At 41.5% G+C, this 284,965-nt stretch overlaps 4 protein-coding genes across 15 annotated transcripts; 2 read left to right on the top strand and 2 right to left on the bottom strand.

Annotated features, from left to right (window-relative positions):
• The first annotated feature begins 18,227 nt into the window (after nucleotides 1–18,227).
• On the top strand, nucleotides 18,228–31,772 carry MORN3 (MORN repeat containing 3). Its single transcript, XM_077835325.1, has 5 exons — nucleotides 18,228–18,372; nucleotides 21,626–21,783; nucleotides 24,581–24,740; nucleotides 27,836–28,020; nucleotides 31,704–31,772. Exons 1-5 carry the CDS (start codon nucleotides 18,228–18,230, stop codon nucleotides 31,770–31,772), a joined length of 717 nt encoding a protein of 238 aa, XP_077691451.1.
• A 3,717-nt stretch (nucleotides 31,773–35,489) lies between these two features.
• LOC144275456 (calcium release-activated calcium channel protein 1) lies at nucleotides 35,490–67,447 on the bottom strand. 5 transcript variants are annotated; one of them, XM_077834672.1, is made up of 3 exons: nucleotides 67,066–67,447; nucleotides 49,477–49,536; nucleotides 45,707–49,293 (listed from the first exon to the last, which is right to left on the bottom strand). In XM_077834672.1, exons 1-3 carry the CDS (start codon nucleotides 67,177–67,179, stop codon nucleotides 48,727–48,729), a joined length of 741 nt encoding a protein of 246 aa, XP_077690798.1. In that variant the 5' UTR covers nucleotides 67,180–67,447; the 3' UTR covers nucleotides 45,707–48,726. The 5 variants fall into 5 exon arrangements, with proteins under 5 accessions (XP_077690800.1, XP_077690801.1, XP_077690802.1 ...); XM_077834674.1 differs by lacking the exons at nucleotides 45,707–49,293; nucleotides 49,477–49,536 and adding an exon at nucleotides 35,490–38,790; XM_077834675.1 differs by lacking the exons at nucleotides 49,477–49,536; nucleotides 67,066–67,447 and adding an exon at nucleotides 35,490–38,790 and having other exon boundaries at nucleotides 48,477–48,719.
• Nucleotides 67,448–80,581: 13,134 nt separating this feature from the next.
• KDM2B (lysine demethylase 2B) lies at nucleotides 80,582–248,467 on the top strand. Of its 6 annotated transcripts, none has more exons than XM_077835507.1 (22): nucleotides 80,582–80,846; nucleotides 82,126–82,270; nucleotides 85,899–85,977; nucleotides 93,471–93,517; nucleotides 124,020–124,198; nucleotides 127,826–127,932; nucleotides 146,545–146,638; nucleotides 147,642–147,795; nucleotides 168,353–168,468; nucleotides 175,664–175,790; nucleotides 185,551–186,005; nucleotides 198,034–198,120; nucleotides 227,057–227,281; nucleotides 231,410–231,553; nucleotides 236,933–237,019; nucleotides 237,669–237,929; nucleotides 239,208–239,246; nucleotides 241,647–242,320; nucleotides 243,982–244,145; nucleotides 245,054–245,215; nucleotides 246,362–246,580; nucleotides 247,155–248,467. In XM_077835507.1, exons 1-22 carry the CDS (start codon nucleotides 80,796–80,798, stop codon nucleotides 247,334–247,336), a joined length of 3,798 nt encoding a protein of 1,265 aa, XP_077691633.1. In that variant the 5' UTR covers nucleotides 80,582–80,795; the 3' UTR covers nucleotides 247,337–248,467. The 6 variants fall into 6 exon arrangements, with proteins under 6 accessions (XP_077691633.1, XP_077691632.1, XP_077691635.1 ...); XM_077835506.1 differs by having other exon boundaries at nucleotides 236,933–237,020; nucleotides 237,661–237,929; XM_077835509.1 differs by lacking the exon at nucleotides 85,899–85,977 and having other exon boundaries at nucleotides 236,933–237,020; nucleotides 237,661–237,929.
• Nucleotides 248,468–254,566: 6,099 nt separating this feature from the next.
• On the bottom strand, nucleotides 254,567–271,348 carry RNF34 (ring finger protein 34). Of its 3 annotated transcripts, XM_077835033.1 has the most exons (7): nucleotides 270,551–271,217; nucleotides 267,688–267,783; nucleotides 263,282–263,491; nucleotides 258,973–259,362; nucleotides 258,606–258,671; nucleotides 258,183–258,384; nucleotides 254,567–256,857 (listed from the first exon to the last, which is right to left on the bottom strand). In XM_077835033.1, the coding sequence occupies exons 2-7, from the start codon at nucleotides 267,763–267,765 to the stop codon at nucleotides 256,670–256,672; spliced, it is 1,134 nt and encodes a 377-aa protein (XP_077691159.1). In that variant the 5' UTR covers nucleotides 267,766–267,783; nucleotides 270,551–271,217; the 3' UTR covers nucleotides 254,567–256,669. The 3 variants fall into 3 exon arrangements, with proteins under 3 accessions (XP_077691159.1, XP_077691160.1, XP_077691161.1); XM_077835034.1 differs by lacking the exons at nucleotides 267,688–267,783; nucleotides 270,551–271,217 and adding an exon at nucleotides 271,239–271,348; XM_077835035.1 differs by lacking the exon at nucleotides 267,688–267,783 and having other exon boundaries at nucleotides 270,551–271,215.
• Nucleotides 271,349–284,965: the final 13,617 nt, after the last annotated feature.

Below are 284,965 nucleotides of genomic sequence, written 5' to 3'. Positions count from 1 at the left end.
CCCTTTCTAGCCATGTGTCACAGGTGGTTATTATACAACTGTAAACAAGAACTTTTAAAAACTAGATGTTGTTCACTTAACTGTGTGTTACTCACTTAACTGTGTGTGCCATTCACTTAACTGCGTGCGCAAACAGAGCAGAAGCAGGCTCTTAGTATCATTCTTGGGTTTCTGCCCTGAGTCATATTTTTGGAGCTCTGTTAAATATTTGTCAGGCTGCTAGCCAGTCTTTTACTAGATCAGGTCCTTAAGGAAAAAACACACACAAAAGCAGGATATTATGCTCTTTCCTCAACTAAGGAAGATGCAGAGAATATAATATTATTTGGGGAGCCACCAGATGGCGCTATTATGTATGATTTTTACATCTTCTGTTACTTCTTTAACATGTGAGCAGAAAAGTTAACTCTGAAGAAAGACTGAATTGTTGTTATTGTGAGACAGTATTTAGTGGGGAGCTCTTAAAAAGAACAAAAAAGTTTACTCTTGGTCAGAAGCTCTTGTCTGGAAGTAATTCTTATGTGTAGAAATGTTACCTACAATGATACCCACAAAAAGATTTTAAAACATATTTACACTAAAAATTGCCAATCATTAATGTATTGATTCAAAAGACTTGTATGCTCTTAAAGAGATTCATATAAAAGAATTTCACTAAACATGTATGGTTATGTGTGTGATCTGGTTACCTGTGCAGCTATTTTAAATGTATTTAATCTTGTTCACACTACAGAAGACTTCAAAAGTATGTGTAATCTCATTGTTATCTACTGGAAGATTATGGGAGTTTGGATAATCTCATTATTTTAACCACATCTGTGCATATAAAACAAAACAATATGGCAGATTAAACTACCAGTAATTTTTATGATAACAGAGAACTACAGAGTTACTAATTATGTACTTTCTTACTTTATTTTAGCAGAGGGGTTGCAGTTTTATTCCCAAACTAAGAAGATTGTATATCTTTATGATTATTTGTTCGTGCAGGTTTTAACAGAACCATAACTTTGGGGCCAACATAATCTGATGAAAGCAAAATGGCCTTGCATGACCTTAACTGTACATTTCTGAGCATTCTACATTTTAAAATTATTATTTTATGTTTTTGAGAAAACAACAACATATTCCTTGGGGAATATTTTCATAAGTAATGTTAAATATTTATAATCTCTAGTTCACACAAATTAAATTTTTAAACTGGGAATCTCCTTAGTATTTTAAATAGATTTTTCAAAAGTACCTGTGATACTTTGATGTGCAATGTAGGCTTCTAAAAGGGGTGTGTATTGGTCTGAACATCTGTGCACTTATAAATGTGTAGTTGAAAATAACAGTATGAATCAGAACTTTTCAGTGCATGATATTCAAGAAGGGGGAGGAGATGGAAGAGAGTTAGAAGGGTAGTTGGGGCGTGACGCATCTCTCCCTTAAAACTTCTTGCTCCAAACAAAAAGGAGTGGGGTGGTTTCTCAAAGAATAGCTAGTTTCTAAATCTCAGACAGTTATTGTACATTATCTTTTCTGTCCTGATTAATATGTACCTTAAGATAACAGTGCTTCTAGATTAAAAGTTCCTGGTGATGAAAATGTACCTCAGAATAAAATTGTTTGCGGCTTAAACTGCTTTCTCCCTCACTAAAATATACTTCAGAAAACTGTTTTTCTTTTTTGTTTTTCTTGTTTTCCTTAGCTGACCTGCAGACCTACATATACCTGATCAAAAATATCAAAGCATTGTGGCTCCACTGCTAACTACCTGACTAAAATTTACCTCAGAATCAAAGTGTTTGTGGGTTAAATTTCCATCACCCAGCAAACATTTATCTGAGGGAAAATGTCCTCCTTCTCAACCTACTGACTAAGCTTTATTTCAGAATCAATTAGTTATGGATTTCAGCTCTCCTCTCTAACTGAACTTTACCTCAGAATAAAAATATTTTTTGGCTAAACTACTCCCTCATTAACATTTACCACCTGAGAAAAAACATGTTTGTAGGTTAAACTGCCACCTGAATTAACTTTTGCCTGAGATAAAGTGTTTTGTCATTTAAATTCTTCCCCTGCCTTGACACAATTTACCTCATAATAAAAGTTGTTTGGGCTTTCTTGGGGTTTACTTGACAATTACTGATGTCAAAACAGGACTTGGCTTAAGTGCCCCTTCTCCTCCATTTTTACTTTTAATTTTTGGTAAACTCAGCAAAATGTACCAGTACAGTACAGTTCTGCTCCATGTGCCAGGATAAGACTTGGGAGTTTAGAGATTCCTGTGTGAACGTATCTCACCCAATACAGGCATGATTAATAAAGTTCATAGGAACTTCTTTGCTCTCAGGACTCAAGTTACCAGTCAAGTGGCTGAAGCACAGAAGCCATGCTTGTCATGCAGCAAAGAGCTTACACAGAGCCTTTCTGCAGCTTCTTTGAAAGCTTCTCTCTCTCTCCAACGGAAGTTGGTCCAATAAAAGATATTACCTCAGCCACATTGTCTCTCTCATAGTCGATGTGTCTCTCTTAGGCCTGTATCAGGTACTCTTCAAAGATTAGACAAGCTGAAATTTCAAGAGCAATTCAGTGGCAATGAAGAGATGGGAGAGGGGATAGCTCAGTGGTTTGAACATTGGCCTGTTAAATCCAGGGTTGTGAGCTCAATCCTTGAGGGGGCCATTTAGGGATATGGGGCAAAAATCTATGGGGATTGGGCAGGGGGTTGGACTAGATGATCTTCTGAGGTGTCCCTTCCAACCCTGATATTTGGGGGAAGGGATAGCTCAGTGGTTTGAGCATTGGCCTGCTAAACCCAGGGTTGTGAGTTCAATCCTGAAGGGGGCCATTTAGGGATCGGGGGGCAAAAATTGGGGATTGGTCCTGCTTTGAGCACGGGTTGGACTACATGACCTCCTGAGGTCCCTTCCAACCCTGATATTCTATGAAGAAATTTTCAGGAGAAAAATAACCCTCTCATTGTACTGAACATTAGTTGTATTAGGATTTGGCAGTGATTGAAATGAGATTATGATTCCAATAGACCACCACAGATATCTATTAATAGGATGATACATTATGGTAGTAGTGGAGAGAGAAGGAAGGGCCCAAAACCCTCTGCAAGGAAGGAATCAAGGAGTAGTCCACTCCACTTTATAGCAGAGAACTGCTGCGGAGACTGAAATAAGAGAATGTCCATTGTGAGTTTCTAAAAGGGGCATGTATGGGTCTGAACATTTATGTAGTACTGATGAGGTGTTGATAGAATAAATGTGAGTTAGAACATCTTAATCCACTGCATTTGTTTGGGGGAGGAGGGAAGAGAGGCAGGAGAGAGGACAATAGTTTGGATTGGCAGTTGGAGTTTGACCGTGGTTTTGGATCAATTATTGCTCTGCATATCTCCATTAAAGATTCTTGCTCTCCACAGACAGGAGAGGGATGGGTTCTCAAAGAGCAGCCAGTTTCTAAAAGCCAAACAGGTGTTTGTGCATTACATTTTCTGATCTGATTAACATTTACCTCAGGATAACAGTGTTTCTACTTTAAAACTCCCTGGTGATAGAAATGTACCTCAGAATAAAATTGTTTGTGGTTTAAATAATTGTCTCCCTCACTAAAATATACTTCAAAACACTATTTGTGTTGTTTTGTGGAGTTCTTTGCTTAACTGATCTGCTGACTGACACTGATGTGTGAAATCAAAACATTGTCGTTCTCTTGCTAACTACCTGACTAAAATTTACGTCAGAACCAAAGTGTTCATGGCTTAGACTCCCAACTCCCACCAAAAATTTACCTGAGGGAAAAAAGTCCCCCACTTCAAACTACTGACTGAATTTTACCTCAGAATAAATTATTATGGGTTTGTACTCCCCTCTCTGATGGAAGTATACCTTGTAATAAAAATATTGCTTGGATAAGCTTCCCATTTGTTAAGTATCAGAGGGGTAGCCATGTTAGTCTGGATCTGTAAAAGCGGCAAAGAGTCCTGTGGCACCTTATAGACTAACAGACGTATTGGAGCATAAGCTTTTGTGGGTGAATACCCACTTCGTCAGATGCATGTAGTGGAAATTTCCAGAGGCAGGTATAAATATGCGACTCTTTGCCGCTTTCCCATTTGTTAACATTTACAAGGGAATAGGTATTTTGTATCTAAATGCTTCACTGTCCTGACTGTAATCTCCATTACAATAACCATTGTTTAAATTAAAATTTTTTTTTTAATCTTGGGATCAAAGTTTTGTGGGTTTTCACAACCTTTAAAAAATACAGAAATAACTCATCTATTTAAAGAAAAAGTATAATTCTGGCTGCCAGAGTCAGACAACATAACTGTTCAGCATTTTTGTGCAAGATTGTAGCACCTGTCACCCTGTCACATAATCCTTACATTGCCTACGGAATTATCGCATCATTCTAGGCATACTATCCTGATTGGAAGGAAAGATAGGAAGAATAGGAAGAGGCCAATATTGCTTCATCAGGAGCTCTTTAATGACCTTAAATCAAAAAGGAATCCTACAAAAAGTGGAAACATGGACAAATTGTAAGAAGTACAAAAGAACAGTTTTAAAATTTTGATTAAAGTTAATGTTTAAAATCAAATTTACACAAGTTTAGAAGGAAGGTACTGTACATCTGGCGTCAGGCGTGGGTTATGAGGGGTTACAAGTGTCAGTTACACGATTCATAAGATATATACATAGTACATAACCATCATAGACCCAGACTGGGGCGCAGGAGTTTTTAAAAACTCAGTGGATAAGTGATCTCGGGTACGCCACCCATAGAATGTATTTAGAGTCCAAGTCAGTATTGGTGTAGTAAATAAGTACATGGGTGGGGTGCATCTCTTGGTTCATCAGGGAAGGAAGTGGGTTATTTCCCTGACCGACGTTTCTCATTTACTCAACCTGGTACTGATGGCGTCCCGTGATGTGCTCGGTGCATATGTCTCTGGACCACCTGATGGTGTTGGACACCATGAGCTGTCTCATGAGCCGGGTCTAGCGTCGACCGACTCTGCACGCTTTCAGCACCGTCTCATTGTGGGGGTCCCACGTGCCCAGAGCTCCCACTACCAGGGCCTGGAACTGGTAGTACATGCATGTATGGACAAAATCAGAAAGGCTAAGGCACAAAATGAGTTATGCATAGCAGAGGCCATAAAAGGCAATATGAAGAGGCTCTATAAATACATTAGGAGAAAGAGAAAGCTGAAGGAACATACAGATCCTCCACTTAGCGGTGAAGGAGAGCTAATGACTGATGACATCAAGAAGGCTGAGGTGTTTAATGACTATTTTGCTTCAGTCTTTACCAAAAGGATTAATGGTGACCAGATACTCAACACAATTAATATTAACAACAAGGGGGCAGGAATTCAAGCCAAAATAGTGAAAGAACAGATTAAAGAATATTTAAATACGTTAGATGTATGCAAGTTAGCAGGTCCTGATGAAATTCATCCTTGGGTACTTAAGGAACTAACTGAACCAATCTCAGAACCATTACCAATTATCTTTGAGAACTCCTGGAGGATGGATAAGGTCCCAGAGGACTAGAGAAGGGAAAGCATAGCACCTATCTCTAAAAAGAGGAACAAAGAGGACCCAAAGAATTATAGATCAGTCACCCTAACTTCAATAGCTGGAAAGATACTGGAACAAATTATTAAACAACCAGTTTGTAAGCACCTGGAGGATAATAGGGTTATAACAAATAGCCAGCATGGATTTGACAAGAAATCTTGCCAAATCAACCTAATTTCCTTTTTTGACTGGGTTATTGGCCGACTGAATAGGCAAGAAGCAGTAGACATATCTTGAGTTTAGTAAGGTTTTTGATGCAGTCCCACCTAGCAGTCTCATAAGCAAACTAGGGAAATGTGATCTAGATTAAATTATTATAAGGTGGAGGCACAACTGTTTGAAAAACTGTGCTCAAAGAGTTATCAGTGGTTTACTGTCAAACTGGGAGGGGTTCCTACAGAAGTCAGTCCTGGGTTTAGTACTATTCAATATTTTAACTAATGACTTGGATAATGGAGTAGAGAGTATGCTTATAAAATTTGTAGATGACATTAAGCTGTTAGAAAAGGAGTACTTGTGGCACCTTAGAGGCTAACAAATTTATTTGAGCATAAGCTTTTGTGAGCTACAGCTCACTTCATCCCACTGAATGCATCCAATGAAGTGAGCTGTAGCTCACGAAAGCTTATGCTCAAATAAATTGGTTAGTCTCTAAGGTGCCACAAGTACCCCTTTTCTTTTTTGTGAATACAGACTAACACGGTTGCTGCTCTGAAACCTGTCACTAAGCTGTCAGGGGATGCAAGCACTTTGGAGGACAGGATTAAAATTCAAAATGACCTTGACAAACTGGAGAATTGTTCTGAATACAAGAAGATTAAATTAAATAAAGACAAGTGCAAAGTACTTCACTTAGGAAGGAAAAAACCAAATGTATACCTACAAAATGATAAATAACTGGCTAGGGGGTAGTACTGCTGAAAAGGATGTGGGGTGATAGTGGATCACTAATTGAATATGAGTCAACAATATGAAGCAGTTACTAAAAAGGCTAATAGAATGGAAGGAGATATGATTTGCGGTGGTTTAGTTCTTCTCTGAGTTTGTTTCACAGTGTGGGATCACCCCCTAAGAAAGACTGTTTCTTGCACAGAGTAATCTTTATCCTTATAGTAGAAAGTTCCATGCAGCCATGGGGAACAGAATTTGTCAACCATAATCTTCAGCCCTTCACGGTGTAACTCCTGGTGGATCTGTGTTGCTCCCCACACAAGTTGCATTTGTGCTTTTAATGGCAAATGGAGCAAAATTATTTAACCACCATTGTAAGCTCACCAGGGCAGCTTTTGTATGTCTGCCTCAATCAGTGACTGGTGTGGAATCAACAGCCCATACAGCATTACAGGCCAAGATGGTATCATCCATTTAAGTCATAAATCATTGTCAAGTGTGTCAAAGGGCATGGAGCAATCTTCCGCAGCCCTCATTTGGAATTCTTCACCATATTGTAACCACAACACTCCCCCATATGTGTCATGGGAAATGTTGACTAGATAACTGAATAGGATAACACTGTGGTATGGATATTTCTTACACATGACAGATGCAACAGTAGCAAAAAGTGCTGTTCCATTTATGTTTCATTTGTGCTGTTTTTCATTCTTCGATTCTGCCTCATCCTCTCCTATCTGAGATGACTTCCCTATACAAATCCCTAGCTCACTGCTGTTCCTCCTTTTCAGACTTCAGGCCAAACAAACTATTTTACAACATTCAAAGAGCCACAAATAAGACTCTACTCAGCTCACATGAAGGAAGTGCAAATTCTCTGCGGGATGGACACCAGTTACACAGAGTACTCCCTGATCATAACAGTATTTCTTCTGCAGCTGCAGGGGAGGAGGTGTGAAGAACTGAGGAGGAAGCATGCCCCAACCTCTACCCTGAGTGATGAGACTGATTCAAACACTGCAGTTTAAAAACCACACAGTACAGCTCAGGGAACACATTAGGAATTTAAAATCAAACACATTTTGTGAACACAGTGATCTTTGAGTCAAAAGCCACAGCTTAGAGCACTGAGGACCACAAGTTAGGTAGCACTTATTGGTATGAATACCTGTTTGTTTGTGCAAACCTAATTCTCCCAACTCATTGTGTTAATAAAGCAGACAGAATCTTGCAGTGTAGCATCATTTAAACAATTGTAGTATCAGGTTTTATATGGATAGAATCCTTTCTACTCAACTCTTCATCTCCTTACTTTCAACTACGCTTTAATAAATTATTGAGGGGATTTTTAAGCATAGGAATAAAAATAAAAGCATTGGAATATTTGTGACCTGAAAGTTAAGTATCTATTGAATTGAAATGTTTCAAACTCTATAAAGAGCTTCTGACACTGGATCTGTACCAAAACACACACATTGGTTCCCCTCTGAATTCATTAGCGTTCCCACACAATTGAACATGGATGCCTAAATTTCTTTATCTTTAAGATTTTTCAGTCTGAGATCTAGGTCAGTGAGTCAATCCTGCGTGTTACTTTTTAATCTATTTAATTGTTGTTTTAGCTATGCTATTCTCACATCTCTTTCTTACGGACATTCTGCAGGAAATAATGTTTTTAAATCAATGTCCTTTTACACAGAAGAGCAGTAGTTCAGAATAATCACCCCTTTCCTTATTAATAATCCAAAGAAAATCTAGTTTTATGGAGGCATGAGTTGAGTTTCAGTAGTTAAGGTCAAGATTTATTATTGTCACAATTCAGGGCAACTGCACATATATTCCCCCTCTATGGTCCAACAAGAGCACTCACTCTTAAGCTTCTGGACACAGGTCTCTTTCTCTCCTGACCAAGGTATTTCCAGGCTGCACAGTTTCCTGCCAATACTGTTGTATTCCCCCAGCAAAGCAAACCACCTAAACAGACCTATGTCTGCACTTTGCTTACTCTTTGAAAGCTATAAACAGTGTAACTGCTGCAGTTTTAAGTGATCACACAGCTTTTTTTAGGCATGTACATTTATGGTTAAGGTGAAGGCATTACAGAGAAAATACTACAAACAATAAAAGAACCTATAGGGATGCTAATATGTTTAGCAGAGCTCACCCCAACACCAACAAAGGCTCTGGTCCGTGAACAGTCCTTCAAATCCCACCAACGGGTTTTTCTGTACTCACAAGTTCATATCAGCTGTTAGCTCAGAAACAAGCACACACATGAATCTGTGAGTCACTCTTTATCTAGTTTGGGCCTTTTTGATCTGTCCTCATTTAACAGGAGATCAGCAGACAAAAAGTCCCCTCCTCTGTGCAAAACTTCAAAGGCTGAGTTCTTGCTTATTTGGAAGAGTTTATATTTGCATACACCTCCCTGTAGAGAGATCCACTTAACTTTAAAAAGCTCATGTTGTTTCAGATAGTCCTTTGAAACTTATAACACTTCCCAGAGTTTTACATTAGTCAGGTCTCCTCCTTGGAGACCTTACATAAAATTCACAGTGATACATAAATATTTGCATTTTAACACAATGAACTAAAATACTTAAATTTAGTTCAGTAAAATTTAACTTGATTTACATAGGTTTGTCCAGAATATTGTAGAAAATTACCATCTCTGTCACAATTATATTATTATTTTTATTACAACTGCACCTAGGCACCCTGGCTGAAACTGATGTCCCATTGTGCTGGGCACTATTCAAACACAGTGAGCCAGTATGTTCTCCTTCCTGAGTTTCTCCCTTCCAAGCACTGGGCACCTTTCCCGTTCTCAATCTGCAGGGTCTCTGCTGTCCTCCCATCTGGGAACTCCTCCTGAGGGAGCTTATGCTGTGGGGCTGCCTGCCTGCCTGCCTTTGAACTCGCCAGGGAAAGTAGTGTAGAGCAGCCAGGGGGGAGGCACTCTCTGGGGGTTGTGAAAGGCTTTGGTTTGGGGACCCTTTGGAATGAAAGACATTATGAGTGTGAAATAGTCTGATAGCGTCTACCCACTCAAGCCACTTCTTTTCCTTTATTCCTAAGGACAAGGAAAATATATAGTGTTGTCTTCACTGGTAACATTTCTGATTTATACAGTACAGGGATCAAGTAAAAATGGAAATATACAGATACCCCAACACAGGTTGTATGCTAAGTTTTTACTTAGACAGTTACAATAATGGCTGTAATCAGATGCATTTGACTCCCAACCTGCCGTGAACCGCATCCTAGGTACTCTTTAAACCTGGAATATGGGTTTGTCTGTTGTGAAGAGTCTGCCAGAGTTGCTATGGCTACCCTAGCAGGGGTGGGAAATGTTGTGTGCACAGGCTGTACACAGCTCACGCTGCTAGCGCTACATTTGACCAGAGCTCCCCAGATTGCCTCTGCAGCAAAAACAAAGAGGTTAGTCTACCCCTTATTTGCTGTTAAAAGAGGGGAGATAGAAATGATTTTATGTTAGGAACAGAGATTCGTTGGTACCGGCTATTCTCCTCTAATTACTCGAGCACTGCAGGAAAAGAAAGGGTTAACAATAAAAAGGTTTCTAGTAATTAGCATGGGGGCTTTCCCATGTCCTTCTGTGCTCATCCTCCTCCTGCTTTGCTGCTCTCAGAACTAGAACTGGACAACAGGCAGCAGAACTTGCCAGGAGAAAGGTTAAGGAATCTTTTGGCATCCGGTTGGGGAATGGCTGATTCCACCTACCCCCTGTGGAAAGCTGCTCGTGCTAGCCCAGGACCCACTCCAGACATCTCTGCTACAGCAGCTGAATACAAACTGAGCTGAGCTGTAGAGAGATCATTGGCTGCCAGGGAGAAGTCAGCGCAAAAAGCAGCAGGATTTCTCCCAGCTGAGCGGCAGGGCACCTCTGAGTGCTGCCTTCTATTAATTACTAGCTGGCAGCCCAGAACCACTGCTCATTACAGCAGAGCTGCAGGGATCAGAAGGAAGGCACAGCTATTATCTCTCAGCCTCCTAAACACTAAGGCCAGAATTCTCAGAAGAACTTAGCACCCATTAAGGCATCTAAATAAGTGGCCAGATTTTCAGAAGAGTTCAGCACGTGGGGGACATGCTGGGTGCCCAGCTTTGAAAATCTGGCCCTAAAATATCACCTCCTTGCATATCCTAAACGTCCACTGTCTTCAGATGGAGATTTCAGGCTGCAAAAGAAAGTAAGACTGGGTCCCAAGAGGATGGTGGAGACCTCCAAAGTGTGTAACAAAGAGACAAAATTCATAACAGTGTTTTTTTGCTAGAGTACATGAAATTGTTGAGTTAAACCACTGTCATTTATGTACATTCTGTGATTTCTTGAGTGCAATAAATATACAATACCTTTACACTTGATTTTAAAGAAATGAAATATTGAAATTAACTCAAAACTGGCATAATAAATATGTATTATTTTTAAGTGGCTCCTGGCAAGGAATGATGCTCCAATTGAGGGTGTTCACAGAGACTACAGCATGTGCTTGAAGCACCCTCTTGCATCAACAATAAAATAAGCTCTATCGTTCATTTTCTTCAGTCTTCAAATTGCTGAAAGGGTTACAGCTTGCTGGGGAAAAGGGGGTAGAGCAGTTGGACAACTTTTCATCACAGACAGCAGATAGCTATCACTCTCTTTATGGTTATGAGTTGGCTCACTCTGAGGGGAGTGCAGCAGGTTGATTTTTGGGACAAAGCTGGAGTGTTCAAGAAAGAGCTGGCTTGCTCTTAGCATCCCAGACATTCTGGCTCCAGTCAGCTTCTGCAGCTCTGCAGGTCACACTGGCAGTTTTAGGGGGTGGGGAGATGGCATCTGGCAGACAAATGGTTGGAGCTGGGTGAATTCTTTGGTAAAAAAGGCTTTTAAATTAAATGTACTTGTGTTCAAATTTGTAAAATAACCATAAAACAAAATAAATTTGACAAAAACGTGAACGCCTCTCACATTGGAAGACTTATTTAAAGAAGAAATCACTTTCAGAAGATAACATTTAATCCTGGAGAGCAAATCATGACCAGCATTTCACCCTCTGACACTCTGCATAAACTCTACTATGAGAGATCAGGACAGACATGTTTTAATGATGATAACATAATCAGTGATCAGACACGATAGATTCAGAAATGCAATGAGAAAATTCAAAACTTTGAGACAACACAAGAGACCTTACTTCTTAGTCCTGAAAAATATGACTCCCAATGGGAGATATTTTTAAAGGGATCCTCATTGAATGAATAAATAAATCTGAGTATACTGTAAACAGAAAACAAGCTGTCATTCCAACACAAAAAACACTACATTGTGTAACAGTTCAAGTTAGTCAAGTACAACAACTATCACCCCAAGTACTAAGCAAGTAGGAAATCCAAAGTTATCCCAGGCATCATACACGGCATCCAAACAATAAGCATTGTAACTTAACTATCCTGACTAATAATAAAACTTCATTAATTAAAACTTCATTTTAAAAAACAGATGAGAAACACACAGAAACCAGGTATTTCTGAACATTAGACCTAACTTGAGTCATCTTAATTAAAACTCAATTAAAATAAATCTTTAAGATATGGTATGCTATCTTTACATTTAAATCTCAACACAAATTTTGTTGAAGGGTCTTCTCAGACTTGAAAGTAGTTCACAGAGTTAACCACATCCACCAATAAAATTTATTCTTATCTGCATTCTATTTTGCACATGACAGTGAACAGAAAGATATACCTTATCTCTGTGTTAAAGGGTAGCTAAACAAAGATGTCAAGTACAGTGCACTTTAATTGATACCCCTTGTATAGTCTGGCATAGTTTCCAAACTGTTCTCTAGAATGCTCAGTTGTCAGGCTACAAAAGTTGTTTACAATTAAGTAGCTCAAGTCCTCCTCCTGATTTAAACCTTTGAAAGCAGGTTCAAAGAAAATCTAGGACCCGTATGGAGCCATATGAATTAAATAGCATGTCATTAGAGACTCGAAAAAACGTGATATAAGAACATAAGGTAACATCTGGAGTGAGTATACAAACCTGTGTAAGGTTTCAGAGGAGCAGCCGTGGTAGTCTGTATTCGCAAAAAGAAAAGGAGTACTTGTGGCACCTGAGAGACTAACCAATTTATTTGAGCATAAGCTTTTTGCAAACCTGTGTAAGACATTCATTCTGATAACAAACCCATAAAGCAAATAATTTTAGTGGGAGCAGCAGCGTCTAATTGTCAGAGGTGAGAACTGCAGCAAAACAACATTTTTGTTCAGTTCCAGATATTTGTGAGAGGGTGAAACCGATGTATGTTATGGCTATTAGTTTTATATTTCCTAACTTTTTTATTTAAACTTGCATCCTAAACACTGCATTTTTATAACACAAAAGCCTATGGAAATGCAACATTTAGATGGCAAATTTGGAGTTAAAAACAGGAAATGCAAAAGATAATTTTCTCATGTACAGCTGTTAGGTCACCTGCATTGCACATGCTGTATTTTAAGAGGTGCATTTAACAGACTAATTAGTAATATGTAAATTGTCGGCGAATTCAAGTTCACATGAGAATCTTAGCTTTAACATTTCTGGTTTTTATTTAAAATTGTAACCTCAGAATTGTATAAAAATAAACAGTTGTATTTAATATACTTGTGCTGTTTGTTTTGAGGAAAAGGAAAATAATAGCTGAAATCCTAGAGTTTGGTATTCTTGGAGTTTAGTGAGGGAGAGATTCTTACCGTGTTTCCCGTGTGTGCATGATTTTCCTTCTCTCCAATGAGTGGATATGTTTTGCCTCACAGAGCACTGTGGATGTGTTTAACAGTTCTTTTTTTTTCTCTCTCTCTCTCTTTAACAGACCTTTAATATCAGTACAGTTGAAAGTGACATCTCAGTGCACAAGAGTACAGAGAGACTACAGTTCTGGAGGTTCTCTCCTCCCATTTGGGACAGAGGAAGGAAACATGAGGAAGAACCTGCAATCACAAACAATGATCAACTCCAGTTAAGAGTCTAATCTAGCTGTGCCTGAAGGAACAGTAATATGCACTTGGTTAATCTCTCTGTGCCTTGGTTCCCCATTTGCAAAGTAGGGACAATAATACTTCTTATCTCACAGCGGCATTGTGGGGATAAATTCTTTGGTGTTTGTGAGGTGCTTAGGTATTACAGTGAGCAGTCAAATAGACAGCTGTAATTTAACCTGCTGTACTGTTCTTTCAGTGAAGTGAGCCCAGACGCAGGTAATACAGAAGGAGTCAGTGTTAGGGCTGGTCTACATTAAAAAGTTAGATCGACCCAGCTACATTGCTCACGGGTGGAATCCGCTAACATCCCTGAGCAACATAGTTAAGTTGACCTAACCCCCAGCGTAGACAAGACTAGGTCCGGAAGAATTCTTCCATTGACCTAGCTACTGCCTCTTGGGAAGGTGGATTACCTACACTGATGGTAGTACCCCTCCCGTTGGCGTAGGGAGCGTCTACACTGAAGCGCTGCAGGGGTGCTACCTTAGACACTTTCCCCCCTTTTTCTCCATACGTTTTGGCATATAAATCAACAGACCTTTGGTCAACCATTACCCCACCTTCTTCTCCCCTGCACTAAACCTCAGCACAGCTCACAGGCAAAGGCTCCTTTGCATGCCTCACACACGTAGAGTCTGCTGCAGCACAGCACTGTTACACTGGCTTCCACACGTTACTGTGATGATGCCTTTGCTATGATTCGTTTTAGCTCCTATATTCCATGCAGAAACAGGGGAACGTTCTGGGCTAGATTCATCTTGTGATAACTTTAAATATTCACAGTACAGTAAAGAAAAACTGAGTAAGGCTATAAACACACATCTCAGGGTTTTGATGAAATCACAACCCAATATAGCTTCTTTTACATGGTTACCATGATGTCATCAGAACCCAATTATGTCTATGCATAACAACATAGCTCATAGTTACCTGTGTAGTAAGTGTGGTTAAAGAAACACTGTTAAGGCTGATTGTGGACTGGGTACTGAAATATACAGGAATCCTGCTCTCTGAAGTGTCTAAGAGAGCGATATCTTTGTATATTTCACTACTCTGCCTATTCACACTGACAGAATAGAAGGGCTGAGGTAGGGATGATTTGATATTATTATTTATTTGTATTATGGTAGCACCTACAGGCCTTGACCAGGTTGGGGCTCCATTGTGCTAGGCACTGTACAAATGTATAGTAAATTATAGTTACTGTCCCAAAGAGCCTACAGTTTGAAAACAAGATGTTAACAGGTGGGTGGGACAAGCAAACAGGGTGGAGAAGGCAAGGTAACAATAATACCATGTATGAGTATAGACTTGGGTGTACAGTTCACAGAGGTATTAAGCCAATTAGCAGCATCAATCACAATAATCACAATTTTCCCACTTGCTTAGTCACTGTCAAATATCAGGTTTTGTGCAGGCTTCACAGAAGTGGTGGCTTTTAAGTAGGGATTTGAAGGATGATAATGTAATAACTGAACATTTTAATAAGGAGATTTTCTCATATGTAAGGGGCGGCATGGGAGGAAATACATAGATACTTGTTCGTGAAGTGAACAAATGGACATTTGAGACTGACATTGTTGGAGCAAAGGTGGGGTCAATGTCATGTTAGGATAATATGATGGATCATGAAGGAGAAGAGTTTTGTGAAGAGTTTTGGCAGTTAAGACAAGAAGATTTTGCTTGATGAGGTGTAGTGGGGGGACTTACATTATGCAGTGTGTAGATAATAGATTTGATTATGCAATGTAGAAAATCTGCTTTTATCCTTCTATTTCCTTGCTCCAAAGTGTTTTTTATAATCTTTTTGTGTTTAGCCCAATCCAGCATCTCTGTCTCCTTTCATAGACTTTCTAACAACATTCATTGTTACTGGTTATCGTAACATTTTATGAACTTTCACCTACTTTCCAGCAATTGAGCTCACAATCAGGGTAGGCTTGTCCTAGACTCCAATTATTACAACACTGGCAACAGAAGCATTTGTTTTACCTTAAAATAAATCCAACTGTGCAGAGACCTCCAAAGGCAAGGAAAAATAATTAAATACATCACCACAAATAGCAAAGTCTGCTGTCTTTTTGTGAGGAACAATCGACATCAAACACAAAGATGCTTTTAAAAATTAAATCCCAAAAAATGGCTTTTGAATCAGACAAGTCCACTGTTTAGTGAAAGAGAAATATAAACAGCTAACTCAACTTTAATTTTTAAAAGGTATAACTTCTGGCTTTCCCCTCTTCCCTCAGAAATAACCTAAACCCCTATCTCTTTCCTTCCACCATGGGATCCTCACTTTTACTCTTAATTGGCTATCTTTGGCAGTGGTGATGGAACTAAGGATACTGCTACATCCCCTGTCTTCAAGTAGTAGTAACAAACACCAAATACATGGTTTCCAATATCAGCACCCCCACTATAAAAATAGTTCCAGCAGCCTTGATCTTTGGTATCTTCCACTGTCAATCCCACATCTCTCCCTTCACCTGTTGCCTCATGGCTTATGGATGCCTGCAGGGACAGATGGCCAGACCTCCTGCTTTACTGAGAGCAGTGATTGGAAATTGCCAGAGGGAAGAATTTAAAAAAAAAACGCACACAAATTATTTAATCCAAGCTGATTGGAGCAGAAGAGGGAACTCAGGGTGCAAAAACTGTGAACATTTCATCCAAAGCAGGATTGTCTTAGTTTTGCAGCTTCTCATGTTATATACTTTTATTTGATCACCTTTAGGTATTGCTCAGCATTTCTGGTTTTGAATAAGCAGGACTGTATTAAACAATGAACAGTGGGGCAGGATAGCAGTCGGCTGAGCTGGGGCTCAAACCGACTGACTGGTTGACCTGTCCATCATTCCATACTGACAATTTGTGAACCGACTGTCTATGAAACAATGCAGTATCCCTTTTTCCAATCTGATTTTTTAATTCTAAGAATCCTCTAAACAAACAGTTTCTGTCCAGCTTTCCTGATCATCAAACTGAACTGTTTATAGATCATCAGAGTTATTGTTTTCCACATAAACTTGTGTGCACTTTCTCTTTTGGGTAAATTCTCCTTAACTTTCTCTTAATACAAGCTGAGAGTCTCACAAAGTCATGTGACTCCAGCAGATGTGGCTTGAAAAAAAAATATTGAGAAGCTCATGATATACTCATGACAGCTGGCAAAAGTGCCTTTGATTCCTATAACAAATGTCTTCTCACTTATTTTTGTCTTTTAGATTATTGAAAATTATTGACTTGTTTTCTATATCCCAAAATAGGACTTTTTCTATATCTTCTGTATTTATACATAAAAAATAATTACACCAACTATTGACTTATTACATATTTTGATTTATAAGTATCTATCTCAGTGCCGTCCACCCTTTTTAGCATGAAGCACAAACAAACAATTTTTTAAAAAGTCAAGGGACCACAATCGATACCCTACTCAGCTCAGGCAAAGGGATTGGAAACTGCCTGCAAATCCCTTTCTGGACTGATGACAGCTGCTCAAAGTATTCCACACCTCATTAGAACTTTTGCTGGGGCTGCAGGAGAGGAGATGGAGGCAAGGAGGGAGGGAGTATCCTTTCTTCCTCCCAGAAGTGATGGGGCCGATTCAAACACGTCAATTTAATAATCACAGATTTCTGTGTCCTGCACAAGAGGCACATCACAGAAGGAGACCTCCTTTGTGCCCTCTTACCCCAATTCTGGGTTGCTAGGATCAGAGGACAGTATGGCCCTTGTGTAAGTAGGAGCAGTCGTACGGGTTGCTCTAACTTATGTCAACCCTGCTTTCATAGTGCTAAGTGTTGCATCATTCCCCCGCCCATCCCTACACTGTGAGCTGCAAGAGAGAGCTGTGCAGGGACACAGGTTGCTCCTGCCAAAAGAACTCTCACCAAGGCTTCTGTAGCTCATTTATGTCCCCTGCATGGTATTAGAGCATCTTAAAGTGACTGGAATGGGAGCCATGACCTGGTCCAAAAACTTCTAGCAAAAATTTTACTTGAGTTTGTACCACTTTCAACAAGTAGTGTTCCTATGCCATTGTATTTATTTTTAACAGCACAGACACAGTAAATTAATTGTATCAGATCCTCAAGTAGAGTAAAATGTCACAGCTCCATTGACTTCAACTGAGCTGTGATGATTTACACAATTTGAGGATCTAGCCCATTGTGTATTCAGATATATTTTAATATTTTACATGCTGTATTTAAAAAATTGCTTCCTCCCTCCCCCCCCGCATAAAGTAATGATTGCAGTGGTTCCTTAGAAAATTTGGTTGATAGGATTTCTACCTCATTTCTTCAGGTTTTTTGTCATGTAGAAGAAGCCCTTGTTTGGATTAAGTGTGCTGAATGAGATTGACATTTGCAATACGTGCCGAAGACTTCCTGCATGCAGAAAGAGAATATTGCACACCGAAAATGTGTCCCATTTCAACCTATATTATTAATGGTCCCTAGTACTTTACACTATAATCCTTTATTTTCAGTTGCAACTATTTTATGCTAAGATGTTTTTTAAGTTTCTTATTTCTGTTTGTTTTGCCTTTAGTTTAGTTTACCTTTTTAAAAGCCAGATGTTAGAGTCTTGCTACTGAAATATTTGCATCATAAAATGCAGCTTATAGATGGAATGTTCTTCCTGTACCCACCTTGGTAATGTCTCTCTAGTTGCATTTCTGACACCTTTGTGTTTTCATTTCCAGCTAAGAACAATATGCCCATTGTAAAATATCCTAGGACTGTAGAACCTCTCTGGATTGAATGGGACAGGAAGGCACAGAAATGTGGATTAAGACATACGATTTATGCTGTCAATAGGGATCACTATACTGGGGAATGGTTGGACAATTTGAAGCACGGTAAGAATATTGCTTACTAGAAAGTGCATTATGCATTTATATGTTCTTTATAAGTTCTAAGGGGCAGAGATCTGTGATTAGTTTTCTCTGTTTCTAGAGCACAATCTCCGTATATACGGTGCTACATATTTATCTATCTATTATTATCTATATAATAAACTTAATGCAGAGTTCTAAAATGTTGCTCAAGCACATTTTCATTTGTTAAATAAAAATACTAATGTTCTGGTTTTAATAACTGCAAGTCAGATGAATGATGCTGTGCACATTCATAGCAAAACATTACTGTGAAAATACAGACTATTGCTTTAGTCAGTTATATGCACCTGAAACTACCTTGTCTGTATAATAAGGGTACATGATGAGGTGTGGGATAACGTTTTTATTGGCATAAATTTCAGTACATTGTGTATTCTGTATATACCACCTAGATCACAGAGGAAGTCGTTAAAAATATCTGAGAACATTTTCAGAGGCGTTATTGATACTGGGTGTAATTTTTAAAAAGTTCCTAAGTCACTTAGGAACAAGAGGCCCATTCACAGTCAATTAGGTGCACCCAAGTCATTTAGGTGCTTCTGAAATTTCCACCCTCTGTGTGTGTGTGTGTCCACTACTTCATGTTCTCTTTCCCTGTTTATTGCAGAAAACAAAATGAAAATATCCACTAGAAACTATGGAATTTTTATTGATATTATTTTTAAAAGTGTGTATATGTAGCTAGAAGCTGCTGTTGAGAAAAAAATATTCAAAATCATCTCTAATGCGGATGATCTAGTTTTCTTAGATGCCTTTTAGGTGTGGTGAATGGTTGGGGAGTAGTCATTAGTTTAAGGTGAAGTTAAGATCAAAAGGATAAATCACTAATTTAAGAATAGAAATTTTTATAAAAAGAATACAGCTTGCAAAAAATAGATTAAAAACCCCAAACATTCAAAGTTAAGATTAAATTTACAGGAAACCCAAGCATTAAAGGTATTTGATTTCACTGGTAAGGTGCCCTAACTTACCAATGGATTTTGAGGCCAATGCTACTTTGTTTGGTGATTTTGGTGGTGCAGTGACAAAATAGAGTTTATAATGAAAGGTCATGTGCAGTCTTAAATTTACAGTGACCCTTTGCTCAAAAAATACAAAAAAATCCAGAGATTTGGACATAGGAATAAATGAGGTCCTAACAACCTAATTAATTGATTTAATACCAGCTCAAGCTCATGCCCCTGAGAAGGGACAGAGCAAACTCCTTTGTCTTTGTTGGACCCATGCTGGCAGGGAGATCAGGAAAGATCCACAGGCAGTGAAGAAACACAGGCTGTCAACCCTGACCTCCAGTGGTTCCCCCAGGTGAGGGAGAATTGTTCACGAGTCACAAGCTCATCCTCAGCATTCTCACCCCTTCCAGACTGCGGCGCTCAGGACCTGAACTTGTATCCCTTAAGGCATGTGATACTTCCATACCGCTGCACTGGCCAGGGCTGGGGTTTGAGGCTTATGCAGATTGAGAAATAAATTATAAATGTGTATTAGTAGTGGGTCGCACGCTTCATAGCTTGTGTATGGCAAGCCCATTGCACACGCCAGAGGCTCTTTGCATTTCTTTATTCCCTCTACAAGCTCCTTGTGTGCCACCTTCCCATTCCGCTCGTTGTCAAGGGACTCCCTGCAACTCCCTTCAGCCCCCTCCTGCCAGGAGTTCTGTGTGCCTCATCCACCATTCATCTCATGTCTAAGTCTCCCATTCTCCACCCCCATACCAGCAGTTCTGTGTGCATTCCCATTCCTGCTTCCCCTTATGTCCTCCATGGCTCTGTGCACCCCCAATTATTTCCTCCTTTGAGGGGGTCCCGCATTCTCCTCTCCATGGCAGGTGCTTTGATTGTTATTCACCTATTTAAAATGTCTCAGTCATGCAGAAACAACAACATGTAATTTAGAGAAACAATCACACTCAAAGCAAATCTTTGGGAAGAAAAGATGGATTGAAAAATGTGCATCCAAACTATTGGGTGACTGGTTAAGGGTAGAGTTGCAGAAATTAGGATTAGTTTGTGAACAGTTTGCAAATAGAAAACAATGGTTAAATGCATCCTATAATTTATATTCACCAGCTCTCCTGTTCTCCCATGCTTCTTATGGAGGCAGCACCTTCGTGGGGCAGGTTCTACATTTTGCAGTCATGGGACAAGGAAAGTTTTTAATGTTTACTGATGTTGCTTGTACATCACAGCAAACCAAGTCAATATGAATATACAAGATAAACCCAAGGGTGGGAAGAACCCCAAAGTTTCAGAGCATAGAGAAGCATTCAAAAATGGCACTTATCCAAACCTATGGAGACTACCACCAGGCCCCACAATCCTCCCACTCCCCTGCCCTAAGCAGGCCTTTACCTCTCACCATCTACTTGGGCAAGCCTAGAGTGCTGCAAATCCTCTCTGGTGTTATTGACATTTGGACTCTATGGGGGATGCCCCCTTTCTGAGCCCCCCTTTTCCAGGCACTCCCTGTCTCTTCTCTCCCAGTGTGGCATCCCCACACTCTTCATTGACCAATCTTTGGTTTCCTCCATGGTTCCCCATCACCTACGCTCTCCCATGCTGCTAGCTGCTTCCTGGTTTATTAATTCCAGCAGGGAGAGCAGTGAAGAATAAAACAAGAAGAAGAGAAGGGCAGACCCTGGCCTCCCAGCCTCACTGTAATGGTCAGAGGTAAGAACTACAGGAAAATTAAAAATTATTGTTCAGTCTGGGGACAGATGGAGCAAAATCTGGGAGTATCGACCCAAAACAGGACTGTTGACAAGTATGAAAATGTAGATGTTAATGACATATAAAGGATCGGTGCAAAGAAGTAGTATTATTCCCAGCTTACAGATGGTAAACTGAGACCCAGGGAGATTAAGCGACTCACCCAAAGTCACACAGGAAGTTTCTGATAGAGATCAATAGTGCATCTGACTATCTGAATCACCAGCATGAATCTAGCCTCCTTTAGAAAAAGCTGCAAGCACACATATTTACCTGTGCCTTCTCATATTCTAGATTGATGAAACTATAAAAGCTTGTGTTCCTAATTGACCTCTTAAATTAAAAGCTGTGTGTAGAGAGAAACATGGTGTTCTGTCTCTCCTGTTTATATAGTTAATGACTCCTATTAAGCTTTGTAAAGATGCCCACATACTTTATAAATGCTTATAATAATGACCATATAGTAGTTTATGTCTTACTGTAGCTCCTGTACTTTGTTACAACAGGTAAAGGTACACAGACCTGGAAAAGTACAGGTGCAATATATAATGGTGACTGGAAGTTTGGAAAACGGGATGGATATGGAACATACAGCATTCCTGACCCTGTAACTAAAGAATACAAGAAAGTATATTCAGGCTGGTGGAAAAATGACAAAAAATGTGTAAGCAATCTTTGTTTCAAGTCTGTTACTTGAAATTACCTCTCAAGATTTTAGCAAGTGGCAGGAGACAATCTCATGTTTTGAAATTAGTCCAAAATCATGGATAGATTTGGAAACAAAATAAAACAAACAACAAAGCTTAAACTGTTGATTTTAAAATTACATCTGAGGCTAAACTGAAGGTATGAAGAGACATTCAGGAAAGGAATGCATGTGAGATCTATGAAAGCATAGTGAGGCTGTTATTATTTAGGGCTTTCTTGGCCTGCCTAGGTGGATGGCTGAAAGTTTGACCTTCCCTCTTCCCTTAGCTCCCAATGTTCTTGTAATTCTGTGTATGCTTTTGGTTTCCAAAACAAAATGCTTCAGTGCTTTATTTATTTTTTATATTCGATACCATAGAAGATTTAGTCTCAAAGCTAGTGTGGACATATAATATTCTGTGATTGTTGGGAGAAGGAATGAGATTAAGCTCTCCTCTGGGTTTGAATTTTGTTTACATTTTAAATTTAATTTTGTGCTGTTGAAAAATTGACAGCCCTGGAGACTAAAATCCTTTATCCATAGAAAAGGCTCACCATGGGCAATAGCTGTTACCCGCTTGCCTACAGTGGCCTTTCAATATGTCTCTGCCCTATAGACAAGTCGGTTTTCAAGGTCATTGAATCCTTGGTCTCTATTAAAATTGCCAGCAAAGAGGAGTAGTTGTAGTGTTGAGTCTTTTAAATGTGGGCACCTGTCCATTGACAGCTGGAGTGAAATAATATATAACCAAATAGCTGTCATATCATGACTACAAACCTGGGTCACATTCAAAACTAGAAGCAGAGAGACAAAAAGGTCTGTATCCCTCAACACATCCATCTAGTTTCTGCTATATTTGAATTCGGCAGAGGAAACTTGTTAAAAAAGTATGTATTGAAAGTGTTGCAAGAAGCTTAAACCAAGAGACTACTCAAAAAGGTTAGCGTTTCAAAGCGGGTCACTCTTCGTAACAGGAAAACCACCTTTGTAATAATGATTGCGGCCTTCTTACATGCAGAATCTTTTTGAGAAATATGTCCTGGTCTGCTAGTGAAAACCTACTGTTATTCTTTGCATGTGATCTTAAAATAAATTAACTGTCTTATATACCTCAATGGCAGGCACTTCCATGGCTCTAGACTCTTGAGGAAGGCCTCATTTCTCATTCTTTGAAAATATATTTTGAATGGTTGACCTTCAGTGAGTGATGTGTAATGATATCCTGATGCTGCTATTCCTTTACTTATATAAAAGCTTCCCATCCTTGAGGGGGCCATTTAGGGATCTGGGGCAAAAATTGGGGATTGGTCCTGCTTTGAGCAGGGGGTTGGACTAGATGATGTCCTGAGGTCCCTTCTAACCCTGATACTCTATGATTCTATGATTTGCATTCTTGAAGCTCAATAAAATTAATATTCAGAAAAATCAGTTCTTTCCAGAACTGATTTTATTTTTCTACTGTGATAAGATACTTTATTCCTCTGGGAAAACTCATCAATATCATGTAAACATTTCTGACTGATAGGAATCCCCAGAGTAGGGCATGCCTTTTGAGGTTGCTTTTTGGCTCTTCATAACAGGTGAATACATTGTGTTTCCTGCGTAAAATAAAATATGTGACCTTAATCAAGGAGTCCATTAACCAAAACCCACCACTAGCACCAATTGATTGTCAATTGCAGAAGCAACACTAAGGACTGAATAGGTTATGGAGACTGCATCACCATAAAAAGTAGACCCTTCATGACAAAATTGAAACAGATGGCAGGGGGCAGCATGGATGAAGCTTGGACTGATGTACCTGTTGTATGGATAAACAGAATACTTCCCTCTCCATGGCTGTCAATCCAACAACTTTTGACAGTGCTAAATTCATTATTAAATCCTTAAAAAAGAAAGGAAGGAAGCACAAAAGCTTTTGAGGGGAATTTCATGTGTTTATGATTTTTTGGGGGGGGAAGAATCAGGGAACAGTGCAGATTCTCTTCTCTGAGCTAAAGTGGAACTGAGTTTTCTGTTTCTGTGCTGCAGTCTTTGTTGGGTGTGTTTTCTCCTCAAAGTGCTGTGCAGTAGTTACTGTAGGTGTTTTCTGATGTGGCAGCTTACTTTTCCCAAGGATCTTGAGTATCTAGTAGAGATTCTTAGTCTCCCAAGAGTCAGTGGTCCATTGCTTGGGACTAGGAAAGGTACTGTGTCTTGAGGGATCATAGAATCCCCATTTTAAAGGACATCCCTTATTTGGTGCCCAAGTCTGTATGCCAGTAAAATCCAATTTGATCATACACTATGATATAAATTTATGGTTTTGTCCTGTGTAAGATTTTGTAGCAGGAATTGTCAGCTGGAGTCCCTTAAAAATCCTTTGTCCTGGAGAAGTTGTCCTTTATTTCCTTAAAACATAGGTTATAGGGATTGATCCTGCATTGGCCAAAGGCCCTCACAGTCAGAACTAGGTTATTTCCTCCTCTGATTTCTGCATTTCTAAAATGACAATGCATTAGACTTGGCCAAACCTGCATTTGTTTTGGAGACTGTCTCTCCTTCCACATATGGGTTGGTGCTTTTACACTTTTATTATAAAAATATAACATATTTACACTGTTCTGAATAGCTTCTGAGTCTGGATGCCATTAGTAATGTATACAAATAATAACGAGCAAGTTAGTGGCAGATCAGAGAACAGAACCAGGAGTCCAGACACTAAGCACTAAATATACGACTGTTTTTTAATGCAGAGAATGTTAAAGTGAGAACTGTAACCTTTTAATTTTAGGGCTATGGAATTAAGTTTTACTCAGACATGGAATATTATGAAGGGGAATGGAGTGGCGGGAAAAGAAGCGGCTGGGGCAGAATGTACTACAAGGATGGTTCCATCTATGAAGGACAATGGTTGGAAGACCAACACAGTGGCCAAGGAATGCTTCGCTTAAGTAGGTTCCAACAGCTTCTACACTTGAGACATTTTCTGAAACTTTGTCTTGACCTCCTGCACCCCATTTTGTCTTGATATCTAGGTAATACTTCCACCATCCCTAATATGACCTATTAGGGTGTGGATTCCTCCCCAAACCTTCCCCCTCGCCCCAGTTTTGGTCTTGGATTCCAGAGAGAGAGGGAGCATCTGCTGGATGGTATTGTTTTATCTCTTTGCTCTGTAGCTCACGAAAGCTCATGCTCAAATAAATTGGTTAGTCTCTAAGGTGCCACAAGTACTCCTTTTCTTTTTGCGAATACAGACTAACACGGCTGTTACTCTGAAATCTGTGAAGATGGTGAGCTAATGCTACCCCTATACAGCTCTGAGTGTCTCAAGCCAACACAGATATAACTTATGCTTACTATAGTAGTAAATTGCCAGGATGGGCAGGGAGGCAGGTTAGAGGATGTACTACTTGTATGAGTAAAGAACAAATGTCTCTGTGATCAAACCAAATGCTTTTACCAAACACAGTTTTTAACTGGTGCATCTGACAAGAAGTTTGGTTTCTCCAGTATTTATTTTTTCTGACTTTGTGTTTATTTTGCTTTTCTTTAAAAGGATATAACTTGTTTTTTGTTTGTTTGTTGTTGATTGTTAATCAATGGTTTTAAACACCATCCCTCTCCAAAGCCCTGTGCTCATTGGGATGAGTTCCCAACAAACACAAGGGATCTTTGGGGCTCAGCACCAGAAATAACATTGAACACAATACGTATGACTTGGAAATTTCAGGGAGAATCTCATCATAAAAATAGAATTTTGGATTTTTGGTTTGGATGGAGTTTCATCAAATGTAATCTAAAGATAAGAATCCCAATCTTTCTCAAATAGAAGATTTTGTGTTTCAGGAAGATTTTAGAAGGAAATATTATCTCCAGTGTTATGTGGGTCTTCATCTAATTGTTTCCCCAAGTGAATGCTGGCATCTTAAACAATGCCTCATTACAACTCTTTTGGCATAATGAACAAAGCTGATAATCAACACCACTGACCCACTCCCTTTTGCTGATGATGGGAACTCAACTTGAAGCACTCCTTCCACTTATACTAATCCATAACATTAAAAATTTAACCGGGCATCATGTTCTGAGCATTAATTGATAACACAGTACTGTCAGTTGAGGGCCACAATTTTTTAACTATGTGAAGGCTTCAGGTTTGACATGCCTATATATGTTATAGTTTAAAAAGTTGATTTTTAAACATTTTCTCTAATATTCATAGCTACATTATTATTCTCAGTTTGTCATGTTTGGTATCTTTGCGTTTGTGGGAGAAAGGGCTTTAGAATTATACCCAATTTGACCCATTTCTGACACAGTATTGTCAAAATTTCCACCAACTGGAGGACATGGAGGTGGGAGCCAGGGAGCGGCATGTTCCCCTGTGACACTGCAGAGGGTAACACCATTGAAATTATGATTTTGTAGATTTTTGCGAATCAAATGACACCTCCCTTACCTTGTATCATTAACTTGCCCACGCAATTACACGTGCTCCCAGCCTATCAAGGCTGAACCATTGGCTGCTGTCTTCTCTCTGTTTCAGAGCCCAGCTACTTCTGTCACAGCCTGGAACTGATTATAAGCTGGATTCCTTTTGGTTAAAATTAGCCAGCACAATTATTTGATGCCCACAAGCTTAATATATTCAGCTCAGTCTCTGGAAACATGCCCATGTGCTGAAAGCTTTGCAATGGGGAAAGAAAAGCAGTTCTTCAATGGAGGTCATGATGAGCTGCAACCCAAGATTAAATTGCTTATGCTGGCAGAATGCCTGGAGAGGGAATCTTAGACAAGGGAATCACACTGATTTACTGGCTCAGTTATAGTCAATTATAGGAAGGTTTTAAACCAGACCATAGCAAATCTACAACAGAGACCAAGGCCATGAACAATAGTGTTTCAACTGCCATGGAAAGAGTACAGATTGGACCTCCAGTATTTCAATGTATCCTGAGTGTTTGATAGAATGGGGCTATCAGGGCCAGCCTCATGACTTGCTGGGTCTCCAAGCTGCTGGGACAAGAGAACAGAAAGGATCAGCACGTGAGTGACCTTCTGGCTCACTATATACTGGATGAAACTTCATTAAATGTGGCACCCTCATTGTCCCTGGCTCCCTTCTACAAACCCAACCTAACCTATCTGTGTAATAGCCACCTTCAAAAGGGCGTTCCACTTTCTATTCTGTTGCCTTTACCAAGTGCTGACAATTCCCAAATACCCTAATGTTCTCTGCAATGTTAGCTCAAAAGTGTCACCATCACCACCAATGCAAAGGATGCTGGAGTTCACCTGGACCCATGGGTGCAACCAACCAATGTTATAAGTAACGTAGACAGAAATGAACACTATTTTGGAGTGGGGGGTGTTGTGGCCAGAAACACTGCAGCTCGGAAAGAGAGGCCCCAGAGTGGCCTGTTTTGAAATGATCATGATGGTGACTCTGGTAATATTCCAGCATCCCTCAGAGCTGAAGTCCTAGGTGACTGTCATAATCACAGATCTAATGCCACCACTGTGAAGGCTCTCTCATTTCCTTGCAGCTCTGTATTGAGTGTAGGTGGCACTCTTTCCTGTCCATCATGGTCTGAGTCTTAAACAATATAGAGTATAAAACTCTGTATAAAAAAGAGTCTTACTTCTGTATGCAGAAAAATTGTAGGAGGTACAGTAGAGCTGAGCAAATAATTTGTACATGTAATTTATCTAACAAATGTATTTTTCTGGGCATGATGTATTTTTCTGCAGCATTTGTTTAACATTTGCTATTCCTCAGCACTAAATGTGTTTACTTAGAATATTTGTGGAAAGTGAATACAACATGCATGTGAACACAGCAAAGTGAATCAATGCAACACTTAAAATAAGTATTTGTCTACATTTTTGCTCCATTAGAGTTTGCCTTATGGATGTAGCCAGGCAAACATTATATGTATATGTTGGCTTATCCGTGTTTTGTTGATTTGTTAAATTTCTAGTCACCTAATGAAAATGTGCACCCTTTCATTGTCTGTCCACATCTTTATTTGACTCATTACAGCAAATGAAAATCGGTATGAAGGAACATGGAAAGATGGAAAGAAACATGGCCTAGGAAAGTTTTTCTACCTGAATAAAGGCCAGTTGTTTGAAGGTTTCTGGGTAGCAGATTTTCCGAAGTGTGGAACTATGATTGACTTTGGACGAGAAGAAGCTCCTACTCCTACACAGTATCCAATACCCAAGGTAACTCTGCTTGGAAATTTAATGGTTGGTGTTTCCATAGTCAGCACAAGTTACAGCTGTCACCATTAGATTTTAAGCCATACATCTAAGTAGCATTTCTTTCTTCTTCGAGTGATTGTGTCCACATGGGTTCCTCACTCTTGGTGTGTATGAGCCCCATCTCATGTAAGACTGGATTCCTTTGGCCAGCGATGTCTTTTGGGGCCCCACCTGTGCCCTAGATGTCCTTGTGTCCCCCTACCCAAGGTATAAATGATGAAGTGGTATAAATGATGAATTGTTATCACCTGTGGCAGCGAGACAAAACCCTACTTAACTTTGAGTTTGCCTGTTGCCTTTAAAAAAATAAAAACTTTGGGTTTTTTTTTACTATTTTTGTTACTTTTTTTCCATAGGTAATTAGTAGGCTCCCTGGTATTGGGACTCAAGCTGTTATGGAAGAAAGCTAAATCTTCAGGGTTTAAGATAAGCCTCTCCTATGATGCTTCTATGCAACTCAGTGGTGGACACTTTACGCTTGAGACGAGTTGAAGACACGTCAACTCTTATCTCAGTTTTGAGGGTCCTGGAGAGGGAAGCCCATGTCTCAACTTGTCTCTGGAGCAGTGCTTCTTCCTACCCCTTCTTGAAGAATTTGACAAGTGGATCAGAACTGACAACTGGGGTCTCTTAGCGATCTCAGTCCTGGAGCTCAGAGTGGATCATGGCTCAACTGGGGCACTAGCTAAGAGGGGTATGGAGGGAGGACTGAGCCTTAGCTACAGCCTTTTTCTCCATGTCTGAGCACTTTCATTAAGTGCTCCTAAAGAAATAACATTAGGCAGGCATCCCTAGCCTTCTGAGTCAGCTAGGGAAAAAAGCAGCAAGTGGAGCAACGCTCAGGGATATACCTTTTGCCTCAAGGGACTTCCAGAATCATAGGACTGGAAAGGACCTCGAGAGGTCATCTAGTCCAGACCCCTGCAACTCATGACAGGACTAAGTATTTCTAGATCATCCCTGACAGGTGTTTGTCTAACTTGCTCTTAAAGAGCTCCAATGATGGAGATTCTACAGTTTATTCCAGTGCTGAACCACCCTGAGAGGAAGTTTTTTCCTAATGTGCAACCTAGACCACCCTTGCTGCAATTTAAGCCCATTTCTTCGTGTTGCATCCTCAGAGGTTAAGGGGAAAAATTTTTCTCTCCTCCTCCTTGTAACAATCTTTTATGTACTTGAAAACTGTTATGTCCCTGCTCATTCTTTTCTTCTGCAGACTAAACAAACTCAATTTTTTCAATCTTCCCTCATAGGTCATGTTTTCTAGACCTTTAATAATTTTTGTTGCTCTTCTCTGGACTTTCTCCAAGTTGTCCACATCTTTCCTGAAATGTGGCACCCAGAACTGGACACAATACTTAATGCCTAATCAGTGTGGAGCAGAGCGGAAGAATTACTTTTCATGTCTTGCTTATAATACTCCTGCTAATAAATCCCAGAATTATGTTTGCTTCTTTTGCAAAAGGTTTACATTTCTCCCCACTTCAGGAACCCCCACCCTCTTGGGACCTCCGTATAATATTAACAGACTTTTGTGTCCCTTCTTTGAACCCTTAGCACCCTTTATCCTATACCACCTATCAATGAAGGTTGCCCTTTTAGTATGTATTGCATCATCTCAAAGGGGAGGGGAGATTTCGTCTCTTATGGTGGGTCACCTTTATACAGTGTTTCATTAGGACAGTATTATTCCCAGGCCTCATCCCCAATTCCTGGCCAAAATTGTTTCAGAACTCCATATGAACTAAAATTAATTCATTTACCAATTTTCTTCCCCAAGCCTCACTCAACTCCAGGGAGGGGTGGGGGAACTTTGTATGCTTGATATAGTAAGGGCATTATCATACTACTTTAATGGGACAAAATCATTCAGGAACACACCTAGACTATTTGTGGCCTTTGCAGATAAGGTTAAGGGTCAGGCAATACATATCCTCACACAGATTATGAAAATGGGATTCCAGCTAAAAAATAACATGTTACAAACTAGCCAATTTAGAGCACTTAGCCTTTTGTAGTGGTAAACACCCATTTTTTCATGGTTTGTGTGTATAAAAACATCTTCTGTATTTTCCACAGTATGCATCCGATGAAGTGAGCTGTAGCTCACGAAAGCTTATGCTCAAATAAATTGGTTAGTCTCTAAGGTGCCACAAGTACTCCTTTTCTTTTTACCCTAACTATGGTTCTTTCAGACATGTTGTCCACATTATTTCCACAACCTGCTCTCCTTCCTCACTACTATGGACACCTACTCCTCAGGGATTCTGTATTGGCAAAGGAACTGAGGGACAGTTGGGCCTGCCGCCTTTTATGCTCTCAGTTTGGGGGTGGGGGGGAAGCAGGTAGAAGAACATCTAGGCGCAGCCCCAGTGGACTCTGTTGGCCAAAGGATCTTGAACTTGTGCACCAAGAGTGCAATCTATGCAACACCAAAGAACCAAAGTTACTATAAAGTAATGTTCTTTCCTCCCTTTGGTACAGTTAAAAGAGGTCACCACAAACAATGCTTGACCAACTCAAGCCTCACCAAAACCCAACATTACATCTTTTCTCTGCTCATTTCTTTGTCTAGTTTAGATATCAAGAGCTTTGGGGCATTTGTCTTTTTTGATAGGCCTGTTAGTAGTAGGCAAACCCATGGTGCTGCAGAAATAATAAACATTGAATGGTCACTATGGAAAAATAGTCTAGATCTTAGTTGCAAAGGAACATTTAGTTGTGACCGGAAAGAGTGCAATGTACACAACTAAAAATATTTATCTTTCAAGGCTTGTCAGAGATCATACAATAGAACTGCCTCTTCAATGATCCATCCCAAGAGTAATTGGATGAATTAGCCTTTCCATTGAAGGAGGATGTTCAGTTCTAGTTATTTGTTTAAATTCCCTACAGATTAAATTATAACACATCCACTCAAGGCTCTGTTCCCGCTCTGTGAACACAAGAAAGGTCCATCTAGCCCACTATTCTGTCTTCCAACACTGGTCAATGCCAGGTGCTTCAGAGGGAATGAGCAGAAGAGATAATCAAGTGACCCATCCCCTGTTGCCCATTCCCAGCTTCTGGCAAACAGAGGCTAGGGACACCATCCCTGCCCATCCTGGCTAGCAGTCACTGATGGACCTATCCTCCATAACAAAGAGAAAGTATCCACCTCCAGTATAGCTATAGTACTTTTCACCAGAATTAAATTAATGTAAACAAGAAGCCAACCAACTATTTAATTGAGCAGAATATTTTGAGCATTCAGAAAACTAGTGGAGAAGGGGAAACCAGCTGACAGTTTATTTGGGGCACTGGGTCGGCAGGGTCATATATTGAGCGCCATGGAGGCACCACTGCAGGGGGCTCCACAGTCGACTCGACGGATACTGCTAGGGGAAAACTTTCTGATAGCCATGCACGCAGCACCTGCATACCTAATTGGAATCGATATGAGCAATCATTCAAAGAATAGATAGGCACTTCCTGTCATCATAAAATGAGGAAAGTGTAGAAAGTGTTTTAAAGTATTAGTGACTGCAGGATAAATTTAAGTCCAGTTAAGAGGGAGATTCTACAGCAGCTCTTGAATAATCAGTGTTTACAAATCCTGAGCTTCTTTAATTACATTGCTTAAAATATTTGTGTTCTTAATTTAGATTGAACTGGCCAATCCAGATGATGTTTTAGAAGAGGCCCAGGCAATGCTTGACGACAGCCAAGAATGAGAACAGGCTGATGATAAAGATATGAGAAAAGAACAAAAGACTCATTGTTACTTCTTCATTTGAATCATCTTTCTAGATCTATGGTACATGAGACGGTGTGTTTTGTAAAGCAGAGAAGCAGCACCAAAACCTACTTGGTTCTCAAGAAATTAATTAGTTCCTCAAAACTGCCACAATGTACACTTCATTCTGTATTTCCATTTGGACAGGATCCATTTTACTCAGGAGTTTGGATGCTGAAGAGGCCTTATAGGAAGAAATAATTCTGCCCATGAATGAATTAGAAGTAGGTGTTGACCTCCTTTGACACTATATTATAGAAAACCTATGTCTGATCGTAAATCAATTGCCAGGCTGTTTTAATACCAGATAGCCATGGTCAAGTGGGCTGAAAGCCAAGCACACACTTGTTAGGATATAGATATTCAGGCCTGTCTGCAAAGGCCTGTACTTTAAGAATTTAGGTGTATTCTTATCACTTGGCTAGTTAGAGGTATAAAAGAAAGAATCAAAATCACTGTCTGCCTGTGTAAGGTCCTTCTCTTACTGTGACAGTCTGAGGCCCTGTTCTTAGGCTAAGGCCTTTGGCTAAGCAACAGAGGCAGCCATAAGCTGGGAAGCGACCGGTCACATCCTCACATTCCAAACTAGTCACACTGAAAGAAGGTGCTATTGGGCTGTTAGGAATACACTCCTGTCCTGATAATGCCTGTCACCTCCAGAGAAAGAGAAGTACCTAGAAGATGTAAAAGGAAATTTAGGTTGATAGCCTTCTGTCTGGTAAGAACTCACTTATCAATAGACACAGCTGGGAAACCCTTATGTCTTTATAGATGTAGTTGTGAAATCCTCACTTCTGTATTGTTTTGTCATTATAGTTCCCACTTTGCTATTGTTTATTGGCATGGTCTCTGTCTGGTTCTGAGATTGTTTCTGTCTGCTGTATAATTAATTTTGCTGGGTGTAAACTAATTAAGGTGGTGGGATATAATTGGTTAGCTAATCATGTTACAATATGTTAGGACTGGTTAGTTAAATTTCAGTAGAATGATTGGTTAAGGTATAGCTAAGAATATTACTATATAAATTAGGGGCAAACAGGAAGTAAATTGGGATTTGAAAATAAGGAAAAAGGAACTTGGATTTAGGCTTATGGAAGTTCACCCCAATAAACATCAAATTGTTTGCACCTTCGGACTTTGGGTATTACTGCTCTCTGTTCATGTGAGAGGACCAGGGAAGTGGGAGAGTGAAGGAATAAGCTCTCTAACAACACGATCCATACTTTCATGTTCCAGTTGCAAGAATTAAAGTCATAGCACTCTGAATGAAAGTCCTCCTGGAAGGTCTGTATTTTTATTTTCTTCAGACCATAGCACTAACTCAGTGTAATACTAGTGCTCCTGTTAAATTAAAAAGAGACTAGTACAGATGGGTGAATGAAACTACGTGCTGGCATAGATGTCAGCCTGGTATTGCAGAAAGAGGTGCATTCTGCTGGTGGGTGCAGTTAGGGTTTTTAATATGGGCTTGCTTGACTTTGCCTTCTATACATCCCAAGAGTATTAATTGAGTTTACAAATTTCTGTACATAGGGGTAGCTTTATTGGAACTAAGAATCATTTTCATGCTGCACTGAACACCATTTAAAAAAATTAAATGAAAAGGTGAGATGGAACCTGGTTTGCAGCCAGATACATGACTGCCCTACTGTAGTGTGTTACAAAGAGGTCATTTTCCAGCAAGACAGCCATTCCCAAAACGCTACCCATAAGTGCCAGGTTTACAATAATGTCCATTTAGTTATGGGGAGATGATTTCTTCCCAAAGTGACTACTAGTCTTGATCTAAAAAGGCTGCAGGTTTCATACAAGAAATTCCTTATAATCCTACAGAAGTATTTTCTAGCTCAACTTGAAAGGGAGGAAGGAAATAGCGATCTATTACGATGCCCTGTCACAGCTGAGGAGGATTTCTCCCATCAAAGCCCAAATGAATTGGCTTTTGGTAGGTGAACTAGATATGTAGGGGCTGCCCAGGAGAATAGAATTCTTCCTACATTTCTTATCACCCACAGGCTATAGTAGCAGCCACAGCCCTCCATACTCCCCCAAGTTTTTTGGCCAAAAGATGCTGAAGTTTAGTTGGACTGGTCACACCTTCACCCTCACTCCCACACAGTAAGCTTCTGCTGAGAACAGCTCTGTGAGATGCTGAGGGGAGGAGTATAGTGCCCCTGGCCCAGCATCCCTATGGCATGCCTTCCCTGTAAAGAGGAATCCCAGTGTTTCCATTAGTCTCACAGCTTTTTGTGCCTGCACAGGGGAGATGGGAAGCTGCATTTCCCTTACATACTCCATAGTAAGCTATAATGAATTTTCAAAAACATGTTTTGAAATACCCAGTCTTCTCAGTAACTATGTATGGTCTCAGTAGAAGCCACTACTCTACTTAATAGCTGGTGCTCTAGATAAATGTCATCAAGTAGGCCTGAGAACCACTGTGTGTGATCAAAATCCACATCTGGTAAATAGAAGGCAAATTCTAAGCCTAGCTCTACCTCTCTCTTGCCTTCAGTAAGTCACTTAACCGTAGAGCAGTGGTTCTCAACCAGGGGTCTGGTGCCTCTTGGGGGGCCACAAGCAGGTTTCAGGGAGGCTGCCAAGCAGGGCTGGCATTAGACTTGCTGGGGCCCGGGATAGCAAGCCGAAGCCCCACTACATGGGGCTGAAGCAGAGGCCCGATGCCCTGCCACACGGTGCTGAAGCCTAAGCAACTTAGCTTCACGGGGGCCCCTGTGGCATGGGGCTCGGGCAGTTGCCCTGCTTGCTACCCCCTAATGCTAGCCCTGGCTTTTACATGAACAAAAATAGTTGTAGCCCAGGTGGGCTGTGGAATTGTTATAGCATGTTGGGGGGTCCTCAAAGAAAAAGGTTGAGATCACTTGCCCGAGAGCACACATGGTTAGGCTGAAGTCAATGAAGGCATGCTAGGTTACGTTAGATATATTTCCAAATTGGTGCAAGAGATATATGTACCTTCTGCAGAGAACTGCTATGAGGATTCATATGTGTAAAGCACACAAGTGCCATGTTACATCTGATGAAGTGAGCTGTAGCTCACGAAAGCTCATGCTAAAATAAATTGGTTAGTCTCTAAGGTGCCACAAGTACTCCTTTTCTTTTTGCGAATACAGACTAACACGGCTGTTACTCTGAAACATGTTACATCAGAATATCTGAAGCTGATTAATGAAAAAAAAAAAAACCAAAAAAATCACTGTTAATCAGTTAGTGTGTGATTAGTTCATCCAATTTACACTGCACTTCTGAATATCAATGAAAATGAGAATATATTTTTGAGGGGAGTTCATTTAAGTGACTCCCCAAACTCTAATTTAAGTAAGAGCCTCCTTTAAAAAAACATTGAGTCAAGAACAGTATCAAGGTCAGGTTTAGTCCCAAGAATAAAGCAGTGTTAAAGTGAGGAAAAAGATTGTGACCACATTATTCTCTTTATGCCTATTTGTGGAGTCAGGAAGGGTTTTGTCTGCACCTGGTAGCCCTTGTACCACATTACACTCAAGACTCTGAAAGGTGAATCATTGAACACGTAAGAGGATATCTTCACGAAACTGAGATTATTACTGGCACCGTGTAACTAAATGGAGTAAAATGAGTGACAGTTACAGAACAAGATGTTTGTCAGATGTCTTGGTGACAAGACAAATTATAAGCATATTTTATTTCAATTTTAAATCTAAGTATAATATATACAGCAACTGGTGTTTAAACTGTTTAAAGTAAATGCTTAATACCATTAGTATAAATTGGAACAGAATAAAATTGAGTGCACTGTACTGTTTAGAGAACAGACTTGACATCATGAGTTCTGGTCTTTATTTGTGCCTCTGCCATGCAGTTAATATGTGATCTTGCACAAGACACATCTTTTGTGACCATTTCCCCAGCTGAAGAATGGGGAAAATACATAAATGAGCTGTGCCTAAAGGCTTAAAGTGCAGTTATGGTCAGAAAAAATGACTAGTAATAGCTCTAATTTAAAAGGAATGCAAACAGTTAAAAAAAATTAATAAGGTGCCCTATTTACCTTGTCCTTTTACAAACCCACATTTTCTATTTTTAAAAGTTTTCCTCTGCTGTTGCTTTGTGAAAGATTCACACAAGAGGGGAAAGGTTTCAAAGTAACAGCCGTGTTAGTCTGTATTCGCAAAAAGAAAAGGAGTACTTGTGGCACCTTAGAGACTAACCAATTTATTTGAGCATGAGCTTTCGTGAGCTACAGCTCACTTCATCAGATACAACAGAGGAAAAGAGGGGAAAAGTGACGTATCCAGGAGAAACAATGAAAGCGACCCCCTTCCACACACACCCTTGGGGGGAGGGGAGGAGAATGTATTTATTTATTTTCTATCCTCTTTCATCTATAGCAATTTTGAAGAGTTATAAATAAATTGGAAGGTACAAAGCTTTCAGAAAAGTGAATTTTATTTAAACTTGATAGTGTCCCTTTAAGATATTTGCTCCAGTATGCTTACTTTACCACAGCTTTCTAAAAGTCTACTTTCCCAGGTTAAGTAAGGTATCATTAGATTTATCACTGTCAACAACTCAGTAAAGGATGGGCAACTGGGTTTTTTGCTCCGGCTAGTAAATTTTCAAGACCATTTCAGAATGCCGTTTACTAAAGTTTTTACTAATATAATCCCACTAGCACTACAGGAACGAACAGTTGTGGAACCGTGAGCGGAATTCTGCTCATCAACTGTTCTATTTCAGCTGCAAAAACACTGGTAATGTCAAAACCAGAGAGAATTTCTCTTTGACTTTCATATCCAGGAGTTTTTGGGGACTGCAACGCAAAGTATGTTTTTGCTTGTGAACAGAGCAAAATAGGAGCAAAAATGTCACTGAGATATAGCCACAGCACTCTGATACAAATTTCAAAGTAATTTTTTAGAATATAAATTGCACTTTGGGTCCAGTCTTCTCAACACATCTTATTGGGAGTAGTGCTTTTGCTAATAAGTCAATTGCATTGATGCAAGTGGGACTACTCATGATAATAAGTACTACCCTCAGGAGTCAGTGTTTGCAAAATTAGGACCTTAATTTGTAAAGCATGTTGAATTCATCTGGTAAAGAGGCCAGGCATAACTGACTTCATTCAACGTAAGCAAAATAAAAATCAGTTGTTTTCATAAATAAGTCTATGTAGCAATAAGTGGTCTTCCACAGCATTTTGGAAGCAAAAATCATGTGTAATTAAGATTTAATATCTTAGATACAATATTTGAGCAAGCAGAAGATTTTTCTACTGAACAAGATCAAGGCGGAGCAGTTTACTTGGGATTCCCACACAGACAAAGCGCCTTTTATCATTTGTATCTGAGATTTTATTCAAAAATATATTTAATATATAAAAAGTATAAAATATTTGCTACTTTGGTTTGGAACAAAAGCAGTAGCTCTACTGTGGTTTAGTCTCTACCGGTGTATGTTATTGCTAGAGAAAAGCCATTAATAGCAAGTTTTCAACCAAGAAAAAAAAAATCTGGTGGTAGTTTCTCCATCTATTTTTTTTTTTAAACGGTTCTTCAATGAAAACAGGCAATTTTATCACTTCGGAGAACATATCTGCTCCCATGAATTTTAAAGCAGGTATTGCTTTTCTCTCTATTTTCTTCCCAAAAGAAGAGCAGACTTAGGGCCTCAGTCCTACAGATAAAAAGAACAGGAGTACTTGTGGCACTCCTGTTCTTTTTGCAGATACAGACTAACACGGCTGCTGCTCTGAAACCAGTCCTACAGATGCACATCACAATAGGACTGATCATGGGTATCTGGTAGCTGCCATGGCAAAAGGCCCTATAGAAATTAGTACAGTAATAGTTACTTGGCAGAAAAACCATGATTGGGGGAGCTAGTGGGAAAAGGGAAGGTGGAAAAGCTCTCAATTTTACCTTTCATCAGACTTTTAGAGTTCACAGTTTAGCACTGAAACCAAATGCTAATTACTCCAAGTCCCAAGTTATTTGTATTGTGCCATGCTACATGTATTGGACAAGCAATACTTTCTAGCAAACACCAACATCAAATAGAAAGAAATACGTCTTCCCTCCCACCACTAACAAATACCAAGGCCTAAAATGTAATTCCTCTTACGCATTGATATATTCACCATTAAAAAGAAACAATTCAGATGATAAGAAGAGGGATGAGAGATGCATGCTCAGTGCAGCCATACCCCAACATCAGTCTCTTCAGATGTCAGTTGTCTAAGATATCATGGTATTTTTTTACTGTTAGAAATTAGCACAGAACTTATAAATCTCTCCTTAAAATAAATCAACAGTCCAGCTAGTTCACGCAAGGAGGAGTCAACATAGCAAGGCAGAAACAAAAAATGGATTTTTAAACCAAATATAGCTTTATACAAAATGGCTGCCAGGAGGTGGCAAGGTGTCGCCTCTGTGGTCCAGCTGATCCTGGAGTCGCGCAAACTCAGCAAGTTCATTCAGTTCTTGAAACTGCCTGTCTGTTTTGTGGCTAACCAGTGACCTATAGAAGTGGACTGCAAATACAATGAAAATCAATCCAAAAGGAACCATAATAGATGTTGAGGCAATAGCTGCTGCTGCTCCTGGAGTGATGGTGGAATTGTTGTCATGGACTGACTCATTAGAAGGTGTCCCTTGTGGAAGAAATTTCACCCAACACAGCAGCACCACTTCTGCAAGGAAGAGCAAAGTCCCAATGACAGTGGAAAACGCCCAGGCGAGCTCAATGTGCCGGTGCATACGCTCATGCGGAGACTCATTAACAGAGTTGAGATTGTGCACATTACTAACGGCCTCTATATTTGGAAGAATGCAGGTGCTTATCATGAGAGCAAAGAGGTGAACGGCAACAAGCACAGTAGTACAGGCACTGAAAGCTATCAAGAGACCTGGAGGGTAGACATGTTTTGAATCTAGCTGAACCTCCACCATAGCCACCTGGAAAGGAAGAAGAAAGATTTAATACTGAACTGCATATTTTAATCTATCACTTTACAAACAACAGGTTTAACATTAGCCGGTTTGAACATTTCCATTTTAGATCAATACAATATTTTAATGATATAATTTAATTCTCACTACATCTGGACAATGAAAACAGACTTGGCAATGTCACTTTGACTGTCATGCAGTAGCTCTATGCTGCAAAGTTTGAGCTCCAGACACTGCAGGGAAGTCCTAATCAGAGAGTGGATAAACATCCGATTTAAAACATTCAAAGCTGGATTTTAAAAAAACTAAAATAAATTTGAAATTATGGCAATTCATATTAAAGCCTAAATTTATTTTAAATCTATTAAAATAATTTGAATGGAATGAGATAATATTCAGACAGTACATGTTTGCCAAATATTTTAAAATAAAAGTTAAACCACTGAACTGCTGGAAGTCAGTGGATAAGCACCTGAAACTAGAGTTTGTTGAAGTTCTCAAGAAACTTAACAGCAGTAGCCTCTTCTCCTGGTGCAAAGAATAGTTCATTCAAAGTTGAGAAACCAGTTGGGAGTTGAAAAAGCAAAAAAGCTTTTTTTCCTCTTCAAATTCATGAACAAAAACAGGAGGTTCAGATCTACTACTTCTAAAAATACTGAAGGACATGGTGACCGGAAACAATCAGATCAGTTCGTTAGCTTCCTCTAATCAGTTGTTTTAAATGCAATACTGTTTTGATACAAAAAAATAAATTTACATATCCAGCACATTAAGGTTGTTTTTATTTAAGTAACATTTTAAAAATGCACAGACAACATTTTTCATTGAATTCCAATTTCCATCCATGGAGCTTGACACAAGTCAAAAGTAAAAATTTAATGAAGGAAATAAACGTCATTCATTATTTTACAACAAAACAATGTAAAAAAAATAAGGCTCTGAATAAGTGTTAAGCTATATAATAGCTTAAATCGTGAGAACAGATATAGCATGTCTTCCTGGTTCAGAAGAAATACCAAGAGCAATCTAGATACTATATTTAATTGCAAATAAACGTTAATAGCAACCAATGAGAATCAACCTTTCTTTAGGAAAACAAAAAGAGAAAAGAGTTCAAATGCAAAACAAGATTAAAATAGATATTTAAATTGAGATTTCCTGCTTGCCATGATTTAAAAAAACACTACTGATTTTTAATCAACCACCCTGCCTTAAATCCAAACCAAAACCAGTGTAAATTTCTTATCATGTTAGGTTATAATTGAAACATTTTAATGAATCCTACACTCTGGGCCTGAGGTAGCCAATGGGGCCACATTTCACTTAATCCATTTCTAAGATACATCTATTGTAAGACGCATCGTCAGTAAAGACAACACATAAGTTAATGCCAACAAAATAACTGCCCTGCCAATGCCAAATTAATTTCCATAAGTCAGCCAGGCCTTGAGGATCAACATTTTAAGGCTCTGTTAGGCCACAAGGGAAGTGAAACAAATTCTAAAAAAAAGTAGGAATACTCCACTGTATTTTTCCCCAGCCATACAAAATTAGAGATTGTCAGTTTATCCATCTCCTGCTGATCTCAACTACAGGAGTGATGCAGACTCTAAGGATAATAGCTATGTTCATACTGCAGTAAAAAAAACCCGTGGCTCTCTGCTGACTTGGGCTTATAGAGCTTGGGCCTGGGGGCTAAAAACTGCAGTGCAGGTGTGCAGAAGCTCAGATTTTTGAGACCAACCACCTTCTGGGGTTTCAGAGGCTGGGCTCTAGCTTAAGCCCAAACATCTACACCGCAATTTTTAGCCTTGCTACCTGAGCCCTGCAAGCCTGAGTCCGCTGACCTGGGCCAGTGACAGCCATGCCACAGATCTTTTATTGCAGTGCAGCTGTGGCCTAAGATACATGGGGCCCAAAGCATAAAGCGCTTCTCCACTATGCTAAGGATAGCCAAATGAGAATGGTGGAGAGGGTTGGGAAGGCTGGAAGGAAAAGCAGTATCTCTACTACTTCCTCTCTGCCTCTGGCCCCCAGACATCTAGAAAGCCACTCCTCAGCTACATGGGACAGAGTCGAGGACTAGTTCCCCAGCACAGGCGTCTCCTCTCAAGTCCAAGCATATTAGTAAGGCCGTATGAACTAGCATGTGGTCACCATGCATAGCTGCAATCCTCCTATCCCCAAAGGTCATACTGGAACAACTCCCAGCAGGAACCATGGGAACTGCAAAGCCAAGGGAGCCATGCCTAGAGGCCTCCATGTGGATGACCCAGGGTTGCAATGATGTCCCAAGGTCCAAAATAGATCTCAGAACATCCACAGGTTTAAGGGGTGGAACTCCCTTCCAAATCTGTAGGTGGGCAGGAAGAACCACACTCTGGCTGTATGACTTGTAGGAAACTCCTTGAGTGAAGATTTGGAGCTAGTCTCTCAGGTGCACTAGAGCAGCACTTGGCAAACAAGGGGAAGGTGGACCTGTGTAGTTTTAGGCCACCTTTATTTCCCCTGATTCTGGAGTACGTCTGGGGCACAACCAAACTACTGGGTTGGAACCACTCAGGGATGCTTTAACTTGAGGAGGGTTATCACCGCTACAAGGATCTGCCCTACTAGCCAGGATTGCCAGGGTACACCCCAATTTTTCCCTTCTCGCTCCCACTCCAGAATATCCCCTACACCAGCTGGGCCAGGCAGGGCTGGCATTGGACCAATCTAGCACTCCTCTGTTTGGGCAGAATGCCTTAAAGCTGCATCATCATTGGAGTGGCACTTAGGAGCACAGTTGCCAACTTTCACGCAGTAAACAAGCACCTCGACTTTCACAGTAAGTAAAAAATCAAGCTAATCCCATTTGAAAACAAGGCCAAAACAAGCCCATCCCTAAGAACCCCAACATTCTATGTGACTAGATCCCCCTGGCCCGCAGTCTGGGACTGTGGTGGGCCCGCTGTGCACCCCAACTCTCTCCCCTCTTCTCCCCGCCCTTGCCCCTGCTTGCTGGGAGCCGATCTTAAAAAAAAGGAAGCAACAAGCTACAAGCAAAAACTAGCCAACAAGCAACTCACAAGCCAATTAAGCCAAAGACAAGCCCAATTTCTGCGTTTTTTCCATGGGTTTGGCATATCTGCTTAGGAGTGGCCAAGGATGTGGGGTGAAAAGCTGACCCCACTAAATTCAATGGAAGTTTTGCCATTTACTTCAGTGGGGCCAGGATTTCACACCTGATCCTAATGAAGTTCTCCCCTGCCTCTGCCACATGAGGCAGAAATAGCTCAATGTTCCTTTAAATGTAAACTGAGAGGTTTCCATTCATTTTAGAAAACTTCACTTGATGGTCATGTATTATATTTATCATCCCTGCTGGGCCATATAAACTATTACATTAGTCAGTGCAGAAATGCCCCTAGCAAGAGAGGAAACTTTAAAAGCAACTCTTTCAGAAGATTGTTATAAGCATTTACAGTTGCTTAGAGACTTTAATCCTGCCATTTCTCTTGAAAAACAAATACATTATCCTGATAAATTTGTCTCTGAGACAGAGCAGTTTCTTTTGAGTAAAGCAGAAATACAAGAAAATTTCAGAAAGCAACCTTTATCAGAGGGCTTGATGAATTTGTCAGCATGTGTTTAAGTCCAGAAAGAAAAGTGACAGGCTGCATAAGGAATAGAATAGAAAATACTGAAAAGGTTATAAAAACCATGGAAGATTGTCATACTGTGGACAGTTCTGATCACCCGATATGAAAAGAGGATAGAGGAGAAATAGAGAAGGGGTCCAGAGACAGATGATAAAAATAGTTTGACACATAGAAAGACAAAGACATTAACATTATTGGTATTCTTTAGTTTAGAGGCAAATAAGAGGGACACAATAGAAGTATACAAAATAATGAATTGTAATAGGAAACAGCTTTCTTCCACAACAGTAAATCTGTGTAATTTTAAAAAACAATTAGCTATTCATATGGATGATGACATCCAGTTACATTAAGTAGGATTTTATTTTATTTTTTAAAAGAGGGGATATAAACCCTCATGCTTCAGGGGATAAACTAACCACTATTTGACTAGGATAAGGAAGAAACTTTCCCAGTATGCAGGTTATTCCATCATTTTCCATGCTGAGGTTTTTTGCACCTTCCTCAGAAGCAACCGATACTAGCACTCCCAGAGACAGTCCCCATTTGTTGACTGTAGACAAATAGGCCACAACTCCCCTGTTGTCAAAAATATGCTTGCGACTTTACCACATTTTTCCTCTCTAGTCTGTTAACAGGATCTACAAGTCAACATCAACCATGCAAAGCACTGTGGCATGCCTGGGTTATACTTTGTCTAGACTATGTACTTGCTAAGATAAATAGCCTATACATAGATATTGAAAGGAGAAGTAATAACTAGGCACTTGTTGTCATAATAAAATCAGGAAAGTTGTAGGAAGTGTTTTAAAGGATTTAGTGAAAGACTGCAGGATAAATTTAAGTCCAGTTAAGAGGGAGATTCTACAGCAGCTCTTCAATAATCAGCGTTTACAAATCCTGAACTTCTTTAATTACATTGAGTACAATATTTGTGGTTTTAATTTAGATTGAACAGGCCCATCCAGATGATGTTTTAGAAGAGGCCCAGGCAATGCTTGACGACAGCCAAGAATGAGAACAGGCTGCTGATAAGGATATGAGAAAAGTAACAAAATGTTACTTCTTCATTTGAATCATCTTTCTAGATCCATGGTACATGAGACGGTGTGTTTTGTAAAGCAGAGAAGCAGCACCAAAACCTACTTGGTTCTCAAGAAATTAATTAGTTCCTCAAAACTGCCACAATGTACACTTCATTCTGTATTTCCATTTGGACAGGATCCATTTTACTCAGGAGTTTGGACGCTGAAGAGGCCTTATAGGAAGAAATAATTCTGCCCATGAATAAATTAGAAGTAGGTATTGACCTCCTTTGACACTATATTATAGAAAACCTAAGTCTGATCATAAACCAATTTCCAGGCTGTTTTAATACCAGATGGCCATATTAAGTGGGCTGAAAGCCAAGCACACATTATCCATACTTTCATGTCAGTTACAAGAATTAAAGTCATGGATGGCACTCTGAATGAAAGTCCTCCTCCTGGAAGGTCTGTATTTATATTTTCTTCAGACCATAGCACTAACTCAGTGTAATACTAGTGCTCCTGTTAAATTAAAAACAGACTAGTACAGATGGGTGAATGAAACTACGTGCTGGCATAGATGTCAGCCTGGTATTGCAGAAAGAGGTGCATTCTGCTGGTGGGTGCAGTTAGGGTTTTTAATATGGGCTTGCTTGACTTTGCCTTCTATACATCCCAAGAGTATTAATTGAGTTTACAAATTTCTGTACATAGGGGTAGCTTTACTGGAACTAAGAATCATTTTCATGCTGCACTGAACACCATTTAAAAAAATTAAATGAAAAGGTGAGATGGAACCTGGTTTGCAGCCAGATACATGACTGCCCTACTGTAGTGTGTTACAAAGAGGTCATTTTCCAGCAAGACAGCCATTCCCAAAACGCTACCCATAAGTGCCAGGTTTACAATAATGTCCATTTAGTTATGGGGAGATGATTTCTTCCCAAAGTGACTACTAGTCTTGATCTAAAAAGGCTGCAGGTTTCATACAAGAAATTCCTTATAATCCTACAGAAGTATTTTCTAGCTCAACTTGAAAGGGAGGAAGGAAATAGCGATCTATTACGATGCCCTGTCACAGCTGAGGAGGATTTCTCCCATCAAAGCCCAAATGAATTGGCTTTTGGTAGGTGAACTAGATATGTAGGGGCTGCCCAGGAGAATAGAATTCTTCCTACATTTCCTATCACCCACAGGCTATAGTAGCAGCCACAGCCCTCCATACTCCCCCAAGTTTTTTGGCCAAAAGATGCTGAAGTTTAGTTGGACTGGTCACACCTTCACCCTCACTCCCACACAGTAAGCTTCTGCTGAGAACAGCTCTGTGAGATGCTGAGGGGAGGAGTATAGTGCCCTTGCCCAGCATCCCTATGGCATGCCTTCCCTGTACAGAGGAATCCCAGTGTTTCCATTAGTCTCACAGCTTTTTGTGTCTGCACAGGGGAGATGGGAAGCTGCATTTCCCTTACATACTCCATAGTAAGCTATAATGAATTTTCAAAAACATGTTTTGAAATACCCAGTCTTCTCAGTAACTATGTATGGTCTCAGTAGAAGCCACCACTCTACTAGAAGTACCTAAAAAGGTTGAGAACGCCTGCCCGAGAACACACATGGTTAGGCTGAAGTCAATGAAGGCATGCTAGGTTACGTTAGATATATTTCCAAATTGGTGCAAGAGATATATGTACCTTCTGCAGAGAACTGCTATGAGGATTCATATGTGTAAAGCACACAAGTGCCATGTCACATCAGAATATCTGAAGCTGATTAATGAAAAAAAAGTCCCTGTTAATCAGTTAGTGTGTGATTAGTTCATCCAATTTACACTGCACTTCTGAATATCAATGAAAATGGGAATGTATTTTTGTTGAGTTCATTCAATTGACTCCCCAAACTCTAATTTAAGTAAGAGCCTCCTTTAAAAAAAACACTGAGTCGAGAACAGTATCAAGGTCAGGTTTAGTCCCAAGAATAAAGCAGTGTTAAAGTGAGGAAAGAGACTGTGACCACATTATTCTCTTTATGCCTATTTGTGGAGTCAGGAAGGGTTTTGTCTGCACCTGGTAGCCCTTGTACCACATTACACTCAAGACTCTGAAAGGTGAATCACTGAACACGTAAGAGGATATCTTCACGAAACTGAGATTATTACTGGCACCGTGTAACTAAATGGAGTAAAATGAGTGACAGTTACAGAACAAGATGTTTGTCAGATGTCTTGGTGACAAGACAAATTATAAGCATATTTTATTTCAATTTTAAATCTAAATATAATATATACAAAACCGTTGTTTAAACTGTTTAAAGTAAATGCTTAATACCATTAGTATAAATTGGAACAGAATAAAATTGAGTGCACTGTACTGTTTAGAGAACAGACTTGACATCATGAGTTCTGGTCTTTATTTGTGCCTCTGCCATGCAGTTAATATGTGATCTTGCACAAGACACATCTTTTGTGACCATTTCCCCAGCTGAAGAATGGGGAAAATACATAAATGAGCTGTGCCTAAAGGCTTAAAGTGCAGTTATGGTCAGAAAAAATGACTAGTAATAGCTCTAATTTAAAAGGAATGCAAACAGTTAAAAAAAATTAATAAGGTGCCCTATTTACCTTGTCCTTTTACAAACCCACATTTTCTATTTTTAAAAGTTTTCCTCTGCTGTTGCTTTGTGAAAGATTCACACAAGAGGGGAAAAGTGACGTATCCAGGAGAAACAATGAAAGCGACCCCCTTCTACACACACCCTTGGGGGGAGGGGAGGAGAATGTATTTATTTATTTTCTATCCTCTTTCATCTATAGCAATTTTGAAGAGTTATAAATAAATTGGAAGGTACAAAGCTTTCAGAAAAGTGAATTTTATTTAAACTTGATAGTGTCCCTTTAAGATATTTGCTCCAGTATGCTTACTTTACCACAGCTTTCTAAAAGTCTACTTTCCCAGGTTAAGTAAGGTATCATTAGATTTATCACTGTCAACAACTCAGTAAAGGATGGGCAACTGGGTTTTTTGCTCCGGCTGGTAAATTTTCAAGACCATTTCAGAATGCCATTTACTAAAGTTTTTACTAATATAATCCCACTAGCACTACAGGAACGAACAGTTGTGGAACCGTGAGCGGAATTCTGAACACGTAAGAGGTGTTCTATTTCAGCTGTTCTATTTCAGCTGCAAAAACACTGGTAATGTCAAAACCAGAGAGAATTTCTCTTTGACTTTCATATCCAGGAGTTTTTGGGGACTGCAACGCAAAGAATGTTTTTGCTTGTGAACAGAGCAAAATAGGAGCAAAAATGTCACTGAGATATAGCCACAGCACTCTGATACAAATTTCAAAGTAATTTTTTAGAATATAAACTGCACTTTGGGTCCAGTCTTCTCAACACATCTTATTGGGAGTAGTGCTTTTGCTAATAAGTCAATTGCATTGATGCAAGTGGGACTACTCATGATAATAAGTACTACCCTCAGGAGTCAGTGTTTGCAAAATTAGGACCTTAATTTGTAAAGCATGTTGAATTCATCTGGTAAAGAGGCCAGGCATAACTGACTTCATTCAACGTAAGCAAAAGCATGCTCAGCTCCACTTGAAGTCAAAGAGGCATAGCTCCGATTAGGCCATGACTGAATTTGTTACCTCCGATCACAAAATTACAGGATTACGTTCTATATTAGCAGCTACGAGCTGAGATCCCAGTTCTGTTCCATGGGATCTGAACATATCACAAACTGGTAGCTTCTGGCTTCAAAGAGATTTTTCACCAACTAACCCACCCATTTCCATCCTTCAGTGAAGGCAGGAGAAACGCTGTCCAAAAGCCACAATTCACTTTTAAATGTATCCAGAGTCACATAAATTCTGAACGAATTGAGGCCAAATCCTATAATCCTTGTCAAGTGAGAGTTTTTGCTTGAGGAAGAACTTAGAATTTGACACAATAGCTTGAGGCTAAAACAGCAGCTTTGTTCAATAAAAGATACAGGTCTTACAATTAAGAAGCAATCCTACTTCTTCAAATAAAAATCAGTTGTTTTCATAAATAAGTTTATGTAGCAATAAGTGGTCTTCCACAGCATTTTGGAAGCAAAAATCATGTGTAATTAAGATTTAATATCTTAGATACAATATTTGAGCAAGCAGAAGATTTTTCCACTGAACAAGATCAAGGCGGAGCGGTTTACTTGGGATTCCCACACAGACAAAGCGCCTTTTATCATTTGTATCTGAGATTTTATTCAAAAATATATTTAATATATAAAAAGTATAAAATATTTGCTACTTTGGTTTGGAACAAAAGCAGTAGCTCTACTGTGGTTTAGTCTCTACCGGTGTATGTTATTGCTAGAGAAAAGCCATTAATAGCAAGTTTTCAACCAAGAAAAAAAAAAATCTGGTGGTAGTTTCTCCATCTATTTTTTTTTAAACGGTTCTTCAATGAAAACAGGCAATTTTATCACTTCGGAGAACATATCTGCTCCCATGAATTTTAAAGCAGGTATTGCTTTTCTCTCTATTTTCTTCCCAAAAGAAGAGCAGACTTAGGGCCTCAGTCCTACAGATAAAAAGAACAGGAGTACTTGTGGCACTCCTGTTCTTTTTGCAGATACAGACTAACACGGCTGCTGCTCTGAAACCAGTCCTACAGATGCACATCACAATAGGACTGATCATGGGTATCTGGTAGCTGCCATGGCAACAGGCCCTATAGAAATTAATACAGTAATAGTTACTTAGCAGAAAACCATGATTGGGAGAGATAGTGGGAAAAGGGAAGGTGGAAAAGCTCTCAATTTTACCTTTCATCAGACTTTTAGAGTTCACAGTTTAGCACTGAAACCAAATGCTAATTACTCCAAGTCCCAAGTAATTTGTATTGTGCCATGCAACATGTATTGGACAAGAAATACTTTCTAGCAAACACCAACATCAAATAGAAAGAAATAAGGCTTCCCTCCCACCACTAACAAATACCAAGGCCTAAAATGTAATTCCTCTTACGCATTGATATATTCACCATTAAAAAGAAACAATTCAGATGATAAGAAGAAGGATGAGAGATGCATGCTCAGTGCAGCCATACCCCAACATCAGTCTCTTCAGATGTCAGTTGTCTAAGATATCATGGTATTTTTTTACTGTTATAAATTAGCACAGAATTTATAAATCTCTCTTTAAAATAAATCAACAGTCCAGCTAGTTCACGCAAGGAGGAGTCAACATAGCAAGGCAGAAGCAAAAAATGGATTTTTAAACTAAATATAGCTTTATACAAAATGGCTGCCAGGAGGTGGCAAGGTGTCGCCTCTGTGGTCCAGCTGATCCTGGAGTCGCGCAAACTCAGCAAGTTCATTCAGTTCTTGAAACTGCCTGTCTGTTTTGTGGCTAACCAGTGACCTATAGAAGTGGACTGCAAATACAATGAAAATCAATCCAAAAGGAACCATAATAGATGTTGAGGCAATAGCTGCTGCTGCTCCTGGGGTGATGGTGGAATTGTTGTCATGGACTGACTCATTAGAAGGTGTCCCTTGTGGAAGAAATTTCACCCAACACAGCAGTACCACTTCTGCAAGGAAGAGCAAAGTCCCAATGACAGTGGAAAACGCCCAGGCGAGCTCAATGTGCCGGTGCATACGCTCATGCGGAGACTCCTTTACAGAGTTGAGATTGTGCACATTACTAACGGCCTCTATATTTGGAAGAATGCAGGTGCTTATCATGAGAGCAAAGAGGTGAATGGCAACAAGCACAGTAGTACAGGCACTGAAAGCTATCAAGAGACCTGGAGGGTAGGCATAATCTCTTTCTAGCTGAACCTCCACCATAGCCACCTGGAAAGGAAGAATAAAGATTTAAAACTGAACTGTATATTTTAATCTATCACTTTACAAACAACAGGTTTAGCATTAACAGATTTAAACATTTCCATTTTTAGATCAATACAATATTTTAATGATATAATTTAATTCTCACTACATCTGGACAATGAAAACAGACTTGGCAATGTCACTTACTGATTGTCGTGCAGTAGCACTATGCTGCAAAGTTTGGGCTCCAAACACTGCAGGGAAGTCCTAATCAGAGAGTGGATAAACATCCGATTTAAAACAAATTCAAAACTGGATTTTTAAAAAACTAAAATAAATTTGAAATTATGACAATTCATAATAAAGCCTAAACTTATTTTAAATTTATTAAAATAATTTGAATGGAATAAGAAAATATTCAGACAGTACATGTTTGCTGCTGAAGTTTTAAAAATAAAAGTTAAACCGCTGAACTGCTGGAAGTCACTGGTTAAGCACCTGGAACTAGGGTTTGTTGAAGTGCTAAAGCAGCTTTTGACAGCAGTAGGGTCTTCTCCTGGTGCAGAGAATATTCTCTTTATTTCATCTCAATAACTAGTTCATTCAAAGTTGAGAAACCAGTTGGGAATTGAAAAAGCAAAAAAGCTTCTTTTCCTCTTCAAATTCATGAACAAAAACAGGAGGTTCAGATTTACTACTTCTAAAAATACTGAAGGACATGGTGACCAGAAACAAACAGATCAATTTGTTAGCTATAGATAATACTTCCTCTAATCAGTTGTTTTAAACGCAATACTGTTTTGATACAAAAAAATAAATTTATATATCCAGCACATTAAGGTTGTTTTTATTTAAGTAACATTTTAAAAATGCACAGACAACATTTTTCATTGAATTCCAATTTCCATCCATGCAGCTTGACACAAGTCAAAAGTGAAAATTTAATGAAGGAAGTAAGAAACTTCATTCATTATTTTACAACAAAACAATGTAAAAAAAATAAGGCTCTGAATAAGTGTTAAGCTATATAATAGCTTAAATTGTGAGAACAGATATAGCATGTCTTCCTGGTTAGCAAGAAATACCAAGAGCTCTCTCAGGTGCACTAGAGCAGCACTTGGCAAACAAGGGGAAGGTGGACCTGTGTAGTTTTAGGCCAACTTTATTTCCCCTGATTCTGGAGTACGTCTGGGGCACAACCAAACTACTGGGGTGGAACCACTCAGGGATGCTCTAACTTGAGGAAGTTTATCACCGATACAAGGATCTGCCCTACTAGCCAGGATCGTCAGGGTGCACCCCAATTTTTCCCTTCTCACTCCCACTCCAGAATATCCCCTACAGCAGCTGGACCAGAAGGGACTGACATTGGACCAATCTAGCACTCCTCTGTTTGGGCAGAATGCCTTAAAGCTGCATCATCATTGGAGTGGCACTTAGGAGTATCCAAGGTTGTGGGGTGAAATCCTGACCCCACTAAATTCAATGCCAGTTTTGCCATTTACCGCAGTGGGGCCAGGATTTCACCCGATCCTAACAAAGTTCTCCCCTGCCTCTGCCACATAAGGCAGAAATAGCTCAATGTTCCTTTAAATGTAAATTGAGATGTTTCCATTCATATTATATGACCATCAGGTGAAGTCTTCTATTAGATTTATCATCCCTGCTAGGCCATCTAAACTATTCCCTTATCCAATGCAGAAATGCCCCTCACAAGAGAGGAAACTTTAAAAGTAACTCTTTCAGAGGATTCTTTTAAGCATTTACAGTTGCTTAGAGACTTTAATCCTGCCATTTCTCTTGAAAAACAAATACTTTATCATGATAAATTTGGCTCTGAGACAGAGCAGTTGCTTTTGAGTAAAGCAGAAATACAAGAACATTTCAGCAAGCAACATTTGGTCTCCTTTATCAGAGGGCTTCATTCATTCATCAGCATGTGTTTAAATGAGAAACAAATGAGTAGTAAACTTATGAGGGTACATACATGTATGTAATCATCAGGGCTAAATTAATACACACTGAGATACTAGTTCTCTCATATTAAGAGTCACTGAAATAATTGGAACTAGTGTCTCCTATCAGTTCAATCCAAATATTGTCTCACCATGTCCCATTAGTGATTTAGACAAAAAAGATCTGTACTGAGTACTGTATAAATTAAATGAATCAGTCTTATTCACATAATAAAAAAGCCTTCAAACTGTGGAGTACTATGAACACAGCAAGCAATGCGAACAAAAAGAACGAGAACTGGAAAGAAAAAAAATGGAGCCATAACAAGTAGCAACAGACACTCAATTTGTCACTTTCCCTTAGCTGTATCAAACTATGTCTAATTAGATTTCCTGTTCATTACATTTGTATTGAGATGTCTGAGGACACAAATCAACTGGAAAGGATCACTGGATGCATTTGCCAACTTATGCTTTTACACAAACAGCTACAACATGCATTCAAGGCCTGTGATCAATAGCTAGTTTCACATATTACAATATACCCTTGACAGGATAAATGTACAGACCTTGTGATTTAGTTTATTACTAGGTTATAAAAGTTTTTAAAATGTGGTTTCTCAACTGTGAGAAGTTTCACATTTTAGAGACATGCGTGGAAGAGAACGATTCAAGACATACCATGACTGGCCACATACACAATATTTATTTTATCCCAGACTACGAAGCAAGCTTTGATCTAGAGCAACTTTTTCAAACATCAGAGCACAAGTTATAACTGGTTATTTGTGGAGCTCAGATCTATGGAATAGGCAAAAAGCTTTAACTGGACCCAGGTTAGACAGGAGTCAGTCTAAAACACACACAGACACAGATCATTATATGCAGCCTGTTCACTGCTGGTGCACCCTTTTCCTGTTCCAATGAATGTAATGGAATGCTGGGGCATACTAGGCATGTTCAGCAGCAAAGTAGATGTATTCTACCTACAGCATTTATATTCACTAAGCAGTGAAGAGTTTCATTTTCATGCACATTAATTTATCTTCTCTCCATTACTTTACTGGTGCTTGTCTTGAAATTTGACAGCTTAGCTGTCAACTCTATTTTAGCCTCAAGAACATTCCATAATTTAAAGACAGCTCAGATATTCTATGCTAATATTTAAAGGAAGATTAATATGACCAAAACAGACTCCAAGTAAGCTTCATCAAATGGATAAGGATGATAAAGACTCCAAGCCTTTTAAAAAATCATGGTTGAAGAATCAAGTATTTAATTGCCCCTTCTAGTGTAAAGGAAGTCTCATGCTTCAGCTAGTCAGTTTCCATGAGATGCGGATTAAAAACATTTAATTTCAGAAGGAGGCAGGAATATTTGGAATTCCAACATGCCCTCTGTTCTTGGGCAGCTGATCTCTCCCTCTAGAACTATTTAGGGTGCTCACATGAGCACACCACACAGAGCTGCCTTAATATCAAAAATGAGGGATGCAAAACAAATACTCTTCCTCTTGTTGATTTAGGGTAAGTTTATCCTGGGCTGCAGAGAGTTGGGGAACCATGTTTAAGATGCAGTGCTCAAACACTGTTTCCAGTTTGGCATTGCCCATATTCACCAGCAAAACAAAACCTTGTAAGAAACTGGTTTAGCTGAAACAACATTCAAACAGTCCTTTAACTTTGTCCCTGACCCAGCAAAAATGGTGCATCAGGTGGCAATAAAAAAGCTGAAGAAAAGAGGGGCATTAGATTTATAGACAGTCCACAAAGCTGTTACTGTGTTGGATGATCATGTTATAAAACTGTTTATTTTTTGCCAAAGTGGCTGGCACCAAACTGGATGCTACTAACCATGTCAAAGAACCAGGATATGTCTTGTAATCTGATTTAAACAGGTTAAACCTTGGTTCCATCCACCCAAGCAAAGTTTCAGTTTTTAAATTGGTTGGGTTGCTTTTATAGCATGGCTGCTTAATATGGTAAATTTTGTTGTGGAGACAGGCAGTTATAACAAGAGGTCAGTCAGAATCCAGTGCAAGAGCAGGAAGGGTGTAGCTTCCTCCAGCTCACAGTAAGTGTACCATGTGATTACTGCGAGCAAACTTGAGACTGTTCTCTTATATAGAGGAATTACTGCTAGTGTCAATACATTTTAAAAAACTGTCCCAAGTGTCAGCCTTTTGGATTACATGAATTTAATGGATAGCAAGGACACCACTACGTGTGGCACTAATTAGCCCCATTTTTGGCTCTCTCAGTAGAGACCAATGAATGAACCAACCACATAGTGCCATGATTCCTGTTACCAGTTCCTGACATTTCCTTCAGGCCTGGAACCAGCTGGGTAGATACAAACTATATCAGATACTGGAACAGGAAAAAATTAACTTGGAGCCAAGATGAGTAATAGGAGGGCTGTCGGGGAGAACTCTGCTCCCTCTGAAAGGGGCTGTGGGCAGATACCATTTGCCAATGTGCAAGATTACTAAAGCCGAAAGGACCCAATTTTGTTCAAGAGATGAAGACCTGAAAAACCAAATTCAGCATTGATGTTTGAAAGGTAACAGCCTTCCTTCCCGTGAGCATGCAAGGTCTAGTTAAAAGCAAGAAATACCACACACACACACACAAACAGCTGCTCCCCTGATACCCACCCAATATTTCATGGGCTAGGAGTGCTCCAAAAAGGGAGCTGTGCGATTTGCCCTGTAGCTGAGAGCCTTAGCTCAGTCAACAGCAAACTGTTCCTGAGTAAGGATCACCAGTGATGGTCTCCAAAAGGGGAAAAGGGGTTTTTGTCCAATCTTTCCCCTAGACAGAAGGGCTGATGGAACTTAGAGAGGGTAATTTGGGAAGGGAACGGGCAACATGGGAAACAGAATGGAGTAAGACTAGAGAGACTCTCCATGGTTTCAGAAACAGAAAGGACCTCATGAGACTGAGAAGAAAGGAAGAGAAAATAATGTTGATGTATGTTGATTTGGCTAGAGGTATTGTTAAGCAAAAAGGAAGTTTACTGTGTGAAGTTACATTTTTAAGCAATGTGGTAAAACTAGATATAAGCATCAAATGCTGACAAGCAGGAAGCAAGAGAATACTTCCTCCCTGCCTTTCCCTTTTACTAACTCTGAAAAGTAAATAGATGCTTCAAGCCCATTTCAAAATGAATTTTTGCAGATCCTTTTACTAATGTGCATTTAGGGCTTGTCCAAAGCCCATTGAAGTCAATGGAACTACAACCCAAGGACAAAATTAAATGAGTTCCACACAGTTGGAGTTGGGATTTTTCAAGAGTCTGAAGTGTTAGGCACCCAAATCTTATTAAAATTCAGTGAGATTTGGGAACTTTACCTTCAGCTCTTTTGAAACTCCTCAGTTGAATACTTAAAGATTTCACACAGGAAGGGAGGCTAAACCATGTTTCTGTCTTGGCTAATCTTGACTGCTAGCAAAACTGTACACACTAAACAACTTTCCCCTCTAGAAGAAGTTGTATTCTCACCCTAATTACAGTTTAACAGCTTTGAATGATTCCAAGTAATTTCCTTGTGGACCATGCAGCATTATACATTACCACACAGTTTGGCACAGAGAGGCCTAACTAGCAGCTTCTGCTACAAATACTGCATACTGTTGAGTGCTATTGGACAGAAATTACATTATTTGTGCATCTGACAATATCATCACACCACCAACTGGCAAGGGGGAAACAGCGATGCGCTAATGAACCCATTCCCACCAGCAACAATAAATAAATAAATAAATAAACAAACAAACACTCCAGTTTATAAGGAGCAGTGATCAATCACTTGGACAACTGCAAAGGAAGCTTGCTTATGGTATGTGTCTACAGCAGTTTGGGAGAAGTAACTTTCCTGGCATGTCATTTTGTCAGTTTCACAAGAGTAGCAGCATATGAATTAGTGTTGTGCTTCAAGTTTCAGCACTGTTGTTATGTTTTACAAGCCAAAGGACTGTAAACTTAACATTTTTACTATTAGGGATGGATTTGTTTTCACTAATTTTGAACCCAAATATAGTGGGGGCCAGAAGTCTGACTAATGTTTTTGGATGCATGTTTGAGGAAAGGCTTGAATAAAGAGAAAAAATCCTGTGAGAGAAAGAATAATATGGAGCATAGATTGGACAGAGTGAGAAAGAAGCATACTAATGGACAAACTGAAGCCTTGCGCACACACCATATAAAAGCCATCCACTGGGAATGAGGGAGTCCTATTGCTAATCAGAGACACTCCCTTAGATTTAAAAAAAGTAAACTCTCCTTGGGGAAAATAAAGAAATCAGTTCTAGGTATAGGGGGCAAAGGTTCAAGTCAGTGAACTCTACTGCCAGCACTCCCCTGCCTGTGGGATTCAGTTGTTAAGAGCATCCCGATATAGCAGAAAGGCTTCAACAAAGGGCCTGGGGGCGAGAACCTGATTTTTGCTGTCATTTATATTAACAAGAGAGCAGTAAATATTATTTCCAGAGGGTTTTGACTGAGTCATAGTTTTGGATCCTGTCCACAATCACTGGTCCCCACTTTCTATAGAAAGCAGAAAAGAAAGAAACTCCCCCTGCTAACTCAAGTGTATCTGTATTATTTAGAGAGGACCCCTTTTCCCCACCCCCAAAAAGAGGGACTCCTATTTTTGGTAGCCAGGAGTTTATGCTGTGGTATGACATAGTAACAAATGGCCACTTGTGTTCCCTCTCCCACAGTTAACATCAAATACTAGCATTAAAGTGTAATTAAAAGACTGGTTTCAGAGTAACAGCCGTGTTAGTCTGTATTCGCAAAAAGAAAAGGAGTACTTGTATATAATAAGTATATAATAAGATCTTCTAAACTTTCCACAGTATGCATCCGATGAAGTGAGCTGTAGCTCACGAAAGCTTATGCTCAAATAAATTGGTTAGTCTCTAAGGTGCCACAAGTACTCCTTTTCTAATTAAAAGACTGTCTCCTTGAGTTTAACATGACAGGTGCTGTCTGCATGGAGCACAGAGACAGCTTTGCAACTACACCACCACCACCCAAGACCACATTAGATTTCAGCTGGCTACAAAAATCAAAAGCTGTGTTGTGTTCTTCACCCACCCAACTTCTCCTATGGTTGCTATCACCTACACACAGCCATTTCTCCAGAAAGAGTTGGACTGCACTCCTCAAGTTTACAGTCAAGTTGCAGTGGATCCCATAATGCGAAAATGGTGATGGTGAAGTGGTCATGGGTGCAGAATCTGATTTCCAAGTGATTTCCAGATTTTCCACTGGCCCAGACTAGATCTCACATAACAATTGCTGTCACTAGCATTCCCATCTATGATTCAACCGAGAGTGATGGAGCAGAAGGGTAAGGAGCCAATGGAGCTATTAAACTAAATGACTCATTACTAGATTTCCTATATTTAAACTCTGCAACTTTCAATAGTTTAGGGAAAAACTGGATTAGGCTATTAAGATCGAAATCTCACATTTCTCCCCCCCATGAAGCTAGTAACATTACTAATTTCTTATAATATGGAAAGTCCCTCCTACAGATCTAATGTCAGCCTCTAAGTGGGATATTACTTGAGGCACTAATCGCTACATTAATAAAACTGAATGTAGAATTGTCAATGCAAGTGCAACCCAACAAATAAGACTGCTCTCATCTCCCCCCTCCTTTCCCAGTCTTCTTCTGCCGTTCTTTGTGATCTCTTTCTGCCTATTATACATGTTCAAGCAAGAAGTAGATTAAGGTGCACATTTTTAAAGGATATTTAAGTGTTGCTGCACTCAGCACCACAATGCCTAACTGATTTAGGAGACTATCATTTTCAAAAAAGGATTTAGGAATGTAGGAGCTCAGATACAATTGAATCCTAAAACCTCTGGAAAAGAGACTTAAAAATTGCTCTAGTCAGTGCTGGAACACCTAATATCTTTACAAATTTCCATTCCAAATTCCAACTTTCAGCACCCAGCTATTTCACGTCTAGGGCTGCAAACAAAAAAAAGTTTACAAAAATATTGTATATAGGATTTCCCCCCACCCCTGCCAGTTTTCATGTTCAAGGACAGCTGTACTGATTCTATCTCTATCAGTCTTCATGACTGTGCTACTCATTCTCATGGAGAGAAACACTTAAAACAGAAAAAAATGATGATTAAAAAAAAAAAAAAAAAAAAAAGACTGAGCCAGTCTTCCTGACTAGTATCTATACCATTCAGTGAGACTTATTGTAAGGAGCTCATACAAAGCCTCCTGACAGTACAGGGAAGCCAAGGGACATAAGCATGTTCATTAGAAATTGAAAGGATAACCAGTCAGAGTCCCCTGAATCCATTACTAATTACTTTAAAACACAAGAAACAATACACTGAAATAGATCATTTATTCATCTAGCCTAGAATCCTGTCTTCAAGAGGTTTATTACTACATCAAGTTTGAGGATAGCAGAAATCTTTAATACTTGATAGTGGCACTGTTAGTAGAGAACTAATACACAGGGATTATTAAACCCCATTTTGTTTGGTAGTCTTGGCCACAAAATTAAACACAACTATAATTAGATTAGATACATCTTGAAAAGGTAGCATAAATTAATCAATTTTGTTCTGTAGATAAACTGTGCAAGGGGGGGCCAGGTTGTTTCTTGCCCTTTGCATATGAGAGAGAGAGTGAGAGTGAGAGTGTGTGTTGCATCCCCACCCCAACAATGGCTAAACACCACCCTTTGCAGCATCCAAATTCTGGGCCTGCTCTAAATTATGACAGTCTTGAATGGCCATCTAGACACTGTTCTATGGTCCAGAATAGCTGGAACACAGAGCACTCCATCCACCTCCCATTCCTCAGCCCATTACGTCCCTAGGCCAGGGCTGTGCAAAAGGGCAACACATGGTTGCTCTGCCAACCCTATGCCAGCAGAAGAGCCATTTTATATAAGGGATATTCCCAAGGGTTGTGTTCTGCCCTCTTAACGCTGGAGCAGTGTAAGTGGACTGTAGAAGGGGGGACAGAATTAATTCCACAGTATATTACTACAACTCACTGAAATACAGCAGTTGAGGATTATTTTATTAATAAAATGAGAGAAGTATACTTAAAACTAACAATTACCTCTTAATAAGAGCTTATTGTAAAGAAAGGCTTTAGAATTAGCTTGTAATCTTTATGGGTCATGGACAATGTCTTCCTATGTGTTCATACAGCACCTATAGCAGTGGGGCCAGGATCCTGATAGAGCATTTTGATAATACACCTTTGTTGGGTGACGTCAGAGTTATAAACAAAAACTCTGATGGAGTATTCAGAAAGATATATTTGCCACACTTCAGAGGCAAGAGCGGATGTTTCTCTTGCAGCACTCTGTATTTGGAAGCTTGTATACTAGTCAGCTAGATGACAATACAGCCACAGTTTGTACAACTGGATCCATCTAAGAGGGTCAATGACTTTGTCCAGTAAGGAATGTCCTTCAGTATAAAGAACCACATAAATCTTCCTGTTACAATAATTTAAATTCACAATTTATGCTAAGGTAGCTTTACAGAACCTAACAGACATTCATGTTGTTTTTTATTTCAACAACTGTTTGGATTTAACGAATTCCCCCATAGTATGTGCAACTCAAATACCATCACATTATACCAGTGCATGATCACCTGACAACGAAACAATTTAAGATGTGATATTCGATCAGCCTATTTTTATTGTCCAAGCAGAGTGAAATGTAAGACTTAAACAAACCATGTAAGTGAAGGGTCAGATTAAAGTTTCTTTCAGTTTAAATATACTAAAGAATAGTAACACCAGCATCAGATTATTGTTTTTAATATTTACATACTTTTAACCTGACTGTGTCTTTAATGAACAGCCTTCTTCGTTTTGGAACAACAACAAAATGCAATGTTGACCGTTACTATGTAGCAGTAACACTCTCCAGCATCCACAATAAAAAGCTGAGCTAGAATGACCTGTTACATTGGAAACGCAGTACATGGTAACATATTTGACAAAGATGAAGAAAGTTAACCGTGAAAATTCTCAGGATTTTTAAGAGGAAATTAGAAACAATGCAGAGAGATTAAACAGTTCTTAAAAACAAATTTAACTAAGTGGCTGATATACATATAAACCATGTGGCACATTACAATTCCTAGGTATAGCAGTACCATTATCCTTCTTACCTATCTCTGGCTCAAGCATCCCTCCTACAGCAATACCTGACTCTTAGTTTTGGCTCTAGCAGCCAGATAGGTGTGCAGAACTCTCCTACATCCAGGGATTTGGAGCGGAGCCCGTGGAGCAGCTCTGGAGCAGTGGAGCTGCAGGTTTTTGGCTGGAGCTGGAGCGGAGCCGGAGCACAGCTCCAAAGCCCTGCCTACATCCAGTTAAACCACCACAGGTTGCTAAGTGACTAAAAGTAAAAATATATATTTAATTTTGTCTAATCAGATTTAGTAATCCTTTCCCATCTGAAGGGCCTTCAATTTGAAGTAGTGTCACATCCAAGCTCATACCCATCTAAGCTGAGTCAGAACACCAACCCCTTGGCAGCCCTGATTAGACTACTACTTGCACTTGTAATATATCTTTAACTCAAGGATCTCAAAGCACTTTAGAAAAAATAATCCTCACAATACCCTGTGAGGTAGCTATTATGGCATTTTACAAGTGAGAAACTGATACACAGATATTAGCTGTCTTGATTTAGTTCACATAAGTCAAATGCACAAAATACTAGTTAACGTTCCTTTCCATTGTTGTATCATAGTAACAGCAGAATGCAGCAGAACAGACACAGACTAGCTTAAAATTCAGTCCCTAAAGCCCGTTCTGAACTTGAGAATTTTACTTAAAAAAAAAAAAAATCCCATTGATACAACTGTTGGAATGCTGGTATTAGAAGATATGCTGCTTTAGCATCCCTGCTGCTAGATACCCTGCTTCTAAATACCACTCAAAGCAAATCTAATTGACATTGTATTTTAAATGCCAGCAAACTGCCTACACTAAGGCTCCTAATACTGCCAACACAAATGGAGGTGAAAAACAGTATAAACAATGATGGGTAATTTTTGCAAAATTTCTCTAGTGCGGACAAGGTCAGAACCTAACAGGTTCTCTGTTAGACCAGTCAATGTAATTAACTGCTTGGTTACTCTTGCTCTTTTTAAGGACCCTGTGCAGACACTGCAACTTACAACCTAACTCACCACTTCCAGCAACCTGGGGCTTTGCTCATTTGTTGGCTCTGCAAATCATAATGCTGCCCCAACTGCAAGTCTCCAAGCCCCAAAGACTTCCTCTTAAAAATCTGTATGTCACAGATCCACTTGAGTGTCCCCTCTTGGCCCACACACCAGACCATTGTGAGGTGACCCAGCTGCTGAATCCTGTGTTTTAAGACTCCAGCATCTGAAAGGAGCCCAGGCACTGTCCCTATTTTAGGGCCTCTGGGCACATTCTCAGCGTGCAGATTTTTAATCTAGTCCTCACAACTGAGAGTTCAGACCGTGCAGCCCCCTGTCCCTGGAACCAGTGCTGGCCCATTAGACTCACCCCCATAGCTTAAACGCACCCTCACCCAGAACTCTATAAGAGAGAGCATTTTGGTTTACCTCTTCAAGGGCACACGTGATAGATGTAAGTGCTTGACATACACACAGACTTTGTACATGATTCTGAACCACCACTGCTCTATTTAATAGCACAAGAAACACAGATCTCCATAAAAATAATAAGCTCTGTATTCATGTCCCTGCCTCAGTTTCCTCATCACTGCAGGGCACTCTTTGGAAGAGATCAGCATTGCCTGGTGCCAGCTGAGCTCCTTCTGTTTGCAGTGCATGGCTTGGGTTCTGAAACATGGAGTCTTTATGCCCCCAGCTTGCCTTCTCTGATCTTGTCTGATCCATCCCCTGCCTATCTATGAATCTCTCTGCACCTTCCCCCAGTAAATCCTTTTATATCCTCCTGCTCTGTTGCCTTCATCTTTGTCCTGCTTGGAGAATTTCCATTCTCTCCACTGCTGCGGACAAGAGAAGAGAAACCCATTGTCCCAAGATGCCTCACCCTGAATAGATGGTTGCTGCATTCTGATGATACACCACTGTACCTGGATGCAATGGTGGATACACACAGACAGGCATTCATGATACAGCAATTTTTATAACTTCATATCAACCAGAATTCATAAATTGTAAATAGGTTCCCCAAGTCATCAGACTGGTACTGGGCACTGTGTGACAAGGGATGCTAGACTAGCTAAATCCTTAGGCCTACTTCAGTGATGCAGTTACTAAATTACAGTCTGCAAATATCAGAACCGAGTGTACATTTCTCTCAAATGAGTACACACATTACAGGTCAGGACAGGTAACATCAACACAGAATGATGTTAATATAAAAAAGGCTTTCAGCAACCATCACTGCAGATACATGGAATTTGAAACCTGACTTGAGCATTTGCAAATTTTCATTTGTATATACGTAATTGACCCTCGAACTACATTTACATTAGTACACACTCCATTTGATTAAACACATCCCAATTAATCAGGCTAGCTGTTTTATTAAAATTTATTCCTGGGTGCCAGTTTGCCATTCATTATCATCAATCTAATAGTTGCTACTTGACCACACATGTATGAATTTAGCATAGTGAACATACAGTCAGTTAGTGCTAAAGAATTAAGGTATGTTTAGCAAAGTAGTGTGGTCCAGTGTATAAGGCATGGGAATGAGAGTCAGAAGACCCAAATTCTATTCTTGACTCCTCCTACTGATTCACTGTGTAACTTTGGGCATGTCATTTAGCCTCTCTGTGCCCATTTCCCTCCACTCCAAAAGTGGAGGTAATTATACTTAACTGCTTTTTAAAAAAAAACACAGATCCATGGTTAAAAAGTGCTTTAGGGGTGTAACAGTCTAATGCTGGAGGCCGAATTGTCTCTGCACTTATACCTGTGCAATCTTACTGGAGCTAGTGGGGTTGCATGGACGTAAATGAAAGCAAAGTTTAGCCCCTACACTTTAGCCTGGGAAAAGCGAACCACAGCCACAGGGAGCTGCGGGGGGCTGTGCCTGCGGACAGGCAACAAAAACAAAATGTCTCACAGTCCGCCAGCGGATTACCCTGATGGGCTGCGTGCCGAAGAGTGCTGACCCCTGGATTAGAAGATTAAATGCAGTGAGAAGCATTTGTATTTCTCTCTCTCCCCCCTTTCTTTTTAAAGTGGCCTTTTCTCTTAATAGGGAGATTAGGGTGTCCCAATTAGAGGACTACTCTATGGGATTGTTTACATGGTGGGGTTATGTGCTTTGCAGGGGTGTGATATCTAAATCATGCTAAATTGTTATGCATTAATTGGTCCACATAGACCTGGCTGGTGTGCACTAAAGGTTCCCTAGTACACTTCAACATTGTATTTTTTCAAACAGCACTATGTTAAAATGCACCAGCAGGGTCTACATGGATCTATCAGCATGCAACACTGTAGTACGCTTTAAAAATCATACACTCGTAGAGGCACATTATGTCATGATATAAACAAACCCTGTAGCAGCAAAGCAATGGAGTCAAAGGTTGATTCCCAATGGCAACTTACTAGATTTTGAGAGGGGCAACTTCCCAAAAGTTAAAATGCAATGGCTATTCAGATTCAACATTTCCCACTACTGAGTAACTGGACTCTGCTAATTCACAAGTGAGTTTGCCCTAGAGTTTCAGAGTTACCACTGATACTAGTTACTATGGTAACTAAAACCAGTAGTCTGCAACTCCAGGACATCATACACTGTCAAAGAAGTCATTGTCAGAGAAGGAATGAGACTTAAGGCCATCACCCCTTTATATCCAAGAGTCACTTTTAGTAGTCCATATTGTATATAATTACATTCACTCCATATAGTTAACTTAATACAGCAATTAATGGATAAAAGTAGAACTGTGCTAGTGAGCTAATGATGAAAACAAGTAGTATTGGTGTTAATTAACACAGATTTTCTTTCAGCTCTAAAAAAAGTCATTTAATCTGCAATATTAAATCCTTTAAATTTTAACAACATACAAACTAGAAGACAATAGAAAGTAAAGCTCTTTTTCTCATTATCACCTACCACTTTTAAAATAAAATATGGATGCAGGAAATTGCCACGATAAACTACTCGGTCTCATCAGAATGGGTGTTTAGTAGAATACACTGCAGTGTAATTGTGCTTAACTACCAGCCTGATGCATGGTACTCAATGGAGAACTAACTGCTATTCTGAGCACAGTTGCCTGTCAGTCAAATGGATGCCTGTCTACCAATGCCACTAAAGAGTTGCATTCTGTTTTTAGCCATTGAAGTATGACAGTGACATTTATTTGACCGTCAGGAGGTTGTTTTACAGTAGTCACTTTGTTCTGTTTTGATATCAAATTTGAGTTATGTTATTATTTGAAATAAAAGCAATTTCATGGTTTACAATCTAATATAGTACTCATGTCAAAGGCAGATGGTCTGCCCTTTTCTCAGCAGTGTTGGAAAATGCAACACACTTCTAAATACAGGGTTTTAGAGGTCTGGTTCCTACACCAATTAAGGATAGCTGAAGGTTTCCAGCCCAAAAGAACACATTCTAATTAAAAAAAAAAAAAAGGCACTGAAAGTGAGAATGCTGTTTCAAAACTGTGTGCTGAAGAAAAATTAAAGAAGACATTTCTAAAAATATACACAGAAAACCTCCACAATTAAACAACTTTTGCAGCGTTAAAAATGGTTTGTAATGGAGTCCAGCAGGCCACAGAAATCTCCCGTGTTACCGAGGAGCTCATCCCCAGAACTTTTGAGGGTCAGGATTTTTTATTACATATATAAAATGCATGCATACACCTCAGAAGAGAAAAAAAATATTGATGATATAGATTCTTACATAAGAACAACCATACTGGGTCAGACCAAAGGTCCATCTAGCCCCACATCCTGTCATCCGAGAGTGGCCAATACCAGGTGCCCCAGAGGGAATGAACAGAACAGATAATCATCAAGTGATCCATCCCCTGTCGCCCATTCCCAGTTTTTGGCAAACAGAGGCTAGGGACACCATCCCTGTCCATCCTGGCTAATAGCCACTGATGGACCTATCCTCCATGAATTTATCTAGTTCTTTTTTGAACCTGGTTATAGTCTTGGCCATCACAACATCCTCTGGCAAGATGTTCCACAAGTCGTGTGAAAAAAAAACTCATTTTGTTTGTTTTAAACCTGCTGCATATTAATTTCATTTGGTGACCTCTAGTTCTTGTTTTATGAGAAGGAGTAAATAACTCTTCCTTATTTACTTTCTCCACACCAGTCATGATTTTATAGACCTGTATCATCTCTTTTCCAGGCTGAAAAGTCCCAGTCTTATTAACCTCTCCTCATATGGAAGCTGTTCCATACCCCTAATAATTTCTTACTATTTAAAAAGCCATGGTTTTCCTAAAAATAAGATTCAGGAGTACAACTGGAAACCCGTATGACCAGCATAATGGGCAGTTAAAGGGACAGTCAAATTTAGTTCTAGTCAGGTTTTTATTATTTAGGAAGTAGACTTAGACACTACATCTGCCCTTGAGTCTCACAGTGTGCGTGTTTTAAATATTTTTCTATTCCCTGTAGCTATGTGAAAGAACCACACAATCAGTGAAACTGACTGAGGAAGCAGCAAAATTGATTATACACAAAATTCTATCAAATGGCTGAAAATGAACATAGAGAAAGAGATAGTCTCTTTCAGTTTTAACAACCTTAGGCATTACATGTAACAGTGGTGAAAATACTGGATACAGAAGTACTATTTTTACACTGAAGTTTTCCTTTATAATGAAATAAGATAAAGCAAATGCGGTTGTGTTTCTTATTTGAGAGCCGTGAAGTAGGTATTAGGGCTATTTAACAGATTTAAAAATCATTTAGCAGTTTTTCCACTTCTTGAATGACAGCACTCTAATACTATCCAGTGAATCCAAATGAATTTAAAACCACACAGAGGAAATGGGCTCTAGCAAAAACATCAAAAATAGAAAGATTCTGGTACAATTTGCTGTGTGCGGTAAGACTTTTGCACTAGCTCAGAACCCCCATGAAATCAACAGGAATCCACATGGGGCACAGCAATCCATGCAACAAATTAGAGGATGGGAGACTTACTGTACATGATTGTAGGAGAAGATGCCTATAAGCTGGACCTAAAGATACATGATCTTCAAGCCTCCAAGGACTTACTCATGCTCTTAAGTTTATGCACATTAGTAGTCCTGAAACAGTGGTATAGTCAATGGGACTACTCACATGTGTAAAGTTAAGAACATGTGTAAGTCCAAAGGATTGGGGCCTTAAGCTTTAGGTGTAGACTAGGCCTAGGTCAACCCTAGCTACACTGCTTAGTTGATCTAAACCCCAGCACAGACATCCTAGGTTGACAGAAGAGTTATTCTAAGGACCTACCTACCAGCTCTTGAGGGGGTGGATTTACTACACAGCAATGGAAAAGAACCTTTCCATTGTGGTAATAAGTGTCAATGCTACAGCAGTGTAGCTGAAGTACTGCAGCTGTGCAGACACAGCCTAAGTTAAGTACAGTGATGATGCATTGTCCAAGAGCCTGATTCTGTACTCAGCACTGTGCCCTTAACTGCCACTGCCAACAACAGGAGTAGAAGTTGTTTATATAATTTCAGGGCCATAACCTGATAATGAAGAGCAGTGGTAAAGCAATTAATACTAACATTGCATGTGAAAATGAACAAGGTGGCATTAAAAAAAAGCCAGTTCAAAGCATGTATGTAAATAACTCATTTTTCTTCAAAAATCAGCCTGAAAAAATGCAGGCAAGATTTTGTGGAGAAATTGTTTATGGAAAACTGCTTTATTTTTGTAAGATACAAGATATGTTCAATGTTGTCCCAGTCTACAATATGCAGAATCCCAAGTTTACAGTGAAGTGGAATGGAAGTCCTGAATTATTTCAATGCACTGGAACACATGGATTATATTCTGGTTATAATGAACCCATTCTGGGAGAAGCTACTGTACCTGGAAATAATATACTCCAGAGATGTGCTCACTTTTGGATCAATGGCAAGGAAGACAAAGCAGTCAGTAAGCCAACCAGCAGAATAATAAAACCCAGGAGCAAAATAATTACACATTTTGGACAGTGTTAGTAAACCAAAGATGGAAGAAAGTAGGTTATGGAAGAAGCCAGTGTATAAATCACAAAATAAAAAATGGTGATATGCAACATTTGCTGTGCAAATCCTTCTAGACCGTTTGAATCATCCTCCAAACCACCTCCTGCTTCATGAACAAAAGACTAAATTCTTCCCCCTCCAGCTTAACTTCAGCCAGGGAGCGAGCCACAGGCTGGTGCTGACAGTTCAGGGTTCAATTCTCCCAAACTCATTGGAGGTGGAAGCACCTGAGCCAAGACGTCCCATTTAAATGGGGGACCAGACACCCAGCCAGTGATTTATCTGGGGAATGCGAGGAGAACGCGATGGGGACCGGGTCCGCAGAGAGGGCGAGGCAGACACATCACACGTCGTCCAGGAACAAGTAAACGGCGCATCCTAATAGATTTAGCTCCTGATAACACAAAGGGCGGGCACAGGCGGTATTTACGGTACAGAGGGGAATATAAACCCACTGGGGGCACCAGAGCCAAGAGTTAGCTGGCCGCCCTGCAGGGTACGGTACGCTGGGCCGACTCAGCGGCACTGCTGTCCCCCGGGTTACCTGTAACCTGCCCCCGCTCCCCCAGAAGAGCGCGGCGGCCGGCGCCTGCCCAGCAGGCGGGAAGGAGGGGAGCGCTCACCATCGCGAACCCCGAGAGCAATGCGGAGGTGCGGCTGGAGGCTTTCAGCTTGGCCCGGCTCAGGTAGAGCTTCCGCCAGGACAGTGCCTGCATCGAGTGCTCGTTCAGGCTCATGGTCTCCGGCCGCGGCGGCTCGCAGCGGAGCGGGGGAGGAGAGGAGTGAAGAGAGGGCGCCTGGCCCGGCTGCTAATCCCGAGGCGCCGCCTCCTCCTCTTGCTGCTGCTGCTACTTCCTTCCTTTCCTTCCGGCTGCAGAGATAGGCCAGCAGCTGCACCTAGCACCCCCCGGCCCCAGCTCCGCTCCGACCCCTGCCGCAGCTCCGCGAGCCCACGCGCCAGCCGCTGCCCTGCCTCGCCTCACTGGGCGCCGCGCACACGCCTCGATGGCGTAGCCCCGACTCCTAACCCTTCCTGCCGGATGCGGGCTGCCCCGCCCTCCGCGTGAGGGGAGCGGCGCGGCGCGGCGCCGGGCGATGTAGGTCCTACTAGTTCCCTTCCCACTCCCAGGGGCCGGGCCTTGCGGCTAAGTCAGCGCCGACTGAGGGGCTGGTCCTCCCCTGTCCCCCTTCCAGTCAGGCTAGCGCCTCTATTATTCCCTCCCTCCCTCTCGGGGTAGCCTGGGCTGGAGCCCCTGCCCGTCAGTCCCCCACGGCCTCCCTCCTTCTCCTCACGGTAACCTGGGCTGGAGCCCCTCGCTCCCTCCCTACCCAGCCCAAGGAAGTTTGTTTATGTGTGTGTGTGTGTGTGTGTGTGTGTCACTGACTTTGGGTTCCTTGGTTTGTCTGAAAGTCAGGTTCAAGATATTTTAAGTTGAACAGGGCTGCTGCTCACCTGTCTCTCCATCATCTTCAAGTGGAGTTTTGAGAGCTCTGGGAGAAAAAAAAAAAGTCAGGCTTAAAGTGGCTCAAGTTGGGCATCCAGTCAGTAGCCGCTTGTGAAAGTGTCAGAGGGGTAGCCATGTTAGTCGGGATCTGTAAAAGTGGCAGAGTCCTGTGGCACCTTATAGACTAACAGACGTAATGGAATATAAGCTTTCGGGGGTGAATACCCGCTTTGTCGGAAAGTGGTGGCCCTAGAGCTGCAGAGATGAGCTTGGCAGGGGAATTAGGTGGGTTGTCCTTGTCCTCTGATTTATTTATGGCTTATTTTGTTTACTACCGAGTGCTTAAATGACCCTAAGGTTATGTCTATACTGCACACCCCTGGCAGCAGCATATAGGCTATGGGGAGCGTACACGATGCAGTGAAGAGCAAACTGTCTACTTTGGTATGCCTACACTGCAGTTAAAAACCCATAGCTGGCCTGTGCCAGCTGACTGAGGCTTGCTGGGCTCAGGCTCAGGGGCTGTTTAATTGAAGTGTAGAGGTTCAGGGCTCCCCAAGCCTGGGCTTTGGGACCCTCTAACCTCACAGGCAATGTTCCCTCTAATTTTCAACAGGCCATGTGCGCAAAAAATTTCTTCTGTGCTGCTGCCAAAGCAAAAAAAAAAAAAAAAAGCCAGAGTGCGTGCAGTGTTTTGCCGTCTGCGTGGGGTTTAATATCTATGCGCGTGCGGACAGCTTAGAGGTGACAGTGCTCACAGGGTCCTAGAGACTGGGCTTCAGCCCAGTCCAAATGTCTACTTCAAAATTAAACAGCCCCTTATCCTGAGCCAGTTGGCAGCAGCCAGCCACAATTTTAATTGCAGTGTAGACACACCTACTGTGGTGTGTAGCTACAGATGGCAGTGGCAAGCTTCTGGAGCCTTTCCTCAACCACTCCCCAGTGCATTTCCCTGCAGTGGGGAAAGATTCCAGCAGCAGGATACAACTCTGCTAAACACAGCAGTGTAATGGGGGAGGTACTGCTTAAGGGTGTAGAGAGCCACGTAGAGTATATGCCAACAAGGTTTAGGCCTGTCTTTAAGTAGTGCTTCACTGTCTACACTGCTATTTATATCAGTGCGGGGGGGGGCATGTGTAGTGTCTGTATGCTACACAGTGCAGTAAGATTTGTGCAACGTAGATGTACCATAAATCTTCATTACGTCACTCTTTTACATTCCCTATTCTAGACTTACTGGGTCAAATTAATCCCCTCATTAAACATCCAGATATTTTCCTCACTTTCAAATCCAATCTGGCACTGCAGACTGGGGACAAGGGGTTGCAAATTCTAATATTCCAGCACAGGCAGTTGAACTCAACTGCCAAATTCCAACTGCCATGGAACCTTCTGATCCCAACATTCCAAGCACTGGCAGTTGAAGTCCAACCACCAGGCCACCTTCCTTTCACTGTATTTTATAACCTTCTGGTAAAATATATTATTTTTACATTTATAGCAATGCATAATCTCCTTCCTTAGAAGTTTTTAAGGTCAGGCTTGACAAAGCCCTGGCTGGGATGATTTAATTGGGGATCGGTCCTGCTTTGAGCAGGGGGTTGGACTAGATGACCTCCTGAAGTCCCTTCCAACCCTGACATTCTATGATTCTAAGATGTAACCACCTGAATCCTAACCCATGCTTCCACTTAAAATTAATGTAACACCTAAGTACCCTTTGGGAAATTTTCTGTGCCCTACAGTTGGTAGCAGATAAGTCAGAATCAGTAAGTACTGTAGTGCAGCAGACAATAAATGTTGATGTTGAGATTTTCCACTTCTCACATTTGTCAACTGAACAGGTATGTCTGTCCCCACCCCTTCTTTGAGTCTCTTTTATAAAAGCTATCCTCACCAGAATTTCTCCATCTCCATTCAATGCTTTTCCAGCTTAATGTTGAACTTTTTTGTTGTTGTTGTTGTTTGTTAATATCACAGAACATATCCCAGGAATAATAGTGTACATTTTCTATGTTTTGATTAAACTATTCCCACTCTTGCTATACAGATTATTCTGTAGCCAAAAGTCTACTGATCATTGAGTTGTCAATACTATCTTATTAAGTTAAGAGGAATGTACAAGGGAACCTACTCGGAGATTGTCCTTAGGATTTCAGTTAAATCAGTAGAGAGTCACTAGAGTGGGAGAGGTGTCTATTGTGGAATCACAACTCTAAGTCATATTTCTGTGACTCGCCATTCACCCTCTGTAAAATGGGCTTACTTCCTATCTCTTATGAGGTAAACACTCATGAAATACTTCACAATTTGTTAATATTTGCATTTGTATAGTACTTTCCATGGAATGATTACAATCTGGCATATTGTTTATAGTGAAACTGAGTAAGATTTTAAAATTGAATGCATCACAACATTTACTATTAGTGAGGTACAATGTATTGTTCAATGATCTTATTAAGCATTCACATTGTGGTTTTGCCTACAGAGTGACCAGATCAAGGCCCTATTTGCTAGCTGTTGTATAAACATCCTGACAGTCCCTGTCCAAAGATAACAATTTAACAAATAATGGAATTCCCACCCCCCACACATGCAGTTTTCCTGTGTAGGGATTGCAGACTATGTTGTGAGGAACAGCTTCCAAAATAATTCTGGGACTCCTCACTTGATCTTGCATCCAAAGACTGAGCAAAAGGTCTCAATGCCCTGCCTTTATGTATTAAATACTGTCATAACCATACAGCTAAGGGTAGCCTAGAATTCCTCCTTACCTGTAAGGGGTTAAGAAGCTCAAATAACCTGGTTGGCACCTGACCAAAAGGACCAATGGGGAAAGAAGATACTTCCAAATCTTGGGGTGGGGAGGCTTTGTTTTGGTGTGTTCTCTTGGGAAGCAGAGAAGCATCAGGTCAGAAAACTCCTTCTCCTGTAGACCATCCTAAAAGTCTCTCATATTACAAAAATTGTAAGTAAAAGCCAGGCAAGGCATGTTAGATTATCTTTTGTTCTGCTTGTGAATTTTTCCTTTGCTGGAGGGAGGTTTATTCCTGTGTTTTGTAACTTTGAACTAAGCCTAGAAGAAGTTCTGTTGTGTTTTTTTTAATCTTTTGTTACCTGTAAAGTTATTTTCCATCCTGATTTTACAGAGGTGATTTTTTTCTTTTTTTAAAAAATAAAAGCCTTCTTTTAAGAACCTGACTGATTTCTGTATTGTCCTAAGACCCAGGGGTTTGGGTCTGTGATCACTTTGTAACCAATTGGTTAGGATATTATTCTCAAGCCTCCCCAGGAAAGGGGGTGTAAGGGCTTGAGGGGGATATTTTGGGGGAATAGGAACTACAAGTGGTCCTTTCCCTGATTCTTTGTTAAATCACTTGGTGGTGGCAGCGTACCATCCAAGAGCAAAGAATTTGTGCCTTGGGGAAGTTTTAACCTAAGCTGATAGAAATAAGCTTAGGGGTTCTTTCATGTGGGTCCCCACATCTGTACCCTAGAGTTCAGAGTGGGGAGGGAACCCTGACAAATACCTTTTCTGAATGCATAGGCGATTTGTATAATACACTATTTAGCACTTAAACAGCGTTTTTCACCTGAAGTGCTTATCCTGTTTTTGTAAGGCATAATTATTTATTATTTCTGTTTTATAGAAGGAGAAAGCAAAGCACAGAGAGGTGAAGTGACTTGGCAAAGGTCACGCACCCACAAAAGGGATTCAGGAATCCTGGGTCTTAATATAAAGGTACTCGTTGTGTCACAGTGAGCTTGTGGGTATGCAGAGGTGTAAGTGAGAAAAAGAAATATGCTAACATAGTTAAAGTAAGAACCTGAGAATACAAATGCACCTAGTAGGTAAGGATGGCTCTGCTTTCTATTCTCAGACACGGGAGAGGACAATCACATCCCAAAGGCAGAAGCTATTTTACATTTGGTTTACTTGCATTGGCTATAAAAGGCACTGAGGGATTGATTTTCCACCCCATGCATCTTCTGTTATTCACACTAGTGCAGAGTGTAAAAATACTGTCATTCTGATTTGGTATCATTTTACACATAAGTGACAACACAAGAAATCAGGACCTAAACATTTTGTTTTCTTAGTTCCTCTTTTCATGCTTCTCCTGATCTGTAAGTTCATTAATTTAGCTATATATCAAAAGGCAATGATGGAGTCTATACAAACATGACCATTATTATACCTTTTATTTAATTTGTACTGCATATTTTAAAGTTACCAAATCAGAGAAATCAGATTGGTAACTTGAAGCTTCAGATCACATTTCCCGGGATTACAGGTTCCTAGCCCAGCAGAGTTGACCCAGCCCTTCATCCTTTCCCAATAAATCAATCAAATATTTAGTTTGGCGAGACATGGTCTTTTGGTCTTGTCTGCTGTATATGAGCATTAAAGCCCCCACAGCACCTGTAAGAGTATGGTTTGCCCTTAAGGTTTTTTTTCCTGTAAAATGTCTTACGCCCCACTCTTGTGCCACAAGTTATGCATTGGTTGGTTGCTGCCCTCCACCCCAGAGGGGGTTGCATCTCAGTACTTCTGTGCATATCTAACTTTCACATCCATTTGGATTATAAACCCTGTATAAGTGAAGAGTATTAACATTACTTTTTGCTCAGTTGTCTTTTAAGTCTGTAAGCACACATGCAAAGAAAACAAGTACAAAGAGCATTTTTAGTATTTCTCAACATCCAGTAGTGGGATTGTTCAAGACAACTAATTGCAAAGTCATAAGTAGTACCCACGTAAAGATTTTAAATGAACTACCATGCCTTACTTAGAAAGCTGGTAACCAACAGGCTTTAAATGTTTCCTCTCCCACCTCTTCAAACAAGAGCTCTTTAAGGCTCTGTGGTTTAGTTTGTGGGGGAATCTTAACTGTAAAAATATATTTGGGATCAGTGCTCAAAGCCTATGAAAGAGCACAGCTCTACACATATAGATAATAAGATTATTTAGTAGCTTTACTTGTAAGTGCACACGGTTTTGGTTGAACCATAAAATATTAAAGCAGCATAGTTAATCACTAGTTTAGGGTCCATTTCCCAAAATAAATTTATTTTAAAATGATTGTGTTCTAATGTATGAGGCTAATGCAAAAATCTGAAGTGGACTAATGATGTCTGGAAAGGGGAAATTAATAGCATGAAGAAAACAGCTACTCTGTGGGTGCTCCAGGGCTGGAGCACAGACAGGGAAAAATTGGTGGGTGCTCTGCACCCACCAGCAACCATGCTCCCTGCCCCACCCCAGCTCACCTCCACCTCCTCCCCTGAGCACGCTGCGTCCCCGCTTCTCCTCCCAGCGCTTGCTGCTGCAAACCAGCTGTTTCACGACGTAACAAGCTCTGGGAGGGAGCGGGAACGCGGCGCTCTCAGGGAAGAGGTGGAGCCGGGACAGGGATTTGGGAAGGGGTTTGAGAGGGGGCAGGGCAGGGGTGGAGGTGGGGTGGGGCCAAGCACCCACTGGAGCCAGCAGAAGTCAGCACCTCTGAACTACAGAATAGTTAAGTCTGTCAGTTGTTCTAATAACACTTCCTTACTATAGGTCTGTGAGCTATAATAAAAATAAAATAATTGTTCAGATAAACAAGACTTTAGTTCTGTTTAGAAGTTATATTCAAAGTGGGCTGTCTACTACCATTTTCGATCCCCTAGGTGCAATTTTTGGGCATTATGCTGCTTGCAGAATTGTGTGTGTGTTTACTACACAACTTCACAAATGTTTTCCATTGCCTGTAGTGCTACTTTTAGCTTACATAATGCAATTAAGAAAGTTAAAATAGCAAAGCCAGCATGCTTACTTCCTTTGTGATTTTAGGTATATACAAGAATGCTTTTAGTCCATTGTCTCTCTAGTCTTTCCCTCTTTTACATTTCACTTAACTAGGAAAGGTATTGAAACATACAATAATCCTGCACACTGATGCATTGAAGCAGCAGTCTTGTGTTTCATTTCCCCAGCCTATTAATGCATGTTCATATATATCACATCCACATTTTCAAACAGCAAAAAGCCACCCGCATAGCCGTTAGAACATAAGAACAGCCATACTGGGTCAGACCAAAGGTCATCTAGCCCAATATACCGTCTTCTGACAGTGGCCAATGCCAGGTGCCCCAGAGGGAATGAACAGAACAGGTAATCATCAAGTGGTCCATTCTTTGTAGCCCATTCACAACTTCTGGCAAACAGAGGCTGGGGCACCATTCCTGCCCATCCTGGCAAATAGCCATTGATGGACCTATCCTCCATGAATGTACCTAGTTCTTTTTTGAACCCTGTTATAGTCTTGGCCTTCATAACATCCTCTGGCAAGGAGTTCCACAAGTTGTGTGAAAAAATACTTCCTTTTGTTTGTTTTAAACCTAGTGCCTATTAATTTCATTTGGTGGCCCCTAGTTCTTGTGTTATGAGAAGCAGTAAATAACACTTCCTTATTTACTCTCTCCACACCAGTCATGATTTTATAGACCTCTATCATATCCCCTCTTAATCATCTTTTTTCCAAGCTGAAACCTCCCAGTCTTATTAATCTCTCCTCATATGGCAACCGTTCCATACCCCTTATAATTTTTGTTACCCTTTTCTGAACATTCCCAATTTTTTTTTGAGATGGGGTGAACACATCTGCACGCAGTATTCAAAATGTGGGTGTACCACGGATTTATATAGAGGCAATATGATACTTTCTGTCATATTATCTATCCTTTTCTTAATGATTCCCAAGATTCTGTTCACTTTTTTTGACTGCTGCTGAACTTTGAGTGGATGTTTTCAGAGAACTATCCACAATGACTCTGAGATCTCTTTCTTGAGTGGTAACAGCTAATTTAGACACCATTTTATATGTATAGTTGTATAAACATATAGTTTATATGTATAACCCTACAAGACCTAGCCGCCGCCACCACCACATCCCTACAAGCCCTAGCATTGGCCTTTTAAAATAAACTTAGTTTGATCTCCAATTGTTAGAGGACAAACATCTTTTACTTTAACCAAAGTATTAAAATTATAATACTGTCTACCTACATTTTTTCCTCCAGCCTATGTACAATAAACTCCAACTGGGAAAGGACAAACCCAACAAAGTTAGTTCTTTTACTTCTTTTCCTAACTGCTGGTCATTATAAACCCTAGCATTTCTCTTTCCATCCCAGCCTCCTCTTGAGGTGCTAATTAGAGTCAGCTGTACTTAATTCACTCTCAGCTGGAGGTGCCTCCCTCAGCTGACCCTGAACCCTTTCTGGGAATGAATGCATAAAAGCCCAGGCTGCTGTTTGATGTAGTGGGGTCTTTCATTAAGGGCACAATAGGGATAGAATTCCAGGATTCCTTCCTGAGGGCACTGAAAGATCTGAACATCCCATCACAGAGGTGCACCTTTAATTCTGTGCCATGAATGTACTTTTGTATGTCCTAGAATAGGGATGAACCATTGTGACCCTCCAGCATTCTTAATGAGGTACAGTATTCGGCACAGAAATAGACGCATTCATGCCACCCTCTGCATAGCAGCTTTTCTACAGTATATTGTTAGCTGAATATGCAAATAGTTGTTTCCATTTGTTTCTGTTATTGTCACAGAAGAAAACTGTGTTGGTGCAAAATGGAAATTAAAATGGAAGGTTTTGCATAAAAAGTATAACAGGTAAGAAACTCAATAGGCAGATGAGGAAAGGATTGTCAGCAGTCTCAAGCAGTGATAAGTCTAAGGCCATGTCTACACTAGCACTTATGTCAGCAAAAAACACCCTGTTGAGCACCATAAGTTTTGATAGCATAAGCACTCGTGCACAGATGCTCTCCCGCCAACATAGCTACTGCCACTCGTTGAGCTGGTTTTATTATGTCGAGGGGAGAGCTCTCTCCTGTCGGGATAACACAGCTACATGAGCGCTCTTACAGCAGCACAGCTGTATCAGTACAGCTTCTAAGTGTAGACATGCAGAGCAGCCCTCCTTGGAAAGATGTGGGATGTAACTTCAAGTTGCAATCACCGAGCTTCCTAAGTGGGAAAAACATTGATCCAGGGCTGGCGGAGCCTTCCCAAAAGTGGAAGGGCCAGGGGCTTCTGCCCCACCCCTTCCCCTGAGGCCCCTCTTCTCCCCGCAAGACCCCACCTGTGCCCCCTCCTCTTCCCCTGAGGCCCCTCTTTTTCCCCTGGAGGTCCCACCCCCAGCCAAGTCTGAAGCCAGAGTGGGGCTGGGGAGCCTGTCCTGCTCCATTGGAGTTGGGTGGGGCCAAAAGCAGCCCCCAGCCCTTGTCCCCACCCCTCGGGCCCCCAGCCCAGGGCAGGTGGAGGGACCCAGGCTCTCTACAGCTGCCTGCACAGCTCTTACCCCAACCCAGCTCTGGCCAAGGGGCAGGGCCTGGAGCTGCAGCCCGGCAATGGTAAAAGCTGCACAGGCAGCTCTGGGGAGCTGGCGCGTGCCACAACTGCCCGAGCTCCTGGGTGGAGCTCCACCAGCTGCTGGCCTGGCCAGGGGGTGGGGTCTCAGGGGGAAGAGGAGGGTAAGGGGTCAGGGTCCCATGGTGAAAAGTGGGAGGGCCATGGGCCCCTGGCCTCCCTGTTCTGGTGCCCCTGCATTGATCTGGTCTGGCTAGAGAGCCACAGAAGTATCTTTTCACATAATGTCCAAGGGCAGCAAAATGTTTAAACATCTGGCTTTTCATGTCCATCCAGGCTAAGATGCCTGACAGGTAGTCCATAGTTTATGAGGAAAGGAAAAAGGTTTAAGGATCTGATTTTAGCAAAATGTATTCTATTTATCAGGAAACAAATTTCCCTATGAGCTCAACAAGGGTGAAATTCACCCTGTCCCACACACAGCCTGAGTAAACATAGCATTGACAACTTTCATGATTCTATCATGAGTTGTGAGATAGTAGGTGTTTTTCTTAAAGCTCCAGCTCTTACTGTCACCTGAACATGGATAGGATGTAGCACATTGTGCACATAATGGTACTATAAATAATTTTACTAAGGTTAACAAAAACAGATTAATTGTAGCCCATCTCCCAACAACCCAGCCACCCCATGACCATATGAATACATTCACTAGTTTGTTTTATTTTTGTAAAGGAACATTGGAATTGTTGTTCCAATGGTTCACCTAATCCAGTACCCTGGTTGATAGTGGTCAGAAAAAGGGGCCAACACTCTCCCTGCAGAGGAATAACCTGCCCAGACGGGAAATGCTTCCTCACCATGAGGTTTAATACCACTTATAATTTTTGTTATTCCATCTAAGGCAAGTGTTGATGTTCTCATCATTCATATAAATGTCCAATTCCTTTTTGGGTCCAAGTTTTTGATTAATTATAACACAAAGTGAAGAAAATATTATTTTATTGGTAAAATATATATTTTTAAAAGAAACAGAACAAGTCTTTTATGAAAATATTTAGTTGATATGATGAACCATAAAACATGGTTATGAAATGTTAAAATCAATCATTTCTGTCTCAATATAAGATTAAAAAATATCAGTGTTCTGATGCTGGAAGCCCACAGACTTAGACTTTGATACTTCTGAAACATCTTTACTTCCAGAATTTTAGTAATGTGCTCTAGTTTCTCTGTAGGTGTGTGTTTAATATACTATTTGGTGTGTTTGCTTGATATGCCAAGAATTCCAGATTATACTGATCTGAAAAAAAAAAAAAAAAAAAGAGAGAAAATTTTCCCCCTGTCTCTGTGGTATCTTATTGATGGACTTTTTGTAACAGGGACTTATTTATTTAATTGATTGATAGATTTGTTCCTGATGATTCTCTAATTACAGTTATTTATCCTGTACTCTACTACTCTGGCCCCAGTCCTAAATGCATGCTTAACTTTAACCATTGTATTCCTGGCTTAAAATTAAGCCTGTGCATGCAACTTCAGGATTGGAATTTTAAGGTGGCAATAGATAAGCATGCATATTGATATATAATAAACATCACAACACCTCACAACTCTTCATGTATTCTTCCACATAACATCTCTGTGGCAAGAAAGACCTAATTTTATAGATAGGAGCTTTTCAAAAGAGACTAAACACAGATCCCCAAAGGTATTTAGGTATCTAACTCCAAATAAATCAATGACTGTTAGGGATCCTCAAAGGTATTTAGGTGCCTACCTCCTAATAATTTAAATGGATGTTGGATGCTTATATTTCTTTGAGGATGTGGGCCTGAGTGACTTGCCCAACATCACACAAGAAGTCTGTGATGGATCCTGGAATTAAACCTGGCTCTCATGAGTTCTAAGCCACATCTGAACAGTCTTTCCTCTCGCCATTTGCCATAGTTCATTGAGTCTTCAGTCTTTCTAATGAGACTGCCACCAAGGCCTATGATGTTGGCTTTGTGATGTGTTAGTTATATGTTTTGCACAATATTTTAATCTATCAATTAAAGTGTTAATTAACTGACTCTGTATGCAGAGGGGCTAAACAGGAGTCTATGTGAGTGACTGCGTTCTGTTGTATAGAAGTGCACAGAAACAATAAAGAACAAAAAGCTATTGCAACTGATTTTCTCGTCTAATTGGTCTGGGAACAAAGCTATGCAGAAATACAACTTGCTGTCTGCTTGTGAGGTTTCTATTGGCTTCTAAACTGGTATGACAGTTGTTTAGATCCCTTACTCTTTGGAATCTTCTTTTTTTTCTATTTTGATAAAGGTTAAGCATTTTGTTAAGAAATGTCACTTAAGATATTTGTAATTCCTCGGTGTACAACAATGTGGACACCTGGGAACTGATCCAAAATATCTACCTTGTTTTACACAGACCTCCAAACTGCCATCAGAGAGTAATAACTTTTGATCACTATCAACCTAATCCAGATTTGAATTGGTGTCTTAGATGTGAAAAGCACTGGTTCCCCTTACCAATCCTAGCATTAAGCAGTTCTCCTAAAGCCCCGGAAACCCAAAGGCTGAAAAAAGAAAAGGAGTACTTGTGGCACCTTAGAGACTAACAAATTCATTTGAGCATAAGCTTTCATGAGCTACAGCTCACTTCATCGGATGCTGTAGCTCACAAAAGCTTATGCTCAAATAAATTTGTTAGTCTCTAAGGTGCCACAAGTCCTCCTTTTCTTTTTGCGGATACGGACTAACACGACTGCTACTCTGAAACCTGCCAAAGGCTGAATGGGTCCTAAGTTTGTTAATATGAAATGGAGCCTTTTAGCACTACTTGAAATTCCAATCTAGCTTAGTTCAATACTACTTGAAAGTTGTTTTCCTGTGACAGCTATTTAGTAGCCTATATTAAATAATTTATTACGTAAGGAAATTGTTTAAATACATTCTGCTACAAAAAAGGTATTTCAATCTCATAAAAGTATTTTAATAAAGCCAGCGAGAACTAAAAATATTAGATGCTACTGAAACAGAGCTCCTAAAATAAAACCCATCTTTTTTATTGTGTAATTTTCTTTCCTTTGTAGCAGCATATAGACCAGGGGTTCTCAAACTGGGGGTCGGGACCCTTCAGGGGGTCACTAGCTGCCAGCTTCCACCCCAAATCCTGTTTCGCCTCCAGCATTTATAATGGTGTTAAATATATAGAAGAGTATGTTTAATTTATAAGAGGGGTTGTACTCAGAGGCTTGCTATATGAAAGGGGTCACCAGTACAAAAGTTTGAGAACCAGTGATATAGACTACACCTTCCAAACCCAGAATGAATTTTATAAACCCTCTCCCAAAGGACAAGCATGTTGAGTTCCAGGGTCTACAGAACTGTAACTGGCAGCAATTTCTAAAAAAACACATGCCCACCTGAAAGAAAACGTTAAATACATTAGTGCAATTCCTTTTAAAATGAAAGCGAGTAACTTGTTGCTTTTTGCACTTCCCTTGTTTTCTTTATTGCCACTGATCAGCCCTTAAGAAAGCAAACTTCTGTGGAGACAGGCATGGGTTGATGTTGTTTTGCAGAGAGAGTTATGTGTGACTTTTTTCTGAGTATAAGTTTCACATGCATTTCACATTTTTGTGTGCTTTGTGCATGTAACATGTTTCATATGCATGTCTTATAATCATGCACCCTGTCTCTGTGCCTCTTGTCTGCAAGTTTATCTCCATGTGTCTAACGTGCATGGTCCCATGTATGTGTCATGCATCCTAGGTACAGCCTAGGTGATTTTGTGCATCTTTCGATATCTTTTGTGCATGTGTCTAAGGATAGATCTGTCTTCTGTATGTTTTCATATCTGCATCAGTGCTGTGCATGTCGGTAGGTGTGTCTCGTGTTGTACATGTGTATGCAGGTCCCCGTATGTGCATATTCTGTGCTTAAGCATATCTGTACACCTGTTAATGTCTTCGTATGTCTTGTGTGCATGTGTGTGTGGTTGCAAGTCTCTGTGTGAGCCTGTGTACTTTCTTTTCTCCTCATATTACAGAGTGGCCGCTGCCTCCAGCCCCTTCCAACCCCTGACACTCCAGCTCTCCCCATAACAAACAGCTCAGTGAGTCAGCGCCTGCGTGCAATGCCTGCTCACACTCGTGACCTAACAACAACACACCAATATGAGCAGCCAGCCAGCAGCGGCGGCGGCAGCAGCGATCTTTAGCGCTGGGTGCAATCTGGTCCCCCCCACCCTGCAGCCGCCTCCTCCCCCGGGCCTCCCCCCTCCCTGAACGCGATCGGCAACAATGTTTACGTTCCGGGGATTATGACGCCTGCGCCCCACTCCACACTCAGTGTCTGAAAATGGTTCCTTAGGACTTTGCAAAACGCATCGACTCCCCCTCCCCTTCCCTCCCCCTTCCCCAAAAAAGTGCTGGTGCAAAATTGCAAAACTTTAGAGAGACCTGGATGGCTTTTGTTTTTCCTCCTCCCCATTTGGGCCAAAAAATGCAGGACAGGAACTGTTGACAATTAAGTGATGAAACTCTCCAAAAAAATGGAGGCAGAGAAAGACTCTGGAAGAAGATTGGTGTGTAGCTGGCTTGTCTATTTCCTATTTGTACATTTTAATTGATTTTGCTTAATTATTTGCAAAGGGAGAAATGCATGTAAAAATGTAGGCAGCAGAGCTACTTAGTTTGCAAGAGATCAGCTTAAACACTTGGGAAGGGGGTGGAATTTAAGTGAGGGGAAGGAGAGGGTGGGACAATACTCTTTTTTTTTTTTTTCCTGTTGGTAAAGGATTGTACTGATGAAGTGTGTGTTTTTCTAGGGCTAGCTGCTGGGGGGTTTTAAATATATGTACAGAGAGAGGGAGATCTGGATTGTAAAGTGCTTGGATTTGAGCAACCCCAATGGAGGCAGCTGGTGTATTTGGTTCCCCAAAGGGAGCTAGCTTTGTGTACAGCCAGCCCTCCCTTCTGCAGGCGGGTGTTTGCATGCGGAGTGTGTTGTGTGTGGTGTGAACGTGCGGTTCTGCCTTGTGTCCCTGCCGGAGAACCAGGGGCTGCTGTTAACAAGTTACACGCTGGCTCTGGGGGAAGCAGCAACAGCAGCACCGGCCTCTGCTGTTTTCACCCGGGCCTACTCCATACACACCCCTCATCGTGCATTTAACTCATTCCTGCCCTTTCTCCCTTGATTCCCCCCTCACTTTTTGTTCCTTAAACTGCACAGCTTGTGACTGAACAGAAATAATATGTGGATCATTGCGGGGGGGGGGGGAGAGCGCAAATAAATCATAATGTTAAATAATGCAATTTGTTTTTAACTCGTGGCTTCCGGTGTGACTATGGAAACACTTGGATTATGTAAATACTGCAACCTGAATAGCGTGTATCAGAGTAAATGGAGAATTTTGTGCGAAATAAGTTAGTTATATCTTACACAAATAATAACATGATCGGAAACACGATGTGTTAACAAACAAATACTGCCTGCCGTTCACTTTTTTACTGTCTTGCAAAGTGCAGCAGTGCTGGGCTTTGAATTAGTGATTTGTGTAAATCTCTTCACTTGTTTGGCGTTTAGAGATATTTCTCCCCCCCCTCCAAAAAAAAAAAAATTAGTGCAAGGGTTTCCTGTCGCCAGACACCTGGTGCTTTGGGTTAGTACGGTGTTATAAGGAGAAAGGGCGTGGAGATTCTTCTGTACTCAAGCTCACGTTGTATAAAGTATTGTTAATTTTGCAGCCTTGATCATGATTTTTCCCAGACCATGTTTATCCAAATATCCCCAACGTTGATACATTTTTCCTTCCCCAAAGTCCACTTCCCACCCCGGTCTATATAATTTGCTTTGTTTTCTAGCGATCTATTGGTAGAAGGAGATACGATGAGAATGAGGACCTCTCGGACGTGGAGGAAATTGTCTGCATCAGGAGTTTTAATTTGGAGGAGAAATTAAAGACTCAAAAGTATGATGGGAATTTCGTGCGTGCCATGGAAGGGAAAGGTAAATGCCTGGCTGTCTCAGGGATGAATGTGTTTGAATTGGTGGGAGTGGAATGGGTGGGTGCCTCTTCTTTGCTTTGATTGCTCTAGAGAAGCTGGTGGTGTCTCCACGTGCAGTTTGTGGTTTGTTTCGTATTTCCCGCCTGCATCCCCCATTCCAGGGAAGCCGGTGACGAATCCAGGCCGAGCAGCAGGGGAGGGGGTAGAGGGATGGGTGTTTCACACTGGGGCCCTAGCTTGGACCTAGCCAGGAAATAAACACATGTATGCTTTTCTGTGTGCATTTCCTCTGTAGTCAGAGGTGGGTACGGGCGTTGGGACTGCTCGCATCATTCCCATGTAACCTGGTCACGGATGTGCAACTTTTTGCTTTGACAATGACATGAGTGTATCAGGATGTAGCTTGTAGAGAAACCCCAATGTCTCCCGCCTCCCTCAGCCCAGGCTATTAGCGTGACCCCAGTTCAGCTTCCCATATTTTAGGGAATCAGGTTCGTGGAGAGGAGCCGCAGAAAAACCCCAGCCCCCACTCAGCCTCATGGTGATTCTAGCTTCTCCCTCTCCGCCCCCTATTGAATCAAGGTCCCATTTGCTTCCAGTTTGTCAGTTTCAAGGGATTCAATTGAGATTATTTGGTTATCTAGCATCAGGGGGTTTTAGAGTAAATAACTTTTTTGTGTTTATATCATATATCAAATTACAGCTGCCCCTCCAAACTACCTGGATTTGCTTATGTGATTTAGCTACAAAGTAATAAATAATCGAAGTCAGCCAGTGCAGCTAGCAGCTCTCTTGCCTGCTGGGAAGGGATGTGGAGGGGATTGGTTTCTTAGGGGGATCAGATGGATTGAGGGCTGCTGTTGCAACTGGTCAACGTTATTTACTGTGCTGTTACTAAAAATGACACCAAATTCCACTTCTCCTTCCAAAATCCAACCTCACTGGGGACACCACCGTCTGAACCAGTTATCTCAGTAATGTCCAATTATTAGCTTTGGCTGTATTTCTCATCAGATGGCAACAGCAATTGAACCACTAATTTAATTTAGACTATTTTCTTCCTTTTTCAAAGCTAAGCCTTGCAATGTACACTTTTAACTTGCTTCAGAAGAGCCATTTATGTGGTGAGGGAAATCATGTCTGCCTTCTTGACAATTTATTATTTTGTGGGGAAGTCTCCCCCTCCAACACCTGTTCCTTAGCTCTAAAAATATTCAGTAATTTTCCAGAGGGGGATTGGATTCTACTTTTCTCTCCAAAAATTCTTAATTTGCTTTCATTGCTACTTGCTAACAGTATTACAATCCACTATTTCTCTTGCTTAGCAGCTTTGAGACCTCTGGGTAGCTTTTCCCCTTCTAGGGAACTTGAAAATAAATGAGTGTCTTTTGTTACTTTGTTTTGGTCTATGTCTACTTGTTCAGCCCTGCAAGAGATTTGAATGCTTTGTTGAGTCTTTCTAAATACCTTTATTTGCTCCATTTTCAGTTTGCCTCTTTAATTTTTCTATAAAATCAAGAGTTGAATGTAACCAAGGCAAAAATATTAAATTTGCTGATCCTGCTGCTGAGTGAGAGTAGAAATATCAAGATATCTGATCACATGGAATTGGTTGAATATTCTTAATCATCTGCTTCCTTGTTTTTATTTTTCATGGTAGCACCTCTTTGATCCCTGGCCAGGAATGTGGGTTGAAGGTTTTCTTCAGAGGTGCTGCAAAGCTGCCGTGTGATTTTTGGCCTGAACACAGAGCCTACCAATGCTACTTATTCACTAGTGTAATATGCTATGTATCTGCTGTCTGCTTCCTGAACTAATATTTATCCTTGACACCCCTCACCCACTCAGATTTTGTGTCTTGAATGTAGAGTGCCGTACTCAAAAGGGTTTTTTTTTTGTTAATTTATTACTAAAGCCAAATGAATATTTTTAGTATTAATGCATTGATTAATAAATTATGATATTTTTGCTAATGGATAAATACTTTTTGTGTCTTCCATTAGTTGACTGAAAAATAGATTATAGAAGCTGTATTCTGATTGTTCTAAAAATAAGTGCAATTATTAAAAGTTAATAAAATAATACTAAAATAAACAATGGTCTAATTTGACAGCTCTCGGTGGGGATGCTTTATCCACACTTCTTGTCACTGTTAATTGAATAAAAGAGGAAAAGTGTTGTAAAAAGAGAGGTTAAGAAACAAGTAAGAAGGGGAAATTAGTACTGATTTCCCTCACCCTCTTACAGTTGTTCTGATAGTAAATAGACACAAGGTGTATAAATCTGAGGATGGTAAATCTCGTGCAGAGTCCCATGAAGGATGTTCTTAGATAATTAAATTACTTAAGCAATTAAAAGTGGTTATGTATATGATGTATAGATTGGGTGTTTAGAACGGTTACATTTGGATGGCTGAGGAGACAAACGATACATGTTTTTATTTTTAAGCTATTTACATGTTTATTATATACAAGGCATCCTTTAGAGATGACACATAGGACTTACGCTCCTTTATGGAAGGAGGATTACAGATCACAGGTACGTGCTGTGTGGCCACTTCTAGATTTAATTTCACTTCTATGGCTGCAGAATCCAAATAGACTATGGAGTTCCTGAAGCCCCCTTTATTACCCCTCCCCCATCAGTGCTTATCACTTTTTCACTAGTCACTGAATCACATGCATCATTGTTTCAGGTATGACATATGGCATTTCAAACCATTGCATATAAACGTTAACAGTTCAGCTTAATCCTCAGAATGAAATAATAATGTGATAGTGTTCAGTGTACAGACAACCAAATCTGTGTCCAGTGTTCTAGTTATTTTGGCATTAAATTAATAATTTCTATTGAAAAGAGATTTCCTCCCTCCCTCTCATCACCTTAACTATGTCAGAAATTACAATAAAATTTCCAGATTATAAGATCCATAGTGCAGACACACATCTGCTTAACTTTAAAAATGCTTAATTTTATAAATGGAAAAGATCTATGTAGCTCGAAAGCTTGTTTCTCTCGCCAACAGAAGTTGGTCCAATAAAAGATATTACCTCACCCACATTGTCTCTGTAATATTCTGGGACTGACATGGCTACAATAAAACTGCATATAACTTTACAAATGTAAGTAGTCCCAATGAACTCAGTGGGACTATTCACATGTAAACTAATATGTGTGTAAGTGTTTGTAGGATCAGGGCCTTACACTGTACTGCTGTAAAGCCCAATAGAAACAGTATATTTCTTAAAACCCAAATATATAGCTTGATCCTTATATTTGCTCTGTATGTGCCAGGCCTCTTAGCAGTTACTTAGTTATGAATTTGCTGTAAGTGTTAATTCAGCATTTTATCATAACCAGGGCTTCTCAACCTAGGACAACTGAGAATCTCTGAATGCATTCTGCTTTATGTGCATCAGTGAATAGGAAAAATAGAGAGCAGCTGGGAGAGTATTGTCAATCACTCAGATTTTGCTTTTGACCTAAAAATGTTCACTCTCTTTGCAGTTCTCTTTAAGTGATAGTGAGCTTTTAATTTAGAGAAATTAAAATGGTGAATCTTGAAAAAATCTAGTGTGAAGTGAGAATGTCATTGTAATTGATTGTTTTTTATTCAAATATTCAAACAGATTTTACTTTTGAGTATGTGCAAAGAGAAGCTCTCAGGGTTCCCCTTCTCTTCAGAAGTAAGGATGGACTGGGAATTAAGTAAGTTACAACAAAATCTTACTTATTAGTAAATGTTTACAAAATTATAACTTTTCACTTATATGGTCTTTCATCTGAGGAACTCAAATGCATTAAAAGCATTAAGCCTCACAACACCCATTGGAGGAGGGTAGGATGATTATATTTAATTTACACATGAGCAGATTGAGGCAGGGAAAGGTTAAGTGGCTACAGTGTGGTTGTATACACCGTCACAGAGGGAGTCAGGGACAAAGGTGGAAACAGAGCCCAAGGTTTCCAGCTCCCAGTCTGTGCTCTAATGACAGGATATGCACTCTTCCAATTTTGACTTTTACGTTCTATGCTGTCTCACACAGTAAAAACAAGCTGTCAGATAAGTTACAGAATCTTTATTACTGGTGAAGCCTGAAGATTGAAAGAATGCACTATGATTTTCAGCTGGCAGGTGGAGCTTGCAGAGGCAGTGGTTAGAAAAAACATCTTTTGGATTCTGAACTGGATTTGGAAATGTTTGGGAGAGAATACATAGGGAGTCCCATGATAACATTTGTAGACATTTTTCTGACTTGAATTTTTCTCACTTTAATGCTTATCAAAGGGAAGGAGCATGTGTGCCCCAGTCTGCTGTGATGAGCTTAAACAGTTTCCAACAGCCAGACTTGACTAGCCAGTTTCTCCGACCCTTACGAACTGCTGATATCATTCTGGTGTCTCTTCCCTTTTCTAGTGGGAAGGCACTTGGCTAACTGATGCTGTATTCTGTTTCCCCCTCGTACAACACTAAGCACATCATGTGTGCAGCTTCTTCCAATAGATGGAATTCACAGCTAGAGGCTGTCAGAGTAAAGAACTGGGGCTAGATTTTTAAAGAGTCTAGGTAATTTTTGATGTGTAAAATAGGCACAAATCAAATCTGATAGATTAGGGCCTAAATGATCTGTTGGAGGGGTCTGGAAGGGAATCTCCACTGGACAGTTGGTCAGGTGTATTGATTTGCCTCTTAGGGGAAATCCCAAGTTCTAATATAATTTTTGTTAAAATGTGCATTGATTCATGTGTGAGCTTGAAATAGAATTTCTTGAAGGAAGTGTAAATATGTACTTGGGATTGACTGCCTTTTGGTCAAAAGAATGTTAGAAATGCAATTTATATTCATTTCCAATGCTAGGAGTGAGATACATAAGTACATTTTTGTTATTTTGTATTCTGTGGAATAATATAATTCCATCTCATCTAAATGTGCACTTCTAAGTATCTATATTTCTTTTTGCCAAGAGTAGTTGATATGTGAGATATATACAAAAAATTGCATTAAAATACTATGTGATCATGTAATTGAAAGCTGTATCATAATGCATATGTACAAGAGGGCCAAATTAGGGTGGCACAGGCACCTTAATTCTGGCATTTCCTAATTTTTGAGTTCTTGACTTTGCAACCTTCGTACTCTTTTAATGTATGAGTGTGTGTGTGTGTAATTTCCTAGGTTTAAAAAAACCACAAGTAATAAAAACAGAAATTCCATCAAGTAGCATTGTATTGACACCAACATGGGTCTTGTCAGGGTTAGAATCTTTAGATCCACCACATAGACCTTTGCCACTTTAGCTAATGAAGTAATTTATAGCGGTAGTAGGTTGTCATCCTTTATGTAGACCAGCACTAGAGGAGGATAGGACACTTCACCTTGGGTTTCACAGATATTTGCTATAAGTGAAGGAATGGTGAGACTCAAGAATTTTGGGTTTCAGTCTGTGCTCTGGAGTGGAGTGTGCTGTAGTGGGCACAGACACTTCTGATCTGTCTTCTTAAGTGAGACTCCTTCTGCCCTTTCCCACTTCTGGCTCCTCCTCCAGATTCTCCCCCTTCCCCTCCCGTCTTCTTGCCTTGTCAGTCCCAGTCCCCCCCCATCCCCACCCCCGCTCCTTGGTACCTCGTCTGATGTCTCTCTCTCCCCTCTGCTTCCAGTCACTCTCCCCTCAGCTATGTTCCCTGACCCCAGTGGCTCCCAGTCTTAATCTCCCTCCCCGGGATTCTCGTCTCAGTTTCCTCCCCTGCCTCCTTATCCTAGTTCCTTTTCCCAACCCATACCAGTCTTCCCCCTGTAGCCCCGCTGCTTGTCAGATGTGTCTTCCCCCCCTTCTTTCTTCTGCTTCACTTGTGGTCAGTCCTCTTGCCCAGCCAGTCCAAGTCTCCCCCCTCAGCTTCTCAGTCTGATCTCCATCTCTGCCCTTACTCACTGGCTGCCTGGACCCTGCTCCCTTACTCCTCCATTTCCTAGTACCAGTCTCCTTGCCCATCCAATTACAGTCTTCCCTTTTACCCGAATTCCTGGTCTCCTTCTTTCTCACTTCTGGTCCCAGTTTCCATCCCTCTCTGTCCCCCAGATTCCTTTTTCCAAACTATTTCCTCTGCAGACCCATCTCTTGTTCCTTCTGCATTCAATTCAGGAAGCTTCCTTTTCTACTTTCTGGGCCCAGAGGTGGAGCATTGAGAGCACAGGAGAGAGAGGCTCCTGGCTCTCAGGTCAGGTGCCTGGATTCACAGCAGCCCAGAGCTGCAATTGCAGGGTAACTCCTGCTCAGCCCTGTTTTGGATCATGACCATTATGGATGGAATGTTTGGGGAATTTAGCTGCTGAAACCTAGGAAGTCTCTGCTGAGCATGTACCAAACTGTGATTGTTTTTCAAAGTCTTGTAACTTGGCCAAATTTGGGGAGATTTTCACAGCAGCAGAAAAAGACACTTCTGACACAAAGGCCAGATTTCAAGTCCCTGCTCCAAAGCATGGGGGCACAAGACCTTTTTTAAAAAAAAAAATCACCAGGATTTTTTTAACATAAATAAAATAACCATATTTTTCTCTAGCCTCGTTCTCAGAAGTGGCTTAACCATTTGGGCTTAAGTTATCCAGAAAAATTCAGCCTGAGGCAGACACCCAGCATGGAAAATTTCAACCAAAATACTTAAAAGTTCAGCAAAGTTATAACCAAGTGAAAACAGCATCTTATAATAGAATCATAGAATCATAGAATATCAGGGTTGGAAGGGACCTCAGGAGGTCATCTAGTCTAACCCCCTGCTCAAAGCAGGACCAATCCCCAATTTTTGCCCTGGATCCCTAAATGGCCCCCTCAAGGATTGAACTCACAACTCTGGGTTTAGCAGGCCAATGCTCAAACCACTGAGCTATGGAAGTGTTGGGCAACATTAATAATAGTTGGTGTTGCCAGCTCTGTCTGTAATTCCCAAAATATTTTTTACAAGATTAGAGTCAAGATTTTAGCCCCAGTGTCGTCACCCAATCCACATTCAGATAAACACATTTGTTGACCTACATTCTCTCTGCAGCGTCAAAAGATACAGTGTTGTTTACTTCCTGTCCCAAACTCTTGGGTAGCATTGCTGTACCTTGCCCTAGAGTGGTTGGAGGATTTTTAGTAGTTTGGTAGATGAAATGATCCCTATTTGCAGTATGCCAAACACTTTGAGATGAAAAGATATATTTGTGTGTGTGTATAATGTGTTAATATGACACACACTGTGTACAATAGTTTTAGATCTATGTAACATTTAGAAATAGTTGTTGCTATGTACTTCCAATTCTGTTTGCTGTTAAACAGCTTGCATGTCTGTGGCTGGCAGATCTACAAAGTGTATTTGAACAGTTCTGTTGCCATGTATGGTTGTCCTCTTGAAGAGCAGGAAGTGTGGTAATTGATGAGGAGATTATTAAGAATGAAAGTAAAGTTAAAAAATTACCTTGGTGTTTTTCCACCTCATATTTCCAACCATGATGAGCTATTATTTCTAGTGGTCAGAAGCAGGAAATACAAGTCATGATCTTTTAGCAGCCGTTGTCTTCCTTAGGGAGATATTTGGAACAATTAGACACTCCCATGATCATTGGCAGTTGTAAGATGATTGAAAGTTGGAGCGTCTGAAAAGACATATTGTCTCTTTTAACCATCTGGCAGTCATACCACATTGTGCTGCAATTAATCAGAACTCACAAGCTAACCAGCCTTGGCGCAGGTCAGTACATGAATTGGAGACCTTTCTAAGGAACACCAACAGCGTTTCTCGAATGCGGCCACCAGGGTTTTTTCTTGCGGCCAAAGCCTCCTGGGTGACGATAGGGGTAGGGGGGAAGCAGTGGTCCTTACCCCATTCTGGAGCCCCAAACACTGTAGGAGCAGGGAACCAGTATGTGTTCTTCAGCTTCCAAGGGGCCGTGGGGCTTGGCCTTCAGCCCTGGGGTGGTGGGCGGCAGGCTCTAGCTGTGCAGCAGTGGGTTCCTTTCCCAAGCCGCCAGGCTTCGGGCTTTGGCCCTGGGATCGCCCTCCCATGTTGCCGCTGGCCCCACTACCTCCTCCAGACCCCAGCTGTGCAGTGGGACCCCAGGCTCCAGCCCCAGGCTCACCCCTGCACCATTGCCCTGACTCCCACTGCCTCCTCTAGCCCTCCACCCAGCCCCCCATCCAGCTCCCCATCCAGGGCTTAATTTTGTCTTCCAGCTCGCTGAGGCTGAGTAAATCTGCTGTGAAAAGTGATATTAACAAATGTACGACTATCTGTTTTCACAGTAGCAGGCTTACTAGCTGGCAAGTCTGAAAAAAACAACAACCAAAAAACCAAAACATGCAAAGCATATTATTTGTGTTTCTATTCTGTTTAGGTCCAGTAAAGAATAGAGACAACTGTACGTTATTTTTATTATTGAGTCTGCAAAACCCTACTTAAATATATTACAATGGTTTGGACATGTATATTTGCATATTTATTTGTTTTTCCTAAAATTAATTAAGTATTTTAGGAAAAATCGTCTGAGTGGCCACACTCTGAGGCCACCAAAAAATTTGTTGTGAGAACCCCTGAAGGTGCTTCAGGAAGACATATTAGTGACTGATAGTTGGCACTCTACTCTGTGCATCTGTATGTATCAATACACATCATATTATTCAGGTACTGTTTTGTTGGAGGTGACATGTTTTGTATGAAACAGAAAACTGAACGCTTACGGTCAGTACAGATCCCAAGGATTGTATTTTATGTTGGCGTGTTAACCCTAATGTTAGGCCAAATTCAAAGTCAGGTAATTACATTCTGTCTCCCTGATTTCTCCTGCAGTTTCACCTGGATACGTTAGTCTTCTCTCTCTGCTCTAAACTGTTGTATAGTGTTTCTTTCTGTACAGCTGTGTTCTATCCCAGGAGTGGCTTCATTTTGGTGTTCGGAAAAGTGATCCCTATATATCCTTTACCAAACTCATATAGTTGAGTGAGTTTTGTTAACCTGGGCCATGTCTACAGCTGTGCCGACGTAAGAGCGCTCATGTAGCTGCGCTATGCCGACAGGAGAGAGCTCTCACGTCGACATAATAAAACCGGCTCAGTGAGCAGCGGTAGCTATGCACACAAGCACTTATGCCGGCAAAACTTACGTTGCTCAGGGGTGTGTTTTTTTTTCATGCGCCCGAGTGACAAAAGTTGTGCCGACAGAAGCGCTGGTGTGGATAACGCTATGTCGGTGAGAGATGCTCTCCCACCAACATAGTTACCGCCGCTCATTGCAGGTGGTTTAGTTATGCCAACGGGAGAGCTCTCTCCCGTTGCCATAGAGTGGCTACATGTGAGCCCTTATAGCAGTGCCGCTGCAGCAGTACAGCTGTGCTGCTATAAGGTCTCTAGTGTAGATGTGGCCTCAGTGCTTTTGAAGCACTTTGAGATCCTTTTTTACAAGCTGCAGTATAAATGAAAATGATATTGCAAAGAAAAAGTAGCTGTTCTCTCCCTTCACCCAACCCCACTGCTGACATTCTGGATTTGTAATCAGACTTGACAAATGGATGGTATTTACTGAGGGCACAGACGGTACTGGAAGTCTGTGGAGCTGCAATTTGTACCATAGTGCAGGGTAAATCAGTTGTAATTGTGCAAGGGCTGAGCATAGCATCTGTGGTGGGTGGAATAGGAGGGAAAAGGGTACGTTTGGAGCAGCAGGGATTTTTGTTTCTGTGGCAGCATATCAAAGCTTACAGAGGGAGGTATAAGCAGTCAGTGGAGATGGTGTAAATTAAAGCTGGACTTCCTAGCTGTAAACCTAGCACGAAGTGGGCTCCACAACATTGACCACTCAAAGAAAAGGAGTACTTGTGGCACCTTAGAGACTAACCAATTTATTTGAGCATGAGCTTTCGTGAGCTACAGCTCACTTCATCGGATGCAGCGTACGGTATGCATCCGATGAAGTGAGCTGTAGCTCACGAAAGCTCATGCTCAAATAAATTGGTTAGTCTCTAAGGTGCCACAAGTACTCCTTTTCTTTTTGCGAATACAGACTAACACGGCTGTTACTCTGAAAATTGACCACTCAGTTTGCATTCAGCACTGTGGAATTTTCACTCTGGCACAAGACATGGTCAGGGGTTGTAGAGAATAACAAACCAACTCTAGGTGTCCTCTCCAAAGTACTGAGCATGTAGTTTCATTTTGAAGGGAAGAAAGGTATTCCTCCACCTTGTTTGTTTCTATAAGTACCACTAACTGGTGCTAGGGCAGTAGGAGTTCTCAGCAGATTGGGTTTGCCCACTTGCCTTAGTCAGGCCTGTCTTTTATTTTATTTGTTTGTGTATGATGATTTATACAAATGCTGAAAAGGGCACCTATCCATATGCACTAGGTGCCTTATATCTACAAAAAGAAAAGGAGTACTTGTGGCACCTTAGAGACTAACCAATTTATTTAGTCTCTAAGGGGCCACAAGTACTCCTTTTCTTTTTGCGAATACAGACTAACACGGCTGCTACTCTGAAACCTTATATCTACAGTATTTCTATGTTATGGGGTCAAGTGCACCAGTTTAAAATAGTCACCTCAAATCCCCTTTGTCCTCAAATAGTTCTCCTCTTCCCCATTCTCAAGTGGTTGGGTAAAAATCTGAGCCTTGCAAGTGAACCCTGAAGGTTATCAGATTAGGTCTGTTTCAGACAAGGAAGATAGTGAATTCCACAGCTGTGGGGCCCTTGCAGAGAGAATGCAAATCACAGGAACAAAAAGATAACACTTACCTCATGGGGATATTGTGAGGGTTAATTGTTTGCAAAGTGCTTGAGATGGTCAACTGGAAGGTGCAATAGAAGTGTAGAATATTATTGTGTTTTGTCAAAAGACCTGATCACATGTAATTGCTGCTAGCAGGATTCTAGCACAGGCTCCCCACTTGTGAGCAGAGACAGTTTTTTGGTACTAGTGCTAATCAAACTAACCTCAAAAAGCCAATAATGTGTCGTGATACCACTCCCTGTCTTCCCCTGTCAAAAACAACAACAACAAAATCTGGCCACACTGCTCAGAGAAACCATGCTTGATCCCTGCTAGTAATAACCTTGTGTATTGCAATATGCACAAATACCATAATCTTATTTCTATTTTATCCTTGTAAAGAAAATGTGGTCACACTTCGATAGCATTTAACATTGCTTTTTTTTTTTTTTTTTTTGCTAATTATAGAATGCCTGACCGGGATTTCACTGTCAGAGATGTGAAGCTATTAGTGGGTAAGTTATTTTGAATTTACTGAACTAACTCTATATAGTTCAGTGTTGCTTTTAAATATTAGCTTGGTGTAAGTGCCCAGATATGTTTGTAGACACATGTGATAACTCACAGAATCTGGGAGGAGGCATGGAGAAGCAGTTCATAAATGAAAAAGGAGAAAAACCTTATTAGCAATTGTGCAGACCAAGCTGTGAACCACATGCTGTATAAATGGCCTCTTTTAAGTAAGGTGAATGCTTTACACTAACAGGTATCAGATACCCGTCCTCCCAGCCAAATGGCACCAATAATTAACTGCAAATACATTTTTATCTTGGAAAGCAACAGTTTCACTTGTTGAGCTTGTGGCACCTTAGAGACTAACCAATTTATTTGAGCATAAGCTTTCGTGAGCTACAGCTCACTTCATCGGATGCAGTATGAATAAATAAATAAATAAATAAATAAAGCTTATGCTCAAATAAATTGGTTAGTCTCTAAGGTGCCACAAGTACTCCTTTTCTTTTTGCGAATACAGACTAACACGGCTGTTACTCTGAAACTTGTTGAGCTTGTTGCTGTGATTGGTTGAGCAACTGTTTTTTTTAAAAAGAAAAGGAGTATTTGTGGCACCTTAGAGACTAACCAATTTATTTGAGCATAAGCTTTCGTGAGCTACAGCTCACTTCATCGGATGCATACTGTGGAAAGTGTAGAAGATCTTTTTATATACACACAAAGCATGAAAAAATACCTCCTCCCACCCCACTCTCCTGCTGCTAATAGCTTATCTAAAGTGATCACTCTCCTTACAATGTGTATGATAATCAAGTTGGGCCATTTCCAGCACAAATCCAGGTTTTCTCACCCCCCCTCACTCCCCCCCACCCCAAACCCACTCTCCTGCTGGTAATAGCTTATCTAAAGTGACCACTCTCCTTACAATGTGTATGATAATCAAGGTGGGCCATTTCCAGCATAAATCCAGGGTTTAACAAGAACGTCTGGGGGTGGGGGGGATAGGAAAAAACAAGGGGAAATAGAAAAGTAAAGAGTACTTGTGGCACCTTAGAGACTAACCAATTTATTTGAGCATAAGCTTTCGTGAGCTACAGCTCAGCTCACGAAAGCTTATGCTCAAATAAATTAGTCTCTAAGGTGCCACAAGTACTCCTTTTCTTTTTGCGAATACAGACTAATAGGGCTGTTACTCTGAAAGGGGAAATATGTTACCTTGCATAATGACTTAGCCACTCCCAGTCTCTATTCAAGCCTAAGTTAATTGTATCAAATTTGCAAATGAATTCCAATTCAACAGTTTCTCGCTGGAGTCTGGATTTGAAGTTTTTTTGTTGTAATATCACAACTTTCATGTCTGTAATCGCGTGACCAGAGAGATTGAAGTGTTCTCCGACTGGTTTATGAATGTTATAGTTCTTGACATCTGATTTGTGTCCATTTATTCTTTTATGTAGAGACTGTCCAGTTTGACCAATGTACATGGCAGAGGGGCATTGCTGGCACATGATGGCATATATCACATAGGTGGATGTGCAGGTGAACGAGCCTCTGATAGTGTGGCTGATGTTATTAGGCCCTGTGATGGTGTCCCCTGAATAGATATGTGGACACAGTTGGCAACGGGCTTCGTTGCAAGGATACGTTCCTGGGTTAGTGGTTCTGTTGTGTGGTATATGGTTGCTGGTGAGTATTTGCTTCAGGTTGGGGGGCTGTCTGTAGGCAAGGACTGGCCTTTCTCCCAAGATTTGTGAGAGTGTTGGGTCATCCTTCAGGATAGGTTGTAGATCCTTAATAATGCGTTGGAGGGGTTTTAGTTGGGGGCTGAAGGTGACGGCTAGTGGAGTTCTGTTATTTTCTTTGTTAGGCCTGTCCTGTAGTAGGAGACTTCTGGGAACTCTTCTGGCTCTATCAATCTGTTTCTTCACTTCCGCAGGTGGGTATTGTAGTTGTAAGAATGCTTGATAGAGCTCTTGTAGGTGTTTGTCTCTGTCTGAGGGGTTGGAGCAAATGCGGTTGTATCGCAGAGCTTGGCTGTAGACGATGGATCGTGTGGTGTGGTCAGGGTGAAAGCTGGAGGCATGTAGGTAGGAATAGCGGTCAGTAGGTTTCCGGTATAGGGTGGTGTTTATGTGACCATCGTTTATTAGCATTGTAGTGTCCAGGAAGTGGATCTCTTGTGTGGACTGGACCAGGCTGAGGTTGATGGTGGGATGGAAATTGTTGAAATCATGGTGGAATTCCTCAAAGGCTTCTTTTCCATGGGTCCAGATGATGAAGATGTCATCAATATAGCGCAAGTAGAGTAGGGGCGGTAGGGGATGAGAGCTGAGGAAGCGTTGTTCTAAGTCAGCCATAAAATGTTGGCATACTGTGGGGCCATGCGGGTACCCATAGCAGTGCCGCTGATCTGAAGGTATACATTGTCCCCAAATGTAAAATAGTTATGGATGGTCAAAAATATTATTTTGATGGCTTTATTAGAGCACATCTATGGTCTATGCATTGTTAGAATAAAATAGGAAACATGAAATCATGTAAGAGAATGAGGGAGCTCTTCTTAATCTCATGTTACTTAGACTGTAAATTCTTTAGGGGCAGAGACTGTCTTTTTGTTCTGTTTGTACAGTGCCTAGTATGACATGGTATTGGTCCGTGACTGGGCTTCTAGGTGCTACAAAAATACAAATAAATAATATTTTAGCTGCTGAGAAAATCCACACTTCTGAGGTTGTACATAGTTGAATCTCTTCTTTTGTGTGTCAGAGGCTTAAAGCAGGTGACTTCTGTTAATGCTAGTTGGTTGAACCCCAGAGTAAGGCTGTGTAGATTTACACCAGAGCTTCTGATCTGCCATTACTCTGTCTGAAACTGGTGAAGTCACTGAACTGGTTATGTATAGAAGTTCTGGGAGAAGTGTCGTGTTGCATAACAGACTGTTACGTAGAAAAAACAATGTAAGTGGGAGAGTTGTCTCTTCCCCACGATTGATGTCTCTGGAAATGTTAGCGGGCAGAGATTCCTGTTTATATTGGCCAGGAACATTAGCGTGAGAATGAACAGCAAAGCAGGAGGATGTTTACAAATAATATGCCATTTTGTAAATTAATGGAATGGGAATAAAGAATTTATTTGAGAATAACTGGTGTGAGAAACATGAAATTTCTCACAGTTGGGTGGAGTGGTCTCTGTATACACACCATGTCAAATGTGGAATATTATGTAGTAATCCTGTTGTTATATTTGGATAAGCTCCTTCTACAGATCCCAAGCCTAACCTATAATTTGGTCAATAACATTGTCTCCTATTGTTTGATTCTTTGGTATCAGGTGAAAACTTGATTTTAAAAAATTCCATCTAAAAATGTTTGTGGAACCTGCAGGTCTGCAGCTCATATCTGTCAATTCAAGTTTTTATGACATTCAACATCCATCACAGTAATATCTGAGTGCCTTACAATGCACGCAGGTCCACATTCAGGCCTGGTGGAAACAGGTGCAACTCCATGGGCTGTGGCTAATTTCTAAAATATGTATGAATAACCTCAAAGTTCTAAGCTTGTGGTTTTCAAACTTCTGTATTGATGACCCCTCTCACAAAGCAAGCCTCTGAGTGCGACTTTCCTTATAAATTAAAAACGCTTTTTTTATATTTAACATTTATAAATGCTGCAGGTGTAGTGGGGCTTGGGAGTGGAGGCTGACAGTTCGTGACTCCCCACGTAACAACTTTTTAACCCCCTGAGGGGTCACGACCCCCAGTTTGAAAACCCCTTTTCTAAGCTGTAGTTGAGTGAGATTTATACGAAATACCGTTTCAACTCATTTATCCAAGATTTTTGGCTTAGTGTGTATGGTATATTTTCACATGAGATCTTAAACTGAGTTCATGTCTGATCTGTGTGAGAATTAAAGACCCATGGAACTTCTTCTTAGAGTTGGTGTGTCCCTATGTCTTTGGCAAAAATCCCCCACCCTTGTGAATTTAGAGGTGGTTGCATTTCAGTAATACTGTGTGTACAAAACTTGTGAAATGAAATGCTCGGGGGAGCCTTCAGGATAAAAGGATGAGAAAAATTATTTATATCTTTGTCAAAAGAATATTTTGTAAAGACACTGGGTAACGTTTTTCAGAGCACCTAAAATAAATCACATTGAGTGTTAATGGGATTTTGGTTCCTAAGTGACTTAAATGCCTTTGAAAATCATGTCTTCCTGTTGATTTTAAAATCTTATGTTATAAAGAAACTTCTTTACCTTCCTTACTAATAACTCCTATGGTTGGGATTTCCAAAGGGACCTAGAAGAGTTAAGTGCCTCAATCCCAGTGAAATTAATGGATTTGGGTGTCTAACCCCTTTAAATCCCTTTTAGAATCCCAGCCTAAAGTATTAAAAGAGAATTTTAAAAATCCAGTTGACTTGTCACTCTTTTTGCTTCTTGTTTATTCTTTGCATTTCTCCCTTCTGAATGACAGTGAAGCTGGTGTCACTCTTGTGTATAGCCAGTGTCACTTCTGGTACATAATGTTGCAATATTTGCATTTCATTATTTATTTATTTTAAAACAACTGTGTTCAGTGGAATCTTAAAATACTGTGGAAATATTATTATTGTTTTTGGGCTTCAGAAAAGTGTTATAACAAAATGTAATTATTGTACCCAGTTTGACAGTTTTAACATTTTTCTAGAGACTGTGTGTGTGTGTGTCTGTGTATATATAAATATTACAATTTTATTTTCAAAGAATGACAACTTTAAATTAGAGAATTATAATAATCGTTCTAACTAAACATATTTGACTACTAACTCCAAATGAATGACATCTCAGATACTCTTTAAACCTGAAGGCAGTGGATTAATTTCAGTGATTGGAATTTGTCTGATCTGTGAAGTGGCTGTGAGCCAAGAGTATAAATGGAGAGAGGGAGAAAAACAATTGGCCTACTTAGGAACTTCAGACAATACTTAAAAGAGGAAAAACTCAGCTATAGTTTAATAACTAATAGGGCCTTATAACTTCATTCTGTAATACGGATCTGAATGCTAGATCTGAAGGGCAGAATGTCATTGCCATTTGTCATAAAGTGCTTTACAGTTTCAAGAAGAGTGTTAGCGTCTACCTGATTCTCTTCAAACTTACTGTTTAAAGAGGTAAAAAATGTTGTTTTATTTTCATTTAGTTATTGTGTTCTCTTCATGAAGTGTGTTGAAAAACTTTGTTGCTTTTGTCTTTGCTCACCAAGGAACCATTCGGAAACCTATAAAAGGGTCTAATGCCCTCTTGAATTAAATCCGTGCATCTAGATGCAACATTAAAAACTAGGCACGGCAAAGCACTAGAAACTGTATTGTTGACAACAATCCTGCCTGGGTCCCAGGGGATGATGGACTAGATGGACCTAATAGATCTCTTCCATCTGTGATTTCTGTGATTCTATTAACTCTTGCAGTCTTGGCTGCAGCTTTTGATCTCAGAACAGAGGGTTAAAGGAAAACCAAATGCCTATGTTCACATTCCTTTACTTTCTTTCTTGGGAGCAGATGAACAGACAGACATGACTGTACCTAGATTTTGCTTCTGATTTGGCATTTGAAATGCCAAGAAATAGAATTTGAGCCAAAAATCTTAGCTCCAAATTGAGCATTTAAAGAAATATGAGTAATGGCTTGTGCCTCAGCTGTGAGTTTATAATTGTGTTTTACTGACACAGATAAAGGGAGAAACTGTAACATAAGATCCTTGACATTCTGAATGGAAAGGGCCTTTTAAATGGAAGTCTGTGACCCCAGCAAGTGCAGGTTAAGTCTTCCATTTTGTCTTTGATTAGTAAGACAGACTGCACTCAGTCATGTCTGCTGTAAAGAAAGTCTTTATATCATAACTAATGAAGACATTAAGGGTCTGATCTTACCTGCAGTGCAGTGCGTGGCTAAACTGTCATTTGCTTAAGTGGGAGAAAAATTGGGCCCGAAGGGTGAATACTGCCCGTGAAATTAATAGTAGTTCATAGAGCAAAGGCCCAAGCAAGATTGCCCTAAGTTTGGCATTGGAGCATATTGTGCACTACTGTAATAGTGGCGAGTATGCTTCACGGACTCTGTGTGATGCCATGCTTTACAATGGGGCATGGTAAATAGTATTATCTTGGTTTTACAGAGGAGCAAACTGAGGCAGAGAGGTGAACTGATTTGCAGAGAGGTTTATGCAGCAAGTCCAAAGCAGTGTAAGGAACAGACCCCAGGAGTTCTGACTTTTGGTTACTATTGTAACCATTAGACTCTTTCATCCATGTGCAGTGTGTGTGTGCTTAATATATGACCTGTCTGTGAGCCTGATCATGGCCTCTCCTATGCAGAGGAGAAAGAGGGCATAGGACACCCCTTAATTAATTTAGGCAGGCAGATTTTGTTTACGCAAGTTGAATGTGGTCAGCGCAAAAAGGGTTAACCCCCCACCCCCATGACAGTAACTTTCAGTTTATATTTAATGGCCACAACCTGTCAAGAGCTCAGTTATGTCTCTCTCAACTAGTCATTCTGTTATTAAATATTTGTATTGCAGTGGTCCCCAGCAGCCCTACTTAAGATCAGAAACACTTGCTCTAGTTGATTTACAAATGTGAAGGAAGACAAAGACCCTGCCCCAAATTATTACACTGTGAGAAGATATGCAATAATAAAAGGGTGGGGAAGAGGGTTGTAAGAAGGATATATACACATTTTAGATATATAAATTAAATTTCTAAAGTAAGTATCAGCATCTCTATCTGCTCCTCATCCTTGTTCACTAATTGGTGGCTCTGCAGAAGTAGGTCTTGTGGTGAGATTTGAAGGACAAGGTAATGGCTCTGCAAGTCACGTCAGGGAAGGACATTCCATGCCTTAGGCAGCATGGAAGAAAGTGCAGAGACAGTTACGAGAAAACAGTATTTTAACTTTCTGGTTCTTGGGTACTAGCACAGTATATCTTGAGCTGGGCTGTGCAGATCTGTTTCTACTTCGTGCTAATAGTAGTCCAATCTGGGACTTCTAGGATTGCTATAGTCCAAAAAAATAAGCCCTTCCCTGTACTCTGGATAACTGCTTCCTAAAACATTTTGGTTCAGTCCTCTTGTGTGTTTGCTGCTCCTCTGGTTTTGGTCTTGTCTGCAAATTGTGTCATGGTTGAATTCACACCAAACTCTAAAGTGACTTGGAGAGATTTGAGCAGTGGGGTCTGGGCAGAACTAGGGAAACATAGTTTATAAATGTACAGTCCCACACTCAGGAAGGTGAAATAAACAGTGCAGATATGAACTGGGATGAAGTCACATGACCAAGCAGTATAGAAAAGGACCTTTACTGTGCAAAACCCTTTTTCTCATTTATCCTTAATACAAGTCTAATGTTACTTTTTCCATTGAGCGGATGCTCAGGTTGTGTCAGTGGAGGTTTGGAATTGGGAACTGGGAGGGTGGATTGGGGAGGTTTTCTTTGGAGGAACTGTGCCACAAGGAGTGGAACCTAAAATTAAATTTAGGTCATGCAGGGAGGGAAAAAGTCTGCCCCCAAATCCTTATGCAAGTTTTGATTGAGACTGGCTATTCTCCCTGCATATGTAGGTTTTGTCCTGTCAGTGGGAGAGCCGTATATAAAGGAGAACGGGAGAGCTGAGTCAAGATTTTCTAGGCTGACTTGCAGAAGGCTTTTGCCCTTGGGGTGTAAAAATATGAATGTGAAATATTTCTATTCCTGGTAACATTTCTCCTCTTCTTGTTCACATCAATGCTGTTTGTGTTCCAAAGTATGAAATGGATATATGCTACTCTCTGGGGTCTGCTTTCTTGTTATCCTGCAGTAGCACAATTCTGCAATGTTCACTTTGCAAACATTTTGGGAGGATATTTAAATTCAAATGAAAGTGTGAATTAAAAAAGGTAATTTAATGGACCCTGTTGCATTGTTTCTTGTCATTTAAAAAAAATACAACCGCAGGGTTTTACAAAATCCCAAGTTTTGGGCCTAATCTGATGGTGTTACATAAAGACATAGACAATGGAATAGACTGTGGAACTGGTTCCAGACAGATGGCCTTCACCCTAACACAGGAGGAGGATCAGGATCATAACTAACTAACTAAGAGTTGTTGCTTCATTTTGTAGCTGTGTTCAGGACATGAACCAGGTAGGGCCACTAGTGGTATATAAAGGAGCAGTCTCCTTAACCCTTCCAGGGCCGAACTGAAGTTATATTGGGGCACCTGGAGAAAATCTAAGCAGGGGCCCCTACATCCTCCACAAGGTCCTGAAAACTACACCCTGTTTAAGCCCTGCTTCCACAGAAGGGTCCTTAGGAAATAAGGCTTGCAGGGTTTGCCGCTTCTGAAGCGTTCCACTGTCCAATATTGCAATAAGATCCCCATGCATACAGGATATTGAAGTAACTTCAGTGAAGATAGGTTTGCTTCAAAACTGAGAAAAAGAGCCAGTCACAAAGTTTATGGGTATTTGGATCGGGGATTTTGACTATGCTCTTTTGAAAACGGTTCTCTCCTTATGCTATAGTACTATAGTTGTCTTCTTCTCCATATCTTCTCTAGGATCATCCTAGCTGAGCTTAAATAGTTGCTTCCCATTTTTCGTCTAGTCAGTGTCACAGATTGTGTTACCTGCATTCCTCAGATGAAGCTGTTGATGAAGTCCCTCTGTGATCTCTTTTATTATTTTTCCCTTTAGAGTCTATTTTTTGGTCGAGTTTGGAGTGATTTGTCCAGAGAGAGAAGCTTCTAAAATCAACATGTTGTAGTACCCTCTTTAAGGTTAAGCTTATAATTTTCTTTGTTTTACAATTCTTCAATTTATTTCCCTTCCATGTGTTCCCCAAACAGTGCTCTTAATAAGCACCCCCTTGTAACACAGGACTGACCTCCACTCTCAAAGCCCAGGATGGTATTAAAAAAGAGAGAGCAGCCTCACTTGTGAATCACTTTCCAAAAATAGTAACTAGGGCAGCACTCCTAGTCTCAGAATTATTCACTTTGCAAAACTCAATGGGCCAGATTCTTCCTGGTATAAATCCAGTTCAGTGGAGTCACATCCGGGAGGAATTTGGCTCACTGATGTGTTAATCTGGCTAACACTGTAGTGGTGTCCCCCAGTGGATGATTGAAATTAACCTTTTGAAAACTGAGAGAGACTGGGAAGTGAAGTAATATCTTTTATTGGATCATCTTTTGTTAGTGTAGAGGACAAGCTTTTGAGGTTCACAGAGCTTGTTCTTTCTACCAACAGTGGTCCAATAAAAGATATTGCCTCACTCACCTTCTCTCTCTCATACCCTGGTACTAACACAGCTACAACAAAACTACAAACAACCTTTCAAAAACGGACATTTTCCAGGCTGCCAGCCATATGAATTAAGAGACAGTCTGCATTTTCCTCACTCTTGTGTGTTTTAATATGTTTGGTGTGGGTATATTCTAATAATCTGTTGATCTGCATTAAGTCAACATTGGTGTGTTTGAATGTTCAACCTTAATGTCACAAAATTAAAAAGTGAAGGTCCCAAAGCAACTTGACCAAACCCATTTCACACATAGGCCACAAAGAATGTTGGATGACTGTGCCATCAAATGTATTATTTAAAGCCTGTGTGAAATAATACACCATATTTATAAAATCAATCTCCAAAGTATTGACTTTAATTTTGTAGTAATGACATTAGCCATTTGTGATGCTCTCCCTCTTAAATAAGGCAATTCCTATAAAGCAGTGGGTCTTAAACTGGGGTGCACACAACCTCTGGGGATGCGAAATGCCCTTTCTGGGCGTGCAAGACATGCCAGATTTTTTTTAAAGATAAATCACTGAAAACACAAATTAAGCACAGGCATGTAAGTACACCTACTTTGTTTCATCAAACCTATGTATTTATTAACATTATACATTTTTTAATGATTATTGTAATATACAAACAAAAAATATATCTAGGTTTAAAGTACTGACCTACTTCAACAATTTTTGATAAGGGGTGCGAGAACATATTTTGAGAACCAAAGGGGTGCAGGCTACAGTAAAGGTTAAGAACCACTGCTATAGAGCATATGGGGGCTCAATTAATTGTCATTGCGGCTTGCCAGTGTAAACCACAAAGTTAGTTTCCTAGGAGGCAGTTTGTGGATTATTTTTAAATCATTGCTTAATCTAGTGTAAAATCCTTCTAAAGATAGAAGTCATTGGTGAAAGCTTGTGGGAAGAAGCTTTGATAGCTATATAGTTGGGGGATTCCTTTTAAAAAAAAAGTTGGCTAAGAAGGGATTTCAGCAAATAAGCTTGATCACCTTTCTCCACCAGCCTGTATTTAAAAGCTCTCAGGCACCTGCAGGAAAACCCCACCTGCTTATTTCTGTTGCTCCATTTTTTCTCTCTGTGTGTGTGTGTGTGCTTGCTGTGGTGTGCAACTTGAAACTCCCAGTGAAATGGAGATAGGGCACAGTTTGTAACCTGGATGGTTTTGTCTTTGCCCCTCTGACCCGTCTGGATATTGAAATGTCATTTAAGACACTGACTTCAGCATACAGGCTGTGCTTTGTCTCTGTCAACTAAATCATATTTTGTAATTAAAATTAATGTTTAATCCACAGTTAAAGTCACTTCTCCACCTAACAATAACTAATGTTGCTGGGTTTTGCCTGTCCTGGGAGGCATGTCATTGTATTGTCTCTTTCTCACATTCTTTTAGGCTCACTTAAAATGAGTTTTAAAATTCTGATGAGCTACATAATATCTCCTGATGTCATTATATGGTGGTAATTGTCCGTTCTGAGTAGTTTTCTCTGTCCCTTTGAAAGAGTTAAGGGACATAGGATTAGCAGATCAAATCATTGCTTCAGACAGATAGGTATTCTGCTCCTAAAGCATATGACTGGGTATGCATTGTTCTCTATGGGTGGGGCAGAAGGGCTATGTGACACCTGCTATAATCGGCAGACTCCCTGAAGCATGAAAACTGACCCTGCGTTTGCATGTCTAACTACACATACACCTTATCATTGACCACCTGCTGTAGGGAGTGTCAAATGCTGACAATAGGCTGTGTGAACTGTTTCTTGCTTAAATATACCTACCATTATCCTGGAGCCCTGGTGGGCTGGCCTATATTCCACCTTGGTCCCGAGGCCCGCTGGGGATATCAGTTGGCGGCTCCTTCATGGGGCCGTGAGCGCGGGCGTGTACTTGGCGCTGTTCATCCCAATCCCGGACACCTGCCGCTTTTGCGGCGTGAGGGAAACCCTGGCGCACGTCTACCTGGAGTGCGCCAGGCTGCAGCCCCTATTCCGGCTCCTCACGAATCTTTTGTTAAGATTTTGGTTGCACTTTTCCCCTCGCCTCCTTATCTATGCACTCCCTGTCCGTGGCCCCACTAAGTCATGGGACCTCCTGGTCAGCCTCCTCCTGGCCCTGGCTAAAGTGGCCATCTATAAAACCAGGGTGAGGCGGTTGGCCAATGGAGTCTCCTGTGACTGTGGGGCCTATTTCCGATCCTCCGTCTGTTCACGCCTCTGGGCAGAGTTCCTCTGGGTGGCGTCCACTGACTCCCTTGACGCCTTTGAGGAGCAGTGAGCGCTGTCCGGGGTTCTCTGTTCGGTGTCCCCGTCTGGTTCCCTTTGTTTGACCCTTTGACCACACTCCTGTCCCTGTTGTTCATTAGTTATCCCCCCGTAATTATTTGGTTTTCCAGGTCCTGTGGACCCCCCTCTTAGGCTGGGGGGGTCCTTCCTGGATCCCAATAAAATTATCCTGGAGAGTCCTCTTCTTCTCATACTATCTGGCAGTATGAATTAAGGAGAGGCTGATCAGTTTTCTCTCTACTCTTCATGTTCTGAAGTACCTCAGTCACATCTCGCGTATCAATTCTCTTTTCAGGGCTAAACCCAGTATTTATTTATTTATTTATTTATTTATTGTCAATTCTTGGGTGCAAGCTCCTTCCTGGATCCCTGACAAAGCACTTGAGGATACTTGTATTTTCATTGATACGCTCTCCCACCGCTCTTCGGTCTGAGGTGGACTAGATAAAATTCTCTCCTGAGCCAATCTGTGTTGCTCAGCTGGAGAGGTTACTCTCACTTTTGCAGTAGCTTTGACTTGAAGTTCTGTTATTTCTCACACTGCAGCTGGGAACTTGATCAGCATCGTTTAGCTCTTCAGGAGTCCTAGGCCTATGGTACACTTAAAATTTAGATGGACATAGGCATGTCTGTGAGGGGTGTGAAAAATCCACCCGCCTGACTGATGTAGCTATGCTGACCTAACCCCCTGGGTGGATGCAGCTGTGTCAACAGATGAATGCTTCCATCAACATAGCTACTGTTGTTTGGGGAGGTTGTGTTCCTACACTGATGGATAAACCCCTTCTATTAGTGTAGGCTGCATCTGTACTATGGAGTTAGCAGTTAGGCCAGCATCGCTGCAGCAACATGGTTATGCTGGTATAATCTCTGTAGTGTAACCAGCATAGACAGAGCATCTTGAGTAACCAAAGGCAAGCCTAGCCATTTAGGGCCTCATTTTCAGGAATACACAGTTTCTGGCAGCTCTCATTGACTTCAACTGAAATTGTGGGCACACAAGACCTCTAAAACAAGGCCCTTAATTTCTCTCTGCTTCTGCTTGCCCATCTGCAGTGATAGTACTTCTCTCATCCTTCCAGGATACATTCGTTTACACTTGTGAAGTGATCCAAGATCCTCAAATAGAAAATACTATAGAAATGCAATATTAAACAGTGCACACACTTTGACAGACTGTTTATTGGGATGCCATGGAAGATTTTGACACTGCATGACCTCCACATTCTCCCATAGCCGAGAGCTCTCTGCTAGATTGAAGGAAACCTTGGTTCAGTTCTCTCTTCTAATATTGTTCAAGTTAGCAGCGATGACAATGTAGCAGTTCAGACATTAACCAAACAGTATTTTTATTTTAGCAAGATACATGTTACTGCAAAGATTAAGGAAATGAACTCTAATTCAAAACATGTGCATGGCAGAAGAGAGTTATGCAGGGTCTGACCAAAATTACCTTCCCAACTGTCTGCAAGGTAGATTTACAGGGAAAGTAGGAACAGATATTTGAGAAATACTTCTTTTAAAACACTCATGTGAAGTTCCAGCAAGTTTATATAATTAAATTCAGATGGCAAATATTAGATAGAGAACTGGCCTTCTACACAAGTAGAAACATTAGTAACAAAAGAGTGCAATGGTGCCGGTCACAAGTGCTACTGGTTGCCAGAGTGACCATTCTTCTGTTATTCCAACCTTACTTGGATTAGCGCACACTAGTTGCCAGCACAAATGCTGACCAAGCTAACCCCTCAAAAAGTTTTAACAAACATGGAGGGATGAAGTGATTAGGTCTTTTTCCCCCCCCGATCTTTTTTGTGGTTCTAAAACATTAAATTGACAGATGACAGAAACGTCTACCTTTGGATTTTATACTGCCTCTTATCACTGTAGTATCTTAGCACCTTCTCCATAAAATCATTAGCAATAACAAAGTCCCTCCTGGACACCAAGGAGTCTCTGGCTCTTTCTCTTTTTAGGGTAAAAACTCTGCTTGGGATATTTATTTGTTACAGCTCTTTTTTCCTGTGTGTGTGTGTGTATATATAGATGAGGGTGTGTCAGTGTTGTGTCTTTCTTGCTATGGTGAAAGAGATATTTTTCAGCATTTCCTATTGATGATACTCTGCATTTGCCTGTTCTCCTCTGGAAGTTTTGTCCCATAGCTAGATCCCCTTGACCGAGAATCCTTTGTCCCTATCTGTCTCTCACTTCATTGTGGGCTTTATGATCTGCATTATCCCAGAGGGCTGCAGCTGTCTGGGCAATTCATGGATTGAAATTTTCAGGCAGAGCCAGAAATAGAACTCAGTTACTCTTCCTCCTTGCCCTAGGGTTTGACTGCAAAACCATCCTTCCTCCTCTAAAAAGAGTACCTGTAATAACAGAAGGTTATAATAGTTGGTCCAGAAAGAAAAATTAAGGTATAGTCATTAAATGATTCACCATGAATCTGAAGTATCTTCACTTTTTAAACACTTGATTAGCCTAGTTAGAGGGAAGATTTTCAGCTTAGTCCCAGAATATTCATTCATGTGCATCATGGTTCTAAACGGTAATGGCAGATACCCTCTTAAGATTTGAAATCCCCCTCCACCCCTCACTTTATGGAAACATTCTCCCCACATCTCCATGACTCCAGATGCAGTCAGTTTTTTTCTTTCATATGTGCAAGGGTATGAAGGGTAAGGTGTGTATTGTGGTTTATGTCAGAAGCATCCAACCAGCAGATGTAAAGGAGCCTGGAGACTCAACTGAGGCCCTGGGATGTCCATTATAAAAATGCAATAGCTATCAAAGGGGAGAAAGGAAAACGTGAAATTCAGGCTCTCTCTTTGTTCTAATTTGTGCTAGCATAGGAATACTGCAGTCTGTTACTTGAGAAGATTTTTTTATTACTAAAAAGATTAATATTAATTTTATGTGAATAATCATCATGGTTCCAGGGTTTTTTTTGATACAAAAATTTAAAAAGCCCCAAAAAACCCAAACCACTCACCTAGAACTGGATTGGCACTTTCTCTCAAAACAAAAGCCAGTTTGAGCTTGGCTTTGAAAATCCCCTTTATATGTTTGTAACTCCAACAAAACCCCATTGGGCTACTGAATGAAAACTGGCAAGTGAAAGTGACAATTTTGTTTTCATTAGTCAATATGAGTGAAATGCAGAAAGCAAACTGGACAGTAAAAGCTTTTTGAAAATGTACTACAGTAGAACCTCAGAGTTACAAACACCTCGGGAATGGAGGTTGTTCGTAACTTTTTCAAAAGTTTACAACTGAACATTGACTTAATACAGCTTTGAAATTTTACTATGCAGAAGAAAAATGCTGCTTTTAACCATCTTAATTTAAATGAAAGAAGCACAGAAACAGTTTTCTTACCTTGTCAACTATTTTTTTAAAACTTTCTCTTTATTTTTTTAGTAGTTTATGTTTAATACAGTACTGTACTGTTTGCTTTTTTTTTTTTGTCTCTGCTGTTGCCTGATTTCATACTTCTGGTTCCAAATGAGGTGTGTGGTTGACCAGTCAATTCATAACTCTGGTGTTTGTAACTCTGAGGTACTACTGTATTTGTTTTATTGAAAAGATTCATTCAAATTCTGGCCTCATAGACTTTAAGGTCAGAAGGGACCATCATGGTCATCTAGTCTGACCTCCTGCACATTGCAGGCCACGGAACCTCGCCCACCCACTCCTGTACTAGACCCATCACCTTTGGCTGAGTTACTGAAGTCCTCAAATAATGATTTAAAGACTTCAGGTTACGGAGAATCCACCATTTACATTAGTTTAAACCTGCAAGTCACCTGTGCCTCATGGGACAGACGGAACCGCCCCCCCCCCCCCCCCCGCCAAGGGTCTCTGGCAATGTGATCTGGGGGAAAATTCCTTCCTGACCCCAAATACAGAGATCAGTTAGAGCCTGTGCTTTTGTGCAAGACCCACCAGCCAGACACCTGGGAAAGAATTCTCTGTAATAACTCAGAGCCCTCCCCATCTAGTGACCCATCATTGGCCGTTGGAGATATTTGCTGTTAGCAGTTGCAGATCGGCTACATACCTTTGTTGGCAGTCTCATCACACCATCCCCTCCATAAACTTACCAAGCTCAGTCTTGAAGCCAATTAGGTTTTTTGCCTTCACTGCTCCCCTTGGAAGGCTGTTCCAGAACTTCACTCTTCTGATAGTTAGAAACCTTTGTCTAATTTCAAGCCTAAACTTGCTGAAAGCCAGTTTTTATCCATTTGTTCTTGGGTCCACATTTGTGCTTAACTTAAATAACTCTTCTCCTTCTCTGGTTTTTATCCCTCTGATGTATTTATAGACAGTAATCATATCTCCCCTCAGCCTTCTTTTGGTTAGGCTAAACAAGTCTAATTCTTTGAGTCTCATATCGTAAAGTAGGTTTTACATTCCTCTCATCATCTTGGTAGCCTTTCTTTGCACCTGTTCCAGTTTGAATGAATCTTTCTTAAACATGGGAGACCAGAACTGCACACAGTATTCCAGATGAGGTCTCACCAGTGCCTTGTATACCGATACTAACACTTCCCTATCTCCACTGGAAATACTTCTTCTGATGCATCCTAGGACTGCATTAGCCTTTTCTTGGCCGCATCACACTGGTGGCTCATAGTCATCCTGCGATCAACCAATACATCGAGGTCTTGCTCCTCTTCTGTCACTTCCAACTGATAAATCCCCAGCTTATACCAAAAATTCTTGGGCAGGAGGTTTTTCTTTCCCAGTTGTAGAAGTCATGTGGCTCATCCTTTTGTCTTCATCTTTTTCCTTACCCTTCCCTTTAATGACTTCTCACTTTCTTTTTATCCATCTTCTTATGATGAGACTGCTGTACTGTACATGCCTCATGTTATACCCTAATTTCATAATAGGTCATGATGAAACAGAGATAAATCATGCAAGCGTTGATCACTTGAAATTATCCTGTTCCTATAAATCAAACCAGCACCCAATAACCAGGGATTTACATATTCAGCAGTAAGCTGTGCCAATAGGACTTGACAGATTTTTCTTTTTAATGAAAAGCATTAGATCTTTGAGGTAGCTAACTACACATGCAATCACATATGTTGTTCACATGGTGTAATGTGATTTCTCAGTTGTTCCTCTCTCTCTGATCCCAGTGCCTGAGGGTCTAGGAAGAAATAATACAACCATTGATTCTCTGATGGAACTGGCAAAATTGTGGAACTTGACTGTTCCCTCTCTTGGGAAGAGTTAGAGCTAGGGCCGGAGGCTAGTCCCAGAGTTTGTGAATGAGTGTGTCAAGTCAAGGCTGCATTAGCAGCTTGCTTGGAATCTGAGTGCTGCACCTAATTTGTGTACAACTGAAGCAGTTTGTAGCTGCCCTCATCTGAAACTCTGGGACTACCTTGATTTGATTGGCTTCTACTCATATCAATCATATATTCCTGAATAAGAGTGCCTTTTTTTCCATTTTGGCTTAGCTCCCCATGTGGATTGTCTTATCCGCTTTGTGGATTATTTCATAATTGCTGATGCACTTTGAATTCACACCCTACCTTAATCTGAAATAACTTTAAATGTAGACAGGCTCTTAACTAACATGTGTTAACTAACACATCCTAGAAGTCTAATGTGCTAAATCTGTATTTACTTTAACTCAAGATAAACTTCTCAAATTAAAGCCTGAACGCTAGATTTCTAGTACTAACGGTTAGCTAATATGTTGACAACATATCTTTTAGTTCAGGTCTAGACAGACTCTCAAAATTGTTGGCTTGATTTCACTGCTGATTGGTAGTGACTACGAGCTCTTGCTATCTGATGGGTATTTAAGGTCTAAGTCCAGTTTGTAATGATTAAGTGGTTATGACAGGAAACCACTACCACAACTGGACCCCTTGTGGGCAGACTCAGCAAAAATGTCAAACAGGGAAACAGACATGGGCTGGAGGCCCACATTAGCAATTCACCATTGATACTGCGATAATGCCACCATTCTGGGCCACGTGTACCGCTGGTGGAGCTGCTCTGGTAATGAAATACAGGCTGCTGGAAAGTTTAGTAATGTAAAAAAAGGCTACGAAAACTAAATTGCCCTCTCCACCTATGGGTGTGGTTCCTCAGCTCTGGGCACAATAGGAGTGGGGAGGCTGCACTATTCTTGTCTGTGCTCCATTGTACATGCTCTGTAGGGAAAATAGATGACTTCAGTCTCTATTGCTGTTAAACTAGCATTTCACTTATTTTAAAAAAATAATTGCCCCAAACTGTGTGTTATCACTGTGGGATGCAGTAGTGATTTGGACCAGTACTGTAGGGTAAAGGAATACTTTTTATCAGGGTTCCTATTAACACTAAATTCCTTAATCTGTATGAATGCACTTTCTCAATATTAAACCTATTTCCTATTAAATAATAGAGCCCTTTGTCAGGAAGACCTTTTGGAAGAAATTGATGTCTCAAATAAGGGAAAGGATAGGGTAAAAAAAAAAAATTAGAAAAAAATTTAAATCCCAATTCCCCCTCACCCCGCAAAAAACACAGTACAAAAGATCTTATATCACTTCTCCTCTCCTCCTTCTCTGTATGTTGTCTAGTTAGATTGTAAACTGTCCATGGCAGGGCTCTGCCTTATTGCAGAGAAATGGTTCTCAACCTTTCCAAACTACTGTACCCCTTTCAGGAGCCTGATTTGTCTTATGTATCCCAGTTTCACCTCACTTAAAAACTGCTTGCCTTCAAAATCAGACATAAAAATACAAAGAGTTACAGCATACTATTACTGAAAAATTGCTTACTTTCTCATTTTTACCATATAATTATAAAATAAATCAATTGGAATATAAATTTGTACTTACATTTCAGTGTGATACTTACCATATAATAGTATATAGAGCAGTATAAACAAGTCATTGTATGAAATTTTTAGTGTGTACTGACTTCACTAGAGCTTTTTATGCAGCCTTTTGTAAAACTAGGCAAATATCTAGATGAGTTGACTCACCCTCTGGAAAACCGCTGTGAACCCCCAGGGGTACACATACCCCTGGTTGAGAACCACTGCTGTAGAGCACCTAGTACATTTGTGTGCTATATTAAATATAAGCAGTGTTCTAAAAATGACTGGCTGTCATACGAAAACATTTTCCTCCCTGATGTTTTGTCCGTCTGAAGTTTACCCCAAAAGCTCATCTTGGAATTAGAGTGCATGTTTTTGATAAGTGTAAAGTTATTAATTGGCTCTGTAAGGTGTCACTCAGAGCATTATTCACTTTAGCCTCTCTCTTTAGTCCAGTCCCATAAAATGCAGGTTTCATGAGACTTTTACTGGCTCAGAGCATGACTGCAGGAAGAGCTTAAGTACCATAACTTTTGTTACATGAAAAACTTAATCACATGGGTTATTGCAGTTTGGCAGTTTTATGGAAAATAATAAAATTGCAGACATCAAGGTGGGGGAAGGTGCAGGACGTACTTTTAAAGTTACATCTCCATAAGAAGGAAAGACTATAACCTCTCTGTGCAAAGGCCCTTTCTTCTGCAGGCCAGCCATGTAGTGGCACTGTGAGGGCTGAAAGCAGGAACTGGATAGGGACAGACATTTGGAAGGGGAGGGATAATGAGAAAAAGCAAAGAATGTCAAAGAAGCTGGTTGATGGCTTTGAAATATTTCTCCAGTAATGAGGGGTTAAACTGCACCTTCAGGTTGGGAAAATGCTGGGGCATGAAATTATTATTGTTGTAGATATGCAGAAGAGGTTTGTGAAAGTGTCCTTGTTAAAACTCTATTTTCCTTTGTTCTTTAATGCCCCCTGGTGGATCCTGTAGCTACTATATATATTAATTTCATTTGTTACTCTATTGCTAAAATCAGGAAGTTTTACTGATCACTAGGGTTGAGCGAGGACCTTTGGAATCCACTTTCCTAGGGATTATCCCCCTCCCAATTTGTGTTGTATTACAGTGCTTTCCCACAGCATAGATGAATATATGCTTGCCTTACTAGGAAAGGTCAGGTGAGGTGTAGCTGTGTGTGGGATCAACACCCGCATTCTGGTCCAACTAACTGGTGAACTTGGGCTTTTTGGAGCCCTACCAAAACACTGATTAACAGAGATTTCCCACAGTAAGTGACATAAATATCAGAAGGCTATTGCAGCTTGATTTCTAAAGTTCAAGCCCCTCTGAAGGACTTTTTTTTTAAGCTAGATTTGTCTCACATGAGTTTGGCTCGTAGTTTCAGCTAGGTCAGCATCCTCCAGGCACAGCCCCTCTACTAGTAGTTGAGGATTATAGCTAATTCACTTCAGGGAGGCTCAGTCCTATCATGGACCAGTTTTTGGATCATCCCTACCCATAGGGCACATGGTCTTGCCTCTACTGGGGGAGACAGATTTCACCCTTTACTTGCCAACCCATGCAAAGGGTCTGTACATTTGAGGGAAGAGACATAATATGCTAGACAGAAAACACAAAAGGAAGATTTCCCTCTGATTCACCTTGGTCATCACTTGCTCACATATTCTGGTCACCTATTACATATTCCAGCTTTGTTCAATCCCCACTAATATCAATGTGAGTTCCATACCTGGAAAGAGAGCAGAACATATTGAGAACTGGAGACATGTTGCCTGAATAATACTCTCATGCCATGTAAGGTCAAAAGTGGGTGAGTAGCTTTCCTCCAGTTGGAAACCGAGATAAAGTTGAAGCCCCTGCTCCACCAGCTCAGGATTAGGTGTATATATAGTCCCCTCGTGGCTCTCTCTCTCTGGCGAATTGTTACAATATGCAGTAAAGAAACACAGTGTGGTTACAAACTGCAGTGCAGATAGAAAAGAGTTTTGGCAAATGATTTGGGGCACAGGTCCAGCAGTTCCCAGGAACCTTTGTTAAGCACACTTCGTTTTCTGGAATGAATCCAGGCAAAATCATTCACAAAATATCCTTTGTAGAAACTTTTGCTGCAGCAAGTGTGGCACCTGTAATTAGCAATAGTGCCAAGAAGTGCAGCTCTTCCCCTCCATAGTTGTGAATAACAGTTTGCCTATTGTTGCCCCCTAGAAAGTGTGTATTACCAACAGGCAGGGATTAGGTAGTAGGGGAAAATTTTCAAAGCAAGATAGCATGGTCTAGTGTATAAAGCACTGGAATGAGACATGAGCTCTAGGTGAGGCAACTCAGCTACCCCATCTGTATGTAATGGGAATAAAGATATCCATCCGAGAGTAGTGTTATATTTAATTTGTTAATGTTTGTGCAGTGGCTTGCTAACCTATAGAAGCTACAAAGGGAGAGCATATTTGTATAGTTTGTCCGTATTTTTTCTTGAATCGTAATATGGATTATGCCAGGACTGCGAACCAGAGCAACCAGAACAGATTTTCTGTGACCGTAACATCATCCATGAGTCCCTTTTTTGCTTTCTGGTTCATATATCTACAGCTAAACTCTTTTTTTCCTCCTTATTTGCTTTCTTTTGTTGTTAGGGGGTGGTGAAGAGCTTGTACCTCAGTTACTCTCCATCTGCTCCTCAGGGGATTAGCTTGTGTTCCATGAATAAGCAGCATCACATGTAGAAGAGAGAGATTTCTTTTCTATGAAGTAAAATGCCTTCCCTTGCAGCCTCGGCATCACTGTAGCTTTCTGCCTCTAAATCAAAGCCAAGCCTGCTGCAGAAAAAACCCCAACTCTTCCACTTCACCCAGTAACATCCAGGCCTGCCCACCCACGGGTTAGATGGGCAACTTTCCAGGAGCCCAAGGGCTACATAGTATATAGCAAATTGCAGGCAGCTTCCCTAGTTTGTAATGGAATGAGTGCTCTTTGTAGACTACAGCTCCCAGGATGCAGTGGTCCATGTGGAGCTGAGTGGTATGATGAAGCATTCCACATGTGACCTGTTGTTGCTGCAGCCTACCCTGCCTTATTAATATGAGTACATCTACACAGCAATTTAATACCCGCAGCTGGCCTGTGTCAGCTGAATCAGATTTGTGAGGCTCAGGCTGCAGGACTGTAAAATCACTGTGTAGATGTTCGGGCTTGGGCTCCAGCCAGAGCCCAAATGTCTATGTGGCAATATTTAGCCCCACAGTCTGAGCCCCCTCAGCTCGTGTCAGCTGAGCGAGCCCAGCCATGGCACATGCCACAGGCCTTTTATTCCAGTGTAAATGTACCTTATGAGGTTGCCTATGTCCCACACTGCAGAGCATTATGGTCTGCATTTGTCCAGCAGGCTGGACTTCGGCTGCCTATGCCTTAACTTATTCTTCGTTAGTTGATAGCTGGGAGCTGGCTAATTTTTAGGGACTTGAGTGAGCACTGGAGGCTCTGTGACAGAGACAAGGGGGTGATTTGTGGACCCTGGAGATGGTCAGGGTTGGGAGTCCAGGATGAAGTAAATCCTGACCTGACCTGCCTCCCCACACCTGGAATCTGTCTCGGCTGCTTTCCAGTACTCTTGACCTGTTTCCCCTTACTGCTGGTTTCTAATTCCTTTCCCTTTCCTCTGGACGAGAACCAGTGGTGGGGGAACAGGGGTTTTATCAGGAGGTAAGAGCTGGAATCGGCATGAAGCCCAAGCAGCGAGGAGGTGGGTGGGGAGCATGAGGCCACTAGCCCATATTGGGGAGGGTGGAATGTTCTTGCACCTTGTGGTGATACTGTTGTAGGGAGGTTGAAAGGGTCTTGTTCTCTGACTCTGTGGGAGGGAGGCGGGACTCCAGATATGGAAAGAGGAAGGATAAGTATTAAAGAAGAGTATGGTACTCTTACCTTCCTCATCTCAGTCCATAATGTTGAAGAAGGGAGTATTCAGGTACTTATCTTAAATGTTCAGATGGTTGATCTAAAGATAACTAAGCCATCCTGAGTTTGCTTTTCTTTTGGGCTGTCCCTTGCATTGCCATCAAGGCTGCACTTTAGTCTTCAGGGTTACAAACAGTCCCAGCAAGGTTGGTTCCTCAGTCCACAGCCTCACTCCCTGACACAGCTCAGAGTTATATCCTTTGCCTTAAGGGCTGCCAGTCTCCATGTGTCCTCTCATTGCCTTGTGTCTTTCAGGATCTGTGCAGATTTCAATAGATAGATTGGTTCTTTGAGCCCTCTTTGCACCCCCTATTGCTGTCTTTGGAAGTGCCACCTCCTGTGGAGGATGGAGGGAAGTATCTCTCCACTGGTTTTCCTGGTCCTCTTGTCAAATTTTTCTTCCTCTGCAAACAGGGATGGCCTTACAGCATTAATGAGGTTGTGTAGGATTTACCTATACAGGGCACCAGATTTCCAGAAATTGATTTACTAGCGATTGCCAGAAAGTCTGGCTCCTTTGTATTATTTTAACTGTGTTCCCAGCCTACTTGTAATGAGCCTGTGAAGAGAACATCAGCTTGTTAGTGAGTTGGACAAGAGTCTGAATGTAAAGATTAGTCTCCTTAAATTTTGCATCCTTGTAATATAACACAAATTACAATGAAATATCATCAGTTGGAAATGTTCAAATTTTGTGCGCCAAATAGTGCCTGCCAATAGTATGTGCATGAACATTGCATTCACATACACCACTTTTCATGGTTGTTATATTGCACCATGGATGTACATCGCACTGCACAATGCAGATAACAAGAGTTCCTGCGCTAAAGGAGCTTACAATCTAAGTTAGGATGAATCAAAGAGGAGGTTAAAGGAAAGATTACAACAGGTCAAGCTGAAAGGTAAACTCTCAGGTTGGAGGGAGGTTATTAGTGGAATTCCTCAAGGATCAGTCTTAGGACCAATCTTATTTAACATTTTCTTTAATTACCTTGGCACAAAAAGTGGGAGGGCTTAATAAAATTTGTGTATGACACAAAGTTGGGAGTTATTGCAATAGAGAGGAGGAACATGCCTTCCCTTAAGAATATCATACAAGAAGATCTGGAAAACCTTGGAAACTGGAGTAATAGAATTGGGATGAAATTTGATAGTGCACAGTGCAACTAACAAGAATTTTTGCTATAAGCTGGGGACTTACCAGTTAAAAACAACAAAGAAGGAGAAAGACCTGGGTGTGTTGGTCAATGAGCCACCAACCTGACGTGGCCATGGGAGAGGCTAATGCAATCCTAGGATGCATCAGACAAGATATTGCCAATAGAGATAGGGATGTGTTGTTACCATTGTACAAGGCACTGGTGAGACCTGATTTGGAATACTGTGTGCAGTTTTGGTCTCCTGTGTTTAAGAAAGATGCATTCACACTGGAACAAGTGCAGAGGGAGGCTTCTAGGATGATCAGAAGAATGGAAAACCTACCTTACTAGAGGAGATCTAAGTAGCATGGCTTGTTTAGTCTAACAAAGCAAAGGCAGAGGGGAGATACAATTTATTTCCATAAATATATTAGAGGGATAGACTCCAGGGAGGGAGAAGTTGTTTAAGTTAGGGGCCAGTATTAGCACAAGAACAAATGGATATAATACTGGACATCAACAAGTTTGGGTATCAGATTAGACAAAGGTTTCTAACCATCAGAAGAGTGAAGTTCTGGAACAACCTTTCAAGGGGAGCAGTGGGGGCAAACTTGTTTTAGGTTTTTGTTTGAACATCCTAACTTGTTTCAAGACTGAGCTTGGTAAATTTATGGAGGGGATGGTATGATGAGATTGCCTACAATGGCATATGGCCCATCTGGGACTGCTCGTTGCAAATATCTCCAACAGCCAGAGATGGGACACTATGCGTAGAAGGCTCTGAGTTACTATTATAGATAATTCTTACTATTATAGATAATTCTTTCCCAGGTGTCTGGCTGGTGGATCTTGCCCACATGCTCGAAGTCTGACTGACTGCCATATTTGGCATCACGAAGGCATTATCCCCCAGATCAGATTGGCAGAAACCCTGGTGTTTTATTGGGTGGTGGTGGTTGTTTTTTTTTTTTTTTTTGTCTCCTCTGCAGAATGGGGGCATGGGTCACTTGCTAGTTTGAACTAGGGTGAATAGTGGATTCTCTAACTTGAAGTCTTTAAATCAATATTTGAGGACTTCAGTAACTCAGCCAGAGGTTATAGGCCTATGACTGGAGTGGGTGGGTGAGATTGTGTGGCCTGTGATGTGCAGGAGGTCAGACTAGATGATCATGATGGTTCCTTCTGGCCTTAAAGTCTATGAGGTAAGAGTGCAGGGGAGTGGGCTAAGAAAAGGGAAGAATGATCAAGAAGACAATTGCATTAAGTTGTTATAACACATTGACCTGCTGTCACCGTTGCAGGGCTAGTTGCACCTTTGTACCATTTCTGCTCTCTCAGTGCACCCTTGGGCCTTGTGCCTTTACTGATCCTGGTGGGGAATTCCACAGTTCTCCCACTCTTAGGGTGGGCCCTGGGCGACAGCATCCTTTATATCAACAGTTCTTACTCTGCAGGTCTGACTGAGTCTGGGCACCTGCAGTCCTTTCTTTCAGGAGCCTGTGACCAGTGGTGCACAGAACCAGACAGTCTTCTTAAAACAAAATTATTGTTTCTTGTAAAGTAGGATCAATGCATAAGAGGAAAAAAAGGATTTTTAAATAATAAACAGTCTACATGCATGTGTATGTTATCTAAAGCCCTACCATCCTTCGATGGTGACCTAGGCAGGCCTAGCTTCTCTGACTCCCCAGTTCAAGGTCCTGTGTCTCGGGCCATGTCTACACTACAGACTTTGGCCAATGCAAGTTACTTCGGCATAAAGCTGCCGCAGTTAGTGTGTTGCTTGTGCTCATGCACGCTTGGGTCCTTGAGTTGCTACTGCGCATACTTACCAGGAGCGCTTGTGTCAATGCACAGCAAGGTATACCGAGGTTAGGCATCCCTGTGTGCAACCCGCCACTGTCCAGCGTGCTGTCTTTTGGGAAGTTTTGTCAATTCATCGTGGGCAGAAATGAATCATGCAGGGGTGACTGGGAGCAAGGGTTCAGCTTCGCAGAGGGCAACTTTCTCCATCTCTTAATGTCATGTATATCCCATAATTTTCATGCCTTTTTAAAAAATCCCACAAACCCACACCTCTCTCCTTACTGTCCACCATCTCTGACAGAAGCATGGAACCTGCAGAGCTCTGCACTAGTGTCATAAGCATTGCAAGCACAGGACGCACGATTCTCTGGTATTTGCAGAGCTGCAAGAAAAACCGAATCAGTGGGGAATATGATGATTTCTTGGAGGATGGATTGCTATGGAATATACCGAGAACTAATTCAAGATTGTTGGTGGCATTCATGGATCAGCTGCAGATGATGGAGTGCTGCTTCTGGGCCCAAGAAATGTGCACTGACTGATGGGAACGTATTGTAATACAGGCTTGGGATGACGAGCAGTGGTTACAAAACTTTCGGATGTGCAAGGCCACATTCCTGGATCTGTATGCCAGGCTTTCCCCAGCCCTCAACACCGGGACCCCAAAATGAGAGCTGTGCTAACAGTGTGGAGAAGTGAGTGGCGATTGCAAGGTGGAAACTTGCAATGCTGGATTGCTACTGGTCACTGGGAAACCATTTTGGAGTTGGAATATCCAGTGTGGGAGCTGTTGTCATGCAAGTATGCAGGGCCATAATCTTCTTGTGCTGTGCAGGACTGTGACCTTCAGCAACGTGCAGGACATAATGGATGGATTTGCAGCAGTGGGGTTCCCGAACTGTGGTGGAGCAGTAGATGACATGCATGTCCTATTTTGTCACCATTGTTCTTTGTTACAGAGTACCTCAAGAGAAAGATCTATTTTTCTATGATTATGCAAGCTTTGGTGGGTCACCGGGGATGCTTCACTGACATCAGTGTTGGCTGGTCAGGGAAGGTGCATGATGCTCACATCTTTAAAAACACGGGACTGTTCAGAAAGCTGCAAGCAGGTACTTTCTTTCCCGACTGGTGAATTACCATTGGTGATGTTGAAATGCCAATAGTGATTCTGGGGTACCCAGTCTACCCCTTGCTCTTCTGGCTCATGAAGCCATATGCCAGCGATCTCGACAGCACCAAGGAAAGATTCAGCTACTGGCTCAGCAGGTGTAGAATGTGCTTGTAGTAGATTAAAGGGACCCTGGCATTTTTTACTCACAAGATTGGATCTCAGTGAAAAAATATCCCAATGGTTATAGCTGCCAGCTGTGTGCTACATAATATCTGTGAAGCAAAAGGGGAAAAGTTGCTGCCAGGGTAGACCTGGAGCAGCTGTCTGCACGAACAGGCAGACACAAGGGTTATTAGAATTGCTCAACACAGAGCTATGCAGCTCAGGGAGGCTTTGAAAGAGCACTTTAACAGTGAGTCACAGAAATGTATTGTGGTGTACCATGCTCTACCTGGCCCTGCTGTTTTGGGGCCTATTAGGAATTGTGTGTTGCTTGGTGTACATGTATGACTGTAACACTGTCAATGCATCTATTCTGCAGTGCTTGCTCTACGTTTATAAATATTACACTGGGTTTGCCACTGATACTGTGAGTTGTGTCAGACTGTACAGTAACAAGTAAGTGGGTGCTTTCAGAACTGCTAGGCACTTTGTAGCATATGTTGTGAACTAATAAAGATGAATTATTTTCCAAATAATAGAATTTTATTCAGTAACAAAACCATTGAAAAGAAAAATCTGTGCAAGTTAAAATTTAATAGATTAAAAAACTTAAAACATTAATGGAACAGAACCTAACAAGGGGAAAGAACATTCATATTCATTTTACCCACATATATAGCAACTGTAGCTTCCACCAAGTCAGTGTATGTGAAGCTGTGGTTGTCTATAATGTCACCTGGAGTGGAGTGGCAGCAGGGGCAGGGATGTGGAATGTTGAGGGTGGTGTAGGGAGGTGCTGTAATTGAGTTCTCCATGAACTGGAAAAGTAGACAAGCCCAAGATTGTTGACCCTATAGGTTCACAAGAGTTTGCAGCTTCTATGTTGCTGCTGGAGAAGCTACATTACCGTCTGTTGTATCTTCCTCTTTTCCTGCTGGGACTCCTGGGCCTTTCTCCTGTTTGCTCTTTCCTTCTCCAGGCTGTCTGCAGTGTTCATTCTCCAGGCCCCTTGCTCATAGTCTGATGCTTGCAAGATCCAACTGAACGTGTCGTTCCAAGTCATCTTTTTTTCTCCTCCTTATTTGGCTCAGGTGCTCCATGGGTGTGGAGGGGGAACTCCTCAAGGCTGCAGCAGCTGCAGATAAAACACCCAGAGGTCAATATAGTCACATTGTCAATACAGTCACAATGGAAAGTGAAAGTTAAGATTCAGAACTCCCTTCCCTTGCTCCCCTAAAGTTTTAAACAAGACATGCTTATTGACACTTCTGCTTCGGAATGCTTGTGCCAGTCACAGCATCAGCCAGGGTGAGTGTCGTCTACCAGTGGTGAGAGAAAGGAGGAGGGAATTGCTTGGTTGCATGAAACTATGCGTATAGGGCAATGGCACTGAATAATGGCACCATTTTCATAGGCAGTGGTGATTTTAGCTGATATCTCACTCCTGAGGCGTAACAAAGGCGCTGCTGCTGCTGGTGTCCCAAAGCTGCCTGGGCCCATGTGTTGCTAGCCTGTTTACTGCAATGACACCTGCTGAAGTTAATGCTGACTGGTGTGGGAAAGAGTCCTAGCATGGAGGAAGAAATAAGGCTACCATCCCTAAAAACCTTTGGGAGAGGACTGCAGAGTACCTCTGCAAGAGTTTCATAGAGATCTCTCAGGAGGATTCAATGGACATCCCTTTGTACAAAAACAAATTGCTCCACATGATCCCCCTTGTCTAACTCTATGGGGAGGTGGAAAGCAAACAACGTTACCTCTCTTTGTTGTACTGCTACCTCTTCTAGTTCAAGTAAATTAATTAAAAGTTGATAGCTGTGTCCTCTTCAGTTGGGATTGCCATCAGTACGTCATTGTAATGGGAAGTACAATTACACACTTACCTGAGGTTCCTTCCCCTGCATTGGGCTTACCCATGCTCAACTGCTGGAATTGACTGGACTCTGGTGGAATCTCAAATGGGTCCTAGCTCATGGCATAGTTAGAAACATTGCATGTCCCCCATTCTCCACTACCTCCTTCTCCTTGCTGTTCATGCCAGGGACTTTTGGCTCAGGATCCTTGGATGCATCCATTCTGGTTTGCAAGGTGGTTGTGGGGTCTCCACCAAGTATGTCATGCAGATCTTTGTAAAAGCAATAGGTCTGCGGCTTGGTACTGGATTAACTTTTGGCCTCCCTGGCCTTCTGATACGCCTGATGCAGTTCCTTCACTTTCATGCGGCACTGCCACTGGTCCATGTCATACCTCTTCTCCTGCATCCTCCATGCAATCTGCTCATAGATGTCCGTAGCTGTGCTTGCTCAGCCTTTTCTCCCCACAGGCCTGGGACATCCAATATCTTATGTCTACTTTTAGTCAGAGTGCATATGGAGGATGTAGTTGGCATGATCAGCTTGACAGTTGCACACAACAGTGGAGAGCTGCTAGATGTGCTTGTCTACACCTTCACTAGCACTAAAGCCACACTAATTTTTTTTAAAGTGAAATTTGATTATATGCAAATTATTTTAAATATGGAAATATTAAATAATTTACACATTTATTCACATGATAGAGACTAAATGACACTAACTTCCCCCCTGCTCCCCCAAAGGGCAGTAACACTAGAACTTGGATTCCTGAGACCAGACCGAGGAGTTGAATCTTGGTCACTCAACATGCTGGCAAAGAGCGCTAACTGCAGGGCTACTGGGACTGACCCAGATATACATGCTATACATCTTTCTCTTTGGCTATGAAACTTTATGGACTTGGGTTCCTTTCCAGAATCATGATCATGTCTGTCAGTGGTATCAGTGCCAAAGGATGTTTTTAATAAAGTCATACGGTCAAAACTGTCATTCTTGCTGAAATATTGCTCCCAAGCACACAGTGGGCCTGGTGCTGTAGTTATTAATGAGTTTCTCTGATGGCATTTGCAAACCTTCCATTTAGTTTTAATGCATTTTATTTAGAATTATTTCTTCAGGTATGGAAACTGTATTGGAGGGTGTTTTTTGGAAAGGGATGAGTTTATTTTTTGAAATCCTTCTTTCTTGGAAATGAGGCATGTCTCTCTTGAGTTCGCTTTCTCTCAAAGACAAATGAGCTGCTAATTAGACTCTTATAACTTTTGGGAGAGATGAAACCTCCTAGTGGCCAAAGAGGACTGTATGAAACCGAAGACTGCTGAAACTGCTGTTCAGCATTCTGGAGCTAATGGGACTTGTGCATATGCCACTTGAGGAGCTGAAAATAAGCTTGTATCCAGTGAGCCAAACAGAAGACCCAAAGTGCTTAGTGCGCCCCCTGGGAGGTCAAGTAGGAATTTTTCAGAGCATTCAGAATCCCAGAGGTGATGCTCAGTACCTCACAGGGTCAGGCTCATACATGGCATTTTTCTCTTTGTGGACAATTTTGACCACAGTGTAGTAAAGGCATCTTGGATGTTTAGAAATGTAGAGGACTATCTATCTATCTTAGCTACTTATGTGGCCCCCATTACCATAGTATCTCAGCTCCTCACAATTGTTGATGTATTTTTCCTCACAACAACCTATGTGAGGTAGGGAAGTAATATTGTCCCCAATTTACAGATGGGGAACTTAGCCACAGAAAAACTAAATTACTTGTCCAAAATCACACAGAAAGTCTGTGGTGGAGCAGGGACTTGAAATCTGGTATTCCAAGTCCCAGGCTGGTGCCCTTCCTCTCTGCTGTCTCAGTTTGTGCTGTGTAAGACCAGAGGGTGGGAAGATTTGGGTTCCCCTCGCCTGTTGCCAGAGTTACACTGGGATTCCCCAGGAGCCTCCAATTGTGATTGCCCTGGACTTATGAATTCAAAATAAAACAAAAATAAATGTTTTTAAAGTGTTCTGTGTGTTTGCAGGAAGCCGTCGGATTGTGGATGTGATGGATGTGAACACGCAAAAGGGAATTGAGATGAGCATGTCTCAGTTTGTGAGATACTATGAAACACCAGAGGCTGAACGTGAGAAGCTCTACAATGTCATCAGCCTGGAGTTTAGTCACACAAAGCTGGAGAACATTGTCAAGCGCCCCAATGTGGTAAGGGGTCCTGTTATTTTGTTGTTTATTTTTAGCCTCTTCACAATCACGCAGCTGCTTTACAGAATCGCACTCTCTGTGTACATAGGACACAAATCCCACATCCCTTACACGGGGCCTGATCTAGGAAGATGCTCAAATTAGGGCTGTCAAGTGATTTAAAAAAATGAATTGCGATTAATTGTACTGTTAAACAAAAATAGAATATAATTTATTTAAATATTTTTGGATGTTTTCTACATTTTCAAATATATTGATTTCAATTACAACACAGAATACAAAGTATACCATGCTCACTTTATTTTTGATTACAAGAATTTGCAGTGTAAGAAAACAAAAGAAATAGTATTTTTCAATTCACCTAATACAAGTACTGTAGTGCAATCTCTTTATCATGAAAGCTGAACTTGCAAATGTAGAATTATGTAAAAAAAACAAACTGCATTAAAAAAAAATGTAAAATTTTAGAGCCTGCAAGTCCACTCAGTCCTACCTCTTGTTCAGTCAGTCGCTCAGACAAACAAGTTTGTTTACATTTGCAGGAGATAATGCTTGCCGCTTCTTGTGTACAATATCACCTGAAAGAGAGAACAAGCGTTCTCCTGGCACTGTTGTAGCTGGTGTTGCAAGATATTTATGTGCCAGATGCGCTAAAGATTCTTATGTCCCTTCATGCTTCAACCACCATTCCAGGAGACGTGCATCCATGCTGATGATGGGTTCTGCTCGATAACAATCCAAAGCTGTGCAGACTGATGCATGTTCATTTTCATTATCTGAGTCAGAAGCCACCAGCAAAAGGTTGATTTTCTTTTTTGGTGGTTGGGTTCTGTAGTTTCCGCATCGGAGTGTTGCTCTTTTAAGACTTCTGAAAGCATACTCCACACTTCATCCCTCTCAGATTTTGGAAGGCACTTCAGGTTCTTAAACCTTGGGTCGCCTGCTTTAACTATCTTTAGAAATCGCATGTTGGTACCTTCTTTGTGTTTTGTCAAATCTGCAGTGAAAGTGTTCTCAAAATGAACAACATGTGCTGGGTCATCATCCGAGACTGCTATAACATGAATTACATGGCGGGTGAAACAGAGCAGGGAACATATGATTCTCCCCCAAGGAGTTCAGTCACAAATTTAATTAACGCATTATTTTTTTAACGAGCGTCATCAGCGTGGAAGCATGTCCTTTGGAATGATGACCGATGCATGAAGGGGTATACGAATATTTAGCATATCTGGCACGTAAGTACCTTGCAATCTGGCTACGAAAGTACCATGCAAATACCTATTCTCACTTTCAGGTGACATTGTAAAGTCAGGGAACATTGTAAAGTGCAGTTAGGTAACAAAAAAAAAAATCTACATTTGCAAGTTGCACTTTCACGACAAAGAGATTGCACTACAGTACTTGTATGAGGTGAATTGAAAAATAGTATTTCTTTTGTTTATCATTTTTACAGTGCAAATATTTGTAATAAAATAGTATACTTTGATTTCAATTACAACACAGAATACAATATATATGAACATGTAGAAAAACATGCAAAATATTTAATAAATTTCAGTTGGTATTCTATTGTTTAACAGTGCGATTAAAACTGAGATTAGTCACGATTAATTTTTTTAATCGCAATTAATTTTTTTTAGTTAATTGTGTGAGTTAACTGCGATTAATCGACAGGCCTAGCTCAAATAGCTGCAACTTCCATCAACTCCAGTACTTAGAACATCTGTCTTTACCCAATCAGGTTGCTGTTGTTATTGACAGCAGGACTGAAGCCTAGGGAGGGGTGGGCTTCAGAGTCCGCACTCTGGTCCAAGCTGCAATTTCAGAGCACTATTTATACAGTTATTTTTAGAGCATTGGCATGAACCCTCCTAACCCAAGTTTGTCACTCCGGTCTGAGAGGGTCACTCCAAAATGCTGTGTACGCATGCCCTAATTGACACCATCGTTATAGAATTAATTCCCTGGAGGTTGAGGGTTATGTTTGTGCTCCAGCATGCTCTCTGCCCACATAAAACAGAGGCTGTGGGTTCAGATTGCAAATCAGGTGAATGCCATGGATAGCAATATCCGGATGCAGGAATTTTATGAGGATCTCAGCTATCTAGCCACTACCTGTGAACACCAGTTCTGTGTCACATATGGCCATGGTATTCATGGAATTGGTATGTTTGCTATTTCTGTGGGCTGAATTATCTCCCATTGGCTCCCTCTGAGGGTTGGGTATGCTATCTACAATACCTGGTAGAGATGGGAAGTTCACTAGCACATAAAATTCTTGCAAAATTGGGTGTTGGGTCTGCCTCTCTATTGGGAAGCTGATCCTGCAGATCATACCATTCTGGAAGTCCTCTAGGGACACAGAGGCAGGGGACTGGCTGATACCAGTAGCATCCTTGAAGGTCCTTTGAAAGGACGCACAAGTAAGGATGCTGGGTACAGCACTGACCTCTACTGGGATTGAGAGGAGATGGCTCCTCTGGGTTGGCCTCTCTAGCTCCCATTACAGCAGCTCATTACAAAGTTGCTGGATGGCTTCAGAGGTGAACCTGTATCATTTTTGTGACCTGTGCCTCAGTTAGGTCTTGTAAAGTCCTCTGAGGCTTACTGATCTTCTTAGGATGGTAAGAATGACACTTCTGAGTTTGAAATTCTTTTACATATTGCCTCCTTTCCTTGAGTTGTCTTTTGCTCCACTGAGGCCAAATGCTGTACTACAACCTCTGTCTTGTGTTTGACCCTCTTTTGCCCTCCCTTTTTCGAAACCTGGTTTGTGTGCCTCACCCATTTAATAGAGGTTAAGGTCCAATGGGCCATTACGATTATCTAGTCTGACCTTCTGCATAACACAGGTCAGAAAACAATGAACCAGAGATTTATCCCTGCTTCACATGCCATGCTGGGATTTGATCCCATTCCCTATGACACCCAAAGCAACAGTTATTTCAGTAGTCCACGAAGCTATCTCCACTCTCCATATCCTTCCCTTCATCTCTATCCAGTTCTCTCTCACTCTGTTTTGCTCAGCTCCCAGTATTTGCTCTTGCCCACACTTTTGAAAATATTTGGCCTTGAGACAAGGACTTTGAAGAATTCTGTATCCAAGTGTTATCCAAGGAAATGTTAGGTAGGCAGTAATGTAATTACTCATGGTGGAATTTGGCCAGATCACCAGGGTAATGTTCCTTGAAAACATACAATATCAGAATAATTCAATTTTTTAAAATTGTGGTTTTGATGTGCATGATCACAATTTCTGGGATACAATCTACACATATGCAATTGAATACTGGCACTGTGGTGATCCCACACCAGCAATGGTCCAATCCCAGAAGTGCACTCAAGTGCCATTGAGTCAGAATCTGTGCCCCTTGAATTCAGTGGCATAACTCTCTTTGATTTGAATGTTTGTAGGATTTAGTGGGGAGTTAGAGTGCTCAACCCCTCACAGGTTTGGGTTTCTGATTGAAACAGTGAGTTTTATTAAGGAAGATTTCACCATCTCTGAGCATATGCAAACTGCCAATCTGCCATTGTTGCCAATCACTGTTCCAGCTTTGACTGCTGGGAGTACATCCCACCACATGTTTACTGACTAACCATTGGTTCTGGTGGGGATTTTAGGTGGACTTAGTCGATTGGGTGGATAATATGTGGCCGCAGCATTTGAAGGAGAGGCAGACCGATGCCACGAATGCTATTTCGGAGATGAAGTATCCAAAAGTGAAAAAGTAAGTTTCTTCTAGTTTCTAAAAAATTCTAATCTTGACCTCCCTCGTTAATTCCTGTTTGAACTCACATGCTGGTAGCTGAGGAAGTATTGATTTGTTCAGTGAGCAAGGATGGATGCCAGCTTGACTAACCTGCTTGATCTGTGTAGTATTAGTGGTCTTCTACAGCTTTGAAGGAGATTTTGTATTTTGTATTTGGGAACTTTATAATGGATCTCTCATGTTCTTATGGCTTGTCATTGGTTTTATAACTGTGGATACATTCTGTCTTTCATTCTAAAATACTACATCAAATGCTCAATGTAAAGTTTTTGGGATTCACTAAATGCAAATAATAAATATTTTAAAAACCTTGAATTTTTTCTTTAATATTTTAGACGAGAATAGCCACTTGTCGTGCCCTGCCCTGAGAATGGCAGGCTAGCTCTGATCTGGAATACTGGATCTTGTTGGTAAAAGAATTGTTGTAATAAATCACTTCTTAGGACAGCAAAAAGGTCAGAGGGAAGAATTGAGCCTTTCACCTCTAGGCTGATGGTTCAAAACCATCCCAGGTGATTAATGGCCAAAAGTTGTAACAGACTGAGGACTGTTTGGTGAAATGAGCTTGTGCATCTCAGTCCATTTCCTAATGGGTAGGTGTCCCCATTGAAAACTCCATCACTTTAGTTGGTGCTAATTGACTTTCTTGCTGGCATTCTCAACAGAGAAGCCAAAGATATAATAGGCTACAGAGACTGAACTTTCTCACTTCAGAGGTCCTAATTGAGGCATATTTGAGAGGTAGTATGAGAGAAACTTGCACTGTCTCTGCCTGTCTTATACCTATTATGTGGATAAACTTACGGCATCACTGCCTCTTATCATGATGTCACTAAGAAGAGAGGAGCTGGGGTGTGTGGTAACTAGCCAAAATAGAGAAAAATTAAGGAAATCTCTGATGAGTGACTGGAATGAAGCTTTCACTCCAGTATTTGATAGTTTACCCCAGTTTGGATGTTTCCCTTGAAACTGTTTTTCATGTAATGGTGGGGAAAAAAAGATTTGGGGCCTGAAAACACACATGGCAAATTTCATAGGATTTAATATGCTAAGTGAGACATAGGCTAGTGTTAATAACAGAAACAGCTAGTGACCCTTCGAGTGAATGAATATTACGTAGTGCTGAACTTTTAAAGTAGGTTTTGTATTGGCTGCCTATTTCTGTTTTAGAGGCATGTTCTAAATGTTAAACGTGGTACTAAAGAGACAAAGTGGGTGAGGTAATATCTTTTATTGGACAAACTTCTGCACTATGTAAAACATGCTACTGACAGCCAAGAATTACTGAGTTCTAATCCCAGCTCTGCTATTAAACCAATCCATGAGGTTTTGCAAATCACTTAGGACCAAATTCTAAACTGTAGTGCCTAAAGTTAGGCAACTAAAATCTCATTTAAGCATTTAATTAAACGTCCCAATTTTCAAATGTGCCAAGCAGAGGAGACTCACGTTTGATGTATTTCAGTTGCTAACTTTAGGCACTCAAGTTTGAAAACTGTGATTGAGATTTTCAAAATAGTGTAAGGAATTTAGATACTTTTCCCATTTAAAATGTTTTAAATTGGAAAAGTGGCTAAATCCCATAGACTGCTTTGAAAATCCCAATCTTTGGTGTTACCTTCTCTCTACCTCTGTTTCCCCATTTGTAAAATCAGAATAATATTTACCTACCTTGCAGAGGAATAAATTAATGTTTGCAAAGTGCTTTGAAGATAGAAGACATTCTGTAAATGCTCTTTATATAATAACACAAGTCTGCAGGTATCCTTCGGGTGCTGAAGACGTATGTACATATCTGCCACAGCACTCATTTTGTTGGCATCCTGAAAAATCCAGGGATCTTAGGGTTAATGAACTTCGTTTGATATTATGCAATCGTTATTTGGTGGTGAATCAACTTTCTCTTACCTGTGTGAAGTTTTCACTAATCGTGTCTTCTTGATTTGAGGAGCTATTTATTTCAATTCAAATGAGTACAATCAAACCTTTCCATCCAGGTTCTTGTGATTATTTCTAATGCCAGAAATAGCTAAAGAGAATCACAGTAAATATCTATGAACCTTGGAATCTATATTCAGGAACAATTTGGTTTTGCTATTATTTGATTTATTTTATCACTTAAATGCTGTTAAGAATTATTTTGGTTTTTGTTGTGTTGGCTGCAAAATAATTGCTGAAGTATGTGTGATTTCAGCTGCCAGAAATAAGAACATTACTGTTGGGTTCTGTATCAAGACTGGGGGATTGTTTTCTATGGGGAAAATGCTTAATACGTTTCCCCCCTTAAATTAAATTTTAAAATCTTTCATCAGAAAGTTGCATGGGAGAATTTTCTTTGGAATATAAGAATTCCCATGCAGGTCAGAACACAGATCTATCTCATATGGTACCCTGTCTCTACCACTGACTCTGTACCAGATGCTTCCATGCTAGAATTCCATACTGGACAATTAGGGCCTGATCCAAAGCCCTTTATAGTTAGTGGGGTTCTTTCTATTGACTTCGAAGGACTCTGGATCAGGCCTTTATGAAATAGAAACTTACTTTATCAGTCCTAACTGACAGGGGTTAGGAAGAGTTGTTTTATGCTGTGAGACCTAAGAGAACGTATCCCCAAGTTTTATCCTACGTAGTATAAGTGTGGATGGTCTCATTATTCATATAAATTTCCAGTGCTTTTTTTAAAATCCTACTAACCTCTTGACCTCAATGATATCTAGTCATAATTCGTTTCACTGCTTAATTATGTTTTTTAAAATTTAAATATTTTCTTCTATCTGTTTTAAATATAAACTGCCTTTCACTTGTTCTGGTATTATGAGTGGGTAAATAGGATCAGGTGCTCATATCTTCTCTATATACTCATTCATGTTATACACATCTGTCATGTTCATTTTTATATGTCTCATCTCTAAGCTAAACAATCTCACTGTTTTCAGACTCTTCATATTCTTTTTCTGTCTCTGAACATTTTCATCATCTTTCTCTGAACTCCTATTTTTGCTACCTCTGACTCCAGTTTTACTTCTGTACCAATGGAGTTTCATTCTTTGTGTATTCCACTGCTTACCACAATGTTTATTGCACTCTCCTCTATTGAATGTGCCCAAATTTCTCATAGTAACTAGCATATTTTCAAAGTGAAAGCCAGTTTGTTCTGAGTTACCAGATGGTAATTAACATACAATAAGGATGTACAGTTAAAAAGTGAAGTGCAGCATTTATTTCACTACGTAGTAACATTAAACACTTGGGAAGGTGAAAGCCCAAGGGCTAGGAAAGGTTCTTATCCAAGCATTCTGCACAAGCCTAATCCTGCGAGGTGCTTAGCACCCTCAATTCTCATTGACTTTGGTGGGAGTTGAAGGTGCTCTGCACTTTAATAAAATGAAACAGGCTAAATATGAATTTGGTTTCTAACTTCAAGGGACTTGACTAAGGTCACGCAGTGAGTGAGTGGCAGATGATCAAATAAAATCCAGGCACTCTGTCTCCCGGTCTCCTACTCTAGCCATTAGACCATGCCACCCTTACATTTATTTGTATTATAGTAGTGGCTAAGAATCCAATCAAGGTTCAGGGCTCCATTGAGACTGTACAGATAAGAAATAAAAAAAGACAGTCTGTGCCCAGGAGAGTCTCCGTCTACATGCCAGACATGATGCAGCAGACAGACAAAACAGACAAACAGGGTGGAGATGCAGACGGGAAGCCTATGGAGGGTCACAAAGGTGGAAGTGATGTAATTGCAGTGACAAACTAGCAGCAGCTTTTTGAAGGGGCATGATGGGGGTCAGTGTGACTGGCATCAGGACCATACAGGAATGGATTACAGTAGTTGAGATGCAAGATGATGAGGACTGAACAATCCATGTCAGTGCTGGTATCTGCGTGATGCTGCTCCTTAATTTTAGAAAAACACTGGTGTTTATCCTGTGCATTCCTGACTTCTGGAGTCTAGAAATGGGACTGTTCCACTCTGGTCCTGTCCTTAAGTGTGGTCGTAATACTGGGAGCTTGCTGTATGCTATACCCACCATTAGAATGATCCTTACAAACAGAAAGCACTCTAATGACAGTGATTGTGGTTTTGCAGACACAGATGGTATCACCAGACACAAATGTCTGTCTTGGCTACTGTGTGTAAAGTTCTGTGCTGGGAATGGAGTTAGAGAATGCTCCATCTGCTCTGCTGGTTCAGTTATTAAAATGCACTTGGAGACCTCTCTGGCTTTCACTTGGATTTGTACCATTAACTTTTTAAAATAATTTTATGTTGTGAGGTTCTTATTTGCCCGTAAGTAAATGACTAATATCTGAGAGAGAACCTAGCAAACTGCAGTAGTTGGGCAGCCATATTAGATCAAAACTAAAGTAAAATATAAAAGATTTTCTAAACACCACCTCTAATTTAAAAGAATAATAAGATACAAGTAGTTGGGGGACTGAATAGCTAAATGATAGTGTCTTTCTTTCTCTTGCTCATTGATTTAACCTCAGGCCAGGTTAATAGAGTTTGAAAGTCTTTACAGTGTGATGCATGTTCTGTGGCTTATGTTAAATGAGTTTAGGAGGTCTCAGTCCAGCTTCTAGTGCCGTTCACATCACAGAAAACACTACCAACTATTGGCACAATCTGCCTGCATTGGTCACGTTTTCAGCAGAGAGGCCCCTGGGTTGTATGGACACGTCAGTAGAACTACTCTTGTGCCATAGAGGTGGCCCCTGCAGGTCAGGGTAGACAGCATAGGAAGGTTGTGCTGCAGCTGCCCCTTTTGTGGCTACATGGGGAATTTGATTTCCAAGGTTGTCAGTTTGGCATGCTCCATCACTACTGACACCCACATTTAAAACCAAACAAAATCCTAACTATTTTTTAAAGAAGATTTTTCTGAATAATAAACCTGAATAATTAACCAAGAAGGACTCTGCCCTCTGAGCAGTGTGATGACAATATTTGAGCCCCCGGAGATAACAATTCAGAATATGAATGAATGCTTTGCAAAAAAGCAAGATTTTCAGAGCTTTTATGAGAGTAAGGACTGTGTTTTATTAATATAAGAAATGTATAAATATTATGGGCCAGATTCTTGGCCCCACTCTCCTCCTTTTGCACTACTCAAGTGATGTGACGAGGGCAAAAACTGCTTGTAGCTCCCTAGCTGGAAATCCACCTGGCATAGGGGAATCCTCAGAGAGCATAGAGCCATCATAGCTGGTGCATCCCCCTTAGTCCAGCATAGGGGCTGGGGAGGGAGCATGGTCAGCATGAGATGGGCTGGCCTCCAAGCTGGATTCTGTCTCCTTTAATGCACAATGGCTATGCAACTGCCTTTTTTAACCCACCCCTCACCAAGAGGGGAGACTGGAACATCATGGGAGATGTAATTGACTAGAGAGCCTGTCCTTTGGAAACAAATGGGAGCATAAGGCACCTGAGCTACGCCTCCCATGAGGCACTACAGCAGTATTTCTGACTTGGGTTTTCTATTTTTCACCAAAAACTAAACATTTTCCATGAAGGGGGAAAAAACCCTTAGTTTACAAACAGCTGAAATATTAAGCCAGTGTTAAATCTCCCCCAAAAGATGGAATAAATAACAGCTTTGCTTATGAGCACTCTGAAACTCTCCTGGTTTCATTTATGTTTTCATATCCTGAGCTGCACCTTCTGTGTCAAACTGTGAGCCTGATCCTGCAAACCCTTATTTTTATGAGTAGTTGTTATTCAATGAAGTAGTCCCATTGAAGTTAATGGGACTAGCTGACTGAATAAGCATTACTTACCTGAGTAAATATTTTCAGCATTGGGCCCTATATCATTAGATTGGCAAGACTATTTGCAAGGTAGTAGTAATAGAGACCCTAGCCCAATTCACAGTTATGGGTGTGGTGAAATAGTGACAGATGGTTCTAAAAACAGTTGAGAAAAATAATTAATAGATTTTGTGTTGCGGGAAGATTTTTCAAAGGGTTAGGGATCCACAACTGCACTTTGTGCTTTAGAAAATTTCTCCTTTACTTAATAATTGACCGTAGCTATTATAGAATAAATCACTGCTGTCTTTTGTTAAACAAAGATGGTGTTTCCCATACAAATAATTCACCTATCCACTAAAATAAGATGCTGGTCTGATTTCATACCCTGTATCAGGGTCAGTCTTATTCCTCTTTTTTTTGGCTGTGTTTCATCAGTACATGCCAATATAGTCATCCCTTTGCTGAACAGGGATAGATTTAAGCATGTGTTTAAATATTTTGCTGAAATAGAATCTAATTATGAACTGGGGTGTGCCTCTCGAGGCAGAAATTTGTCCACTGTGTGGACGGGCTGCTAATAGATTGTGGAACTGGTGATCCTGGAATACAGGCTGACACTGTGTTCAGCATGCTGTATTTCTGATGGCGCTTTCTCTATTTTTTATGAATTGCTTTTGGTATGAAAAGCACTATATGATTATAATTATTCTAAGTAAAGGAATATTAGGCTGATAGGCAAAAGTTCTTATCCACACCCATTGGATAACAAAGCTTTTCAGACATGACTGAACAGAGTAACACTGTCAGAAAAAGCAGACATCATTCTGGCATGTATTAGCAGGACAAGGTTGCCAACTTTCTAATCGCACAAAACTGAACACCTTTGCCCTGCTCCTTCCCTGAGGTCCCATCTCCCGCTCACTCCATCCCCCCTCCCTCCATCACTTGCTCTCCCCCACCCTCACTCACTTCCACTGGGCAGGGGTTTGGGGTGTGGGAGGAGTTGTGGGCTCTGGGGTGGAGCCAGAAATGAGGGGTTCAGGATGTGGGAGGGGGCTCTGGGCTGGGGTTGGGGTGTGGAAGGGGGCTCTGGGCTGGGGCAGGGGGTTGGGGTGTGGAAGGGGGTGAGGGCTGTGGGTTCTGGGAGGGGTTTTGGGTTCAGGAGGGGGCTCCAGGCTGGGGCAGGAGGTTGGTGCAGGAAGAGGTGCAGGAGGGGGTGCAAGAGGCGGGCTCTGGGCTAGGGCCAAGAGGTTTGGGTGCAGGAGGGGGTTGGGTGTGAGAGGAGGTGAGGGGTGCAGGCTCTTGGAGGGAGTTTGGGTGCAGGAGGGGACTCAGGGTTGGGGTAGGGGGTTGGGATGCAGGAGAAGGCGAGGGGTGTGGGCTCCAGGAGGGAGTTTGGGTGCAGGAGGGGGCTGGGGCAGGAGCTTGGGGTGCAAGCTCTGGGAGGGAGATTGAGTGCAGGATGGGGTTTGGGGGTGGGAGGGGGTTCGGGGTGTGGGCTCTAGCTGGGCAGCGCTTACCTCAGGTGGTTCCCAGAAGCGGCCAGCATGTTCGGCTCCTAGGCGGAGGGGCCAGCGGGCTCTGTCCACTGCCCGCCCCTGTAGGCGCCGCCCCTGCAGTTCCTATTGGCCACTGTTCCTGGCTAATGGGAACTGTGGAGCTGGCAATTAGGGCGGGGGCAGTGTGAGGAGCCCCTGTGGCCACCACTGTGCCTAGGAGCCGGACATGCTGGCTACTTCTGGGAGCTGCGCGGAGCCAGGGTAGGCAGGGAGCCTGCGTTAGCCCTGCTGTGCTGCTGACTGGAGTCTCAGCGGCCCTGTTAGCGGGCTGACCACAGCCACCAGGGTCCCTTGTTAACCAGGTGTTATGCTCAAAAACTGGATGCCTGGCAGCCCTATAGTAGGAGTTGTTGTAAGTAAGACACGAGAAGTAATTCTTCCGCTCTACTCCACTCTGACTAGGTCTCAACTGGAGTATTGAGTCCAGTTCTGGGCAGCACATTTCCGGAAAGCTGTGAACACATTGGAGAAAGTCTAGAGAAGAGCAACAAAAATAATTAAAGGTCTAGAAAACATGACCTATGAGGGAAGATTGAAAAAATTGGGTTTGTTTGGTCTGGAGAAGAAAAGAATGAGAGGGGACATAACAGTTTTCAAGTACATAAAAGATTGTTACATGGAGGAAGGAGAAAAATTGTTTTCCTTAACCTCTGAGGATAGGACAAGAAGCAGTGGGCTTAAATTGCAGCAAGGGTGGTTTAGGTTGGACCTTAGGAAAAAATTCCTAACTGTCAGGGTGGTTAAGCACTGGAATAAATTGCCCAGAGAGGTTGTGGAATCTCTGTCACTGGAGCTCTTTAAGAGCAAGTTAGACAAACACCTGTCAGAGATGATCTAGAAATACTTAGTCCTGCCATGGGTGCAAGGGACTGGATTAGATGACTTCTTGAGGTCCCTTCCAATCCTACGATTGTATGATTTGTTCTCAGATTAATGCATTAATCTCAAACACCATATTATATAAAGCTCACAGAACTTGCAGTAGTTCAGAGCTGGCTGAAATAACCATCAATATTTCAAACAGATACTATTGTCACAAAGATAAAGATGTGTGTTGCACTTTGACAGGTACCAAAAGGTCCTTATGATCAGTATTTGCCAGGGTAGACTGGGCTGGTTTGCTGCACATTGGCAATTTAGCACATTCCCTGGGGACTGCTATTTTATGCACATTTCTTTTTTTTAAAAGGACTTATTTGGTTCTTAAAGTTCAAAGGTAACCTTGTAAATGTATATCAAGTGTAAGCTGTGGTACTGAGGTCTACAGGCAGCCTGAATTTATAGCACTGAGGGTATGTCTACACAGCAATGAAACAGCCCTACAGCCCAAGTCGGCTGGCATAAGCCAGCCACAGGTTTTTCTTTGCTGTGTAGACCTACTGTGAGAGGCTTGAATTTCTTCAGTTCCTCTGTCTGGGCTGTTAACAGCAAAATCTTAGGGTGTACATTATTTTCTTACTAGTCACAGCACACAAGAAGAGGAATAATCATACTGTGAAGATTCGCACAATCCACTGTGAGCAGCATTTTCATTTTGGCATCACGTGTGGGTGGAGTTTGGATTGGGGACAGTGTTTGGGAAAGTACCACTTTTTATTAATTTCCAATCTGAGCTGTGGGTATGTGTGTCCAGAAAGTCTGACTCTGCAGTTGCTTTACAAAATATGGGGATCAACCTAGGTGCACTCAGAAAATATGGGCTTTCTCTTGTTATCTCCATTTTGTTTTTGTCTGTCTGAGGTAGATCATTAGCTCTTCAGGGCAGGGACGTCATCTTTTAAGTGCTCTTAAAGTACCTTAAAAAGAATACAGACTAACATGGCTGCTACTCTGAAACCTTAAAAAGAAAAGGAGTACTAGTGGCATCTTAGAGACTAACCAATTATTTGAGCATAAGCTTTCGTGAGCTACAGCTCACTTCATCGGATGTATTCAGTGGAAAATACAGTGAGGAGATTTATATACACACAGGTTTCAGAGTAACAGCCTTGTTAGTCTGTATTCGCAAAAAGAAAAGGAGTACTTGTGGCACCTTAGAGACTAACCAATTTATATGAGCATAAGCTTTCGTGAGCTACAGCTCACTTCATCGGATTCATACTGTGGAAAATACAGAAGATGTTTTTATACACACAGACCATGAAAAAATGGGTGTTTATCACTACAAAAGGTTTTCTCTCCCCCCACCCCACTCTCCTGCTGGTAATAGCTTATCTACAGTGATCACTCTCCTTACAGTGTGTATGATAATCAAGGTGGGCCATTTCCAGCACAAATCCAGGGTTTAACAAGAACGTCTGAGGAACAGTGTGTGTGTGTGTGAAAGGAATAAACAAGGGAAAATAGGTTACTTTTTATTACCAACAGGAGAGTGGGTTTGGGGGGGGGGGGGGGAGAGAGCCTGGATTTGTGCTGGAAATGGCCCACCTTGATTATCATACACATTGTAAGGAGAGTGATCACTTTAGATAAGCTATTACCAGCAGGAGCGTGGGGTGGGGGGAGAGAAGACCTTTTGTAGTGATAAACACCCATTTTTTCATGGTCTGTGTGTATAAAAACATCTTCTGTATTTTCCACAGTATGCATCCGATGAAGTGAGCTGTAGCTCACAAAAGCTTATGCTCAAATAAATTGGTTAGTCTCTAAGGTGCCACAAGTACTCCTTTTCTATATACACACAGAACATGAAAAAATTGGTGTTATCGTACACACTGTAAGGAGAGTGATCACTTAAGATGAGCTATTACCAGCAGGGGGGAGGGGGAGGGGGAGGGGGACACCTTTTGTAGTGATAATCAATCCACTCCCAGTCCACTCCCAGTCTTTATTCAAGCCTAAGTTAATTGTATCCAGTTTGCAAATTAATTCCAATTCAGCAGTCTCTTGTTGGAGTCTGTTTTTGAAGTCTTTTTGTTGTAATATTGCGACCTTTAGGTCTGTAATTGAGTGACCAGAGAGATTGAAGTGTTCTCCAACTGGTTTATGAATGTTATAATTCTTGACATCTGATTTGTGTCCATTTATTCTTTTACGTAGAGACTGTCCAGTTTGACCAATGTACATGGCAGAGGGGGCATTGCTGGCACATGATGGCATATATCACATAGGTAGATGTGCAGGTGAACGAGCCTCTGATAGTGCGGCTGATGTGATTAGGCCCTATGATGGTGTCCCCTGAATAGATATGTGGACACAGTTGGGAACGGGCTTCGTTGCAAGGATAGGTTCCTGGGTTTGTGGTTCTGTTGTGTGGTGTGTGGTTGCAGGTGAGTATTTGCTTCAGGTTGGGGGGCTATCTGTAGGCAGGGACTGGCCTTTCTCCCAAGATTTGTGAGAGTGATGGCTAGTGGCATTCTATTATTTTCTTTGTTGGGCCTGTGCTGTAGTAGGTGACTTCTGGGTACTCTTCTGGCTTTGTCAATTTGTTTCTTCACTTCAGCAGGTGGGTATTGTAGTTGTAAGAACGCTTGATAGAGATCTTGTAGGTGTTTGTCTCTGTCTGAGGGGTTGGAGCAAATGTGGTTGTATCGTAGAGCTTGGCTGTAGACGATGGATAGTGTGGTGTGGTCTGGATGAAAGCTGGAGGCATGTAGGTAGGAATCGTGGTCAGTAGGTTTCCGGTATAGGGTGGTGTTTATGTGACCATCGCTTATTAGCACCATAGTGTCCAGGAAGTGGATCTCTTGTGTGGACTGTCCAGGCTGAGGTGGGATGGAAATTGTTGAAATCATGGTGGAATTCCTCAAGGGCTTCTTTTCCATGGGTCCAGATGATGAAGATGTCGTCAATATAGCGCAAGTAGAGTAGGGGCATTAGGGGACGAGAGCTGAGGAAGCGTTGTTCTAAGTCAGCCATAAAATGTTGGCATACTGTGGGGCCATGAGAGTACCCATAGCAGTGCCACTGATTTGAAGGTATACATTGTCCCCAAATGTGAAATAGTTATCGGTGAGGACAAAGTTCAGCCACCAGGTTTGCCGTGACATTATCGGGGATACTGTTCCTGATGCCTTGTAGTCCATCTTTGTGTAGAATGTTGGTGTAAAGGGCTTCTACATCCATAGTGGCCAGGATGGTGTTTTCAGGAAGATCACTGATGGATTGTAGTTTCCTCAGGAAGTCAGTGGTGTCTCGAAGATAGCTGGGAGTGCTGGTAGCATAGGGCCTGAGGAGGGAGTCTACATAGCCAGACAATCCTGCTGTCAGGGTGCCAGTGCCTGAGATGATGGGGCATCCAGGATTTCCAGGTTTATGGATCTTGGGTAGCAGATAGAATACCCCAGGTCGGGGTTCCAGGGGTGTGTCTGTGCGGATTTGTTCTTGTGCTTTTTCAGGGAGTTTCTTGAGCAAATGGTGTAGTTTCTTTGGTAACCCGCAGTGGGATCAGAGGGTAATGGCTTGTAGAAAGTGGTGTTGGGGAGCTGCCTAGCAGCCTCTTGTTCATATTCCGACCTATTCATGATGACGACAGCATCTTCTTTGTCAGCCTTTTTGATTATGATGTCAGAGTTGTTTCTGAGGCTGTGGATGGCATTGTGTTCTGCACGGCTGAGGTTATCGGGCAAGTGATGCTGCTTTTCCACAATTTCAGCCTGTGCACGTTGGCGGAAGCACTCTATATAGAAGTCCAGTCTGTTGTTTCGACCTTCAGGATGAGTCCACCTAGAATCCTTCTTTTTGTAGTGTTGGTAGGAAGGTCCCTGTGGATTAGTATGTTGTTCAGAGGTGTGTTGGAAATATTCCTTGTGTCGGAGACATCGAAAATAGGATTCTAGGTCACCACAGAACTGTATCATGTTCGTCGGGGTGGAGGGGCAGAAGGAGAGGCCCCGAGATAGGACAGATTCTTCTGCTGGGCTAAGAGTATAGTTGGATAGATTGACAATATTGCTGGGTGGGTTAAGGGAACCATTGCTGTGGCCTCTTGTGGCACGTAGTAGTTTAGATACTTTAATGTCCTTTTTCTTTTGTAGAGAAGCAAAGTGTGTGTTGTAAATGGCTTGTCTAGTTTTTGTAAAGTCCAGCCACGAGGAAGTTTGTGTGGAAGGTTGTTTTTTATGAGAGTATCCAGTTTTGAGAGCTCATTCTTAATCTTTCCCTGTTTGCTGTACAGGATGTTGATCAGGTGGTTCCGCAGTTTCTTTGAGAGTGTGTGGCACAAGCTGTCAGCATAGTCTGTATGGTATAAAGAAAAGGCGTACTAGTGGCACCTTAGAGACTAACCAATTTATGTATGGTATGTAGATTGTAATGGATTTTTTACCTTCAGTCCTTTTGGTACAATGTCCATCTGTTCGCATTTGGAAAGGAAGATGATGTCTGTCTGTATCTGTACGAGTTTTTTCATGAAGTTGATTGATTTCCACTCCATACGGCTAAGTGCAGTGCCTTGCATGATGACAGGTTTCAGAGTAGCAGCCGTGTTAGTCTGTATTCGCAAAAAGAAAAGGAGTACTAGTGGCACTACAAAAGGTTTTCTCCCCTCCCCCCCCCCACTCTCCTGATGGTAATAGCTCATCTTAAGTGATCACTCTCCTTACAGTGTGTACGATAACACCCATTTTTTCATGTTCTTTGTGTATATAAATCTCCTCACTGTATTTTCCACTGAATACATCCGATGAAGTGAGCTGTAGCTCACGAAAGCTTATGCTCAAATAAATTAGTTAGTCTCTAAGGTACCACTAGTACTCCTTTTCTTTTTGCGAATACAGACTAACACGGCTGCTACTCTGAAACCTGTCATTAAAGTACCTTGTGTGTATACCATACTTAATGAATAATTGGCCAGGCTCGTCAGGCCACACTCTCAACTTGATGGCATTTCTCTGTCTCTTATGTGATAACTTTTGAATGCCACATTTGATCAATTCCAAAATTATAGAGAATGTTCTAGGTGTTAGTGGCTATTGATTTTGGGGAACACCGAAAGGGAGAAAATGGGGAACACATGGATCTCCTGCCATCTTGTTAGCACAGCCACAGCTTCCAGCACATCTGCAATTGTCTGTAATCAAACAACTTGTTGATAGCACCCGTTATCACTTTCCAATATGACAATACCACCATCTTATCTCTGCCAATCCTCCCAAATTAGTTTAACATGTTGACAGCCTGAATGACTAATTTTCCAGACAAATCGTAATGGGGGAAGGAAGGGGCGGCATGCGCACAGGCCCTGGGGTGGGGGAGATTGCAGGACCTTGGTCGGGGGAGGGAATAGGGGTACACAGAACTCCTGACGAAGGGGGAGGGGGGTTGAGAGACTCTGGTATGGGGAGAGAGGGGTATGTGGAACCCACACAGAGACCTTGGCTTCGGGGGCAGGGGGGACACAGCCCCAGGCATGAAGGAGGGGTGAAGGGGAGAGTTGCAGGGAATTCCTGAAATAGAGTGGAATGGGAGGGTGGTAGACAGGGAGCTTGTGGGGTGCAATGAAGGGATGCAAGGAGACGCTGGTGTCTGCAGTGAACAACCTTCAGAAGCTATGAAGTGTGGAACCTCCTAATTATTAATGGTCTTGCTGTAAGTGGTGCTTTGTTTTAATCGGATTTAGAAGGAAGCTGGGTTGTCTTCTATAGGAAAAGCTGGTTACGGTGGATCTAGCTGCTCTATTCCTGACTTGTGTAGTATGATAGGAAAGAGAATTAATGTCTGTCGAAAATAATGTCCTGGGTGGCCCACTGTCCTGATAATGGTAAATGTTGCTGATCTTGCACATCCTGCCCAGCAGAAGGTGTGCATGCATCCTACCATGTGGGAGTGTCTGGTTAGGTTTCCTGGTGGGATCCCTTATTCACTGCGCAGGGTGGTGGTGGTGAGGAGATGGTATGCAAAATATCATGTCATGCAGGAGAGACACTAATAGCTAGATTTCCTGAGTGCTAAGTGTGCTGGTGAGCTGGGTTCAGTTCTCCCTTCCTGCTTCTTGGAACCACTGTGCAGCCTGAACTTTATGTCCTACTTACAAACTAATGTCTACTTTGGCCCAATTGAAGGGAAAGGTGGCTGCAGTACATGAAGAATTCAGCTTCGCGGAACTTGAAGCTGTGCTGTGAGAGCCTTGAGGGAGCTGTGTAGCTGCTCTCTTCAGGCACAGGGATAGCCACTGCCATGTGGGGCCTTTAAGTGCACTGGTGTTGAGGGTGGGGTGGAGTACAGGAAAGCAAAAGGGTCTGGATGTGCTGGCCCCATGTCTCCTGGGTGACAATGGTTTCTTTTGTCTTGTGGTGTAATTTGTGGCTTTCAGTTACAGGGAGTTTAGTTTCAGAGTAGCAGCCATGTTAGTCTGTATCCGCAAAAAGAAAAGAAGTACTTCATCGGAAGTGAGCTGTAGCTCACGAAAGCTTATGCTCAAATAAATTTGTTAGTCTCTAGGGTGCCACAAGTACTGCTTTTTTGTAGGGAGTTTAGTGTCACTCAGTGGGTCAGGCAGTTATTGAGGATTCTCCTAAAGGTGCCTATTGTTTCCTGTTGTTTTCTTCCATGTCACATTTTCAGATGCACTAAGTAAAGGCTACAGTAACAAGGGGAAATGTCAGGAGCTGTGTGTTTAGGATCCACCATGAGCTTTGGCCGCAAGAGTCAGCTCCCTTGGAAGTATCAGTGGAATTGTTAATGGACTTTGTGTGTGAGCTACCTCATTTAGGAAAGACAGTACTATTAACAAATAAACCAACTGCCTCTCTTATCTCCCCCTCACGACTACCTTGTGCCTCACAGAACACAGAGCACCAGCCACTGCTTGTTTTAAAAAAAAAAATCCAACAAATAAACAGAAAGCTGTAGCCTGCTTCTGCGCTTTGGTTTGGCACTTGTAGTTGGCTCATGATTTTGTGGTATTCGGTTTCAGGCTTAGGGATTTCAACCAGCCGGGGTTTGCTCCTGGGAGGAAGGAAGAGCGAGCTATACTTTTCTCATTGGCCCGAACAAAAACAGAAGCATCTGCTGGGGTTTGGGAGTGGTTTATGGGCTGAGCTTAGTGGCAGGGGAGTCCTTGTAATGCCAGAGGGAATAGAGCCGTGTGCTGTGCTGTACTTATAACGAGAGAAAAGGAAGGAACTGAGCTCAGGGTAATGGACTTATGTGTGTGTGTTTGCTTGTGTGTCTGCCTCCTGAGTTTCTCTGCATGTGCCTCTGCATCTCTCTGTTTTCAAGTGTGTTTGTAACTCAGTGTTGGTCTGTTTCTTCCGTTGTATCTCTGCATGTGAGTGTCTCGTGTTGCTGGTGGGCTTGAAGCTGTGAATGTGGATTTGTGTGTCTGAACATAGTATCTGTGTTTGCTTTGAATCTGTCTATATGTTGTTCCTGTGTTTGCCTAAGGGGTTTTCTCCATCAGTGCTGTTTCTGTATTTGTTGTTCTGTTTGCTTGTGAGTTTGTGGGTCTCTGTATGTTGTCTCAATGGGTACTACATTTCCTCAGATCTTTTCAGAAAGAAAAATATAATTGTGCATCAACTAACTGTTGAACAGTTTCAGGATACTAGAGAGAGCACAAAATAAACTCTAGCAGGGAAAGGGAGGCTTTTAAAAAAAACCAACACCCTAGATTACAAGCAGCTGCATATTTTAAAAACCCAACCAGGGGTGTGTAGTGAGATAAAGTTGAGTCTGCAGGGACTGGAAATTGCAGCACTTGTGAAGAAACAAAGCTTGATTAATTGTTTGTGCTTGTATTGGGAGTATGTGTAACTCTGACGAGATTCTCTGTGTCCTACTTGAAAGTGCGTTCCTACATTCACGTTACCTGCTCCGGCCCTGAATGCTTAAGGCAGAGACTAGAACTGTAACTGAAGGAAGCAGAGTAGATGTTGTTTCTAGTTTCCTTTCATCGCGGACATTTTGTTGTGGAAGAGCTTAAAAACTTGAGCTCTCTATCCAAATTAGAAGCCGTTAATGTTGAGAAGCTGCCAGCTGAGGTTAGAGTGGTGTCTGTGTAAGATTAGCTGTAGCATGGAGCTGGGCTGAGGAGACCATGTGACTGCAGTGTACATTGGAAGAGGAAGCTGTAGAGGTCAATGCAAAGGCATTGTGCCAGAGTCTGGCAACAAGGGAGATTGCTGTATGGCGGCAGATCGCTTTTCAGACTCCTAACGCTTTCATTAACTGTTTGGTGTTGGACAGAAGCATCCCTGTTAGATTAACAACAGAAATTTAAGGATGGAATAACTTGTTTGTGATTGGTTTCAGTTGTGGATGGAAAGAAAAACTGATCTTTCCAAATGCTTTGTAGGTTTTATTAACCACCGTTTGTGGATCTTTCACTGAATCAACCTTTTTTGGGAATGGAAATTATTCTGTTTAGAGGAGTTTCAAGACAACATGCTATTAAAAGAAAAAAAGTCGAATGTTTCCAGCTATCTCTGCATCAGTGTGTTCTCAGTTACAACGCTCATTTTGAGCATTTTGTGGTTTAACTGGAAATTTAATTAATTTTTTTCCCCACCTTCAGTACAAAGAGACAGCCTCAAGTTGTAGGTTGAGGGTTATTTAAAAACAAATAAAAGCCCAGGAAGTATAGAGAGGGCCATTTGCAACAATACAAAGTATCTGATTATCGACAGGCAATCCTAGGTGGGCAGTATTGCCTTGGACAATTTGTTTTAATTTGGTATGTTTGTAATTGATTTTGTGGAGACTGAAAATAATGGAGTCTATAATAATTTGTGTTTGATTTAAAAATTTTGTTCTTCCAATGTTTGTCAAGACCTCCTTTGAATTGATACATTCCAGGTTATTTTTGTTTTATTAGCAATTATTCTACATCTGACTTTCTGCAGGCTGGTATAAAGAAAGGAAACTTCCTTTATAAGCTTCTTTTTTGTTTTTAATTTCCATCTGACATGTAGTCGGCAGCATCCTGGGAGAGGAGAATAAAACGAGAAATTTTAAAAAAATGTATTTGGGAATGAAGGACTCATATTTTGAAACGGAGCATATTTGGAGTCTAGACAGCTTCTTGGCTAGCTGTGATTTTTTGAAGTATCTGAAATACTCCAAGGGTGGAAAAATCTCTATCTCTGCTTCAAAATGCTGCTGAAATTCCAGAGTGGGTAAGAGGAGAGCATTATTATTGTACAAGGAGAGGTTTTAATTGTGAGACGAAGGCACAGGACTTTTTTGAAGCACACAAATTGACTGTCTTCATGACAGCATTGCGTATCATTCTGTCAACTCCAGCACTGGATGGGGTTGCTAGGCAGCAGGCTCTTATGTATCCAACCTCTCTCTGATTTGCTAGCCTTCTGCAGACACATGGTAAGGTCCTTTCTAGCCTATCATCTAGAGGGACTTTTGCACGCCGTCTGCATACAGCTGAGATTCTCTACCTGAATGTGATGAGAAAAAGACACAGTTAAATGAAACCTTTTTTAATCACTTTCTGATACTGTTTCCACAACTTAAAAAAAAAAAAATAGCCATGAAAGGGCGACTGGAACAAGGAAAAGAGGTTAGTGGGTTAAGTGGTGTGTGTGTTCTCCATTTGCAAAAGGTGCCTGTTGTGAGAAGGGCGGCTGTAATTCGGCCATTAGTTACAGATGGTGGCTGGAGACTCGAGATTCATGCAGTGAGCTGAGAGCCGTTGTATACCTTTGCAGCAGTGTTGACATTAAACTGCTCTGAAAAAAATAGATCTAGAGGGCACAAAATGCAGTGATCTGGTACTTTGGAATACTGCAGACTGATACCTTCAATTATTCTGCACAGATATGTTTGGAAATGGGAATGAAAACAGTTTATTTGCCAAATGAAGCTTCCATCTCACTGTCCCCCGCAAAAGTTGCAGTGGTAGTAGTTAGGTGATTGATGTCCAATGGGATTTATATCCAGATAAGATTTTTCAAAACTTTGTTCTTTGAATCAATCAACACACAACTTTTGGTGAAGGTTATGGCTCTTAGTAATGGAGGAGATCACACCTGGAATAGAGAATGGCGTGGTGATTATTTTTGACCAACTTAAGTTTAACATTTCCCAAGCCTTTTATAGCTGATAGCTTTCTCTCCAGACAACTGAATAACACACAGAATTATAGGCATATTTTTCCCAACAGAAGTCCAATTAGAGTCCTGTTTTTGTCCTATTAATATGACTAAATGAGGTGTCTGTAGAGATATAACAGCTTCATTGGCTTGAGATCTCTACATATGCAGCTACACTGCAAATTAATAAATAAGCAGTGTTGTTTTCAGACTGCTCATTGTAACTCTTGATTTTTATATTCCCCCCACCCCAATGTGCTTTTCAGGTACTGTTTGATGAGTGTGAAAGGATGCTTCACTGATTTTCACATTGATTTTGGTGGCACTTCAGTGTGGTATCACGTTTTCCGAGGAGGGAAGGTAAGTAGACTTGACAGTATAACATCTTTATTTTTGGGGATTTCTTGTGAGGCCTGTTCTGCTCTTTTTTTGTTTGTTTGTTTTACTTTTGCTTGTAAGTGATCAAACTGTAAATCGCTTGGCTTGGCTTGGCTGATGAACATGGAGTTTGCTAAACAGGGGAGATAGCCCTTCAGTCTGTGAAACAAGTACATTGAATACTCCAGGGCACCAAAATATCAGAAAAGTTTGATATGAAAAAGCTTATTTTATGCTTCTGGGTACTGGAAGTGTCATGTAGCATATAACTGGCCATATACCACAGCTGCATCCATGTGTTCATATCACATCTCCTTAGGTTGCCAGAATCTCTGTGCCTCTTCTTAGTTTTCAGGATCCTGTAAGCATGTGCATGCATATGTACAGGCACACCCACTCATTCAAAAACAGAAGTACTTGAATATGCAGCATAGAATCATAGACTCTCAGGGTTGGAAGGGACCTCAGGAGGTCATCTACTCCAACCCCCTGCTCAAAGCAGGACCAATATAGCACAGATAGCTATAGCCGCATTCTTCTAGGTATACTGGTTTAGATATAGCTAGTCTTTTCTGAGATTTCAGTGGAGATAGGTACTATGTGTATTGAAGTAAGTGCAGCAAATAGAACATCTCTGTGCTCCAGATATTGTTCATCTACATATCTAACTGAGCTGAAAGTAATATTCTATTACAAGGTTGTGTGGTATATTAAGCACTTAGTGGACTCCAGTTTACAGAGATGATGTTTTGTAGAAGCAGTGTGACAGTTGTGAGTAATCTTGCTGCTTCCATTGTGTATACCAGTTACTGCTATAATCTGCTAGGGACCTCTGTGTACAGTACATGGAAAATTTATACTTTATGTTGAAAATACATTTGCTTATGTGTATTCACATCATTGGCACCCTTTAACTTTGCTGAAAATGCTAGCTCTTTATTTTCATTGCTTGTTTGTAAGAGTTAAACTTTTGTTTTATTTTTAGATCTTCTGGCTGATTCCGCCTACTCTGCAGAATCTAGAACTTTATGAAGAATGGGTTCTGTCGGGAAAGCAAAGTGATATCTTTCTGGGAGACAGGGTGGAACTATGCCAAAGAATTGAGTTGAAACAAGGCTATACGTTTTTTATTCCTTCAGGTAACTGTTAATAACTGTGACTATTGTCGGAATCATTAGAATCATTATGTTTATTAACAGTTCCTATCCGTAATATAAAAACATCTCATCTAAGCCTCCTTTTGGTTCTTCTGTTGGCCATCTCAACAGGAAGGCTAGGGATTGAATGACTCAATCCCATAGAGATGGTCCCAGAAGGACATGCATGAAGCACATTGGTGAGGAAGTGTGTTGTACCTGGTCTATGGATAAAAAGAGGGCTTTGGTGTGCAGCACTGTCAATCCAGCATTCTCATCAGCACTGAATTTACTGTAAATATCTGTTTAAAAAAAAAAAAAAAAAAAAGTCACAATTAATTATTTTTGTCTGCCTGTTTGGAAAAATACATTTTTCTTCTTGTTGTGAGATATAACTGTGCTCTTAAATATCTCCTGCATCCAGTCTGTGATCTTTTCCAGGAAGGTTTCACTTGCAGTTTAATAATCCTCAACCAGACTCTCAGTCTCTGAGCCAGAACTCAGAGATGGGGTGTGATTCCTTGAGACACATTGTAGTTGGGATTCTCTCACTCGGGAAGGGCAGGCAGTATCTGCACCTCTGCCCTCCTTCATGGGTTGTGTCTGGGAAGAGTAGCTTTAATCTCTTCAGGAGCCCAGTCAATGGAGGTTGTGCTGAATCTACACATCTTCCAAGTAGCATGGCCACACTGCCTCCTTGAACACACAGCCCATCTGGGGGCTTCAGTAGCTGGCTCAGGGCCCCTTGGCACAGCAGAGGTGGTGGGTGTTTTTCTGCTGATGGGGAAGCTTTAACCCTGACTTATGCCAGCGGAATTGGGTTAGCCAAAGGCTGAATCAGGCCAGTGGTGTTCCTCATATTAGAGTATGCCATGCTTTCTTCTCTTTGGCTGTAGTGTGGCTGAGTTTGTTTACAATGGCATAACAAAGCTACCTGCCTGTAGCAGATCTCGCAAGGTAAATATTGGCAGCTGTCCTACTTGATGGCAATGGAAGTTGCTTTAGAAACAGGATCAGGTTTAAATCATGGAGACATGAACAGTGCAGAGACTTCAATAGACAGGGGATCTTTCTTGATAAGAGGGAGCTGTGTTTGTGTCAGCTGTGAAGGCTTTGCTGCTTTGGTAACAATTTGGCAAGGATTGTGACAGGCAAAATGACTGTGGGTGTGGGGTAATGAATCCATTAAAGGAATTAGGTCTTCCTTTGAAGTGGGTCAGAATGTGATATTACTGTTTGAATTGAATGTTTTAATGTGCCTATGCTGTTTGCATTGATCCTGTTAGTGCCTTTACGACTTATCTTCACTCCCTCCTGGACAACCTCCTACTAATAAGTCTTCTTATGTGTTAGTTTAGTGATACTCAGCAGATGAAATGAAGCAAATTGTGTCCTCCTACTGGGAGCTTAAATAAGGAACAATGTAATATGGTGGTTGAAGAGGGATGAATCCAAATATATATATTTAATATAGTTATTGATTTCCTGAGAAAGGCCAATGTGCAGAAATTCTCATATCTCAACCATTTCAGGCTCCATGCTGTTTATAAAAGGCTGTCCCAAAACTCTTATGAATAATTACCCCAGAGCACCAAGCATGAACTCCACAAAGTTTTTACAGTGAGAATGTTTGTGTTGGAAAGTTTATCCGCAAATTCCTTATTTCATTTATGCTGAGGGGATGGGTTAGTTGAGGAAGAGACTATTTTTAGGTTTCTATTACATACTGAAAGGCCCTATCAAAAAAGACACAGGGATGGTCTAGTCAATTGAGCACAGCCCTGGAGACCAGGAACTTTTTGTGCACTTATCCTGGCTGTGACACTGACTGTCTCCTGTGGCTTTGGTCAGATCCCTTAACCTCTTTGCTTTGGTTTCATCTCATGTGGTTATGAGCATTAATTAGTTAATGTTTGTAATGCACTTCATAAGAACTATGTATGTATGTATTTATAGATAGTGTTCCTGTTGTCATACCTGGTGCCTATTAAACAACCGTATGTAATTCAGAATTGGTATAGATGAAACCCACCCAGCCTGTATTTATTCATGAGACAAGTGCTCTCTGGTTACAAATACAAACTAAGAATATGTAAAATAAACAGATTCATCTTGCACGGTTTCCTAATAATTCCCAATTTTGGATAGATTCTGGATGGAGGAAATTCTACAGCTAAGGGCCCTCCCCTAAGAATGCCATGCTTCCCACTCCTGGAGTTTAGCCTTACAGTAAGTAGAGTATACAGGTGGAATGCAGCAGCTGTGATAGAGCATATGAGGAGAGTCTGTCCCAGGCCACTTATGGCTTTAGAGATGATAACAAACACCTGAATTGCACCTGGAAAGAGGCCAAGAGCTAGTAGCGCACTGTGTTATGTGTTTGTATTGGCCTGCTCCACTTGAGAAGCAGGAGGACACATTTTGCACTAGGTGAATCTTCCAAGTGTTCTTTCAGGGTAGTTCTAAGACGGTGGTTCTCAAACTTTTGTACTGGTGACCCCTTTCACACAGGAAGCCTCTGAGTGCGACCCCCCCCCCAATAAATTAAAAACACTTTTTAATATATTTAACACCAGTATCAATGCTGGAGGCAAAGCGGGGTTTGGGGTGGAGGCTGACAGCTCATGACCTCCCATGTAATAACCTCATGATCCCCTGAGGGTTCCTGACCACCAGTTTGAGAACTCCTCTTCTAAGAGCACATTGTGTATCCTAGTCTGAAGATGACAAAGGCATGGAAGGCTGTAGTGAGGTGTGCATCAGAGATGTAAGGTCACAGATTCCTGGATGATAAAAGGCCCTTCTGGCCTTTGATAATCAGCAATGGATCACATAAAACCCTGAGACTGTAAATGGCTTGGACAAGGATGGTGGTAACTGTTACTGGAGGGAGTAGTTAGAATCCTTATCAGTGTTTCAAGGTATTTTTCTGTGCCCAGCATTACCATCTTAATCTTTTCTGGATTGGGTTTAAACCGTGTGGCTTTCATCCAGGGCCCGAACTCAGCAAAGCACAGAGAGACTGCAGGATCATGGCTATGATAATGAGGAGGAACTGAGCTAAGTATCATCAGCATGCTGGTGTCAGTGTGGCCAAGACATGTCTCAGTTTCCCTTAGCAGACTCACATACACATTTAGGATATGTCTGCAGTGCAGCTGGGAGGTGTAATTCCCAACCCAGGTAGATGTACACATGGTAGCTCTGCTCGAGTTAGCACCTGAAAAAGCAGTTTGGCTGCAGCAGCACAGAGGGTGGCATGAGCTAGTCACGTGACTACGTCCTCAAGGGTCGTGTGGGACTGTACTTGGTTCGCTAGCCCAGCTGCTGCCTGTGCTGCCACAACCAGAATGTTCATTTCAGCCTCTAGCTGCAGCAGAGCTAAAGCATGTACATCTGCTCCTGCTGAGAATTACGTCTCCCTGCTGCTGTGTAGACCTACCTGAAATGGGAGGGGACAACAGGACTGTCTCCTGTTGGACCCTGTACATGAAAGTCCTTGAGGAGAATTAACAGTGCCTCTCACAGCCATCTAGGACCTTCCCAAAGAAATGGGTGGAGTCATTATAAAATGGTCCCAGTCCACCTCTGCCAGTTCCCACTGGTGAGTTGGTGACACTTCATGATCAACAGTGTCAGCATATGTCTACACTACAAAAAAAAAAAACCCCACCCTGACTTGGGCTTGAGCTACAGGGCTAAAATAGTGTAGATATTTCTGCTTGCACTGGAGCCTGGGCCCTGAGACCCATCCCCCTCACTGGTTTCAGAGCCTGGGCTCCAGCCCAAGCGGGAATCTCTGCACTGCTGTTTTTAGCTCCATAGTCAGAGATCCATGAGCCCAAGTCAGTTGATCCAGGCTCTGAAACTCGCTGCTGTGGGGCTTTATTTTTTTACCCAGAGCTGTAAGACCTAATAAAATTAGTAAGGAACCTGGCCTCTTTCTATTAATCAAATGGAGATAATCAGTCCACTGTCAGTATTTAACAGATAATAATAACCAAAGAAATAGTGCAGTTTCTGAGGTCCCAGGTCTAAAGCTAGATTGATAGGGTTCCAGGACAGTAGAGAAATCTAGGTGAAGCTGGAGTTGGTTTGTCAATAGCCTTGCCCCAAAATGGAAGGTTCAAGATTGGTGTGACTGCCACCATCAAGAGATGGTTTCTTCTGTAGAGGCCTAGCCACCACTTGCTTTAGAATGGTAGGCAACTTGCCTTCATGGAAGAAGGCAGTAGTAATTTCCATTAATAATGGTCCTAGTGTCACCCCAAATTGGCTTTTAGTAGCTATCAGGGATAGTGTTCTGTCTTGCATGTGGCTAAGGGGCCAGCACACCCTGAACCTCCATCAGCTAGATTGGATGAAATTTAGCCAGGTAGAGGGCATGTTTGATGGTTCTTGCTTTGATATTGAGTCCACAAACTGATACCTATCTGATTGATCTTATCTTTAAAGTAATGGGAAATTCTTCATAACAAGAGAGAGTTCATTCTGTTTCCATTTGGAGGCAATCACAAGGCTGCTCACCACACTGAACATTTTTGCTACTCTAAACTTGACAAAGATTACATGGGGGAGGAAAAGCTTAAGATGATGATGATGATGATGCCTCTCAGCCTGCATCATAGCCATGAAATAGAAAAAAATTCTCTCGGTCACAATCAGATCAAGAGCTTGTCTAGCAGTATTTGTGCTCTAGATTCCTTCTCTGTTGCATGCCTGTGTACTAAGGCAACATGCAAGGGCAGTGTGTGGGCAGTGGATGTTTGGAGTCCATTACAGTGATGGTCATGGACAAAAGATTGTAGCTTGCCCCTAGGACACTGATGCACTGGGCCAGTGGTTGAACAGCATTATCAGAGAGCTCTGTGAATCAAGAGACTACTTTAGCCACTTCTTCTCTGGCCTCTCTCATATATGGATTACTTCCCTCCAGTCCATTTGAAATACTCTCCCCCATTCAAAAAAAGTAGTAGTAATCAGACGATGTCACCCCACCTTTCAATCTCTTCAGTGACTCCCCTTTGACCACTACCTCAAATTTAAACTTTTTGTCCTTCCCTTTAGTGCCCTGAAACCACCGTCCCTCCCCATTGGCCTTCATCCAGTGTCTTGTTTCTCACCTTGTCTCCTGCTACCCTTCCTCTCTACCTACAAATCCAGCTTTGGAGCCTCATTCATCTTCTTCACCCTTTCTCCTTCTCTCCATGCTTTTTTTCCTCAGTCACCCCTTATATGTGGAATGCCATCCCCATTCTTGGTCTCCAAGCCACCACCTTTCACTACTCTCCGTACTCAACGTACTTCTAAAAACTCACTGTCTCGAAGTTACTCACAAAAAGTGAGTTATGTTAACATAATAAATAAAACGAAAAACTCATCCAATTTCTAGTCCACTTCCTCCTCTGGATGTCCAAGCATGTCCCATCTTTTCTGTGTCTGTCACTTAAATTGTAGGTGATTTGACCATGCCAAAGGCATGATAATACTACACCTTCCCTTATATATTCCTGCAGTCATAGTAATGATATAGAAGCTTGGATTGTGTTAGTTCACTCTTCTTCCTAGATTATTTGCAAGGCCTTCATTTTTCTGGGGTCACATTTTCAAAAAGTGACCTCCATTTGTGTATCTCCTTGTGCCTGCACAGACGTAGTGCATCAAATATGTATGTATTAGTGTTTGCATGCACAGAGTTGCACTGGTACGGGTGGAAGCCCCTTATGAAAATCTGGCTCATGATATTTTCTCACTGGCTTCTGTCAGAGTCGTGAAAATAAAGGGGATGAAGCTACTAGAAGTGTTGGGGCTATGGCCTCTGCAGAGGTGGACTGAAAACAGCCTTTGAATTACTTAGTATCAGAGGGGTAGCTGTGTTAGTCTGGATCTGTAAAAGCGGCAGAGAGTCCTGTGGCACCTTATAGACTAACAGGTGTATTGGAGCATAAGCTTTCTTGGGTGAATACCCATTTCGTCGGATGCGTTACTTGGTATTACTGGTTACCGGAATGTGGATGAAATAGCAAAAGCTGAATGCGTAGATTTTCTTTTCGCCCTTTGGATAGGGCTTTCACGGACTTCAGTGAAAGTCACCCGTGAGCACTGTAGACGGAGCACTGTAGACAGGCTCTGAATTTGACACTCGCTGTTTTGTCTCTAATTGCAGGGAGAATCTAGTACAATTCAAGGGCTCAGCCTAAAGAGAATTTGCTTATGCTCTTTCAGATGGTAAGCTTTCCATGTTCGTAGTTTTAATTTGAATACATAGAACACATGAACAAGTTGCAGTCTGGGATCTGGAAATTTAGTGAGACAGCTTTGAGAGAGAGTGAGTTCTTTAGTAGCCAAACCGTCTTGGGTTCTCATTTTATCAGTGCTTATAGCAAAGGAGTGATGAGCTGGGCCATTAGTTGATTGGGAGACCACCAAGGAAAGAACAGGAAATTTTGTTGCTGACTCGCTAAACAAAACTCTCCTCCTGAATTCATAGCCCAGCATAGTATTAGGAGGTTATTGTGCTACTGGAGGTGCCATTTTTTGTGTGAGACATAAAATCCCAAAATTTGACTGTATATTCATATTGCCATTAAAGATCCCATGGAACTTTTACAATAATAGGGGTGTCAGCTTTGAAGTCCTGTCAAAAATCCAAACTGGATAATATGCTTTTAACTGGATATGGCATTCTTCTTCACTTCCTTTCTTAACTCGTTTAGTGTTGCTGTATGGTGTTAAACAACAAGCGCATCTCATCCCAGAGCTGACAACATTCTGTTGGTGGGAAAAAGTGATTTCCTTTATGTATAGTTTTGTAAAACGTTTTGGGATCTTTTAGAAGGAAAGACCCTATGTGACTGTAGAATATTATTATAATCGCTGGAATTTTTGGATAGAAGTGAGACTCTTACAAAGTATGTGCAGTGTTCTGTGTTGCTCCAGAGCATTCTTGTTTTCAATCAAACACAGCAGTTATGATGTTCCCTCTGATGAGGCTGTTATTGGGTGAGAAAATGGATGGAAGGGGAAGACAGAATCATAGAAATGTAGAGCAGGAGGAGTCCTCAAGAGGTCAGGTAGTCCATCCCCCCTGCACTGAGGATATATGCAGTGGCCTTGGGTGTGATTCACAAAGGTTCAGGGTGCATTGAGTACGACAACAGTGATGTCTGATGTGGATGGGATTCTATTTATTATTAGAACGTGGACCCTAGATCATGGCTCTGTTGGCTAAGCCAGGCTGTATGTGAGAACTTTAATGGATAATGTTTATACCAAGGGCAGCAGTAATTGCACAGTAAAAGTATGACTGTTAAAATGCTTTTAATTGAGTTGCTCTATGGATGCATAGCCATGCTGCAGATTTTGATTTTCCAAGACTTTGCTGGTTGGGATTTTATACTCCAAAACTGAAACCAGGGGTGATTCAGATCTAGGTCTCATTATATCTGTAATGGGGTGACTACCTCCAAAGTGCCCCCTCGTGGCATGGGGTAACCCTGCAGCATCCCTGCCTCATTTTCCCTTTGCTCAGGGCTCCTCAATTTCACAAAAGCTTTCTTGTAACCCGTATCACCCTTACTTGGGCTGGTTTAATATCACAAACAGTTCCAAAATAAAGTCCTCAAAGTCCAAACCATGTATTTTAAGGTTTATCTACACCTCTACCCCGATATAACATGGTCCTCGGGAGATAAAAAATCTCATTGCGTTATAGGTGAGACCGCGTTATATCGAACTTGCTTTGCCCTCCCCCCCCCCCCAGTTCCTTGTTCCCTGACCGCCCCCTCCAGAGCCCCATCCTTAATCACCCCCAGGACCCCACCCGCTACCCAACCCCCCTGCTCCCTGTCCCCTGACTGCCCTGACCCTTATCCACACACCTCGCCACCTGACAGGCACTCACCAGCAGCGGCGGGAAGCGGAGCAATGTGGCCCCAGCCCGCTCCACTCTGCCACCTCCCAACCGGCGGTGGGAAGTGGAGCGCTGCGGCTGGGAGGTGGCGGAGTGGAGTGGGCTGGGGCCGCATTGCTCCGCTTCCCGCTGCTGGTGAGTGCAGGGAGGTTGGGGCAAGGTCCTGCATTCACCTGTGGCGGGAAGCAGAGCACTGCGGCTGGGAGCTGGCGGAGTGGAGCGGGCTCGGGCCCGGGCTGCTCCGCTTCTGCCACTGCCGGTGAGTGTGGGGGGGATGCCTTCCCCCAAGCCCCCCCCCTGAGTGACACGGCTGGGGCTGGGGTGAGGGACGCGGAGCAGGCTGCTCCCACCCCCACCGTCGGCCACTCTGGGACTGTGGGGCCATCAGAAGTGCCCCTCCCCCCGCTCCTGCCTCCCAGACCCTTGGGGGGGAGTCCCTGACCGCCCCCAAGAGCCTCTGCCCCTTATCCAACCCCTTGGGCTCGGCCTGGCACCCTTAACATGCTGCTCAGGGCAGTGTGTCAGAGCTTTACCGTGTTGTATGCGAACCTGTGTTATATCAGGGTAGAGGTGTATTTGCCCTTCATCAAGCCACTCCCAGGCCTTTCTGTCTGGAGTCTTCCCTGCCTTGGTAGACCACTCCCAGCCATACCTAAGGGGAATCTTTTTCCCCCTGCTATTTCAGGGTCCTCTGCAGGAGCCATCTAACTCTCTGCAACCCTCTCATCCCCACTCTTAGGCCTTTCTGCCTAGGGTCTCTCCCCAGGCCTCCTCTTTATTTACCCCAGAGACCTAACTGGGCCACATGATCCATTGGTCACATGACCTTCATTTTCCCTATCTGAGGAGGATAGTTGTCTGTGTCACAAGTGCGACTGACAAGGGCCAACCACTCTGTGGCAATGTGTAAACCTCAAAAATGCAAGGGTTGCAAAGGAAAGGGTTACTGATAGATGGTTCTGGTTTTGGCCCAGCTATTTTTATAACCATCAGTGTTATGTTCAGTTCTAAATTCTTAGCAGCTTCTTGTTCATAATGGATGGTGGTTGGTGGTCTAGGGGCCTGGGTTCTGTTCCCAGATTGTCCATAGACTCGCTGGAGATCTTAGGCAAGTTACGTAGCTTCTTTTGTGCCTTTATTTCCCCAGCTGAGGGGGGGGCTCTGAGGTTCAATTAATATTTGTAAGGGGCTTTGAGATCTTCTGGATGGTCTTGAAGGACAATATACATCCGATGAAGTGAGCTATAGCTCACGAAAGCTTATGCTCAAATTGGTTAGTTTCTAAGGTGCCACAAGTACTCCTTTTTCTTTTTGCGAATACAAACTAACACGACTGCTACTCTGAAACCAATATATTAGTGGTTAACTGTTCAATTTGCTGAAGGCAGAGTTTAAATGATAGAAAAGGAGTACTTGTGGCACCTTAGAGACTAACGAATTTATTTGAGCATGAGCTTTGATGTAAGGCTTACAGTTTCTAAACTACCTGTGATGTTATTGGGGACAAAGTTATTTTTTTTTACTTGTCAAACATAAGGAAGAGTCATTGCAGGTATTTTGGGCTATGGGGCACTATCATGACCTAACCACTCCTCTCTCTTGGGATAAGAGATATCAGGAAGGTGGGACATCCTGGTGTAATTCGCATTGGTTGATTATCTCACTAGACAGTTAGCCCTTTTGACCTTTATTTTTGAGACATATTTATGAGATATTTTCTACCCAAAGTTCTGCAGAACTATAGGAAAAGAACAGTATATTTTCATTACAATATAGCAAACGTTTGTTCAGTTGCTAAAGGAAACAGATGCATCAGTGCTCTGGCTTGGAGTCTGTAGTCTACTCCTTAGCTTTATAAATTAAATGCCCTTTTTTATTATTCTCAGATGCCTCATTAAAGATACAGTAGGAATTTGCAAGCCCCCACAATCTAGTAACAAGTTTGGAATGTTTAATAATGCCTGTTTTATAGAACTTCAGAAGATAATGAGATTCTATCTTTTTTTAACCATTCAGAAAGGCCTTTGTTGTTAATTTTACCTTCCAGGTTTACCTGAGGTGATAACAGCTAAATAATCGAGTGTATGGTAGGAGCAATAGAATGATCTGTAATTGTGAACTAGAAGAGGTTAGCTCTGAACCTCCTGGCTAAAATGCCATCCCTGTATTGACTATGGACTCTACAAAGGAGGGAGTGTTGGGGAAAAAGCAAGTGTTCATTAATCCCCAAGAACTGAAATAATAAAGATCAACTTTAGGAACACTCAACCTGAGTGGGCTTTTCTCTTGTTGTTGCTTGATAATTGGGGCTACAAAAGGTGAACAAACTGTTTGTACTTTTTAATTCCAACCTCTTCTCTTTGTTGCTGGTGAAAGGTGCTGGGTTTACAGCCCTGGAGTCTGAAGTCCTTTGCCTACAGAAAAGAATGGCACAAGTAGTGGCAGTGTAGGATTTCCCTGCTGTACCCTGACAATTTGCCTCAGCTCTGAGCTATAGGAACTGTCTCCAGAGGAATTAGAGGGTAGATCAGGTTCCATTTTCATTCAGATCTTCATCCCTTTTCTGAGACTACCAACGCCTGGTGGTGCTTTTTCAATTTCTGTCCATTAGAAATTAGACTGAATCTTATCAAATAGCTATCAAATTGTACCACTACCAACAGGGGCCAGGTTGAAATGGATGACCTACAGGGAAAAGGGTTTCATCCATTACCAGTCCCTGGACCCCTGCAGTCTCTCACACAAACAAATCTAATTTCAGTCTCAGGTAATAGTAGGTGGTTTTGTTTTCATCTTTCAACCAAAATGTGCTATTCCCCCTGCTTTTGATTTTTCAGTCCTTAATCCCTTTGTTCTAATTTTAGTCTCATGCTATTTTAGCATCAAAGATGGAATGAACTTTGCTAAGTTTTTTTGGTGTATTTTGCTTTTATGAGATTATTACTGAGGGGCAGATAATATCTCACAACCAGCAATAACCCATGAAAGATTCATGCTTGTGCAGTAATATCAGGGCTTATGTCCTCTGTAGGCTCTAAGGGGGAAAATTGATTACAGACATACTTAAGGGATGTCTTCTGCAGCGTGCATAGCAGTATTTACAGGGCAAAAAATTCAAACGTGCATGAGCTTGTCTAACATTGCATCCACTAGGGGGTGACATGATCACACATGCAAACAGATCTGATATTCCATCCAGTAGTAGTACTGATGACCTATCATAGCAGGACTCAGAAATAAATGTAGTGTATTATTAACATGATGATAATGAGGGAATGCCAGTGCCTTCCAATTATGACCTCAGTTACCTTTGTAGCTCCATTTTGTTCACATATTCAGGAAAACCCTCTTCCTTTTTAAAAACCCACTTGTGTGGATGCTGCACATTGGAATTGGGAAGCTCAGAAAGCCACTTCATGTTCTTGTTTGCAACCTAGTTGTTTCGTAACTTGCTGATGTCTGAGCTGTGGGAATGAATCAGATGTAGCCGCTGAGCTTGTATGGTCCCTGAGCTTGTTTCCCCCAGTATTACAATCAGGAAATGTAAAAGGTGTTTCCTACTTACAACTTGTCTCTCTGTACTCTCCTCTTCACCCCTTCCACTCTTCTAGCACTGGCCTCATCTCTTTCCCCTACACCAAATCTGGTAAGTGGTAGTGCAGGAGTCTTCACCTTGCAATTTCTAACCTTCTGGACCAGACTTCCTGTGTCATACTAACTTGTCAACTTTCCATCTTATTTCTGATCTCATCTGTAAACATCTCTTCTCTCTTGTATACATCTCCTAGTGTCGGTATCTTTCTGTTATCAACTCTGCATTCATCAAGCAGGCCTGAAGTATTTTAGGATATCGTGTGTCTGAAAGTGGTTGTACAACATTGGAGTCAGATTCTGCCGGACCCTGCATGGCTGTGCAAGGAAAAGAAGAGCACAAGCATTTTCTCCTCTTTCTTGCTTCCTCTTGCAGGTGCTGGCTTGAATCCACTGGGAGAGCATAGTCCCTGCTTCCTCTTAGGTCTCCCTGTGAGTGTTAATTATGTAAAAGGGATAGGAAGTCCAAAAAAAGAGCATGGACCTGGGTTTGGTCCCCTTCCTCACCAGCCAGCGGAGATAGCTGAGTGCAGAGAGAAGAAAGTGCTGTGTGCTTTCCAAGAAAGGCGAAGCTGCTGCACCGGTTTGCACTGCCTGGGAGCCCACAGAAAGTTCTGGTTGACTTCCTGGTCTCCAGTGGCTGGATTGGCCCTCTGCACCCCCTGTAATGTGCCTGAAGGACATTCTGCCCCTATGGTTCTGTTGTGCTTTGTCAGCAGATCTGAGTGTACCCTGCCCTCTGAAGTTCTTTTCTGACTTTAGTGGGTTTAATGCTGTTATTTCAATGTCTCATTACTGGGTATGAGTCTGTTAACAGCACTACTGTCATTTCTTGTTTGTTTTATTAAAAATGTGTATTTAAAGGGGCTGATTTTCAGCCTGGCCTCTGAGTTTTGGGCCCAGATATTCTGAGAAGGCCTTAGCTGGACCAGTTTTGCTTCTAACAACTACAGGCACAGATACTATAGTAAGATAAGTAACTACTTGATTTGTGGCCTTAAGCAGGGACTTAAGCATATTACCCACAAAAGTAGAGGCTTCCTCTGAAAATTGATCTTCAGATTCTCTGTTGCCCTCTTTACTGGCTCTTTCTCAATGACAGGCTCAAAAATGGGCATTATTTACTCCCTTGTCAGTAATATTTCTGTTAAGGATTTATTGTGTCTGAGGCACTGTTCACTGGAGCATTGACCTGATGGTTAGGTAACAGCTCCAGAGGAACAGTCACTGATCACATCGGGGCGACTACTAGTGAGTTTGGGGATCATTAACACAAGACCCCTTAGTATCTATTGGGGCTTGTGAGGCTGAGACTGAGAGGTCTGGGGAGATATGATGAGACTAAAATCCATGGGGGAAGAAATAATGAAAGCAGTAGCAATCTCAAGTATGATTTCCCCCGAGAGAACATAATCTGAGCAACCTAGGCCACTTTTGATATTGTATGGTGGAATTAAAAAAATATATTTTAAGGTCTAAGTCCTGTGTTGATTTTTTTTTGCATTCTCTGTAAAACGAAAGAACCAAAAGCAATAGTTTCTTTCTCTTTCTCTTCCTCCACCTCCACTTGCTGTTGCTTCTAAAGCCAAGTTCTTCTTTGAGTGTAGGTGTTTGTGTGCTCCAGTATACAATTGTTGGAGAGGTTTCAGAGTAACAGCCGTGTTAGTCTGTATTCGCAAAAAGAAAAGGAGTACTTGTGGCACCTTAGAGACTAACCAATTTATTTGAGCATAAGCTTTTGTGAGCTACAGCTCACTTCATCGGATGCATACTGTGGAAAATACAGAAGATGTTTGTTTATATACACACAAACCATGAAAAAATGGGTGTTTATCACTACAAAAGGTTTTCTCTCCCCCCACCCCACTCTCCTGCTGGTAATAGCTTATCTAAAGTGATCACTCTCCTTACAATGTGTATGACCTTGATTATCAAGGATTAACAGGAGCTTACAGCTGTACCAGTGAGCCTTTGGAACCCATGGGGTTCCCACCCTCCAGTCAAAATCTCTGCAGCCATCTCAGCCGGCTCAATCTGCTGAGCATCAGGAGCATCATTGCCACAAGCACGATAGCGTTGGTACTGAGACCAGTGCCAAGGGATCCCTTGCACAGCAGTTGCAAGTGAGCTAGGAACTGGACCAGCCCCCAGTATTGTTAGCATCCTCTTCCTCATCTCCTGATAAGGCAGTTGTGGTGGAGCCTGTTTCTCCACTTCTGGACAATGTTAAGACTCATCAGGTGCTGTTAAAGAGGATGGCTATGGCTCTTGATATTCACCTGGAGGAGGTCCAGGAAAAATCCCACAAGCTGGTGGACATTCCATTGTGCCCCAACTAGAATAGCTCTTCCAATAAATTAGGCTTTTTTAGAGCCTACCTATATCCTTTGGCAGAGCCCAGCTTCCCTGCCTCTGACTGCTAAAATGGCTGTTTAAATCTGGAGAGAAGATGCTATGTCCACTCCCACGGGTTCAAGCATGTATATAATCCCCCTCCTCTATGCTTCCTTGTAGTGGCAGCTGCCAAGGAAAAGGAAAGATGGGCTCATAGGAGCGACATGGGCACCAGGCTTCAACCCCAAAGAATAAAGAGGACAAGAAGCTAGACTTATTTGGGAGGAAGTTGTATTCCACAGGTGGATTGTGCTTCACATTGCAAACCAACCACATTGCTGGGACACTATAATTTCACCCTGTGGGATATGCTTTTGAAATTTAAAGACTTGCTTCACCTCATCTAGGAGCCTCAGTTCCTCACTTTGATAGTGGAGGACAAAATGGTTGCCAGAACAGCTCTGGTGGCATGTCTTGATGAAGCAGATTCTGCAGAGTACAGCATGGCCTCTGCCATCACAATGAGGTGCTCATTTTGGTTGGACTCTTCTGGCCTCCCTCCAGAGGTGCTAGAGCCAGTGCAGGACTTATCCTTTGAGGGGTCATTGCTCTTTTCAGAAAAGATGGACGAGACTCTGCATAGTTTCAGGATTGTAGAATGAGCCTGAAATCCCTCTGTGGAAGGGATTCTGTCTTCATCAGTGTCAGTGTTTTCAGAGATTTATTTCTTGAGCCCAAGACCTATCAAAGAAAAGGAGCAGAGGTTACAAATGGTGATCTCCACCACCACTTCCCTCTGTTTCTGCAACCACTGGTGTTTGCAGAGGCAGGCGGCTTCTTCCAACAGCTCATTTTGATAGGTAGGTCAAGAGCAGTCTACCTGTTCTGAGAGTGCCATCCTTTTCTGTTCTAATTTTTGCAAACGGTTTGTCCTATTTCTATCATGCTTGGACCCACATCACAACAGATGGGTGGAATCTAAGCACGGTGGAAGTGGGATATTTGCTTCCTTTTATTTCTACCCCAGATTTCTGTCCTCTTTCCCTCTTCAGGGACCTCTATCACAAGAAAGCATTACTGCAAGAGGTACAATCGCTTGTTTTTGTAGGTGCTATAGAGGAGATCCCTTCTGTTTTCAGGAAAAAGGGGTTTTACTCCCAATACTTCCTGATCCTGAAGGCAAAAGGGGGTCTTTGGCCTATTTTAGATATAAGGCAGTTATTAAAAATATGGAAATTCTGGATGGTCACTTTAGCTTCTCTTATTTCCTGGAGACGGGACAGGTATGCTGCTCTCAACTTAAAGGATGCCTACATTCATGTGGCAATTTATCAGGGCCACAGAACATTTCTAAGTTTCACCATCTGGGGCTGCCATTATCAGTTCACAGCCCAACCTCTTTGGTTTCTCAGTTGCTCCTCTTTTATTTACAGACCATATGGTGGTGGTAGAAGCTTTCCTCTGGAGATGGGGGGGGGCTGTTGTGTGTGCCCTTACCTGGATGACTGGCTGATAAGAAGTTGGTCCAGGTTGCAGGTGGTGTCCAGTGTCTGCATAATCTGGTCCACCTTCAACATGCTCAGCCTGTTAATCAACACAGACAAGTCAGTCCTGTCTCTGATACTGAAAATAAAATTTATTGGAGTGGTCCTGGACTCCACAATGGCCAGGGCTTTGCTACCACAGATGAGGTTTCTTGCACTGCAAAGCCTCTTTCTGGACTTGAAGGCTTATCCTCTCTCCATGGTAAGACTTCTGGGGCACTTGGCAGTGTGCGCTTACGTGGTCCATTACTCCAGACAGTGCTTCAGATCCCTTTAGGGCTTGGTGGCAGAGATACATTCTCCAAGAAGGCACCATGTAGGTATGTTAGTGCACATACAAAATTGCATCTTATCTTCCCAAGATTTGGTGGTTAGACCCAACCAGTGCATGTGGGGGAGTTGTGCTAAGGTGGGGTGAACGTGCTTATCTTAGTCACAGATGCCTTGGATCTGGGATGGGGTGCTTATGTAGGACACCTGCAGACACCAAGTCTCTGGTCTCCCTAAGATTGCAGTCTGCACATAAACATCAGGGAGCTGCGGACTGTCAGTGTAGCTTGCATGGCATTCCTTCCTTGCATCAGGATGAGGGACGTATTGATGCTGACTGACAATACAACAGCCATGTTTTATGTAAACAAGCAGGGAGGAGCCTAGTCCTCACTACTCTGTTGGGAAGCAGTCTTGCTCTGGGAGTTGTACATCGGTAACTCTATATTGCTGATGATGGCCCAGCTCCCGGGGGCTCAGGATACACAGGCAGATTGCATAAAGAAGTTGTTTATCAACCATCATTAGTGGTCCCTTCACCCAGACATAGCAAGGTCCATTTTCGAGCTCTGGGGAACATCTTAAGTGGATCTGTTTGCCACAAAGGACAACAAAAAATGACACCAGTTCTGCTCCAGAGCAGGTCATAGCCCAGGTTTGCTGATGGATGCTTTTTTACCGCCATAGTCAGCGGGTCTCTGTACACTCTTCCCCTGCATAGCTCTTCTGCTCAGAGTTCTGTGCAAGGCTAAACAGAACAAGGCAAATCTTATAGTGATTGCCCCAGCTTGGCCCCACGAGCACTGTTTTTCTCAGTTCTCAGACCTATCAATCAGTCCCCCATTGTTCCTGCTTCATGCAGACTTAGTTTCACAAAATCGCAGCCACCTCTTCCACCCCAACCTTAAGGTTCTTCACCAGTCGGCCTGGAGACTTCATGGATAACATTGGTGGAGGAGTCCTGCTCCAGAGAGGTGCAGGAGGTACTGCTGAATAGTAGAAAACCATCAATGAGGACAGCTTACCTCGCTAAGTGGAAAAGGTTTTCTGTCTGGTCAAGGCTGAAAGGTGTCTCCCCTGTCTTGGTTCTATTCAGCATATGCTGGACTATTTTGGTACCTGAAACATCAAGGATTAGTGATTAGCTTAGTTAGGGTACACTTAGCAGCTATGTCGGCATTTCACCCTCCTGTGGATAAACACTTCCTTTTTTCCAGTCCAATGGTTGTAAGGTTTTTAAAGGGCTTGGACAAGGTGTTCGCACACATACAGAGTCTTATTCCACCATGGAGCCTGAATTTAGTCTTAACTGTGCTGATGGATCCTCCCTTCAACCCTGTAGTGACTTGCTGTCTGTTACACCTTTCAATGAAGGTAGCATTTTTAATAGCCATTACATTGGCCAGGAGAGTAGGGGAGTTGAGGGCATTAGTATCACATCCTCTGTATACTTTTTTTATGTAGATAAAGTTTACTTTTTTTATGTAGATAAAGTTTACTTTTGTGCCCATCCAAGGTTCCTTACAAAAGTGGTCTCCTCTTTTCATATTATCCAAGTAATTTACTTACCGACCTTCCTTCCAAAGACTCATGGTAACAAGGGAGAAGAGCTATTGCAGACTCTAGATGTTGGAAGAGCATCAGTGTTTTATGTGGAACAGACTAAACCTTTCAGATCTTCATTTCAGTTGTTATTGCATTTGTGGACAGCATGAACGGCAGCCTAATTTCTACACGGAGGATTTCAGCGTGGATGTCCAGTTGTATTTGCTCATGTTACCACTTGGCTACTGTGGAGCCGTTAGATAGAATATTAGGTCATTCAATTAGAGCCCAAGTGGCCTGTGCAGCATTTCTGGCTCATGTGTATTAGACAGTTGCAAAGCAGTAACCTGGTCCGCATGTCACACGTTTACCTCGCACTATGCAGTTTCTCAACAATCCGATGATTCTAAATTTGGACAAGTGGTCTTCCAGTCCTTGTTCAAATAGATTCCAATACTGCCTCCAAATAAAATTGCTTGTGAGCCACCTACAGTAGAATGGACATGTGCAGTCACTCGCAGAAGAAGAAATGATCACTGACCTTTCTGTAACTGCTGTTCTTTTAGATGTTTTGCACATGCAAAACACGATGCACCCTCCTTCCCATTGCTATTGGAGTAATTCCAGTAGGAAGGAACTCCGGAGGGGGGCGGGGTGTGTCTGGGTTGGCTTGACCCTTTATGCTTGTGTGATATGCACGAGACAGCAGAGGGCATGCTCAGGCTGCTCCGTCGGATGCTGCTGAGGGTGAAAATTCTCTGACAACTGTGGACTGGAGTGTGCAAACACCCACAGTGGAAGGCACATGTGCAGCGCATCTTGAAGAACAACAGTTATGGAAAGGTTAGTAACAGTTTTTTCAGCTCAGTGAATTTTTACATTACAGTCGTAAATCTCTGACAACAGATTTTTTTAAATAACCTAGAACAATTGACAGCACTATAAAATTCCTTAATAAAACAATCAAATCCAGTGTGTACAGTTCAGTGTGTTGCGATGTATTGTGAGGAGAGGAGTGTTGCCTAACAAAGCCGTGGCTGGGATGATTAATTGGGGGATGGGTCCTGCTTTGAGCAGGGGGTTGGACTAGATGACCTCCTGAGGTCCCTTCCAACCCTGATATTCTAAGATTCTAATGGTTAGATCAGAGGACTGGGAGTCAGGACTCATGGGTTCTATTCCCATCTCTGACACTGCTTCACTGTGATCTTTTTGAGCCTCAGTTTCCCTATCTATAAAATGGAAATAATTATACCTACCTCATCAGAGTAGGTTGACCCTGAGTTGCCAGATACTACCCCATTCTACCCAACATGTCAGTTTCTGAGACTTGGTAGCAGTTTAATTTTTTACGCACAGTCCCAACCCTTTCCCTTATGTCATGTGAATCTTTGAATCTTTGATCATCTGGTAAAAGCAATTAACTCCAAGCTCCATAACTTTATTTAGGATCCCTCTCTTTCTCACACCTCCATATGGCTATGGAAAGCTTTTAAATTACATTTATATGTTTAAGTGATATATTTAATGTGATATGGTGCACTGATCTGCTTGTGAAGAGGCTTTATAGTCGTGCTGCAAAAGACCATTAGAGGTGTCAAAATCTTCTTTACTCAGTTGTCGTTTTATAAATTTCGTGGGCACTATCAATTGCAGCTTTCATTCAAGTCAGTTTATAAGTGTTGTCCCTCTTTTCCAGGTGGGGAAAGTGAAGCACAGAGAAGTTAGGTGACTTCCCAAGTGTACACAGAGCCTGTGGGTGAGCAGTGAACAGAACACAGGAGTCCTGTTTCCCAATCTATTGCTCTGATTGCTAGGTTACCCTACTTACTCAGCAGTTTTTTATATATGCATATCCCAGACTAGGGTATTATTTCTTGTAGTAGTTGCCCTGTGAAGAAGGAAAGAAGCTAGACTGATTTGGAGTGACAAACTTCCTTGTTGATTGTGAGTGAGTCAGTGATGGAATTTACTATACCTATTGTAAGAAAGATGCAATAATAACCCAGAGTTGCCATTGCCATTGGGCACCTGTAATTTTCGCTTCATTAGATTCATCATGTGGAATTAGATTCGTAAAGTCAGAAAAAGGTATCAAGAACCAGGCTTTGTGTTCCCGGAGAGAAAATTTTAACTTGAGTTTTTTCTCGGTCCCTCAACTACTGAATGCTTCTCAGTGAAAGCACTGTGAGCCAGTGTCCTGTCATATATGATGGTTCAAGGGCTTCCGAAGCATAACCCAGCAGGTCTACAAGCTCTACCAGGGGAAATGCTTTTGTGCCTTGTGGCTGGAGAGTTCACCCTGTAGGCCCAGGTTGCATTTTCCTGCTGCCTCGCTGATCCTGAGACGAATGAAAACCTCCCCAGCTTTAATGGGAAGCAGTGCACAGTTTGGAAGAAATTGACAGCCCCTTATGCCCCTGCTTTCTGGTTTATTAATTGAAATGCTTTTGATTTAAAACAAGAATTAATGTTACAAATTCCTGGGGTCCCAGATCATTAGTAGGATCAATTCCTTTGTCACTGCTGAGATCAGAGTCTAGAGTCCTGTGTATCCCATGCGTCAGCTAATCACGTGACAGGCAAACAGTGCAGAGGAAGGAATGCAGAGAAGCCAGCTGCCTGAACTGCTATGGCTTGATCTGATTGGATGGTGAGCATCCTCTCCTCCCTTTGGAGTCAATTAACGGAACTTTCCTTGCACAACTGAGTTGTTAGCAATCTCATCAGCTGTAGTGGGAGAAACACTAAGGACTTGCCAAGTAAAAAGATTTTCAGTTGTTTCGAAGAATTGGTAATGGGATATGGAGCTTTCATCTCTACAGGATGGCTGGTAGTGACCTGAAGTTGCTACTGTCTGATGGCTGTTTGGGGGCTTGTGTGATATAAGTTTGGTGTGTCTCAATCCTTCTGCACATCACAGATCTGCCACCACTGTTAAGATGATTTGTGCCCCTGTTTGGTGATGTCAGAAGAGAGACTAAGAGCCGAATGGGCTATGGAGAGTGAACTTCCTTCTCATCTATGGGTTGTGGTTGACTCACATTGTTGCAGCAGCATAAGGGAAGCTTGCTTAGCCTCCACCCATGTTGTCTCTGTTCTGTGGCTAAATAGAGGAATTCAGTCTCCAGAGTTGTTATACTATACACACATACAAACACTGTCTTGCTATTACAACAGTCTTGAAGTGTGACCTTGAGCAAGTCATTTAATCTCTCAGTGCCTCAGTTTCTCTGTCTGTAGAATGGGACTAATAATATTTGTATTCCTCCTGGTGGTCTATGAGAATTTGTGATTGATTGTAAAGTCATTTGTGATCCTACATAGCATGAAGCATTCTCAGTTCTTTGCTTTTCCTCTTTAGGATGGATACATGCAGTTTATACTCCAGTAGATTCTCTCGTGTTTGGTGGAAATATCCTGCATAGCTTTAATGTTCCCATGCAGCTTCGCATCTATGAAATTGAGGACAGAACAAGGGTAAGGATGCTTGATTCTCTTTCTAAGCATGCAGTTCCTTGTGACAGTATCATGTATAAAATCCTTTTCATGTCCCTTTCTGAAAGACAAGAACTAGCGGTATCTCCATATCACAGTGGTTGGAACAAGAAAGGTAAATGCCACGCAACAAGACCCTCCAAGTTGGCTTTTCTTGGTGGGATTTGCTCACCTATTTGCCCCCAGTTCCCATTGACTAGTCACTGTTGAGTCTCTTGTCTGGTTTTATGTCGCCCTGTTGACCCCCTGTAGTGTAAACCAGGGGTTCTCAACCTTTTTCTTTCTAAGACCCCCCCCCCCCCAGCAACCTGCTATAAAAATTCTACAGCCCACCTGTGCGCCAACAACTATTTTTCTGCATATAAAAGCCAGGGCTAGCATTAGGGGGTAGCAAGCAGGGCGATTGCCTGGGCCCCATGCCACAGGGTGCCCCCGTGAAGCTAAGTTGTGCAGGCTTCAGTTCTGGGTGGCAGGGTATTGGGCCCTGTGCTTCAGCCGCATTTGGTGGGGCTTTGACTTGCTGCCCTGGGCCCCAGCAAGTCTAATGCCAGCTCTGCTTGGTGGCACCCCAGAAACCTGCTTGTGGTCCCCCAGGGTGTCCCGGACCCCTAGTTGAGAACCGCCAGTGTAAACTTCTTTCCTTTTTGCATGGAGGTACATTGCCCTTTAGGGTTCACTTTCCCCTCCTGATGTAAGCGAAGGAGACCAGAGAACTAATGGAACTAACATGGTTCTGCTCCCAGAGTGGAATGGGGGAGCCATACAAAAGCTGCACAAGGGAACTACATTACTCATTGTTTGCACTCTGCAGAGCTTTCTTCCACAGCAGCTCCGCGCTAGTGCAGGAGAAACTTTGGGAATTGTGGAGGGCGGGGCGTGCATTGAGTCCACACATATGGCCAAAACACCCACATAGTGGAGAGAGTATCAGATCATGGAGTAAGTGACTGTGTGAGTTCTACGCTTGGAGGGTGAGAACTGGGCCTTTGGTTAGGATCCTAGTTACTTAATAGCTATAATTATTTTGTAGCTAGATAAAATAAGACTCATAAAAATCTCAAAGAAGTGTGATTCTGTTTTAGTTGCCGTGTGTGTGTGTGTTTTTTCTTTTGTTTTTTGTTTGTTTCTTTTTGGATAGCCCGCCACAGTATTGTAATGTAGATATTCAAACATCAGTTTATGTAAGTTCCTTGCCTGAGGATGTTGTGAAGGCCAAGACTATAACAGGATTCAAAAAAGAGCTAGATAAATTCATGGAGGATAGGTCCATCAGTGGCTATTAGCCAGGATAGGCAAGGATGGTGTCTCTAGCCTCTGTTTGCCAGAAGCTGGGAATGGATGACAGTGGATGGATCACTTGATGATTACCTGTTCTGTTCATTCCCTCTGGGGCACCTGGCATTGGTCGCTGTCAGAAGACAAGATAATGGGCTAGATGGACCTTTGGTCTGACCCAGTCTGGTCGTTCTTATATACTGTCCTGATACAGTTATACTGGTATAACCCCCTGTGTGGACACCCTCATTCCAGTGTAAGATTGGCTTTGTTCATTTTAGCTTATATCACTTGGGAAGGGATTTAAGCTGAACTGAAATAAACCACTCTTATACTGGAATAAGTGTCTACACTGAGAGAGAGGCTGTGTGTTAGTTATACTAGAATAACTAGTAAATCTTTCCCATATAGAAAAGGTCTATTTAATACTGTAATTTATTGAAAACGAGCAGTATTCTCAGTGCTGTTCATTCCTACAAGAGGGCATGGTCCCTGCCCTTAGGGATTTCAGTCTAAATTAAACACTTCTAACAGAGACACAATACGCAGGGTGAGGGCCTCGGCTTCAATTGTGCACATTTTGCTTAGTGACTCTACGCCATTTCCTCACCAGCATGAAAAGCCTTTTTCCATGCAGCCTCTCTCGTTCCAGTGTTCGGACACCAGGACGCTACTCTATTACTTTCCAGGGGATACAAAGGCTGACAGGTCTTGTATTGCTAAGCATTGATGAAAGGTATTGGTTTCCTGGAGGAATTTGGAGAGAGGGAGTATTTGGCACATAGGAAGGAATTCTCAGCGGGAGAGGTGGCATGGCAGAAAGGTGCAGTTAAAAGGGAGATCTGGGCAGAACGAAGGGCGTGAGAGTGGGTGTAGGAGGAATCAAGAACAGAGACAAAGGCAGGAGTGGAATTGTGCATGGCCTTGATGGGGAGCATGAGAAGCATAAACTTGAAGTAAAAGGCAGTGGACGGATTTGAATAGGGGAGTGCTAGGAGGAGAAGCTGATCTTAGCAACAGCATTTAGAGTAAATCAAAGGGGGAGGTAAGATGAACTCTAGGGAAGCCACAGAGAAGGAGGTTGTCGTAATCAAGGCCAGAGGTGAACAAGGCCTCGCGAATGGTATTCGTGGTAGAGCAGAAAGGAAGGATTTTAGAGAGATTGTAGCAGAAAGATTGGCAGGGGTATATTGGAGCCTGGATGTAAATGAGAGGAGAAAATCTAGAAGCCTGGGGGATGAGGACAGTAGACCTGTCACCAGTGGCGTAGACAAGGGGAAGAAGAGAGGGCTGTGGAGGAAAGATGTAAACCAGAAACAGAGTGTGAATGGAGAAGATGGAAAAGAGACCGATAATATTACTGCAGCAATAGAAGAGTAGGAGCATTACTTTCCTAGGGAGTTGAGCACTCACTGCTCCTATTGACTTCAATCAGAGTGGTGGATGCTCAGCACCTCTGAAAATCAGGTTCTTTCTTCCAAGGCAGTTTGGGTGGCTCTTGACTTTTCAAATGTTCATCAGTATTACACTAAGGGAGACATTGGCCAAGTCCCAGCGAGCAGTTAGGTGTCTAACTTGCACTGAGAAGTTGGACACCTACCTGCCATTTTAACTTTGAAAATCTCCCTTAAATTGTTGTTTGGAAAAGGATGATTTCCAGATTGGAAGCCCACATTTTAACCTTTAATCTTGTAGGTTTCGTCTAAGATTGTTTCTGCAAAGTACATGTAATTCTTTATCATTTTCCCCCTAAATAAATGTTTCAGTGCTTAAAAGGAAAAAAATAAAAAAAGTCTGCCAATGGCCTAGAAATCAAACAACCCTACAGCAACAAACTCAGCACTCAATGCAGCTATATGATAACAATGTATTATACTCAATCCAGCATTCCTGAGCAATCCTACAATAACAAAGACATGTAAACAATCAAATGCTTACAGGTAATCCTACAATAACAAAGGTGTGTATGCAATCCTACGCTAATGAACTGACCTGCAATAAAATGTGACAGAGAAAATAAAAATACATATGTTTTTTGTAAAATGGTGATTAAAAAAATCCTGAAATCATTATACAAGTTTCTCTTAAGAGTAAATGTTTTCAAAATGAACAGAATGCCAAAATGTACTATTCAGTTTACTTTGTGGAACAAATATTGTAATTTCTTCTTTATTTGAATAATTCTCACTGAGTGGTATAGCCAGATCGTGTTTAATGTACTTGAAAGCGAGTTCGCCAGTGAACAGACTGCAGATGGGTTTCTCCTGAGTATTGATCTTTCCATTGTGTGTAACACAGAAGTAAATTACACGATGTGATTCACAAAGTAATTGCCACACTCAGATCAAAGTGTAATCTGGGTGTGTTTCCCCTCTTGATTTTGCACAGAGCAATTTTACGGAGGTTTCACTGTGTTTAAACCTGCTGTATAATGCTTAATCATCTTTGATTGCTGGTATTCAAAACCATTTTTATGCTAGGTGCAGTTGTTATTGTCTTAGCAGCTAAGACAAGGATAATACATCGCTGAAATGGTAATGCTGATTTAGAGCCCAATAAAACCCCCTAGCTTGTACACTTGTCATGCTTATTCTATCTTAATTTCTCATATCCCTGGGAGATTTTTAAAGAGGGTTATAGCCATTTAAAATAGTTTTTAAGGAGTAATATAAAACACGTCTATTGTTGGAAACAGCTTCTAATGTGCAGTTGAGGTAAACAATTATTCTCTAGCCTTGGAGTTTGTAGAGATTTTCATTTTGCAGTCTGCTTTTCCTAGAGGCCAATTAACAGCTAGTCAAATAGGCCAAGCTCGTTTAGCTCTCTGCTAGACTAGCTTGGGTAACTGCAAAGGTTCATCATTTTGGCTTAGGGGTGTTATAGATTCAGTATTACCGAAGGAGAATAAATGTTAAGCTATTCTCAGCTGATCTAGATTTAGTCACATTAATGTATTTGACCCTGTATGAATATACAAGCATTCAAAATATATACGTAAGGTGGTCACTCACAGATGATGGTATTTACTACTGATTCTGTTTTCTGGAACCTAAAGTTAAAATTTAAAATTGATAAATTAATTTTTTTCCCAAATGAATTAAAAAATTGTTTTAAAATATTACGATGAGAATGATTCAATGCAAGTAGAAGATATAATGATTTTTTTAATAGATATAGTGGAAGAAACTAATACTTTCCAGGGGAGAACGTGCCTCGCATGTGCTTGGTTTTTTTTAGTTTTTTGTGTAAGTCTCTAAAATAATTTCACTTTGAACTGTAGAAACTATCATATTCCAGAGAGAATTTTTCTCACTGTACAGGAATAATTAAAAATGTATTCAGTGGATAGTAAATTATTAATCATAGAAGTTAGAGCTGGAAAACGTCTATTAGATTATTCAGTCCATCCCCCTGCTGGTGCAGGATTTAGTCCCCCGGCAGAAGATACATTAGATAGTAAATTGTAAACTGATCACAGATAACTTTTGGCTTCATAATAATTTTTTTTAAAAGTTCATTTGACCTATGGATATACAATGGGAAAAGGTATGGGCATGTACATCATACAGTTCACATCTATTACAACTAATAAATATCTAGGAAGGTCATAAATGTGCATAAAGTACATTTAAGAAATTTTTGAACCACTGTCAATCTTAGATTTACTTCTACAGCAAAAGGCACCATAGACTTTTGTACAATATCTATTACTATATATGGTAGCTCTTACTTTTGAAGGTTTAGAAAGCAGAGCCATCTCAGGCAAATAGTGAATTACAGAGGCATGGAGGGATTTGCTGTGGGTTGGAACATTGATAGTGAGGCAATTAGGAACTCAAATTGAATATTAAAGATTGATATACATAATGGGAGCACTGCATGCATTACTGCCTTGTCTTTCACATTGAATTAACATTGGTAACAACTAAATTTGGTGAAGCTCAGAATCTGTCAACAAATGTTGAGCAATGATGTCTTTAATATTCCCAGGCATGTGGCTGAAAACCTTTTGAAGGCTGAGGGGTGGAAGGCGGCTTCCTGTTTGTAAGTCAATTCTTTGCAAATTTTGTTTCCTGCAGTGCTCTCTTGGAAAAATTTGAGTTCCTTTATTAGCATATATTTTAGCATGGCTAATTTCCCTTGTGTTCTGTAATAGTGATAAGTGACATGATCTCTTCTTTCTGATATGTAACCAAACCAAAAGGAAAAAGGATTCTCCCATACTATAATGCCCTGAGGTTGAATGTTGTTCTCGCATCTAGGTTTTGGTTTTTTAGAAGTACAGTGCTGTATAACACACAACTTAGGGAATGTTTGGAACAATGCAGCAGCAATCAGTTGCATCTCTCTCAGCAACATTTGACAGCATCTGGGTTCAGATTTGCCAGCTACATTTGTGCTGAGTTTATGAGGTCTCAGCTCTGGTGAACACTTTGGATTACTTATACTCTACCTTGCAATGCACTTAGTTTCCTTAATGACATGTTGTTTTATTGTTTAAAGTGTTTCAGTTTCCCCTACAATGGGAGCAGATGCAAGGTTTTTTGACTATCTACTCTGGGCACAATTTTCAAATGTGGACATTTTAGTAGAACATCTGAATCCCACAGGTGGATGCTCAGATCATGCAGGCAGGTGTGTAAATGTCGGTTTTGCACAGCCAAGTGCCAGCATGAGTTTCCAGATGCTGTATTTAGTCGTTCTATTTAGACTCCCATGTTTAAAGAAAATGGACTGCCTGTGATAATGATCCTTTCTGGTGCAATGCAGTTTTCATTAATGGTGGGCAGACATGTGTTAGACCTGTTGGTTAGGTGAGAAGTTAAACTGCATAGAATGTGTTAAGAGCAGGTCACATAATCTTGCTGCAATGTATGCAAGCTAGGTTTTATCCAGCTCACAAAATGCAAATTCAGGGCCTGCAAGGAGTAAGAACTGTTCAGTGTAAGTACCTGTGCATGCAAGGTATATGGCATTCATTTTTTTAAAAAACACAGCAAATATACATATGTATTCAAGCACAGCAAATGTACACACATATTCCCAAATTGGAGGTTCCACAGTGTCTTCCTTGGCACAGAGACCTCCCTTACTTGGAAAACTGTTAGAGGGGAAAAAAAAGCAGTTTCTTTTTCTTTTAAACATGAAATAAATATCACAGATATACAGCACTGAGAAATCAGCGTCTAATACGAAAACGGCAAGGCTGGGAGATAAAGGGAAGGGGATATCCTGGCAGAATTTTTTGGTAGAATCCCATTTTTCTGTTTGATTCAGGGCAAAAGTTGATTGACTACCAAAATATTAAGAGTAGAACAAATGTAGGGGCCTTTTTTTTGTATTTAATGTTTGAATGTGATATACCAACAATCAAAATTTTGTTTTTGTTCCATTGTTTAATCAAATGGTGGTATGGTAAAGACCTGAGTTGACAAGGATCGAGTTTCCTGCTTGGCTCTTTGTAGGTAATAATGCTGTTTTGACAAATCATGGAATAATTTTTAGGAAATCAAAAGAACCCACATTTATTTTAACTTGAATTTTAGTGACTAACATCTGTATGTGACCACCCTATGTTTATACAGTAGATCAATAATACCTTAGGGGGCCATGCATCAGTTTCATGATTTCCCAAGACCACAACACCCTCCTCACTTCCCCCATCAACCCAAGAGGGTACAAATTAGTGAACCAAGAAATGATGCTATCATAGTAGGCAGGCAGGCAATCTCCTCATTTTGTATGCTGAACACATACATCTCACTCGGCTCCCACCCTCTTTCCCCTCCCCCTCCTGCATACCGTTTGTGCTCTTGATAACATGATGAAAATGATGACTGGCCCTTGTGCTGCAAACTTCTCTCCCTTCCACATGGATTGACAGTCTCAATCTTGCTTTCAGGTGCATGCCAAATTCCGTTATCCTTTCTACTATGAAATGTGCTGGTATGTTCTGGAGAGATACGTGTCCTGTGTGACCCAGCGCTGCCACCTCAGCAAAGAATACCAGAAAGAATCAATGTTAATTGGTGAGTGAATCCTTCGAGTGCATATTCAGAATGGACGCTGGCACCTCAGACTAGTCATTGCTTTGACTTTTGCAAAGCAGACTGTAAATTAAATTGGAGAAATCTAGAAATCCTAATGAATTATTTCATTATTTGGGGATGGAGAAGATTTGAAGCTCAAGCATTTCACTGAACCGCCAGCCTTCCTTGAATGATATTTATTGAGCATTTCCATGGCAAATGGATCTCAGAAAAATAATTTCAGATTTGTTTCTTTCTTGGTTTCAGTAATGTTTGTGTTGAGGTGATCTGCCAAATGGTTGAGGATTTACTGTTGCATTTGGCATATTACCTTAGCAGCCAAAAAGTCTGCATTGCAAATGTGTTCTGTTGGGTTGGATAGTTAGCACTTCTATAGCACTTTTTGTCTACAAAGTGCATTACAAGCAGCCACTAAATCTAGCTTCTTTTTTCCTTCTTTTTTTTACATCTCTGGTTTTATTTTTCCCAAACTGGTGACTAGTTTATTTAAAAAAATCAAACAAACGTACATTATCAATAACTTAGATGCAGGCAGGGCAAAGAAACCTTTAAAACAATAACTGAAAGTGAACAGTGGCAGAGATTTATGGATGGGATCAAAGTGGGAAAGCACCAAGGGTTGATACTGACATGAGCTTGGAGTAAGCTTGAGGTCTATCAGTACAGCTAGAGTTCTAGCCTTGCCTATCAGCTTCATTTATTTTATTTCCAAAGGGCCACTGGGCCATGTCATCTTGCTTTTAGGCACAGAAAGGCTGAATGTAGCACAAGTAACGGCTAGGACAGGCTGGTGCATCTGGAAGTGGAGAGAGGAACTAAAGTATTTCCATCCCACCCTTATCCCCACTCCCGGCCATCATTGTGAATACCAAATGTTTGGGAGCCCCAGAGGTTTTGGAGAGAATGGCCAGCAGTCAGGACATAAATGGCCACCTAATGCATCCTGACATTTCAGTGAGGGGGCTGCATGGGTGGTAAGCATCACTCTTTAGTGAGCCGTGCTGCCAGGGAGTAGCGTGGAGAAGCTGACTGTCTGCACAGATACTCTGAGATCTGAAGGAGCTCCCTGCAGATCTCAGCATATCTGTATGTATGGAGGGTCCTATTCTGCAGCCCCTCTGTGGGCCATCAAACTTCTCCGCTGAAGGATTAATAAGTCAGGAACTCCCAAAGCATACTGTGTGGCGTGCTGACTAACTCCTCGCTTCTGGCTGATTTTGTTCTGGGGGAAGAAGCTCTTTAAAGAACCATTGACAAAACTGTCTGTCCTTGTATCCCCTGGAAAGTAAAGAAGCAGCGCTTTGATGTCAGAATGCTGGCATGAGAGGTGCTGTGCTTCTGACATTGAGGCAGGGGTGGAGAGTCATTAAGTTGTACAGTGAAATCAACACGTTTTAGAATGAATGAGGTGCATGGAGATGGGATGGCTCAGGAGATTGAACATAAGATATGGAACCTTCCCCATCTAAATCACCAGTGTGAATCCAGGTCAGCCCAGTAGTGACTGTTGGTGATTTGGTCACCCATGCGGAATGTGTCTCAGGTTATGTCTACACTAGATAGCTTACAGTGACATTGGTACAGCTATGCCACTGTAAGATCTCTTGTGTAGCTGACGGGGAAGAATGCTTCCATTGACATAATTAAACCACCCCCAACAAGCAACGGTAGCTATGTCGCTGGGAGAAGTTCTCCCGCTGACATAGTGCTGTGCACAATACCAGTTATGCCTGCGAAACTTTTGTCGCTCAGGGGGTGTGTGTGTGTGTGTTTTTCATACCCCTGAGCTACATAAGTTTTGCTGACATAAGTGGTAGTATAGACATGACCGTAGTCCACTGCCTAGTGGTTAGGCATCCAAGGTGCCAAATAGGCTCATTTTGGCAATCTCAGTAGGCTGAATCAGCAGAATAATGGGCCACGGAGATTAAATTGTCTTCTCAGCTCTATAGATGGTGCTTTTAGGCCAGGATTGAGGCAGTATGGAGAACCTTGGATTGCCACTGCCCATACTGTAGGAATTCTGTGGATGCAAAGAGAACTTTTGGTGTCCCCAGGGCTGTCAGTCCAGCCCTTTGCACCAGCACTAAAATTACTTAGGCTCAAAATTGTATTTTGGGTCCAGAATACTGGGATGCCTGCTGCAGGAAGAAAATGTTGTGATGGAAAGAGACTGTTCATTGTGGGGAAGGAGATAGAAATGGGGAGTTCAGGGTGATAGAGTGGGAATCAGTGCATAGGTGGGGATAAAGGGAGCAGCCATCTTTAATTGGGCCCCAGTTTTCCTCCAGACTTACCCCCAATTTTGAGAGACATGCTGCTTCTCTATGGTTTGAACTGGAAAGGGTACTTAGAGCCTTCAAGGGAAAAAGCTTCAGTAAAAATAAGTCCGAAGATCAGTAATAGTTTGAGCAATCAGGATAAGAGGTGAATGATGCAAGTCAGAAGTGCTTTGAAGGACTGCTGCCTATAGAAATACTTGGATTTGAAGAGCAAAATTCTATATCTCTCTGAGAAGAATGCTGGTCCTCTCCACTGTGTGACTATCACATTGTCTAGGATCAACAGACACCCTTTCATCCACCCTGGGGCTCTGCCAGGACAGCACAAGCCTGGCAGGAAGAAGAGGCCTGTGTCAAGAGGGGGACAGTTTGGAAGCCTGAGTTGCAGTGAGCACTGGCATGGGGCATGCCTTCTCTCTTTGGGTGCTGTGGGAAGCAACTTGCACTCCTGCACTGTGCAAACCCCACAGTGAGACACATTGTCTCCTTACTTGGCTATTGGGCCTGGGGAATGAAAATGGGGTTGATTGTAAGGAAGGCTCCTTTTTCCTATGGCTTCAAAGGTTTCTCAAATATTCTTTAAATAAGTTTCCAAATCCTGTTTAAATCTAACTCTCCCTGATTTTCAGTAACCTGTTGGAAGCTTAAATTTGTTTCATTATCTCCATCATGCACACATGGATTTGTTATGGAAGGACTGTTTGCTGGAGCTGCCCACTGGCTTGTTATGGCAATGTTGTTAATATGCGTGTGTGTGTACGTACGTGTGCAGTGCACACATCGTCAGGTTGTTCATGAGTTTGTTATTGTAGGGTTCCTCTTGAATTTTGTACTCCAGATATTTGTTGCAGAGTTGTGAAGGTTTCTTTATTATTATAGGAATGCTTCTCAGAGCAGGACTGAAGGTACTGATTCTCTTCCTCCTTGTTTGAGTTCTCTCTCTACTTTCCTGCTCTTCATTTGCAGATGGGTAGTAGCAGCTAATTAAGAACTAATCCCCCAGTTTGATTAGACCCTTCTGGAGTCTCACATTTCTCTTGCCCTACCATCTTACTGGAACCTGAACCAAAACTCCAGATCCTAATGTAGTAATACCTGCTACAATTCTTCAGCAGGGATAGAACCTGGGACCTTCAGCCGTAAAATCACAAACCACTGCTATGTGCAATGGAGGGAGGCATGATTACAGGCACTTTGACAGTATATTATGTTAATACCACCAGACTTCAAACATGTTAGGATCTTAATCTGACCTTGCTCTCTTGAACAGACGTGTACTTTTTACTCACTTAAACAGTCTCTGTCTACAGCATATTTTATCACCTGGCTGCCACCTTCAAATTCAGTTCACTAGCATACTAAACAGTGTCAGTCTCAGTGCTGATTTCTGTCATTGACTCCTAGGATCTTCTGTCTAGTCTAAGAAAAAGACATTTATTTATGCATCTTTGTCATAATCTATTTTTTATTCCCTGCCAGACTGTACCTTTTAACTGATTATATAAGTGTGAGGGGCCTTACTAACGGCTGTTCAAAAGGCCAAGTTTATTACATCATCTGGATTCCCACTTTTGGTATTTTGGTGGTTTTTTCAAAGAATTCTAACAGAAGAGAGAGGTATGATTTCTCTTGGTAGGAGCTGTGATTCTGTGTCCCTATCACATTGTACTACTTAGGATATTTCTCTGTCCTGCTCTGAATTATACTCTGTCTGTGCTCCCTGTACCGAGGTGAAGTTGCCTAGTCTGTAATTTTTGAATCACCTGTAGTTTTTTGTTGTTTTGTTTTTGTCCTGCCAGTTGGAATCAAAAAGGGCACTCTATATGAACTTCCTACCAGATTTGACATGTGCTGCTCCAAGATGGAAATCCCTACAGGATTCTTATTCTTAGAATTGTTGAGTCTATGTTGGATGTTTTCAACAGCAGTTGACCTACGTGTGTCCTTCAGTCAGATGTGAATCTTCAGACTAAACTGATAAAGAGTAATTGGGAGAAGATGTGGTGCTAGTCATAAAATACTCTGTATCCTGTAGCTTTTAAGATTCCCACTGTAAGATGTTTCACAGGATGGTTTGCACTGTACATACAGCCTGATGGGTAATAGAAATGTGCCATATGGAATGATGGAGAAGCCATTCCTTTTTTCCTTCACACACAGTATAGTGGATTTCCCACTGAAAGAGAGTTTATGGATTATGTTAGGTGATTTTTATTTGGGAAAATACTATGATTAGATTCCTCGATGCCATCATTTCCTTTTTTAGGCTGCTATAAAGAACTCACTCGCTACCTCTCTGACACAAAGTACCAGGCTTTGGAGCTGAGAATGGCAATTCCCAGTGTAGCAGAAGAGTATATATTGAACACACTGTACTGCTGAAGGGAAAGTTAGCAACTTAATCCTCTATTGAAGAAGGTAACTATGTATAATCATCCCTGTTTTGCAGATGGGCAAACTGAGGGAGAGTGATTGTGATTTGCCCAAGGCCATACAGAGAGTTATTGCTTTAGAAATTGGGAGTTCCTATCTCCTTGTCCTGTGCTAAGACCGATCACCCTTTCTTTTTCTGGATTACAACACCACGGAATCTCTCTGTTTTCCATATCCAGAATTGTTGTATGTGTGAGCATTTTTTCCCCTGTCCTTTTTTGAAAGGATTTAAATTGTGTTAGGAGGGAGACCTACAGTGAGTGATCCTTGGCCTGGGGGTAGCCAAAGACACTCAGGATAATATGTGATGATAAGAAAGTCAAGTTTGTATACTGTAGTGTTCTGGATTGGCACAAACCCTGATGTGCATATGAAGCAGTGACCCCAATTCACAGAGGAATACATATGCTCATGATGCTGGGAGACACCACTTCTTTATTTAATAGATCGCTTTAAAAAGTAAGCACAGTACAGCATTTAAACATTTTAAAAGACTCAATTAGGCCCCATGTGCATTTCCATGGAGGCCATTTAAACAGTGTTTCTGGTAACATGGCTTTAAAGTGGCAATGGGGATGGAACAAACCCTGTTAGATCTCTTCTACAAATTGTTTACCTATGCCAGGTGGGAGCCCGGGCTACAAAATAGCTTTTAAAAATAGTTATAATGCAGTGTTGGCTGGTGGAATGACTAAGCAGAGGAAACCACAATTGCAGTCAGCAGGGTCTTTTCCTTTAGGGAGATTTTATAAACAAGAAAAAGGAACAAATAACATACTTAGCAAGGGAAACAGAAAACTCCCAGTTGGGGATTAACCCTTTGTTTAACACTGAATCTTAATCCCCCCAGTTACACCAGTGCAAACCCCATTGTACATGTGCTGTACCTGGACAGCTTGGGGCTTGCTGTACACCAGTTGATTTTATCTACACTGGGGGCTTGCACTGGTGTAGCTGTACTTGTGTAAAAATGCCTAAGGTGGACAGGCCCCTGGACAGGCCCCGGGACAGACCCCAGCACACCATAACTAATGGGATGTGTTGGCATAAAAGTCCAACCCTCAACTCTTAATGAACCTGTAATGGCCAGTCTCTGGTTGCGGCATCCTGCCTCTTTCTTCCCCCAACTTTCTCTGTGTGTCAGGCAGCACGAGGGGCCTCAGCATGAGTGGGATGCTGAGCCCTGCTCTTCATCTTTATAAATCATCCCTTTTCAAGTCTCCCTGTTTATGCTTTGGAGAATGGGGGGGGGGAACGTACTGGGGAGGTCACGGGGCAAAATGAGCCCAAAGGGAAGACAGCTCCAGGAGCAGGAGAACTGCTGAGGAAATTCCCCCTGAACCAGCTGTAAAACAGGCTGGAGGAGTGGGACAGGGCAACAGAGAGCTGCTTTGCAACCCTTCAGCTCCACTGAGATTTGCACAAAGTGGGGGTGTGGAGAGATGCTGAATAACACTGCCCACTGAGGCATAAGCACATTAGGACATATGCCTAGTGTCCCAGCTCCCAGAGCTGTGACGTGCTGAGAGAATCTCCGCTTTCAGTGGGGGGAAAAAAAACATTTTTAGCCCTTGTGCTAGCAGAGAAAAGCTTGCAACCATAGAACCATAGAAGTGTAGGACTGGAAGGCATGAACCAAGTGTAACCAACACAACAACATTGGTTGAGTGCAGATCGCCTCCAGCAGAGGGAGGAACAGCAGCCAATATAATCGGGGAGGAAGATGCCTGACCTTACTATTATTCCCAGATTGGACCAGGGCTCCACTGCTTTGAGGGGTGGGGCCTGGGTTTATTAGCGGAGTTAGGATGCCCCACTGGGCTCCACTCCTTCCCTCTGGCCTTTTGGTTCCACTGATTAGATCAGAGATAAAAGGTGGTGGTGTATCTCATGTGCCACCCACTAGTGGCACCAAAACATCATTTGCAGTAGATGTTGACAATATGATCTCCTTCTCCTTTCTTAGGTGACCTACCCCAGTTACAGCTATCAGTGGCAACCACCTAGCATAGCTGTGCCTATACAAAGACATAGTGTAGGCAGGCAAAGTCCATGTAAGCCACGATTTCCACCGTTCCACATGGTCAAGTAGACGAAGTTGCACTGGTGCAAATTACAATTATAACTGCTTTCCATATCCACACCTGGGGTTCTGCTGCAGCTACGCTGGCCACCAATCACCAAAATCCCCCCAGCGTAGACAAGACTTCCATACTTTAATCAGCTGTGAAGTAGCTAACATTGCTGAAATTTAAATGATCAGAAAATGTGTTTATGAATATGTTTTAATTTAACAGAAAGGCTGTGTGGCCTCTGGGATAGGGCACCAGCCTGGAACTCAGGAGAACTGGGTCCAGTTTCTGGCTCTGCTTCTGGTTTTCTGGGTGACTCTGGGCAAATCATTTCCCCTTCCTGTGCATCAGTTTTCCCACCTGTAAAATGGAGATAATGACTTTTACCTGCTCTGTAAAGCATTTTGAGGCCTATGAATGAAAGCACCTAGTGTGGACAAAGAAAAAACAGTGTTAGCTGGCTGTGGGTAATCATAGTGGTGTTTGACTGTGCATTAATTAAAATACGTTAGCTTAACGTTTTCTCATAGTACACTTCCTAGCGTAAACAGACTCTAGGAGGGCAGCCTGGCACTGGGGAGAGTTAGCAGAAACCAAAGAAAGTGGCTGCTTCTGAGTGTTGTTGTCAATCATTATATCGCACCGAATAAACTATTCAATGCACTAAATACTGAATTTGATTATGTTAAAGCCTTTACGAGGGGTGGGAGGGGGGGCGTATTGGAAGGGACAGAGAGAAGGGGATAGAGAGAAGGAGGATATTTACCTTCACTGTAACCAGGGCTTGACTGGGTTAGGGCCTGCTGGGTCAGTGGCCCAATACTTTTTTGTTTTGGTTTGGTTTTTTTTTGTTTTTTGAGGCTTCTGTCTTGTTCTCCAGAAAATCAGTTTAAGCCTTCTCCCCAAAAAATAATTCTCAATCTAATAAGATTGTGAGGAAAACATTCTGTGATGTCTGTTTAAGTTTGAAATAATAGCCCAATAGCCTTGATAAATGTGAAATGCTCCCTTCATTTCTATCAGGTGTTACCTAACTGAACTCATTTTCGCAGCGTAGACAAAACCTCATGAGGATTTTTTCCTAGCATGCCTGAATTTAGCAGTTAAGCAACAACTGTTTGCTTGCTGCACCTTTCAGTCTTCCAGCTAGTAAGTACAGTTTATGTTTTCTGAGAAGATGATGGCACATTCTTTCACTCACAGTCAGAACCTTCTCTGTCATAGAGGTTCACTTCCAATCTCTGTGATTCTTTGCTTCAGTATTTGTGGGAAGTTTGCTTATTATTATAATGCAGCCAAATCCTGAAGTCCTTACTTAGGCCATGTCTACACTATCAAGCTTGACGCAGCACAGCTGTACTGACGCAGCTGTGTGCTGTAAGATCTGTCATGTAGCCTCTATGCTGACAGGAGAGAGCTCTCCCATCAACATAATTAAATCATCTCCAAGGAGTGATGGTAACTATGTCGGTGGGAGAGCGTCTCCCGCCGACAGCGCTGTCCACACTGGTGCTTCTGTTGGGTGTAACTTATGTCACTCAGAGGATTTTTTTTTCATACCCCTGAGTGACATAAGTTATACCAAGTAAAGTGCTAATGTAGACTTAGCCTTAGTGTTTTAGTCCTTCCTCAAATAAAAGTTTTGGGTGAAGAGAAACTGTGGAAAGACTCAAAATTTGGACCGTTGAAAACAAGTAAATGAAAACAAGGAGATGAGACACTTCATTGCTCAGTCACATGTTTATTGCTGTATCTCTTCTCTTTTTTTTTTTTGCATATGTCTGTCTAGGGCTGGATCCTACTCCCGTTGAAGTCAGTGTCAAAAGTCCCATTGACTTTGTTGGGTGCTGCCTACACGAGCATTTTTAACTAGAAATTCCCACCAATTAACACCAGTTCATCTCTGCTAGTGGTAGTAATGGGGAAAATGCTAGTGTAGACAGGATAACCATATTGTTTTGTAGAAAAGCAGGTATAAACAAAACTGCAGTTAAAAGGCTTTTGGAGCCTTGTTCAGTACCCTTCTTGTAATGCTGTCATCATTGTAGCTGCTCTGGGGTCAGCAGCAGTGGGTATTTTCAGGGGAAAAGCCTACTGTAGACGAGACCTAAGAATGTAAATTCTTCGGAACCAGGGACTTCGGGCTAAATGCTGAAAAAGGGTTAGGCTCCTAACTGCCATTGATTTCATAGAAGCCTAAATAGAAGTTAGGAGGCTAACTCTTTTTGACCATTCAGCCTCTTGTCCTTCTATTTATCTATAAAGCAACCAGCATGCGTTTGGGGCTGTATTCATAATAGTAATGGTTATTCAGTTGTGGGACACTGTGTCAGTCACTTCACTTCTCTGTGCTTCAGATTCCCATCTTTAAAATAGGCATAATAGTATTGATCTGTCTAACAGAGGTAATGAGTGTTCTTGCAGTGCTTTAAGATTATTGGATGATAGAGACCATATAAAACCAAGTATTTGTATGTTTTATTGACGATGATCTGCAAAGGAAAAAAAAAAAAAGTTTTTGCTTTGTAATCTATAAAGAAGGCCTGAAAGAATGGCAGTAAGGTGGGTTTTTTTTTCCCCCTGCTTGTGTTTCTAGCTTAGAAATATGAATGTCAAATCTGATCTCACCTGTTTTTTCTGGAAAATTAATGATACGTCTCAAATATATGAATTGTGATTTTTTTCCCTCTACCCTTAACTGAGGGAGTTTGGAGATTTGAAACTTTTTGAAAAGCCATATTGTTCAGTCATTTGTGTGAAATAGATGTTAATGAAACCCAGCAAAATCAGTTTTAAATTATCTGAACAAAACTCACTTCCTAGATGTGTGTAAGAGTTACCAGGCACGACCATGTGCCAGTCTAATCTGGTGATCGCTAGTCCTGACAGGAGGACTGTTTAAACTATAAATTCATCAGGATAAAGATTTAATTTTCTTTGTGTGTCTTTCAGATGCCACAAGAAAACCCAGCATAGACAGCTTCTCATCAGATTCCTGGTTAGACATGGATGAAGAATCTTGTGATGCTCATACCCGGGAGGAGAAAGAAGACAATTTGGATAAGAACACAAAGTCCTTGGGTGATGGTTGCTCCTCACCCAACAGCACACATTCTGAAGGGAAGGATGTTGCAGGGAAAAAACAGAAAGCCACAGTAATGAGGTACCTCAAAAGAACTTTGTCCAATGAGTCAGATGACAGTGTAAAGTCAACAACCCCCACGGACTATCCCAAAACACCAACAGGGTCGCCAGCTACAGAAGTCTCAACCAAGTGGACTCATCTCACAGAGTTTGAACTGAAAGGTTTGAAAGCCCTAGTAGAAAAGCTTGAATCTCTCCCAGAGAACAAGAAGTGTGTTCCGGAAGGCATTGAGGATCCTCAGGCACTTCTGGAGGATATGAAGGTGGGTATAACTGCTTTTAAAGTTATAAAATGTATATTCCATAGGCCGTGCACACAATAGAAGTACACAAAGTGAGGTCTGTAGAGTTATGCAAACACTTGTCCTCAATGTGAGGGAAGCCCACAGAGAAAAGTCCTAGCATGCAATGGTCCCCTCTTGATCTGAATGCCACTCAGATCTGGAAGGAGAATATTGCATGGTTGGCCTTCTTGTCTGCATAGACTGCTTCTCCATATTACAGATATGGACATCTACAATCTGATCTGCTTAATCAGGTCCGTTCTGGTTGGAACTGCCCTCAGTGTCACAAAGTTTGTGTACCCTTGCTATGCAGTGCATGGTATAGCCCATGTACATAAACACATACATAGAGAGAGAGTCTTATTTTATATGTATCCATGTATTTTAATATGCCTTTTTAATCCACTGTGCTTTCAGGTATGTCTGATTAGCTGATTTAAATACTTGATCTAAATTTATTGATTTAAATACTTGGTCCTGGTACAAAAACCAGACCCATCTAACTTTCTGAAAGGCATTTTCTTTCCTTAGTTTCCCCCTTCTCTTTTTTGTTTCCTCCATTGCCCTCTGCAGCATGATGGTTATTGCCTAATGGTACAGTGTACTTTCTTTGGAGATGGTGGGATAAGTGAGTGGCTGCTAAGACAGAACTAGTCTTTAGGTAATAGACATAGCATCTGGGATTGTGCAGGAGTGATGACCTCATCTGCTTTAAGGGCAAAGGGGAAATCTCAAGAATAGGCAAAAAGCCTAATTTTTAACATGGTCTAGTTCGTTCTAGTCCCAACTCTGTCACCTTAGGTAAGTTATTTTATCTCTCTGTGTCTTTGTTTCCCTGTCTCTAAAATGGGGATATTAATACTCACAAAGGTGATGTGAAGATGAATCCATTAGTGTATTATTTTTATTTATTTATTTATTCATGTTTGAGCAGTTTCAGCGAGAAAAAGCAAGGTTAAAATTTCTATTAGCCCTTCCTTTATAAATTCCATATTTTTTTTAAAGTATATAACCCATCCATAATCATTTGCTCTGATTTCGAATGATGAGTAGTAACCCCCCACTCCTGTACTTCGACCACTAGTCATTGCTGCCTCTCTGGACAATGTGGTTTTATTTATTATTCTTTGCACCACAGAGTAAAGAAGATATGTCCTGCTTATCATGGCTTATACAGCTCTCGTGTGAAGAAAAATGTGTTGTAGAAGTTGTGTTGTAGAAGTATAGGGTCTGTACTTTTTCAGCATAAACTATGTCACAGCTGCTTAGAAGCAGCCCAAATGCCATTTAAATAAAAAAGCTATAAACATATAGTGTGTAGCACAGCCATCTTCCACAAACTTGGAGCTTGGAATCACAATACATGGTACTCATTTTGGTAAGCCACCGAGAGTGCAATTCTGATCGCTGCTTGTAGAATTGGCTACTCTATATACGTTTTGTGTGTTTGCACACAATCATGGTAATTGATTTCACAAGCTGCTTTGTGATCTGCCCCTATATAATCTGAAATAAGAATTAAGCCCTGAGACCAGGGGTTGAATTGGGCAGAGAAGAAAGGTTGTGGTACTCATCAAAGCTTCACACAAACCCAGCTCCACTTACAAAATAATCTGCATCCTTTTAAATGCCAAACTGAGATGCTACTTACAGTAAACTGTGCAGATGTTCAAAATATGATTATGCATGTTGTCAGCTGTCACTTGGTGGGGTTTGTATATATCCATGGACTGTGCTGGGGTCCTTTGGCTTGGTTTCCCCTTGCTAGAGGTCAGATGCTCTGCTAAGGTACTTAGGTTTGGCTCCTTCTTGATTGGGGAGAAAAATAAGTGGCAGTATATCCCAAGTTTCATCCTCTTGGGGCACCAAAATGAAATGTCACTCTCAGTAGATTGTGCAGATTTTCAAAATATCATCTCTCCCTTTTCTTTGTGCTTTGATCAATAGTGTAATAGACAACAGTGTTGACATTTAAATTAGCATCACTGGGGAGTTAACACTTCACTGAGATGAACTGGGTCAGTTAACATCTCTTGGAGTGATTATTTTATGTTCAGTGCAAACTCAGGCAGGCATCACTGTATTGATTAAACTTGGATCACGTTCTGTAAGTTTTATTTGCAACCATGAGATGTATAGAGACTTGATTTTTAAATGAAAGGTAAGGTGCTGGAGAACAAGAAGGCAGTTAGGGAGAGATATAGTTAGGAGGAGAATTAAGCTTTCCGTACTTCTAAGTTCTTGAATTTGAAAGGTTATGAGAGAGTGGAAATGTTAAGGTTTAGAATGAAAGATTTTCTGTCATAGGCTCAGATTTCGATAAAAACAGAATACATTCCAGGCTGGAAATTTGGTAGACTACGGAGAGGTCCTGGTTATCTCATGTAGTGTGAAAATGTTACCTAAGAAGAAACTACAAACCATGGCAGTTTATCACCACAGACAGCCAAATACAGTGACTGCCTTGACAACACCATCAAGACTGTCGTGTCAGATGTCTGGTTGCCAGGCTGAAGGGAACACCCTTTTGGTCACCTTCCAGAAAAGGACGATTCAAAAAGTTTAGGGGCTCCAGTTAGACAGACAGTAAGGTGCCAGCCCCATATGTCTGCCTAGTTCATTACATTGTGACAACTTCAGTGACGGCAGCAGATAACAAGGACAGAAGGGGAGATGTAAGAATTCATTTTAGCTATTAACTTCACACACACAGCATAGAGAACTCTTCCTCAAAGTGCATTATGTGAAGTTTGTTTCTTTCTGTCAGCAGCATGAGGGTGAGTTCTCTGAATATGCCAGTGTGAGTTTGTTGCCAAGAGAAAGGAAGAACACTCCTATTTCAGCAGGCATCATTGCTGTACCTGGCTTGGAGAGACTTGGAATGATTTCAGTTTCTGGTGCTGCCAAGGAGGTTGTTGCTATCTGGCTTCAGTACAAATTCTGCTCTGGTTCCTATCTGTATTGAGAGATCCCAGTTTTATGGACTTTTCTGAGGTGGGGTTGGGTTTTTATTTTTTAAAGCATGGGTTCTCAGACTTCCTCATTACGTGGACCATGATGGTTTCATGGAGCATCTCCCCTCCCAGTCTCAATTGCATAGACTAATTTCCATCCCACTGGCAATAGAATAACAGCCCTGGGGCAGCTACAGCAACAGCTTACATGGGCAAGTAATGTTAGGAAAATAGGCAGTGGAACCATCACCATATGACGAGTCAGCAATCCATGGACCACAATTTGGGAACCATATTCTCTTTTGATCAACTGCTCACAAGGGGATGCTCTCTCTATATATGAGAGATCAACCAATGTTTAGGGATGTATTTTTAATTGACAGATTTTGTTCAGGAGCATATGTGTGCGTATACTTCTTAATACTTACGTGTATGTCCTAGTATAGGGCGCATGCAACACACTCCCCTACTTTCTCTGACCCACTGGATATAGCCTTTCATCTCTGATTCTGGGTCACTTGTTCAGATCTAATCTTGTTTGGTAGTGACTGAAAGGTGTTGACAGGCCTCTGGGAAATGCGCTTAGTGATCTGAGCCCAGCTCTCAGTGAACAGGTGTCCATGTCAGAAAAACACAACCATCTCTGACACTAATTGACCCCCTTGCTGTCAGATAAGTTAAGGATTGAATTGAGCGTGGAGCTGAGCTCTCCCCTTTTCTGGATGGAGACACATTGGAAAGGCAGTGTGGGGAGTCTTACTCTGGCACTGTCCATCTGTCTTGTCGATAAATGGGATTTCAATCTCCAGGGCTGTTAGTTTGTCACCTTTCCGGATGGCAGTGTCCCCATTGAATAGTGTCAGATGACTTAGGAGCTCATATGCTGTGTAAGGAACTGACACAAGTTTAGTTTTCAGTTTCCCTTCTTATCAGGAAAATGAATTACTTCACTTCAAAGGGTCTCCTACTAAATTAACAAATAGGCTTTATGTAGCTAATGAAGTTGTATTTGCAATACAGAGCAGTAATCCAATCTCCTATGATTTAAATGTATCCCTGCTTAAGACAGGAGGGTATGAATTGTATATGATTTACCCCAACTGGTTCTGTAAAACTCCACATCACTGAATACAGTAGTTTGTCTCACCTGTTTAATTACCTATGTCCTGTTTTCCGGAGAACATTGTCTTCCTGAAGCATAAAGAAGACTAAAACGTTATATAGAAAAAATCCTTTGAATGGACTACATTAAGAAATTAACGTGCTATAATATACTTTTTTTTTAAATTATTCATAGAAGAGACTCATTTGAGACTTTCTAGATACAGCAGAATCTTTGGATATCCCTTCAGAGAAGTTGTCTCTTTATATGCATGTCTCAAAACTGAGTGTAGACATTTTTTTTTTTTTTGGTAGCATGTAAATTACACACAAAAAAATGACATTAAAGGAACATTAAGAACATAAGGACGGCCATACTGGGTCAGACCAAAGGTCCATCTAGCTCAGTATACTGTCTTCTGACAGTGGCCAATGCCAGGTGCTTCAGAGGGAATTAATAGAACAGGTAATCATCAAGTGATCCATCCTCTGTCACCCATTCCCAGTTTTTGGCCAACAGGCTAGGGACACCATCCTTGCCAAAGAGCGGAAAGTCAACATGGATACAAATCAGGATTAATTTCTTTGATATCAATTTCCTAGCTAGGTGCTGCCCTATAATAAGGATATTAACTGCAGCGCTAGGTTATGTGGTGGGAAGCCTCTGAAGCCCCAGACTCTTTGAGGCTTTAAAAACTGTTATAGGAAGTTTGAACTGCATCCTGGACATACAAGGAGCTGTTGCCAAAATGCACGTAGCTGGTGGTGAAAGTAATTTTGCCTTTAAGCTTCTAAGAAGGTGTTACAAACAATAATGAGATTAACAGTTTACCATTTTTATCAGACAACACCTGTAATAAATGTCCTTTTAAGCATCCCAGCTCTGAAAAACTGCAGATTGTCCAGACATGGAGGACTTGCTTTACAATCTCAACAGTGGTTCTTCCAGGGAGAGCTATTTTTGCTGCATGTATGATGATAGATATAGTCATGTGACTCTTCAACCAGCAAAGAGACATAAATATCCAGACATAGGGCTGGATCCTGCCTGTGCCTGCATGTTTCTGCAGGGAGGAGAAAGTTTCGAGGCAGTCACATATTTTTGTGCAATTATCAAAAAGGGATGGAGGATCCAGACTGTACATTTGCCATGGTGCACAAAAGACTAGGAGAGCTGCCTGCCTAATGCCATTTAAAGTGCAGTAAGGGACATGACCGAGTCACAGTACAGATGTCTATATTCTCCTGTCCGTATGCACAACAATCACTAACTATGAACCTTTTGTTCTGCGAAGGCAGCAAACATTCCCCCATGGTGCTTTAAACCAGTTCTACATATGGCATCCTGCCTTCTCCTGGTAGGATGTCTTACTGCATTATCTGGGTATGTGCCAATGCCTGCTGTGCTCAGGCTGTTAGTTGGACGATCCGGTCCTTGGCTACATAGCGCCACCTTACCCATGTCAGTTTGATCTTTACAAAAGGACAGCATGTGTAATTTCTTTGTGTTATTCCAAGTGTATTTCCTATTAAAAACAATCAGTGTATTTTAAGATCCTTTTATATAGTGTGTGAAATTTCTAATGATTAAAACTCCACTCTGGGGACTGGGGATGCCTGGTGTCTATTGTTATCTAATTAAGCTTTTTCAAGAAGTTAGTGTAATTGGGAGCAACGCCATTGACATGTTTGTGGTTATCTTATCAATTCAAATATGAAGTAATTTTCAATGCACAGATCTTATTTACTTTATTAGAATGATTTTTTTTTAATTTATGAAGGCTCATTTGAGCTTCAGTTTTCAGCAGACCACTGGAATCTTTGTTCGACTTTTGACTCTTTAAGTGGTTGTTTATAGATACTCGAATCCAAACTGGAGGACTCTGCCACTCAGTTTGTAAATATAGGGGTAAGCACAGGGAGCTGATTATGGATATTCCCACTAGCACAATTTATTATATATAAAGACAATTTCTAATTAGAATAATCTCGTGTCTCTATGTTGAGTTACATGGTAATGAAAACAACTTCTTCGAGTAGTGTCCCTGTGGGTGCTCCACTTTAGGTGTCTGTGTACCCCTGCACCTCTAATCAGAGATTTTTGGTAGCAGTGTCCCGTTGAGCCCGCACATGGGCTCTCCCTCCCTCGTGGTCTGCCTCAAGGCTATTTAGCACTGCACGGGCGAACCCCCCCACCCATTTCCTTTTCTACCGCCTTTGGCCTCTGACCAAAGGAGCAGTTGTCCCTTCCTTATCTGTGTCAACTCTGACATCCATAATCAAAAAGGTTGACAAAGGAGGTGCTGTCGTCATCATGAATGGGTTGGAATATGAACAAGAGGCTGCTAGACAGCTCTCCAACACCACTTTCTACAAGCCATTACCCTCTGATCCTACTGAGGGTTACCAAAAGAAACTATACCATCTGCTCAAGAAATTCCCTGAAAAAGCACAAGAACAAATCTGCACAGACACACCCCTAGAACCCCAACCAGGGGTATTTTATCTGCTACCCAGGATCCATAAACCTGGAAATCCTGGACACACCATCATCTCAGGCATTGGCACCCTGACAGCAGGGTTGCCTGGCTATGTAGACTCCCTCCTCAGGCCCTACGCTACCAGCACTCCCAGCTATCTTCAAGACACCACTGACTTCCTGAGGAAACTACACTCTATTGGTGATCTTCCTGAAAACACCATCCTAGCCACTATGGACGTAGAAGCCCTCTACACCAGCGTTCCACACGAAGATGGAATACAAGCCATCAGGAACAGTATCCCCGATAATGTCACAGCAGACCTGGTGGCTGAACTTTGTCCTCATCCATAACTATTTCACATTTGGGGACAATGTATACCTTCAGATCAGCGGCACTGCTACGGGTACCCGCATGGCCCCACAGTATGCCAACATTTTTATGGCTGACTTAGAACAACGGTTTCTCAGCTCTTGTCCCCTAATGCCCCTACTTTACTTGCGCTACATTGATGACATCTTCATCTGGACCCATGGAAAAGAAGCCCTTGAGGAATTCCACCATGATTTCAACAATTTCCGTCAACCTCAGCCTGGACCAGTCCACACAAGAGATCCACTTCCTGGATACTATGGTGCTAATAAGCGATGGTCACATAAACACCACCCTATACTGGAAACCTACTGACCGCTGTGCCTACCTACGTGCCTACCTACATGCCTCCAGCTTCCATCCACACCACAGCACACGATCCACTGTCTACAGCCAAGCTCTGTGATACAACCGCATTTGCTCCAACCCCTCAGACAGAAACAAACACCTACAAGATCTCTATCAAGCGTTCTCACAACTACAGTACTTACCTGCTGAAGTGACGAAACAGATTGACAGAGCCAGAAGAGTACCCAAAATTTACCTACTACAGGACAGGCCCAACAAAGAAAATAACAGAACGCCACTAGCCATCACCTTCAGCCCCCAACTAAAACCTCTCCAACGCGATCACCAAGGATCTATAACCTATCCTGAAGGATGACCCATCACTCTCACAGATCTTGGGAGACAGGCCAGTCCTTGCTTACAGATAGCCCCCCAACCTGAAGCAAATACTCACCAGCAACCCACAACAAAAACACTAACCCAGGAACCTATCCTTGCAACAAAGCCCATTGCCAACTGTGTCCACATATCTATTCAGGGGACACCATCATAGGGCCTAATCACATCAGCCACACTATCAGAGGCTCATTCACCTGCACATCTACCAATGTGATATATGCCTTCATGTGCCAGCAATGCCCCTCTGCCATGTACATTGGTAAACTGGACAGTCTCTACGTAAAAGAATAAATGGACACACATCAGACGTCAAGAATTATAACATTCAAAAACCAGTCGGAGAACACTTCAATCTCTTTGGTCACTCGATTACAGACCTAAAAGTTGCAATTCTTCGACAGAAAACCTTCAAAAACAGACACCAACAAGAGACTGCTGAATTGGAATTAATTTGCAAACTGGATACAATTAACTTAGGCTTGAATAAAGACTGGGAGTGGATGGGTCATTACACACAGTAAAACTATTTCCCCATGTTTATCCCCCCCACCACCACCCCGCGTTCCTCACACATTCTTGTCAACTGCTGAAAATGGCCCACCTTGATTATCACTACAAAAGGTGTCGTTCCCCCGTCCCCGTTCCTGTCCCCCTGCTCTGCTGCTAGTAATAGCTCACCTTACCTTATCACTCTTGTTACAGTGTGTATGGTAACTCTCATTGTTTCATGTTCTCTATATATATAAATCTCCCCACTGTATTTTCCAAACTCTTTGCGGAGAAGACAGATTTTCTTTCCACATCCTGAAGGATTCTCGGACCGCACTACACTCCTTAGGAATCTACACTGTGGAACAGAAGAGAAGATTTTCCTCTCAGCCACACCACAGATCACAATCTTCTCAATACTTACCATCTCTGTGCTCTTATGAGCCACAGTGTAAGAGGCCCAGGGGTCAAAAGTGAGAACAGTCTGCACCCCAGTCCATGACCTCTCAAACTGCCTCTTATAAGCACTTTGATGAGCTGGTCGGGGGCCTGAACAATGAACATCAGCTGCCGTCTATACACCTGTCACACCACTCAGAAGTCACCTTACCTTACTTCACAGTAGTTAGGACCAGCTCTAGAGCAAAGAGGTTGATTTCTAGCCCTGAACTTACAGACTGCCTACTTCCATATCTCAATACAACCATCTTACAGGAGATTTCCTACTGCTTACCTTTGGGGCAGGATCATTATAGGTACAGACTGCTCCGCACAGCGTAGTCTCCAAGATTCACTTCATTGTAGTGGCATACTAACCCCAGTACAGTGACTGGACTTTATCAGCACCCACCTGATGCAGTACAAATGAGAGCGCTCCTCACTACCCGCATTCACCACCCTGGGACACATGTCTCCCTAATATGCTGGGGAGCTCACCTACACAAAAACAAGGTTCAGGACAAATGGTCTTCCACAGAAATGACCTTCCATATCACTCTTTTGGGGTTAGGGGTGTCAGGAATGCCTGTGCACAAACTCTGCCTTTCATCAAAAACAACACGCAAAGGTTATGATGGACTTAATGTGACCTTTATGTTTTGTATAAACTGCCAAGGAGCTGCCAGATCTCCCTCCCTCTGCAAGACAGCATTCAAACTTTGGAATTGATGTACCCATCACAATGTGCTCATCTCAGCTGTCTACAAGGGATATAGAACGGGATAACCAACAGTCTCAGTTGGAATTTTCTCACAACAATGAGTGTATACTGAATTCACAGGTGCTTCAAGATACAGCCACCCTTTGAGGAAACATTCACTGGCAATTGCCCTCATATTCCCAGTGGACAGGGCCCACTTGTATGTCTTTTCCCAGTTTTTCTACCCTATCCAAGATTCTGTTGAAAATTCAACTAAACAAAGCGAGAGTTATTGTGATTGCCCCTCTTGACCATGACAAGTCTGGCTCCCTTACCTGATGCAGATGGCAATATGCCCTCCTGTTTCTCTGACGTCAGCCCATTCCTCACCCGCTCTCTCAAAACAATGGGCTGACCCTTCACCCCAACCCAGGGGTCCTCTGCCTCCAGGCTTGGATCTTTCTTTGTTCCAAGGCTTAGAAGCAGAATGCTCTGACAAGCTGAAACACATGTTGCAACACAGCCACAAGTTGACCACTTCACATACCTACCTACAGAATGGAAATGACTCCACATTTGTACCATTCCAAACGCACAGACCCAACCTCATCTTTCCTCCCTCTGATTTTGCACTACATTTTAAACTCTCACTCAGCTCCCTTAAGGTACATCTCATGGCGAACATGGCTTCCCACTTGGAGTTTGCTCAACCACTAATGCGTAGACTTTTTAAGGGCACTGGGACTCTCTTCCACCATGTGACACCACCCGCTCCAGCCTGGGACTTTAATCTAGTTGTCAGAACTTGGACTACACCGCCCTCCGAGTCCAGGGCAACTTGTTCTTTCTTACACCTGTCCATGACGACAGCATTTCTAATTGCCATCACCTCAGCTAGGCACATAGGAGATATAGCGGCCCTGATGGCACACCCATCATTCATGGCCTTTGTCTTTAAAAAATAAATAAATAAAAAATAAAAACTCTAAGGCCATATCCCAAGTTTTCCCTACTTTTTCTGCACTTTCCATATGAATCAACAGATCCATCTCCCTGTTTTTTCCCAAAACCACATTGTGACAACTGGGAGACAATTGTGCATATACTAGATATTAGAAGGACATTAGCATTCTCCTTGGACAGGACTAAGGACTTCAGGAAATCCCCTAAACTTTTCCTTTCATCCACAGAAAGATCCAAAAGCTCTGTGATATCTCCTCAAAGACTATCCAAATGGGTCTCTAGTTGCATTAATCACTTAGCAAGGGCGCAACTTGCTTCTGTTCATACGCACTCCATGAGATCACATTCCTACCTCAGTCACATGCCATAGGATACCCCTATCTCCCCAATCTATAGAGCAATGATTGGGGCCTCTGCGAAAGTATGGACAGAACATTATGCGATCGCTGAAGATTTGGCCGCTGACACCATCTTCAACTCCATAGTACTCTCTATAGTAAAAGACTCTGCTCCGAAGTCCCAGCCTCCAGTGGTGGGTACTGCTCCGGAATCTCCTAAAGTGGAGCACCCACAGGGACACTACTTGAAGAAGAGGAAGTTACTCACCTTGTGCAGTAACAATGGTTGTCGAGATGTGTGTCCCTATGGGTGCTCCACAACCTGCCCTCCTCCCCTCTACTTCGGAGTTCTCTATAGGGCTCTGTGGTAGAGAAGGAAGTGAGGGGGGTTCGCCCGTGCAGTGCTAAATAGCCTCGAGGCAGACCATGAGGGAGGGACAGCACTTGCGTGGGCTCAACGGGACACTGCTACCAAAAATCTCCAATTAGAGGTGCAGGGGCACACAGACACCTAAAGTGGAGCACCCATAGGGACACACATCTCGAAGAACCATCGTTACTGCTCAAGGTGAGTAACTTCCTCTGTTTCCCATGGCAGAAGCAGTATGAGCCAGTGTAACCCACCCGCAAGACATCCAGTACAGAGCATCAGAACAAAAGCATTCAGAAAAAAGCCAATTTCTTTGCTTAATACCCTGGCCTCAAATTATCCATAGCCTGAAGCTTTGTTAGTAACTGTTCAGAAACCTGAGGGCCTTACCTGATTCACAAAAAATTGAGCAGATTTCCACAGGAAAGGTAAGAATAGGTGTAGGGTTGCCAGTGGAGATGACAGTGCTCTTCATCTGAATGCTGATGGAGCTGACCTATTACAATTTGCAATGCTCCATCTTGGCTTAAGCGCCTGGTATCTGAAGTACTGAGATACCCTGATGATAGCTGTGTCCCACACAGCTGATGGTAATTATTAATTATTTGTATTTCCATAGTGCTTCCATCCTTGTCATGGATCAGGACCCCATTGTGCTAGGTGTTGTTTAAACAGAAAACAAAAAGATGTCTTATGACTGCAGGAGGTAGTATTGGTGGACTTGGGTCTTTCCATTGTCTTCATATGGCTTCATTGCTTTTGGTCAGTGTTTTTCATGTGCTTTTGAACATTGGCTACAAGCACACATGCATGGTATGTTGTGTATTTTTTTTTAAGGGTGCTTTAGGAACCTAATTTTCCATTAATAGTACATGATGAGATTTGTAATTCCTTTGCACTCTGTGCAGAAGATTTCACTTTAAGTGAACCATGAATTTTAGCAGCTGGATAGAGAGGTTTATAGTGGATTGAATGTTTGGAGGTTTGGAAATTATCAAGTCATTTACAACCACAAAGTTAACCTAGATAGACAGAAGTAACACTCTTCCTACTATTCATCTTTTAAGTTTCAAAAATAGCTCTCTGACTAATTAAGCTGCTTTCATTTGAAACAGAACATTCTGAAGGAACATACTGATGACGACCAGAATCTTGCCATTTCGGGGGTCCCTGTGGTAGCCTGGCCTAAGAAGACCACAAAGGTAATAAGTCACATTTGCTATCTTTGCTTGCTAATCATTTCAATTCAAGGTTTCAGTATTCATTCTGCTATAGTTTGATAAGATATTTAGGGGCTGTTAGCTTTCTTATGATTGATCCCATATTTTAATTGGCTTATAAGTCAATCAGATGGTGAAACACAGCATTCAGATGCTTCCATAGGGAGAAACTGTTTCACTTCCAGTTTTAAAAAAAAATCTGTTTAATCCTTATTTACGCATTTGAATCTTTTAAAAACAACTAGAAATTGTACTGTTTTCAGACACTTTTCACATTCATGCAACAAGAGCATTAATGTAAAAATTTGAAATTTGACAGCCAGTTATTAAACCATGATAAAGTCTGAGAATGTTCCACTTGCAGGGCCAGTGAGATTCCATGCGCAGGACCAGACAGACAGGCAGAACTGTAGGGTCTCAATGTGTGGATGAGACGATGGTGTAGGGAGGAGGGGTTTAGATTTATTAGGAACTGGGGAAACTTTTGGGAAAGGGGGAGCCTATACAGGAAGGATGGGCTCCACCTAAACCAGAGTGGAACCAGATGGCTGGTGCTTAACATTAAAAAGATTGTAGTCAGTTTTTAAACTAAGGGCTCTGGGGAAAGCTGACAGGTGTGGAGGAGCACATGGACCAGAGAGAGACATCTCTTAGAGAATCTCCATTAATAGATCCTCCCCTATGTCCTAGTAAGAAGGAGAGGATGGAAAACGATAAAATACAGGTAGGATATGATGAGAAAATGAGAAGTAAAAATCTTAAATGAACCAAACTGTACCATAGAATCTTTATAGATAGTAATTCCATGCTCTAATAAAAATATAGCAATAGGGATATATTACCAACCACTTGACCAGGATGGTGATAGTGACTGTGAAATGCTCAGGGAGATTACAGAGGCTATAAAAATGAAAAACTCAATAATAATGAGGGATTTCAACTGCCCCCATGTTGACTGGGTACATGTCATCTCAGGACAGGATGCAGAGATAAAGTTTCTTGACACCTTAAATGACTGCTACTCGGTATAGCTAGTCCTGGAACCCACAAGAGGAGAGGCAATTCTAGATTTAGTTCTAAATGGAGCACAGGATCTGGTTCAAGAAGTGATTATAGCTGGACCGCTTGGTAATAGTGACCATAATATAATTAAAATTAACATCCCTGTGGTGGGGAAAACACCACAGCAGCCCAACACTGTAGCATTTAATTTCAGAAAGGGGGACTACACAAAAATTAGGAAGTTAGTTAAACAAAAATTAAATGATACAGCACCAAAAGTAAAATCCCTGCAAGCTGCATGGAAACTTTAAATAGAGTCTCAACTTAAATGTATACCCCAAATTAAAAAACATAATAAGAGAACCAAAAAAGTGCCACTGTGGCTAAACAACAAAGTAAAAGAAGCAGTGAGAGACAAAAAGGCGTCCTTTAAAAAGTGGAAGTTAAATCCTAGTGAGGAAAATAGAAAGGAGCATAAACTCTGGCAAATGAAGTGTAAAAATATAATTAGGAAGGCCAAAAAAGAATTTGCAGAACAACTAGCCAGTGACTCAAAAAGTAATAGCAAAATTTTTTTAAAGTAAATCAGAAGCAGGAAGCCTGCTAAACAACCATTGGGGCCACTGGACGATCGAGATGCTAAAGCAGCACTCAAGGACAATAAGGCCACTGCGGAGAAACTAAATGAATTCTTTGCATCAGTCTTCACGGCTGAGGATGTGAGGGAGATTTACAAACCTGAGCCATTCTTTTTAGGTGACAAATCAGATTTAGGTGTCATTAGAGACGGTTTTGGAACAAATTGATAAACTAAACAGTAAAAAATCACCAGGACCAGATGGTAGTCACCCAAGAGTTCTAAAGGAACTCAAATGTGAAATTGCAGAACTACTAACTGTAGTCTGTAACCTATCATTTAAATCAGCTTCTGTACCACATGACTGGAGGATAGCTAATATGATGCCAGTTTTTAAAAAGGGCTCCAGAGGTGATCCCGGCAATTACAGGCCAGTAAGCCTGACTTCAGTACTAGGCAAACTGGTTGAAACTATAGTAAAGAACAAAATTGTCAGACACATAGATGAACATAATTTGTTGGGGAAAAGTCAACATGCTTGTTGTAAAGGGAAATCATGCCTCACCAATCTACTAGAATTCTTTGTGGGGGTCAATAAGCATGTTGACAAAGGGGATCCAGTGGATATAGTGTACTTAGATTTTCAGAAAGCCTTTGACAATGTCCCTTACCAAAGGCTCTTAAGCAAAATAAACTGTCATGATATAAGAGGGAAGGTTCTCTCATGGTTGATAACTGTTAAAGATAGGAAACAAAGGGTTGGAATAAAAGGTCAGTTTTCAGAATGGAGAGAGGTAAATAGTGGTGTCCCCCAGGGGTCTGTACTGGGACCAGTCCTATTCAACATATTCATAAATGATCTGGAAAAAGGGGTAAACAGTGAAGTGGCAAAATAAGCAGCTGATATAAAACTACTCAAGATGGTTAAGTCCCAGGCAGACTGTGAAGAGCTATAAAAGGATCTCACAAAACTAGGTGACTGGGAAACAAAATGGCAGATGAAATTCAGTGTTGATAAATGCAAAGTAATGCACACTGAAAACATAATCCCAACTATACATATAAAATGATGGGGTCTAAATTAGCTGTTACCACTCAAGAAAGAGATCTTGGAGTCATTGTGAATAGTTCTCTGAAAACATCCACTCAATGTGCATTGGCAGTCAAAAAAGCAAACAGAATGTTGGAAATCATTAAGAAAGGGATCCATAATAAGACAGAAAGTATCATATTGCCTCTATATAAATCCATAGATGTGGTACTCCCATACCGTGAATACTGTGTGCAATGTGGTCGTCCGATCTCAAAAAAGATATATTTGAATTGGAAAAGGTTCAGAAAAGGGCAACAAAAATGATTAGGGGTATGGAACGGCTGCCGTGTGAGCAGAGATTAATAAGATTGGGACTTCTCACCTTGGAAAAAAGACGACTAAGGGGTGATATGATAGAGATCTATAAAATCATGACTGGTATGGAGAGAGTAAATAAGGAAGTGTTATTTATTCTTTCTCATAACACAAGAACTAGGGGTCACCAAATGAAATTAATAGGCAGCAGGTTTAAAACAAACAAAAGGAAGTATTTTTTCACACAACACACAGTCAACCTATGGAACTCTTTGCCAAAGGATGTCGTAAAGGCGAAGACTATAACAGGGTTCAAAAAAGAACTAGGTAAGTTCATGGAGGATAGGTCCATCAATGGCTGTTAGCCAGGATGAGCAGGGATTGTGTCTGGGGACCTGGCATTGGCCACTTTCGGAAGACAGGATGCGAGGCTAGGTGGGCCTTTGGTCTGACCCAGGATGGCTGTTCTTCTGTTCTTGTTAATGGTGGTGCCTGTTCAAAAACTGAGAATTGCTTATACATGTAGTAAATGTTTTTGACAGGAGAGAGGGTGTTTGACTCCTGTGTTCTAGTCCCAGGTGTGTAGACTGTGACAAATCACTTATGTTCTCGGTGCCTCAGTTTCCCCATCTGTATATTGTGAATAATACTCTTCTTCTTTCACAGGGGTATTGTGAAGCTTAATTAATGTTTATAATTCATTTGATCTCATTAGCTGGACAATGATGAAAAAGGACAGTGTATTTAAATAGTGGCATATTTACTAAATTCCACAGTTACACAACCCTAGCAGCAGCTTTGTTACATTAGAAAATGTTTTATAGCTATACTTTTATTGTCCTTTTGTATTCTATTAGCTTCATAATACATAGTTTCTCCAAAATATCACTGTCAACAAAGATCACGTTTCTTTCTGAAAATGTGTTACTTACTATTGCTACAAGTAACTCCTAAAATCACTAGAAAGAGACTAGAGAATAAAATTATTTTTCTCTTTTTTCCAGTTTGTCTACTCTTTGTATAATCTCTTTCAGCCCTTCCCTTCTTTGGTCAACCAATTATCCCAGTTTACGTGGCTCTTTCACATAGCAACAAGGAAGAGTGAAACTTAAAAAAAATTGTTGAGATTGTAAACCTCAAAAAATGTCAGGGAGGACTGAGGCAGATGTAAGACCTGAAATACTTTTCAGTTATTTTTTTTAACTTTTTATTTTTTAGATTTCAGATTGATCTCTCATTAAATACACATTTATGTTCTAGATGCAAAAAGAACGAGGAGTACTTGTGGCACCAGCAGTGTTTATAGTGTATAATATATATATTTTAAAACCTTTCTAGTTAAATAATTACCACAGAAATTAGGTGGCACCAAAGGAGCCAAATTAGTAAATGACATAGGTCTTAAAAAAAACTGTGTAATTTCATCCTGACTTGGGAGAGTGGAATGACCTTCAAGTACCTGCTTAATGGAAATAACATGTTTTAACAACCTGGGTAGCTACCTGAGAGATAGGGATGCCCTGCCATGAGGGCTCGCAGAGAAATCTCTATGTTTTAGAAGCCTTCTATAGGTATGTTTACACTACAAAATTAGGTTGATATTATAGAAGTAGATTTTTAGAAATCAGTTTTATACAGTCGATTGCTTATGTCCATAGTAAGCGCATTAAGTCGGTGGAGTGCGTCCTCACTACTGTGGCTAGCATCAACTTATGGAGCGGTGCACTGTGGGTAGCTATCCCACAGTTCCCGCAGTCTCCGCCGCCCATTGGAATTCTGGGTTAAGCTCCCAATGCCTGACGGGGCAAAAACATTGTCGCGGGTGGTTTTGGGTATATGTCGTAAGTCGCGCCACCGCGCCCCTCCCCACCCCCCCGGTGAAAGCAACAGCAGACAATCATTTCGCGCCTTTTTTCCATGCAGACGCTATACCCCGGCAAGCACGCAACCCGCTCAGCTTAGCTCACCGACACCGCTGCTGTCGTGTCCTGGGTGCTGCTGGCAGCAGACAGTGCGGTAGGGCTGCTAACCATCGTCATACACCGCTTCTGCTGCAACTCTGCTCTGCTGCCATTGTTTCGATAGTGAATTTCTACATGTTGTCTGTCATGGGCTCCCGGCTACGTGTGTTCTTCCTCGGGAAATGTGCATGGTGCTAACGGTCGTCCTCCACCGCTTCCGTTGCAACTCTGCTCTCCTGCAGACGCCATACCACGGCAAGCATGGAGCCCGCTCAGATCACCGTGGCAGTTATGAGCATTGTAAACACCTTGCGCATTATCCTGCAGTATGTGCAGAACCAGAACCTGCAAAAGCAGGCGAGGAGGTGATGGCAGTGCGGTGGCAAGAGTGATGAGGACATGGACGCAGACTTCTCTCAAAGCACGGGTCCTGGCAATTTGGACATCCTGGTGGCAATGGGGCAGGCTCATGCCATGGAACACCGATTCTGGGCCCAGTAAATAAGCACAGACTGGTGGGACTGCATAGTGTTGCAGGTCTGGGATAATTCCCAGTGGCTGTGAAACTTTTGCATGCGTAAGGGCACTTTCATGGAACTTTGTGACTTGCTTTCCCCTGCTGTGAAGTGCAAGAATACCAAGATGAGAGAAGCCCTCACAGTTCACAAGTGAGTGGCGATAGCCCTCTGGAAGTTTGCAATGCCAGACAGCTACCTGTCAGTCGGGAATCAATTTGGAGTGGGCAAATCTATTGTGGGGGCTGCTGTGATCCAAGTAGCCAGTGCAATCACTGAGCTGCTGCTATAAAGGGTAGTGACTCTGGGAAATGTGCAGGTCATAGTGGATGGCTTTGCTGCAATGGGACTCCCTAACTGTGGTGGGGCGATAGATGGAACGCATATCCCTATCTTGGGACCGGACCACCTTGGCAGCCAGTACATAAAGCGCAAGCGGTACTTTTCAGTGGTGCTGCAAGCACTGGTGAATCACAAGGGACGTTTCACCCTTATCAGTGTGGGATGGCCGGGAAAGGTACATGACACTTGCATCTTCAGGAACTTTGGTCTGTTTGAACAGCTGCAGGAAGGGACTTACTTCCCAGACCAGAAAATAACTGTTGGGGATGTTGAAATGCCTATAGTTATCCTTGGGGACCCAGCCTACCCCTTAATGCCATGGCTCAGGAAGCCATAGGCAGGCACCCGGACAGTAGTAAGGAGCTGTTGAACTATAGGCTGAGCAAGTGCAGAATGGTGGTAGAATGTGCATTTGGACGTTTAAAAGCGCGCTGGCGCAGTTTACTGAGTTGATTAGACCTCAGCAAAACCAATATTCCCATTGTTATTGCTGCTTGCTGTGTGCTCCACAATATCTGTGAGAGTAAGGGGGAGACATTTATGGTGGGGTGGGAGGTTGAGGCAAATTGGCTGGCCACTGATTACGCGCAGCCAGACACCAGGGCGTGCTGCGCATCAGAGAAGCTTTGAAAACCATTTTCATGACTGGCCAGGCTACGGTGTGACAGTTCTGTTTGTTTCTCCTTGATGAAAACCTGCCCCCTTGGTTCACTCTACTTCCCTGTAAGCCAACCATCCTCCCCCCTTCGATCACCGCTTGCAGAGGCAATAAAGTCATTGTTGATTCTAAATCATGCATTCTTTATTAATTCATCACACAAATAGGGGGATAACTGCCAAGGTAGCCCCGGGGTGGGGGGGAGGGGAGGAGGGAAGCACTGGGTGGGGTGGTGGATGAGGGGAGGAGGGAAGGACAAGGCCACACTGCACTTCAAAACTTATTGAATGCCAGCCTTCTGTTGGTTGGGTGCCCGGAGCTGTGCCACCCCCCCCCCCCCCCCCCCCGGTTCTTGGGCCTCTGGGTGAGGAGGCTATGGAACTTGGGGAGGAAGGCAGGCGGTTACACAGGGTCTGCAGCAGCAGTCTGTGGTCCTGCTGCCTTTTCTGCAGCTCCACCAGATGCCGGAACATATCAGTTTGGTCCCCCAGTAGCCTCAGCATTGCATCCTGCCTTCTCTCATCTTGCTCCTGCCACCTCTCATCTCGCTCGTCCCTCCTGTCCTCTCATTCATTTTCTGCTTTCCTGGACTCTGACATTGTTTGCCTCCATGCATTCTGCTGAGCTCTTTCAGTGCGGGAGGACTGCATGAGCTCAGAGAACATTTCATCACGAGTGCTTTTTTTTCGTCATCTTATCTGTGCTAACCTCTGGGATGGAGATGATAGGGGAAGTGTTGAAACATTTGCCGCTGGGGGAGGAAAAAAAGGGAGAGTAGTATTTTAAAAGACACATTTTAGAGAACAACGGGTAGACTCACAGTGAACCAAGCTGTTAACATTACATAGCACATGTGCTTTTGGTACAGGGTCGCATTTTGCCTTTTATATTGAGGGCCTGCTGGTTTGGTGTGAGAGAGAACACTTGCAGGGCCGGGCAACAGAATTCGGCTTGTAGGCAGCCATGGTAAGCCACAGTCTTTCGGCTTCTTCAACCTTCATAACTTGGGAATGGTTTCAAACAGCAGCACCCTCCTTTCCCATACCAAGCACCTGGTGGGTTGGCCATTTAAAAGGAGGGGCTGTGGTTTTCGGGTTAACATGCAGCACAAACCCAACTAACTCCCCCCCCCCAATTCTCTGGGATAATCACTCTCCTGAGGATAACACAGAGAGATAAAGAATAGATGTTGCTTGAATGCCAGCAAATACCGGGACCATACGCTGCCATGCTTTGTTATGCAATGATTCCAGACTACGTGCTACTGGCCTGGCATGGTGAAGTGTCCTACCATGGAGGACGGAATAAGGCTGCCCTCCCCAGAAAGTTTTTGCAAAGGCTTTGGGAGTACCTCCAGGAGAGCTTCATGGAGATGTCTCTGGAGGATTTCTGCTCCATCCCCAGACACGTTAACAGACTTTTCCTGTAGCTGTACTGTACTGTACTGGCCGCGAATGCATCCCAAGTCTTCAGGGCAAATTAATCATTAAACACGCTTGCTTTTAAACCATGTATTATATTTACAAAGGTACGCTCACCAGAGGTGCCTTCTCCGGCTTCATGGTCTGCGAGCCCGCCTTGGGAGGGTATTGGCTCCAGGGTGATAAACAGTTCCTGGCTGTCAGGGAGAATGGTTTCTCTGCTTGCCTGCTGTGCACTATTCTCATCCTCCTCCTCCTCATCTTCCTCATGCCCAAAATCCTTATCCCTGTTGCATGAGACTCCCCCATTGCAGGTGTCCATGGACAGGGGTGGGGTAGTGGTAGCCCCCTCCCCCCCAAAATTGTTTGCCTCTTTGGTTTTTTGGTAGGCTTGCCTGAGCTCCTTAATTTTCATGCGGCACTGCTGCGGGTCCCTGTTGTAGCATCTGTCCATCATGTCCTTAGAGATTTTTTGCAAGTATTTTGGCATTTTGTCTTTTGGAACAGAGTTCTGATAGCACGGATTCGTCTTTCCATACAAGCGATCAGATCCACTACCTCCCGTTTGGTCCATGCTGGAGCTCTTTTGCGATTCTGGGACTGCATGGTCATCTGTGCTGATGAGCTTGCCACGCTGGCCAAACAGGAAATGAAATTCAAAAGTTCCGGGGCTTTTCCGGTGTACCTGTCTAGTGCATCTGAGTTGAAAGTGCTGTCCAGAGCAGTCACGCTACCCCAAATTCGACCCGGCGATGTCGATTTCAGCACTAATCTCCTCGTCGGGGAGGAATACAGAAATCGATTTTAGGAGCCCTTTAAGTCAACAAAAATGGCTTCATCATGTGGACGGGTGTAGGATTAAATCTGTCTAACCGTGTTAAATTCGACTTAAACTTGTAGTGTAGACCAGGGCTATGGAAGTTTCATTTCTAAATAAATTATGAAATTATATGGAGTAAAAAAACTGTTAGCCTAATTTTCAAAGGGGTCCTGGATGGGGGAGGGGGGACCTCTGAAGTTCTACAAGGAATTTTGTACTTGCAACTTTTTGCTCAGATATTTCTTTCTGCATTCATTTATGTGCCCACCCATACACAAAATATCTGATCAGAAACTTGTAGGTGTGTAAGTGATGGTATTGTTTAAGAGGCTGCTTTAGAAAATGTGGCCCATTATAATTAACTAATATTTAGGAGTTGACAAACCCATCAGAGCTGGGAAATTTAAAATGAGAGTCAACACTATCCTCGGCTCCTCAGCGAGTCTTTAATGGAGTGTTAGTTTTATTTGTACATTTCCTGGCTTTGGGGGTTTAAAGTTGAATAGATATTTTTGAAAGATTATTTTTATTAGTACCTTTATTCAGTCAAAGTCCACTTAACCAAAACTGTTAGCTGAAATTAAATTGGCTGTACTGAGCACAGTTGGTCAGGATACAGGATTTATCTGTCACCCAAAAGCTGTTGCTATTAAAAGCTGCTGATTAAACCACATCCTACAGGGCAGTTGGCACAAATCTTTTTTTAATTCTTTTCTTTTCCTTGGTTATTGTTTGTTGTTGTTTCACAGATTCCACAAATCAATTGGTCTATGGTAGTGCAAGTCGTACTCTGGATGCCACTGCATGCAATGTGCTTGTGTTGCCACTAGCCCCTACTGCAGTAAATAAGAACAGTAAAATATTGTTATAGACTCTCTGTTTGAATATAAATGGACAAATCTTTACTGGTAACATTTTAGTGCCTATGTGACTTATTTTGACTTCACTTTTGAAAATGTGAGTTAGGCTGCTAAGTCACGTAAACATTTTTGAAAAGTTTACCCAACCACGATGGGCAGATGGAAGGTGCTTAGATACTACAGTAATGGTTAGCAATAGAAAACCTTAGGATATAGATAGGCAGCATACTCTCCGCTCTACCACTGTTAATAGCTGCTTATTTTATCACCTGTTGAGAAGCATTAAGTGGAGCAAGACTTCTGTGACCGGAGGACAAACAATGTGTGGGATTTATAAAATAAAGCTAACAAAAAATGTGATCAAAGAGCTTTTGTGCTGCATCCCTTGGGATTGTGGCTTACGGTAACAACTAGGATCTTAATACTGATGTGTGAGTTTTGTAGGTTTCAAAGTTTGTTAGGCTTCCTGTTCACCTTTAAATTGGAACCCTTGATGTTTATTTACAGTAACATTGTTGAGGATGAGAAATGCAACATATTTGTGTTTTAATCTTACATCTCCTTTGAAAACCCATTGGCTATGTGTGTTTTAATGTTTTTGATACTTTTAACTATTTTAAAAGTCAGTGCAAGCATCACAGTGCTGAAGAACAACCCTGCAATAACAAATGAATACACGCTAGCAAGCATGAACAAACATGGGGGGGAAATCTATAAAGAATCAGACATCGGTTTCAAATTTCCAAACAAGAACAAAGATTTAAAAAATATGAAAAATCCCTTTTATTGTTCTCTTTAAAATATGTTTTTCTTAATCTGTAATTAGCATGAATCATTTCTTGAGATAAAACACAAAAATGCATTTTGGGTGGATAATGGACAAATAATTGTGAGTTGGTATTTTCTCAGTGAAGTTCTGAATGGATAAGTATTCATGTCATACAAACCATCTCCACAATTGGTAATAGTCCTCTTATATCGTAACAGAGAAGCCAATGATTGAATGTGATAGGGAGACTTGTCTTAAAGTTGGTTCTTTGAGGCCAGGGTTGAAGCACATTGGCTAGGCAATGTGGGGGGAAGCTTATGTAAGGAGAAAGTGGGGGCTTGCTATGGGGCTTGGTTATGCTATCCCCATCCCCTCTTTTCCATCTCAGAGCCCCTTTAATGAGGGAGAAGATTTGAAACAGAGGAAAAATCCTTCCTAGTGGTAAAACTGGTCAATAGAATGTTGAGTCTTGAAGGCCTTAAGGGTTCCATGACTGTTGAACACAAGACAGGACAGCTGAAGCCACATGGGAATTTTTGTTTTTGTAGTGCATGGTATATGAAGCATACCAAATATGTAACAGTTCCCTTCTCAAGAGCCTTAGAGTCTAATGAGACAGCAAGTATCCTACAGCACAGTACCACACAGAGAGAGAATGGCAAGAAGAGAGCATTGGAGCTGGGATGCTGGCTACAAGGGTGAGGAGTGTCATCTCATTCTAAGTTCATGAAGAAAAACTAGAGAAATGAAGTGAAGGTCAGGAAGAAGAGGCAGTGAGCAGATTACATGGTTCCTGCTGTCTTCAGGGAGAAGTCGCCAGAAGAGATTTAGAAAGACAGAGCAACAGGTGAAGAAGAAAGAATAAAGCCAATGCTGAATGCCAAAACTTACAAAAGAAAAGGGAAATGATTGTAAAGAAAGGATGGGAAAAGCCCAGAAATGAAGGGAAGAAGGACGGAAGTGAGAAAGCAGAGAAGGGAAGTAGGAAAAGTTTGAGGAGAGATGCAGAAAATGAAAGACCAGAGCAAACAAAGAGCAGAAGAAGAGAACCACAGGCAAAGCAGAAGACCCCTGTGGAGAAAGAAAGTGAATAATTTATACTGGGTAAATAATCCAGTAGTATAAGGGCTTGTTTAATTATGATATTGAATTGCTATTGAAAGAAAATTCATTTAATAATCTGAATTGCATTCGAATAATCTGCAAATAATATTTTCATATTTAAAATTGAGTCATAGTTAGTATTATGCATTATCAGCATGTATGAAGAGCCACCAGCATGCTCAGCTCTGTACAAGATGCAAAATAAAGCTAGTCCTTGCAGAATCTAAAATTCTGGGGTCTCTTGCTAACCCTCCCCCCCAAACTCATGATTCACAATGAGTGAACTAGTGGATACACAGGCATGTTAGCATAGCTGGGTATCAGGAAACACCCTGCACACATTGCAGTCCCCCTCCCCCCTTACAAACTTGTGCTGCATGGGGGATGTCTTCTGCTAAGCCAACCCCACTATGTCTAGGCACTGTATTAATACAAATAATAATAGTAGGTCTCCGATTAATGGCAAAATATCTCTATAATAAAGAGAGAACTTCCCTTCAGCTTAGTTGAACAGGGGAATGTTGTTTACCAGCCAGCATCATAACCTTCATGCTCCTTTTGAATTCAGAAATACAAGTAGTCCGATTTGGGAAATAGTGAGACATTTCCTTTACCTTTCAAGCCCATGGCATAATGAGTGGGATCCCATAGGGATCAGTTCTGGGTCCGGTTCTGTTCAGTATCTTCATCATTGATTTAGATAATGGTATGGAGAGTACACTTATAAAGTTTGTGGACGATACCAAACTTGGAGGGGTTGCAAGTGCTTTGGAGGATAGGATTAAAATTCAGAATGATCTGGACAAACTGGAGAAATGGTCTGAAATAAATAGAATGAAATTCAATAAGGACAAAGCAAAGTACTGCATTTAGGAAGGAACAATCATTTGCACACATACAAAATGGGAAATGACTGCCTAGGAAGGAGTACTGCAGAAAGGGTTCTGGGAGTCATAGTGGATCATAAACTAAATAAGAGTCAACAGTGTAACACTGTTGCAAAAAAAAGCAAACATCATTCTGGGATGTACTGTATTAGCAGGAGTGTTATAAGTAAGACACAAGAAGTAATTCTTGCATTAATAAGGCCGCAACTGGAGTATTGTGTCCAGCTCTGGAGACCACATTTCAGGAAAGATGTGGACAAATTGGAGAAAGTCCAGAGAAGAGCAACAAAAATGATTAAAGGTCAAGAAAACATGACCTATGAGGGAAGATTGAAAAAAATTTTTTTTTTTTTTTTTTTTTTTTAGTTTGGAAAAGAGAAGACTGAGAGGGGACAGAACAGTTTTCAAGTGTGTAAACAGTTGTTACAAGGAGGATGGAGAAAAATTGTTCTTCTTAACCTCTGACAAGAAGCAAAGGGCTTACATTGCAGGAGGGGAGGTTTAGGTTGGACATTAGGAAAAATTTCCTGTCAGGGCGGTTAAGCACTGGAATAAATTGCCTAGGGAGTTGGTGGAATCTCCATCATTGGAGATTTTTAAGAGCAGGTTAGACAAACACCTGTCAGGAATGGTCTAGATAATATAGTCCTGCCATGAGTGCAGGGGACTGGTCTCGATGACCCTTCGAGGTCCCTTCCAGTCCTATGATTCTATGGTCTCAAAGTGTACTAGAAATATTACCTTCATTCTAAGAATGGTCTTCATATTAAAGGATCCTCCGTGGACATCCACCAAAAATGCACTCTGTTCTGCCTCCATTGGTCTCTATCTGGAATGTATAAAATAAGACTGGGATAAAAGACCCTGCTGCCTGTTAATGCTCTAGGGTTCTTGGAGACATACAGCTAAATATGCTGTGGGGAGGCTCCAGAGTTAAAGGATTTGGGGAGGAGCTGTGAGGCAGGATTTCTCTCACCCTCCAGCGATACTCCCACTGTTGCTGATATAGGGAGCAGTTTCATGGGCTGTGGCTCTCACAAATTACCAAGTACTTTGGCATCACTCTGTCTCCAAAATTCTAATGCTGCAGAGCTAGAAGATTGCAGTTGTCTAGCACATGGAAAAATGGATTTGAAAATGTGATTTTTGCAGCCTTGGAAAGCCACTGTTGCTTGATAGCCAAGATAAGTGGTCCATTGATATGCACTGTAAACATCTGCATCACGCTTCCATTTTACATTCTCCAGCCGTCCTATGAACTACTCCTCTTCTCCTTCACTTCATGCTTTCTTCTCTTCTTTTCCACTGGCTGTCCTTTCCGGGAAGCTGCATTCCTGTATCTTTGGATTACTATGTAACTTTATACTGACTGAAAATCCAGAAAAAAATGAACTGGAAAAAAAAAAAGCCCCAAAACTAAAGGAACCCTAACTGCTAAGACTAACACCAGCCCTTTGAATTATGCAGTAGACCAGTTCATCCACCACTGAAATGTAACAACTGTGTATCAACACACAGGAACATTACACTCTGCATGGAGCTGTATCTTAAATCTGTTGGAAAAGAGTAGTTAGTGCAGAATTTAGTGTCCTGCTTAGTAAGCAGCATTTCTTTTTTGTGAGCATGTTAACCCTGCACTCTGTGACCTGCTCTGGCTACTGATTGGTTTCTGGGATAATTTTTAAGATGTTGGTTTTGAGCTATGAACCTCCGAATGGCCTGGGACCCACCTATCTATGAGATCATCTCTTTCTCCATGACACAGTGCTACAGCTGTGGTCAGTGGAGGCACGTGAGCTGAAGCCCCTTTAATATAAAAGAGTTGGGGCAGCTAGCAATGTTTCCTCCATTAAAGCCCTGGACCTTTGGTATTTGTTTCCTTCCCAGATCTGTAATAGCCCAAGTTTGTTAGCCTTAGGATATTACTGCAAAGCCCACTTTTTCTGCCTTTGTCAAGGGGAGAGAGTGTTTCAGTAGGATTGGCTAGTGGTGATGTGAGATGTTGGTGGGGATTGTGTGGGGAGGCAATTGATTTGTGTTATATTTCTATTGCCACTGTGTTATTTGAGCTGGGATAATTATCAGGTTTGTTTGTTTATTTTAGTAAAGATAGTTAAGGGTGTCCAGAGCATCGGATGGACTCTCTTTCATTATAGTTCAGTAAAAATTTGAGTAAATACACAGTGGTCTAGGACAGGCAGTGAAGATAACCTGTCCAACTGAAACTGTAAGGGAAGTTTGGTGGGCAGAATATCATCCCTGGTGTTAGAATTAGGGCATTGGGACTAATGCCTCTTCTCCTGAGAAGAGTGTTAGGAACTGTAACATCACCACAAGGGTTAGGACCTAGATTTAATGTCTCATCTGAAAAAGGGCATTTGTAGCATAACCAAGCCCCATAGCAAGATGCTTGGATAATAATTTAGTCCTATGACAGGTCAAGAATCTTAATTCATAAATATCACTATTAGTTATTGATTTTATCTGATGAATAATGCATTTTTAAAGTTTACTCTCCAAAAAACACTTGTTCCGGCTTCCATATTATGCACGACTGCAGAAGCTCAGAACACAGTCATTATTCCAAGGTTTGTATGGAAACCAGACTGAGACTTTTACTGACTTCAGCCCCTGATAATTAGATATTTTACCTGATATCAGCTAAATAGAAGATTTAACAAAGATCAGTAAAAGAAGGCAAAGAAAAGTTAACCACAAAAATGCTTGGTTTGGGTCATTTTAAAAACCAGATTTCACTTCACTCGGAGAAGCATTTGACAAAGAAAAACTGGTTTTGGACAGAGAAACACTGATCTTGCTGAGCATTCACAGCTGCCACTGAAGTCAGTTGGCATTGCAGATGTTCAGCATCTCTCAGGATCAAGTCCATGGAGCAGAGGGGTTTGTCTTTCCCCCATTTTGATTTTATTGCTAAAGGATATCTGCATGAGAATAAGATGTTGGCACTCATGTGCTTCTGCTGTTTGTGCCTCACTTCAAGTTATTATCTCAGTTTGTGACAACATAGTTTTCGTGGAGATTATGATATTGATGAGGCTTATATATGACTCCACATGAGATGCAGTCAGAGCAAATGATTCTTAATAGAAGAAAGGCCCTGCTTTCAAGTGGTTCTCGCTATGACCTGCTCTACACTTAAGTTTTATTAGTATAACTGTCAAAGGTGTGATTTCTTTTTCAACTGAAATAGTTATGCTAATAAAAGCCTTAGTAGGATGTAGTTATATCACTATAAAGGTGATTTATTCCAGTATATCTTCTTCTGCTTCCTGAATCCAAATAAGCTGTACCCAGTATAAGCACTTTTTATATGGACTACATCCACATGGGGGGAGGAGGAGTTGTCATTGTGACTATACCAGCATAGTTAAAGCAGTAAAACTATCTAGTGTAGACAAGCCATAGTTATATGAAAGGAGGGAAGAACTAAACCAGAAAATATTCTGTATGGTAGAGTTGTTTCTAAAGATGTTTGTCAAAGGTTTCTTTTAACAGTTAGCTGCTCCATAATGGTCAGATTTTGGGGGTACAGTTATAATCTGAAAGTGGCTATAAAATGATGGGGTAGATTTTGTCTTTTCAGTCATTTCAGATCACTTCCGCTCCATTTATAAGTCAAAAGCATATTTTTTCTATCTGCAAGCCTTGCAAATTGTCCTTGGGATCTGAGAAGCAAGGTGGGTTCTTTCAAGGAGATGCATCTTCACTAGAAATACAGATTCTGCCATTAAAACTCGTTTATCAGCTTTGTCAATTATGAATAAGGCCAACTAGAATCCTTTCTACCATAGTTGTGATGGCTGGGCAGCATGGCTTGAAATGGTCTGGGTCATTTTTAAGGCTTACATCTTGTCCTCCAGAATCACCATTTTCTTAATTATGTCTCTAGCCTTTGTAGTTGGGGAGAACGCCTTGAAAATGTGAACCAAGTATAATTGATGCAGGGATGTATGCCTCAGTTTGCAGAGCCTGAAGCAACAGCTCTGAGAGCTGTGAAGTGCACCATTCATATTAATGGGGTATTAACTCAGATTTCCAGTTAAAATAATTTAAATGTCAACAGTGTTAACTTTCATTGCTGATTTACGGAGGTAGGTGATTTATATTATGATTTGCACAATCTGACATTTCATTTTGGTGTCACCTGTGGTGATTCTTGGGAGATGCTGCAATTTATTTCCCTCCTAATATGGCTCATGGAGTCAAAAGGCTCCAGGGGAGTAACAGAGCCCAAGGATGGGCATCTAAACCTCTCTCCTCAACTAGCCCAAGCATTCCCACAGAACAATGGAAGCCTGGTCTGCCCTTGTTGCAGTTGGTGTGGGACCAAGCATCATCTTTCCTGACTCTAGTAGCTGCTGCTACTCCCTCTGTTGGAGGCTGTCTGCAGACTCAGGCAGACTTCTCTATATTGTTTACACTTACTTCGTGTTTTCAAGTTTTCTTTGTAGCCATTAGGGCTACAAACAATTTTTTTTCACGCAAACTTGGATTCTGGAACCCAAAACACCTGTCTGTTGTGCCTATGCCTTAATCTGGCCCTGCTTGTAGGTGTATTTGAACCCCCCTGTGGGGGAGCCAAGCCTGAGAAGTCAAGCAGAGTCTCTCAGATTATATTTTGAACATTTGCACAATCTGCTGTGAGTGATGTCTCATTTCAAGTGGGCAGAGCTTGGGAGAGTACTGCAACTCCAATTTGAAATCTGCAGGGTATTACCAACAGAAGTAAAGCCAAGGAGCAGATATCATTTTAAAGTACACAGAGTAAGAATAAATCATATTTATATAATTACTTTTCTGATCTTAGCAGCTCCTTGGATCCACAAATACAACCACATGCAGAGTGTAGATCTGATCTGGTGTTGCTATCTAAACAATTTTTTTAAATGCCAGTGTCTCCACCTAGAGTTCCACCCAGCACTTTGAATTTGTCCTTCTGGATTCGCAAAAAGAAAAGGAGTACTTGTGGCACCTTAGAGACTAACCAATTTATTTGAGCATGAGCTTTCGTAAGTGAGCTGTAGCTCACGAAAGCTCATGCTCAAATAAATTGGTTAGTCTCTAAGGTGCCACAAGTACTCCTTTTCTTTTTGCGAATACAGACTAACACGGCTGTTACTCTGAAACCTGTCCTTCTGGATTCTATTTCTTTTGAGGTTCAGAAGTAGTTGTCAAGTGGATGAGATGGTTTCAGCACTAAACATTTTCCTCACCTCTTTTTTTCTTCTTGAAGGGGCATAATCAACTTCTCCCTGACAAATATTTTACTTAATTTTGTCACATATAACAGCTGAGATGATTTATAACTGATGGAGATGAGAGAAAAAATACACACTTCTCTGACATTTGTTTACCTGATACCTTTGATTGCAATTTGTGTATAGCCATTATTATAATGAGGAGTCCGGTGGCACCTTAAAGACTTATCTGGCATAAGCTTTCGTGGGTAAACTCCATACATCTGAAGAAATGGTTTTTTTAATCCACGAAAGTTTACACCCAAATAAATCTGTTAGTCCTTAAGGCGCCACAGGATTCCTCGTTGTTTTTGTGGATACAGACTAACATGGCTACCTCTCTAATACGATGTCATTATTGTTTCCGCTGTAAAGTTAGCCTGTTATGTGAGTCTTCTATAGGCCCAATTCTGAAGATTTAAGCATCTGCTTAACTTTATACACTGGGTGAAATCCTGGTCTCACTGAAATCAATTGCAAAATTCCCACTGACTTCAGTGGGACCAGGATTTCACCCTGTGAGTTAGGCCCATTAATTTCAATGGGACTGCTCGCTCTATAAGTGCATAAATTAAGGACATAAATCTTTGCAGGACTGGAACCTTCAAGGCACAAATGGGGTCCTCATTAAGATGCTACTAGCACTGTGTGGCCCTGATCATGACTGGGGCTTTATATACTTTTGTATAAATATTTAACCCTTTAAAAATAGGAATGTGATTGTAGAAACACAAAAACTGGCAGGGAGACCCAGATGCAGAGATAGTAGTGGAAACTGCACCTAACTCACATTTTAAAAACCTGACTTTTACATGTAAAGTTTTCAGTGTCCCTTGAAAAGGTGATCTGTTTAAGGAGATGTGTAAAACAAAATGGAAGCAGTAATAAACAAATGCCTTCTTTTACTGTCAACTCTTATGCAGCTGTGAAGAATATTCTGCTGAATACTGATACTGTGTAAAGCTAACACGTGTTCACTATCGCCCTCTAATTACATCAGAACACTTCACAGTGTTCCCTGGCCTGGGAAGGGATTTGTTGTTTGATTGCCGTTTTAGCTGCTGCTTCCACGTGCACCAGAATGTTGCAACTACAAAAACCCACAGCTTTGCATTTTAACTCGGGGGCTCTAAATAGCTCTTTCCACTATCCTTAACAGCTACCCGCTGCTGTGCATTGTAGGTATTTCCTTTTCTAAAAATAATCTTTTGCAAAAGACCACTCCGCCCTCACCTAAAAAAAATCCCAGTCTCCGTTTACATTTGCTTCAGCAACATCAGCCCCTTCGCACTATATGTGCATCTATTAGTTTAATTAACAGAAGGCTGTTAAAAATAATACCCTCCCCCAAGAACTAATTGAAGTAGGCAGCAACCCCAGATGTGTTCTCTCCAGCCATGAAACTGACTGAGCAGAGAGACGTCTCGGAAAGAAACCTGTTCTTACCATACACTCCTTACGCCCTCCCCTCCTTTATCTATGTCATCACAACCACTGGCAGGCCTTCTTTGTGTAACCAAATAGCTGCTGGATGGCAATTGGTCAGTCAGTCAAGGCCGGCCCCTTCCTGGATGGGCTTTATGAATATGCATGATTCCCTTCCCTTCGCTCTCCCTCCCCCCTCCTGCGCGTGTGTGTATGTGTGTGTGCGAGAGAGCGAAGCTCTGCTTCTAGCAGCAGCAGCAGCCTTGCTCCAGCCATGTCAGATTGTTTCAGCCTGGGCCCACCATGAGAAATGGCCATGTCTGTGAGTGCAGACGAGGAAGATTATGAATCGGAACAGGATCAGGTTAGGATCTTGGAGGGTGTAGACGGGAGGGGGATCTAAGGCAAAGTTTGCACTAGGAAGGAGGGGTTGTGGTGGGGAGGAGGTTGTGAGAATGCAGAGTTACTATGTGATCTGCTTTCACTAGAAAGCTGGGGGGGAGGGGGAAGAAACAATGTGAGATCAATGAATGTATCATCCTAGGGTTTCCCTGCCTTGCCAAGAAAAGAAGAGTGGGAGCTACTCATGTTAAAGGGTAAACACCTAAGGCACCTTACGTTCTGTGTTTTAAGGGCAGGCCTTTGAACTTAATGGGTTTTTAAAAATCAGATGCAGTTTTTTTTCTCCGAGACACACAGCTTTCCCCCACCCTAGCAGCACACTGCTGAGCATTAAAATGGACCCTTGTGCACACTGTACAAATTGTTTCATTTAAAGCTGTTTTTGGTACATGGCTGAGCTGAGCTGCTTTATAAATACCCATGCATATTAGGGAAAGTGAGGTGGGTGGGATTATGGTCTATGCTGTTCTGCTGTTTGTGACTGTAGATTTTTTTGCTGTCGGCCGGATCCCAGGAGGTACTGAGAATCATCAACTGGTATTGATTTCAGTGGGTGTGCTAAGCAACCCCTACATGATATTCAGCACCTTGCAAGATCAGACCCTGTATGCTGAGTTGATAGGCAAGTACAGTTACAGTATATGTGGGAGGGGTCTCCTTGTTAAGTTTTTATCATGTCTAGAATTATTTTAATAAGACTCCTCAAATATTTGAGAGATCTGTGACTTCAATAGCCTAATACTGAACTAGTTTCTTCACCATACTTTGATGTATACTCATCTCCACTTCCAGAGGTGGAATAAAATAAAACAAAGGATGTGTTAAAAAAGAGAACTTTGCCAGTCTCTCTGCAAGGTTTATTCTTCTGAAGGTTTTTTTTCCCTCTTGGGGGAGGAGAATAAACTTTAAATTTATGAAGTAATCTGTAAAATAATCCAGAACATATGTTCTAGATTGCATATTGTACTCTCTTGCAGAACAGCCTAAGTAATTAAAAATATGCTCTGAGTAGAATTAAACATATGTACGCAATTAAAACAGATAAACTTTTTCATAACCTAAGGTGTTCTGCATTTTAAAATAAATTTGAAAAATGATTATTCAAGAATTTGACATACTCTGCCATAAGAAGATAGACTCAAAACGTAGCCTGTTTCATCCTTAGTAATTTTGCTACTTGTTTAACCATTAGTTATTGCGCTAAAAGAAGCAAGGCTAAATAAAAAAGAATTTAGATTTAACAATTCCTTGCTACAGTTTCCCTGGCACTGCTGTATTGTATGTTGCCCAAAATAGTTAGATTTGTTGTATTACCAGTGTGCAGTGGTGATAGATGTTTGTGCACTAAGGCTCTGGCTTGTGGAGTAGTGTTGTCCAAGAATGGTCTTGGGTGACTAACTTATACATTCTGAGGACAGAGAGAGTTTACAGACCAGTATTGCTGCTTGATTCACTGCTAAACTAGACAAGGTGTTAAAGTTTCCACCTGCCCTTTTTTTTTTTTTTAAACTATGTCCTGCATATACCCACCTGGCTGCTTCCATTGGTTTGCTTGATTTTGATGTGACTGTTATATACTTTTAAAGTAGCTTAGCTATAAGCAAGAGGGCAAGATTCGTGTCAGTGGCACTATGCTAGATGTAATATGGAGGTAAAGTCACTACTGAAAATGATGGTGCTTAATTGATTTTTAAACGTGGTTATCTCCCTCAGATTTTCACTTCTGATAAAATCTGAAAGCCTGTTAACATTTTAAATATTACTAATTTTAAAAAAAACACACCCCCTAAAATAGAGATTCTTTCTGCACCATGAAGCTCTATGAGGCCTGGTCTATACTTAAGTTTTACCAGAATAACTATTATGATTAGGCATGTGATTTTTTTTTTTTAAACTGAAATAGTTATACCAGTAAAATCCGTACTGTGGGTGCAATTATATTGACAGGTATAAGGCACCTTTATACTAAATAGTTATCGACCTTCCCATATGGAAATAGGTAGACGAGTATAAAGCACCTTTATCATGATATAACTGCCTCTACTCTAGGAGGGTTGTATTGTTTTAACTTAACCGTTAGAGTTAAACATAATATATTGATAGTCTTGGTGTCTGCTGCCTTAAACTAGTTCCTTCCTCATTAGTGTCATCTTACCGAGAATTGCTGCAGTGCCCCCCCTCCTTCACCAAATCAAGAGTTTCTATCTAGTGTGAGGTTTCCTACTTTAAATAATGGAGGGGAAAGAGTTTAATGCTCAAGAACTGTTGACTTCTCTGCGTTTGTCGAATTCAAGGTTGGGTATGTGTAATGGAGCCACAGTCTTTTAGGCAGTTAATAAGGGCCTGTTTTGGTTCAGGCTAGTGCTTTTATTGCTCGCTGTATACTTGGCTAGGGCCTGATCTAGACTCAGAAGTTAAATTGGCGTAACTACAGTACTCATGGGTATGGTAACAATGCTGACCTAACCCCCAGTGTAGATGCAACTAGGTCAACAGAAGAATGTTTCAGTCAGTCTAGCTACCATCACTCAGGGAGTGGAGTTCCTGCAGCAACAGAAAAATCCCTTTCATCGTTGTAGGATGCATCTGCACGACAGTGGCAAAGCTACAGCACCGTAGCTATGCCACTGCAGTGCCCGTAGTGTAGACATGGCCTAGGTGTGGAATACTTGTAAGACAACAAGTGTCTGTTTCTATCTAATGGTTCTCTAGTAGCCTACATAAAGCGAGCTTACTATTCCAGTTCCCAGTGGACAAGTGTACACATCTCTGAGCCCACGACCACAGCTGATGATGTTTGGTAACCTGGCTGGTGTTCTTAGCAGAGATCAGGAACTCATGGGTACTCTGGAGACCCAACTCCCCTCTCATCCGTAGAGGTGGTCTTTGGAGTTTGGGGCAGAAGCATGTCAGTGGGATATTCTAGGAAGCTTCTGCTGTCACTTCCTGTTCTGTGGATCAACAAGGAGGTTAATTTTACCAGAGTTTTCACCAGCACTACATTTGTGGGTTTTTTTTGTTTTTTTTTAAATGAACTTAAGCTCCCACTAAAACCTTGACACTCAATAAATGATAAGGAATTAACTGAGTCAGAGGTCTGCTCTACTCTGTTTGGTAGTCAGTAGGTTTCTGTTGCACCGAGTAACATTGTAAGAGCTGATGGCTGCTATGTGCTGTGGTCAGAATTAAGATGTGGCTGCTTCTGGCTAACTTCTTGGCTCCTTATTTACCTGATGATATAACAAAAATATTTGTATTTAAAATTCCTCTATGTTGAGGTTCTTTAAAACCTGTCTTATTGAGAGGCAGCATGATCTAGTAGTATGAGCACAGGACTGGGAGCCAGGAACTCGTAAATTCTAGTCCTAGTTCAGTCACTGCCATCAGTTGTGGCCTTGGTTAAATGACTTGACTTCAATGTTTGCCCATCTATAAAATGATGGGTAACGTACCAGCTGTGCAAGAAGGCTGTGAAAATTGGTTAATGTCTATACAGCACTTTGAAGATGTCAGACCGTAGATATGTGAAAAGTGTTTTTGCTATGAGTGATTTGTACAATGCATGCACAGGTTTTTGTGTAATTAAATTCAAATTCCACATGGATCACAAGTGGAATTAGTTGGGTCTCATCCCATTACCTGCTTTTGTAAATCTCAAAACCACCACACAGTTTGGAACAATCCTGACTCTTTCAGGAAGGAAATCAGACTGGAATGATAGTAGAAGGTGTTGCAAGTCAGGGTTGAGGTGCATTGGCAGAGTTGTGTGGAGGGGGTTTGCACATCCCTGCTTGGAGTGATAAGTGCAGAAGCCACTCGCACAAAAGCTGTCTTCTGGGCACCAATATCCCTCCTCTTAGGGGCAAGCTGGGTCCTCCTTTTTCCCCAGACCAGCACACCTTGTCCTTGGACCCCACCCTCCCAAGTAGAGGATGCTGTATGTGGGTGCCTGTGCTGACATAATGCCACCATAGCCCTGATGGAGTAGTGATAGCAATGAGGGCCCCCACACAGAGTTCTCTGCTTGGTGGAGTGGGAGGAAGTCCACCCACTTACGATGCTTGGGGCAGTTTACACCTCTTGGAACTATTATGTCAGGCCCTCTCCAGAGTCAGGCTGGTTTCAGTGCATTGATTAACCTCAGATCATATTTTTTTAGCCTCTCTTCGTGACCATGAAGTTTAGAACCTTTTTTGGTAAAAATGCTGAGATTCTGATCAAAGCTGGGGCTTCAGGCATGGCCTGATAGTGCCTGTGCTTTAGTTTAGCTCTGGTCTAAAACCTACTCAGAATGGGAACAATCTCTTTGGCATCTTCACTGCCTTAGGAAAATGGTTCTCCAGCCATGATCTCGTAGTCCATTAATGACTCTGAACAAGCTTTGGGAGGATGCTGACTTTTCAAGTTACATAACCCTAATCACATACGTTTAAAATATGTGTACATACATTAGACACTGGCTTAATGAGTTCTGAATACTGTTTCTGCTAGGTGCTTTTCATTTTAAATGACTATCTAGAAAGCCTTAAAAGTATGAACCTAAATTCTGTTTGTTTCTTCACTCTCTTCATGTCAGTCACTAGAGCATGTTCTGGTTTGTTGTAGGGCTGCTAATTAACCTAATTTTTCATTACAGCAAACAGCAGGGAAACATTTTGACTTTTGGGGAAGTAGGAAAACTGGGGGTCTGATAAACTTGACAAGCTTTCTCCCTTTTGTTCTCCTCCTCTAACATCTCCCACTACCACCACTGCCCTCCCAAAAGTTAAAATTCAGGGTCTCCATTCATAGGCAAGACCACATCTTGCTGTTCAAACTAGTAGTCTTTTTCAGTCCTTAGTGCTTATAAGATCGATGTGCTGAAACTGCACCAAGGTATACGTAACCAGGCTGATGAGTAAAGGTTTCCCAACTCACCAAATGATCAAGCACATGTCATACCTAGGATAACTTGGTTTAAATCACTGATGACCTGATTTTTAAGAGGCACTGAGCACTTGCAGCTCTCATTGACTTCAGTGAGGTTTGTGGGTGCTCAGCACTTTTAAAAATCGGGTTACTAATCTCTCGGTATATCTACACTGGAAAAAAACAACAACCCCACAGCAGTGAGCCTCAGAGCCAGGCATACAGAGCCACCTCCTTCGCTGGGTTTCAGAGCCTGCGTTCCAGCTGAGCAGGAATGTCTACACTGGTATTTTTAGCACTGTAATTCGTGCCTGTAGGCCCAGGCTCTGAGATTTGCTGCCGTGGTGGTGGTTGGGTGTTTGTTTTTTTTGTTTTTTTTGCAGTGTAGACGTACCCTCAGTGCTGCCCCAGTTTTCCTGTCTGCACGATGGGGATATTTACTACTTATGTCACAGTGATAGGAAGATGAAACTAAATTTAGTTTTTGTAAGGGACGGACTTTGCAATTCACAGATAAGTGTTAGTGTTATAGCCCAAATGTGCCTCAGATACCCAAACCACATGTGTGTATCAGGGTATGTCTACACTGCAATTAGACACCCACGGATGCCTGTGCCACTTGACTCAGGCTGTGGGGCTCAGGCTAAGGGGCTGTTTAATTGCAGTCTAGACATTCAGGGTCGGGCTGGAGTCCGGGATCCATGACCCTCCAATCTCACAAGGTTTGGGAGGGATAAACTGTTCTCTTGAGGTCATGGCAAGTTCATAGGCTTTGGACCTCAACACAAGACCAGTAGAGCATTGATGTTAAGGAAATCTGCAAGGCCTTTAGGGGGTAAGCTGGGAAAGGGTATATTCCTTTATCAAAATGTTTAATTGTGAGGGATTGGGGAAGGAATGGTCACTCCTCCAGGATCCTCTGCTCCTTCCCCTACAACAGCCCAATGGGTCAGTGGCCCCTCACTCTGGCAGAAGAGGCATGGGCACAGCTTCCTTTGAAGACCCTTGGAAGTTGGAGGGTAAGTAACAGAATTGCTTGAGGTAGTCATTGGGATAGATTTGGACTGGCCCCCTTGGGATGGACTTCATGAGCTGAAAGAGATCTTTTCAGTCTAATTTCTTATTCCTTCCTTCACAGCCCTGGGACTGAGCCAGAGCTGACTTTTGGGGACTGGAAAATCAATGGGCACAGGGTGCGAATATTATCTTGTCAGGGAAGGATGGGGGCTCTGAGGTGGGAGATAAGGGACCCCTTATATCCTAAAGCCAATCCAAGACTGAGCTTGCTGCCTACTGCTTATTTGAAGATGGAAGGTCTGAGTCTCTTGGCTAACATCAGGCTGGAATTTAATGTCTGGCTTTTTGCCACACACTAAATAAAACACAAAAAGCCCCAAATCATGTAGGAGTGTCCTCCTTCAGTTTGAATCTGAGCCCCTTTCTAGGAAAGCAATCCACAGGCTAGATTTCATACTAGTGGTGTATTTAAACTACCAAGTTACAGCCCCAAGAAACTGTATACAAGGCCACTCTAAAAAGAAAAGGAGTCCTTGTGGCACCTTAGAGACTAACCAATTTATTTGAGCATGAGCTTTCGTGAGCTACAGCTCACTTCATCAGATGCATACCGTGGAAACTGCAGCAGACTTTATATATACACAGAGAATATGAAACAATACCTCCTCTCACCCCACTGTCCTGCTGGTAATAGCTTATCTAAAGTGAGCAACAGGTTAGGCCATTTCCAGCACAAATCCAGGTTTTCTCACCCTTCACCCCCCACACAAATTCACTGAATTTGTGTGGGGGGTGGAGGGTGAGAAAACCTGGATTTGTGCTGGAAATGGCCTAACCTGTTGCTCACTTTAGATAAGCTATTACCAGCAGGACAGTGGGGTGAGAGGAGGTATTGTTTCATATTCTCTGTGTATATATAAAGTCTGCTGCAGTTTCCACGGTATGCATCTGATGAAGTGAGCTGTAGCTCACGAAAGCTCATGCTCAAATAAATTGGTTAGTCTCTAAGGTGCCACAAGGACTCCTTTTCTTTTTGCGAATACAGACTAACACGGCTGTTACTCTGAAAGGCCACTCTAGCCTCACTAACCAGGCTATCGTTTGTTTAGACTATGGATTGGTTTTGGTCAATCAGTACAAATAAGGAAATGCGAATAGTCAACTGGGCGGGCTGGTGCTATTGTGTATTATAGTCTGAAAGATCAAAGGTTTGCATCTCTTTATTTTTCTTTTGAGTATTAGGGATTTATAAGGAAATCCAGGTTGTGTGATTCTGTCTGGCTTCAGATTCAGTCTCTGTCCTCTCACCCCTCCTGCTTTGTTAGCTGCAGTTTCTGACCATGTTAAATCCCATTTGTTAGATGTTGTGCCCCAGCTAGCTGCCAGTGGTTGGGGCACAGGCCTGGAAGTCAGGGAGCCTGGGTCCTCTTCCTCGCTTTGCTACAGTGAGTACGTTTAGCCTAGAAAAATAGTTTTTAAATACAACTTAACATGTTTTAATTAACACTAATGTAGATGGTGTTTAATGCCTTTTAAAAAAGATTAGCTGGTCATAGTCAGGCTTGGTGGGAAGAAAGTAGGCTTTTTCTGGTCAGTGATGACAAATATGAACCTTGTTTGTTATTTATATGTATTTTATTACATGGTACGCTCACTCTTTAAGGCCCTGCTTTGTGCTCTGGATTTTGCACATTACCTGTGGGAGGATTGGGTTTTTGCTTAAAGGAAGTGCTAGACCATAGTGTCAAAACTAAAGGGAAGATTGAGGTGAGTATAGGGAGAATATGCCTCTGTTGGGGTAAGGAACTCATCCCTTATTTGGGTACTACTAACCCATCCCTGCCAGAGCTGACTTTATCTCTGCAGTTCATATAAACACTTCTGGAAAGCAAGTATTCAGTCTTTAGAATGTCTGAAATGGTTTTTAAAATACCTGCTTTTGGTTCATTTTCTGGTGGGATGATGCCTCTTCTCAATGCAAATTGCACACATTGTTTGCTGCTTTGCTTTTGTTCCATGCCATGTATTTTTCAGGAGCAAAACATGAACCTTTTACAGTTTGCTTAATAATAAGTGTGTGATCTACTTGGTGTTTTCTCCCTCCTCAGTTATGATGATGTGTCTGTTTGAATGGAAAAATAAGTTAATAGATGCCCAGTTCCCTCCCTTCTCCCAGCAGAACCCCTGGGACATGGGTTTCTCGCAGGTGAAAGGAGAAAATGTGTGTTAAAATAATGGCAGCCTATCACAGGTAACTATAGAAATTAGATACAGAGCTTGTTAGGTCAAATCATATAGGGAGATTAAATATGGCTCTGTGTGGTTTCAATTGTGGTGTGTGTGTGTTTTAAGAAAGAATGGGGAAAGTTTACAAAACCAAATTAAAATGTTTCTGTGAGCCTTCCTTTTTTTAATTCCAGTGGATAGTTTTGGGGTGGGATTTTTTCAGATTTTGGTTTGTGTTTTTTACCAAACCTTCCCCTGCAGTACTAGCTACCCAAAGTTAGACTTGCACTTGTACAGCGGGAAGAGAAAGTGAAACTATTCTGCTCTCTTTCGACATGCTGAGAAATGCATAAGGTAGGCAAATCTCAAAAGTAATAAAGTAAATGGAGTTTGCAGCATTTTTTTGTGAGAGCTAGAACATGATCAGTAATGCAAGAAGGAATTGGGGAGAGTGGTTAGATATGGGGCCATATCTTGCTCAGTTAACCTTTATGATCCTGTAGAAGTCACTAGTGCAGATCTTTTAAATCAAGAAGAGAATTTGGCCTCTGTCACTTTCCCTTGAATGTGGAAGCATATGGCTGGATTTCTTGATCCAGATGCCCAATAGTGGATAAGTGAATATGTTGCAATTTCACAAAGAATCTTTTAAGTTAAAAATTTCTCAGTACTTCTCAAGCTTCTGGAAACAGGGAAAAAATGTGCTTTGTACAGCCTTTCCAGGCATCTCTGGTGAGAAAGTTTATTGCCCGTAATGTAGAATTCTAGTGTTTCATTTTTGAATACCTGTTTGGTGGTGTTGGAAGAGGGATTGCTGGAAAGTATTCTATGGTGCCTAGGGCTCATATCCTACTTTATCACTTATGTGAATTCAAATTCCTCTTCCCTACCATGATTTCAAAGTTTACAGTGTACCACCTAGCCTCTAAATTTACTTTCACCTCCTCCTTTTCAGATGGAGGAAAATAGGACCAATAGCATTATCGAAACATCAGCCTGGGACCTAGGAACTGCTCAGCTCTGACACATATTCCCTCTGTAGCCTTGAGTAAATCACTTGGGCCCCAGGACTGCGATGAGCTGCGTATGAGTTCGCTTGTATTGAGTTCAGTGGGACTCCATCTGTGCAGAGCTCATTGCAGGATAGTGATCTTAATCTCTCTGCTTCAGTTTCCCCATTTGTATAAAATGTGGTACTATCTCAAAGGATGTCGAGAGGGTTGGTGACTCTAAAAGCGATAGTGTGTATGTGCTAAGTATATTCTAGCTATAAAGATGAGATGTGCATTAGAAATATATGTAGATAGGAGACGTTGGCATCAATAAAATATCCCCCCCCCCCCCCAAGTAAAAGGAGATTCTGTGTCTTAAGCAATAAATATAATGAGATATTCATCCTGTGTCTCTGGCATTTCCAGAACAGAACAGTTGGACGACCCAAAGGGAAACTGGGCACTGCCTCTGCAGTGAAGCTAGCTGCTAATCGGACGACTGCAGGAGCGCGCCGGAGAAGGACGCGATGCCGCAAGTGCGAGGCTTGTCTACGTACAGAGTGCGGCGAGTGTCACTTCTGCAAAGACATGAAGAAGTTTGGTGGGCCTGGAAGGATGAAGCAGTCCTGCATTATGAGGCAGTGCATCGCAGTAAGTGTCCAGTTGTAGCTATGGCTCTCTTGAGACACCTTGACAAGCCTTGTTCTGGTGGCTTGTGTCAGAGTGTACCTACGCATCTTTCAGAGGTCCTACTGTCCCTGGTGACTAGACATGGGCTATAGAACTCAATCCTCAAAGTTCATCTCTCCTATTTTAAAAGCAGTCGGCAAAGCAAGCCTGGATCCCATTTGAGAGATGCTTCTCAGACCTCTTTCCTCTCCCTTCTCTCCAACCTTATTTAAAAATGTAATTTTGGATTCTCAGTAGGTTTGGTGTGGGGGTCAGCATGAAGAGAGGATATTAAAAATGTGCCAAAACTTGCATCTTGAATATGAACCTCTTTGAATTTCAGGATGGTGGAAAATTCAAGTCCGATTCAAAACAAAGGATGGGGGCGGGGGGCTGTCTTCTGCTTTGGATCTTGTCAGAATCCAACCAACCATACCACCTCAACTAAAGAAGGTGGAAATCTTGGGCTAAAATCTCCCACAATGTTGACACTGTTGGAACCTGGATCTCAGACTAAACCAGATCCAGATTTGAATTTGCCACCTCCTCAGCTGTTCCTTTCACACTGAGTTGCTGTGTTGTTCCAGTGGGTATACATCCACTCTCTGAAGGGAGGAAACTCCAGCTTTTCTGTCCCATTTTAGTTGTGGTTAGCTGTATTTGTAAGTTTGAGAGTTTCCCCTGATGGATTCAAAGGCCTTATCTGTGCTGGGATCAAACTGTGCTGGCTATTATTACTATTTGCTTTTTTTTTTTTTTTGAAGGAGAAGCACATTGTCTGCTGGTGGTGGTAATACTTCTGTAGTGGCTTCCATCTGATCTTAGTTTAGTCTCCCAGCACACCTATGAGTTACGTACATTTATTAACTTTATTTTTTTATTTGAGGAAACTGAGGCAGAGAGAAATTGTGCTTTGTCCAGGGTCACACAGCAAGTGAGTAGAAGAGCCCTGCATAGAACCCAGATCTCCTGGGCCTGATTTTCAAGAGTGTTCAGCACTCAGCAGCTCACACTGTTCTCCATAGGACCTGCTGGGTGCTGAGCTGTTCTGAAAATCTGGCCCTCTGGCTCCCAGTCCTGTGCTAGGCCATTCATCCCTTTTAGAACAGGGGACGTGGTCATCCCTTTTAGAACAGGGGACGTGGATTCACTTCTTCTGGGTATGTTCCTGGCTCCATCAGACTTGCTCCATGACCTTGACCAAGGTTTTTAGCCTCTCAGTGCCTCAGTTTCCTGATCTGTAAATTGGAGGGAATACCTCCCTCTCTGTAAAGTACTTTTGCAGCTCTAGCGTGCTTTTCATCCGAGTACTTTCAATGATTATTAACTGAGCTGTGACATGAATTTATTGACCAGTTTGGATGGAGAAATTTTTTAGTCATGCTAGTCAAATCTTGCTCCCTCTTCTTGTTGAGGGTCTACCGGAGGTTTATAACATGGCTTCACGGTCTCAATCGGTCAGGGAAACTGCTATCAGCAACCAGTTTCAATCATGGTGTATAGTCCTGATCCCTGTGAAGGAGACGGTTAGCAAAGTTGCACTGTTCTGTCAGCCAATAGTTGCTTGAGGGATGCTCCATTTCTTCTGAGTAGTCCTAAACAAAGCAGGGCCACTCCTGCTTTGGGGGGAAAACAATGCTAAAACCATTTTCCCTCTCTCTGACCAGTTCAGGTGTGTGTCCAGAATGATCACAGACCTTCATGGAACTGGATTCTGTTCTGGGCATCTTTCCCTATATTCTATGGGAAAATATTTTTTCCTAGATCAGTTCTATTTCAGCAACTTTATGTCAGAGAGCTATAGTCTGATCACATGATTGGGAGTCAGGATGCCCATTGGTGCTAGTACCAGTGGGAATCCTATTTCCACTTCTCCCTTGCAAAGAAGGCCTGTAGAATTGTCTGGTTACAGTTTAAAATGGTTCATTTTGAACCGTTGTAGTTTGTAACCGTGCCTCGTGTTCCCACTAGCCATCCTGCCTTATATAAACTTGGTCAGTGTGTCCTTCGGTTGTTGCAATAGCAGTACATTGTGGGTACATATCCCACAGTTTCCAGCACAAGTCCTCAAGGCGAGGTTTTGTGGAAGTAATAATCCACAGTTTGTTCTAGTGCTGTTCAATAGATTTTTGCTTTCCAGTTTAAAAATATCAATTGTATAAAGAACATAGGTATTTGGTAACATTACAAGCCTTAAGAGAACCTGTACTGCACTTCATAAAACAGGAAACTAATCTGCATGAAATGACTGAAGCTGCAGTAGCTCAGAACAAGAGAGGAGATGAGTATGTGAGATGTTGTGTGTTGCACAGAGTGGTTCTTCAAGGTGATGCAGGGGCATTGTGCTGGGAGGACCAATTGTAATGGTTTAGCTGCAATACTAGCAGTTTGTCAACATGGGCATTTCAGTGGTGTGGGGTGACGTGTGGCAGGATATAGAACTGGAGACCCTTGCCCCAAGCAAGAACAATTACAATAATGCTGACAATGTCTGTGCTTTTGCAAACACTTTTGTGCATAGACATAGTGTGTTACAAGCATGGCAGCTGCTTGCAATACAAAAAATTTCTAGTAGGCAGAACTTCTGTGTCTTTGAACTTAACTTCTGTCAGTTTTCCCCAACTGCAGACTGGAGATAATCTCTCAGTGTGTCTGAGGATTAGTTAGTTAATGTTTTAGAAAAGTTCTCTAAAGATGAAGTGTGCTGCATAAGAGTTAAGTATTTATTGACATGGTAAGGTTTAGAAGGGTTACCAAAGTTTAGATATTAACAGTTGATGTATTGGGCAGGCTGAACAGTAGTATCTTCAGTGTCACTCATTTTATTTTATCCTGCCTGAGATTTCAGACTATCTGCAGATTTCAGTCAATGTAGTTATCCAATGATGGTTTGTTGGGATTTGTATATACTTCTAAAATGAATCCTTTGCCATGAAAGCCAGTTCTCAGCTCTTGAGTGGTTAATACATAAGTAGTGATATATAATGGATGGATACATAATTATAACCAGCTTCTTTTGAATGTCTTTGTTCCTCTCCTTGTCACAAGACTTGTACCATATTGCAGCAAACCAAGTACTTGTGTAACTCCCACCTGCTCGGTGTGGCACTCTGTCCTCCTCTGTCCTCCTCAGCTGTAGAGATGGAGTCTGCTACAGCCTGGACTAAGAGAGAGGTGTCTTTTAGCTCATGCAGTAAAGGCTCATGCATTTAACTCAAGAGGTCCCAGGTTTGTTCCTTGCTGATGACATCCAAGGTGGTCAGCGTTACGCTTGTGTGTGTTTTAGTGCAAAGACAGTTTCCTAATTAGACTGACATTCTGGCACTTTGATACCAAGATAAGAGAAATAACTAAAGTAGGTGGAGAATTGCAGCATCTTAACTGAGATCTGGCCTGGAAGGAAGAATATCTCCATTGCTAGAAATTCACCCCTTTACCTCCTGTGTTCTTATACAGTGCCTACAAAATGGTATCCTAATCCTGATAGTGGCCTGTAGGTGATACTATGATATAGATATTAATCATGGTTAGATCTGGGAGTTGAGAGATTTGGGTTCTGTTCCTGGTTTTGCTGTGGACTTGCTTTGTGACCTTGGTTGATTCCCATAACCTTCCTCTGCTCTTTCTCTAAAATAGCGTTGCTGCCTACCTGCCAAGGGAGGTTATGAGGTATAATAGACCAGTGTTTTTGATGTTCTAATTTCTCTTCTTTCTTCTATGTCACTCTGTTACCGTAAACTAACTCAAAAGCAGCGTTCTGTATCTGTTTACTGTAAATTTCTAAGACCAAGGCCTATGTGCTGATGTAGTTAAGTGGGCAGGATTCATCCCTCGGGTTGTCCATTGACTTTAGTGGTATTACAGCGGGCCAGGATCATCCCTAATGTATATCATTCACTATTTGTTGCTCTGGAGCACTCATCCTGCCATTGACGTTCAGTGCTTCTTACATTCATTAGTTAGAGTTGGTGGCTCTCAGCACTTTATAGAATCAAGGACCCCATACCACAAACTGATTTGAGATTAGCCAAATGTAAAATTAAATGTCTTGATCGTCTGCTCCATTATGTTACCTATGCCCTAATCTCTCTCTCTCATCTGTGCAAACAGCCAGTGCTGCCTCACACCGCTGTGTGTCTAGTGTGCGGAGAAGCTGGGAAGGAGGACACTGTGGAAGAGGAGGAGGGCAAGTTTAATCTCATGCTAATGGAATGTTCCATTTGTAATGAAATAATACACCCAGGATGCCTTAAGGTGAGTCCAGAGAAATGACACTGACAGTAGCAATAAATAGAGACAGTCACTTCCTTCAGTTATCAATAAAGTAAAACTAACTGCTTGAAAGCTTTTTTGTGAAAACTGTATGAGAATGTAGAGCTGGTGCAAGGTGCAGGTTGGCCGCTCGGGAGCCCAAAACCCTCTCTAAATAAGGAGCATTACTCAAGAGGATCCTCTTTGACATTTAGTAGCTAGTAACCCCAATGAACAGGGAAACCACTGCTTTCCCAAAAGAGCTTTCAGATTCCTTCCACCTCCTTAGTATTTGACATAAGTAAAGATTCCTCTCCTTAGCTATTTCCAGGTAAATAACTCTGAGGTGAGGAGATGAACCTGTCAACTTTCTTAGAGCTTCGGAGTTATTTAAACAAAACAATTTGGAAGTTAGGAGATTAGAACGTTGTGATTCAAATAAACCTAAATGTCAGTCTGGAAAGACACAGTGAAAATTCCAGTGCTGACCCAACATCTAGCTCTTCCTCCCCTTACAAATGGTAGTAAATGTGTGCCTCCCACCCAGCCAACCTAGCTACTATAGGAAAGAAACTGAATTTGTCTGTTTAGATGGATTACAATAACATGGTCTGGTTGTAAAATAGTACAGCCTGCATGCTGTTCCCGCCTGGCCCTTATTGGGTGTAGGGTGGTCTTAGGCCCAACTTGTGAGGGTGAGTAGGGTAAAGGTTTAGTTGTCTGTTCCATATGTTGCAGGTAAGTGTGGGCAAAGTTGATCTCTGGCCTAGAGTTGAGCATGGGGACTCGGGGCAAACTACGCATGTCTGCACTGTGATTAAAAAAAACTTGTGGCATAAAGTCTCAGCGTCTGGGTCAGCTGACTCAGGCTTGTGGAGCTTATGCTGCAAGGCTAAAAATAGTGATGTAGATGTTTGGGCCTGGGCTGGAGCTCAGGCTCTGAGATCTCTCCTCTTGCAGGGTCTCAGAGCCCAGGCTCTAGCCTGAGCCCAAACATCTAAACTGCAATTTTATAGCTTAAGCCCCATGATTCTGAGCCAGCTGACCTGGGCCAGCCTTGATTGTGCCACAGGTCTTTTATTGCAGTGTAGACATACCCACTGTGACTGGGGTAGAGGCACGATCTTCCACTTGGATGAAGTCAGGAGACTGTATGAGAGATGTTGTGGTCCTTTGCCTGTACAGAGAAGGTTTGTCTCCCACCTTTAACTAGAGTGTTCTTGCAGTATGTAAGACTGTATGTGTGTGAGAAGGAGAGAAAGATGGCTTCTTTAGGACAGTGGAGGGTGTATGGCTGGAGCGTTCAGTGATTCAAGAGCAGAGTTGAAGCTGGCAATGAAATCTCAGCTAAGTATTTCTAGACTCTGACATTTGTAAATTAAAAAGTCTGTTTCACATGAGTTAAGACCACAATGCCCACACTTACTACCAACCTTTCTACGCCTCAGAAAGGACAAATGGGTAGCTCAGTTCATGTGTTTGTCCAGACATAAACCTTGTGTTCAGCAGAGGCTAGCTCCGAGCTCATTGAGATTTCCCAGCAGTGTCTGTGTCCCGGTAGTCTCTAGGGAACACAGCAGGTATGTTTTATACTTCCGAAGTACTCAGCGTTAGCCGAACTCTGCTCCCATTGACATCAATGGCCATACCCTTCAATGGGAGCAGAGTTAGGTCAATACTGAGCACATCTGAAAATCCCACCCTCTGTGTGGGCTTTTGCAGCCACTTGACTGGGAGACTTCTGAGTCACTCCATTCCAGAACTGATCCTGGGAGCGATTTCTCCAGCTTGAGTCACTCAACCATTCTCTTCATCATCATCATCTCAATTTATGGTTAAAATTGTTTTGGTATTGCCACAGTAAAATGTATTCCAACATCCCCTACTCCCAGAAGGCAACAGTTGGTGCCTGTGGGACGCACTGTGACGGGAAAAATACTTCTGTTCCAAAAGGCCAGAGCCCCATGCTCTGAATAATGCTGTCTGTATTATCTCTCAGCTTCTTAATCTCTGGGTGAGGAATGGCACAATTTTCAGAGGTGCTCAGCACCCACAGCTCCTGTTGTAGACAGGAGGGTGGGGGAGGGCAGGCTGCAGTTGCTCAGCACTTCTGAAAATGAGGCCTTTAGTGTGTTAGCGAAAGAGTGGAGCTAGTGGTTAGCAGGGGAAGGAGCTGTGTAGTCTGTCCTGCAGGGCACGTCAGTCCTGACCTGCAGCACTGCTTCACTATTGCAGTACACCAAACTCACATGCCCAAACTACTCCAAATTTTCCTCTGTCCTTCCCTCCAGCACCACAGAGTAACATTATTCAGGATTTGGCCTGCAGGACAGAATCACTGTTTAGTGACAGTTGAAGCACTGACTTCCCCAAACCAAATTTGGGGCTTGCTGACATGCAAGCTAGCTATGCAGGATGTGGGTCAGACCTGTGAAATTCAAGCAAGTACTACTGCTGTCCTGCATATTCATGACCAGAGACTAACCAGCCAAGTGCTGGTTTGGTAACATAGAAGAATCACTTCCAGTGTCTGTGAAAATGGAAAAGTTTGAGATATTTGCAGTTCTGCCCTAGGAAAATAGGTGTAGGTTTTTTGTTTTGTTTTTAGAAAGTAAAAACAGATAACACACCCTAGGATTCCCTTCCCTATCCCTGGCCGGAAACACCATGTCAAACTGAGCTTTTGGGGGGCCCCTTACAGCTTGTCCTAAGAAAGTGTTGTGTGGGCTGGGAGCCTTGTGTATCTCCTCAGCTTCTCTGGAGCTCCCAGAATTCCTGGTGACCTGTAGCAATGTGGTATCCTCCAATGCCTTTTCTGTAGGTGATCCGCTCAGGGTGGCTGCCTTAGTGACATTTATTTACAGGACGAAAAGGACACTATCCCACCAGGGATTTGGGAGCCTCCAGTGTTTTCAGATTTCTAAGGAACCACATTTAGTTTTTCCTCAATAGAAGAGTGTTCCCTCTTTCCTTTTAGTCTCTTCGTCATCAAGATGTGTTCTTGGGGCAGCTTATTTTTTCCAAACCTTGTGAATGAATTTATTGCTAATGAGTGCAAGAGGATGAATGGCATTAGGTGCACTGGTAGAGAAGCATGCATGGAGTCTAAGACCTTCTCTATACAAACACTGCTGTGCCAGTACACTTCATTCCCCACTTGTGTCACCCCCTTCTTATTCTAGCACTGCCATGGCACATGGCTTTTGCTTAATGTGGTCAGATAACACTGTGATTCCCACAGCCTTTAATAGGACAGCTGCATAGTTGTGTAGTTCCACATTTAGATACCTTGAATTGCTGTCGTCCTGCTGGACATTCAGTGCTGAAGGAGCTACAAGCTGTGGTTTAGACATCTACCTGCTGCTTGGTTTTTGACGGATTCAGTGGCAGGTTTTTGTGTGTCTCATTAGTTTGCCTACAACTACCCACATCTATTCAGTGCTTTAAACTTCACGCAAAGGGGCCTAATGGCCTTTGTCTCCTTTTTAGGTAGAATTTGATCTATTCAGCCCAAGAAATAACTTGTTTCTGACTTGGGACTGCCCCAGGGGCTGTTTCCTAAAGATGGAGGATCTATATAACTCATTGTGGCACAGTCCCACACCTGTGAAGGGGGAAGGGAGGTTTAAGTGATAGTCAAGATAAAAACGTTTAAAATTCCTCCCCTGTTTGCTTACAATGCTTGAGATTATTAAAACTGAAAGGGCTCTTCAAAAACAAAACAACTGACTTATCACTCTCACTGGATAGGGAAACTAGAGCAGTTGCTGTCTGTCTGGTTCAGAGGCTCCACACTGTAGCCCTCTTAGTACTGCAGGAGAATATGCAAATAAGAATGAGCTTTTTCACTGACTTACAATAAATTCTTTTTTGGAGCTTTTCTTTGGACTGCATGAGTCTTTCAGGCCCTTTATAGCACTGTCCTTGCCTCTATTTCAGACTTAGCCCCCTCATGTCCTTTACCCTGCTGGTAATTCTAGCCTTGATGTCTTATTGGCCTTGCTTCCAACCTGCCATAATGTATTGAATGTCCTCCTCACAAGCTACTTTGCTTTCCATATAAATATAAATCTTCAGATGCATTTCTTCCACAATGTCAACAAGTGAATCTAATTTTTAACAGTTTTTTTTAAGTTTGTAATTGACTCAAGGTATGAACATGCCATAAATGAGTAGCCATGTGCTCTTACTACCATAATCCTTGTCTTTCCTCACCCCATCCCGACCCTACTGTTTAATTCCACTGTGCCATATCTAAAATAAGACTAAAGGTGCAATTTTCAAAAGCACCTAAGTCCCACTTTCAAAAGTGAATTAAGGGCTTATGAAAATTTTATCCCATTAGCTCTTCAGGGCACGACCATGTTGATAATTATACCATATAGCCCTTAATGCAGTTTTGGAGACTGTCTTTTTTAAAAAACAAACACAATACTAATAAACTGGATAGAATGAGCTTTTCTTCTCTGTATACTACCTATTGAATTGATGAAGAAGAAATGGCTAACTTTGAAGGCAAGGGGGCTATAAAATAAAATTGCTAGGCACACCATATCTTTGAATGAAAGTTTCAGCCTGTCCCCTGTAACTGACCTGGCGAGTTCCATTTTGTTGGTATTTGGGCTGCAGCCTGGCATGGGGTTATTTTCCTGCATGGAGTCGAGGTTAACATTTTAAGGAGCACTCTTAAGTACATTACAAAAATCCTCACTTTTAAAAACACTTTTCCATGTTAATGAGGATGGGAAGGAGACCTTTGTGTCTGTAAAATGAGGATAATGATATTGACTTACTTAGTGAAGTGCTTTGGGATCTTCCAATTAAAAAGCGCTGTATAAGAGCTGGGTGATTATTTATTTATTTTATTATTAAAAGGCTGATCTTCTTGCCAGCCCACTGGAGGGAAATGAGTGAAAGAGTGTATTATAAATTGGAGATGAAGGAGGGGACAGTCTTAGATTAGGCAATTGGACAGCCCATTTCTCTACAAGTACAGGATATGGTATCTTAATAGAGAATGCGTCAACTATTAAACAGGGACTACTCCTGATCTCAGCCAACAAGCCAAAATTTAAAATCCATCTCAAGTGGCCAGTCTGTTTTTGATTTTGGTTTTTGTTTTGTTGGTGGTGGTTGGTGAGTAAACTTACAGGGTTGGGAGTATGCATGTCATGGTGCCAACAAGGTAGTGCTGTTCCTTTAGTGCATCTACCCTAGAGCCACTGGAAGAGAAACAACTGATCTGCGATACAGGATAGCAGTGCAAAAAGTCTGTCCCCTGCTATTGTAATGACTACTTTGAGATGACGATAATCTGTATGTGGACTTGCACTGCCACTTAACACTATTAATTGCAAACGGGTTATGCCTCTTTCCCTCTAGGTGAAGGAATCAGATGGTGTGGTTAACGATGAACTACCGAACTGCTGGGAATGTCCAAAGTGCAACCATGCAGGGAAAACTGGGAAAGTGAGTTTCACTGGAATATATGACATAAGCATGAGACACTAAATCTGGTGTATTCTCTCTAACATCCAGATCTATTTTTGCTGTCTTGTTATGGCTATGAAACAAAAGCACTGTTAGTCTAAAAATCCATGTAGTAAACAAAGAGACACATTGTCAAATAACTTGAGACTATTTAAAAATCTTCTCTGCTTTTCCTTATTGTACGTCATTCAGCTGAGACAGAGAAAAGAAATTAGTCAGCACTCTTCTTGTTTGCAGTCATTTTCACTTTAGGATTCTATGCACTGACAGACTGTAACCAAAACATTGTAGGAAATCCTGCAGAGGAGGGATGTTTAAATCCAAACTAAAAGCTGTTGTTTTTTTAAATTTTGTAAATCTGTATTAAACAAAATCTGAAATGTCCCTTACAACTAGTGAAATATTATATTCTTTATTATCTGAGATGGAGGTAGAAGGTATGTTACAAATAGGAAAAACTCCTTAGTGGTTAAAATTCTTTACCACACTGACTGCTTGTGAATAGCCACTTAGTGTTTAATCAACTGCTTGTAACCAGACAAGCTTCAGATGAAATGCATTGTAAACAGCAAAAAAAAGACATAAGATATAAAGTTTGTTTGTGTTTTCTCTCTCTTTGGCGTACAAGCAAAAGCGTGGACCAGGATTCAAATATGCGTCGAATCTCCCAGGCTCACTGCTTAAGGAACAGAAGATGAACAGAGATAATAAGGAAGTAACAGATGTAGCAAAACGGAAAGGGGAATGTGAAGAAACCCCCAGGCGGAAATCTGATGAACATTCCAAAAAAACCCCTGTTGATTCTATTTTGAGGAGAAAGTCAGATGATGCGCATATGCGAAGGAAAAGAAAATTTGAGAAACCCCAAGAACCTGCTATGAGAAAACGGGTATGAGAGGATAGAACCTCATTTCCTTAATGTGCGCACACACACGGGCACTTGTTGTGGGTCAGGGGCTGATGTCTCTTGCACTTCTGCTTTGAGCTTTCCTTTGAGTCTCTTGAATTCCAGCAAGTGATAGTTACAAAGGAAATTACATAGTACTTTACATTTCTTTTTGAAAATTATCCATCAAGCAGAACAGTAAAGTTTATCCACCTGAACTTTACTTTACTTTACTTTTTTTATTCAGGGACAGAGAACACAGGGCAAAGAACTGGCTATTTACTTTAAAAAAGAAATTCTGAACTAAGTGAGCCGCACTGTAGGATTTTTTTTTTTTTTTTTTTAATGGGGAGTGGTCAAAAATAGTTTCAATCAACCCTTTTCATCTCTAGCCACTGGGTGGCACTCGATAGCTTTCTCTAACTAGCCATAACTACATAAGCAGTAGTCATACTTCACTAAGTAACTGATCCTTACAGCATCTCTGAGATAATATTCTCAACAACTTACAGAGAGCAGGAGGAATCTATCTATTGCTTTCAGCTGCAATTTAGGTAACTTTTTAAAATCTGACTTGCACAGTTTATTTGGGCCAGAAAGCATTCAAATGCATTAGTTTAATTTAACGTCTAGGGATTGCAGAGTAGCTTGTCTATGGAAGTGAAAAGGGGGACCTGGCTTTAACTTCGGTCATGAGTAAATGTGTGGTGATTTCAGTTGTGTTTAGTGGGAGTTTTTGTGCTAGTTTTGTAGTACACATAAATTCACTACGGTAAACAGCCCAAGATTTGAAATAGAGGTGATACAGGTAGTGATTGAAGTTGCAGAGGCAGAGTAGGGGGGCTGCATGCACAGTGGCAGTCCGCATGTGTTTGGTCTCTAGCCAGTGCTGTTATCTGCTTGCCTTTATGGGCACTAAAAACTATTTGACTTAGTAGAGGATGCTGGTATGTGTTTCCTACATGCCTCCAGAATGTGGGACACTTTGATGGTTCTGTAGAGTGACACCACAGTACACTGGGGAGGAGATTATGGGGAGATGTTAAATGTTCATTGATGGACTTCAGCCATTGAAAACCACAAACCATTAGTATTCAGAAAGGCAAGAAACAAAGTGTGGCTTGATTATTGTATAGTGGGTTAATTTGCCTGCTTCATTATGCTTTGCTGTAACCATTCACCGAACCAGCTATTAATTGAAGAAAATTGGTATAATATGAATTTTTACTAGATACCTACACAAAAAATAAACTATTTGTTTTCTTTTCTTTCCTGAAACAGCTAAAACTTGGTAAAGAAGAGAAACTCTTCAGGAAAAAGGTACTTTGACACCTCTTTAATTTGTGTGCTTCCACTTTTTTCCCCTCTTGTGTTCTGTGAGCTGCATTGTGGTTCAGTTTCTTTAGCAATCCCATTGCAGTGTCTTTGCTACCATTTTTACTGCATATTTGCATCTCAGAATCAGAAAACATCCTCTTTCTGGATTCACACAGAGGTTTCCACCTGAGATTAGTTGATTTTTTTTTTTTTTAAATATTTCCTATTGTACAATCCTCTACTAAAATGCTGTTAAAACAGTGTCACAGGGCGGCACAAGTTTCCTTCCCCTTGTCCCTGCGCCCTGTGCTTAGGCTGGCAAAAGAAAGGGTCTCAGACGCCTCTTGCAGGTGCTTCACCCGTGTTCTTTTATTTACAGTGGCTGTACAGTCCCAATTCCCCCAACACCAGTCCCTGCTCCGACCCCTCACTGGGTCCTCTGGCCTTTGAGGCTTGTGCCAGCGAGCAGAGACAGAGCCATGACCCTCCTATCCTCCTGCCTGGCTAGCCTCCCCCCACTGAGCTCTTCCCTGGGTTTATATGTCTTCCCAGTCAGCAACCCAGCTGGTTCCGCTTGTCTCAGCAGATTATGCTGAGCCTGCCCTCGTTAGGGCCTGCGGCTGGGCTCCCGGCTAAAGGTCTTGGCCCATATACGCGGCCACCCTACAAAGAAGCAGGGGGAAGTCGGCTCTTTAGCAGGGCATCCAAAGGTTTTATACTTCTGCCCTGTGACACGTAGGCTATGTCATTTTCAAAGACTAGTGGGTAAAATTCTTTTCTGTACTGGTGTTCTACTCTCTCTACATGCACCAATCTTGCCAGACCCAATAACATAATTAATTTGTGTAATGGTGCATGAGGTAAAATCTGTCCTGACCTTGATGGTGACCTTGATGGCTTGAGGGATGATCTGTTCGCCTTTTATACACTAGCATATGATTAGAAATGTTGTAGGTCATTAAATTATCCAGCTCCTAGTTTCTGACTCTCTGATATCCTAGGATGGAGAATGACATAAGGTGACTATCGTGTGAAGAAGTTTCCATTTAATTAATCTAAATTACCTGTCACTAACTTTCAGTAACTTCTCGTTCTCCTGTAATAAATGTAAAAAAGGAGGAGTTGATCATCTTTCGCTAATCCCTCTGTAATCTTAAATCCCTTAGTCCAGTCCCTTGTAGCTTTGGTTAAAGCTCCAAAAAAAACCCAAACTGTGCATTAATGATCCATCCCCATTTAAAAGCTAGGAGCATGTCCTTTTATTAGATCCATACAGTTTATTGCAGCAGCATAGAAATTAGTGTGTTGATAGTGTCACACCTCCTTTTGCCAACCCCATCCCTGTTTACTACAGTGCCGTTTCATTTTAGTTTTAACAACTGTTGACTTCTGTCTTGCTTGTAGTGATCAGATTAGACCCGAAATCTTCCCCTTTTTTGGCATGGTATTGCACATCTCTTGCAACTGTGTCCCACATACATCAGTGTGGGATTTGATTAAAGTAGACAAGTCATGTTTGATTCCTGCTTACGAAAAGTGACTGGATCAGGGAGGAAGGTTCCAGCTGACGCCTCCACAGCCCACTTTCAGTCAAAGTTTCTGTGAACTTCAGGTCTCCTCAGACTAGCAGTGTATCAAGGCTGTCGGTAGGATCACCCATTTGTATATATACACACTATGCTGGAGAGAGACTGAGACAATGAAGTGCACTCCTTGGGACATAAAGGGGTAGCTATCACTCAAGGATCCAGCAGCAAGTGGCAGAATAGCAGTATGCCAGGAATATGGCTTAGTAATTGCAATACAGAATGTTCCAAAACTTGCTAAATCAAATGAACCCAGTGTTCTTAGCCTGCGTTGCTGCTTGGGTGAGTAAAACCATTGGTCTTGAGTGCATCTCAGGAAATACAGTGGCTGTTTTTTAAAATGGGAAATTTACTTTCTGAACCACAGTGTCCTGAGACAGTTTTCTCCTACCCAACAGAGATCTCCTGAGGAAGAGAGCATTTGTTTACATTGTGGTGTTACCTGCTGCATATATTAATTGTTTAACTGGCGCTCACTTTCTGTGCTACCAGCAGATCCTTAAAAATTAGATTGTCCTGATGTTTTAGGAATATCCATGTTAAATATAAAACAGTCCCCGGGAGTCCTTAGGGTTGCTCGTGAACTTACGATTTTTAATATACAATGCCTCTTTAAAATACCGTCTTAGGTGTGGTGCCACCAGTTATTAACGTTCCACTGTAGTCGGGAGAATGTTTGGATGTGGTCCTTTACCCTATTGCCCTCTATGCAGGCAGCTGGGAAGCATGTCCTCTTGCACAAGGTGTTGTTTGCAGGCCCTGTGACACGAACTCGTTAATTATCAGCTCTACTTAGCCTCAAACTCTTCCTTTTCAGAGGCGATCATGGAAGGCTACAGATGACCGACCTGCCATGGCCAAACCCCTGCGGCGTTTTAAACAGGAACCTGAGGAGGATCTGCCAGAAGCACCTCCAAAATCCAAGGAGAGTGACCAGTCGCGGTCGAGCTCTCCCACTGCGGGCCCCAGCACCGAAAGTGCTGAGCCCAGGGACAAGAAGAAGATAAAGATGAGGCGGAAAAGGCGGCTTCCAAATAAAGAACTGAGCAAAGAGCTCAGCAAGGAGCTCAATCAGGAGATCCAAAAAACCGAGAACAGCCTTGCCAACGAGAACCACCAACCCATCAAATCTGAGCCAGAGAGCGAGAATGAGGAGCCCAAACGTGCTCTGTGCAATAGTGAGAGACTCCACAGGTTCAGCAAAGGGTTAAATGGGACTCCCAGGGAGCTGAGGCACCAGCTTGTGCCAAGCCTGCGAAGCACACCTAGGGTGATTACTCGGCCACCACCTTCACTCTCTCCTCCCAAATGCATTCAGATGGAACGCCATGTAATCAGGCCACCCCCCATCAGCCCTCCTCCGGACTCACTCCCCCTAGATGATGGGGCAGCCCATGTGATGCAAAGGGAAGTCTGGATGGCTGTCTTTAGCTACCTCAGTCATAGCGACTTGTGCATCTGTATGAGAGTTTGTAAGACCTGGAACAGATGGTAAGGAGCTGAGGGGGATGATGCTGGTTTTATCTTACTTCATGATGTGATGCATGGAGGTATAGGATAATCAGCACTTGCTAATTTCTCTTCTTCCTGAAGGGGATTTAAGCATGTATGAAGTTTTAGGGGAAGATGATGCTCTCCTCAGTTCACATGGAGTGAGGGTATGACCACAAATGCTGGCCTTTAACAAAATGCAGTTCAATCAAAAATAGTTTAAATATTTCTAGGTGAGGTGTGTATGTGCAGGAGCTGTTCTGCTTTTTCTTGAGAACTCTAGATCACCTACAAGGCTGATAAACACACAACCACATAACATCTCTCATGCCAACTGTATTCCAAAATCCTCTAGTTAGACAACAGCAGAGAGAGCAGTGTACTAGTATAGGAAGTAGAGGTTCCTGAATCTGGACATCATTAGGTGCTTGCCTGCCTGCCATTAACTTGAGTCTTTCCTCCATCCAGTTATTAAATGCCTCCTGAGATTCAGACAAGATATCCCTTTGCCCCCTGATCACTGATTTAAGAGGTGCTTCAAGCTGTTCTAAGATCATTTTTGCATATACAGGGCACATGTTGGAAAGAACTTGTTTGTTGTATTCTCAACCCTCTGCTTTTTAACAGCAGTTTCATTGGTAGAGTATCTGAGTATATTTTCCATGCTAATTGTTTTATTGTCATTTATGGTGTGTCTCTTTGGGCCTCTTATATAAATTGACTCAATAGGTCAATGACCGTAACCCAACAATAAGCTATAATGTATATTATGAATCTCATAGCCATGTTTATACACTTGGCTGAACTTCCAATAAAGCATCCTCTTGGCTGGCTGCTCAGTTGTATCAAAACTCTAATATTTACCCAGACAGGCAGATAACAGACTCTTTCATGGCACTACCCAGTAATGAATAGGATAATTGACAAACTGATAACTCCGTGGAGAATAAGGTCCATGGAATTGCTTCCACTGTGGATTCCTTTGTGATTTTACAAGAAGCTTGTAAACCGATTTTCTCCAGCTAAGTACAGTGTTTCCTAATGCTAGATAATTCTCGCAAGTTCGTTAGGATTTTTGCATGGCTCTGTTGCACATAGCAAACTATAGCAACATGGAAGGGGCAGAGACACAGAAGCGGCGTGTGTAGGATTAAAATAGAGATGCAGAGTAAGAGATGGAGATTTCAATCTTACAAGACTCACGAGTTTAGCTAAAAGGAAAACTGGGGAAATCGGAACAGTCAGTAGCACCTCCTTGGTCAAAACTGACCTTCAGGTCCAAAGGCTAAGAAAAATAAGAAATTGTTCTGGTTTGTTGAAGCTATACGATGGGATTTTCAAAAGCTCCTCAGTGACTTAAGAGCACAGTCTCACTGAAAGTCAATGGGACTGTGCTTTTGAAAATCCCTCCCATAACAGGGTTTCATCTGTTGGGAAGAAATCCTTACATTTTGGCTTTGATGAAAACACTTGAAGAAGCTTTCAACTTGTGTAACAGACTCTGCTTGAATGTATTCATGAGCTCTCCCTAGCCTCTTCAAACAGATCTCCCTGCTGCTGCCATTACAAATACATACACTGGTTTCTCAGCTATTTTTAACTCTTAAGACATTACAAAATTCAAACCAAATACCAAATTAACAATTGTGGTGTTATTGTAGGTGCTGTGATAAAAGATTGTGGACCAAAATAGATCTAAACCATTGTAAATCCATCACTCCACTTATGCTCAGTGGCATTATCAGGAGACAGCCTGTAACCCTTGATCTTAGCTGGACAAACATATCTAAAAAACAGCTGAGCTGGCTCATCAACAGACTCCCAGGTAAGTGACATTGTGACTGGTGTATTGATCCCAGTTTAGATATTATGGGGTCTCTAGGGAGAAATCTCTGTGAAATGTGTAATGAAACAAAATTTAAAATGATACAAAAGGGATCTAAGTGGCCTCAGAGAGAAGTATTAGGACACAGAATCCTACAGCAATAGTATGACTGGAAATTTTGTGGTGATTGTTCAGAGTCCTATGTGAAACGAGTGGGATAGGTCCTAGTGGAAAAATGTCCAAATCATTAGTATAAGCAGCCTTGTTAGCCAGCCTCTTAAGAGAAGTTTAGGATCAAATGGGTGATGGAGAACTCTGTCTCCAGGGAGACAGTCACCCATAGTGGTGGATATTCCAGATCAGGGGTGAAGTACAGTGACAGGGTATTGCGGGGACATTTGCCCTGTCGCTGCCTGTGTTAGCTCTGTTCTGTGGTCAGAAGATTGCAGACTCTTTGAGTGTCAGGATCTGTCACCAGTGCTACATTTATCCTTAAAATTAACCTAAATTGGACTCTACACTAGGATCAACTATGGCTGCACATTGTGTAAAGAGTTGTCACTTTGGATGGGCTATCACCAGCAGGAGAGTGAATTTGTGTGGGGGGGTGGAGGGTGAGAAAACCTGGATTTGTGCTGGAAATGGCCTAACCTGACGATTACTTTAGATAAGCTATTACCAGCAGGACAGTGGGGTGGGAGGAGGTATTGTTTCATATTCTCTGTGTATATATAAAGTCTGCTGCAGTTTCCACGGTATGCATCTGATGAAGTGAGCTGTAGCTCACGAAAGCTCATGCTCAAATAAATTGGTTAGTCTCTAAGGTGCCACAAGTACTCCTTTTCTTTTTGCGAATACAGACTAACACGGCTGTTACTCTGAAACCTTTCCTTTGTTTGTATCTCCAGGTCTACGAGACCTGCTGTTATCAGGGTGTTCATGGATAGCTGTCTCAGCACTCTGTAGTTCCAGTTGTCCTTTACTCCGAACCCTGGATGTTCAGTGGGTGGAAGGATTAAAAGATGCACAAATGAGAGACCTCTTGTCACCACCAACAGATAACAGGCCAGGTAACAGATGGATTTATTAATAAATGTAGCTTGGTAAGTATCTTTCATGTGCCAATAGGAGGTAGCTGGCTTGTGGGACACGACACTTCTTGGGGCCATATCCTCAGCTGTAATAAATCAGCGAAGCTCCTTGACCTCAGTGTTGCTACTACAGTTTACATTAGCTGACCGTCTGGGCCCTGTTCTGTAGAATGCGGACGTATGTGAGATGTGTGGGCCAGTACAGCTACAGTGCTGGACATCCTGTGCTAAGTTCCTCGATAACAAGCTATGGCCTCTGGCCACTCACTTCATCTGCTGTGCCAGCTTTCCCAACAAATGGCTTTCCTCCATTCGGGCTGCAAACGTGTATACTTTAAAAGTGTGGAAATCTTTTCTTTCAGTTCAGAGGAGCAGTAGCTTTTTTTTTGGCCTTATCAAGGCCTCATATCAGCTCAGAGCAATATTGTGTGATCTACCAAACATGCTGGATCTGAACTTGCAAATGCATAGTGCTTGTTCCTATGAATAATTCCATTAAAGTCTTTGGACCCTTAATTATTTTACTGGGACCACACTTTTCCCCCATCAGGGTTTGGATTTGTTCATATGCCCGTGCAAACAGGAAATTTATTCTAGACTCTTGCATGCTGATGGCTACAAATAGTTCTATCAAAATCATTAACAAAGCTATCATCAAAAATATTGAACCAAAATGCATTTCACATCTCACAGACTGCACGACTGGAGCTGAAATAAGTCTCAGTCTTCCATTTTGACTCACTGTTGAGTTGGGCTTGGGTTTGTCAGACCTCAGTTTTTGTTCTTTTGTTCCCATTATTGTGTGGAACCTATGCAAAAGGGGAAAGTGATTGACTGCCAGGGGAAACAGTGAAAAGGACTTTAGATAAAGTGCTGTCAAATGCACAAGCTAAAAGTGAAAAAAACAGGAGGAAAATGTACTCTCACTGATGGTTACCTTGAGGGCTTCTTGAAACAGTAGGTAACTTAAATCACTTCTGTGTATGTGTAACTGTCCATTTAAGTAAATTGGGGGCATTGGCACCATAAGATACAGTGCATTTTGTGTGGGGTTGGTTTTCAGTCTGCTGCTGATTGCAAAACGAAAGAAGTTTAAAAAAACAAACAAAAACTTCTGTCTTACAGGTCAAATTGACAACCGAAGTAAACTACGGAACGTAGTTGAGCTGCGTTTGGCTGGTCTGGATATTACAGATGCTTCTTTGCGATTGATCATTAGGCACATGCCTCTGCTTTCCAAGCTCAATCTTAGTTACTGTAACCATGTGTCCGATCAGTCTATTAACCTGCTGACTGCAGTAGGAACCACCACGCGTGATTCCTTAACTGAAATTAACTTATCAGGTATGTGGTTGGAGGTATGAATGAGGCTCTGCCTAATTGAACTAGAGCTTGTAGTGGCATGAGAGATGCTGGATTTGTATGAAATATAAGAGTACAAATTGCAGGGGAGAGAGTTGACTCAACTATCTCCCTAATTCCCCCTGAAAGAGCTTCATACACTCTATTAGCCACATACCCCCCCGCTAGCTCACCTGACCTTCCTGGGGAAAACCAACTAGCAATTCTCCTTTTGTCCACTTAGCTTTCTTTTATGCTGGAAAATTCACTCTCTTCTGTCTCCAGGCTAGAAACCACCACACTTTACTTTATCCATCCTCCCCGTGTGATTGTAAGCCCCCTCTGCCACCACTCATGAAACTGGCTTGTTTTGCATTTTTATCCAATGTTACACAACTGGCTGCAAAGACCAGAGAATTGTCATCAAGCTGGTGGGCTTTAACCCATTGATTGTATTGACCAGTGCAATGATACAAGAGCAAATGGGGGCATGTCACCAGTCTGTATAAGTTGTTGTTGTATTGACAAATTAAGACAAATTGATTAATTTCTCTCCCCTTTGTTGTTTTCCTGACAGATTGCAATAAGGTTACTGACCAGTGCCTGTCCTACTTTAAACGTTGTGGAAACATATGTCAAATTGACTTGAGGTACTGCAAGCAAGTGACAAAGGAAGGCTGTGAGCAGTTCATAGCAGAGATGTCTGTGAGTGTTCAGTTTGGTCAGGTGGAAGAGAAACTTCTTCAAAAACTGAGTTAGTTAAAGGACAAGTGTGTAAATATTGGGGCAAGGGGTGGGGAAGGGGCTAAGAACATGTAGGGATTTTATTTTCAATTGGGAAACCAGAAAATATCAAAGATTGGATTTTACAGTCCTGTCAAGGAGAGAACATCATTAAAACTACCCATGTTAAGAATTTCAACCTGTGCCATTTAATTCAGTCTACCTGGGATGTCCTGCACTGGCTCTTATGCAAATTCATAAGGTGACTGTTATTGATGATAAATGTTCACACCTGGAAGAAGACAACTGACCTGTTGTTTCAAGTACCACAGCATGTGCTTGGGTAGTGTAAATTTAATTTCTGCTCTTCATTTCTTAAAACAACAAAAAAAAGTCGGTGTCATTAAAGTGGACCACACGCTGCATTTCTGCCTCCTTACCACGTTTGGTTTTACATCTTACATTATGCAGAACTATTTTTGTACAAAATTGTTTAAAAGTTATTTATGCAATGTTTGAATGCATTACCAGTGTTTTGGTTTTGGATTGCCAATTTTTATCTTTACAGTAGGCGAGAACTTAACCTATACTTCGTAGACAAGGTATCCATCCGCAAACGTGCCCAGGTCAGGAAAAGTAGGTTAATACTTTCAATTTAAAGCATGTTTTAATGGAAGTTTATATCCTGCTTTGTATACTTCAGAAGTGACATAAGCATGTTGTGGAAATAAGGTGTAAATGATAGTTGAAGTAAGACACTATGCCAAGTTTTATCTGTATAGAAATCACCTTTTTCTCAAAATTTTAAAAATTCCAGTTTCAGCTTTTGCACATAGGAGGGTTTCACTCTGTAGCATGAGCTCTTGTACTCAATATTAAATTAATTTATACAGTGAGTCAAGCAGTAGAATAAATGGTCAAGCATAGTCTTTTTTTCCTCTTTCTTTGAAGTGTGAGTTGAGTTCTCATTTAAGGTTTATAACATGGTTATTTCCTGATTGTAAAATTCTGCATTGATAAGTGCCATTGTTGTAAGGTGTTGTTTTCGTAGAATTTCCTGATGCAGTTTTACCTTTGTTGAATTTGTATAAACAATTGTACAAAAACAAGACAAAAAGCCTAAGAGGGTTTCTATTCAAACTTGAATTGATAAAAATTGTTCTGTTTGATGCAGAGTCAAAAGTATTTACAGTGCAGTTCTCATCTGAAGAGTAACTTTATTAAAAACAAAACTGCATACCGCTTTCTTACGCAACAGCTCTGTTCCCTGTGTGTACTCAGTCATGACTTTCTGCCTTTAGGAACAAAACTAGATTGTTCACTGTGTTTTGCTCTTAGCCATGCAAAGCCACCAACTAAGACTGAGGTGAGCTGGATTTTATTTCTTTTTGTGTGTGATCAGTCGTGAGGTTTCAGTTATGCATAAGCAAAACCATTGAGCAGAAGATGGCACAGTGGACACAAAACACTCCAGGGTTGCACAAGTGTAAAGTGACCTACTCTGGCCTGAAGCATCTTTCACTAGTTGTGATACATAAAGTCATGTCTCTCTAATATATCAGAATTCTCTAAGCATGCTGATAAAGGAGAGAGAGTTGATCATTTTATTTCCAAAAAGTCTGACAAAGCTCCAAGGTTCTGGACCAGAACCTGTGGTGTTTAATACACATATAACCTGAGAAAATAATAAACAGTAAAATGGCATAAATTCCAGGTAACACAATTATTTAGATGAGACGAGACTAAAGCTCATGAGCAATTTCAGAAGGACCTAACGTCTCACTAGCTGGGAAGCAAAACTGCTAGATGAAATTCTTTGACAAGTGCAAGGTAATGAATGTTGGAAGGATGAGCACACAACTACCTGTATATTGCAGGGCACTCAATTTATTATGAGAAGACCTGGATGTACTCCTGTGGCCAGTTCAGTGAAACCATGTGCACTGGCAGTCCAAAAATGAAAATGGTAGGATGGATAAGAAGACCTGGAAAATGTCAGAATAGACTGAAGCACCTTCACTGTTGGACTTGTGAGATGTGGTTCATCTAAGCTTGTATTTTCATCCCAGCATGACTCATCTCTCCTGTTATGTTTGCAGTGCTGGTAGTTAGAAAAAACATCTTTACTTATAAAGTGAATACATCTTGATGTGGAACCCCCTACTGCCATTCTTAATTGCTTTTATTTGAAATGATTTTATTCTGAAGAATGACTAATTCTGCTACTTCAAAATTCAGCTTTAATGGAATATCTGTCCTGTGCTATGAACATTTTGAGAACCAACAGTGCGCCTGACCATTGCAGAATGTACAAGACATAATCTCTGCTCTAAGAACCTTCAGGTAAGTAAACAGTACAACTCGGTGTAATGCAGCAAGTGACTAAACAACGGAGGTAGCCAAGCAGCATGGATTTTGTAACTGCTACATTAGTTGCTGGATTAATGTTGAGCTTTATAGAAGTGTTTTGTTTTTAAACAACTGGTAGATGCCCTGCATAAAAAACTGACATCAGGCAAGCTCACTCAGTTTCACCATCTGTAGAGTGGGTGTAATAGTATTTCTTTTGTAAGATGCTGTAAGATCTACTGATAAGAACTATGAGATCTAGGTATTTATATGTAGGGGATAATCAATTTGAAAAAGAAGTTACTGTGCTCCTGTCCATTTCCTTTTTACATTTTTCCTGTCTAGTGCCTATGTAGTAGCTAAAATAGAGGCAAATGACTGACTTAATCCTGACAGGTGGCCGAAGAAGCAATCCCCTTGGGGGAAGAGGGGAGTTGGAGAATGGGGCACCAATTGGGGCCTGCCTCTTTAGAAAACTTTGGACTTGCCTGAGAGTTATGGGGAAATGGTACTAGCATGTTTATAGTTCTTGCTTAAGTTTCATTTTCTATACTTAATTTATAGGAGAGGTAGAGCTAGATTTTTCATTTACGTGCTGCTACTTGTCCCCATTGTGGGAACTCGGAGCTTCTGGAGGGCAGATACTTTGTCTTAAAATAAAGCTTTGCAATCAGTTTGCTAATTCACTTCTTTCCAGCTGTCAGGCAGACTGTACTGAGTGATTCTAAAAGAGGCTTATCAGCCTCCAGTTCCATGGCGATTAAGCCTGCAATCGGAGTTGATAAAGGATTTTGCTGTTCAACTGCAACTACTGTAACCCAGACCGTCATCCTTTAACGTTCTCTTTAAACTACTGCTCTGAGTTTCACTATAAGGCATGTTTTCTAATCATTTCATCATTCTTGTAGCTCTTCTCTGAAACATCTTCAATTTTCCAAATTCTTCTTGAATAGTGGACACCAGACCTGGACACAGTACTCCAACAGCAGTTGCCCCAGTGCCAACTAGAGATAAAATAACCTTTCAGCTCTTGAGATTCCTCTGTTTATGTGCCATGGGGTGGCATTAGTCTGGTGGCCAGTGTCATACTGGAATCTCATTTTCAGCTGATTATCCACCACAACCCCCAAATCTTTTTCAGAGACATTACTTCCCAGGCTAGAGTCCCCCAGCCTGTAAGTATAGCATTCATTCTTTGGAGATGTATATTTAGATTTAGTCATATTAAAACATGTAAGTGTACCCATCTTACTGAGTAATTGAGATTGCTATGTCTGTGATCTGTACTCTTCATTATTTACAACTTTTGTGTCATTTGCAAATTTTCAGGGATTTTTTTTTATAGGTGATCCACATTTTTTATCAAATAACATAGGGCCAAAAACTGATCCCTTTGGAACCTCACTAGAACCAGGGCTGTTCAGTGATGATTCCCCATTGACAGTTACACTGATGCCAGTTTTAATATGTGCCATGTTAATGTTATATCATGGTAGTTTAATCAAAATGTCTCATGGTACTAAGTCAACTGCCTTAGAGAAGTCTAAATATATTACATCAGTTACGTTTACAGTTACCTTTGGTTCCTCTAAAAGAGACAGATCCTGTCTATTTTCCATAAACCCATGTTAAATGTAATATAAAAATGCCAATCAGTTATTAAGCCCTGTGTCAGCTGCTCCGTGGCCTTCCCTGGGATTGATGTTAAACTGACAGGACTATAATTACCTGCGTCATCCTGTTTTCCCTCTTTTTAAGTAATGGGAACAACCTTAGTTTTGTTCCAGACTTCTGGAACTTCCCCACTGGTTGAAGACTTATTGAAAAAGTCAGTATTAGTGGTGCAGCAATCTTCTCCATCAGTTCTTTTAAAACTCTTGAATGCAAGTTATCTGGACCAACTGATTTTGAAGTGTCTGACTTCAGCAGTTGCTGTTTAACATCCTCCTGAGAAACTCTTTCCACTCCATTAGTATCATATCACGTACTTGTTCTTTTTCCTAAATACAAAAATATTTTTACTGAATACTTGTAACACTTCCTTCTAGTAATGGACCAGTACCATTGTTAGGATTTTTTATTCTTAATAGACTTAAATTCCTTAAGGATGTTGGCCCTAAGTTTCTTGCTGTAGCCCATTGGTTTCCTTATCAATTTTCTACAATAACATAAGAATGGCCATACTGGGTCAGACCAAAGGTCCATCCAGCCCAGTATCCTGTCTACTGACAGTGGCCAATGCCAGGTGCCCCAGAGGGAGTGAACCTAACAGGCAATGATCAAATGATCTCTCTCCCACCATTCATCTCCACCCTCTGACAAACAGAGGCTAGGGCCACCATTCCTTACCCATCCTAGCTAATAGCCATTAATGGACTTAACCTCCATGAATTTATCTAGTTCTCTTTTAAACCCTGTCATAGTCCTAGCCTTCACAACCTCCTCAGGCAGGGAGTTCCACAAGTTGACTGTGCACTGAGTGAACTTCCTTTTGTTTTAAACCTGCTACCCATTAATTTCATTTGGTGGCCCCTAGTTCTTATTATTCACTTTCTCCACACCACTCATGATTTTATATCTCTATCATGTCCCACCTTAGTCCCTTCTTTTCAAAGCTGAAAAGTCCTAGCCAAACCCCTAATTGTTTTAATTGCCCTTTTCTGAACCTTTTCTAATGCCAGTATATCTTTATTTGAGATGAGGGGACCACATCTGTACGCAGTATTCAAGATGTGGGTGTACCATGGATTTATATAAGGGCAATAAGATATTCTCAGTCTTATTCTCTATCCCTTTTTTAATGATTCCTAACATCCTGTTTGCTTTTTTGACTGCCACTGCGTGGACATCTTCAGAGAACTATCCACAATGACTCCAAGATCTTTCTCCTGATTAGTTGTAGCTAAATTAGCCCCCATCGTATCATATGTATAGGTGGTGTTATTTTTTCCAATGTGCATTACTTTACATTTATCCACATTCAATTTCATTTGCCATTTTGTTGCCCAGTCACTTAGTTTTGTGAGATCTTTTTGAAGTTCTTCACAGTCTGCTTTGGTCTTAACTATCTTGAGCAGTTTAGTATTGTCTGCAAACTTCGCCACCTCCCTGTTTACCCCTTTCTCCAGATCATTTATGAATAAATTGAATAGGATTGGTCCTAGGACTGACCCTTGGGGAACACCACTAGTTACCCCTCTCCATTCTGAAAATTTACCATTTATTCCTACCCTTTGTTCCCTGTCTTTTAACCAGTTCCCAATCCATGAAAGGATCTTCCCTGTTATCCCATGACAATTTAATTTACGTAAGAGCCTTTGGTGAGGGACCTTGTCAAAGGCTTTCTGGAAGTCTTAAGTACACTATGTCCACTGGAGCCCCCTTTTCCATGTTTGTTGACCCCCTCAAAGAACTCTAATAGCTTAGTAAGACATGATCTCCCTTTACAGAAACAATGTTGACTTTTGCGTAACAATTTATGTTCTTCTAGGTGTCTGACAATTTTATTCTTTACTATTGTTTCAACTAATTTGCCTGGTACTGATGTTAGACTTACCGGTCTGTAATTGCCAAAATCACCTCTAGAGCCCTTCTTAAATATTGGTGTTACATTAGCTATCTTCCAGTCATTGGGTACAGTAGCTGCTTTAAAGGACAGTTAATAGTTCCACAATTTCACATTTGAATTCTTTCAGAACTCTTGAGTGAATGCCATCTGGTCCTGGAGACTTGTTACTGATAAGTTTCTCAATGTGTCCTCTAGTGACACTTCAATCTGTGACAATTCCTCAGGTTTGGGAATCTCCCTAACATCCTCAGCTATGAAGACTGAAGCAAAGAATTCATTTAGTTTCTCTACAATTACTATCGTCTTTAAGTGCTCCTTTTGTATCTTGATCGTCCAGGGGCCCCACTGGTTGTTTAGCCGGCTTCCTGCTTCTGAAGTATTAAACATTTTGTTGTTACCTTTTGAGTTTTTGGTTTTTCTTAATACATTTTTACATTTAAATTTGTATGGCTGTGTTTATGCTCCTTTTTATTTACCTCACTAGGATTTGACTTCTACTTTTTAAAAGATCATTGCTTCTTTTACATGGTTAAGCCAGAATGGTGGGGTTTTTAGTTTTTACTGTGTTTAATTTGGAGTATACATTTAAGTTGAGCCTCTATTATGGTGTCTTTGAAAAGTGTCCATGCAGCTTGCAGGGATTTCACTCTAGTCACTGTACCTTTTGTTTTAACTAAACCTCATTTTTGTATAGTTCCCCTTTCTGAAATTAAATGCCACAGTGTTGGGCTATTGAGGTATTTCTCTCCCCCCCGGAATGTTAATTGTTGTTATATTATGGTCACTATTTCCAAGTGGTCCTATTATAGTTACCTCTTAGACCACATCCTGTGCTCCACTCAAGACTAGATTAAGGAGTTGCCTTTCCCCTTGTGGGTTCCTGTACCAGTGCTCCAAGAAGCAAGATTTTCCTAGCTATCTGATTTATATTATGGTCAACTTCCCCTTTTTTCACTTGTTATACATTTTAAGTAGCTGCCATCACTCTATACTTGTTGTAAACACCAGCAGGATATGCTTCAGGCAAGGCCCCTGTTTCAACTGAAGTGATTTTTGAAGGGGGCTGGCTACATCAGGATAGCATTGAAGCTTATTAATGTAAGTAAGCAGACTCCTTCAGTCATTCACAAGGTGGTACTTGATCTTGTTACATTACTGAAGAGTCCAGTTCAAGGTGAGCTGTGGTGTGAGTATTGTGCACACCTGGCTAAATCTAAGGGGGTGCAAGAGATTCCTTTATACAGCTGCTCAAAAGCATGCAGTCTGGCCCTTCTAACCTCCACTGGAGACTTAGTCAAATGACACTTGAGGATAGTGAATAGTTTAAAAAAAAAAAGACATAAGACTGATCCCAGACCAGTTACAAACCTTTATTAAACTCTCAGCCATTGTTCAGAATGGAAGTAATGTATATGCTACATTCCCCTACATTAACTTACCAACTGAACAAGAACAAGTAGTACCTTTTCAGAAAGTTTTTTAAAAAAAAGGCTAGAGTTTTGTTCTCTTCTGAAAAATAAGCAGTAATGTCAGTTAAAGATTCTCTGTAAACTGCATATTGAGTTGTACCAAACAGCAGCAGTTGTTTATACTTCCTGTTACTTCTGAAAGTATTGACAGATTTGCTAGTTTAGCCAATATCCAGCTTGTGCATAAAGTCTGAGTAGTTTTCTTCAAGAATGATTATCAGGCTGTTGTGCAGTAAAGATTTCAGGATTGTTTTTTGGTTGGTTATTTTAAAGAGAATATGATAAGTTAGGCACCTAAGAGCTGAAAATGGAAAACCACTTACCACTTTGAATTGCAGCACAATTTAATGGAAACTGAGCAGCAGTGCTAGAGCTAAGCCTCCTGCACCTACTCCCTCCCTGCAGCAGCTTTGGCAAAAGGCTACAGAAATCCCCCCTATGGAGTCCTGGCTGTAGAGCATTTGAGTCCTGAGTAGGCATGGGAGGCAGTGTACCTCCCATGATCTACAGTACAGAAAACCAGAAGTATTTTTAATGTACTAATGGCTGCAGTTGCCAAAACACCTGCCTTCCCAAACTAGATGAACACTGGGAATTGAATAGTGGGGTGTAGAGAAAGTTGAAAGACACCCACATATAAAAAAACCCAAACTATACAATATGGCAACACTGCATTTGCCCAGTAAGACTTGGGGGTGAAAATTCAACTCAGCTTAAAGTTGTCACTGGATAACACAGGCATTTCAATAACTGCCATTAGCTCTCCCCCTTAAAAAAAAAAAGTAGTTATACTATTAAGTATCTAGCCTACAAAAGGTAGTGGGCAATACTGGCTGCCTACTACACATTTACCTCAGAATCTATTCCCACTGAGCTGCAGGACCCTTTAAGGGAAATTCTTGTATTCTAAAGAAATTATTGCCACTGATGGTGGTTTGATACTATCTAGGAGCTGGACTGAATAACCTATTTCACAGGGGCCAAACATGTAATTGGCAGTTTTGTTCACTACCCTAGTTTTGATTCAAACACCTGTGAGCAAGCAGCATATTAAAAAAAAAGCTATGATTCCTCTTAAATTCTCCCCTCCCCTCTTCCTTACTCTCAACCCATCCCCACACCGGAAAAGCTAATGGTTAAGGTTTGTAATACTATAACTCCTAAAAGTTAGCATCTACTAGTTTCACTATAATTGATCTGTATTCACATTAAGTTCCTAGTATGTAGAATTCAGTCCTTGCAAAATTCATAGAATAGGTTTGAATGAATTTGGGACTACTGAAGTTAACCCCTGTTCCCTTTGACTACATTTTATTCTTAAACTGAACATGGAGTAATTAGCATTTGGATGCAATTAAACAGAGCTCTGTAGGACTACACAGTTCACTTTGACAAAGACTGTTAGTGGACAGTACACGTGTAATCAGACTGACATTCAGAACAAAGTAATAAGCAGGAAAATAGATTAGATTAGTTTTACCTTTATGCAACGGCAATGCTTTCTACAATCTTGGTTTATCGACTGTTTTAACACCTTTGTAGCACTAGTGTCAGAACAGTTACATTCTATTTAATGCCTATTAAATACTACGCAAGTCTATTTGCCAGGAGCAATGCATATGCACCAAATGAACCAGGCTACAGTCATCCAACAATATGGTCATGGTAAAGCAGTTTTCTGTTGACTATACTGGACCCTTCAGCAAACTAATGATTACGGTGTTCTTCAGAAGAGAGCACTAAGTGATGCTAGATCTGCTGTAAACACTTCATGGCTTTATAAGGTAACTCAGGCAGCTCCTGCAGTACATATCACCAAACTGCAATTTTAATTACAATACAGGAAAGTGTTTCAAATGCTTCTATAGCCTGCTGTTCAAAATGTTTGATTCATATTGAAACTAATGTTCATCATAACAAGCTTCATCAGTCCTGCCCCCAGAAATACAGGAACTCTAGATGGCTATAAAATGTATTTTGGTCTTAAGATTTAAATACATGCACTGCTCGTACAACATACTGTCTACAGATCGGACACTCACTCATTCTTTTGCCACACTTTGTGCAAGTGACCATGTGACCACATTCCAGAAGAACACAGTCAATTACTGCATCCATGCAGATCCTACACAGATTATCATCGTTCTCATGCAGTTGTATCTTCTCTCCCTCTGCAAATCAACAGACAGGGTTAAGATTTAGAGAAATTCAGGCCACGGCAAAAGCAGCTAAATTCTATCCCAGACATGTAGGAAACTAAGTTAACTCATTTCAGCATCATGTCATTTTCATCTGCATTTACAGTAAAGCTACTGGTAAAATAAAGATTTAGTTTACAACCATTATAAACTGAGTAAGATTAAGCTAAGTGATGCAGAGTATGGTTTTGTCCTTTATTTAGGATCAAATAACCTCTGTGATGTCACATGGTCCAGTGAAAAAAGTGTACTGGACTAGGATTCAAATACAGGTATCAATCCAGCTCTGTCACACCCACTGTCATAGCAGGGTCAAAGTCATCCCACCACTGGGCCTTAGTTATATCATTTGTTAAACATGGAGAACAATACTTACTCCCTCTTTGTAAAGGACTTTGATCACTACAGATATGTATGCAATATTATTAACAGGGCTAAATACAACCTTACAAAAATTGCTATTGGGACATAAGATTTATGAAGCATTTAGTAAAGATGTAGAATTAAATGAAAGGGCAGTCATGGTGTATGATGAAAAGTAGATTGGGTGTTAATCTTTCACATTTTGTAAGATGTTAGAGAAACAGGAAAAAAAATCTTGAAGTTCACGTTTAAACTGTCCCAAAATGATACTGTAACTGTTTGAGTGGCAGAATTGTGACAATTTAACTCAGTTGTGCTTAGTTTATAAACACAGTGCAACCATATTTGTTAAAATGCTAGCTTTAGGAAAAACACCAGAAACTTGATCAGAAAACCATCACTTGTCCTAGCAATGGCTTCACAGCTATGCCACAGAGAGAGACTGGTCCCCTGGCAGAGGGATTTTTGCCAGTGTAGCTTTTATCACTGAGAAGTAATATCACTAAAAATTAGGAGTTCTCTTCTGAAATAGTTTTTTCTATGCCAAAAAAATCCCACTAACACTTTGTGAAACCACAGTGAAAGGTATGGGGGTGCAAAACTATTTCATTTTCTCTAATGGGTTGGTTTTCAATAGTGCAGTTGTTACCAATTTAACTACTCTGAGGAAAGCTGAAGTGAGAATGATCAAGTTTATTTAGCTTCAGCAAAAGTCATCAAAACAGTACAATCTTGGGAACTAATAACACATACTGATCAACAGTGTAACTCACATGCCAGATCTAGCATAGCTTCAGCTATTCTGGACACAGCTAGTACAGTTAAAATAGCTTTTCAGTTGTTGCAGCTGACAAAAGCACTCACAACACCCATTGTCAAAGCCAGTCACGAGAGAACAAGAGTTAATTTTAAGGAGAAAAAAAACGAACACCTACGTGTCCTGTGATTTTCCTCACTCTCTCTGTAGAGCCTGCTCACTTTCTCCACAAGTTCCCATTTTTCACAGCATCCTGAATAGTTGACAAAATTACGAGCAAGTATTTCCTTCAGCTGTCGAACACTCAACCTTTCAATATCTTCTAGACTTGAAATATCAGACAGTGATGCTCTTGCTCGCTTTCTGGACACGCTAGGGGTCTGAAACACACCAATTATTTCTTATTTTTAATTTTAGCTAATCCCTGCTATAGTTTAAAGAATACTTTTTTTTAAACAATATTTTCAAATATTGATGTTAACACGCATCACCACAGCCTAGTTCACTCAAACTAAATTAACAGTGTTAAGGCTCTGCATGGTTTTCTATGTCAGATGCCAAATAGGTCTAGTTTACTCTTTAGGTGGTTCATATTTCTCACCTGCTCTTCTGCATTTTCTTCTTCCTCCTCTTCTTCGTTATTTGCTGAAGGCATTCCACCTTGTCCCTGCATATACAATGAATCAGATCAGGATAAACAACCCCCTCTGGTACAGTAAGGAAAATGCTTTAAAACAGGTAACAGATGACACTCAAATTGGAAAGCTTATGCTAACGTTAGCTGTTACAGTTTAAAGTGATCACAGTCTTGTCCCAATTACCCATGTTCTTCCATTTTCAAGTGCAGGATGTAAAAAAAGTATTTCCTGAAGACCCTACACCTGCCCATTGGTATATTTAAAAAAAAAAAAAGTAGCAGACAGCACTTTTATAAGTTCATTGTAAGACCACAACTACTGGTACTGTACCTGTACAGGTGGTCCATTTTCTGTGCTTCCTCTTCTATTTGTAAGTTCTCCTTGAGAGGATGACACTGATACAGACAGAGAAAATGGATGTGTAAAAAAACTAGAAGTCTGTGACCTTGAAGAATGCAAGCTACTAGTGTCTGTATCCTCAGAACCTAATCCATGATGGCAGAGTACAAGATCCACCAAGTCATCTTTTTCTCGACAAGTATCTGTTGGTATGTTTCTAAGGATCAGATACTGACGCAGATCCTTGACTTTCAGTCGCATTAACTGAGGCCGCTGAAATGCTGTCCCTTGTAACAAGTGACAAGTAGAACATCTTCTGAGATTTTCTTGTAAGACTGAACAAACTGAGCAAAAATCCTTCTTGCAGTCACAACACACGTGCTAAACAGGAAGACGAAAAAGCCATTAAACTGTATGCCAGATATTCACAGGAATAGAAAATAAATCTGTATTTGCTATTTCCTTCCCTCCCCCCCCCCCCCCCCCAATCACCCACTGCTATTCTTATGCTTTCAACTGACAATCTTAGTATGTTTTCTGACAGGTTTCAGAGTAGCAGCCGTGTTAGTCTGTATTCGCAAAAAGAAAAGGAGGACTTGTGGCACCGTAGAGACTGACCAATTTATTTGAGCATAAGCTTTCATGAGCTACAGCTCACTTCATCGGATGCATTCAGTGGAAAATACAGTGAGGAGATTTATATACACATGTTTTTTTCGTGTTCTAAGGTGCCACAAGTACTCCTTTTCTTTTTAATGTTTTCTGAGTGGTCTATGAAACTGGCCTGTCAAACAGTTTTGCAGGTACTCTCCAGAGCATTTGTAGGGCTAGTACATTCATCAAGACAGTTAATCAATTTTAACAAGACAACGCTAACTTAAATACACACTTTTAGTTAAGTCAAAAGGACACCCACTTGAAATCTAATCAATTTCAAAGTTCTATACCTGCCACCAAGTCTGTTTCTATTTTCTGGGGAATGTTTTAGTTTCTTTTCTCTTTCACACACACAAAATATAACTACAAGAGAAAGTATGATTATACACAAGGTGCGTGCAAATGCACAATGTAAAAATGAAAAAAGTTGATCTTTCAGGTTTAGTGATGTTAGTCATTAATTCTTACAGTAATAAGAGCAATTTCAGACAAGTTTGATATAAAGTGAGTGGCCTTTTAAAATGCTTTCCCAGCAGAAGAAAGATATACGAAAGAACTATTGTCCTCCCCAAGTACTAACTGTGCAAAGCCATGCAGACCTTCCATCCCCTCTACTTTATCGATTTTAGCTGATGTAGCCGAAGTTAGAGGAACCAGAAAGCTGTTGGGGGTACCTTTTTACTTCCAGAATACAGATCCAAGGTATACACCAACAGCTGCATATACTAGAAAGTGGCAGGGTCACAAAGCAAACAATTTGGAGAATAGCAACTCTGTGATTGGAAACCTCTGTCCTTCATGATACTGCAACTGCAAATTCTGATTAAGAGACTGCATACAAGGCATCCTCTTTCTGTGATGACATGACAGTGTACACAATTCCCACAGGCCTCATCTTGACTAGAAGAGATGTTTCTGAAAATGTTAGCCAACATATTTTAAACATTTTTCCCTGACTAGACAATGGAGACTACAGGGGCAATGTCACAGAAGACAATGTATAATGATTGCAGTGTAACAGTCATCCAGCACCATTAGAAACATTATTGAAGCCTTGATGTATTGTTCTGCTTCCATTCCCAGAGAACTACATTAAGATACTTAAAATTACTGAGACTCAGTTCTGATGATTCAAGATACTAACCAGTTTCTAAGCTGGAATCATGAAGATAGCACTTTCTACACTGCTATTAGGAAATTAAGTCATGGGAGACAATTATGGCTTCCTCTGAAGCAGTGGCTAGAAGTATAAGTTGCACTTCCTAAATAAAGTCTCCATAGAGCTCCTCTATAAAGATACTGACGAGGACCCAGATGTTTTGGGAAGACAGTTCAATGGCTAAATAAAGTGTAAGCTTTAATCTTGACCTCAAAAAAAACAAAAAAAAACCCCACTCTTAAAAGCAGTTATACATCAGAATAATAAAAGAATGTCACTATGGGTATTAGCAACAAGTCTCATATCCCAAGTCTACAGACTCAGGCTCATGCTACAGCACTAAAGATAGTTGTGTAGACGTTTTGGCTCAGGCTGAAGTGTGGGCTCTGAAGCCTCCCATCCCATCCCAGGGCACCAGAGCCCAAGCAGCTACGTGGCTATTTGTAGCATCATAACACAAGCCTAAGTCTGTAGACCTGGGCTCTGAGACTTACAGCTGGGGATTTGTTTGTTTTTGCCATGTAGATATACCCTGTATTTTTTTCCAGCTTGCAAAAGCCTCTCAAGCAAGAATGTGATAAGAATATTTAAGGGAAGAGATGAACTGTAAAGGACAAGGTAATTTTCTAATTAGACTCTTATGTCCCCTACGCTCGAAGTAGAGCCAAACATTGTAAACACTATAATTGAGCTACAAAGCACTACCTACATGTCCATTTCACTCAAAGCCATGTAGGATAATCTCTGTATACAAAAAACACACGAAACTACAGACACCAAACACTTTTACATAAAGCTCTGATTTAGATTTACTATTTCTAATATCAGGTTTCAGAGTAACAGCCGTGTTAGTCTGTATTCGCAAAAAGAAAAGGAGTACTTGTGGCACTTTAGAAACTGGTTAGTCTCTAAAGTGCCACAAGTACTCCTTTTCTTATTTCTAATATGAAAACGGAAAAGTCAATGTTATATACTCAACCCTTCCTGGAGACATGCTAAGGTCTTAAATTGGCATCTAAACTCATCTCTCCTACCACAAGAAACTAGACACCACAGGGAATAATATCTCCAAAGGAAAAATCTGGAGGGAAAAAGATAGGAAAAATTCTCTTTCCAGATATTACAGGTCAACCCTACAGGAGAATAAATTGTAAGGGACATCCACAGTAGCAAATAGAAGATGCAGAAGTTAGACTTAAAAAATCAGAAGTTTACTTTTCCTGAATCTTCAGGCTGACAAATTTGAATGGCAAATTTTTCCAACAAGAAAGGGGGAGGGGTGGGGAGTAGACTGAGGGCAAGGATGGTCTAAGGGCAACTCTGATGGTCACTTCAGACACAAGTGAAATGGTCCTGCATTTAAGAAACAACTTGGAGGACAGGGATCATGGGAGCTCTAGCAATTAGCCTCAGATTCCTGATTCTCCAGTCAGAACAGGCCTCACCTGAATCCCATTAAAGTTAATGGGAGGGCTCCCAGTGATTTCAGAGGACCCTGAATCAGGCTTAAGTTCTAGACAGTGTTTAGTTTAGAGAACCCAAGGTAAACAGAGGTTCTAATTCAAGAGATCTAGTTGCATACAGGCAGGGGGAATTGGTATATCCAAGAGTCACATGAGACCCTTAACACGACTACCTCAACTACCACGATTAGCCTAGATATTTCTCTCCTCACATTCTTTGGAATTTTAATAAATTAGCTCTAGGAAAGCTTAGATTGAGACATTATGGACCCTTAACTGCTGCTCAGGCACATTGCCACAGAAGGAATGCAGAGCACAGTAGATTACTAAAATGGGGAAATCTCTGCCAAGAGATTGATCTGTTGTAAGAATCTCTGAATATTAGATTTTCTGTAAATCAGACACAGCTGGGCTTCAGTTTATTCTAAGTTAGCTGCAGAGAACTGGGTCACTGAGTGGTCCAGATAATGCTGGCCTGCCAAATTGACTCTAAATTTAGAGATTACACTATAGTTCTATAAATACATAGAACAGTCAGTCATCTATACATTGGGTTTTGAAATACATCCATAGTTTAAATTCCAATCAATTTTATTTGGTAAATTTTTCATTAACTCACCTGTTTGACTAAGTGAACTGATAGGCTACTGCAGTGGATTAGGTTTTCAACTTCCTAGCCAACCTTATTCCTCTGACGCAGGTCTAAGACCACAATTAAGTTCACTTTGTTTCTAAGGAAAATGCTACAATACTAGTTGTCAATTTGAGACTTTTCTGTTGCTCAGCTTCTCCATCACTCAGTTGTTCAGCAACTTCGTTAGTTATTATTTTGAACAAGCAATATAGGAAAATTTCTAATCCTGTCTGACATCAACTTCCTCTGTGACCTTGAGCAAATCATTAAAACCCCTCCTCCTGGTGCCTCAGTTTTCCCATCTGTAAAAGGGGAAAATATTTCTCTCCTGACATGTCTACAGATTAGCTGGTGTTAGTAAAGCATTATTTAATAAATTATACTCACCTTTTTCCTAAAAACTGAAAATGAAAGCCCACAGGCTTTGCAGACTATACTGGCTCCTGAAGATGGATATGCTGAGAAGTCTGTATTTGGTGCAAATCTGAAAGGGCCAGTACCTCCCCCAAATCCTGGCTGTTGGCCACGGACAGCTCCGGTACCCATGACTTCATTCAGCAACCCACAGCAGGAAGCCCACATGGATGTGGCTCCCGCCTGAAAACAGTAAAGGCAAAAAGTTTTAACTCCATTTCAAGAGTCTTACCTGTGCATAACTTGTTTCATAGATAGATTCATAGATACTAAGGTCAGAAGGGACCATTATGATCATCTAGTCTGACCTCCTGCACAACGCAGCCCACAGAATCTCACCCACCCACTCCTGCGAAAAACCTCACCTATGTCTGAGCTATTGAAGTCCTCAAACCGTGGTTTAAAGACTTCAAGGAGCAGAGAATCCTCCAGCAAGTGACCCGTGCCCCATGCTACAGAGGAAGGCGAAAAACCTCCAGGGCCTCTTCCAATCTGCCCTGGAAGAAAATTCCTTCCCGACCCCAAATATGGTGACCGCTAAACCCTGAACATATGGGCAAGATTCACCAGCCAGATACTACAGAAAATTCTTTCCTGGGTACCTCAGATCCCACCCCATCTAACATCCCATCACAGGCCATTAGGCCTATTTACCATGAATATTTAAAGATCAATTAATTACCAAAATCATGTTATCCCATCATACCATCTCCTCCATAAACTTATCGAGTTTAATCTTAAAGCCAGAGAGATGCTTCATTCTATTACATCATCATCCCACTAGTACTGTGTATGAATTCCCAGAGTACAGTAACTTAACACAGTAATAACGCTTAGAATGGTCTCAGTCCTGTGCTTCCCAACTGGGGTCTGGGCAGTTAAAATAAGCAAAGGGCCTCTTTTGAGAGCAGTTGGTGGGGGGCACTGCACAAGCAGGCAAGGTAGAGAACTTGAGACGGTCATGTTTCAGGAGAGTGGATCCGTGAAAGAAGCAGACTAAGAATCAGTCAGCAAAGACACAGGAACCCACAAGGAAGACTAGCAGTTAATGAGCAGAAACACTCAAAGGATGAGAATAAGACACCAGTAAATCAGGTCACAGCGAACAGCACAGGCTGAGCAAAGAATCTGCTGCTGGAAATGGAGAAAGGTGATTTTGTGGAAGCAGATTACACCCAAACAAGAATACCCGACACATGGGGTTTCTGTATTTGAGAGCAGAGGCACTGGAGCTGCCTGTAGCCTCCAGGCGACAAAACCACATTAGTTTATATTTGGTTCACATCTGAAATATATTTACAGCCAAAAGGGGTTAGAATCTTATTTTAAAGGGACAACTGAAATTCTGTTGAAAGGGATAGCCTAGCTTCTCCCAGCAGCAAGTACGTTTCTCCAAGCCCTTTCAGTAGGTGCAACATTGTTTTACTTGCATTAGGCATCTCTATTTAGCCATTACAATAAAATGGCTATTATGAACAGATCTGAATACATACTGACCATGTTTTAATTTTAAAATCAAACTGGAGCACCCAAAAAGCATTCATTTTTGAAATACGCACATTTTGTTATCCTTGGAAATATTTTATATTGGAGTCCCTTGCATGGGGGAGGGCAATCCACTGTAATACATATTCTACTTAAAATCTACACTCACAGGAGGCAGGTACTTTAAGATTCAGACAGACTGTGCAAATCCAATTACAGTTTTTAGTTAGACTCAAAAATGATTACACAAAGAAAGATGTGTTCCTTGATCAGGCCAGCACCAGAGTTCCTTCCTTCTTGAAGGAAATCAGAGTGATAGGACTGAAGGAAAGCACCAAGCAACGAATTTTAAATTGTTATGTTTAAAGCGGTTTTGTCTTTCAAGCCTTTACCACACTGGAAGACACTAAAAAGGGAGAAGATGCTCTTACAGCTAAAGAGAAAGAAAATGGAATACACGTGTTTGTGATTTCAAGATTAAATGCTAGTGCAGGAGCCTTTATCAGTGAGGTATGCATGGAAGTGCACAGACATTTTATCTGAAGACTGAAGGGTTTCTAACTCACAACTCACATTTTAGCCACCAGCTAGACTCATTTTAAAGTGAATTTATAAATTTATTCTAAAATGAACTGAAAACAACCTGACATTTGTGGTAATTTAATGCAGAATTAAATATATATATCACCCAGGAATTTTGTACCCTTCAATATGATAGGAAATATTCCTCTAATTTTGAGATTCCAGTTTATAAGAGTCAATGGGAAGCTATAAGAAACCCTGTCACAAATTAAAGATATTTTATCTAAATCTTTCCAAGAGAAAGTTTCAGGTAAACTTGAAATTCAATGAGAAATGCCCCTCAGTGATTCTGTACATCTCCAGCCCACACAAACCATGTGCCTTCACTTTTCCTGTAGGAAGTTTTCAACATCTCTGGTTAAATGTGTCACTAAGGTGCTAAACATTGTCAGGGTTAGGACCTTGTGTTCCTTTACAGCTGTACTGCAATCAGCACATTATAGGCACTCCCAGAACCAAATATTCATAGACAAATCTAATGAGCCCGATCTTGCAAGCACACCATGTGCAGAATTTACACTAGACGTAATAGGAGAACTGTATATAGAGTGCTCCCAGAACACTACCATAATTTAAAGCTTCCCCCACACCCTTCTGAAAAGGAGTTAAAAATTTTCACCCTACTACAGAAATACCTGAGAATACTGGATTTTTCAACCCATCTTAAAATTCTTAGTCAGTGTTTCCTTTAGCAATGAGATCCATGAATCTAAGAACTCCATCTTTTTGCCCCTAAGCAGCTATCACATGTGTGTCTATTAAAACCTTATGTTCATCCCTGTGTGGATTAAGTCCGTCACTGTCAGTATATTTTCAAGAAGCTTATTTGAAGTGAAAAGGCTCAATTTAGAGGGGATTTATTGCCAAAGTGCTGGGCAGTAATGATTTAACTACCATATAAAAATCCCTTTAACGTACATTATGGAAAATGTTCCCACTGAGGTATGTAATCAGACATTCATGCTTGTTTACACATGTTAAGCCAGTCTTCAAAGATTTACCAATATATAGTCAGCACTTTAGAAACTGACAGTTAAGGAACTTAAGTTCTTATTAACCCAAACCTCAAATTTTCCTCATTTAATACCAAAAAGAATGTAGATTAACCAATACTCATTTTCCTGTGCAAATTTCAAGTGCTCTCTGACCATCCTAGTTTTACTAGACAGGAATGGAGTAATGCTGAGAAATTTATTTATTTATTTTTTAAAAGCAACCCACAAGACATACACCTTTTAATCTATGAGGACTAAAACACGTGTTACAAGCACTTTTAATTATTTCTGTAATAGACATGTGAGACTCTGACAAAGATAACATTAAACAAATTGAAACTTAAAAACCACAACTGCCAGTCCAGCATTCATGAGTAATAGTTTATAGCTCGTAAGACAGTTAAGTACATTAAAGTAACTGCAATTCCACTAAAGGGCACTTGCATGGTTCAGTGGGGATAGTACTGAAGTAAGGATTAGCCAACTACCAGTATCAGAACCTGGGCCTCCGGGAATATTGTAGGATATAAAGGATTAATTTTAAAAGAATCTTTGTAGATCTTGTAAAGTGCAGATTTATTAGCAGTCATCAGAAGCCCTTGAAAGAAGGTGGCTTAACTGGAAAAACAGACCTGAAAGGTAACTGATAAGATTGAAGGAAGAAGATGCCCCAATTATCAGAGATCGTTAATAATAAGAAAGACTTGTTTCTGCATGTTGAACCAGCAGTGACTCCAAATGAGCTAAAAACCAGGTTTTGGCCAAAGTTAGCAATTGGCAATGACATCACTTGTTTGTTAAAGGATAAACTCTTGAGCTGATCACTGCTAATACTTGCCACACCAAGTTAGAACCAACCAACATTGGTCTAAGCACCCCTAGGTTTAGCTCTTTTGTAAGTATTTTGATCAAAGGATTATAAATGTTTTGTTACTATTTGAATGTAGTATATTGCTAATTATTTAGTGTTTTAGGCATGTTTAGAGCAATTGTATAAATACCATTCAGCCTGAGGATCTAATGAAGGAATTTATAATTAATGTCTAGTAGTATCTTATAATTCCAACATGTATGAAAGCCATGGTTCAAAACACTTATGTCAACATAATTAAAAGGATACTTAAGTAGTTACAGCCAAATAATTAGGGGGATGGAAGGAAGAGTGTTGGATTTTTTTTTTTAAATATATGAAATTATTGGAGAAGGAGGAGAGGGAGGGAGGAATAAAACATCCTCCTGTAGAGAATTTGAACACTGCAGTTTGTGTTAGCAAATAGCAACATGATAGTGAAACTATTCATTTAGTTCTGGTTGTACCTTCAGTGAAGCTGGCCTAGAGTAGGTTCTCCCCTCCTCCAACCCCAGCAGATAAGGCCAGAAGGGTCTTCTGATCATCCATTCTAGTCTGACCTCCTGCATAACATAGGCCACAGGATTTATTTCAATTATTTCCTGTTTGAACTAGGTACAGCAGCTCCTAAACTTTACTGATTCTTAGAGAAATGAATGGATGGAACAATCAAGCTCAAATACTAACAGAGCATGAACAATTTGGGAACCCCTGAACTTAAAGCATCTCTTAGAAAAAACCTTCAGTCTTGATTTTAAGATTTCCAGTGATGGGGAACCCACCACAGGCCTTGGTAAGTTTTAATGTCCAAGTGGAGTTATATGCAAGCCCTAACCAAATAAGAGTAAAAAAACAAACAAACAAAAATCAAATTTAATTTGACCAGTATTTAAAACTTGGGTTAAAAAAAGCAGATAGAATTTTCTTGACTGCTTACCTTTAATAAGGAACTACCTGCTAATAAGGAACTACCAGCATGTTTCTGTAAATATGGTATAAAATTGATCAAAGTTTTGGTTTTTTAATCAATATTTAAGAATGAATTATGCATAAAAGATAAGGAAGAACAGAGAGGGCAGTTGGTTGGTTGATCATCTTTTTTGTTGGGTAGCAACAGCCTTAGGAAAAAGAAAAGGAGGACTTGTGGCACCTTAGAGACTAACCAATTTATTTGAGCATAAGCTTTCGTGAGCTACAGCTCACTTCATCGGATGCATCCAATGAAGTGAGCTGTAGCTCACGAAAGCTTATGCTCAAATAAATTGGTTAGTCTCTAAGGTGCCACAAGTCCTCCTTTTCTTTTTGCAAATACAGACTAACACGGCTGCTACTCCGAAGCCCAAGGAAAGATAAGGATGGCAAGGATGAAGAGTCGCAACAATCAGGCTACCAGCTAGTTAAACATCTGTTTTTCTATGTTTATCTATCCAATAAGCTGTAGCAGCTCTCGACACACCATTATCAATACTGGGTATATATTTAGGAAAAATATATTTTGTTTCTCGTATGTACCAATCATGGATTACTTTAAAATAAGAACTGATAAAAAAGAAGTGTTGATTAGATTTTATGTTGTATGCTTGTTTGGCCAATTTTAATTGAAAATCCAAAATATATATTGCATGAGGTCTTTCTACAACCCGTCTAATCAACAGCTTATTCTTTGTACAGAATCAATGCTGTGAAAAGGTAACTAAACCACACACACTGTAGAGAATGCCTGAAAGTTTTGGCCACCCTGTTTAAGAATAAAGAAAAGGAGTACTTGTGGCACCTTAGAGACTAACCAATTTATTTGAGCATGAGCTTTCGTGAGCTACAGCTCACTTCATCGGATGCATACCATGGAAACTGCAGCAGACTTTATATACACACAGAGATCATGAAACAATACCTCCTCCCACCCCACTGTCCTGCTGGTAATAGCTTATCTAAAGTGATCATCAAGTTGGGCCATTTCCAGCACAAATCCAGGTTCTCTCACCCCCCCCCCCCACACAAACTCTCTCTCCTGCTGGTAATAGCTCATCATCATTGTAGGGAGAGTGGTCACTTTGGATGAGCTATTACCAGCAGGAGAGTGAGTTTGTGTGTGTATGCGGGTGAAGGGTGAGAAAACCTGGATTTGTGCTGGAAATGGCCCAACTTGATGATCACTTTAGATAAGCTATTACCAGCAGGACAGTGGGGTGGGAGGAGGTATTGTTTCATGATCTCTGTGTGTACATAAAGTCTGCTGCAGTTTCCATGGAATGCATCCGATGAAGTGAGCTGTAGCTCACGAAAGCTCATGCTCAGATAAATTGGTTAGTCTCTAAGGTGCCACAAGTACTCCTTTTCTTTTTGCGAATACAGACTAACACGGCTGTTACTCTGAAACCTGTTTAAGAATGAGACCATGCCAAAAGTAAGAAAGATGTATACAAAAATAACTTATTAACTTTGCTAGATAGCATCTCCTTATCCTCCTTTCAACAAGAGCCCTTAACTATCTCCTCCATGCCCAATACTTTTCTTTACAGGACTTGTGATCCCCTTATATTATTATTATTATGTATATAGGAGGCCTAAAGACAGCTTTCAGCTTGTTTTTTCTATAAGTTCCGTCCTAATTAGAAGTTTATAAAATATGACATCATAAGAGTCAAGAAGTGACAGTGAAGCAGGGTGAGAAGAAGGGATTATTAGTTCTGGTTTAAAACTTTTGTTTTTGTTATCAATATAACTTAAATAGCTAACTTTGCAAACAACAGAAGCCTTTGCTAAGGATTCAGCACCTTTGTGCACTCAAGGCATTAAAATTTCACAAAACAGATTCTCAGGACTTCCAGAAATATTTAGTCTGGTCATCCCTAGCTAGAGGATCGCTGGGATTTCGAAATTATATATTATATACACACACATTTATTTGGGGGGAGGGAAAGTTTGAAAGACTGTTTCAAGGCTTCTTTATCTATTAGACACATACCAAAAAGGACAAGCCTAACTTTTTTCATTCCCCCCACCAAATCCTCTACAGTTCAAATTTAATGAACTGCAGATTCTATACTATGCCCTAATGCACACCACCACCTCTACCTCACACAAATACATGTGAATGCTCTGACTCATAAAGAAGTTCTACTAAATCTTGGAGCATATGCCAGATCATGACACCAGGATCTGGTGCAACCCAAGATCTGTGAACATTCACCAAATTCAGGAGGCAAGCAGCTAGTACTAAAGAGCTCTACAGCAAGACAGAGTCTCAAGTTCATCATCAAAAGCAGGTCCATTTACAATCTCTGAGCCCTTCACAGCTAGTGGATGGTATCTGGCAGAGCCGCTTACCTCTCCTCCAGGCCCTGTACAGCAGTGAAGAGGTCAGATCAAGCTAGCCCTTCAGGGTATGTCAATGCTGCACTGCAAACTCGTGTCCGCTCTTATGGGCTGTTTCCAAGCACATGCTTGAGCAGCCACGCTGCGCTGCCAACAATTGCTGGAACTGGGTCTCCCAGCCGCACTAACGCGTCCACACAGCGCGACAGCCCCCACCCCCGCCCCACCCTGGGCGGGCTGCTTCAGCGGCAGCCAAACTGCAAAACGGCCGGGCTCCGGCCCGAGTCACACCACGACCCGGGCCTGACCCAGCTCCCTGGCAAGATCCCAGCGGCCGGACCCCGAGGGTCCGCACCGCTGAGGCGAGGCGGGCCGGGCCGGGCCGGGCCGGGCCGGGCGGAGCGGCGCGTGGCCGGAAAGGAGGCTGGGGCTCAGCCCGAGCGGGAGCCGGGCGCCGGAGCCGGGGCAGAGTCTCCCCACTACCAGCCCCCCGGGCGGGGGGAGGGGCCTCTGGGCTTCGCTCACGGGCTGCCAAGTCACGGGGGCTCGGGCCCAAGGCGTGGGGGGGAGGGCAGGACCGCGGGCCGAGCACCGGCACAAAAGCCCGCCACTCCCGGCCAGGGGGACACAACCCTGGCGGCTCCCCGCAGCGCTTCCTCGGGCCCGGGGACTAACCCCGCCGGCGACCCCCGCCCCTCACCTTCATGGCCGCTCCCGCCTCTCCTCCTCTACGGGGTGCGGCGAGCCCAGCACCTTAACACCCCACAGGGCCCCGCCCTGCGCGGCCTCCAGAAGGGCCGCCTCACGGAGGGCGGGACATGCCTCCTCCTTCCACCCCCATTGGTCGCCCCTCAGCCAATGAGAGCGAGAATGTCCAGCGGACTCACCAATCCGAGGAGAGGGAGGATCCATTCCACGGGGAGGGGGACGAGTCCATTCAATGGGGGGTTGTGAGTGTGGATGTTAGCCCCAGTCCGTCCCCTCAGGGAGAAGCTGGGCCGGGTGGGGCGGAGAGGGGCTCGGCCCAGGGCGATCCCTGCTGAGGGGCCAAGCCTCGGGGGCACCCCCATCACTGCAGCACCTGACGGGACAGTGCAACGGCGCTGCACCTGCATGAGTGGGGGAGATCGCCGCACCGCCCGGCTCCGGACCGGACCCGAACCGACGTCCCACCGTGGGCCCCTCTCTGGACCGGACCGGAACCGACCTCCCACCGCCCCGGACAGCCCACGTGGGCCCGTGTCTGGACCGGACCCGAACCGACCTCCCACCGCCCCGGACAGCCCACGTGGGCCCGTGTCTGGACCGGACCGGAACCGACCTCCCACCGCCCCGGACAGCCCACGTGGGCCCGTGTCTGGACCGGACCCGAACCGACCTCCCACCGCCCCGGACAGCCGACGTGGGCCCGTGTCTGGACCGGACCGGAACCGACCTCCCACCGCCCCGGACAGCCCACGTGGGCCCGTGTCTGGACCGGACCCGAACCGACCTCCCACCGTCCCGGACACCCAACGTGGGCCCGTCTCTGGACTGGACCAGACCAGAACCGACCTCCGAGCACGGGCTCGTCTCCGTACGGAACCAGAACTGACCTCCCAGCGCCACAGACACCCTGCATGGGCCCGTCCGTCTCTGGAACGCACCTGAACCAACCTCCCACCACCCCGGGCACCCCATGTAGGCCCATTGCTATAACGGACCGAAACAGACCTCCAACGCCCCGGACAACCTGCATGGGCCCATCTCTATAATGGACTGCAACAGACTTCGCAGAGCCCTGGGAATGTCTCTAAAACAGATCGAAACTGACCTCTCAACACCCCAGACACCCCCCCTCGGCCCATCTCCATTACAAACAGGAATCAACCTCCCAGTCCCCGACATGGTCTCATCTCTATTATGGACTGAAACCAACCTTCCCTGCCGCCCTAGACATCATGCCTGGCCCCATCTCTATAATGAGCCAGAGCCTACCTCCCAATGCCCCGGATGAAAAGCCTGGCCCCATCTTGATAACGGACCAGAATCAACCATGCCCACCACCCCAGATGCCATGCCTGGCCCCATCTCTATAATGGACCTTGCAATGCCCCAGACACCACACTTAGACCTGTCTCTATAAAAAAAGACTGGAACCAACCTCCCAACACCCTCGACGCCACACCTGCCCCATCTCTATAACAGATTGGAACCCACTTCCCCCACTCCCAATGGCGTAGACTTCAGGCCTGGATCCATCTCTGTAATGGACCAGAACCGACCTCACCTACTTCCAATGCCCCAGAAGTCATGTCTGGCACTATCTCAGTAATAGACCAGAACCAACCTTATCCCTGCTCCAGGTGCCAAGCCTGGCTCCATCTCCACAATGGACCTTAACCAGCCTTCTCTTGATCCCAATATCTGGAATATTATGCCTGTCCTCATCTGTATAAAGGACATGAACCAACCTGGCCCATTTCTAATCTTGACATATGATTTCCCCCTCCCCCCCCCCCCGGATAAACTATAAAGAGTTATAGGTCTGTGAGCAGCCTCCTGAGAAGTGAGATCCCTGCTCCATCCTGATGACAACAACCTCCATGAAAACACCAGATCACAGCATGCCACGCACCACTTTTAACAAACGACCGATAGAGGCAATGGATCACAGCATATCATGCTCCATCTTGACCTAATCTGCCTTTCATCATCTATCTACCTATAGTATTTCTAAGGTGCCCCTTGACACGTAAGCTTGACTCTACTATAGCAAGGAAAATTCTATACAGCCCCCTCATCCCATGTTAATGGAACATATTGGTTAAGAATTTATATGCTCAGAAATCTGGAAATCCACAACAAATGTTTTCACAGCAAATGCACATAAAGCATAAAGTTAATAGCTGATACAGCAATACAGAATATTACATAAACTGAAGGGGACAGAGTATAATTGCTGTGTAACTATAATTTATTCTTCTGACCTTTGAACAACAAATTCTCCACTAACACATTGTTTTATTTGCAGCGCATGCATAAAATAATGCAGTGTTCTCTGAATTTTTGGCTCTGTTGAGCCAATCAATTGTTTTTTATTTTGGAACAGATGTGCAGCAAAATGCAAAGTGATTAAAGAGAGAGTAAAAAAAACCCCCAGATTAAAAAGCAAGAACAGGAAAGTGAAAACAAGAGAATATCAACATCTGGAGCCAGTAAGAGAGGCAGGAAAAACCATCCTCAGTATCCCAGCTATGCTGTAACAAAGTGTAACTCAAGATGAAAAAGTCAACGTAGAGGAAATAGAGGGCAATAAGAAAAAAAGTTAATAAAAGGCATGCACTCAAATTTTCTCTCATAAATGCAGGAATGCAAACAGCTCTCTGAAGCCAACTTGGAGGTAATCAAGCATCCCTAGTTATTTAAATTCTCATAGTACAATCAATCTAGTGTTTAAACACGTTTTGGCAAGTCAAGAATGCTTCCATAAAAGGATATTGATGAAAGAATGGTGGGGAATTATCTGTTCAGACAAGCTCAGAGGTCTTGTCTGTCACAAAGAGAAAGTGAAAGTACATCAGCAGCAAGGCATCATCTGAGGAGGAACATTTATAATCTTCTGGAGAATTAAGGTGCCCCCTGTGATGAAGTAGGATTTTTTTAATATGTTTATGAATCCTACACATTCCTTGTTACTGTGCTTTGTATGGCTACTTAGTAGGGGGGAAAGGGTTGTGTGTCCTCTTGGGGCAGAACAGGAGACAGTGGAAGCCCCAAGGACTGAACAATCAACACTTAACATCTGGAATTTCCAGCAGGTGGTATGTGAACTCAGAGTGGTTCACCTTGAACTGACACAGGAGACAGAGCCTGAAATGGAGTTCATAGCAGCTTGGCTGGCTGATGGCACTGGCTTGGCTAAATGGCCTATGTTGTAACCTTCATTCCGTATGCTAACCTAACCTAACCTAACCGGGATGCCGTGTTCCAGTTGACTAATCTCCCTATGTTTTGAAAAGGTTGCTGGGTGTCACTGCATATACTTGCTGAGGTGCTTGAGTCCCTGAAGAGTATACAAATCTGACCAGGAGTCTATCTCAGTTGGACTTGCTGGGCAGAGCTCATGGTGTGAAGCAGGAGTGCTCAAGCCCAGAGGCTCATCTGAGAGACAGTGAGGCTGTATGTCCTACTTTGAAGGCAGAGTGCAGGCAAGGCCTATCAGAATTTCCCCACATGGCTCTGACAAGCACCTCAGTTCTGATTTACAACCACCACTCACCGACAGTTCTAGTCCAGAGATAATGTTAAGGTAGTTTTGTTACCAAAACAGAATTAGAAATCAAAACTCTAAGGGCAAAAGGCCAAGGCATTCGCTGTTCCACCAAGCTTTCTGGTCATAATCTTTAAGTAGCAGAAAAGAAGGTTTACTATTTGGCATCCAGTTTCAACTAACTCCTAGATTCCCTCTGTTAATTAATCTTTCCTGCCTTGTGCTTTGAATACATAAAATCATCTGTTGAAACTGGATACATGGAGCCCAGTCTTTCAGTTTTTAACAGCAATTTTGCCCTGAACCAAAAAGTGAGTTCTCAAGAGTTTTAAAGGAGAGCATGGCACACAAGGTAAGGAAGGAAATTCCAGCCATAAAGGGATAACCAAGAGTGACAGGAAGTGAAATTTTGGCCAAGAATACCCAGGCAAACCCCTACTCTGCTATAAAGTGTTATGGGATCTTTAACGTTTGTACAGAGCAGACAGGACCTTGAACATTCAGATCTCACTCAGGAATTAACCCAAAATCACAATGTGAAACTCCCATCAGAATTACAGTCTCACCTGCTTTGGCATCAAGACCACAGGTCTCATACCATATTGATGCAAAACCAGAAACCGATGAACATTTTCACTACAAACTGGGCCCAGGCTCACTGGAAAGGTTCATGCTTCTCACCAAACTTTCAGTGAACATATCCAGGGCTTTTTATATGTTGTAAATAAAACAATCAAGTTTTGCATAATGTCAAATTTTGCTGTAAGTATCTTGCACAGCTGGTTAACACACTCCAAAAGCAGAATTTTGATTAAAAAGCCTAATGGGTGTAATGCAGGAACAAATAATGGCATGTGCATTGCTGTTTGATGGTGCTTTTCCATACACCCTTTATTCTGAGATGTTTAATTTATTCTTCTGGTGTGCTGAATTCTTGTCAGGAGTGACTATTTGTTTTTGCTGTGAATTAATTTTTTTGCTCTCTGTTGTCCTCTCCCCATCTGCCTGTCTGAAAGGTTATTTGAAACTCTTTTTATTGACTCCAGTTATTCATGATATCTGTTTAATCTGCGCTGCTCCAGGAACCATAGGGTCACTGCACACAGTAGGTTATAGCATCAGAGTGAGCAAAGAGGCTGTGAGGTCAGCAGCTTCAGAGATCAGTGATAGCGTCTGGAAAGAAAGAAAGAAAGAAAGAAAGAACTCTAATTTAATTTTCCTAGTTGTGACTTTTACTTTACTAACCATGACTACCTTTGATGCGTGCACAATAGGACTAATCCTTGAAGATCTATGGTGCAGGAATTTCTGAGAATCAGAAAAGTGGTAACTGTTCCCTGAAAAACAGTCCACGCCCAAGAGAAAGGAATTAGGAGCTCCTTGTTCAATGGCTTTGGAATACCTTTTAATTGTTGTGCAACATTTTAAAAGCCTATTAAAAAGTTTTGCCCCTCTCTACACACACAGACCAAATCAGCATGGACAGTATATGGATGTGGTGTGAAAAATTACTTTTCAGTATAGGACACTTATCTGGGACACATCCAATGCTTATGTACTTTAGCCCTGGGAGCTAGGTATATATATTATTTCAGTGGGTAAACTGAGGCAGATAAATTAACTGACCCACCTATGGCTAAGTAGCAAGCCAGTGACAGAGCCACGAGTAAAACGCAGCAGTCTTTTCTCCTATTTTTTTCCATCTGACAACTATCAATCTCTTTCTCACTTAAGAAATTGCTTAAGCCCATTTTAATTAATATTGGTGTCATTTTTTGTCCTTCCACCAAACTCAGGCAAAATATAATCAGAGAAAACTGATCCATAAAAGATGAGGTTATTCATTAATATTTCAAATTAATAAATAGTATTATGCTAAAATGCTGAACCTAATTCTGATCTCAGCTACACCCCTGAAGTAATGGGAACTACTCTTGATTTACACTGGCCTACCTGATATCAGAATCTGACCCACAGATTCTTCCTAGCAAACGCCAGAGCTCCTGGAATTCTGCCCTTAGCAATGGAGCTTTAGGTGTGGACTTAATGCAAAAATCTCCAAATGTTGAATGTTGTGTATTTGAGCCTAAAGTGACTCAGAAAACTCGAGGCCATTGTGACAACTATTTAATTGCCATTCTAACCCTAATGTGAAGTGATTTTGATGAACAGATTAGAATTGTAATACACCATTTGGTATTACTTCTCATGTAGTAAAATACCTAAATTGCATTTGTATAGATTATTTTTATGCAGGAGACTTGAGCTCCACCTGGGAGCCATTATACAGTTGAAAAGTGATGTATGTCAAGGTTCTATTAATAAGAGACTTGCCCTCACTGGACCCTCTGGCTTTGCCAAAGCAGCATTAAAAGATTTAAATGTTTTATTTACCTCTGCCAGGATACCGGAAGTAACAATGACGTGTGACAATCTCTTAATCCTCAGAGGTTTTGCACAATTCCAGACAGCAATCCTGAGAACAAATTACTGATGGGAATCACTTAATTTTTGGTTTCCTTTTTACAAATTTACTGAACCTTAAATGACACATCTGAAGAAGTGGGCTTTTTACCCACAAAAGCTTATGCCCAAATAAATCTGTTAGTTTGTATCCACAAAAACAATGATGAGTCTGGTGGCACCTTAAAGACTAACACGGCTACCCCGCTGATACTTGAACCTTGAATTGAAATTCTTGTGGGTCTTTAGCTGGGAATTGCAGTTCAGCTACTACTTCCCATGCACATGACCTCGCTTTTGGGATATGTTTACACTGCAAGGTAAGCCCAGGGTTAGTAGAACTTGAGTTACCAGATCCTTGGTTTGTTAACCGAGGGCGTGAGCATCTAGGCTCATTTATAACCCCAGGTTAGGAATTGTTGAACCCTGGGTCCCAACCTGGGGCTCTTCATTATGCAAGCCCAAATCCAACAATCCATATCTCAGACTTCCTAGTGCACTCCCAAAATCTGGCTGCTTTAACCCTTTGTTCCTGGTGCAGTGTGGGAACACTTGACTGTTCACCAAACTTGACTGTCCAGAGGACAAAGAAAGTCAGTCCGTGGGATTCTTTTGGTGGGGCTGCATCTACACTGCAAAGCAATAGGGCTTGAACCCTGGGTCCTGGCTTGACTCAGGTTTGGACCCTCCACCCTCATGAGATCTTGAGACCCTGGGTCTGAGCCCTTGGTTAGCACAATTTATGTGAAGATGGAAGGCTTGAGCCTGAGTTCAAACCCTGGGCTTACACTGCAGTGTAGACATACCCTTGGTGTTCAGAACTTTATGCTTCAAACCAGGTATTCTTAAATTAACTTTTGAGCAGGTTTTTAAATCACTGATACATAATCCAGTGAATTAAGCATTGGATTAGAAGTCAGAAATTCCTGAGTTGAAATGCCAACTATGACATGTGCTTGCTCTGTGACCTTGAGCAAGTTACTTAACGTCTCTGGCTCAGTCTTAATGGGTGTGGTTTTTAATTGTGTAATCTGAATTGAGTTGGCTTAACACTATTGAAAAGTCCTCTCTTAATGCTCACTAAGGCCTTCTCTAATCTAGTAAGGCCTGGGCTACACTTAAAAATTACATCATCCTAGCTACATTGCTCAGGGCTGTGAAAATTTCATACCCTGAGCACCATAGTTAAGTCAGCCTAGCCGCTGCTGTAGACACAGGTAGCTCAACATAATTATTTTACCGCCTCCTGGAGAGGTAGATTAACTACATCAATGGAAAAACCCTTTCCGTCAATTTAGGAAGCATTGACACTGTGGTGCTCCAGGGGCACAGTTGCAGCATCACAGCCGTGCGCTATAGTGTAGACGTGGCCTAGGGCCGATCTACACCCAGCTTTTGTATCAATTTAACTATTTTGATTAGAGGTGTGGTCTTTTTTACTAAAATAGTTAAATTGGTATAACCCCTACCATGGACACAGTTTTATCACTATGAAGGTTGTTTATATAGGTACAGCTTATGCCTCTTACGGCCACCTTTAACAAAATAACTCCACCTATACTAGTAGGACTGTAAAAAAAGGTACATTTTCTGTGCATATAAAAGCCCAAGAAGAGAAAGGTGGGAAAGCATGAAAAAGTAGGAGTAGGAGAAAGAGTATAGGAAGTATAGAAGTATACTGGGAGAAGTATAGGAAGCAAGAACAACAGTAGGAAGGAAGTGAGAGTCAAACAGCAAAGGGGACACAATTACGTGGAGCCTAGAAGGTGAAGCCAATCACCTTAGACATAAAATTCACCCATTGTTTTAAAAAGTCACCCCGTTCCTAAAATCATCTTAAATTATTAAAAATAACAAAAGAATTTTAAAACACTAATTCAACTTTTTACTATTTATGCTGATTGAGGACTTTTTTTTTTTTTTTTTTTTAAATACAGATAAGATAATGAAAACAGACCAGTTCTCATGCATTAGGCCAATATTATTGTGGTTGCATTCATAATATTACAGGAGAATGGATAAGTAACAGTAAAAAAAACCCCACCCTTCTCCCTGCAGACTGTGTTAGTAAATTTTGGTGCTCCTGGCTCCAATGACACATACGCATTGCTTGTAGCTGAAAGCTCTTCTTGGTTAAGCTATTTTCATCACTTATTTAATCACTGCTATTCACTTGTGTAATACCATTGGCAAGATGCTTTCCTACTTAATTTCCTACTTAACACTTTTTCTGAAGAAAAATAAAATTAGTAAAACATGTAATTTATGTTCTCAAGGTAATTTGGGCTGGAAAATTAAGACCAGATTCACAACCTCATTGCAGTGTTTCTGTAATAAACTCAAGTGTCTGGAATAGAGTCTGGAAAAAAGATGAGAATTTACATTTTGAAATGGCTCCACTATTAAAAGAGGAAATGGTAAATGACTGAATACTCTGTATACATCTTACTCATGCATTCTATTTCTGACTTTATTTCCTGTCCCTTAATATTTACATCCGTAAACTATGTGCAAAATTGAAGAAGTTTCAATTTGGAAGAACCTGCAGCATTTCAAGGAAACCTTTGTCTTTTTCAGTTTGAGGGTGCTGTCAGTGGCTCAGGTATTTGCTTATTTATAAAAAGTGTCTATCCAAACTTAGACAAGGCTTATCCTGCTCAACCTACTCCCTCAAAACAAACTTGGGAAAATAGGTCTTGCAGAGTGCCCTGAAAGTCTGGTCAACACATCCATTAATGTTTGTGAAGTGCTCAGATTCTATGGTGATGGAGACGTAAGAAGAGAGAGCAAACTTTGGCTCTGTCTGACTGAGGAAGGGAGTTAGGCCCAGATCCTCAAAGGTATTTAGGCATCTAACTCCCACTGATGTTAGGATTTGAGGATCTGGACCTTAGTTCCACAGTCAAGGGCCTTTTATTGGGAATATTCCATCCCCAGCACTGAGACAAATATATACTAGGGTCTAAATTGATTTCAATTGCCATGTAACAGATACTACCTAAATATCACATTAATGGACACATTAGATATAACTTAGGTCAGTTAGAGGGAGAGAAAGAAACACGAGAGAGGCATTCTCTTTGATACGTACGATATTCTGATCATCTAGAGAAGAGTGCATAATGCGTTAAGCTTTAGTACCCTAGTTATTCATTGTAGAACAGCACTGCTGCTTCAGGAGAGGTTGCCTGTCCTCGAATCCTGAAAAATCTATATGATGTCCAAGGTCTATTTGAAGGAATTATTTGTATGTTGCTCTCTTTGCATTATAGGATCTCAGCAGATGTACCAGGACGGCATACGTTATAGCTGAGAAAATTAAGAGGCAGCCCTTAAAAACTGGGACTAGATCTTGCTGATATTTGGAGCTCTGACTGTAACAAACAGTGAAACAAAGGTCCGTGCATGTTTAGTATGACGTACTTTTTGTGGAAGTAAAAATAATTAAAACTCTTAATTAACATAACTCATGAATCAATCCCCTTTATAAACTGAAAAGCAAATGGATAATTATTCAAGTTAAGAGACCTTTGCCCATTTAATTATTTTATCAACTGTATATCAAATGCAGAATTGCTCTTCAGACCCAGATCTTATTTTTAACTTTTATGTTCTTAGTGGAGTTGCTCCCTCTAGAGAGCATTTCCACTGAGGGTTTCTATTTCCTGCTCTCCTGCACTGTAAGAGCTAACAAGATTACTGTATCATGCTCCCTAGCCTGGAAGATGCTATTTTTGTTCATTCAAAATCCTTTTAAAATTATATTAAGGTGCTCAGGATGCCAAGCATAGGAAACCAAATAAAAGAATGAAAACTATCAAGAAATACATTTTTTTCTACCAACACTCAGCACTGAAGATACTCTCTGCAAAGATGACTTGAAAAGAAACAACTTCAAAGAACAGAGACTTTGTGATAGCTCTTCAGCTTCAAAAGTTAAAGATTTGAGGGAAAATGTGAGTATGTTAAGTAAAGGACATTCATATGAAACAGCTCAGACCTGTATTTCTTTTAACCATAGATAAATAACAATACCACACAATGATATGGCATTTTACAACATTCATTAAAACTCCCACCATCCTTGTGAGGTTTAAGGGCCCAAGACTGCTCCCATTGAAGCTGCTGTGTTTTGCCAATTATTTCAATGGGAAGAGGGTTGTGCCCTGATTTATTCCTATTTGTAAAACACATCCATTTTCCAGAGGGGAAATTCAGCACCAGTGTAAATGGATGTGACTGCACCTCCATTGAAGTCCATGAAAGAACTAAATTTGGCCCACAGGCCAAAAACCAAATTTTCAAAAGTGGCCAATGATTTTGCATGCCTCAGTTTTTGAATACCCAGTTTAAAATTCTTGTGATATCCAATTTAACTGAACAAGGAATTATTATTATTAGCAAAATGTAATTAACGAAATTGGAATTTCGCCAGGACACTGGGGTTAACGTCCACTCTTGATAAAAGTACCATAATCTATAAATGACAAGAAAAGGTTGGCTTAAAACCTCTTCCAAGAGACCTGATAAAAAAAAATAGACACACTGGTGTTACTTCAATGTCCAAAGGTTAATTAAATTTGTACAGTGCACATCTTTCTGAAAATTATTAGATGTATGTGGAACAGACAAAATAACGAGGATCTAGGACACATAGTTGGATAACAAGAATCATTTAGCATTAATGATAGTTCATAGGGTCTTGGTGATTGCTTTATAAATCCTAATGACTCCTAAGTAATCATAATACAGTATTTCCTTTTATTTCATTTAACAGTTCATGCTGGCAAAGATGACCGCAAGACCTACATTTTCGCTGCCTTTTACTTCTTTTAAGGTATGCGCCAGGAACCTTAGAAATGTCTTATTAACTGAAACTTCATTATATACTAGCTGACTAAATTCTTACAGTTTATTCTAGTAAACAAAAGGTGATTCCTTTAATGAGCATATAAATAATTCTTAGGCATTTCCCAGGGTGTCCTAAAACTTTTTCCTATTTAAAGCTAGCAGTTTCATCTTTGATAAATTTTTAGATTCTGCTAATATTTAATACTGGCAGTTGGACGCTAAGATCTGCAAGTACAATCCTCATCCACAATTGTACTTAATGTCCCTCCATTTGATTTTTGTAGAACACAGAGTGGAAATTAATGCCTATCTGGTTTATCATTAGAGTTGATTTTCTGACTCCATATACGGGTGGAAGTTTGGAACTTACCATTTTTTCCCCAAAATTCTCTTATTTCGGTTGATGACACTACCTCTGTTCCATTGATTCTCCGATTTCCTGAGCCAATGCCAGCAAAAGCAGCATATCCAAACAATCACTGAGAGAAAGGGGCAACTTCAGAAAGGGCTGACTCAGCAGACTAAGACACCAGCTGGTTGGTAATAGTAAACACAAAAGAAAAAAAAAGAACAATCATTTAAAATCTTTTAAGGATGGGATAATAGGAAAGGTAGGAGAAGAGAAAATGAGGAAATCTGCCCTAGATCTACATTTAACTAATAGTGAATTTTGAGAGCTCTCCACAAAACATGCTGAAATGTCATCAATATAATTGGGAGATTTGATTTGGATAAGCATCCAATGCAAACTTCGCAGCCTATGCAAACTTTGACCAAATCTATGTAGTTTCCTTTTTCCCCCATCTTGGTTTGTGCAACCCATCTCCTAGTTACTTCCTGACCCCATTCTCTAATCCCTGACCCCTGTCTGGAACACCCCCTCACTGTTCCCATACTTTCTAGCCAAGGCAATGTATTTTATTTTCAACCAATCCTTTCAAAGTTTTAGCTTTTATATCCACAGTTCAACTGACCATTATATTTATATAAACCTCTAACTTCATCAGTGTTAGTCAACTCTTGTTAATTTTTCTAATGATGACCAACTATGAAACACTAAATTGCCTTATAAAAATAGTTTGAGTATTCTACGATAATTCTAAAAAACTCTACAGGCTTAATTCAGGAATAACTCAACTGGAGTTAACAGAGACATACTAATGCAAAACCAATATAGTTCAGAAATCTTACAGTAGAGATGCTGCAGCATTTTAGGCAATTAATGTATACATTTAAAATAAGGGCTATGATCAGTTTTCCTTATGCGCCCTCCTTATACCTGTGCAATTTCTTAACAATTTATTTTTCAGTTTATGGCCCATATTCTTACCATAGTTACACTGCCATAAATCTAAAGATAGTCCATTGTAGCCAATGGAGATACTTTTATATTAGTTTGCATCAGTGTAAATCCAAAATCTGACCCACTATAAGCACCCATCAGTAAAATCTCTGAGCTCCATACAAAATATGAGACAATTTGCTGAACACGAGACAGACTAAATAAAATACTGGTTCTGCTCTCTTTTACAATTGTGTAAATCAGGAGTAACTCCATTTACATCAACAGAATTACACTGATGTAAAATTGGTGTTAGATTAGAATCCAGTCAACAGTGCTGAAGTGAATTCAAGCTAAAAAGAAACATTAAATATATATTATACCATCACTGAGGAAATATGCCACTCACTTGAATCTCATATCCCTCTTTGACTTGAGAAGTACCTTCCCCAAAGTACAATAGCTCTTCCAAAGCTGAATGGCCAGAACGAATAAAAGAATCTATAAAACCTTCTTTATATCCTTTCAAATGTTCATGCAGGGTATTTTAGGTGTCACAAATGATACGTCAAATCTGCTAGAACATCTGCTAAATTAAGTGCACTGGTCATATTATTATGAGAACATAAAATAAGACAGGAGATTACAGACTTTCTCCAATCTAATTGCTTATTTGGTACAAGGCCATTTATAGTTGCTACATTATTTCTAAAAAGTGATTTGTTGAGATGATCAGCTCTTTAATGCTGAAAAGCCCGACACTTTCTTACATGGAATTTTACCCACATCAGTTCATCCAAGACAGGAGTTCCCAAACGTCATTGCACTGCGACCCCTTCTGACAACAAAAATTACTACATGACCCCAGGAGGGGGGACCAAAGCCTGAGCCCACCTGAGCCCCACAACCCCAGGTGAGGGGACCAAAACCAAAGCCCACCACGAGGGGCCCCAAAGACGAAGCCCAAGGACTTCAGCCCCAGGCCAGGGGCCTGTAACCTGAGCCCCGCCACGTAGGGCTGAAGCCCTCGGGCTTCTGCTTCAGCCCTGGGCGGTAGGGCTCAGGCTTCTGCTTCGGCCCCAGCAAGTCTAACACCAGCTCTGGCAACCCTATTAAAACAGGGTCGCGACCCACAGTTTGAGAACCGCTGACCTAAGGAACTGTTAAATTTTGTTTTCAGTCTTCTCATACAGTTGATAATTGTTTTCTCCTGTAACTAATGTTCAAATGTGAACATCTTCAAAATATTTGTTTTACCCCTACAGTCCAAATCCTGTGACTGATGTTTCAATATATAAATACCACTTTATGTGCTTAAGTGCCAATCTGATGGCCAAATGCAGAACCTATGCATTCTGTTAACATGCTGATCTTTAAAAATTAGGCTACAAAGATGCCTAACATCAAGTACACAAATCCCATTAAATTCCAATGGGAGCTGGGTTCCTCTCTCTCTTTAGGTTCCTCTGACAATTCCAATCCTGCTGTTTAACAGTCTCTGTCCAGTCCATCCAAAAACATTCATGCATTAGATCAAACATCCGTTGTAAATGCATAAAAATTCATTACAGAATTTGAA

Source organism: Eretmochelys imbricata, chromosome 15 (assembly GCF_965152235.1).
Source record: "Eretmochelys imbricata isolate rEreImb1 chromosome 15, rEreImb1.hap1, whole genome shotgun sequence".
Taxonomy (NCBI): Eukaryota; Metazoa; Chordata; order Testudines; family Cheloniidae; genus Eretmochelys; species Eretmochelys imbricata.
The sequence above is the reverse complement of the archived record's forward strand: the minus strand, read 5'-3'. Positions and strand labels throughout refer to the sequence as shown.

What these genes read in the sequence shown, in the direction of transcription:
- MORN3 (XM_077835325.1), top strand. Translation starts at nt 18,228, where the DNA reads ATGCCCATTGTAAAATATCCTAGGACTGTAGAACCTCTCTGGATTGAA. An exon ending in GGAAAAATGACAAAAAATGT is followed by an intron (nt 21,784 to 24,580) that starts GTAAGCAATCTT and finishes TTTTAATTTTAG; the next exon opens with GGCTATGGAATTAAGTTTTA. An exon ending in CCAAGGAATGCTTCGCTTAA is followed by an intron (nt 24,741 to 27,835) that starts GTAGGTTCCAAC and finishes GACTCATTACAG; the next exon opens with CAAATGAAAATCGGTATGAA.
- KDM2B (XM_077835506.1), top strand. Translation starts at nt 80,796, where the DNA reads ATGAAACTCTCCAAAAAAATGGAGGCAGAGAAAGACTCTGGAAGAAGA. An exon ending in GAAAGAATCAATGTTAATTG is followed by an intron (nt 175,791 to 185,550) that starts GTGAGTGAATCC and finishes TGTGTCTTTCAG; the next exon opens with ATGCCACAAGAAAACCCAGC. An exon ending in TGCAGGGAAAACTGGGAAAG is followed by an intron (nt 237,021 to 237,660) that starts TGAGTTTCACTG and finishes CTCTCTCTTTGG; the next exon opens with CGTACAAGCAAAAGCGTGGA.
- LOC144275456 (XM_077834672.1), bottom strand. Translation starts at nt 67,179, where the DNA reads ATGAGCCTGAACGAGCACTCGATGCAGGCACTGTCCTGGCGGAAGCTC. An exon ending in TGCTCTCGGGGTTCGCGATG is followed by an intron (nt 49,537 to 67,065) that starts GTGAGCGCTCCC and finishes CTCTCTGATTAG; the next exon opens with GACTTCCCTGCAGTGTTTGG. An exon ending in GTGCTACTGCACGACAATCA is followed by an intron (nt 49,294 to 49,476) that starts GTAAGTGACATT and finishes CTTCCTTTCCAG; the next exon opens with GTGGCTATGGTGGAGGTTCA.
- RNF34 (XM_077835033.1), bottom strand. Translation starts at nt 267,765, where the DNA reads ATGATCAGAAGACCCTTCTGGCCTTATCTGCTGGGGTTGGAGGAGGGG. An exon ending in AAGAAAATGCAGAAGAGCAG is followed by an intron (nt 258,385 to 258,605) that starts GTGAGAAATATG and finishes GGTGTGTTTCAG; the next exon opens with ACCCCTAGCGTGTCCAGAAA. An exon ending in TGAGGAAAATCACAGGACAC is followed by an intron (nt 256,858 to 258,182) that starts GTAGGTGTTCGT and finishes GTTGATTTGCAG; the next exon opens with AGGGAGAGAAGATACAACTG.